The sequence below is a fragment of the Stegostoma tigrinum genome, chromosome 25, assembly GCF_030684315.1.
Source record: "Stegostoma tigrinum isolate sSteTig4 chromosome 25, sSteTig4.hap1, whole genome shotgun sequence".
NCBI classification, from domain to species: Eukaryota; Metazoa; Chordata; class Chondrichthyes; order Orectolobiformes; family Stegostomatidae; genus Stegostoma; species Stegostoma tigrinum.
Genome location: NC_081378.1, coordinates 38,408,569 through 38,632,485, shown reverse-complemented (window position 1 = coordinate 38,632,485; position 223,917 = coordinate 38,408,569). Strand labels below are relative to the sequence as shown.

Sequence of the window (223,917 nt, the reverse complement as noted above, 5' to 3'; positions counted from 1 at the left end):
ACGCATCTTTGGACTATGGGAGGAAACCGGAGCACCTGGAGGAAACCCACACAGACACAGGGAGAATGTGCAAACTCAACACAGACAGTCGCCCAAGGCTGGAATCGAACCCGGCTCCCTGTGCTGTGAGGCTGCGGTGCTAACCACTGAGCCACCGTGCTGCCCGACCTAGTTGACATTAGCGATAATGGGAACTGCAGATGCTGGAGAATCCAAGATAACAAAGTGTGGATCTGGATGAACACAGCAGGCCAAGCAGCATCTCAGGAGCACAAAAGCTGATGTTTCGGGCCTAGACCCTTCATCAGAGGATGCTGAAGGGTCTAGGGTTGAAACGTCAGCTTTTGTGCTCCTGAGATGCTGCTTGGCCTGCTGTGTTCATCCAGCTCCACACTTTGTTATCCTGTAGTTGACATTAGCACTCAGTTGATGGCTGCTAACAGCTAATATCTATGACGTTTTCTTTTTTGTATATATGTAATAGTCACATTTTATGGTTTAAGTCAAGTGGAGAACTATCGGATTGAACTTTTTTTGTTGAGCTGAAAGTAGACACAGTCTGAAAATAGATACTCCACTCGGGAAAATTTTTTTTTGTTGGTGGAACCAACAAAGAAGTTTGTCTATCTAGAAATTAGTCAGTATGCGTTTTATTTTAGTTCCCAGTTTCTGCATTAACGAATGACATTTTATTAAAATGTGATATACGATGAACATGAACAGTTTTTTGATGTATTTACATTAATTTTGAATGTTGTCATGAAGTTGATATATGGTTACACTGTGAAGAATCTTTGAACTGAAAGTATGATGAGAAAGTATATTTCAAGTTTTTGAGAAGTTTTTTTTGAGCCATTTCTGAAAGTGAGCATTGAACAGTTCATGTGAGAAATTATAGCCCCACACAGAGGCACATCAAACCAACAATTGCAAAGATTGCACCATTGTTTTATTTCTTCCGGTTCTTAATTTGAAAACAAACTATCCGTGCTTTACAACTTTGCTCTAAGGCTTAACACAATCAAAGAGCTTGACACAGACTATTGTAATTGTAATGTTAAGCTTACATTTTAAATGATTGTCTTCCTTTCCTTACTTGTATTAATGTGACAAAATGAAATATTAGTTAAAGGAATGATTATTAAATAACAGTGGAATGGTCTCTTCCCTACTTTGGTGGTCTCAGCTGAAGCAGCAACATTTGCAGCCTTGATCTTGCAACGTAGTGGAGTATGCTAGATTAAAAGCTTAGCCTAAAAACAAAAAAAGGTCCAGTAGTCAAACCCTGATTTGTAATGAAAATGTTCAACTAGAAATGATTTATTAATTTGTAAACCACTACAGGAAAGAAATGTTTCAAATTTCACCTGTCAAAGTTTAGGCCCAACTGGATTCATACATTACAACCAAATTTGAATATTCTTCTATTAACAGTCTATTTTCCCCAGATTTTAAGATTCTCATTTGAAAACGAAATGACTCTGCTTTCCAGGTAAAGTTCCAGTGTCTTACTGGACTGTAGGTGGCTTTCCTGGTATGCTATTGTTTAAAAAAAATCTCCAAACAAAAAAAATTCATTGTAGTTGTGAATCGGCAAAAATAGGCACTAGATTCATAACTGAGTAGAGAACAGTACTCCACGTTAAACAATAAGATTTTTGAACAGATTAAACAAAAATGTAGATAGTGTTTGTTTTATGAACTGGATAACTAGTTTTAGTCTTAGCAAAAAGCATGGGAAAAATACTTCGGAAGCAGGGTACAATGTACTAACCACAGGACCTTTTTTGACAACCTAGTACTACCATGGTCTCTTCATAGCTATGCCTCCTAACCATTTCCTTGTATTTCCAATAACCCATGCTCCTTAAAACTCAACCTCTTTCCATAGAGACCCTGAAGTAATCTCACCTGTTCATTCAATACTTGCTATGCTGCTGCTACTGCATTGCTCAACCTGGGCTGTCTCCCATCTTTATGTTCACGTCACCCAGTATTTGATCACCTTCACCTTTTATCTGCTGGACTACATCTGGCTCAACTTCAGCTGAAGCTTCCCGGAGCACCAGGATTTTCCACAAGAGTGAAGATTGCTTTCAATACTTCTATAGCAACCTGTTCTGAAGATGTTATAGCACACCCTGGAGCAGCTGGAACTGATTTCCTGGTTCAAGGCACACACACAATGACTGCACCGTAAGAGGCCTGAAGTAACAAATGTCCTGTCTCTCAAACGTCTTGGAATTGTTTGTCCAGCTAAGTAATTGGGAATTGTAGATATAATATAATCAACCTATACACCAATGTTATTACACACTGCTGAGTAGATAGGATTTGGATATGGGACTCTTAGCTCAAAGGTATCACTATCACAAGAGCTGTTCTTGCACATACAGCCATCTTCAGCTTCATCAATCAACCCCTTAGAAAGGGATTAGGGAGATGCCAACATTTTTGAGTACAAAAGCAAAGTACTCCAGCTGTTGGATATCTGAAATATAAAACAAAATGTTGGAAACAAGCAGGATCTGAAGATAGAAACGGTGTCAACGGTCCAAATCAACCATTCATGAGACCGTTGAAGGGAGCATGGAGATGGAAGAGCTTTTTTTTGCTTTGAGGCGAGGTGTTATAACAATAGATTTAAAGATAATAGTTGAAATTAACTGGAGATAAGTGGAATTAGTTTTTCCTCTACCACAAATGAAGGAGCTTGCTGTTTGATGCATCTCTGTAAAGAAGCTAAGGTCTTTTTCATGAAATACCAACATAATATACAAATCGGTTAAAATCAATGAAATAAATAAAAGGCACCAAAAGTGGATAATAAAATTAAATAAATAAAAGAGTGGCAGTTCAGACAATGTTGCCCAAGGTAAAGCACATCTGCAGTAAAGGTTTGAAGTTTGAGCAGCTTTAGCTCAGTTTGAGAGCTGAAGGCTGAACTGCAATGCAACAAAGTTGCGGTCCTTGAAGAACTTGGACATCTGGGATGTGCGGGAGTGGAATGTCTTATCGTGGAAGCAGATGCGGCGGAGGCGGAGGAATTGGGAATAGGGGATGGAATTTTTGCAGGAGGGTGGGTGGGAGGAGGTGTATTCTAGGTAGCTGTGGGAGTCGGTGGGCTTGAAATGGACATCAGTAACTCGCTGGTTGCCTGAGATGGAGACTGAGAGGTCCAGGAAGGTGGGATATAGATCTATGTACTAAAGCAGAAGAGGCACTGGAAAGGGTTAATGTCATTCTGAGAGGTCCACTCCTGCACATCCCAGATGTCCAAGTTCTTCAAGGACCGCAACTTTCCCCCCACAGTGATCGAGAACGCCCTTGACCACGTCTCCCGTATTTCCCGCAACACATCCCTCACACCCCGCCCCCGCCACGACTGCCCCAAGAGGATCCCCCTCGTTCTCACACACCATCCTCTGATGAAGGGTCTAGGCCCGAAACGTCAGCTTTTGTGCTCCTGAGATGCTGCTTGGCCTGCTGTGTTCATCCAGCCTCACATTTTATTATCCAAGTATATGATAGACCCGACTCACAGGCAGAGGATAGTGAATGTGAGGACAGAGTTTGGAAGAGACCCTCTAATAGCCATACCCTAAAGAAGGACCCCCATAAGAAAAGTCACCGACAATTTCCTAATCACGTGGCCCCTCACCCAAACCCAACACGAGTGGGTCAAAATACAATGCAGGTCTATACCCCTTGGAAGCCACAAGAGATGTGTTTAATTATGTCAAGGGCCCCGATCGAAAGACTAACTCAGAAGATTTTATAGATTACATCCTGGGCACTATTCAGATGTACCAAGCCACCTCCCAAGCCCTCTTTAGCCTGTGCTGCATCTATGCTGCGCTCTCCAGCCCTCAGGGTCAGTCCCAGGAACTTGACCTCCCTCAACCCTATCTGTGCCTTCTTAGAGTTTACCTTCAACCCGATCTTGCACGGGAGTCGTAACAACCCACTAAGTAGGGGGCCATGTTCCTCACTATTGTCTGTGAACCACAGGATGTCGTCCACGTACTGTACAAGCCTGTGTGGCTCACTGAAATCTTTTAGACAGTCTGCCAAACACTGGTGGAAAATGCTGGGGCTATTATGGAAACCCTATGGCAGACAACTCAACGTGTACTGTTGTCCTTTGAAAGTAAATGTGAATTTGTACTGGTCCTGCCGAACCGGGATAGACCAGAAATCATTCGAGATATCCAGCACTGTAAAATTCTACACACACCCTTCCCCTCCCCCGCTCCCTGCTTTAAGGCAGGAGAGCGCCTTTCCATCAATGGCATGCACCAAAGTTTTGAAATTCACCAACACTTATCCAGGTAATTGATACCTCTTGAAACTGCCTGTTGCGGTTTCTCCCACAGCCTTGGCGGGTCACAAACCCCTTATCCAGGTAATTGATACCTCTCGAAACTTGCGATTTCTCCCACAGCTGTGGCTCCGCTGGGTCCTAGGGCCCATCATCCATTCAGTCATTCCCGTTTTGAGGAGCGGTCGCTGGACCTGAAACATTAATTCTCTTTTTTTCCCAAGGATTTCTGATTTTTGTGTGTGGTAAATTTGGTTATTTTTTTTAGCATGTATAATTTGGTCAATTTACACTATAATTATTGACTAGTTGTTGACTGATGGTGATTTACACACACATCTCTAAAACATGGTAATTTTTTAAAATAAACTTGAGTTTTCTTTCCCCTCCTGCCACTCTAAGTTCAGGACACCATTGCAATGTTAGTGCCCATACTGCCTCCCTAGTTCAATTTGGCAAATGGGATATTGTGACACTGTGCAAATGAGACATGACACAGAGCAGAGATTCCTCCTGTGTACTAACCCTGTTGCCCTTCCTCCTAACTGATAGCAATCATCATGTGGAGTGGGTATTGAAGCTGTCCTACCCCATGTGTGGATCTGCCTCACTACCACTAGCGTCATAGCTGCCATGGGTCAGTCTACGTTCCTTGGTGCTCCCCTTAAGTCCACAAGGTGAGGGCGAGAATGCTCGTATTCTGAACCCAATCCCCTGCCCCATCCCAGTGTTCACTGTTTACTGCCTGTACGTGGACAGTCATCCTACTCTCATCTGCTGCTTCTGCATACACCAGGGCTACAATGAAGCCATGTGATTAAAGCCAGCCAATCTTGAACCCCCCCACCACGTGCTGTAGCATTTGTACTGTGTTTATCTGATTTGTCAGCTGTTAATTTGATTACTTTCCTTTGTACCGTACAGCTCTGTTATGGCAGTGATTGTGTTGCAGGCCTTCACTGACACGCCCCTCCCCGCCCTGCTATTCCTCAACAGTGAACATAGGACTTAGAGCAGGAGTAGGCTGTTCAGCCTTGCAAATGTGCTCTGCCATTCACTAAGATCATGGCTGATCTCAATGTGGTTTCAACCCCACATTCCTGCTTCTTCCCCTTGTGTATGTGCTGCCATTCTTCAGATACCAAGGACATAACTGTCGCAGTCTGCTACATCACTTACACACACATATACGTCATACTGAAACTGACAGGTTTACAGTAGGCCCTTTAAACTTGAATTATAATGACCGGTTGCCTATAACGCCACTCGCTTCTCCAGACCCAGTGTGGATTTTTAACGTGCTCAGGTACACCCATCCAGGATTCCCTGTCTGTTAAAAACCTTCTCCAGGCAATCCTCCTCCCTAAACAATTGGCTATTATCAAATGCGCTGCTCATGCCTCTGTTGATTCTATAGTTACTCAGGGCAACTCTCGGGCTGATCTGGCTGCTAACCAGGCTGCTGTAGACCAAATTTTTATTACACCCTCTATGAACAAGCAGGCGGTAAAACGCACGCCTTCAGTCAAGACGGGCATGCCAGATATAGTCACTGTTCGGCACTTACAGGGGGACGCCCCTGCTTCTGAAAAGAATATTTGGAATGCGCATGGATGTTTGTATTCTGCATCCTCAGGCCTTTGGGTTACCCCGATCGGCTGAGTGTGTATACCTGATACTTTGTTACCAATGCTTGTTGACTGTCTGCATTCTGACACCCACCTTGGCAAGGAGGGAATGAGTGGTATTATGCTCCATACCTGGTGGCACCCCAGACTGACTGAGGCAGCCCAGTCTCGTGTAGCATCATGTCTCACATGCCAGCAAAACAATGTGGGTCAGGGGGTGAAATGCTCACCAGGAAAATCACCCTTGCCAGGTGGACTGTTTAAATGCATTCAGCTAGATTTTATTGAATTGCCACGCGTAAACTGTTACAAATATTGTCTTGTCATTGTAGATGTATACAGTAGGGGGATAGAGGCTTTCCCAGTGACAAACAACAAAACCTCAATAGTAGTAAAACTATTATTAACTGAAATAATACCAAGGTTTGGAGTGCCGCGACAAATTAGTTCAGACAACGGCCCTCACTTTGTAGGGAAAATTAATAAGGAACTGTGCGATACGTTACACATCCAACAACAATTCCACTGTGCCTACTACCCCCGGTCAGCAGGGATAGTGGAAAGAGCTAATGGAACACTTAAAACTAAATTGACCAAGTTGACATTGTACACTGGCCTTAATTAGTTAAAGGTTTTGCCACTAGCCGTGTATCACATGCGAATAACACCCCACTCTCCTACTGGGCTCTCAGCAGCGGAAATAGTCAATGGCCCACCCAACAGAACACCATGGGATGCCAATACCAGCCCACCCACCCAAATTGACCTAAATGTGATGGGAGAGGAAATGCAAAGGTACTTCCAGCAACTAACATCATCTTTAAAGTTTCTCCATTCGCAGGTGAAGTGCACCTTCAGACCGCCTCCGCAGACACTGGACCAAGACCTCAGGATTCAGGATCAGTCGTGGTGGCCGCAGATGGAAGATTTTGTACTTGTCCGGGACTGGGATTGCCCCAAGCTTGGACGAAGGTGGAAAGGACCGTATCAAGTGCTTCTTCAGACTCTGACAGCTCTTCATGTTAAAGGACAGAATCACTGGATCCACCTAAGTGACTGTAAATGATGGATTTCCTCAGCAGCTTGCAATTAACCATTGGACTGAGTGTTATTCTGCCCATGCATGGCCAGCAGGACGATCTGTTTTATAGAACACACATCCAGCTGCACGGGAATCAGACAGCATGTTACCCGCTAGCACAGTCTGTAGCAGCGTTATTTGTGGCAACACTTGCCTGGAACCCTAGTGAGCTTTATGAAGTAGAGTATTCTGGTAAGCCTTGCCGAGGGGAGAGTGGAACGTGGACGAGAGGTGTGCAGTGTAAGTGTGTGGAATTGGTAGTAGTTAATGGCCCCTCTGTTTGTGGACACTAGACCTAGGCATGGGAAGAAAGGGGCTAACTGTACAAATCCCAACGGCTATCCGTTTTGCTTTAATGGAACTGGGACGAGTTGTGTGCATGCTCTAGTCACTAATCACCCCCATAATGTTTCCTGGCACCATCGGTGTGCAAAGAGAAATTGCAGCACTTGAGGAGGACTGTTGAACTGCCCCTGCTTAGAATCTAATAACTGTGACCCCGGGCATACAGTGGACTTGTGGGGATTGCAATAGCACCAATGTAAAAAAAAACGGACTACGGGTCATTTCCATTTAACTCCACAAACTTCCATCCATATAAGAGCCAGTCCTCCTGGCATAACTATCAAGAAATACATGACTCTGTTACCTGCTACCAGGCTAAAAAGAGATTTGTTTTCCTCCTCAATGGGACCTTCACAACTGCCAGTCCAAGTCTGCCGGTGCTGTTTGCTGTTGGCACCATTGGGCCCATCACGGTCCCTTGTCCCCAACAAGCACAAACTCAACGATGAATTGTCACATGTTTCCTGAGCTGGGAGTTTTGCTCTGCATGGCAGAACCCGATTGCCTTCGGCTCTTCCTTGAGAATACGGCTTCCTGGGAACTGTCAGCTTGGGAGGCTCCCCAGGGGTGGTGGCTGCAAAAAAATCGAAATTACCTTGTATGTGGACTCACCGCCCTGGGAAACAGCACAATGATGGCACTGGAGGCAGTCAGCCAAGAATTAGCCGAACTTCAGCTCTGTGCTCAGCAAACCCGGTATGCAGTGGAATATCAACTGGCTCAGCAGGGAGGAGTATGCACTGTTATAGGGGACAAGTGCATTACCCATGTCACCAACGAGTTCTATAACATTACCCAGGCTATTCAAGACATACAGGAGCAGTTGGAACAGTACAGAGAGGGAGCCCGACCCTGGGAGGGTTTATTAGGATGGCTTATGGGTGGTTCTTGGGGCTTATACCTGCTATCTGGGTTAGTTATTTTAGTAGTTATCATAGCTGTCTGCTGTACATTTATGGCATGCCTGAACCCTTGCTGCAGATTTGTGTTTGACAGGCTGGCAGCTCCCTTCTCGGCCCCGATAGAGGTTATCATGAAATGATAAAAGGAGGGAATGAGATGTTATTGGGATAACATCCCATTGATTTCTATACTTCTATGAATTAATGTTCTTTATCTGCCTACACATAGGTATGCAGGCACTGCCTTAAAGCAACAAGGAGTGCTGAATTAGTAGCTGATAGTTAGAGAGGAAATGACACTATTTTGTGCAGCAAAGAGTGAGTTCAGATGGCTGTATTGCCTGCCTGGTGCCAGGGTTCAGGATATATGCTCAGAGCTGCAAGGGAAGAGGCAGGTTCCAATGGTAACATGTGACTCAAAGATTGGGGAGGAACTGGATTCAGGTTTGTAGGCCATTTGCGCGAATGCTAAGGAAATTGTCGGAAGTCAGACGATACTGGGTAATGGTCCAACAGGTTTACTTGAAATCTCAAGCTTTGAGTCCTGCACCTTTATCAGGTGAAGACCACGTCACCTGAAAAAGGAGCAGTGCCCCGAAAGCTTGTGGTTTCAAATAAACCTGTTGGACTGTAACCTGTCCTTGTGTGGTTTCCAACTTTGTCTACCTTGGTCCACTACTGTCATGTTCATGTAAAGGAAATTATGGGCTGTATCAATGGGGACTGTACATTTGAACCATGTTACAGCCAGTGTTATTTTGAACCATATAACCAAGTAAGTAGAAAGGTTGTAGTTTTAATAATGGTCCCTAAGCCTCTGCTTGGTTTCCCCAATGTAGGGGCATACCCGGCACCTTCCCCTGAAACCGCAGAAAGTGCTACACTTTCCCCCACACCTTCTCCCTCACCCCCATCCCAGGCCCCAAGATGACCTTCCATATTAAGGTTCACCTGCACATCTGCCAATGTGGTATATTGTATCCATTGTACCCAGTGTGGCTTCCTCTACATTGGGGAAACCAAGCAGAGGCTTGGGGACCACTTTGCAGAACACCTCCGCTCGGTTCGCAACAAACAACTGCACCTCCCAGTCGCAAACCATTTTAACTCCCCCTCCCATTCCTCAGATGACATGTCCATCATGGGTCTCCTGCAGTGCCACAATGATGCCACCCGAAGGTTGCAAGAAAAGCAACTCATATTCTGCTTGGGAACCCTGCAGCCCAATGGTATCAATGTGGACTTCACAAGCTTCAGAATCTCCTTTTCCCCCATGCAACCCAAAACCAGCCCAGTTCTTCCCCTCCCCCCACTGCATCCCAAAACCAGCCCAGCCTGTCTCTGCTTCCCTAACCTGTTCTTCCTCTCACCCATCCCTTCCTCCCACCTCAAGCCGCACCTCCATTTCCTACCAACTACCTCATCCCGCCTCCTTGACCTGTCTGTCTTCCCTGGACTGACCTATCCCCTCCCTACCTCCTCACCTATACTCTCCTCTCCACCTATCTTCTTTTCTCTCCATCTTCGGTCCACCTCCGCCTCTCTCCCTATTTATTCCAGAGCCCTCTCCCCATCCCCCTCTCTGATGAAGGGTCTAGGCCCGAAATGTCAGCTTTTGTGCTCCTGAGATGCTGCTTGGCCTGCTGTGTTCATCCAGCTTCACACTTTGTTATCTTAAACAAAAAAGTGTGCAGCTGGATGAACACAGCAGGCCAGGCAGCATCTTAGGAGCACAAAAGCTGACGTTTCAGGCCTAGACCTTTCATCAGAAAAAAAATTGGTGGTTCACATTGAATTAAGTAATCTGATGGCAATTTTAGGGGCATGCCTGTCGAATGACAAGGATTGGGGTCTTGAACATTGAGAAAATAGGAAGCTTAGTAAAAGGGGAGGTATAGCACTGTTAATCAAATATGGCATTTGTGCAAAAGCTAGGGTGACCTTGGTTCAGATTGGGATGTGGAGGGGTATGCCACGTATGAGTGGCACAAATCTGCTGCAGCTGATGGTCCACAATGCCTCATTGATACCCCGTTTTAAGCTACTAGGTGCTCTAGGTTTACTCAGACCAATGAAATCTCTCCTTTTTTAATTTCCCCATTTATTTTTAAGATATGTTGGATTGTATGTTAATTGCCCATTAAAAACATGCTTTAGAAATAGGACTCATGAGTGTTAGCACCTTTTTTTAAAAAAAAGCTTATTGTTAATGCAGTTACCATTCTTTTCACTAAGGCAGGATGGGAAAGATGTCAAGTGTTGAGTCTAATTTCTGTATGTTTCCTTTTCTGTTTTTTTTCATCTTTCTATCTTTTTTTCCCCCTCTCATTTCCCTTTCAGAAGCTGATTTGATTTGACTCAACCCACCCAAGTTTGACTGTTCATCCTTTCATTCACGATATACCCCTCCTGCCTATCAGTACAGTGGTACCTCAAATTACCTGCAAGTCATGAAAAAGTTTCATGCTGGAAGCTGCAAGTAACTGTTAAAAGGTGCACACTGTGAGGTGTTCATGTTAAGATTTATTACAAATAAATGTTGTATTAAAGCTAAAAATATCTAGTTGTACCTATTTCTGGTTTCTCATTGCAACCAGCTGCACTGTATGAAAGGATTCTCGTCTTCACGGTACTGCTTTGGTATAGCCAAGATACGGAGATACATTTTACAGAATTTGGCTGAATTGTCAACACCTTTTTTTTAGATTCTTTGTCTTAGCACAGTGTTCAGTCTCATCTTGCTATAATGCACGTATTCACGTATTGCAAACAAAAGAAACTAATGTTTCATTTTTTCAAGAGCGTATTTTATGGATCATTGTGCACATTGCGAATGCCACCACTGGGTGGAGCAAAGAGTGCACATGGGCAGGAACACCGCTGCAGATGTCACTGCGCAGCAGAGAGGCACAGATATGACACTATTTAATCACACGCATGGAGCCTTCCTTTTGAACAGTGATTTTCTCTCTGTTTTCCCTCATTTCCTGCCGTGGATTGAATCAGTTCAAGGAGCAAGAAGGGAACATGAGAAGGGACCGCAGCAGCATAAGGGAATCGTCGCAGCTTTTAAAACTTAATTACCACTAAGTAAAAACGGGGTAGCATGCGCATGTGCACCGGCAGTGGCGATATCAGCAATGCAAATACAAACGAACCGTGAAGTCTGTCATATCCGGCTGATGTCAGAGGCCCGTCTGCGCTTGTGCGGGTGGCCATTTTGATGCTAACAACAATTTACTGTATTTAAAGGTGCATACTACACGTATCACTACCATTGCGTATGCAAATAAGAAAGATATACTCATAGACGAAGTAAGTACACACTTCATACAAGAGATAATGGGAACTGCAGATGCTGGAGATTCCAAGATAATGAAATGTGAGGCTGGACGAACACAGCAGGCCAAGCAGCATAATTACAAACAACTGCACCTCCCAGTCGCAAACCATTTCCACTCCCCCTCCCATTCTCTTGATGACATGTCCATCATGGGCCTCCTGCAGTGCCACAATGATGCCACCCGAAGGTTGCAGGAACAGCAACTCATATTCCGCCTGGGAACCCTGCAGCCTAATGGTATCAATGTGGACTTCACCAGTTTCAAAATCTCCCCTTCCCCCACTGCATCCCTAAACCAGCCCAGTTCATCCCCTCCCCCCACTGCATCACACAACCAGCCCAGCTCTTCCCCCCCCACCCACTGCATCCCAAAACCAGTCCAACCTGTCTCTGCCTCCCTAACCGGTTCTTCCTCTCACCCATCCCTTCCTCCCACCCCAAGCCGCACCCCCAGCTACCTACTAACCTCATCCCACCTCCTTGACCTGTCCGTCTTCCCTGGACTGACCTATCCCCTCCCTACCTCCCCACCTACACCCTCTCCACCTATCTTCTTTACTCTCCATCTTCGGTCCGCCTCCCCCTCTCTCCCTATTTATTCCAGTTCCCTCCCCCCATCCCCCTCTCTGATGAAGGGTCTAGGCCCGAAACGTTCAGCTTTTGTGCTCCTGAGATGCTGCTTGGCCTGCTGTGTTCATCCAGCCTCACATTTCACACACTTCATACAAGTTCATTCATGAAACGCAACAATTGAATAGCCAGAGATAGTAGCAATCGCAGTGCGCAATAAACAACTGCACCTCCCAGTTGCAAACTATTTCAACTCCCCCTCCCATTCCTTACACTACATGTCCATCCTGGGCCTCCTGCAGTGCCACAACGATGCCACTTTTGCTTGGGAACCCTGCAGCCCAATGGTATCAATGTGGACTTCACAAGCTTCAAAATCTCCCCTCCCCCAACCGCATCCCAAAACCAGCCCAGCTTGCCCCCAATATAACACGGTGTGATAACAAAGTGTGGAGCGGGATGAACACAGCCGGCCAAGCAGCATCTCAGGAGCACAAAAGCTGACTTTTCGGGCCTAGATGAAGGGTCTAGGCCCGAAACGTCAGCTTTTGTGCCCCTGAGATGCTGCTTGGCCGGCTGTGTTCATCCAGCTCCACACTTTGTTATCATGGATTCTCCAGCATCTGCAGTTCCCATTATCACCAATAACACGGTGTGAAGCTGGATGAACTCAGCAGGCCAAGCAGCATCAGAGGAGCAGGAAAGCTTGATGTTTCGGAGCGGGCTTCACAAGCTTCTCAATCTTTCCTCCCCCAACCGCATCCCAAAACCAGCCCAGCTTGTCCCCGATATAACACGGTGTGAAGCTGGATGAACACAGCAGGCCAAGCAGTATCAGAGGAGCAGGAAAGCTTGACGTTTTGGGGCAGGACCCTTCTTCTGAAGAAGCATCAAGCTTTCCTGCTCCTCTGATGCTGCTTGGCCTGCTGCGTTCATCCAGCTTCACACCATATAATTGCAGTTTCTCCAGCATCAGCAGTTCCAACTATCTCTGTAACAATTTTAACCCCAGCTTGTTCCCACCTCCTTAACCATTCCTCCCACCTGTCCCCTCCTCCCACCTGAAGCCCCATTCCCATCTCCTACCTACTCGCATCATCCGGCCCCTTTGACCTGTCCATCCTCCCTGGACTGACCTATCCCCTCCCTAACTCCTCACCTTTACTGGCTCCAACCCTGTCTCTTTGACCTGTCTGTCACCTCTCCACCTATCTTCTTTATCCATCTTCCATCCGCCTCCCCCTCTCTCCCTATTTATTTCAGAACCCCATTCCCCTCTCCCATTTCTAATTGAATAGCCAAATCACTTCCGACTTAAAATCAACTTCTAGTCCTAGAAGAGGCATGGTGAATTGCAGGTGAGGGGACGTACTTGTGCACAAGTCAAAACTTCAGATTCTTGAAATCCTATAACTTTAAAAATTATTACAATTATAATAGTAAAGAAAATAACAGCACAGGGGTCCCTTATTTATGCATTTCAGAACACAAGCCCATACACACAATCCCCCGTTGTATGGATGCAGGCCATTCAGCCTATTGAGTCTATGCTGCCCCTCTGAAGAGTATCCCATCTAGACCCAGCCAACTACCTGTAACTCTGCATTTCCCAGAGCTAATCCACTGAGCCTGCACTCTATGGGCAATTTATCATGGCCAAACAACCTAACCTGTACATCTTTGAAATGTGAGAGGTAACCCTCACATACACAGGGAGAATGTGCAAATTCCACAAAGACAGTTGCCCAAGGGTGGGATCATATCCGGGTCCCTGGCACTGTGAGGTGGCAGTACTAACCACTGAGCCACCGTGCCACCCAACAGTGTAATGGCATATAATTTTAAAGATCTAACTTACAAATATTTCTTTGTATTTACAAATGGTTCTTTTATATTATCTTGCACTGTGTTCTGACTTGAATACTAATTGACTGGAATCCATTTGCAACCGAGGACTCCTTATACATACTAATCAGCTTTGTCCCCAGTATCAATGTAAGAGCTAACTATTGGAAGCTGAGACCTGATCAAATAACTAACTCCGTTCTCTGTAGTAGAGCAAGAACCAATTTGACTCGGCGTTAATGAATGTAGCATTGTCTTTAATTACCTGTCTGTTCCAAAGTCCTTTTTCTACCTGCTCCTGTAGGTAATGCTGAGTGCCTCTTTAGGGGTTCTCATCTTGCCCGCTTTTAAACCTATGTTAGTGGACCCATTGTGAGGTTACTGTATCCATACTAGTGAAGGGTTTTGGTGAATGTTGAGCAGGTACATTCTCTGAGATTTTCAAGATGAACACCTCAGTTGATGATACTGCGAGGTAAAGGACATGATGTCTTATTCTTCCTTATCATCAGTTTGTGACTTGTAATCGTAGTGGAGAAAAAAAATAGAAGCAGTTGTTAAATACGCAAAGTAAACCAATGTCTCATACTATCTGCACATATGAGAACAGCAGACTGAAGGCTTCCTCGCTGGCTTCATTAGTACGGTCTTGACTCTCCTTTGGCGCATGTATGGCCATGGTCTGACCCAGTAAGCTCTTTGAAAGGGATGAGGATGCAAATAAACAGCATTCTTCCACCAATTGCAGCCCCTCCTTCCTGTGAAAAGTGATCTTGCCCTGCAGTCAAAGAGCAGAATAAACTGATTTCAATGATTGCATGAGTTCTGTCTGATTTTGTGGGTCCACAGTAAGTGACTTGCTTTGTTACTGTCATGCAACTGTCAGAGCATTGAGAGTATGAGGCTGCTCTAAGGCATTCAGCGCTCAGGCTTGCAGACAATAACATCATTCTGCACTGGTGCATTTAGAACGAATAATGTCATGAGTGTCAGTTTGTGGTATTAGTGTCACTTAACCTTGTGGCATACAGGAAATAATTCAATATCTTCCTGGGATAGAACTAGGTTCCCATGAGAGGCTAAAAAGCACTAACATGATGTCTACTCTTAGTTCAGGCCAGTTTAGTCTGATAAGAAGGCTTACTATTGCCTTCACTGAGAGAAAGGATACACCCATATCTCCTCGATGGTCTGGATGAGATCCTGTAGCAAGGTGTCATTGGTGGAGTTGGGAAAATAAAATATCTGCTGAAAATCATCTCTGGGGATTGGAACAACCACCTCAGACTAAATGAAGCTGCATTTTTGCAGTGAATGTGAGATGTTATTGGGAAACATGCCATTGATTTCTATATTCTCTATAATTTAATACTCTTTATCTGCTTACACAGAGGTATGCAGATACTGCCTTAAAACTTCCTGCCCGACAAGAATTAGGTATAAACTTTGTAAATCTTTCTCTTCCTGCGCAGGGGTATGTGGAAACTATCTCAAATAAGATTAGAGATAATGGGAACTGCAGATGCTGGAGATTCCAAGATAATAAAATGTGAGGCTGGATGAACACAGCAGGCCAAGCAGCATCTCAGGAGCACAAAAGCTGACGTTTCGGGCCTAGACCCTTCATCAGAGAGGGGGATGGGGGGAGGGAACTGGAATAAATAGGGAGAGAGGGGGAGGCGGACCGAAGATGGAGAGTAAAGAAGATAGGTGGAGAAGGTGTGGGTGGGGAGGTAGGGAGGGGATAGGTCAGTCCAGGGAAGACGGACAGGTCAAGGAGGTGGGATGAGGTTAGTAGGTAGCTGGGGGTGCGGCTTGGGGTGGGAGGAAGGGATGGGTGAGAGGAAGAACCGGTTAGGTAGGCAGAGACAGGTTGGACTGGTTTTGGGATGCAGTGGGTGGGGGGGAAGAGCTGGGCTGGTTGTGTGGTGCAGTGGGGGGAGGGGATGAACTGGGCTGGTTTAGGGATGCAGTGGGGGAAGGGGAGATTTTGAAACTGGTGAAGTCCACATTGATACCATATGGCTGCAGGGTTCCCAGGCGGAATATGAGTTGCTGTTCCTGCAACCTTCGGGTGGCATCATTGTGGCAGTGCAGGAGGCCCATGATGGACATGTCATCAAGAGAATGGGAGGGGGAGTGGAAATGGTTTGCGACTGGGAGGTGCAGTTGTTTGTTGCGAACTGAGCGGAGCTCAGCTCTTCCCCCCCACCCACTGCATCCCAAAACCAGTCCAACCTGTCTCTGCCTACCTAACCGGTTCTTCCTCTCACCCATCCCTTCCTCCCACCCCAAGCCGCACCCCCAGCTACCTACTAACCTCATCCCACCTCCTTGACCTGTCCGTCTTCCCTGGACTGACCTATCCCCTCCCTACCTCCCCACCCACACCTTCTCCACCTATCTTCTTTACTCTCCATCTTCGGTCCGCCTCCCCCTCTCTCCCTATTTATTCCAGTTCCCTCCCCCCATCCCCCTCTCTGATGAAGGGTCTAGGCCCGAAACGTCAGCTTTTGTGCTCCTGAGATGCTGCTTGGCCTGCTGTGTTCATCCAGCCTCACATTTTATTATCAAATAAGATTAGATGGGAAGTGTTTGTAAAGGTGTGAGACTTCTGAAATCCTGTAAAGTATGTAACTTCTGTTTCTGCTAAAGGGGCCAGGGCACTGACTTTTGTTCAAGCCAGACTCTTGGGCGCTTGAAGTTACATTCTGTCACTTCGGCCACATGAAATCGCCTCCTGTCGTTAGCAGTCACTTCGCGAACGATCAATACTGTATCCTGCTCTCTTTATGTTTTCGATGTAGTAAGTGTTTTTGTAGCATGTAGTGATTGTTTCATGTATCATGTCATTGTGAGATGTAAAATTGCTTTATGTATTATGCACTTGATAAGGTATAAAAAGCGGGGACTGTCTGCTGCTCATGGAGAATCGCTTACGAGACTCTGCATTCTGTGCCGGGTTGAGTACAGTGATCCTCCAAGGCTTGTACTTGCTTTATAATAAAAGATTTGTGTTTTTATAAGCAGGTCAGTGTCTTCTTATTGCATCAAGTCCTTGAGGGTCTCTGAAAACAAACCTCACATTTGGCACAGTGAGCAGGGCTCCAACATGTACAGCAGTCTTATGTGGAGGACTGAATAACAGATCGTTCGAGTTTTGTTGGAGTGAGACAGATGGGCCCGCAAGGTACGATTCACCTTGGTCTCTCTCGCTAAACTGCCTCCCATGCGATCCCTCGTCCTTGTGTGGCTTTGTACTGACAGAACCCTGAAAGACTCATTGTCTTGAACACTGCTAAATCCGAATGCCTGGAGGTTCAAATCCCCAGGTTACTAAAGACAAATCCTGGAGGTTTGAGTTCCCCAGTGGCTGGGGTTAGAGTCCCTAGGTCAGGTAAAATTGACTAAGTAAATCTGAGGGGCTAATATAAGAACGATAAAGGAGAATAAGCGTTCAGACATAAGGTATAGCATAGTTACAGTGTCTGTCTGTCTCAACCGCCCTGCCTTAGACCAGTTGTTCAGAGGGGAGATCCCCCACGGGAAGGTTAGGACCCTGAAGTAAAGGTCTAGGCCCGAAACATCAGCTTTTGTGCTCCTGAGATGCTGCTTGGCCTGCTGTGTTCATCAAGCTTCACACTTTGTTACCCTGAAGTGGGTGTTGAGACTGAGGACACTGGTGAGGTATATAGAAGTAAGTAAAAAGTAAAAGTGCTAAAAATGGGACAAACATTAGATAAGTCAGGTGTCGGAACCCCTTTACATCGGTTATGCCAGGGTGACCCTGAACATGAAGTACAATACAGACGTCTGCCGGCATGCTTAAACAAAAAATTGGGAAATGAGAATTGACCATTGGGGGAACTTGGGATAAAGATCTATGTACTAAAGCAGAAGAGGCACTGGAAAGGATTAATGTCATTCTGGAGAAAGAGAGCTGAGGGGCTGACTGAAAAATCAAAACTGGCCAGTTGGGTGGATAATGCTCAAGGGAGAGGGACTAGTGCATGTGATAGTGAGGGAAAACCTAAACCTTGGGAGGTGTTAAAGCTGCAGTGTGAGGATCATGAGATGAATGAACAGGAAAGGGTTAAACAAGAAAGGCTGGAAAGGGAAAGATGAGACAAAGAACAGGGATTAGAGCGGCAGACCGTGTTGACAGAAAATAAAAAATTGGAGGTACCTCCTGACACATCTGGCAAGCTGATGTTGCTCCAAAATAATGATACAGATGAGCAAGACGAGGAGGACTGGGGAAGGCACCCCTCTGCCCCATCAAGACCACTACCCCCTCCACATCTCTACCCGTCCTTGGCCACCCTACATCTGCAGGCTCCCCAACACTGCCATCAGTCCCAACAAACCGCCGTAGCCCTATCACCGCCACCGTACGCTGACCAAACTAAACCTCCTGCTATAGAATTTCCAAGTCCTTCAGTAATCAGCCCACATGAATCTCCTGACAAACCTATGGCTTGTACAGACTCTATCTCCTGTCGTACTAGGTCTAAAACTAAACAGAAAAACAGGAAACAGAATATGGAACAAAAACTCACAGGGGAAGCCTGAAAAAATGTCCTCAGGTACACCCAACCAGAATTCCCTGTATGTTAAAAGCCTTCTCCAGGCAATCCTCCTCCCTAAACAATTGTTTATTATCAAATGCGCCGCCCATGCCTCCGATGATTCTGTCGTTACTCAGGGCAACGCTCAGGCTGATCAGGCTGCCAGATGGGCTTCTGCAGATCAAATTTTATTGTGCCCTCTATGAACAAGCAGGCTGTAAATCGCATGCCTCTTTCAGACAAGACAGGCATGCCAGATATAGTCAATGCTCAGCACTTATAGGGGATCGCCCCTGCTTCTGAAAAGAATATTTGGAAGGTGCATGGATGTTCACATTCTGCGTCCTCAGGCCTTTGGGTTACCCCAATCAGCCAAGTTTGTGTACCTGATAACGAGGTGTGGAGCTGGATGAACACAGCAGGCCAAGCAACATCTTAGGAGCAGGAAAGCTGACGTTTCGGGCCTAGACCTTTCATCAGAGGGGAAGACGATTCTGAAATAAATAGGGAGAGAGGGGGAGGCAGATCGAAGATGGATAGAGGAGAAGATAGGTGGAGAAAAGACAGACAAGTTAGAGGCGGGCATGGAGCCAGTAAAGGTGAGTGTAGGTGGGGTGGTAGGGAGGATATAGGTCAGTCCAGGGAGGATGGACAGGTTAAGGGGGTGGGATGAGGTTAGTGGGTAGGGAATGGATGTGCGGCTTGAAGTGGGAGGAGGGGATAGGTGAGAGGAAGAACAGGTTTGGGAGGCGGGGACGAGCTGGGCTGATTTTGGGATGCGGTCGGGAGAGGGGAGATTTTGAAGCCTGTGAAATCCATGTTGATACCATTGGGCTGCAGGGTTCCAAGCGAAATATGAGTTGCTGTTCCTGCAACCTTCGGGTGGCGATATTGTGGCACTGCAGGAGGCCCAGGATGGACATGTCGTCTGAGGAATGGGAGGGAGAATTGAAATGGTTCGCGACTGTTTCAGGAGCTGCTCAGTTCGCAATAAACAGCTGCCCCTCCCAGTCGTGAACCATTTCAACTCCCCCTCCCATTCTTCAGACGACATGTCCATCCTGGGCCTCCGGCAGTGCCACAACGATGCCACCCGAAAGTTGCAGGAACAGCAACTCATATTCTGCTTGGAACCCTGCAGCCCAATGTTATCAACGTGGATTTCACAAGCTTCAAAATCTCCCCTTCCCCCACTGCATCCCAAAATCAGCCCAGCTCGTCCCTGCCTCCCTAACCTCTTCTTCCTCTCACCTATCCCCTCCTCCCACTTCAAGCCGCACCTCCATTTCCTACCCACTAACCTCATCCCACCCTTTTGACCTGTCCGTCCTCCCTGAACTGACCTATATCCTCCCTACCTCCCCACCTACACTCACCTTTACTGGCTCCATCCTCGCCTCTAACTTGACTGTCTCCTCTCCACCTATCTTCTCCTCTATCCATCTACGATCTGCTTCCCCCACTCTCCCTATTTATTTCAGAACCCTCTTCCCCTCTGATGAAGAGTCTAGGACCGAAACGTCAGCTTTCCTGCTCCTAAGATGCTGCTTGGCCTGCTGTGTTCATCCAGCTCCACACCTTGTTAACTCGGATTCTGCAGCATCTGCAGTTCCTATTATCTCTGTGTATGCCTGATGCTTTGTTACCAATGCTTGTTGACTGTCTGCATTCTGACACCCACCTTGGCAAGGAGGGAATGAGTGGTATTATGCTCCGTACCTGGTGGCACCCCAGACTGGCTGAGGCAGACCAGTCTCGAATAGCATCATGTCTAACATGCCAGCAAAACAATGTTAGTCAGGGGGGTGAGATGCTACCAGGAACATCACCCTTGCCAGGTGGACCGTTTGAATGCATTCAGCTGGATTTTTTTGAATACTGCGCGTAAACTGTTATAAATTTTGTCTTATCATTGTGGATATATTCAGGAGGTGGACAGAGGTTTTTCCAACGACAAAGAACAAAACCTCAACATAGTAAAATTATTATTAACTGAAATAATAGCAAGGTTTGGAATGCCTCAACAAACTAGTTTTGACAACGGTTCTCACTTTGTTGGAAAGATTGATAAGGAACTGTGTGATGCGTTACGCATCCAACAGCAGTTCCACTGTGCCTATCACCCCCGGGTGGCAGGGATAGTGGAAAGGGCTAATGGAACACTCAAAGCGAAATTGACCAAGTTGACACAGAGACCCGCTTTACCTGGTTAAAGGCTTTGCCCCTTGCTTTGTACCAAACTCTTGGCAGCCGAAATAGTCTATGGCCAACCCAGCAGAAAACACTGGGATGCCAATACCAGCCCACTCAACCAAATTGACCTGAATGTGATAAGAGAACAAATGCAAAGGTACTTCTGGCAACTAACATCATCGCTAAAGTTTCTCCATTCACAGGTGGTGTGCCTTCAGACCACCTCCGCAGACACCAGACCAAAACCTTGAGGACCAGAATAACTCTTCGTGGCCACAGATCGGAGATTTTGTACTTGTCCGGGACTGGGATCATCCCAAGCTTGGACCAAGGTGGAAAGGACCATTTCAAGTGCTTCTTCAAACTCCGAAAACTCTTAAAGTTAAAGGACAGAATTGCTGGATCCACCTAAGTGACTGCAAATGATGGATTCCCTCTTTAGCTTGCAATTTACCATTGGACTGAGTGTTATTCTGACCGTGCATGGTCAACAGGACAGTTTGTTTTATAGAACGCACATCCAGCTGCATGGGAATTGGACAGCATGTTACCTGCTAGCACGGTCTGTAGCAGCGTTATTTCCGTCAACACCAGGCTGGAAGCCTAGCCAGCTCTATGAAATACAGTATTCCAGTAAACCCTGCTGAGGGGAGAGGGGAACTTGGACGAGAGGTGTGCAGGGTAGGTGTGTGGAATTGGTAGTTAATGCCTCCTTGGATTGTATAGGCACTAAACGTAGGCATGGGAAGGAAGAGGCTAACTGTACAAATCCCAATGGCTATTCATTTTGCTTTGATGGAACTGGGACTTGTTGTGTGCATGCTCTAGTCACTAATCACCCCCATAATGTTTCCTGGCACCATCGGTGCGTAAAAAGAACTTGCACAACTAAAGGAGGACTGCTGAACTGCCCCTGCTTAGAATCCATGCCAATAACTGTGACCCCGAGCATACAGTGGACTTGTGGGTATTGTAATAGCACCCATGTAGAAACGGACTACGTTTCCGTTTAACTGAGCAGATTTCCATCCATATAAGGGTCAGTCCTCCTGGAATAGCTACCATGGAATACGTGAGTCTGTCACCTGTTACCGGGCTAAGAAGGGATTTGTGTTCCTCCTTAACGGGACCTTCACAACTGCCACTCCAATTTTGCCGGTGCTGTTTGCTGTTGGTCCTCTCACAGTCCCTTGTCCCCAACGAGCACGGGCTCAACGGCGAATTGCCACACGCTTCCTGAGCCAGGAGTTTTGCGCTCTATGGCAGGACCCAATTGCCTTGGGCTCTTCCTTGAGATACGGCTTCCAGGGAACTGTTAGCTTGGGAGGCTCCCTAAGGGTGGTGGCCGCAAAAACTGAAATAGCCTTATATGTGGACTCACTGCCCTAGGAAACAGCACAACGAAGGCATTGGAAGCAGTCAACCAAGAATTAGCCACACTTCAGCTCTATGCTCAGCAAACCTGGTATGCAGTGGACTATCAACTGGCTCAGCAAGGAGGATTATGTACTATTATAGAGGACAAATGCATTACCCATGTTACCGTCAAGACCTATAACATTACCCAGGCTATGCAAGCCATACAGGGGCAGTTGGAACAGTACAGAGAGGGACCCCAACCAGGAGGTGGGGGGCGGGGGGAGCTTGTTGGGATGGCTTATGGGTGGTTCTTGGGATTGATGCCTGCTACATGGGTTAGTTATTCTCATAGTTATCATAGCTGTCTACTGTATATTTATGGTATGCCTGAACTCTCGCTTCAGACTTGTGTTTGACAGAGTAGCAGCTCCCTTCTCGGCCCGATATAGGTTATCACGAAATGATAAAAGGAAGGAATGAGATGTTATTGGGATAACATCCCACTGATTTCTATATTCTCTATAATTTAAAACTCTTTATCTGCTTACACAGAGGTTACTGATTTCTATATTCTCTATAATTTAAAACTCTTTATCTGCTTACACAGAGGTTTCCAGATACTCCCTTAAAACTTTCTGCCCGACTAGAATTAGGTATAAACTTTGTAAATCTTTTTCTTCCTGCGCAGGGGTATGTGGAAACTGTCTCAAATAAGATTAGGTGGGAAGTGTTTGTAAAGGTGTGAGACTTCTGAAATCCTGTAAAGTATGTAACTTCTGTTTCTGCTAAAGGGGCCAGGGCACTGACTTTTGTTCAAGCCAGGCACTTGGGTGCTTGAAGTTACATTCTGTCACTTCGGCCACATGAAATCGCCTCCTGTCGTTAGCAGTCACTTCGCGAACGATCAATACTGTATCCTGCTCTCTTTATGTTTTTGATGTAGTAAGTGTTTTTGTAGCATGTAGTGATTGTTTCACGTATCATGCCATTGTGAGATGTAAAATTGCTTTATGTATTATGCACTTGATAAGGTATAAAAAGCGGGGACTGTCTGCTGCTCATGGAGAATCGCTTACGAGACTCTGCATTCTGTGCCGGGTTTAATACAGCGATCCTCCACGGCTTGTACTTGCTTTATAATAAAAGATTTGTGTTTTTATAAACAGGTCAGTGTCTTCTTATTGCATCAAGTCCGTGAGGGTCTGCGAAAATGAACCTAAAAAATGCAGGGTTGTCAATGTGCAAAAGCAAGTAGTGAAGATGACAGGGTCTACAGAGGAATATGTTCTGCTTTTCCAATTTGCATACCAGTGTATAACTTCACATTTATCTGTGTTACACTGCATCTGCTGCGTGCTTGCCCACTCATTCAATTTGTGGGTTGCCCTAAAGTGACTACTGTCAGTTCCTAGTTTTGTGTCTTTAGCAAATTTGGGAATATTGTGTTTGATTCCTTCATCCAAGACATTTATATGTATGTATATTTTAAATAACTAGGTCCCAAGTTTTGACTTCTGTGGTTCACCACTTGTTGCCATCGGCCACCTGGAAAAAAACTCATTTTTTTGAAAAAAAAGACTCACTTTCTGATTCCTTGTCAATTACAGTGCTCTTGGCCAGGTCTGACCCATCTCCCAGGGAGCCTCATCCCCTCTCTTCCCCCCCACAACAATATTCGGATTCCTGTATAGGATGGGCTCAAAGGCTAAAATTGTTAATGATATTTGACAGCTGCATGACTTTGAATGAGTCTTGTGGACATGCCTGTACATGCCGAAAGCAGCACAATCAACATGATTTACTGTAATTGTTTTTCTGTGCCTAGCTGTTTTTTACACTGTATAAGAGGGAGAGAGTTTCATTCCAATTCGCTGAACTTCCCCTTGAACCAGGATTGCGAACAGTGCCAGGATCAATCTCAGCCTCCAGACCAGCCATCAGTCCAGGGGTCCCTAATGGGCAGAAGAGCATGAGGCTTATTTTTGTTTCCCTCTATTTTTCATTCTTTTTATTTATTTAATAAATATTCAGCTTTTTAAGTCTTATTATTAAACAATGAATGTTCATATTTAAACAAATTGCTGTTTTCAAGCCTTCTCTTAATTATATTTAATCGGATCCAAAAAGAACCGCTTGGATATACCCTGTGATCCAAGACATTGTTGGTGATGAGGGATGGGATTTGGGAAAATGTGTAAGAGAACGGGAAAGCAATCTGATGCCCTGGAGATCTTCTGTATTCCAAGGTGGAATGCAGCAGATTCTGGATTCAGGTCTCTAGTGACAAGTTAGCACAATTCGGACCCCCGAAAGGATTGGGGGCAGTTGCAAGAGAACTGGTGCAAGTGCATTGAACCTTGTAGAAGTGTTCACTTCTTTGTGTTCTGGTTTGAATGCACCTTTGTTGGTTCTTAAATGTCGTCCTATACAATTTATGTCTTTATGTTCCCTGGAACTTGAGACCTAGGGATGCTTTGAAGTTTTAGTTTGCATTTTGTGAATGTGTGGTGTTTTGATACTGTGTTGTGTGCTTGTATCAGTGGGGGACATGTATGGTTAACGTGATGTTCTTTTAATAAATCATCAATTGTTGAGTAAAACAAAAAATATGCAAATTGTTGATTGAAAAATTTGTTTTGTAAAGCTTGGTAAAAAATTACCTTTTGGAATTGGCTCCGTGTTGTGTATGGACTTGGGTAAATTTTAATTCCAGAAATTACCATGTTTGGAATTTTGTTTTCCAGCCAAAGTGAACTTCCAAACACTGTTTCAACACATGAGTGAATCTTTAATTCTTGATGATAAGATTGACTCATTGTTAATGTCCGAGTGATAGGGACATTGAAATGATGAAAGTGCAACTCCCTGTACGCATGGAGTTTCGAAAAGGCAAATTCAACAAAGGAGTGTACTTTTCTTTCATTCAAAGAGGAGGAAAGGCGGATGATGTAATTACATTCAGGAGTTTACACCCCATCCCCTTTTTGAATCCGTAGTAGTTTAATACTAAGCAATCCATTCTGCTTAACGTAGAATGGATGGAGCTTGTTTGTTTTTTTTAGACATTGGAGACACTGAAGGCTGAAACCATTTGTATAATTTCAACATCGCAATACAGTGATGGATGAGGCATCCTCAACCCAGCAAACCATTCATCAATAACACATTTTAACGTTGGGGATGTACTGTGGAAGTATTAATTGTAGTGAGTGTCAGGAATCACAAAACCACTGAATCTTTGCACATTTAAACACATCATGACAAAAACTATATTAAGACTCACATAACCTGATATTCTAAAACATTTAAATGGAATAGTTACCTGAAAATTTAAAGAGATTCTGGGAAATGATAACGTGCATGTACACAGTCTCAGTGGTTTCAATGCGTGCAAAAATGGTTAGTAACGCTAAGGGAGTAAACAGAATATTGAAGTTATCTATCAAATATCTAGAATGAGTGATCAAGTAACTTCAAAAAACAATGTGTGTTGTGCCTGAATCAAACAGAGATGTTTGACTTCTGTTTTAAAGTATTATAAGATTATGGTCCATGGACTACAACTCTATACAAGATCTCTGGAATTAGGTATCATGGTAATACCTAAGTTGCAAAATTTGGTAAGATTAAGTAATTAAGGGTGGAGACTGGTGGCACAAGACAAAAATGGGTAGAATAATGGGTTGAAGCAGCAATGGAGGTTAAAATGCATTTTAGTGAAAAGGGAGTTTCGATGAGAGTACCAAACTGATAGCTTTCTCTTGGTGATATTTGTGTCCTTGTCTTTCCTTTTAAGAAAGATTGAATGGTGATCTAGCCACTATCTAAAGCATTGAGACTATTCGTGGAGAGATAAATAAAAACTCATGGATCTTTTGATAAGGCCAGATGGGAATTTAGGAATGTGTGACATGTTCTTGGGTTACCAATGTAAGTGTGCAAAAGTGAAAGTAACCTCAGAGGTAACAATCGTGAGACAATAAAAACATGCACTGGAGAACAGGTCTCAGACATGTACACCTACTTGACCAAAGGATTAATGTGGCTTGGAAGAGCACAAAAACATAGTTTAAACGATAAGACACTGAACAAAATCCAGAGAGAAACTGATTTTAAAACAATGAAAGTAGTATTAATGAAAGGGATATAAAAGAATGAAAATAAGTGTGATTGGTTATTATGTCAAAATGTTACAGAAATGAAAGAATATGGACTCTAGGAGGCGTAATGGGGGACTAAGTGAAAGGCCTATTGGATGACAGATAGATACCCCATCTTGAGTGTTTGTATGATGCATGTACTTAAGTGTTTGAACTAGTAGGTGAAATTGCAATTTTGAGTATAGTTTGTGTAGGTGACAGAAAGCTGAGCTAAGACTCCGTTGGTGTGGGAGTCTGTGGAAAGGGAAACCCGGGAAAAATAAACGGCGGGAAGCGTAAGTTGAAGGTAAAGCCAAACGGATGTACAGCTGTATTGTTTGACACGATGTATAATGTAGCTCAAAAAGGCGTACCTGCATTTGGAGGTAGTTACCACTCAAAGATACAATCATTCATAAAATTGGCAAAGGAGGGAAACATATTGAAGAATTCTCTTCAAGGCAGATACAGATGAAGAAAGCTGGAGAAATTTTCAGCCCATGTATGATGTCATTTTACTGCTACTGGATGAGGCGATCTGTGGATAGGGAATTGGAAGATAAAAAGAACAGATACAAATTAAGAACCTGAATCTGGAATATACGGAATTTTAGAGCAAGTTATGTGAATAGATTAACTGAAAAAAGAGTTATGATATTCTGGTTGCTTCAGTCTGGTGGCACAACTCACTGGTTCCATTACAGCCGTGACCTTACATTCGGGTTGGGATATATATTTAAGGGTTGGTCCCTAATGGCCAGTGTGATCTTTAATTTGATGATACACCCCATTGTTATATTATTTCTTTTGACGATAGTTATTTTCATTGCAGTTTTATATTCTCGTGAAGGATACATCCTCTACGTAAATGTTCTTGCGCAGCTATCACTGATTAGCATCTGTATCTGCAATCGTAACATACTGCCAAATATCATCGGGGTGGATTATATAGGATGGACTGAAAGGCTAAAATTGTTGATGATATTCGACAGCTGCATGACCTTGAATGAGCCCTGTGAACATTTCTGTACATGCCAAAGACACCACAATCAATGTTATATTTTGTAATTATTTTTCTCTGCCTGGCTGTTTGTTATACTGTATAAGAGAGAGAGAGAGTTTTGTTCCAAGTTGCTGGATTTCACGTCGATCAGTATCATGAATGGTGCCAGAATCAATCTCAGTCTCCATATCAGCTGTTGATCGAGGGGACCCCAATAGGCAGAAGGGCAGGAGGCTATTGTTTTTCCCTCTCATTTTCATTCCCTTTAGTTACTTGATAAATGTTCCTTTCTTTATTCGTGTTTTATTATTATGCAATAAATGTTCATATTTAAGCTAAATTGCTATTGTCAAGCCTTCTCTTAACAAAATTTAACCAAATCTGAAAAAGAACTACTTGGGTATGCTGTGTGATCCAAGACAGTCCCCCTCGTCCTTATCCAGTATCCCAGCAGCATTCGCATCTAGAGGGTTATTAGCCACCATTTCCACTATCTCCAGCGAGATGCCACCATCAGACACATGCTCCCCTTCCCACTTTTTTTCAGCCTTCTTCAGGGACTATTCCCTCTGGGACATACTGGTCCACTCTTCCTTCATTCCCAACATCCCCCCACAGCCCCATCGCACTTTTCCCTACAACTGCAGAATGTGTAACACTTAACCATTTACTTTCTCCCTCCACAGTATCCAAGAGTTCAAACAAACTTTTCATGCTTAGTAGTGCTTTTCCTGCACTTCAGTCAATCTAGTTTACTGTATTCGCTGCTCATAACATGATCTCCTCTACATTGTGGAAACAAAGTCTAGACTGGGTGACTGCTTCACAGAACACATATGTTCTATCCACAAAAAAGACCCTGAGCTTCCAGCTGCCTGCCACATCAACACACTACCTTGTTTCCTGGCCAACATCTCTGTCTGAGGTTTGCTGCAGTGCATCAGCAAAGCTCAGCACAAGCTGAAAGAACGGCTGATGAAGGGTCTAGGCCTGAAACGTCAGCTTTTGTACTCCTGAGATGCTGCTTGGCCTGCTGTGTTCATCCAGATTCATACTTTATTATCTTGAATTCTCCAGCATCTGCAGTTCCCATTATCTCTGAAAGAACAGCAGCTCATTTTCCAATTGGGAACCCTACAAGCCTTCTACAGTCAAAATTGAGTTCAATAATTTTTGAGCTTGAGCTATTTCATATAACGGTTGTTAGCCACTAACAGTCCCCATTAAAGAGCTATTAACCCTCGTAGCCTGACTATTACCACCACTCCTTTGTCTATTCAACTATTCTTCTCTCTCTTTGGGTTCTATCTCCATCTATTGCTTAATTCTTACACCTCCGCCTACCAATCTTCTGCATGAAAACCAATATTTTCCTAGCTGTCACTGGTTCTGAGGACAGGTCACTGAACCTGAAATGTTAACTCTAATTTCTCTCCACAAGTTGCTGCCAGACCTGCTGAGTTTTTCCAAAATTTCTGTTTTAGTTTCTGATTTCCAGCACATGCAGTCCTTTCAGTTTTTATTAAGGTCCATTCAAATGTTTGATAACAAGGGGGAAGAAGCTGTCCTTGAATCTATTCATATATATTCAGCATTTTTACATTTACAACCCAAAAGAAGAGGTTCTCATCCTGAAGAAGTAGAGGCGTTGCAGTGCTTTCTTGACTACAGTATCAACGTGAGTTGACCAGGATAGACAGTTGGTGATAATCATCCCCAAGAACTTGACACTCTTCACCATCTCCACTTCAGCAACATTAATGCAGACATGCCCTCCACTCTGCTTCCTGAAGTTAATGACCAGCTCCCTTGTTTTGTTGACATTGATGAAAAGATTGTTGTCTTTATACCATGCCACTAAGCACTAGACCCAAAACATCAGCTTTCCAGCTCCTCTGATGCTGCTTGGCCTGCTATGTTCATCCAGCTCTACACCTTGTTACATTAAAACTGTCTGTCCCAAGCTGTGACTAGTCTTTGTACACCATGAGAAATGGCTCTCTTTCAAAAATAAGTGATGTTTCTTTCCAGTTGGGTTTCCTGAGTTATTAGTCTCCATATTCCAGATCCATGGTCCCAAAACAAGAACTGTCCTTACCCTGATGTCATTCACGTTGATTTTTTTTATATGTTTAACATTTGGAGCTGCAAATCGAGGTTCACCTGTTAATATGTTTGCTTTTTTCCAGTCCACACTATATTTGCCTTTAGCTCTAGTAGGTTTGTGTGGGACAGATAACTCACTGAAGTTTGGATGAACTTTTAGTAGAACCCACACATTTCCAAACGACTCATGATCTCCCATGTTATTGAGGGAACATGGAGCTGTGCTACTGCTTCTACCTTTGCGGCACTGGGCAATATTTATCCTTAGCTCACTACGAACTCTCAATAGATCATTTAGGCCTTAGTAAACTCACTCTTTGTAACAGTGACTGCTAGGTCAGCTGACTGTATTTTTCAGAAAATGGTCTCTAGTTCCTTTAAGTGCATTTCCTATATGTCATAGAGTCATAGAGCAATAGAGTAATACAGCACAGAAACAGGCCTTTCAGCCCAAACTGGTCCATGCTGACCATGGTGCCCACTTAGCTAGTTCCAATTGCCCACATTTGGTCCATATCCCTCTAAACTCTTTCCATCCATGTACCATTCCAAATGTTCTTTTTAAATGTTGCTATTTGTACCTGCCTCAATCACATTCTCTGCAAGCCCATTTCAAAAATGCACCACTCTCTGCAAGAAGTTGCCCCTCATGTCCTTCTTAAAACTCTCCTCCTTACCTTAAACCTACGTTTAAAGTTTTCAATTGCCCAGCTGTGGGAAAACAACTATATACATTCATCCTATCTTTAACTCTCACAATTTTATATACCTCAATAAGGTCACTCTTCATTTTCCTACATTCCAAGGAATAAAGCCCTATCCTGGCCAACCTCTCCCTATAACTCAGGCCTAGTAGTCCTGACAACATCCTCATAAATCTTCTTTGCACACTTTTCAGTTTAACTATGTCTTTCCTGTAACAGGGTGACCAAAACTGTACACAATACTCCAAGTGTGGCCTGACCAATGATTTGTACAATTGTAACATGACATCCCAACTCCTGTACCCAAAGCCTCAACCAATGAAGTCCAGCATGCTAAATGCATTCTTCACCACCCTGTCTCCCTAACACCACTTTTAACGAATTATGTACTAGTACTCCTCGGCCCTTCTGTTTCAGGACACTCCTCAGGATCTTACTTTTACTGTATAAATTTTGAGGTTTGACTTTCCAAAATGCAACACCTCACACTTATCTGTAACGAATTGCATTTGCCAATCCTCAGCCCACTTCCCCATATGATCAAGATTCCGCTGTATTGTCACTGGCAGTCTTTTAGGTATCCTGCACAATTAGAAATTTATCAGCATTTGAAAGGTAACTGGGGAGTACTGGCATTCAAATGCTGTGACTCAAAACTGGTATAATCGATCTAGTGTTGCAAAAGCAGAGATCCCCTTTGCACAGATAGATAAGGAAATCTGCCAGTATCTTCTGATTAAATCTATTTTGGTAATCTCAGTGGCTTTGCCCACCATATCAATGCAATCTTCCATCCAGAGTGTCAGGTAGGATTTAAGTCTGGTCAGTGAATTAACATTTTAGTCATCAGTACAAAGCCTTTTGGGTTATTTTTGTCTTGGGCGTAAAGTTTCAGCTTATAACCATTTGCTGTATGGAAAAAGTTCCTCCTCACTTTTGTCATAACCATGGGTTGGAACTCCATGTTATAATGGACATTTTCATTTGTAATTCCAAAAGGTTTTTTTTCTAAAGAGTGTTAATACAACTACAAATGGTTCTTAGTGTAAGTTAAGTGGCTGTCTGGAGAGAGAGACCCACTGAATGCCCACCTGGAGTTGTGAAGGAAACACTAAACAACCTTTCAAAGGGCAGAAGAACTAAATCAAAGTAGACTGGACTGTAATCTCTTGTGATGACAAAGATAGTGAGGGGCTAATGAACCCCTGCTCAATAGCATGTTACCCCAACAGATTATGTTCCAAGTTGCGTTTTTTGTTTTTCTCTTTGAAGAATACACAAGGAGAGGTTTTTAATGTTTATCCTTTTAACTATGTCTTATTTCTAACTTATCCAATGCAAATTTTTTTTTTATTTCTCTTTTTGTACCTAAGATTAGTACCTAGGTATTTTGTACCTAAGATGGCACCATGAAAGGCATCATTGTAAATTTTTATTTAAAAAAATCAACTTTAGATGCCGGAAATCAGAAGCAAAACCAGAAATTGCTGGGAAAACCCAGCAGGTCAGGCAGCATCTGTGGAGGAAAAACAGAGGTAATATTTCGGGTCCAGTGACCTTTCTTCAGTGGCTCTCTAATATCTTTACTGTCTTGTTAAAGCATTCAATGTATTCAACAGCAGATACTATTTACTTTTGTCCATCATTTTGAGTGGCATACAAGTGCTCACTCAGATTCCTGTTCACAGTGATTTACAGGCAATTGCACAAGATTAGAAGGTATTTGCCACTGTTGATGATCTTATAATTTCTTTTTGGTGCTGCTGTTAAAAATTTGAAGTCAAATTCAAAATGAGAAACTGAGGTGGACAGTGGTCTCAGCATTGGGCTAGGCTCCGTTAACTGGATGGCCAGTGTTAATCAGATTGGTGACAACAGTTTGGGGTTCAGTCCCTCATCTGACAGGGGTGGATTAAAAACCTGCCTCCTTGTCTTAACATTTTTTTGAGATTGCAGCCCTCTGAGTTAGACCTGCCTTTGAATAGAGAGCTTAAGAAAATGAAGACCGAGGCAGGGATCTTCACTTTAAAGTGAGAGAGGAGATTGTGGGTCATTAAAGTGAGAAAGCTTGTTGGATCTGTTGGCAATCGGACCATATAACTCAAACTGAATTAAGACGTCAAATGAGGAAGTCCTACTCATATGAAGTTGTTGGACTAATCAGAAGCCATCAGCTGCAAAACTCATCATGCCACCGCGGAAGCTGTGGCTGTTGGGACAATACACAACTTTCCAACTCCACTCCAACCGCGCCCACCCGCTCCCCCCCCCGCCCACCACCACCACCAACACCCCCACACCCCCCCGCTCCCCCAACCAAGGAGTCCCAAGAAGGGAGGATCACTGACAGAAAGGCAAATGCAGTTTGGGGGGCTTTTTGAAGTTGGAGGTCACAGGCTGAGAAGAGAATTGTGGTCAGAAGCTCGTGCATGGAGAGTGACACTCAATGGCCACCTTCCTGCCCTTGGTCCTTTGTCACAATCATGCAAAAATTAGTGCAGATTGAGAGACTATGCACTGATAGCTTGCCTTGTTGGTTAAAGTCAAGTTAGCAACTCTTCACTGAAATAATTGCAGATTAACTTCTTAATTTGCAGATGGCAGTGTTCTGAAGACTCTTCATACTTAATTTTTCTTGGAAACTTAATATTTTAAGGACTGTGACAAAATTGATTTATTTCAAGTTTCTGGTAACACGTAGAGTGGCTTCTTTAGAAGATTATTTGAAAAAAGGCTGTGGAAATGGAAGAGGAAAGTAAATGTGCTGTAGCAAGTTTACAGATGACACAAACATAGGTGGGAAAGCAAATGGTGAAGACAACACAAAGACTCTGCAAAATGATATAGACATGTTAATTGAGTGGCCAAAAAGTTGACAGATGGAATATAATGTGGGAAAGTGTGAGGGCAGGAACAAGAGGAGATGAATATTACTTCAATGGAGAAAGACTGCAGAAAGCGACAGAGGGATTTAGGAGTCCTCATGCATGAATAATAAAAAGCTAGCATCCACATTTAGCAAGTAATAGGGAAGGTAAATGGAATGTTGGCCTTTATTTCCAAGGGAATTGTGTATAAAAATAGGGAGATTTTGCTAAAACTGTGATGGTACTGGTCAGCTGATAGCTGGAATGCTTTGAACAGTTTTGTGCCCCTTTTCTGAGGAAAGATATATTGTCATTGGAGGCAGTGCAGACACTGGGTCTGTCAGAATGTCTTATGATGAGATGTTTAGTAGGTTGGGCCTTGTAAGAAATTAGAAGAATGTGAGGTGATTCTATTGATACACACAAGATTCTTAAAGGACTTGATATGGCATACATGGAGAGATTAGTACTTGTAAGAAAGTCTAGGACCAGAAGGGATAACCCCAGAATAAGGGGTTGCTTATTTAAGACTGACATGGTAAGGAATTTCTTCTCTCAAAAGCTAATGAATCTGTTGAATTCTTTACCACAGAGGGCTGTTGATCTAGGTCATTAAGTGTATTCAAAGCCTTAATGGTCAGATTTTTAACTACCAATGGAATCAAGGGTTATATGGAAAAGCAGAAAAGTGGAATGGAGAATTAGCGGGTCAGCCATAATTTCATTGATGGGTTGCATGGCCTCCTTCTGCTACTAAGTCTTTATTGGATACTTTTAAAATAAATCTGTGAGAAATCGCATGACCAGTAACTGCTTGTGTTGTTGCAGACACCTGCTGGGCCTGGTTGTGGAGTACTTCGATAGCTGGACTTAGTTTACCAAAAAAAAATGTCTGTGAGGAAGTGCTGCCCAGCTAATCTCTCCTATTTCTGCAAGGACCTTCTTGTTGCATTCATACTTAAACCTATTAGATCTTCTGAAAGAGTAATTCAAGGAACTTTGATAATGTACCTCTTGAGCAAGCTGTGTCTGTTAAGACTTCAGAGACAAACATGCCTGATTATTGACTTGACCACATTTGGTCGAACATCAGATCATCAGACTTTGGAACTCCCTGTAATTTATCCTTTTACGCATTCAATAATCACCCTAATGGATTTTTATTTAAAGTGAATCTCTGCAGATACAGATTCATTTTTTTCCCACGTCCGAAGAGAGAAGCTATCTGTATGTATGTTTTCTATTTATTTGAATGGATGGACATATTTAATGCCAAGTTATTGAACGCGTATGTTAATCAGTAATGGCATCATTATTGAATAAGTTTGTTTTTCTGATAAACCAATAATTTTTCACTTACTCAAGAAACCTAATGGATCTTTTCATTTAAAACCTAAAATAGATATGTTTAATTGGCCATCTCAGTAACTGAGAATTTCTTTTATGTTGAGACTGTGTAGTGGGACCAGAATGACAGTGTCCTCCTTCAGCCTTGGTTATAATAGTGCTGGGATGGGAAGGTCAAATTTGGGTTTTCCCACCCAGAACTTAATTTGTGCAAATTCGAAAAGGGTTCCACCAACTTCCATAATTAATTTCACGTGTGGCTTTGGGGCCTGCCACCTCTTGGCCTGGAACTTCAGCTTGAGAAAGATTCACTCATCATGAAATTCCACTCTCACTGAACACCTAGTTTTAGTTTTTAAACTCTTGTTCACAAATACTCTACATGACCACTTTATTAATGCCGTAAATCTTAACTCTGACCAATCTAAAAGCATTTTTTCTTCCACATGTTTGTATGCACTGTTAGTTCTAATCCATTGGTGCTGACCTACATTTCAAATTATCTCTCACCGGTTGATCCCTAAGCACAGGTTTCCTATTTTCAACATCAGCATTGTTTCAAATGCACTCAATGACTTTGACTCTGGGCAAATCCTATTATCTTTCTCCAATTCAGAAATATCTCCCGCAGATATATTCACGCGGGGCAGTCCTTCTTTCCATGAAGTCCCAAATACTGCAGTGCAGACACATAAGTTGCTCTACCATAACTTAGTCTGCACTCCTAACAATGTTTAATTCGTGGTATACATGAACTCACACGAAACATTAAAGGACTGGACAAAATTTGGAGTTACTTAATGTTAAGATATTTAAGCCACAGAAATAGTACAGTCATTGCTTCCTTTCCTGGTTCTCAATTTTAATAACGCCCCCTAGTGACGTTTCATGCTCTTATTGAAGGTTTTTGTTTATACATGATTGGCACTTCAGATTGATCACAAGCATTTCCACTTTAGTATTGATTTATTTGGTTACTATTACACAACATTATACAAGTAAAGGAAGCAATAACACTTGTTCCAGAGGTGAACAATAATACCTCTAACATGTTGGTTAGAAACTATCTACAATTTACAGAAAACTATTACACACCATGTTACCCAGAAATCATGGACATGATTTACAGCTCTCCTTTGTTTATTATTCATTTGTGAATAAACTTGTTAAGTATTATGTCTTGCTTTAAAAAAATAACAATTTTTTTCTATAGAAAGTGAGTTTGGGGAATTGATAATGAAAAATAAAGAGATGGTAGATGAATTGAACAGGTATTTTATAATGAATGTTCACTGTAGAGGATGCAAGTAATATTCTGGAAGATTTATAAGTCAAGAAATGCAAGAGAGGGAGGAATTCAGTAAAATTATGATTACAATTAAGTTTTGGAGCTGCAAGCTGACAAGTTCCTGGATCCTAATAGATTTCATCGTATGGTTCTAAAAAAGTGGTTGGTGAGATAATTGATGCATTGGTTTCAATTCTCTAAAACTCTCTAGATTTAGGGAAGGTCCTATTAGATTAGAAGATAACTCATGTAATTGTTTATTTCATAACGGGAGGGAGTCAGAAAGCAGGAAATTACAGACAAGATGCCTCATTATCACGTGATTCCTTGCCCCAATGTGATATTCCCCTACTGGACAATGATGAGTTGCAGGCCTACAATGGGCATTAGAGACAGGATAGCACTGATTTAGAGAGGTTGTTCAGACAAGATGTATCTTGGGACAGATGAATTATATGGCATGATGGTTAAACAGCACCTAGGTTGAGAGAATGGGGTTGTATGTGTGAGGGTGTATCAGACATGCTGGCTATGTGCCTTGGCCAGCATGACTTTGTGCCTGCTATGCCATTATATACGTGCCAGTGAGGAGTACTTGCCAAATCTTGACTAGCTGCATTGCAGCCTTTCAAAAATAGCATGCTCACAAGGAATGCTGGTTCTTCCGCCATATGGATGACATTCTAATTCACTGATTCACTGCAACTGAATGTGATGGAAGAGTGAAAGCAATATTTAAATACATTTTCATTCATGATGAGTTGGTCCAAGAGAAGTGTGTGGTAGGATGGGGTTGAAATTGGACCTAAGGGATGCCATAGAACACAATAGGTAATTAAAAAGGTGAGTTTGTTCAGACACAATGAGGGTACTTCTTACATTTTGCAGCGAATAACCTTCCAAAATCTTGCACAGCCCTGACACAGCCAAAAACAAAATCAGCCCATGTTATTCAAATAGTGAGAGATTGCAGAGCTCTGATATGCAGAGGGATCTGTGTGTCCTACTGCATGACCTACAGAAGGTTAGTATGCAGGTACAGCAAGTAATTAAGAAATTTAATGGAATGTTATAATTTATTCCATTCACTTACACATGACATTGGTGGAACCATATCTGGAGTCCTGTATATAGAATTGGTTACTTTATTTATGGAACGCGGTAGAATGCGTTGGAAGCAGATCAAAAAAGGTTTACCTAATACTTGGAACAGGCAGACAGGTTGTCTTATGAGTAAAGGTTGGACAAGTTAAGCTTGCATCAACTGGAGCTTAGACCAGTAAGAAGCAACTTAATTGAAACATGTAAGATTCTGGGGGGTCTTGATAGAGTAGATGTGGAGAAGATGCTGCCTTAAACAGGAGAATCTAGGCCAAGGGAGTCACTATTTAAAAATAAAGGCTTGCCCCTTTAAAATAGAGATGAGGTAAAAAAAATTTCTCAACAGGGTTGTGAGTATTTGGACATTTTACCCCAAAAGGCAATGAATTTTTAAGACAGAGGTGGCTTAATTCTTGTAGGAAATGAGGTGAAAGTTTATCAGGCTTTGGCAGTAATATGAATGTGAGGTTATAAACAGATCAGTTATGACATCATTAATAAATTATAGAACAGGCTCAAAAGGGCATGCAGCCTGCTCCTATGCATAAGTTTATCACGCAGTTTGTGAGACACTGTTTTAATCATCTACCCTTAGCACTATATCAATTCCAGAGATTGATCCAGAAAATTATTGACACCATAGAAGTATTAAAAAGGGTTAACTGTCATAGGGATGACATTCTAATTCACCGATCCACTTCATCGGAACATGATGGAAGAGTGACAGTGATATTTAAATACATTTTGATTCATATTCTTCATGCAACAGGCATTAAGTCTGACCCACAGAAGGTTACAGCCATCAATGCTGTCCCACCACTTTGAAATACTGTGGAATTGCAGCAAATCATAGGAATGGTTAACCAGGAAGGGACTTTTCTTTTACCAAATCTGGCAAAAGGAAATGAACTACTATAATAATTGCTTAGACAGAATCAAGCATGGTTAAATATGAAAGCCAGAGGTTGGTGATGGCTTCTTATTGCGTTGTCACTTTCAGTGTTTCTAGCAATCCATCCACTCCCAAATACACATGCTCTTCCATGTTGAAACTTCCACCAGCTTTCAAGATTCTATTTTCACTTCTTCACATTGCTTACAATCAGATGGTGGGTTACTATGCATTGTATTTGAAGTTTTAGCAAAGATTCATGTATACATTATGTGCTAATTCAGGCTGGGCTGGTGGACCTGATGGAGGGATTGAATAGATTGGGACGACTGTTTTGCATTTTTTTCATATTTGAGGATTTTGATATTTCTGTAGGAGGCTTGTAGAATTCCTATACGATTTTAGCATGTGTATCTGACACCTAGCTCTGATTGGTTGAGTTTTATATTCCTTTCTCAATATAGTTATTTTATCAACGAATTTATAACTTTTTTTCTCTTCTTGGAGAATAAATGAATTATTAAAGAAAGTAGGAAATCATATTTGTATAATGCCTTTCATGACCTTAGGTTTTCATAATGTGCTTTCTGGTCAATAAAACACTTTTTACAAAAGTAGTCATGAGGATATATGACATGTATTGGTAATCTATCAGGAGCAATGTTAATAGAAGAATGAACGCTGACCATGCAATAGGGCAGAACGCCCCCTTATTTTGAAATAATTCCCGGGGATCTTTTGGATGTAACTGAGAGGTTCCATATATCAACGTTTCATTATGGCAAGATTACACGTCTGGAATTTTAGCCTCAATCTGGATTATATGCTCAAACCAAGATTTGTACATTTCAGAAGCTTTATCAAAAATGTTTTGTTTGAATAAGTGTAGTGGCAGCGGGAGCCTGACAGAATGACCACTGAGTTTTCAGCATGACGGTTCCTTCCTTTGTCAGGCATTAACAAAAATAACTTTGTATAACTAGTTGAGGGTCGACTCATGATAGCGGGCTGGATGGCAAATTGCCAAATGTGCTTTGGGGCTGCGGCCAAGGGAGTGTCTTCCCTGCAGTTTTTGTCGGTCTGGCCTAGAGGTCGGCTTTGGACTTCTCAAAAACACTAATACCGACTTAATCTTTAGAAACAAGTGAGGCTGAACTTTCGCTGAAAAAGAAGTCATAGAAGGGCACACTCAACGTTACTGACAGCAGCACCCGGGTGATGAAGCAAAGTTACTTTTGGAAACTCCCCGCGGACTGAAACTTCCGTAACTCATTTCTGATTTTTCACTTTGAACGGCCAGTATTGCAGTCATACTGTGACCACTGCTGACGAAGTAACCGACGGGTTAAAGACTGGTCGTTCTCACAAGCCAACCAGATATTTATTTTTCTACGATCAAACATGAAAAGCGGTCAAAATTAGAACAGTCGATTAACCATGGCGGACTCGGAACCACTGGAGGGAAACCTGAAAAAGTTAATCGTTCGTCTCCAAAATGTCGAGCAAGGAAAAGAAATCAGCACTTTGCTTCAGATTTTAGACGACTTGATTCTCCTCACTACTGTTCAAAATGGTAAGTAATCGTCTAAGAAATTATATGTTTCAAAAATCCGTTATCGGAAGACGGGATGGACACATTTTGACATAAAGTGCTGATTGTTTACATCTTAAACAGCTTCGATTTTATTCGGAAATAAAAATGTCCACATGCCGTTATTGGTGGCTCTCGAATCGTTCACCGAAATTGCCAGTATCCAACAGGTAGGCTGTTTATTTACGTCTGGTTCTATGACTGCAACGAGTCGTGCAGATTGATAGTTTTATTTTCGTCCTGACTTGTCACCAGCCAAGTTCAATATAGGAGTGTTAAAGGAATCCATACTATTTGTTTTTGCAGTCCAACTGAAGGAAAAGTTTTATGAAAACGGTTGGCATGTATTGATTTCCAGAACTTAAGCGACCTGAATCAGCTGGTCACTTGTGCATGCCGCTGGGACAAGAGTGACGCACGCCCCTTCCTCACTCCTCAACTTGTTTAAAAAGTTAATTGCCAAATACTTTCTCTGAACATCATGTGCCTCTCATTGGAACTTTCCCCTTACTAAAATATTCTGGACTCAACTACATTTTAAGTACATAAGTCACTGTTACTCCTCTACTGAGACAGGATCTGAGAATACTTAAATAGACTTGTCAGCTATATTGCAAATACCCTATATCGAACAACACTTGAACAGCACAACATTGGCCTTTTGCAGGCCTTTGTGAGAACTCTGCATATGTGACAACACAGATAGCAATGTTAAATTAGTTTAGCCGCTATAAAACTTTTCCCAGTTGGGTTGGTCCGCTGGCTGCTTGATGCGGTTCAGTTGACAGGAACGCAATAAAAATTCAAAAAACTATCACTGTTTATTATTTTTAAGAAAGAAGGTTAGTTGAGAACTCAATAATTTGAGGCTATCTCTAACTTTATCCTCGACTTCTACCCTTGCATGTGAAAGCACTGGTGGAGATTTAGTCAAGGACTTATTGTGGGACTGGAACCACATATGGTCCAAACCGCATATTGTTTCCTTTTCTAAAAGGACTTTGTGACCCAGCTGGGTTTTATATAAGAGATAATGGGAACTGCAGATGCTGGAGAATCCAAGATAACATGGTGTAGAGCTGGATGAACACAGCAGGCCAAGCAGCATCCTAGGAGCAGGAAAGCTGACATTTCAGGCCTAGACCCCCGAAACGTCAGCTTTCCTGCTCCTAAGATGCTGCTTGGCCTGCTGTGTACATCCAGCTCTACACCTTGTTATCTTGGGTTTTTATATAAATCTGCTAAAGTTACAATCATGCCTGTGTGCAAATACCAGAAGATATGAAGTTCAGATTGTTCCTTCCTAGTTTAGGACTTGAATATTGCGGAAAACAAAGTAAAAGCTGCAAAAGATTTTTGAGACACTCCCGAAGACAGCAAGACAAGAACACTCCATTTCAAAATGAATGACAATTTATAATGCACATGAAGAGTTGCTTTTGACTGGTAAATCAACTCTAATTGGTCAAGGTATCCAGAAAATCTTGTTCCCTGACACTTTTGAATTTTTAAAAAAGGAAATGCTTGGACATCTGTTTTCCTGCAAATGAATACGTATCTTTTATCAAGCATACCTGAGCCACATTTTAAGACTGACTCATGATCTTTAAATTGGTTGCTTGCATAATTCTTAGTGCACTCAAGATTGGACAGCATTTACTGAGCAATCACTGGACTACATCCAGCATTAAACATTATCTTCTGATTTCTGCAAGCGCAGGCTAGTTGAATATAGGTGGCGCTCTGTTGCAAACATTCCATGGGAGGTGCTGGAATTTCTGCTGGGAGTTCAACATTGCTGTACACAGTAAAATTGGTCCATTCAGGAATCTTGTATATGGACCCTAAACCATTTGTTCAAGCTTGAGGTCAAAGTAGGATGCATCAAACCAACCTGTGGAATAATAGCTATTCTGTCATTGCTCGCTGTGTAATGCACAAACTTAAGTGTAGGTCTAGTGCTATCACTTTGCGACCTGAAACATGACAGTCTAACTCAAAGTACCTGAAAAGGATAATGATTCTCAAATACTTGAGCACCATTTCACTCTCCTGCTTATGCACTTGAACTATGAATGGTGTTTTGACCACGATGCTGTAATCAAGCCAAAGACTCTGGTGAATCATGTAATATATACACTTTGGCACCCTGATGATGCCTGGTAAGAAAGTTGTACGTCCTGGCAACTACCAGATTTTGCCAAGCAGGATCTGAATGTAATATGCCATCTGAAAGGTAAAAAGGTAAAGGTAAAGTCTCCATTGTCTTTATCAGTCCATATGATTGCTCGTGATGAGAGAGAGATGACTGGTGATGGTTTAACCTGAGGGTCACCACGCCTCAGAAAAGTTGAGAAGGAGAAACCTTTACACACCTGAAAGGTAGCTGCTATTAAGCAAAAAACCTTAAATATCTTTCCACATTTACCATATATTAAATAAGCTTTCTCAACTCTTTTTGAATTTTAGAAATAAAAAGGCTATTAGTCTTTTACTAGAGTGGAGTGTTAGTGAAGGGAAGAAACCCTTTGCTTGTTTACTTCTGTAGCTGCAACAGATCTGTTGTACAAATTGTGCAACAGGAATCATGATGGTGGAGGTGGCAGTGAAAGAAGATTGACAAGAGAATACATTCTGGAATTCCAATCCTCAGTCTTCCTACCAAGTTGCTCACTATGACTAGCCTTGTTCTCTAGACCTGTCAGCTGTCCAAAGTCTATGATTTTAAATAGAAAATCAAAGTTTATGAAAGAACAAAATCTAAAGCAAATTATGACAATTTTTTAATGAAGTGAGTCAAGCTAATATCTGTCATTACCAAGGTTAAAACAGAACAGGCTTTTTTTGTTAAATTTTCTTGCGACTTATATTTAAACCACCTTGATGTATTTCCCAGTGCTTAATTTTGAAAAGTAACTCATACATTCTTATTAGAGGCTGTCCAGATAAAGAATTCAGCTCTGCTTTCAATTGAGTTCTTAAAGTGACATATCTGAGAGAAACAATGCCTTGGCTTATTAACTTTTCCATACTCTCATTTGCATTTTACCAAAACTCTGAGAAGTTTGTTATGAAATTTTCCATTTTCTAAAAATATTGTTAAATTACTGCTTACTTTGTACTATATAATACAAAGTTGAATTTTCTTTGCAAAAGAAGCGTGAACAAATATGTTTATAACCTTTCTAGTAATATGATTCATTGGATATGCTTTTTCCTTTACTTCAATCAGGCAGGTTGGTCTTTATTATGTAAACTGATGGAACTCTGTCCAAACATTGTTAACAAATTGACGACACCTCAGGATATGGGAAAGGACTGGGATGTCCTGGGAGTGCATCAGTAAGTATTTTCTTATTTCACTTGATGGGATGAAATGATATGAATTAATTCTAACATAATTAGATCATTTTTTCTAAAAGTAATGTGGAATTGACAAAAATAGCAGTCTACACTACCATTCAACCAGATCATGGCTGATCAAACTCAACTCCATAGTCTCACATTTTTCCCAACTACCCCTAATTCCATTCATCCTGAAAAATCAGTTGAGCTGTGTCTTGAATTTAACGAATGACTGAGGGTCCATGGCTGTCTGACATAACAAGTCTCAAAGTTCGTAACTGTTTATATAAGAATTTTACTCATCTCAGCCATCATAAATACCATGTTTGAGATTTTACAGCGAAGAAAAGCATTCCCTTAATGTAAAATCCCTCAAATTTGTGTTCACTTAGATGTGTCACATTTTGCTAAACTCAACAGATTCCCCAATATTTTCACACCTGACAATCTTCGCATTCAAGAAACTTACTCGGTAAGCCTTTGTTGTTCTCCCTCCAGGGAAGTATATCCTTGCTTACGCAAGAAAACTAAAATGTCTCACAATACTTCAGATGAGGCATCATCAGTCCCTTTTATAATTGTGGTAAATATCTATGCCTACACTGTATTCAAATTTGGATTTAAATGTTATTTGCTGCCTTAATCGTTCCGTGTTAATTTTCTGTGGTTCACTTGTAAGAACACCCACGTACTTTTGAATGAATCATAGAATCATGCAATGACTATGACACAGAAGGAAGCTATTTTCTCTGAGCTTGTATTGACTTTTTGTAATACCAATTTAGCTGGTCCTACTCCCTTGCTTGGTCCTAATAACTGTGTTTTTATTTTTGGGTGCTTATCCACTTCTCTTCTGAAAGACACAGTTGAATCTGCATTCACCACCCTCTCAGGAGGTGCATTCTAGATCTTAACCATTTGATTCATAAATGTGTTTTCCCATGTTGCCTTTAGTTTGTTGGCAAATGTAATGTTTGTCCTTTGGTTTTTAACTGCTCCATCAATAGCAACAGTTTCTCACTATTGACACCATCCAGGCCCCTCACTATTTTCTCTTTTATTTGACTTCTCAAATTTTAATTTTAATGCTGATCTTGCTGTCTGAGCAACTTACCTCTGCAACCATAACAACATTGTATTCTGTTCTAGTACCTCAATGCACTTTGTATGGTATGATCTGCCTGTACCGCATGCAAAACTTAGGTACACGTAGCAATAATAATAGATCAAATCAAATCAAATCACATCTTTTAGCCTTCTCTAAGGGGAATAATCGTAGCTTTTTCAATTTACCTTTGTTCCTGAACCTCCTAATCATTGGTACTGTTCTCATAAGTCTTTTGGAGATGGCAGACCAGTTGAACAAATACTTTGGGTTTGTCTTCACTAAGGGGTACGTAAATAACCTTCAGAAAATGCCAGGAAATAGAGGATCAAGCATGAAGGAGGAACAGAAGGTAGTTTTTATAGGCAGAAAGTGGTTTTGGGGAAATTGATGGGATTAAAACCTGATAAGTCCCCATGGCCTGATGCTCTGCATCCCAGAGTACTTAAGGAAGTGGTCGTAGAAATAGCAGATGCATTGGTGATCATTTTTCAGCATTCTGTAGAGTCTGGAATGGTTCCAATGGACTGGAGGATAGCTAATGTAACTCCACTCTTGTTTTAAACAAAAAGGGAGAGAGAAAATGGGGAATTGGAGGCTGGTTAGCTTGACATTAGTGATGGGGAAAATGCTGGAGTCAGTTAGTAAGGATGTAATATATATGCATTTGGAAAGTGGTGACAGAATTGGTCCTATTTTTCGAGAAGGTGACCAGTAGAGTGGACAAGGGTGAATTAGTAGATGGACTTTCAAAAGGCTTTTGACAAGGTTCCACACAAGAGATTGGTAAGGAAAATTAAAACTCATGGTATCAGTGGTAATGGATTGGCTGGATTGAGAACTGGTTGGCAGACAGGAAATAGAGAGTTGGAATAAATGGGCCCTTTTCAGAGTGGCAGGCAGTGATGAGTGGGTGCTGCGGGGTTCAGTGCTGGGACCTCAGTTGTTCGCAATGTACATTAACGATTTGGACGAAGGAATTGAATGCAATATCTTCAAATTTTCAGCTGACACTAAACTGGGTGGCAATGTGTACTTGTGAGGAGGATGCTAAGAGGCTGCAAGGTGACTTCGACAAATACTGGCTGAGTGGGCAAATACTTGGCAAATATATAGTGTGGATAAGTGTGAAGTTACACACTTTGGTCTCAAAAACTGGAAGACATTATTATCTGGTGGAAATTTAAGAAAAGATGAGGTGCAGCAACACCTGGGTGTCATGGTGAAATGGTCACTGAAAGTTGGCATGCAGCTGCAGCAGGCAGTGAGGAAAACCAATGATATGCTGGCCTTCATAGTGAGAAGCTTTGAGTATCAGAGTGAGCATGTCTTGCTACAGTTATACAGGGCCTCAGTGAGTCCACATCTTGAGTATTGTCTGCAGTTTTGGTCTCCTAGCCTGAGGAAAGACTTTCTTACTATTGAGCGACTCCAGTGAATGTTTACCAGACTGATTCCTGAGCTGGCAGGACTGGCATATTAGGAAAGACTGGATCGACTGGGCTTGCACTTGCCGGAATTTAGATGAATGAGGGGGCATCTCATAGAAATGTATAAAATCCTGATGGGACTGGACAAGCTAGATGGAGGAATAATGTTCCTGATGTTGAGGAAGTCGAGAACAGGGGTCACAGTCTCAGAATGAGGGCTAAGCTGTTTGGGACTCTTTACTCAGAGTTGTGAACCTGTGGGATTCTTTCCCGCAGAAAGCCGCTGGGCCAGTTCATTAGATATATTCAAGAGGGAACTGAAAATGGCCCCTGTGGCTAAAGGGATCAAGGGGCAATGGAAAGAAAGTTGGAATGGGATACTGAGATTGCACGGTCAGCCATGATCACATTGAATGGTGGTATAGGATTGAAGGACTAAATGGCCTGCTGTTGCACCTATTTTCTATGTTTCTGCACCCTCTATAAAGCCTATCCATCTATTCTAAAGCAAGGTGTCCAGAATTAGACACACTGCACTTGTTGATGGTGATCGGTGGTGTATAAAGGTTTGCTGTAACTTCCTTCTGTTGCTGAATACGTTGATTTACCTTCAAATCTGGCTGCAGTACAACATACTATCAATTGGGACCTCCTACAGTTCTAGCAGCAGTAGTCATTGCTTGTGATGTTACTGGAACTAGAGATTCAATCAAATGACCAGCAGCTCTTGGAGTAAAGACTTTCTGATAAGGGCAGAAATCCTGGTGTGAGTCAAATGTTACTAAGTTGCAAAAGGCCAAATTGAAGGTGGTTGTGTCACCAGTTTTCAGTCAGTAAGTGAGGATTTTATTCCCCATATGCCTTGGTCACATTCCTCTGTTTATTAACACTAGGCTCCATTGTCCATTTTTATTGTCACTTTTTCAATCTGCCCTGTCACCTTAAATGGTTTGTGCACACTTAGGGCCGCAATCTCTTTGTTTCTGCACCATCACTAGAATTGTAGCCTGTGATTTATTTTGGTTCTTCTCATTACTCCCAACAAAATATAATATCACCACGTCTGCCCATTTCAGCAAAATACTTGATGTTTATCATTATCCTTGTCACAGTTTGCAGTGCTTCCAAGTTTAGTGTTATCTGCAAATTTGGAAATTGTGGTCCCGCACACCCAGACCTGTGCCATTAATATATATTCAGAACAGCAGTTTTCCTTGTACTGACCCCTATGGAATAACACTTTATGATTTCCTGCAGTCCAGAAACAACTGCTACCATTACAGCCTATTTCCTGTTGCTAAGCCAACTTTGTATCCCTGCTGCCACTGTCCCTTTTCTTCCATGCTAATGTTTCTCAGTCTATTCTTCATTCAAATTTATACTACATTTTTATGTTTCCTGATAACGTGGGTAACTTCACCACATTATATTTCATCTGCAAAGTTCCTGCCTGCTCACACAAGCTTGACTTTATCATTTGGCAACCCAATTGTATCTGGCAAAATTGTGTTGGAGAAGTAGCAACACTATGGCAGGCTCATTCTTAGGGCTGTATCGAAAGTTTGCTTTCCCACCTCACTTTGTATTCCTGACAAGCATTGAGATATTACAACGTGTTACCTCTTCAAAGTCTTTAGATTGATTGTAAGTAGCTGAAGCCAAAGATCTAATCCTTGTGACACCATGCTTATAGGGCTCTGTCAAACTACAAAAATGCAGTTTATTCTGGCTCTCTGTTCTCTGAATGATAACCAATCCTCAATACTTGAGTATACTGTACTCAGCTCTAATTTTGCAAGGGCACTACTTATTTCAGACTTATTGAATACTTTTCAAAAAATTTTGATGATGTAGCCAGTAACAGTCTTATTAAACATGAGTTCCCTTTTTCTTAAGTGTGTGTTGGCTATGACTAATCATGTTGTGATTTCTAAGTAATCTGTTACCCTGTGTCTATTGATGGATTTGACCTGCTATTCACATTATGCTAATGGGCCTATAATTCCCTATATTCTCTCTCCTCCTTTCGTAGCAGTGTTGTGTTTTTTATGTTGTAATCCTTGGGAACTTAGGTTTTATAAGTGCTTCAATAGGTCAAAACCAGTAATATGTTCCTACCTCTACTATCTCTGTGGCCACCTGTTTTAAAACTGTGTAGGTTGTTGATCATTTAGAATGGTGTATTTGTTACCAGTTGGTCCCATTTTGTCTTCCAAGTTCCTCATTTTTATTGCATCTTCCATGTGAAGATAGATACAGGTATTTGTTTTAACATGTCCGCCGTTTCCTTATTTTCATTGAATTTTACCTGTCTCCATATTAAATGGGTCCACATTGACCTTCCCTGATCTCTTCCTGATTAGTTGCTTTGAGAAACATTTACAACATGTTTTTATGTATCTTGATAGTTTACTATTTTTACTGTCTTGTTGATTTAATTAACTCTTTCCCCTTCTGCATATATACGCAATGAATAGCTTTCTGTTCTTTTGTATGCGTGCATGCAGATACTTATTTCCATTCATTGCTTTCACTAGTTTTTATAAAAAGCACAAGTTTTTAAACTCTTAATGGTTGTTCTTTTTTTTGAACATTATTGCAATTTAAGCCTATTGATTGAGCTGATTACATCTTCTTGTCTGTGTTTGTTTACGTAACTCATGATCACTGTGGCTATTTGCTTATGAGTATTTCATGTTATGTATTATTCTTTCCCAACACATTTCTTTGCTTTCCTGAATATGCGGCCTTTGATGGGATGTGATGCAGAGATCTCTTGTGGGCTTCCAGTATGATGATTGTCCTTATGCTATTCTTTTGAAGGGCAAGTCACAATTTTGTTGCTAAACTTGAATGGAATAAAAACCATACCCACTTCAAAACTGATCAAATTATAATCTAGAAAGTGACATGTCCAGGCACCTAGGTCCACCTTAAGATTGCTCTGGAGATGAGTCATATTAGTCTTGAAACATGAACTCTGTTTCTTTCTCCACAGATGCTGCCAGACCTCTGAACTTCTTTAGCGCTCTTTTGTTTTTATTTACGATCTCTAGCATCTTGCATTATTTTGCTTTTGCTTCTTAAAGTTCGGCCAGAATTTTAGCAGCAACTTCTGGAATTGACAGCCTGACGTTTTTTATCTTCCAGTCATAGTGGATGTTGAACATTTGTAGTGCTACAACTTATTTGACTGAAGTCAGCTACCTCTGTACAGACTTTGGTGGTTTTTATTTTGTCTAAGTATTGTATCGTGACTATGAAGACTATTTTGCTATCAGGGCAGGTGGATCTTTGATGACAGTAGCAATTTAAGAACAAATAAGCAATAGTGTCAGCCATGATTTTATATTTAAGTAAAACTTCTAAAATGATTTTTCTTGCAGTATTTGACAATTTTTCTTCCTCTTCATATTTTAGACAGATCCTGAAATTGTTGTTGTTTTATAATTGTCATCCCACCATATTTCTGCTGGGCCTTAAGGTATTAACGCACCTTATTCAATCAGGTATAGTAAATCTAGTTAATATCTTAAAAGAAAGTCTTAGCAATGTCACTTTTCCTTCACTACATCTTCCTACCTTTGTGGAGATAGAATCCATACATGAAGAATTAATGTAATAGAAGTCTACAATGCATTATCTGATTTTACGCCAGTATATTTGCCGTATAATTGGGACAGCAATTATTGCAGGAAGATATATTGTAAATTCTAGGGAGCTGTCAGGCAAGTAGACTGGTACGATTTGCAGATTCTGATTTGTATCTGGGAGCTAGATTAATGATAAAATATTCTGCAGATTTGTTCTTGAATTGGGTGTTTCTCCCTTAGCTTGAGCAATAAACCTTTCGGTAATTTTAAGAGGCAGGAATCTGTTTTGATCTGACACTATGTAATAGTTAAAGCACAGATCAAACTGTTTTCGATCAAATCTGTATAATTACCAGATGACACATGTTTTAAGGGTTAAAAAACTTCAGATGTGTTCATTTATAATTAGAAAATCTTTCAGCAATACATAAAAACAGGGCAGTCCTTGAAACAATGCTGCCACTTAACTAGATTATTTGATCACAGGCATACTCCCTGAAATAACCAGAATTATTAGGTAAGATTGAAAATTTAAATTGATTTACCGTAAATGTACATTTCAAAATTTTGAGGTTCAGTAAGCAATGTTTGTACATCATGCTAAATAAGAATGTGAGATCAGTATTTTTAACCTAATTGATCAGAAAAATTGAACTAAGTAAAAATCAAAGTAGGTGATGCTTTGACAAGTCGCAAGCCTGACTTGTAAACTTATTGAACTGTGACTGCCTCATGAGCAATTCAGATTCTTTCACTAATCAGGTGATTGTGTACCCATTATTAATCTTTCATTGTCCATCAGGTATATGAGTACACTAGTAGACGTAATTCCTACCAGCTCAGAATTGGATAATTCAAATAAAAAGTGCTGCTTTCCTTGTGTTTGTTTTAAAAATGCATCATTATATATAGAAGAACAATACAATGCATCATTAGTAGAATTCAAAAGATTGTTAAACTAGTTGGTTATTATGTTCTGTATTGTTAAATTGAATGTCTGTTGTCTGTAGTGCATCTTTTTAAGGACTGTGTTATAAACGCATTTGTTTCAATCATGTAGCTTTAGTCTTTAATTATCATTAGTCTTGATAAAAAATGAGGAAATGTTTTCCTTGGATTATTAAATAAGGTTAAAAGTGAGTTTAAAATGTAATGTACATGAATTGGATAACCTAGAGCTACTTTACCTTTCTTTTAATAACAGCTTATAGGCATTTATGAACATTGGAAAAAAGTATGGCTTGTTATTTGCATCAGCAATGTAGTGTTGCACATAAAGTTTTTGTTACACTGTTTGATCAGCAGCTTAGCTTGAACCCTGTTAGATGAAGCCAAATGTGTTTGTGTGGACTTATCATAATTTATTAATACATGTGGAACTTGTGAATGTGTTTTTTAAACAAGACCATACTTTGCTGTATTGGTTTACTTCACAATGAGTCTTTCATGCATCCTTCCTTTTTAGTCAGTGGTTAAAAAGAAAATTGAATATTTGATTTTTGTAACTGTTATTGTATTTCCATTTTGTTACATTGATGCAGTGTTGGCAGTTAAGTTCTGTGTGACATCTTTTAAGAAAATGCTGCTTTTTGAAATTACATTGCAGATGAAATTTCATTATTGCTTCGAGATGATGAAACGGATGTGTTTTCTTTGGTTCTTGATGGGATGAAGAAACTTGCTGACCATTGTGGAATTCAGATGTATGGGTGTCAAGTATTGTGTGCACTTTTAGAAAAAGGTAATTCTGTTGAATATGTGCTCTAGACTTAGTTGGAACGTGAGGATTTTATTGACAAGGGTTGTATTAAAAGACTTGTAACTCATGTACTGTGGGTACTTTTCAAGAGATGTGCATGTTGAACCATTGGAAACAAATTCACCTTTTAACATAATATCTAAAAGCATTTGAAGAAAAACAATATGCTGGCAAAGTAAGTTTTCTTGCATACAGGTAAGAAATTGCAGACCTTTTGCTTTTCTATACATTTTTTTGAACAGCCATGGTCTATACAGGAATATCCCAATAAAGCTATTTTACAGATCCTGCATATGTCTGCAATATACCTGCATATTTGCTGTTCTGTCTCTTTCCCATATTTTAGTCACCTGTAATCCGTACCCTGTAATGTTATTGCTCCTCTTCTGTTCCTTAATTCTGAGCAAGTTGATTCCAGCTTTGAACTTGCAACCCTTTTTGGTGCTGTAGCAGTATTTTTGACTAATACTGCCAGGCCCTCTCTCTTTTAGTTCCTTTGCTGTCTTTTCTGCATTGTATCTAGGAATATTAGGTGCCCATTCTACCCCTTGTTTGAGCCAGGGCTCTGCTATTGCCACACAATCATAGTATCACATGCCTACTTGTTTCTGCAGTCTACCATATCCTCAGTATTCATTCACATGCACTCCAGATCCATCTTTAGTATGCCTTGGTTTTCACCCTGACCAACAAATTCTGAACTATTTATTTTCATATTGTTTATCTCTTCAGCTTCTCAGTGCTTTTTTTTTAATGCTTCATCTTGGTACCTCACATAGCAGCCATAGCATTTAACCTTCTTGTGAAGACATTGATCCCAACTCTGTTGAGGTACAACCATTCATTTTTTACAGCTCCCTGGCTTTTGTTCTTCATTTGTTTTTGATGCTTTATTCATAGTGTTCGGATATAATTTAAGTTCCAGATGAGCAGATAGTCGAATTTGTAGAAGAGAAAGATCACTGGGTAATTTTGGAAGCCATAAAAAAATTCAGTGAACATGAAGATTTGGTACTGCACAGCTTGAGAGCTCTGCTTCCTTTGGCTGGTCCACGTAAGTTGAATTGCTTAGCAAACTCTTCATAACCGTGTACCAAATTGTATGTAAAGTGCTCCTTTACGTTGTAATTATATAAAAGTAAACAATATTTCAGGTTTATGTTTGTAAAGCAAGTTAAGTTGAGCTTTCAAGAGATTGTCATCTTACAATTAATATCTAACAATTGTAAAATGAGAAAACATGGGCAAATCTTTATAAACCTGTATCTGTTACAGGCTATGAAATGTGATATTTGAGACCATTTGACAAGTCAGTGGCCAATTACTTTGAGATGGATGCTGAAACAGTTTGATTGAGGGAAGTGAGAATTGGTTTTCATACATGCAGAATTAATAATAGATTTCTACTTTCAGAAAACAATGTAGAAATTCTGATGTCAGGAAATGAAAAATGTTACAGTCTAGTAACTGATGCAATGAAAAGATTTCCTGACAATGAGGCAATTCATGAAACTGGCTGCTGTTTACTTCAGAGGTTTACATTTGGTAAGCTTAATTCCTTTATTATCATCACATTATGGTTTTGATGAAAGCTACGCTTGATGAAAAACACATTAATGAAGTACAATTGAGGTAAAAATAAATGGAACTTAATTTTTGTTTTCCAGATAATTTTTACAATATTTTATTACTGCATGGAGCGCCTGAGGCTCTCATTAATGCAATTCTGAAATATCCGCAGAATGGCACCTTGCAGGCTGCTGCCCTCAGCAGTCTGGCTCTTTTAAGTAAGCAACATTTCAAATTAAACAAATTAAATTTAAATATATGCTTTGTTTTATATATAATACTTCACCACAACTTCAATCACAGCTATGGAGCAAAAGTTTCCATCATTACAAATGGTCCTCAACAACCTTTGAAGCAATAGTTGCTCACGAGTTCAATAAAAAAAACTGATTTTTGAAACAGCCCCTAGAAATCATGAAGCTGCTGTTATGGAAGTTTCCCTTATTGCTCTCTCCACTTTACCTTCAGACAATTCTTGAAAAAAAACCTTGATTCATTTGCTGACAGCAGGCCATCACTTGATATTTTAGTAAAGTGGCTGCATCTGAGACCTTGGAAAAGAAGAAGTCTGCTATCTTGGAACTCAGAGCACCAAATGTTGAGGGTCTGATCAAATAGTGAGATTTAATTTACAGGAATGAATTAATTGTAAACAAAAATTATGATGCAGAAAAATTGTTTCAGAATAAACATAAATTAAGTAGCCAACTATCGAATCCAATGGCTGTATTAAAACAAAACCAGGAAATGTATTGTAAGTTTGGCAGCATTTGTGATAAGAAAAATAGTATTAACACTTTGGATGCAGAAATCAGAATCTTTGAGGTTTTGTCTTTGTAAAATTTGATTGATCTGTGGATTCCTGATACCTTCCATGGTGTTTATTTTCCTCTCTGCTTTAAACATGTCTGTTATTGGCCAGTTGCTACTCCAAGTGACTGATTTAGCAAAACGTGACATCGTCAGTATAAACTTGACAATATTTTCCTTTTTTACCATGTGCTATGCTGTTCCCTGTTAGAGTGCCACAGTTAACAAATTAAATTTCAATTTCTGAGTGACCAATGACAGTGTTGCGATAATAGTGTTCCTTTAGACTAAAGAAAATTCTAATTCCTTCAATGTATCTTTATGAAGCTGAAACAATATTTGTGAATAAGGATCTTGAAGAAAAAGAAGTTGATCTGTGCTGGACAGAGGCTTGCTGTCGAGCTTTGCAAACATTCAAAGGAAATGCAAAGGTCCAGGTGAGGAATATTACTGTTTACTCACATGAAATGCTTAACTTTCATATCATTTTTAAAAAAATATTCAGTTACTTTAAACTGCTAGGAAGTGAACCAATTTCAATATTTTGGTTTGCTAAATTTGACTGTGGAATAGTCCTGGATTTTTCTAAAAGTTTTAAATTCTGTTGAAGCATTGAAAACCTGCTGAAGAAATTTTTCCTATCCCGGAAGCAGAGTCAATTTTGTAATGTTATCTTAGCTCATTTTTGAAAAATGCGCTGTAAATTCTATAAAGTAATGATCACATCTCATTTTGTCTGTGAGAAACAATAGGAGGAGCTTGTAGATACTCAGCTGAGAGATGCTTTAGAAGTAAGGTATTGAACCTTTTATGGTCACATTAATGTTTAAAGATGAAATTGGAATGTCCAACCATTATCCAGTAAAGCTACAAAGATTTTATGCTTTTCCACAAAAGCAAACTTACTTCCACATTGAAAAGAATTAAACAAAGAAAACACTTCTAACTTAACATAATAATATACAAGTATCTTAATTAGTTTTACTTTTTAATTACCGCACCCCCTACCACCCCCCAAATTCCTTTATAAATTCTAATAAACCTAAAGGTTCATTCACTTCCTTAAGGAACAACCCACAGAATGCCATAGCCCTTCCAAATTCACTTTGATGCTTACTAATGTTTTAGTTATCATTTGAGATATGATATTATAGGGATTCTTTTAATAGTTTGGTTGGCTATGAGACCATTCATTTTTATGAATGGTGCTGTTCCTTGTACAGGCTGTTAGCAGATACCCAACTGACTTCCCACAGCTTTCCAAGCTATGTTTTCTGCCACAATGCTCTGTGAGGGCCACTGTAGATTTCTTCCACCACGTAAAAACTAGAAGCAAATAACCCAGTTAATTTTATCTTTGAAAGTACAAAGTCAGATAGACCCCAACCTATATTCCATATATTGGATGAGAAACTAGTATTTTCTTTCCTTGAAGTGCAGACTTGACATACATATCCTGGTTAACCTGGCTCAGTTATCTGCAGTGTGCACCTAGACCAAAGCAGCAGTATTATTGTCTTCTCTCAAACTGCTTTACTTGCTCTCTTGTCCCTTGCTTGTGATCTGACTGTGTTTAGCCTCACTGATAGAATCCATGGAACTTTGTGCAAGAGCATTGTATTTCAATTAAATGAAATACATTCTCCCAGTAGTAGGTTAGAATTTCTGCTTCCATTTAATTTTTTCTCATTAATCATGTCTTATACACTCTGTAACCATCTTTCCCGAAGTATGAGACCTCACGGGCTAATCTGTGATGCTTTGATCAACCTTCCTTGTCTAGAATAGTCTTATTCTGAAGTTCAGGATGTTCTGCACGCTTCCTTATTTCAGTGAGTGTGTTCCTCTTCCAGGTAGTTGCACAGCTTTCATGTTACACTTGTTCTAAGAAATAGTTTTGCTTTTCTACTGATTTATCATTGAATGGTATCAATGATATGTTTCCTTACTACCGTCCAGTGATCTGTTCAACTTGCAATGTTGGTTGTTGTGTTTTTGCTACGATCATTCTGTATGTTTGTTGATCTTTTATCCGTACTCTGTGGTTTGTGGCTCTGATAACTCTTATGCGCTGTGTCTTTCATTAAAGTTTTCAGGCCTGGTTTTCTTTTTGTGATTTCTCACATGGTTTTATTATGCAGTAGTAATTCTTCAGTGATGTTTATCTCTAATTTCTGAGGCAGACATGGAATTTGAGTTCAATGACCAGTGATACCTCAAAACGTGATAGCCCTTTATGTACTGGTGATAATTTGTGTTGTAAACCATTGTGTTATTTTAAAATGACCCACTTTTCCTCAGTTGAGAGTTACATTTACATCAGGGTTGTTTTATCAGTTTTTCAATCAGGTGTCTACTTAGAATTGTGGAACAAGTAGATGTGATGACATGCACTTAGTTGAATGCCCTGCAGTTAGAAATAGGATCACCCTACAAGACACAGTGTGCATTTCACTATTACTTTGGAAAAAAGGGATTCCAGGATTTTTTGTTTTGCTGTCATTTTTCCTATCTGTGGATTCATCAAAATCATCTTGCGCAAATTGTGGTTAAGCTGAAGCTAGGTTAGCATTTCAGTGGGCTGATGTATTGCCTATTATGCATCATCCAACTGAAGAGTTAATTTCTATTTAACCAGTGATGATTTATTTTTTGTTTAGCTCATTCAAACTAATTTGTAGGATACAAGAAAATTGCAAGATGGAATATTTATTTTGATGTCTACTCATCTTATACTGTTGTGGAATGTATTATTCTATTACAATGCAAATGTGGGCTATTTGACAAGAAAAACTGATTGTTCATTGTGGAATTTCAGGATTCTTAAGAGCATTTTTTTAAACTTTGTGTTTTAAAAAATACACATTTCTTTTTCCCCAAAGCAATTGAAAGAAGAGCTTGTGTACGTCTTGTTATAGATATTCTCTTTCCCCTTCCTCACAAAATGCACCAAAAATTTCTTGGGTACTTGTGGAACCTCTGCAGCCAATGTGTCAAAATTTAAAGTATTCTTAAATCTTTTGCTTTATGAGGCTGACATTTCAATACCAATCAGTTACAATTATGAATCCTCAATCATTTGGTTCTGAAGTCATAATTACACTGCATAACCATGAGTCGTTGTGCTATAATGATGCGTTCTGAGTATTCTTTCATTTGCAAATGTAAGTATTAAGATGTGAATTTCTCAAATAATACTAATGAAGGATATACATGGAAAATTGAATAATTTACAAAGTGCAATGCAATATAAGTAACTTGATGTATGGCAGGTGTGAATGAAAGGTTTGTTAACTCTGTTCCCAAGCCTGTATGTTGTGCAACAGAGATTTAATTTTCTAACTTTACATTTAGCTTTTCATCATAGTGTATAAAATGATACATGTTGTCAAATTAGATTGACAATATTATAAATTTCCAAGAATACATTAATGGAGATGCACCTGACATTGGTTCAGAGAGTCATTACAGTCATAATCATGAGAATCAAAGTTGCTGCCAGTTTTGTTGGAGAGAAAATATATAGTTCTAATGAATTAAAAATGTAAGATGCTAGTCTGCAGAGCATATAGAACAAAGATCAACATGGACGTGATCACTTGATATGCAATGTTCTTCTTTCAGGAAGCAGCTTGTTGGGCACTATACTATCTACTTCTGTATCAGAATGATCTTCATACAAAGTTTGAGGATGAAGAAGCATGGTACAGACATTTAATTTGTTTTAAGCTGTGCTTAGCTGTATCTTCAGTGTACATGTAACTTAAATGTGTTTTGAAATGTTAGTTCTTACTTGTCTAATTCTGATAAGAATGTGTGAAAGAAATATCTTATTGTACTGCAGCTATCCAGTTTACAGACTGGTGATGACAGCGATGTTACTACATTCCAATTCAAAAGAAGTGTTTTTAGCAGCGGCAAACGTTCTGGCAACTTTGGCCGACAAAAGTGGTGAGTTAAAAATGAAAAAGCATCCAAGAAAATAATAAAGCAAGCAGTTTTGTTTTTGACAATGTTTTGTTGAATTTTATTTAACAGTACAAATCAGAAGGCTTCTCTTGGCAAAAGGGATACATATCAACATTCTAGACTTTATGAAAAAGCATTCAGACTCTTATGATGTTCTGGAAAGTGCCTGCAAATTCCTTAATAAACTGTTTCTTGGAAGGTAAATGTTGGTTTTTTTTCCCAAGTAACAAAATATGTTTTAGAACTATTGCGATTTCAGCACAGATTTACTTTGCAGTGTCCAGATATTGGGTTCACAAGCATATGCAGTTAGGTCATACATCAGCTGTGATCTCAATGAATGATGGAACAGGCTCAGAGGTGAATGACCTATTCCCCTTCCTACATTCCTATAAAATTGAAAATGCTAGAGATACTGATTTGGTGAGGCAGCATCTATGAACCAGTGTTAATGTATCAAATCAATTACTTTTAATCAGAACCAGAATTGGTATGTAGGGGACAATATAAAGTACATATGTGAAGTGGACTTTTTAAGTTTTTTTTAAAAGTAAAAAGGAGAAATTTGATCTGTGCCTTTAGAATGAGTCGTTCACAAAAAGAGATTGTGTTTGGCCATTGGCCATTGGTCTATTTTACTTGCAGTCTGTTACAGTCAAATTAAAGCAGGAAATCTTCTTGCATCATCTGTTTCACTATCACCTGGACATTTAGAATACTTTTTAAAAAATGATCAAACTCTACAGCGGTCATAACAGTTTTTTTGAAATGTCATCAACTTATAAAGCGGTTAGGAGCAGAAGTAGCCCCTTTGAACCTGCTCCGCCATACAATATGATCATGGCTGATCATGCAACTCAGTACTCTGTTCTCAGTTATTCCCTATACCCTTTGATTCCTTTAGCGATAAGAACTATATATGTCTCACTCTAGAAAACGTTCAATGTTTTGGCCTCAACAGCATTCTGTGGCAGAGAATTCCACAGGCTGGCAATTCTCTGGATGAAGAAATTTCTCCTTATCTCAGTCCTGAATGGCCTACTGCATGTATTTGTGACGCCTGGCTCTGGACTCCCCAGTCATAGGGAACCTCCCTTCAGCATTTACCCTGTCTGATCCTGTTAGAATTTGATAGGGCTCTAGGAGCTGTCTAAACTGTCTTCTAAACTCCAGTGAACATAGTCTTTGCTGATCCAGACTCTTTTCACATGTCATTCCAGCGATCCCAGGAATCAAGCTGGTAAACCTTCATTGCACTCCCTCCTGAGCCAGGACATCCTTCTCTTGATTAAAGAGACCAAAACTGAGCACGGTACTTCAAGTGTGGTCTCACCGAAGCTCTTTACAAGGACAGAGATAATGGGAACTGCAGATGCTAGAGAATCCCAAAGTACAAAGTGTGGTTCTGGATGAACACAGCAGGCCAAGCAACATCTTGGGAGCACAAAAGCTGATGTTTCGGGCCTATGATGAAGGGCCTAGGTCTGAAACGTCAGCTTTTGTGCTCCTAAGATGCTGCTTGGCCTGCTGTGTTCATCCAGCTCCACACTTTGTTATCTCTTTACAAGGACACCCAGGTCTTGTTGCGTCTCTCCATTTCTCAAACTATTACCATTCAGATAATAATCAACCTTCTTATTTTTGCCACCATAGAGGATAAGGTCACATTTATCCATGTTGTACTTCACCTGCCATGTAGATGCTTAACTTGTCCAAGTCACACTGAAGCATCTCAGCATCCTCCCAGTAGCTCACCCAACTCGAGTTGTCTACAAACTTGCGATATTGCATTTAGTTCCCTTATCTAAATCATTAATATATCCTATGAAAAGCTAGGGTCTGAGCACTGATCTCTGCAGTATACCATATGTCACTGTTTGCCCCACTCAGGGGAAAATACCCATTTATTTCTATTTTGTGGTTCCTGTCTGCCAACAGTCTTTAATTGTTAACTGCTGATCTCATAGTAAATGCTGCCTGACTTGCCAAGTACGTCCAGCATTTCTGTTTCTATTTAAGATTTCCAATATCTGCTTTATTTTCCTTTTATTTGGTATCTTTTTGCTTTCCATTCTCCTCTAGAGGAATAATTTAAACTCCAATTGCAACATTGCCGAAATTCAAAACTTGATATTAGATATTATAAATGCAAGCCTACTTTCTACCATTCCAAGATCCTGGGTAATCGTACTTTATTATTGTAAGTTCAGTTTTTCTACCTCTATTTGTGGCCAGTAGAAAAGATGGGGCAGAAACCTTATGATTTTATTCTTCTTATCCAGTTAAAAACTGTGCAGTACTTAGAATAGTGTTTATTTTCTCAGTTTATTGGTTGCCACATTATGCTGTTTCCCTTTTGGCATTACTAAGATCATGAATGCGTTGGTAATGAAGTTCTCTTTTTGGTGCTCACTCTAAATTGAAGAAATATTGTACACTGATAAGAAATTATTGCACAAATGTGGTTCAATTGCAAAAAACATTGCAAAGCTTGACATTTCAGGAACACTTTGTGATAAACTCTTAGTAGTGGGGAAGAAACAAAATGATATCGGTTTTTGTTACTGCTGTTGCAAGAATACTGCTAGTGTCTTGATGCCTCATAACCGCCTTGTTCCGGTTGGCCATATTCCACACTGGATCTGCATTTTTTTTATGGGATGTGCAGTAGAAAGTACAATCCTGAGAGAGTTGATGTTGACATTTCATTAATCATGTCACTGACTTCAAGCAATGAAGTAGTTAATATTTTTATTTCTCTATTCTGAGAACTTGCCACTCGTATGCACCATCATGCTTTGTTAAAGATGCAGAGTAATCATAGAGTACAGAAGATAGTTGCTTTGTAAGAGCCCTACTGATCATGGATTTATCCATGCTGTTGATGCTGTCCAAGTGGTGAGGCAGGCAGCCTTTTCTAATCAGTCATCCTCTGATTACCTCAGGATCTATTTGCAGACATTATGCATTGTGCCCTTAAATATACACCACTCTTCATGAGAACTGGTATACTATTAGCAGAATAGCTGCTAATAAAATACTTGTTATGCTAATACAAATGGAATTTGGAATGTTTTTATAAAGTGGACTTTTGCAAATGTTTGCATTTGTTAGTGACATCATCTAACTTGAGGTGGATTTGGGGCACTTTTTGTTATTTTGCATGTTGTGCTCAGTGCCAATAATTCTTACTTCAGTTATAATTCATGTTCTTTTCAAAAGTGGTCTTTAAAGGGTAGCCTCCAATGTTACAAGTCTAACTGTTATTGGCAACAGTGTGGGTTTCTTATCTTCGCAAACCTGCTCCACTTGTGATTTCTTTGAATGAAGTTACGGTTTTAGACTGGAAAGAATGAAGATGCTGCTTGGCCTGCTGTGTTCATCCAGCTCTACATCTTGTTGCCCCCTATGCATGGTGTCTTGTACATTGGAAATCAAGATGCAACTGTCCAAAACTATTCACGATGGATTCTCACAGCAGTAAATGAGTGGAAGATTATATACACATATTCTGCTTTGTTTCAAAATTAAAATCAACTTATATCAGGAAAGGTACAGATATTTACAACAGTGACTTTTGATGCATTAAGCTGCAAGGTAACATTATGAATATTGATTGTTTGTTTTTTTTCTTTTGTAGAACTTTGAATGAAATAAAATGAATCTGAAAAATTATATTCTGCTGTATTTTGATTTTATGCAATTATTTATTTTTGTCTTCATTTCCTGTCATTTCAGTACACTGAGTGTGGATATCATGAAATTAACGTCACGTAGAATAGTAGACATGTTGAAGAATAGTTCACATAACTCTTCTGTACAGCTTGAGGCCCTTAAAGTCATGTCACACATTATTTCTCCTGGTAAGTGAGGGAAAAAAAACAGACTTTGTGTATATGTTAGTAAATTAATGCTTTTTAATACAAAAAATCTTTATTTATTCACTAGTATTTTGTGTCCCAACTGATTTTTTAAAAAGTTATGTTAATGGACACCTCTGACTATTTTTTAAGTACTGGGGAATTTTGGTGGAATTTTAGTTCTAGCTGGAGATGTGAATTCTCTGGGCAACCGGAGATTTGCACAATCCGTGTGTCATCAACTTGTAAAAGCCACCAAAGGTTGAACTTTTAAGTCTCATCATTTCTTTGATTTTAAGACACTTGAATTCCTTATTATCTGATTTCAGCTTAATTATTTTAAATATGTATTCATCAGAAGAATTTACAAGCGTATGAATGTGAAAGTGAAAAACATTTTTATACTGTCTGAACAGAATATGCTGCTTAATTGTCCAGTCAACTCTGATTTGGAGAGATGTTGCTATGAAGAGTGCACAAATTAAATGTGGAACAATTTAAATGTGAACCAGGGAATTTGAATTTTGCTCTGAACCAGAAAATGGCTATCACTTCTTTTGTTCAGTTGAAACAAGTTTAATATGTATTCATGCTAATTTTGATTGCAACGTATTGCCCCCTGTGAATTAGTATACATAACTTCAAGTGCAAGCAAGTAAACCACCATAAGAGTCCAAATGACGATCCAAAATTAGTTGTTAGTGTAATTCTTCGCATGCTTGGTATTATTTAGCAAATGTTGTCCGGACGACTCTTATCTAATGTTTGATGCTTCTTTAGAGCATGGGATGCTTGTATACATAAGTACCTTACCTATTGCAAACACCTGAAGGGTCATGTTTGTCAAAGGAATGTAGGTTGTGCATGTCACATTCACACCAGCATTGACATTCATGTACTATATCACTCATTGTGTGATAGGCACACGTCTTTCTGACTTGTGGCAGCATTCTGCTACTGGCAAACACCACTCATTCACTGTCAAACACCTCACTTAATCTTTTGCTGAAGTTTTTTTTAGAAATCTGACCTTTTGAGTATTATCTGAGATAGACTGCATAGTTTTCAGGATCGCCGGTGGAGGCTTTAGATCTGTTTATGGTTTGTATGGCATTCAGTGAGCAATAGTCTGAACTAGGTGGCCATTTTTTGCAGGATGGCATGCAGCTTGTACAGTGAGCAAATGGCCATATTTGAAGTTGTGAATGAGGCCAATCTTTTGTTACGTGGGACTGCACATTTGAGCAATAATTAGTTTTTTCACACTGCTGCTGTGCAACGTGCAAATTCTGTTTGCCACTAACAGGATGCTGCCTTAAAACCAAAACCACACCAGTCTTTCTCTTAAATATGATATATGAACTTCAGTTCAAATGTGATGTTAACTATATATGCTCTATGTCACAAAGATTGGCAGAAGACATAAAATAGCATGTTCCTTCAGTTGTTTGGAACAAGCAAAGCGCTGACTCTGTCTGACCATCCTGTGTTTGCAAAACTCTAAACACAATGTCCAATATTAAATGTGAATTCATGATCGATCAACGTTTGCTAAATAATGCTGAGTTTCCGAAGAATCACACTGACAAACGATTTATGAATGTCAGTAGAGCTTATAGAGTAGTAAACTTGTGATTATTAAAGGTTACATATATTAATGCACTGGACCATACTATTTGAAGATAAAATGAATTGTGCATACACTGTGCTTGTTTTGACTGAATAAAATAGGTGAAGGCCTTTCTCTGGCTCCGATCAGATTCAAATTATGTAATAAGGACTGAAAAAAGGTGTGAGTGCTGTAAATCAGGAGGAAAAACAGAAATTGCTGGAAGCTCAGCAGGTCTGGCATCTGTGGAGAAAAAACATCAGAATTAACGGATCGGGTCCAATGACTGTGTTCCTCGGAACTGATGGTAGGCTGGGAAAATGTTGGTTTGTATGCAGAAAATGGGTAGTGGGGTGGGTAGGGAGTAAATCATAGGATAGAGCCTGAAGAGAGAGAAGAACATTTGGATAGACAGAAGAGTTTATAATGATCTGGCTAGGAGGGTGAATAATAGTTAATGGGAACTGTTAGTGCCTAACACTAGCCTACTATTACATACTATGTGATAGCAAGGTCTGGTGTATAGCGTAGGGGGTGAGGACATGGGAGAGTTCAGACACTAAAATTATTGAACTCGATATTGAGCCTAGAGGGCTGCAGGGTCCCCAAGTAGAAAGTGAGGTGTTGCTATTCCAGCTTGCGCTGACCCTCACTGGAACACAGCAGCAAGCCAGAGATGTTGGTCAGGGAACATGGTGGTGCGTTGACAGGTAACAAGTAGTTCAGGGTCTTTTTTGCGAGCACAACGTGGATGTTCTGCACAGCGGTCTCCCTTTCAAATTTCCTAGTTCAAGTTTAAACCAAGCTTGGCAGTTAATCTTCTGTTATCATCTAACTTTTACATTCTTCGTGGTGATACCTCGACAAATCAGTGTGCTCTACTCATATGATTTGAAACTAATGTTCTCTTTTACATTGGTATTCTTGTGGATTGTCCTAAGTACAAGATGAAAAGCTTTGACAAAAATGTTTCTATTTTAAATTATTGTGCTGTATTGCTTGACTTGTGTGCCATCTTAAAAAAAGGTGATGTGGAAAGAGATTATGATTTGACATTGTTGAAACCAGTGTTGAATCCTGTGTTTGTTCAACTGTCTGATGGGAGGACAATGTTCTGTTTCTGAAACCATACACTCAGCCTACTTGCATGGAACATTGCAGAAGGCGAAGGACAGAAAGGTCAGTGGAAGTGGGTTCGAATTAAATTAACAGATGGTTCATAGCCAGAACTATGGACTGAATGGAGGTGGTCTGTGAATTGGCCTCCTATCTATTTAGTTTTCCGTGCAAATAAGAATACATCATGAGCAGTGAATACAATATAGTAAATTGAAAGAAGAATGAATAAATTACTTTATTAGCTGTCTTGGTGCTTGAAAAATAGGAAGTGTTGAAGTAAAAGGGCAGGTGTTATGTCTTCTGAGCTTGCATAGGAAGGTGCCATGAGAGGGATTGGGTTTGCTGGTGGTGATTTGAGATGTTGCACAGGGAACAAATAACCCCTTTGGAATGTGGGAAGGATAGGGAGTAATGGGCAGCATGCTTCAATGTGGCATCATTCTGTGGATGGCAGACATGTTTTGAATGGAAAAGCTGGTTGGATGGAAAGAAAAGCCAAAAGAAGCCTTTTCATGTTTTTGAGAGGGAGGAAGGGAAAAGGTTGAAAGCAGAAATGCTAAACATGAATCTGACAAATTCAGAGGCAACCATGCTGGTCGCCACGCAGTCCTTGGTTGCAGGGAAAAAAGAAAGACGTGCCAGACACTGGAGTGGAAGATGGGCTGTCACAACAGATGCAACAGAACCAAAGATGACCTAGTGCTTTATGAGAGGAAATTTATTCAAGGTAGCTTTGGGAGCCAGTGGGCTTAAAGTGGATACTGGTAGCTAAAAATGGAGTCATTGAGGTTGGTGAAAGGAAGGCAAGAGTCATCTACAGGCTATGTTAAGCCAAGAAAAGTGTAGAAATTGGAAATAAATTTCTGAAATTTTCCAGTTCAGCGTGTAATCAAGAAATGTTACAGATACAGTCATCAATCACAGAAAAATAGCTGATGGACAGGTCCTTGGTAGGTCTAGTACAAAGTAAGTTCCAAACAGCTCCTAAGAAGTAAGCAAAATTCAGACCTGTAGATATTTTCATAGTTATGTGTTTTTCTTGGAGAAAGGAGTGGAGTTAAAGGAGAAGTTGTTCAATGTGAGAAAATGTTGCTGTGAGTAGGATGATGAAGGATAGGGCATGTTTGGGCTTCTATTCAAGGAACAAGCTAAGAGCACCAAGGCCTTCTGGATTTAAAGTCTGATGAAAAGAAAAGAGTTAGAAAAGGAAACTGGAAGCTGTTGAAGTGATGCAGGATTGGGTGTGAATAATGGAAGACAAATAGAGTAAAACAGGAAGGAAAACATCTGAGATAGCAAGGTGTAGAGCTGGATGAACACAGCAGGCCAAACAGCATCTTCATCCAGCTCTACACCTTGTTATCTTGGAAGCTTTCCTGCTCCTAAGATGCTGTTTTGCCTGCTGTATTCATCCAGCTCTACACCTTGTTATCTCAGAGCTTTCCTGCTCTTAAGATGCTGTTTGGCCTGCAGTGTTCATCCAGCTGTACGCATTGTTATCTCAGATCCTTCAGCATCGGCAGTTCCTATTATCTCTGAAGAAAAACATCTGGTTGTGAGTAACAGGTTGAAATTATGGTTTTACTAGGGCAGCCTTGTTCTAGCTCTGATAGGAGGTGGAAGTGAACTGAGAGTTTGGAGGCTGGGAATGGGGGCTTGTTAGTAAAAATTCCAAAATATTTGATGTCAGTGCCAATCTTGCAATAATGGCTTGATTTTCAAAGGTGAGATAATGGTCCAGGAGAAAGTATGAGAATGTGTTAGACAGTTGGGACAGTATTTTTTCTGTGGATGACTGAACAATGCTGTTAGACTGAAATGAGGTCAGAAGCCCAAATTCTGGGATGAATTTGAAGAGTCCATTGGACCTAATAGTTACAGAACCATTGGAGACCCATACCACTTCTTTGTGGAAAGCCTGCCTTAAGTATTAGGCAATCTAGACAGTGACAGGCCTCCCATAAATTCAGGCCTCTGAAAGGGAGGACCTACCACCCCAAGAACAGCCAACCAGAAGTAGGTTAGAATAAATGGGAGCATTTCAGAAATTTAGGGTGGATCATGACACATTTGCAGTCCTCAGTGGAAAGATCAGAGCGGTTAAGAGACTAGGGGGTCATTAGACTGTGAGATTTCTTTTTTTGGAATTGCCTCTCTACAGTGAACACAAGGCAAAGACCTGGGAACTAAAGACATCATAGTATCTTTTAAGTAGTGCTATTTTTGGTTGCCAAGGGAAAGTAACACATTGAATGGAGTGCTGTATATAGGTGAGGTCCTTTAGTTTATGTCAGCATTTCATTAAGCAATATATCTGTGATAAATTCCCATAAGAGCATTGTTTTTAAAAGTGTGGTGCAGCATTAATGTGCTGAGCATGTTGTGAATTTTCTTGGTCTGGCCTACAGTTTACCTCAAAGGCTTTTAAAGGTTGTACAACAATTTACTTTACTACTTTCCAAGATTTGACCTACATTTTTGAAAGATGCTTTAAATCTAGAATAATAGCCATTTCGAATTGGCATCTCGCAACAAATTAATAAACTTGCAAGATTGATAAAATTGGGGTTTAGATATATTGTAATTGTTAGCAACATTAGGTTACTAACATAATAATACAGCATTTAAAAAAATGTTATCATCTTTGCATGGTTATAAAGATTCAGAAAAATATTGATCTTAATTTTTAATTCAAAGGCGATCAAAGGCATTTGTGATATACTGGGCCCATGAATGGAAACTATTACAGTATCAACACCAATAGAAGACGTAAAAATGCTAATAATAACAATGAGTGGTGCTCTGACAAATGTTTAAGAGTAGAAAAATCAACAGTTTATTTCTATCTACACGTGTACTTGCAGAACCCTCTCATCATTAGTTGAAAGGATGCAATTTTAATGTGGCAGTGCAAAAAATTATAATAGTAAAAATATTTTGACAAATAGAGAACCTGATCTTTTAAAGAGTCTTGCAAAATTCAAAGGATCCGTTTGCATCCAGTTGAGAATGCCAGCAAATTAATAGATCTGGTTTTGAGCTGTGGTCACACGCCGTGTATGAAGTAGATTATCTGTTCAGGCTGTTTTCTCGTCTGGACTTGCATAATTTTGTGCTGATGTTGCCACTTCAATGTAGTAAACAAATTACATTGTATTATTTACTATTATTAATAGAATGTATTAATTTTAACTGTATTTTCTTCGACAAAGTATATGTTTTTTTAACTGGATAAACTCTGGTCATGCTCAAAGAGAATGGCGGAGAGATAAGGAGAATATTGTAAACAAAAAAGGAGATTTCCTTGAATGAAAACAAAGCAGAAGGAAAAGGTAGTTGTGGTAGGTAGTACAGCAGAATGAAGTTGAAACTTAAGATGTCCTAATTATTCTGAAGAATACACCCAAATGGCGAATGTTTTATGGGACTTTCTGGTTTTGTGATATAATCGTTGGGATCAAAGCTGTAACATTAAAATTTTGAATAGTGCAGGAGAGAGATTGGAATGAGAGCCAGGGTCATCATTAGTGATTGTGGAATATTTATGCAACATTTTCAGCGGAACATTAAAGGGTGTGAGATCATTATTGTAAATGATGACATGGCTGTTTGAAGAGTGATCATGATAGGCCAATTGCCTTTATCCTGCTTTTGTTTAAAATTGTTCTCACTCCTCCTGATGTGTATATATAGTTGTTTTATTACTATGTGTCCAATGTCAATCACACAGAGGACATGTTGGATGCAGAGGAAGATACAGATAAGTTTGAAACAACGAAGAAAGCAATTCAAAAACAGTGTTTGTCCAATGGTTTTCATGGATTAGTTCTTGAAGCTTTGAATATGGTAAGAACAAAACAGATTGGTGGTTCACTTTTTCCATTTACTTTTGCTCTTGCTCTTTTTATGGCCAAATTCAGTTCTTATGTCTTATGATCTCTAAGTGAGGAACCTGCAGTTACAATAAAAGCACAGCTTTGAACAAATGAGTAAGCCTTATGAAAAGAAAGGGTGTGGACTTTGCAAAAGCTGTCTTATTTGATAATTAATTTTCGGCAAAGAGAAAAACGTATTGTAAGCCCAAGATGAAAATCAAACTTGAAGGGAACAAATTCAAGTTTATAGTTTAAAAATTTTATGTAAATAACTAATGTGTATCTTTTTGAGTTGCCGAAGGTTTATACTATTATTCACCAAACTATTAATTAATTCTGAGGCTTTTGCCCTAAAATATTATTCTATCCACCAGCTTCAGCTGCTAACCTGCCTTGTATTTATTGTTGTTCCATATTTTTGTAATTTTTGTGTATTTCACTGTCAAAATAAAGTAATTTAACCTGTATTGCACAGTTTAGTGAGGAGATTTCCATCCCTTCTTGAATATTTTGACATATATAGATAGTAGTCAGGAAAATAGCAATGGAACATGGCCATTTGTTCATCATTTACTTGATAAATGAAATGTTTGACTTATTCTTGGAACGTTGACATGCTCACATATTATGATCCATATGCTTGATCTATTATGGAGCTGCTCTGGAAAAATAACCTGGTCAGTGAACAAAATTGCCAAGAACTTTTATTGGATACAGCAATTATAATCTTATAGGTTTTCAGTTGGTAAAACATTTAATTTAAAGTCTGCTTATTGGCAGCACTAATTTGAGCAATCTATCCAGGAATCCTAAGATTCTGGAAAATCCCCAGAGTTCTTGAAAACTGTTAATGTAACACATTTATTAAAAAAGAGAAGGAGACAAGGAAAAAGAATTATAGGCCAGTTAGCTTATTGTCTGTTCTTGGGAAAATGTTAGAATCTGTTATAATGCATGGATAATAGAGTGTTTAGAAATAATTAATATGATCAAGCAGAGCCAGCATGGCTTCACAGCAGGGGAAGTTATACCTGGTAAATTTACTAGAATTCTTAGAGGAGATAACAAGCAAGACAGATACAGAGAAGCACTGAATCTAAAAGGGTTGGATCTTCAGAAGACGTTGAAAGGATATCACACACTAGACTGCTTAGTAAAATAAAGGCCCATTGTTTTGGAGGTATTACATTATTATGGATATAGTACTGTCTAAGATTACAGAATTGGGCTAATGGGTGCATTTTCAGTATGACAGTCTGTAATTAGGGAAGTGCTGCAGCTGTCAGTGCTGAGTCATAAGTATTTACAATGTATATTAATGACATGGATGATGAAAATGAATGGAATATAACAAAGTTTGCAGATAACACAATAATGAGTGGAAAGACCAGTATTGAAGATGGCAGATTCAGCCGAGGAGTGTAGATAAGTCAAGCAGGTGGACAGAATCTTGGCAGATGGAATATAATGTGAGAAAACGAGAGTTAATGCACTTTAGCAGGAAGAATAGATGAGATGAATATTATTTAAATAGAGAAAGACTGCAGAAAACTTATGAATCAGAGGGATTTAGGAATCCTTGTGTCTGAATCATAAAAAGCTAGCATCCCAGTTCAACGGAGGAGAGGAAGGCAAATGTTATGTTGGCCTTTTATTTCAAAGGAAGTAGAGTGTGAGAGTAAAGAGGTACCAGTCAGACCACAGCTGGGGTACAGTGAACAGTTTTCATCCTCTTATCTAAGGGAAAATACACTGGCATTAGATGTAGCCGAGAAGGTTCACTGGACTGATGCCAGGTATGGAGGGACTGTACCCATTGGAATTTATTGAAATGTACAAGATTCTTATGATACTTAACAGGGTATGTGCAGAGAAGTTGCTTCCCCATATTGGAAAGTGTAGGACCAAGGGGGTATAATCTCAGAATAAGGACTTGCTGATGTCTTGCAGAAAAGAGGAGGAATTACTTCCCTGTAGTGACTGTAGTGAATCAGTAGAATTCTTTACGACACAGGACACTTGAAGCTTGGCCAGTCAGTATGTTCAGCCCTTGTTTCTCCACTGGTCACCCAATCTGGTTCTAAGTGTTTTATAATATTGGTGGTCAATAACGAAACATGATTGCTTAATAGTTTGACCGTAATTACCTCTGGAGTTAGGGTCTGGCAGAAGGATTAAAGAAGTGATCAGAGTCAGTGCACACAGTTGGATGCAAGATGTGGAAAAGGTAGTCTGATATCTTTGCGTGTGTTGCTTTAGTGAGAGAGATAGTAAATATCATATATGTGTCCACTTAAATGATAGTTGGTTTTGTTTTGGGCACCAATGGCATTAGAGTAGAAGCAATACAAAACTACTTCGTGGCAGATAAAATCCTTTGCTTGTAAGAGAATATTTTAAGGTTGAATACCAGTCTCATTCATGCAACTTTTTCAGTCTTCAACTTTTTGATGCCAACATTGTGATTGTACTTGTTTCCAGAATATTGGAAATCCAGCTATCCAACAGTGTGGCCTGCGATTACTGTGCGCTATTGCTGATTCTTCAGGTGCATTCGAATTAATGAAGGAAGGAGCTTTAGATACTGTGATCCATACTTTACAAATGTACCCTTACATGCAAGGTAGGAAAAAGAAATGTCAATTCTTTTAGTAATCTTTTTAAAAAATACTGAAAGTTTCTCTTTTCATTAACCTGTAATGTTTATTAAAAGAATTTCTGATCAGAAAAGAAAATCTGCATTGACAAGAAGCATATTGATGCTTTCTTGGTAAATGCCTGTTTACTAGTCTTAAGTGGGGCAGAATAAGGAAGCATGGGAGCTTGGTCCACTGTCTCGTCCTTGCAATTGGCTGCCTTCCTGTAAGAAAGGAGAGAAAGCAACAAACACTGTTGTTCAGTATATGAGGTTGGATGTGCAGTGCAGGGCCAAACCAACACTGTGGGAAAGGTATATTTCCTTGATCGTACAGTTGAGATTCTTTTCTTTATGTGAAATATATCTTGGGAATGAACATTTTTGTTGTTATCCAATGGAGGAAAGCTCCCTATCTGTTTAGGATAACTGAGCATCCCAGAATAAGAATTTTCACATATTTGCATTCTTGCATTCTTTAGCCTTGATGTGCAGAGAAGTACAAGTAGCAGAGGAAGCAATATTATTTTGTTCGACTCATAAAAGGAATGAATACCATGTAACAAACTAGCTGTTAGTTGAGGCATATTTTGATGCACTGTAATTTGGTTGGCTGTTATTGGAAGATTGACTAATCAGACTTCAGATAATCGATGATCTACATAGATTTAATATTACACTTAAAAAGAAGCTATTTCTGTTATTTGTTTGGGATTTGTTCTAACATCACTATGACCTTAAACTCGACCTAAAGCTTTACAACACAGAAATTCTGTAAAGATTGAACTTTACAGAGTACTCTTCATGATCCTTGGGACCTCTGATGGACTTCACTGTTAATGAACGAATTTATTTTATATATAACCACTGTTGAACTATTGCAGTTGTAGCAGCTGTGTACACACAGCCATCTTCTACGTACAGCAAATGAAGTAAAAAGGTGATGGTAATTGTAAGCAAGAATGAAAAGAGAAACTCCCATGTTCTTTTTTCTTATTACGACCAAGTGATCTTGCAACAGTACGACCATGGATCATTTTCTGCAGCGTTCCTGAGGAAACGCCGAATGCACAATGTTCTGTTTAGGCAAAGCCTGAGCTAAAGTAGGAGTTCTGTGCATCAGGTCCAAGGATTGCAATGTTTCACGTGGCTTGTAGTTGTACCATAGTTTATTTGCTTTTGATGTGAGTGACTCTGATAAAGCTATGTTTATTTCTCATTCCTACTTGCCTTGACAAAGTGGTCATGGGACTTTTCCTTGAACTATATCATTACTTATGCCATTGTTGCAAGACAGGAAATATCATAATTTTACTTTGTGAAATGATAATATAGCAAATAACATATGTACTGATCTGGGCATTGTATGACTTGGATTATAAAATTATAATTATAATCTTCCTCCTCTGAAACTGTATGGAGATCGTGAACCTGAAAGCTACTGTACAGATATTTGGAGGAGAATGGTAAGGTAATGGTACAACCATCCAATTATAAGGTGCAATGATAACTGAAGACAGTTGATTTTGGTGTTTTCTGCATATATAGTTGCTCCATTTTGCTAAGAGAACTGAATGTTTGGAATAACTATTGCATTGGTGTTCATTTATGAATATATGATACTTCCCATATGAATGGATTATTTAATGTGTTTGTCCCTGTCTTGTTTCAGAAATTCAGTATCTTTGCCTGAAACTCATGGGGATACTTGTTCCAAGGAATTATTTAAGTCCTGCATTCTTGTCTTTGGTGGCAAAACTTCTGTTAGGGACAGTGCGCAGATATGTAGACAACCTAGAGATGCAGATACAGGTATGTTATTATAAAAGTGTAATTGCGTAGGACCTTAAAGAAAGACTAGTGTTATTGTTTGATTTTTACATATGATGTTTTGGGTGTTTTCTTCAAGGCATGTTCCTAGTTTTTGGTTAAAATTAGGTATGGTGATGAAAGTGAGTTAACGATTGATAGGTTAAATTTTAATGACTCCAACGTCTGAGATCAAACAATATACTTAGCTTCCTTTGGAAGTCCTGATGGAGACATTTTCTGTATTTGGGAAGTTGAAACTTCTGCTTGGCTGATTGAAGCTGCTCGAGACATTGCATGATTTTATTTTTTGCCCTGCTATCAATGCAGAGACTTGGGACAGATTCCAGGTAAGTCCTACGCTGCTTACCCTAAAAATGTTAAATTGGTTAATCTCAGAAATACCGCTATGAATAATCAACATAACTGAGCTGAGCTTGGAACCCAACCTGAATAACTGATGACTTGCCTGCATACTATTCCTAAACCAACTCAACTACATTCACTGATTTGACTTGACTACACCTCATCTGAATCTGGTATAGCTTTTGTGAGTAGCCGTTGTACCCGAACTGATCTGTACCTCACCTCCAAACTGACTACCCTTTCCCAACTTGACCACTACCCTTCTGATCTGAATAATCCCCTTAGACCCAACTACCTCCTTGACCCAAACTGACCTGACTATCTTGTTTTGATCTGACCCAACTGCAGCAAATATGTGAATCCAAGTCGTATGTTCAATTTTTGATCAGTATTTAGCAATGTCTGAAAGAGAAGTTTCAAAGTATATGAATGAAAAGTTGAAAAAATTGAGGAAACATTTGTGATAAGTAAGGATAGTCATTTATATATTCAGGAGATGCATTGTTCCTCCTTCTGGATTATGTTATCATTCACGCTTACTAAGTTGCACTTGGCACTGAAACTGTGTTGGATCCACTTTTAGAAGTGAGCATTACCACAGAAGATGTCTATGGAGACCTATTAGTTGCAATGGTAGTCTATTTGCTTGTAATTCTGAATGTAATTTTGAATTCAGCTCAGACCAGTAGGCTGTGTGTCTTTCTCTCGATTACAAATGAGTTTTACTAAATGAATTTTGGAACAGTTTCAACCCATCTTTGTTTTGAAGTCAGGTATCCAACAGCAATAAAATACAAATGAGTGGAAAAAGACAGTGAGGATGCTAAATCTTTAGGAGATTGGTTGGGCCTCCGCTGGAGTTTCTGTTCAATCGTGGGAGGAAGGATGCTAATCTTGTAGACAGTGCATAAAATTGTACCAGGAATGAGGATCACCTATTATACATGGAGAAACTGAAGTTGTCCTCTTTAGAGCAGAGATGTTAAAGAGGAGATTTCCTAGTGGTGGTCAAAATCATCAACAATTTTGATAGAATAATTAAGGAGAAACTGTTTGCAGTATCAAAAATGGCAGTTGATCGGCAAAGGAATCAGAACTGTACAGCTATGTTGTTGCATTTTCTTGAAAGGGTTGCGGAAATCAATTCAATAATGATATTTTTCAAAGGAAATTGGACAACTATTCAAAAGGAAAACATTTGTAGGGCTTTGGGGAAAGAGCAGTAAAGTAGAATTAGTTGGACTATAGACAGGATATATGCTATAAATATTACTGTAATCATGTTTCAGGTTAATGAATGGCTGAGACTGTAGTGATTGTAATGAGGTCATCAAACTTGACTTCACAGAATATGAGTTCCCTGATTGGATCTGTTAATCTGATTAATCTGCCTGACAGATAAAGGTGAGAGTGTCAAATATGCTGACTTTGAATGAAGCAGTACTAAAATCAAGGGCGGTTAATGCGTGAATAAAAAGTGCCTTAGTGATGGAATACCAGCCTCCGTGGAGTTATTTAAGTGGTGATGAGAGTGGGATATGATACAGAAGAAACTTGCTTGCAACTCTCGTCTTTGAGTTGGGATAAGCATTTCTCACATCACGCCTTCATCAGGGGGAGGAAGAATGCCAACAGGGCCATCCGGGGGTTTACAAAATGAAGTTGGAGAGATGTTGTGTCCGGTGGTCAGGCCGAAATGCAGATGTAACTGTGTTGATGGGGCAGTGCCCAGAATACCAACAAGGACAAAAATTACTGCCGGTAGCTCCCCCACATCCATGAGAATGGCCAGGCAAACCTTGAGCTCGGCTGCATGTCAACTATGCAAGTGCTTTCATGAGAACAATGCTCTTAGTCATTGTAGATATCCACTCAAAGTGATTGGACGTACGCAGGGTCCATTCATCAAACAAGGGAAAGATCTTGAAAAAGATGCACACAGCTTTTTTTAATATGTGGACACCTGGAAGTGTTGGTCACAGATAATGGGCTATCATTTACCATGCCACCCATAATGCAATGGCTGAGCAGATAGAGCAGTCCGAAGTTTGAAGGCTGACTTAAAGCAACAGCCTGCAGCCCCACTAGATACCAAGCTGTCACATTTCCTATTTGATCATAGGACCATCCAACATGCAACTACAGGAATCGACTAGCGGAGTTGCTAATGGGTAGAAGATTGCACAGCAGGTAAAGTCTGGTCTTCTGGATCTTTATGAGGTGATGAAATGGCAATTCCAGAACACCAGCCTCAGACACAAGACTCACATCAAGCAAGATTCGTAGAGTTATACAGTGTGGAAACGGACTCTTCAGTCCAACTCGTCAATGCTGATTAGATACCCTAAACTGATCTATTTGCCAGCATTTGTCCCATATCCCTCTAAACTCTTTCTATCATGTATCCATCCAAATGCCTTTTAGATATTGTAATTGTACTGCCTCCATCACTTTCTCTGGCACTTTGTTCCATCCATGCACCACCCTATGTCAAAAAGTTGCCCCTTAAGTCTCTTAAATCTTTCCCCTCTCACTTTAAACCTGCGCCCTTTAGCTACATCGCCGAGGCCAGACGCCAACTCTCCGACACCACCTCCTACCGCCCCCTCGATCATGAAACCCGCAGACAAGGGTGGCGCAGTGGTAGTATGGCGCACTGACCTCTACATCGCCGAGGCCAGACGCCAACTCTCCTACACCACCTCCTACCGCCCCCTCGATCATGACCCCACACCCGAGCACCAAACCATCATCTCCAACACCATTCACGACCTCATCACCTCAGGGGACCTCCCACCCACAGCCTCCAACCTCATTGTTCCCCAACCCCGCACGGCCCGCTTCTATCTCCTTCCCAAAATCCACAAACCTGCCTGCCCTGGTCGACCCATCGTCTCAGCCTGCTCCTGCCCCACCGAACTCATCTCCACCTATCTGGACTCCATTTTTCCCCCTTTGGTCCAGGAACTCTCCACCTACGTCCGTGACACCACCCACGCCCTCCACCTCCTCCAGGACTTCCAATTCCCTGGCCCCCAACACCTCATATTCACCATGGACGTCCAGTCCCTATACACCTGCATTCCGCATGCAGATGGCCTCAAGGCCCTCCACTTCTTCCTGTCCCACAGGCCCGACCAGTCCCCCTCCACCGACACTCTCATCCGCCTAGCTGAACTCGTCCTCACCCTCAACAACTTCTCTTTTGACTCCTCCCACTTCCTACAGACTAATGGGGTGGCCATGGGCACCCGCATGGGCCCCAGCTGTGCCTGCCTCTTTGTAGGTTACGTGGAACAGTCCCTCTTCCACACCTACACAGGCCCCAAACCCCACCTCTTCCTCCGGTACATTGATGACTGTATCGGCGCCGCCTCTTGCTCCCCAGAGGAACTCGAACAGTTCATCCACTTCACCAACACCTTCCACCCCAACCTTCAGTTCACCTGGGCCATCTCCAGCACATCCCTCACCTTCCTGGACCTCTCAGTCTCCATCTCAGGCAACGAGCTTGTAACTGATGTCCATTTCAAGCCCACCAACTCCCACAGCTACCTAGAATACACCTCCTCCCACCCACCCTCCTGCAAAAATTCCATCCCCTATTCCCAATTCCTCCGCCTCCGCCGCATCTGCTCCCACGATAAGACATTCCACTCCTGCACATCCCAGATGTCCAAGTTCTTTAAGGACCGCAACTTTCCCCCCACAGTGATCGAGAACGCCCTTGACCGCGTCTCCCGTATTTCCCGCAACACATCCCTCACACCCCGCCCCCGCCACAACCGCCCTAAGAGGATCCCCCTCGTTCTCACACACCACCCTACCAACCTCCGGATACAACGCATCATCCTCCGACACTTTCGCCATTTACAATCCGACCCCACCACCCAAGACATTTTTCCATCCCCACCCCTGTCTGCTTTCCGGAGAGACCACTCTCTCCGTGACTCCCTTGTTCGCTCCACACTGCCCTCCAACCCCACCACACCCGGCACCTTCCCCTGCAACCGCAGGAAATGCTACACTTGCCCCCCACACCTCCTCCCTCACCCCTATCCCAGGCCCCAAGATGACATTCCACATTAAGCAGAGGTTCACCTGCACATCTGCCAATGTGGTATACTGCATCCATTGTACCCGGTGCGGCTTCCTCTACATTGGGGAAACCAAGTGGAGGCTTGGGGACCGCTTTGCAGAACACCTCCGCTCGGTTTGCAATAAGCAACTGCACCTCTCAGTCACAAACCATTTCCACTCCCCCTCCCATTCTCTAGATGACATGTCCATCATGGGCCTCCTGCACTGCCACAATGATGCCACCCGAAGGCTGCAGGAACAGCAACTCATATTCCGCCTGGGAACCCTGCAGCCTAATGGTATCAATGTGGACTTCACCAGTTTCAAAATCTCCCCTTCCCCTACAGCATCCCAAAACCAGCCCAGTTCGTCCCCTCCCCCCACTGCACCACACAACCAGCCCAGCTCTTCCCCCCCCACGCACTGCATCCCAAAACCAGTCCAACCTGTTTCTGCCTCCCTAACCGGTTCTTCCTCTCACCCATCCCTTCCTCCCACCCCAAGCCGCACCCTCATCTACCTACTAACCTCATCCCACCTCCTTGACCTGTCCGTCTTCCCTGGACTGACCTATCCCCTCCCTACCCTCCCCACCTATACTCTCTCCACCTATCTTCTTTACTCTCCATCTTCGGTCCGCCTCCCCCTCTCTCCCTATTTATTCCAGTTCCCTCTCCCCATCCCCCTCTCTGATGAAGGATCTAGGCCCGAAACGTCAGCTTTTGTGCTCCTGAGATGCTGCTTGGCCTGCTGTGTTCATCCAGCCTCACATTTTGTTATCTTGGAATTCTCCAGCATCTGCAGATTCCATTATCCCCTCTAGCTTTGGAATGCCCTACCTCGGAAAAAGACGTTGGCTATTCATCCTATCTATGCCTGTCATGATTTTCTTAACCTTTGTAAGTCACCCCACAGTCTTTGAAGCTCCAGGGGAATAAAGCCCCAGCCTGTTGAATCTCTCCCGATAGCTGATACCCTCCAATCCATATAAATCCTTGTCAATCTTTTCTGTACCCTTTCAAGTTGAACAACATATTTCCTATAGCAGGAGGATCATACGTGAGTGCAGTATTCTAAAAGTGGCCTCACTGATGTCCAGTACAGCTAACTCCTATATTCAGTGCACTGACAATGAAGGTAGGCATGCCAAATACTTTCTTCACTGCCCTGTCTACCTGCAACTCTACTTTTGAGGAACTATGCACCCCCACCCCCAGGTCTCCTTGTTCGACAACAGTCTCCAGGGCTCTACCCAGGCCTTTACTGGAGAAGTTCTTCCCTGACCTGCCTTTCTAAAATGTAAAATCTCACATTTATGTTAATTAAACTCCATCTGCCACTCCTCAACCCATTGGCCCATCTGATCAAGGCCCCGTTGTGCTCTGATATAACTTTCTTCACTGTCTTTTACACCACCTATTTTGCTTTCATCTGTAAATTTACTAACCAAACCTCCCTGAGAAAGTTTAATACAGAAGACGAAGTTTGTTGCAAGAATCATGGAAATGGCCCCACTTGCCTTAGAGGCATTCTCAGTGTGTCCTCAGGACCAGTGATGTATAAAGTTTGGGTAGGGCAGTGGTCCTGAACAAGCACATGGTCCATGTTCATGTGTAAATAACTTGGTGACGGGACACTGGCCTCTGTAGAGTTGTTTTAGGGATCATACTTGTTGAGTGACTTAAAAGGTCTTCTTCATTTATATCTTTGTGTTAGCAACACATGGGTTTCCTCCGGGTGCTCCGGTTTTCTCCCACAGTCTGAAGATGTGCAGCGTAGGTGGATTGGCCATGCTAAATTGCCCATAGTCCCTGAGGTGTTTAGGTTAGGTGGGTTAGATAAGGGAAATGCAAGGGTAGGGGAATGAGTCAGGATGGGATGCAGTTCGGAGGGGCAGTGTGAACTTGTTGGGCTGAATGGTCTGTTTCCACACTGTAGGGATTCTATGATATAACACGAAAAAGACAGATGGTTACTTGATTAGCACTGAAGTGTTATAGAGTCATTGTCATATAGCATGGAAACAGACCTGTAGGTCCAACCAGTCCATGCCGACTATAATACCAAACTAAACGAGTTCCATCTGCCTGCACTTGACCCATATCTCTTCAAACATTTCTTATTCATGTACTTAGCTAATGTCTTTTAAATATTGTAACTGTACCCGCATCCACCACTTCTTCTGGAAGTTCATTCCACATTGCCTCTCCTGTCTTTTTCAAATTTCTCTCCTCTCTCCTTAAAATTATGCCACCTAGTCTCGAAATACCCACCCTAGGGAAAAGTCACCTGCCATTCACCTTATCTGTATCTCTCATTAATTTATAAATCTCTAATTTCACCTCTCAACCTTCTACAATCCAATGAGAAAAGTCCAACCTATACAACCTCTCTTTTTGTAACTCAAACCTTCCACTTCTGGTAACATCCTGGTGAATCTCTTCCGAATCCTCTCCAGCTTAATAATAACCTTTCTATAACAGAGTGATCTGAACTGGCCTCTCGAACATCCTGCACTTCCTCAACATAACATCCCAATTCTTGTATGTAATGGTCTCAGCAATAATGGCAAGCATGCTAAATGCCTTCCTGACCACCTCATCTATGCGATGCCAACTTCAAAGAATTATATTCTTGAATCCCTAGGTTTCTATGTTCTGGGACTCTGCCCAAGGCCCTACTTTTAATTGTATAACTCTTTATTTGTTTTTCCAAAATGTAATACCTCGCATTTATCCAAGTTAAACTCAAATTGCCAACCCAGTTGATCAAGATTGCTTTGTAATCTTAGATAACCATTTTCACTGTCCACTATACCATCAATTTTGCTGTTATCCGCAAACTTATTAACCGTGCTTTCTATATTCTAGTCTAATTCATTTACATAAATGACAAACAAAAGTGGACCCAGCACTGATCCCTTTGAAACACCACTGATCTCAGGTCTCCAGTCCAAAAAGTAACTCTCCACCATTACTCTCTGTCTGATGTTGTTAAGCCAATTTTGTATCCAATTGGTAAGCTCACCCTGAATCCCACGTGATCTAACTCTACTAATTAGTCTACCATGTGGAACTTTGTTCAAGGCTTTACCAAGTTCAAGTAAACAACGTCTAATACTCTGTCTTAGTCAGTTTTTTTGGTTACTTCCTCAAAAAGCTGAATCAAGTTTCTGAGACACGAATTTCCTTGCACAAAATCATGTTGACTATCCCTAACCATGCATTGCATCTCCAAATGCAGATAAATACTACCTTTCAGAATCACTTCCACCAACTTGACGACCACTGAAGTCAGACTCTCAGCTTTATTGTTCCCAGGCTTCTCCTTACATCCCTTCTTTAACAAAGGGGCAACATTAGCCTCTGTCCAGTCATCCGGTCCCCCACCCATTGCCACAGATGATACAAAGATTTCTGCAAAGGAGCCCAAAATTTCCTCCCTAACCTGCCACAAAGTCCTGGGATACACTAGATCAGGTGCTGGAGATTTATCCACCTTTATAGTTTCTAAGATCTTCAGCAATTCCTCTTCTGGAATGTGAACTGGTTTCAAAACATCAATATTTATTTCCCTGAATTCTGTAGCCTCTATTTCTTTCTCTTGTGGCAAAACATTGCATATTGCCTCAAAACCTAACTCACTTTTGCTATACATTCAGTCGCTAATGCAACATTAGAACATTTAATTTTTTTAACATTGTTTTATGTTAATTTTTTTTTAAGAAGGTCAGGGAAGCTTGGTTAAACATGCTTACTCAGCTCTGGTTTTCACCTGTGCTATTCACGTGTTTCAAGTGTTTAATTAGAATTGTGATTTTCAACAAGTGCATTACTGCAGTAACCTTGACAAACGGGGCAAATGTAGCTTGAGATTTCAAGGGCCACATAATTAAATCTGGATTTTTAAAATAATTTGACATGCAGTTGAAATGTTTCCAAAATTGTGACTTAACAACCATATTTCTTTTTTAGGGTTTCCGAGCAATTTTAATGTATTTTGAAACCACACCATCTGCTTTTGTAATTTTCTTCAAGGAGGGCATTGACAGATTTATTTTTCATCAGCTGACAGAATGCAGAAACAAGCAGGTTATATTACATTTCTTTTTGCTTTTCAATAGAAAAATTTGAGAAGCTTTATTTTACCGATGGTTTTAGCAATTCTTTTTACATTGTTTCTTTGAAATCATTAGCTACAGAACCTCCTCTGCAAATGCTTGCTCAAGTTGGCCATTGATCGTGGAATAAGAAATCAGATGCTTGAGAACGCTTGCTCAGAAAACAATGTCACAATGGCAGAATATTTAATCATCTTGGCGGCTGATGTCAATCATAAGCCTAAAAATGAGTCACTGATTTACCAGGTGAATATAATTTTGTTCCAAATGTTAAGTCAGCTGTAACTCAATTTCTATGACCATCTTTTGGTAAATTCCAACATAGTCAATAGTGGGATTGTGGCTTAAGTTGCAGAATATAGACATTAATGGTGAATTTGACTTCCACCTCAAAACAGAAAATGTTTGTGCATAATTTTATCTCTTAAAAGTGGGTGAGTTTGAACTGAGTGGGAAGTTAAAACATTAAAAATTTGAAACCTAAATCCAACCTGTCGCAAATTTTGACCGGCATGTTTTAATGGTGATTAATCTCCTTTTGCTCGACAGTTAAATATTTGAAGTCTAATTAAGGAAGTTTGACACCTCTGGTTTAATGCCCCTGTTTCCGTTTCCAACTTCCAAAAGCTAGAATTAACTGGGTTTTGGTGAATCTAACTAGATAACTGATGAGAGGTGCTGAAACCTTAAGTTTAGTACCTTTACAGCTTTGCTATGGGTCATTAGGAACAGAAGTATTGTCTGCAGACCCAACAAACTACTGTGTAAACATACCTTCAATCACTAGCCTCTATGTCCACCCTACTGCCTCATCCTATCATTTTGCTGTTGCTTTCAAAGAACAAAGAAAATTACAGCACAGGAACGGACCCTTCGGCCCTCCAAGCCTGTGCCAATCGAGATCCACTGTCTAAACCTGTCATCTATTTTCTATGGGTCTGTATCCCTTTGTTCCCTGCCCATCCACGTACCTGTCCAGATACATCTTAAAAGACACTATCATGTCTGTGTCTACTAATTCTGCTGGCAACGTGTTCCACCTCATATTACTAAGGCCCAAGCTAAAGGACTCACAGTTACACCCATCCCGATTTGATTCTAGAAATCTCCAAAATGTAAGAGGTAAACTCTCAGCAAAAGTATTGTAAGAAAACTCTTCGCTCTCTAAGGCAATCCTGGGTAACGTAGGTCTTCCAAACATTCCAGTTCTAGCAACATGGGATGACCCTGTTAAGGTCCTAGTTCAGCCACTCTTTAATGTTGTGTCACTGTTTCCTTCATTGTCATCTGGTTGTTTTTCACCCATTAGTCCTTCTGATGGTAATCCATCTCTTCTGCATGGAAAATATGTCTGAAGAACTCCACTTCTTTTGATAGTGTATAGAAGTTCTCCATTGTTGTTCTCTTCACCTCATTCAGTACTACTTCGGCTGTTCTTTGCTCTGTGCAGTTTACTGTTAGAATATTTTTTAATCACCACATTTCTTGATTAGTTTTGTTCCTATTTCCCAGGGCTCCAAGCCTCAGATCAGTAACTTATTTCTGATCAGACATAACAGGCTAAATCTCAGGACTTTTTTAGGCTAATTTCAATTAGTGTTGAGTTTTTTGGATGGTTTGTCGCCATGAAGCCTGGGAAGTTTACTTGCCCTACCTTGCCAAACTTGCCTCATTTGATTACCTACCTCACCCCAAGGCATCTCCCCTTCATTTAATTTTCTCCCATCTTGCCATTCGCCATTCCAAGAACAGCTCACCACTCAGTGGATATCCAAAGAAAGACATCCCTTTTGCCCACACTATCTTTAAAAGCGTCTACCGTTTTGAGGGAGGATTTTTACTTTGACTGCACTATATTGGAGAATGCCCTTGATTAACTGGGCCAAGAACCCTTGAATGAACGTTATCTCTCTATATCCATAGATCAAGGCCTGCTGACAACTATAACAAGCTTTCTGGCTTTGTGACTGTGCTTAAAAAAAAAAGGCAGTACAGCACTAACATGAACCTGATATCTCTGACTTGGGGGCAAAGTGCCAAAAGGCAAGGTACTGCAAGGCCAGGAAGCTGTAACTATCCAAGTAGGCTCAGAGCACGTGAGCTTTATGAGGCCAAACAAAGAGCCTGGAGAAGTAGCCTGGTCCTGTCCATGAGCTGGATTCATGTCACTGAGCTACACCAAGTTGCTGTAGCATTACAATATAGCCCATGTTCCTCAGATCCTGTAAGAGTCTACGCAGAATTTTAATTTATTCAAGACTTGTGTTGTGAATCTTAAGAATAGTGCTTAATATTAGAGTTATTAAAACAAAAAAACTTCTGACTTGCCCAATCCTTTTTTAGATTTCAGTACTGGTTTTGACATCAGACGTCATAGTGTGAACCTTGTGGTTGAATTAATTGACATGTTCTAACTTTCTTTCCTTACCTGTGATGCATATAACATTCTTTTTCTTTGTCATTGTCTAAGTTTACTTTTCCTTGAGGTTGACTAGAAATCCACACCTACCACTTTCTTTTATGACTGTATTGATTAATTTTTGAAAATCATTGTCTTTTGATGTTGTTAATGCTTTTAATGATTTTCTTCCTGGCTTTGTTACTACAGAGAAACAGTCCAATGAGAGAATGTAGCATTGCCTAATCCCTCTTTTGAATATGTTCAACTTTTCTTTTGTATCAGTTGCTTCTTCCACTGACAAAGTAATTCTTTACTAACGCTTAATGCTTCTTAAGTGACAGGGTCTTTCAGTCAAGATCCAGGGCTTTCCATGGAATTTCCAGCTTGATGTTCATCACGATAACCATTGTTACATGATCACTGCCAAAACCTCAAGGATAGGATTTTGACTGTTTACTGGATCTTCTAAAATGTCTCTTTATTGTAATGAAGTTGATTTTAATTTTTCTTTTGGTCAACTGGATTTCATATTCTAACCACATGTTTGTGCTAACTTGATCCTTACAACATATATCACCCCGGTTATAGAATTATGGAAACATGGAAACAGACCTTCCGGTCCAACTCGTGCATGCGAACCAGATATCTTAAATTAATTTAGTCCCACTTGCCAGTATTTGGCCGATATACCCATCGGGATGCCTTTCAAATGTTGTAGTTGTGCCAGCCTCCACAACTTCGTTTGGCAGCTCATTCCATACACCCTCTGTGTGAAAATGTAGCCCCTTAGGGCCCTTTTAAATCTTTCCCCTCTCACCTTAAACCTCCGTTTTCTAGATTTGGACCCTGGGGAAATGACCTTGGTTATTCATCCTATTCCAAGCCCCTCATAGTTTTATAAACCTCTATAAAGTCACCCCTCAGCCTCCGACACCCGGGGGGAAAATACTCCCAGTCTATTCACATTGTCCCTATAACGCAAACCTTCCAACCATTGGATGAAGTGTTAAAAAGAGTGGTGCTGTCTCTTTTACCGCTGTGATAAATGTCTTGATGAGAATAGTTATACTGACCATATTTGATTTGGGAAAATGTAGGCAAGTGATGTTTTACTGTTGCTTTCCTCAATGTATGTTTGTAACACAAACTTTCTTCCCATAGTATCTTGCATCACCAGGTATTGTCCAATGAACTTGTGACTCCTTTCCCTTCATTACCATGGAATCTGTCAGATTTCCTATTGGCTGGCATTTGCAAGCTTAAGAAAAGAAGTATTCCAAGTATTATAAGTGAGACCAGTTGGACCCTGCATCTTGCACACCTGAGAGGAGAGGTTGTCATTCTGATACTCTTGCTATTTCTTCCCTGATGTTAAGTTTCTGAAGAAAAAACAGCAATGAGTTCTGAGAATTTATTGTTATATGTTGAAAGTTTTAATCAGCCCCTTCACTTGCCATTGTTTTCTTGACTTGATTTAAGTAGTAGAGGAAGCCTATGAAACCCATAAGAATTGTTTCTGTTACCAGTTGGTTTGATGTTAATTTGTACACTAACCTTTAGAGACCTCTCGATACTTTCTAATCATCCTGCTCAGATATGTTAACACGTACCTCTGGAACAGATGGGACTTGAGTCCAGGATTCCTGGATAAGAGGTAGGTAGGTACTCACATGTCCCACAAGAGCCCCAAGGAAATACCCATGGACATGATGCAGTTGAATGAGTTGAACCATCATTCAAATCGCACAGTTGGTCTTTGTTAATTGTATATGAATCTGAATTATTTGTAGCAGTCGGTATCTTTGAGTCAATTGGTGGGCTTTTGCCAACTTTAACCTGGTTCCTGCAGGCAATCTGGGCCTAAACCCAATTATTTGAGAAAAAGCCACATTATGATTTTTAAACTCTGAGAAGAATAAAAACAATTCCCTGCAATTTTTCTTGGTTAACTTAATAGTACTTGAATTGTTAACAATTTCTTATTGGTTTTCACAGGCTTGTAAGAAAAGCAGCAACCCATTGTTAGTGGAACTTCTGCTTAACCATGGAATACGCGAGCAAGATATTCGGAAAGCTTTAGAAGTCAGCATTAAGTTGGGTGATGAGAGAATCATAAGCTTGCTTCTAAGAAAGCTTGGATTGGACCAAAACAATAAGGCCATTTGTCTGGGTGGACTTCATATGGGCAGGATTGAAGCAACTTGGTTACATCCGTTGTTTTCCAATGAGACATGTCCCATTTCAGAGCAACCGCTGAGTAAGTATGTGAATAGGTTTAATAGTTAAAGTTGTTAAGGCTTTAGGTGGAATTGTGGAAGTATGGATCTCTTGTGTATTCTGGTATTTAAGATCTGGGGATGTCCAGATGTGCTGGTCACCACGGGAGTTGCCTGGGAATTATGAACTTCCATTGGACAATTCTCTTTCTCCCTAACAGTCAGAGAATTTGGACAGTGCCAATTTATTCACTCAAGTAGTTGCACAGGAAATGTTAGACAAGTAAAATCTAGTGTAACTCCTGGGCAACTAAATCTGGTGTAATTTCTAATCACATGCACTGACTTGGCAAATACTTGCTTCCACCCCTGTTAAACTCCTTATGATTACCTCTCATGAGCAAATCTGTCTACCCCTACCAAGCACCAAACTACACCCTCAGCCCAATTCGATTATCCTCCCTGACTCAACCTATCATCTCTCAATCATTCCCCTTCCTACTTGTTCATGCACTTACACCAATTCATTAATTTTCACACTGGAACTGTAATTTTACCATTCTGTAGCTAGTGCAATAAAAAGATGAGATGGTAAGAACTGCTGATGCTGGAGGCAGAGATAACACTGTGTGGAGTTGGAGGAACACAGCAGACCAGACAACATCATCAGAGGAGTAGGAAAGCTGACATTTCAGGCTGGAACCCTTCTTTAGAAAATAAAGAAGAAGGGTCCCGACCTGAAACAACAGCTTTCCTGCTCTTCTGCTGCCTGGCATGCTGTGTTCCTCCAGCTTCATACTGTGTTAGAATGAAAAGGTGCCCTGTCTTGATCCCTTTTTGAGAGCGCTGCGATCAAACACCTTGAAGGCATGCCTCTTAAATCTGTAGCGTTCATTTTTTCCACCAGTTTACAACAACAATTTTTCCTTCTTCCACACCAACATTCTTTTTAAACTACATGGTCATGCAGCTGCTGGGAAGTGCTGTGTTCACAGACAGGTGTACTGATGCAGAGCTCCTGTATCAGGTGGCCATGCATCAGCCTTCCATGCCCTCCTGCCTTCAGCCACGTGCTCTTTGCTAGCTCACAGCAATTACTTAGAGTAATTTCCTACAGTCTGTTTTACCTCCACCTGTTTAACTTCTGGAGGCAGAACAATGTGTCCCATGCTGCATTGAGGCATTTTTGAAGTGGCATATATATTAGTGATGTCACAACTTGTCACAATAAGTGCAAATTTACTGCCGTTAGATACTAGGAAACCAGTTCCTTCATACGTAAATCTCTGTTGCTGGACAGATTTTGCAGTGTTTTGTTTACAACGGATGAATTAACAACGATTACTTCCTCGCTGAATAGCCACAGGTGCCTCCTTGGGAAAGCTTTTGTTAAAAGATGGGACAGAATTGTCATCGGTACTGCAGAGTTCACATATAAATTCTGCATTGGGCTACTGTGAGGAAGCATCAAGTAAGAGCAAAGATTACACTGTATTGTTGGATGTATCAGCAACTGAAACAGAAGAAGGCAGCATATTTGATGACTTGGAGAATGAAGGTTTGATTCTGATAAATACTCAAACAACTTTATTGACTTCTTTTCATTTTATCGCTAATTTAGTTTAGGTATTGTCCCTTTTTGATGGCAGATGGTTTTATCAAATGCTATGTTAGAGTGATAGTCTTCACTCATTTGTTATGAATGCAGAAAGTTACTTAGCACATGTCTTACGATGTGGTTTGCATAATTCCATTGACAAATTACAACTATTATAATTGTATTTTTTTAAAAGACAAATGTTCTGTGTATGCACTTATTTTTCACTGAAGTCTGGGGCACGGTCCTGTAGTAAAACTTAAATTCAAAATTTAGTAATATATCTGTAGTTTTCTTCTGCATTGCATTAGGGGATGTCCATTAATTGTTGATGACTAAAATTTGAGATGATATGGAGAGAGTGTTTGCAGGCTTGTGCGTTCAAGCCAAACCAATAATCAGACTATGTTTATTTGAGTACTAAAACATTCCAATTTTGTAGTCCATATTAGTTTATATGAAAATAAGCCGTGTGGCTAAGCAGAGAAAAGCAATTATTTTCCAATCCACGATTGGGTTATACATTTATAGAACATAGAACATAGAACAGTACAGCACAGAACAGGCCCTTCAGCCCACAATGTTGTGCCGACCATTGATCCTCATGTATGCACCCTCAAATTTCTGTGACCATATGCATGTCCAGCAGTCTCTTAAATGACCCCAATGACCTTGCTTCCACAACTGCTGCTGGTGACGCATTCCATGCTCTCACAACTCTCTGTGTAAAGAACCCGCCTCTGACATCCCCTCTATACTTTCCACCAACCAGCTTAAAACTATGACACCTCGTGCTAGCCATTTCTGCCCTGGGAAATAGTCTCTGGCTATCAACTCTATCTATGCCTCTCATTATCTTGTATACCTCAATTAGGTCCCCTCTCCTCCTCCTTTTCTCCAATGAAAAGAGACCAAGCTCAGTCAACCTCTCTTCATAAGATAAACCCTCCAGTCCAGGCAGCATCCTGGTAAACCTCCTCTGAACCCTCTCCAAAGCATCCACATCTTTCCTATAATAGGGCGACCAGAACTGGACGCAGTATTCCAAGTGCGGTCTAACCAAAGCTTTATGGAGCTGCAACAAGATCTCCCGACTCTTAAACTCAATCCCCCTGTTAATGAAAGCCAAAACACCATATGCTTTCTTAACAACCCTGTCCACTTGGGTGGCCATTTTAAGGGATCTATGTATCTGCACACCAAGATCCCTCTGTTCCTCCACACTGCCAAGAATCCTATCCTTAATCCTGTACTCAGCTTTCAAATTCGACCTTCCAAAATGCATCACCTCGCATTTATCCAGGTTGAACTCCATCTGCCACCTCTCAGCCCATCTCTGCATCCTGTCAATGTCCCGCTGCAGCCTACAACAGCCCTCTATACTGTCAACGACACCTCCAACCTTTGTGTCGTCTGCAAACTTGCTGACCCATCCTTCAATCCTCTCATCCAAGTCATTAATGAAAATTACAAACAGTAGAGGCCCAAGGACAGAGCCCTGTGGAACCCCACTCACCACTGACTTCCAGGCAGAATATTTTCCTTCTACTACCACTCGCTGTCTTCTGTTGGCCAGCCAATTCTGTATCCAAGCAGCTAAGTTCCCCTGTATCCCATTCCTCCTGATCTTCTGAATGAGCCTACCATGGGGAACCTTATCAAATGCCTTACTGAAGTCCATATTCACCACATCCACAGCTCGACCCTCATCAACTTTTCTAGTCACATCCTCAAAAAACTCGATAAGGTTTGTGAGGCATGACCTACCCCTCACAAAGCCGTGTTGACTGTATTTGATCAAGCCATGCTCCTCCAGATGGTCATAAATCCTATCCCTCAGAATCCTTTCTAACACCTTGCAGATGACAGACATGAGACTTATATATTTAAATTGTAGTTAGATGAGTTGTTTTGATCATGTGCGACAAAGCAATTTCCCTGAACTTCCATTTTCTCATTAACTTTTTTTTTTCTTTAACCTTTAGGGAGTTATGTTGTTATTCAAAATCCAAACAATCACTTGCATGTTGGAGATTACAGCAAACATACAATTAATTTGAGGCGCTGCAGTTCATTGGTATGTTAGTTAAATGATTTAGACATTAATTAAATGCAAAATGCTGTTGAATATTTGAACTGTTATATCTTCTTTTTATTTAAAAAAAATTGTAGTGATTGGATTATTCCTTTTCTCCTTTTCTCCGTTGGATTCAAACTTGCTTTCTAATTGGTCATTGGTAATTGCTGGTTAGTGTGAAACAGTTCAGATTCCACAACAGAAAGCACACGTTCTACACCAAAAATTTAAATTTGAAGTATATTAAAAGAATCTAACTCTTTAACAATTTGAACTAATTTCTAATATTTAAGAAACAGAAATTCAAATGAATTAGAGGAAGAATTGAATCTGGACAAGTTTGATATGCATTATAGGAACATTGTAATAACAATAAGCCATTTTAGCCCATCAAACCCACTCTGCAATTTAATATGATCATGGCTGATCGAACACTTCAGTGCTTTTTATTCACCCCATCCTCATAACCTTGCATGCCACTGGAAATCATAAATCTTTCAATTAGTAACTTTAAATAAACACAAAGACTGAGCCACCAGAGCCCTTTGTGGCAGAGATTCCTGAAAATTCACAATTCTGATTAAACTTTGCCACATCTTGGACTTAAGTGATTTCCCCTTATTTTTAAATTGTGCCTTCTGCTTTTAGACTCACTGAGCAAGAGAAACATATTGTTGCATCTACTCTATCCCTTCATAGGTTTCAAAGTTCACCTCTCATTCTTCAAAACCCTAGAGAATACGAGCATCATTTGCCCAATATCTCTCTTTGGTCATTTCTGCCATCCCAGGAACAGGACTGCTGAACCTTTGGTATGCTCCCTGAATGGCAATGATATCTGACTTAATGAGTTAAGGAGACCAAAACTGCAGACACTACTCCAAGTGTGGTAACCAACCTTTTATACAAGGCTTTGCTACTCCTGTACTCAAATCCTCTTGGAATAAAGATCATCATTCCAGCAGCCGCCTTAACAGCTTGCTGTATCTGCATATTACCCTTCCATGACTTATCAACAAGGGCAGCTAGGGCCCTCTATACATTTATACTTGCCAAACTCTTACCATTTCAGCAATACTCTGCACAGAGCAATTTACAGCTATCGGTTATTTCTTGACTTATTTCCAAAATTAGTTGACAGTAGTATTGTAGGAATCATGTTTTGTTTTTAATGCAATGCATAATTTATAGTGTTGTCATAGATAACTTGAATGGGTAATTTTACATGGTGAATTTGAAGATTCTACTTGTAATAATTAAAATTGTAGCAGTTTCATGCCAGTTAAAGAAGTGCTGCTATAGATCCAATTGTAATTACATGCTGCCAGCTAAGCCAGAGGAAATAGGACTAGGCTGTTCAGCACCTTGAATTCGTTCTGCCATTCAGTGGGATCATGGCTAATCCAACATTCCTCGTGCCTACTTTCTTACCGTTTCCCCAAAATCCTTAATTCCCCTGATCAGCCTTAAATATATACAAGGTTTCTGTCCCCACACCCCTCAGTAACAAGGAATTGGCTGCCAACAGTCTGAGAAGAATTTCCTCTTTGTTACAGTCTTAAAGTGAAGTCCCTTTATTCTGAGACTATGCTGTGTGGCTCTAGACTCTCCTGTAAGGGGAAGCATCCTCTCAGTAGTTACCCTGTAAAGCCCCTTAAAAGCCCGAGGAATATGTTTCAATTAGATCACTTCATTTCCTTATAAATTCTAATGAGGAACATCCCAACCTATTTAACCCTAGTTCATAAGAATTCCTTCATACCAGGTCTCCAGCATCATAGGTGCCTATCTTCAGTCAATTCAATTTATTCCACATGATATCAAATGGCTGGAGGCACTGGTTACTGCAAAAGCCACAAGGCCTGAAAACATTCTGGCAATAGCACTGAATACTTGTGCTCCAGAACTTGCTGCAATCCTAGCCAAGCTGTCCCAATGCAGTTACAAAACTGTAATCTACTTGACAATGTGGAAAATTGCCCATGTATTTCCTGTACACGGAAGCAAGTCAAAGCCAATCCAACCAATTACTGGTGCATCAGCCTACTCTTGATCATCAGTAGAGCTGGAATGTGTCATTTAACAGTGCTATCAACAGTGCCTGCTCAGCAATAACACTCACTGATGCCTCATTCCACAAGGCCACTCAGCTCCTGACCTCATTACAACCGTGGTTCAAACATTGACAAAAGAGCAGAATTCCAGAGATGAGACAAGAGTGACAGCCCTTGATATCTTGGCCACATTCAATCAAATGTGGCATCGAAGAGCCCATCAAAACTAGAATCAATGGGAATTATGGGCCAAACTCTCCACTGGTTGGAGTCATACTTGGCACAAAGGAAGATAGTTGTGGTTTCTGGAGGTTGGTCATCTCAGCTCTAGGACAACTCTGCAGTAGTTCCTTAGGATAGTGTTCCAGATCCAACTGTCTTCCACTGCTTCATCAATGATTTTCCTCCATCATAAGGTCAGAAGTGAGGATGTTTGCCAACGATTGCAAAATATCCAGCACGATTTGCAACTCCTCAGATACTGAAGCAGTCCATGTTCAAATGCAACAAGATCTAAACAATTTCCAGGGTTGGGCTGAGAAGTGGCAAGTAACATTTGCACCACACAAATGCCAGGCAATGATCATCTCTAGTAAGAGACAATCTAACCTGCATGCTTTGACATAGCAGTTATCATTGACCAGTAATTCAACTGAACTCACCATTGACTTTTGAGCAATTAGGGATAGACAATGAATGCTGGCCTACGCAGTGACACCCATATTCTGTGAATGAATGAAAGAAGAATTAAAACAAAAATATATGAATACAGTGGCTACAAGAACCAGTCAGCATCTGGGAATATTACACTGAATAACTCACCTCCTGACTCCCCAAAGTCTGTTCACCATCAATAGGCACAAGAGAGGAGTGTGATGGAATACTGCTTACTTACCTGGATGAGTGCAATTCCAGTAACACTCAAGAAGCATGACACCATCCAGGACAAAACAGCCTGCTTTATAGGCACCACATCCACAAGCATCCATTCCTTCCATCACTGACTCAGTAACAGCAGTGTGTGTTGTCTACAAGATGCACTGTAGAAATTCACTAAAGAACCTTTGAGAACATCTTCCAAAACCACAGCCACTTGCATTTAGAAGGACAAGGGCAACAAATATATGGAAACACCACCGCTTGCAAAGTCCCTCCAAGACATTCTGGAGTATATTCCCAAATATTTTTGGGCTATGTTTAATGAAGGAAAGGGAAGGTTTTGATTTGAATGCAGCAGGAAGGTTATACATACTTCAGTTGCATTATAATTCTTGCACTTACATTTTGACATAATACATAATATATTTTTGGTGGAACCATAGTTCTGTAGAGTATAAAGCACAGAAAAAGACTATTTGGTCCAATTATCTATTTTCTTTCCACCTCTTTTCATTTAAATCTACTGGTGTATCATTTTCTTCCTTTCTTTCATGTACTTATCTGGTTCTGCCCTAAAGGCATCAAAGTGACTGACTTGACTTCCAGTGAAGAAATTTCTCCTGAATTCAATATTGAACTTATTGATCATAATTCTTTATATTTATGGCCTCTAGATTTGATATTTCTCACTGATGAAAACATCTTCTCTGTGTCCACGTGTCCCTTTGGGGTGGGGTGATGGGTGTGTGGAGGCAATGGCCTGGTGGTATTATTGCTGGACTGCTTAATCCAGAGACCCAGATAATGTTTTGGGAACCGAGTTCAAATCCCACCACAGCACAATGTGGAATTTGAATTCAATAAATATCGTGAATTAAAAATCCAATGATGACTGTGAATCCATTGTCAATTGTTGGAAAGCCCCATTTGATTCACTAATGTCCTTTTAGAGAAGGAAACTGCCATTCGTACCTGGTTTGGTCTACATGCGATTCCAGACCCACAACAATGTGGTTGACTCTTGATTGCCCTCTTGCGATTAGGGATGGGCAATAAATGCTGCCTAGTCAGCAATGCCCTCATCCCATGAATGAACTAGAAAAGAACCCTTTCATAATCTTCATAATCTTGGCCTTCTCAGTTTTCTCAACCTTTCCTGAATAGCATATCCCCTCAGCTCTGATACGATTTTAATTATTTTTTTACTTTCTCCAATGTTCCAAATTACAGAATATGTATAATACAGCAACAGTGTCTATAAAATGGACATATTTATAACACATTACCTTCGATGACCAGTGAAAGTTGTTACATAAGAAAATGTAACTTCTGGGCAGTAGAACTCTGAGCTGTAGAAGTTCTGAACAGAACAAAAATGATTGTGTGATGATTATAATATATTCATATTTACAGTTTAACTTATATTCATGCAAATGTTTCTGATCCGTTATGTTAAACCAATTTACTTTACTGACAGAGTTCACTGGATGATGTTGAGCCTGCAGTTAACCCAAGACAAAGATCTATTTCTCATATAATTCATAAACCAGGTAATGAAAATTACAAATCTGATCTTTGATTTACACTGTATGAAGCCATTCCAAATTAGCAGATATCAAATTCATTATTTTGGAAGAACCCATTGTCTTCATTATCAGTATTGCTGTGTAAACTGTTCTATAAGTTATTCCAACAATTTTGCTCCCATTGCCTTTACCAGAGATACAATCCAAATATTTGATTCTTTTTTTGAGAAAGATGTTTCCCTTGATTTGCCCTTTTCTCTATGAGCCCCTGCTATTTCCACCTACTCAAGTAATTATTGTGATGTAATTTATGTATACGTGAGTAATAGCAGCTGCCCTCCCACAAGTTTGGCACCATTTTAAAATTTGACCTTATCCTCTGATTTGGTGCTCTGAGTTGAGAAGGCGACGGCCTAGTGGTATTCTTGCCAGATTATTGATCCAGAGACCCACATAACATTCTGGGCACCTGGGTTCGAATCATGGCAAATAGTGGAATTTGAATTCAATAAAAAATATGAAGAATTCAGAATCTAATGATGATGATGAATCTATTGTCAATTGTCAGAAAAACCCATCTGGTTCACTGATGCCCTTTAGGAATGGAAACTTCCATTCTTATCTGCTCTGACCTTCATGTGATTCCAGACCCACAGGAATGCAGTTGACTCTCAACTTCCCTAGGGATTGGCAATAAATGCTGCTTAGCCAGCAACGCTTTCATCCTGTTAATAAATAAAGAAAAATATTCAGTTGCAAAGCATAGATACATTTTATATAATGCACTTTCCTCATGATTTGAAAACCTTGATCATCTTTTTTAATTTGGAACATTTATTCCTGGGATAATTCTTTCAACTCATCTCTGAATCCCTCCAATCTATCTATGACAACTTATTTTGAAAGTACCTGCAACTGCTCATTCTTTGAAAAGTACAGTGAGTCAAGTGAAATGAGGAATAGTTTATGATTTTATTCTCTTCTCTTGCCCTTGCAGATTATTTGCATTTGGAAGATCAATTAGCTTTTCCTGAACATATTATAGTTTTACTAGTGCAAAAAATAATCTGCTCAGGTTGACATGGATTTGTAAGAGAGAGGAAGTTTAGTGTCTATAGAAGTACGTTAATTTAAAGTGACTGTGTATGTTTCATAAAAATAAGTGGAGTTGCTTGGGGCTTCAGAACTATATGTATTTTTTCTTGTGTTTCAGTCTTATCAGAAAATTCATGAGAAACTCCTAAATTTCTTTATTTTTCTACTTTTATGCTAAGAACTATAGTACTAAATTTTTTAACGTATTTGTTTTATTTCTCTGTCTGTGTAACTAAGATTTTGTATCTAGGTACTTTGTAAAGTAAGATGGGGCCATGTGTGATGACATGATTCACTTTTCACTATACTCTTGTACACTATACTTGAGTACATGTGACAATAAAATCTAAATCCAAATGTAATGAAAGTAAATGGTGCAACATTTGTAAGTTTATGTATGTTTTATACCAGATTGTGCATCAAAAAGATCTTCTTTTGGAAGTGGGAATGACCACTGGTTGCAGCATGCTACTGAGACAGAGTTCATCTGGTCCTTGGATCTTTCTGCAAATGACTTGGAGCACCTAAACTCCATCAATCACACATGTTGTATTGCTCCACACCTTGAACAACTACAAAAGATGGATTTAAGTCAAAATACCTTAACAAGTTTCTCACAACATTTGTGTTCTGTAAGAACTAATTTTTTAATAGTACATTCTGTTGTTTCGGACAATTTTAATCAATGAAGATTATGTTTATTTTGATGACCCATGTAACATGCAAAAAGCCAGAAGAGAAATGAAGGATGGAGATGTGCATTCTATCAATCTCTATTGTAAAACCTGGAATATCTGAGTAGAATTTGATATGAATATTAAATAGTAGTCTTAATAACATTATATGATTAAAGTAAAAGAATGACACCAAGCCTGATTCGTAGCTTCCCTTTTCTCAGGCCCACCACTGCTATTTTGCTCCTAAAATAGCATTTACAGCATGCACACACTTTGTGCTAATGGTATTGGATGCTTTTGATGAAAGCATTGACATCTAAAGAGCATCTGTTGGAAGTATGCAGAGTAGACAGATCATGAGATCAGTTATCCTATAATTTCAATTTCATGCCAGCACTGCCATATCAGCACTCCTTGCTCCAGTTAATGCCCTCTATCAGCCTTGCATCACTAAATATGTCTGAAACAGCAGGAATGACCCTCGTTAACAATATTTAGAAGATCATCAAGCACTTTCAGATTAGTTCATGATCAGTCTCAACTGACTTGCTGTGATAGTAAAATTCCTACCACTATCCCTTGGGTGATGCCTCAGGTATGCCAGTAATAAGTTGGAGAACACATTACTGGATTAGTGTGACATCCTGTATGCATTCACTCCTATAATGGCAGTGGTGAAGGCTTCATCTGCTACATTCAGACTGCAGTCTTAGTGGCAATCAAAACCGATTAAACGCTGCATCATTCTTGGATCCACAAGTGTGTTACACTGTGTCAGCTACTAATCTACTCTGGTAAAAATAGCATCACAGCTCTGTGAGACACTGTGTGCTACATTGGTATCGCACTGTCTCCATGCAAATTCTGTCCTCTTCGGCCCCATGGCTTGACCACGGTCTCATTATAGCAAGCATTTCTCCAGAAGAGTATTGTTTATCTTACCTGTTCCCTCAGCCTGATAGTAAGATGTTACTGCCTGGGTTTGTGCAATGTCTTCTGCGAGAGGAAAGGAAAGGTAACTGGGAAAAATAAGATGTATGGCATATTGAGAAGTGTGTGAGGGTGCTGGTGCAGTTTTGGGTGTGAGGGGTTTTACTTTTACAGTCAGTTATAGAATGCTTTCCAGTGCCTGTTTCAGTGAACTCCCCTTTTAGGAGTACTGTCCTGAAGTATGCAGACTGACTTTTACTTGCCTCACAATTGGGCATGCAGTAACCTATAGTATACTTGACTTTGGCCCCCTGCTATAATAGTTTGAATTAGTTGACTGCATAAACTCTCTACACTATCTGCACCAAAAACAGTGGATATTATGCAATAGAGATAATGGGAACTGCAGATGCTGGAGAATCCGAGATAACAAAGTGTGGAGCTGGATGAACACAGCACGCCAAGCAGCATCTTAGGAGCACAAAAGCTGACATTTCAGGCTTAGACCCTTTCTAGGCCCGAAACATCAGCTTTTGTGCTCCTGAGATGCTGCTTGGCCTGTTGTGTTCATCCAGCTCCACACTTTGTTATCTCGGATGTTGTGCAGTCTTGTTTAGCAAATCCTATGCCAGTGTTGTGTTATATTTTGCTGAACAGCTGGGTTATAGAATTCCTTAAAGAAAGCAACAGATTTGTTTAGGAAGTGGCATAGTATTGACAACATGAAACAGATTTAGCATACTTGTCAAGTCAATATTTAATCAGCACATTTGTTAATGTACAAAATGCTGACACCGATTTAAATGTGCAATCTAATGGCGAAAACAAATTAGGATTTATGATTTGATGAAGGATTTATTATTTCTCTGTTGTGAGGCTGTTATATTTTTACCCTCAGATTCTCAAGTGTCTGACAGATTTGGACATGAGCAATAACAAGTTCACCTCTTTTCCATCATGTGTACTGGAAATGCAGTCCATTATGTCCCTTGATATCTCCAGGAACAACATTGGCCATTCTCTAACCTTAAACTCCACATGCCCAACCCTGAAAAAATTGAATTTGTCACAAAATCAACTCTCAACTTTTCCAGATTCTCTTGATAAAGCCACTGAAAATTTACAAGAACTATTAATTAAAGGGTAAGCTTTTAGACTCTTCTAAATCATACTGTGGTTATTGTCAATTGAATTGTTAGATACTTAAGCATCATAAGTTCTATTTGGCACTAACAATATGATTGCAAGTGAAAGCAAAATGTATACTTGGTATAACTTGAAAGTGGCTGTGGAATCCACTAAAAGAGTGGAAGTGTGTCATAAGCGTGATGTTGTGCTGAAGGTTGCACTCTGTGAAGTTCTGTCAACATTGGTGTTAGACCCCATCATGTTCTTAATAATGTAAATAAAATGCTTAGCAACTATTTTGCTTCCCAGGTGATGACTAGGAAAGTGAGTTAATGGGGATGTGTTGATGACAGTATGGTTGGCAATGGGAAGCAAATGTAGAGTTTAATAAAGAGCCAGGGATTGGTATAAACTCCTCAACAATTTGCTCAAGTAAGTTCTTTCGGATGTACACTGGTTTAAAAAAAAGATAAGTGCCATATGTACGTAATGAATGGAGTTCAATAAGCTATTGACAGTATAGTCTCCATTGACTACATGCTGTCATTGCTAAGATATGGTGCAATGTCCCACTGCAAGCACAGAAACTAATTCACCATGTCATGAATAAGATCAATGGATTTTGCTTTTGACAGACAACGAACTGAGTTGTGGAAAGCCCAAAGCATTATTAACAATCCTAAAACATAAAGTCGTGCAAAATAATTGCCATAAAGCTATGGTTTCAGTCATAGACGTTTATCAGTTGAATGAGGTAGCTTGGTTGTCAGCTTTTTGGAAGCTGTTAACAAGTTCTACAGATTTTTCTAAGCATTTGAGCAAAGTTTGTTTCAGAATGTGAGAAAATGATCATCTCTCACACTTAAATTCTTAAAAAGCAAAATCTTTACATTCACCCATCAGTGTAATTTGTATTAGCTCTGTACTTCCTGAGCTGAGCCTGTATTTTAGATCCATCTGTTACCTGATGCTTAAGTGAAAAGTGTTAGTTTTCATAGTTTTATAGGCTCTTTTAATGATGCAGCAGACGATTGATGAATTGATCACCTCTGGCAAGCAAGTCTTTTATTTGCTTCTCAGGCCTAAATTACCTAATTCAGATGAATGATCCAATCAAGTGTTGTGATCCAAGAATGGTCTTTGAAAAAGAACAAGTTTGGAAGAAATATGCTTCTAATGTTGGCTTGAATAACTATTTCCAATAAATGAACCACATTATAGCCTGACTTGATGCCATAAGCTTTGACATTTCTGTTGTTTCTCTGTTTTATTTTTATTTGTTCGCATTGTTTTTCATTTTGACGTATGTTTTAATTATTTTCTACTAATTTTAAGTTATTTCCTAATTCATTCCATGTTGAAGGTAATTGCAACCTTTATTTAAAATTCCATCTGCCTGAAGAAAACCTGAAAGATGGGTACATTGATAAATCAGTTGCAATCAGGTCTATGTTTTATTGGTTAAAAGATCTAACATTAATCAAGAAATATTTGCATAATTAAGATTATCTTTATTTGTTAATTTCTAATGTCTCTGTTGTATTATTGAGTACAGGTCGTTTATACAGCAAAAATGTAAAAGGAATGAATCAGAGTCAAGAGTTCAGACCCACTACCATAGCTGGAGAATGTAAAATCAATTTATTGAATATGGAATAAAAACCAACAACTGATTTTCGTGCATATCTATTTGGCTGACTAGTACCCTTTTAGGGAAAGAAAACTACAGACTTGACTTAGATAATAAAATGTGAGGCTGGATGAACACAGCAGGCCCAGCAGCATCTCAGGAGCACAAAAGCTGACGTTTCGGGCCTAGACCCTTCATCAGAGCCTCTGATGAAGGGTCTAGGCCCGAAACGTCAGCTTTTGTGCTCCTGAGATGCTGCTGGGCCTGCTGTGTTCATCCAGCCTCACATTTTATTATCTTGGATTCTCCAGCATCTGCAGTTCCCATTATTACAGACTTAGTCTGGCCTATGTGATTTCAGATGTATATCAATGTGAGTGACTGTTAATGGCCATTTAAAACCCAGCAAATTCACACCATTAGGAATTGGTAATAAATGGGGGCCCTGGCAGGATATCTAATTCTAAAAAGGTGAAGTCATCAATCTCCTACAGACTGTAGGGCTGCACTGACGTTAGAGAGACAACTGGTGTGGTTTAACTGAGGGCAACCAGAGATTGAAAAGGAGAGTCCTGTGTTAACCTCAACCATTGGGAATTAAATCCACATCGTTGGCGTGATTCTGCATTGCAAACCACTTGTCCATCATAAATCAGGGCTAACATGCCTCCAAACTAACTTTAATGAATAAATAAAAACCTTCTAAAAGAATAATATAAATTATAAAAAACCTTTTTTTTGTGTATTGTATAACATTTGATATTCTTACTCAGGTCAGAGGTTTTCCTCTACTGTCAATGCAAGCATATTGCAAACTAAGTTGTGAGACAAGAATACTCCGTCAGAGCTGGCACTGAATTCTATGTAGCTGCAGTATCAAAGCATATATTACATTTATTTTAACTAAATTTTGAAGTGAAGATCAAGAAAGTAAATTCAGGAAGAAATAACATTTATATGATTTGTGGACTAATCCACCTCCGCATAGGTGCCTCTTTAAGAATTCCCAGAATTGTTTGAAATTGAATTCAGATTATTGATCTGATATTATTTAACATTGAGTAGGTCTGGAATCACATAAGCCAGACTAAGCAAAGTATTCTTTTCCTAAAGGTTATTCATCGACCAAATGGGTATTCACAACAGTCAATTGCAGGTTTTTATTCCATATTCAATATTTAATATGGAGCTAATTTTTTGTTTTATTTTGTAGATTTGTAAACTTTATTTAAACTTAATTTGAATACAATTTCCTCTCCATTTTAGAAATAAAATAAGGACACTTGTATCATCTCTGTGTTTGGCTGAGCTTAATCTACTAGATCTTAGTCAAAACTGCATCTCTAACATTCCGGATATGTTCTTGACGCAGTGCTCCAAGCTAGATACATTCAGAGTCTCAGAAAATCATCTCAGTAAGTATACTCATAAACAAATTGCAAAGGGGAATTAATTTCCTTCGTGTAAATGTGTACATAGACTAAAGGTAATAGAATTAAAGGCTGGTGAGTTACAGAAGGGTGCCATTTGCATTATTGAATCCTGCCAACTTCCTCACTGAACAGTTTAGCTCGTCCCACTCCCTAGCTCTTTCCTGTAGTGCTGCAGTTTTATTTTCCCATTCAATGTTTATTCCAATTTTATTTTGAAAGCTAGGATTGTATCTATCAACCCCACCAGTCTTTCAGGGAGTGCCTTCGAGATCATAATCTCACACTGCTTAACAAAACAATGTTTTCTATACATCACCTATGATTGTTTTGCTAATTGCTTTAAACCTGTGTCTGTGCCTTTTGGATCTCCACCTTTCCACCAATAAGAAAGTTCCTCTCTATCTGTACAAACTTTGAAAGATCGATTTCTTAGATGAACAATTTGAGTTCAAAGCTGTATGAAAAACTTCAACTGAAGTCCTTGTGAATTTTGCATTGTGGCTTTTCTGGAGACTTTACTATAGTTGTGTTTTGTTTTTATGATATGTGGAACATTCCTTACTTTGAGATTTTCGGAAGATTAGAGAAAGTGCAGTCACATGTACCAGCCTGTAATTGCAGATTTAGTTTGGACATTAAGATTGGATGAGAGATACTGTTTCTATCTTCCCTGTGAACTGACTGTATGAAGTAGGTGATTCTAAAATGTTTCAACTGTTTAAATATTCCAGCTGAATGGTGTCAAATCGAAAGAGTCTAGGGCATATCACTCATTAGAGACAGTTGGAAACTTCTGTAGCAACAAGTTTCATAGAAGGAACTTGCGTCCCACAAACAATAGTATTCAATAGTAAGAGGCACAGACAGGCGGTTCTGTGGACGTGAATGAGATGAACAGATGGTATGTTGCCTCCTGAGTGCCAGCGTCCGTGATGTCTCGGATCGTGACTTCAAGATCCTTAAAGGAGAGGGTGAGCAGCCAGCAGTCATGGTACTCATCAGTACCAATGACATTAGATAGAAAAAGGACTGAGAATGTGTAAAACAAGTACAGGCAGTTAGGTTAGAAGCTGAAGTCCAGGACAAACAGGGTAGTTATCTCTGGATTACTATCAGTGCATGTGATAACGAGGTAAGAAGTATGGAGAGAATGCATCTAAACATGTGGTTACAGGGCTGGTGTAGGAGGGCTTCCATTTTGTGGATAATTAGAGCACATTCTAGGGAAAGTGGGACCTGTACAGTAAGGACGGGTTGCACCTGAACCGGAAGGGCACAAATATCCTGGGAGGGAGGTTTCCTCAAGCTATACAGGATGGTTTGAACTAGATTGGCAGGGGGTGGGAAACTGGATTTTCAATTCAGACGATGAGGTGTTCTGCCTTCCAACAGTCACAACAGGGAGTGAGGTTGGTAATAAGGAAATGCGGCCGATGGAGTGTAGTTGGAGACAGAGATGGTTTGAGGTGCGTATACTTCAGTGCTAGAAGTATCGGAAATAAGGCAGATGAACTTAGAGCGTGGGTCAGTACTTGGAACTATGATGTTGTGGCCAATACAGAAACTTGGGTAACTCAGGGACAGGAATGGTTGTTGGAAGTTCCAGGATTAAGAAATAGGGAGGGTGGAAAAAGAGGCAGGGGAGTGGCATTGCTAGTTAGGGCTAGTATAGCAGCTACTGAAAGGCAGTTCGAAAGTGATATGTCTACAGATTCGGTTTGGGTTGAGGTCTGGAACAAGAAAGGAGCAGTCACTTTGGGGTTTTTTTTACAGACCCCTTAATAGTTGCAGAGAAGTGGAGGAGTGGATTGGGTGGCAGATACTGAAAAGGTGCAGAAGTCACAGGGTTGAAGTCATGGGTGACTTCAACTTTCCAAATATTGATTGAAAATATTTTGGTTGTATTAGTTTAGCTGGAGCAGATTTTTGTCCAGTGCATTCAGGAAGGATTCCTGACACAGTATGTGGATAGACCAACACTAGGAGCAGCCACTATAGATTTGGTGCTAGGCAATGAACTGGGCCAAGTATTAGAGCTGTTAGCAGGAGAGCATTTTGGCGGTAGCAATCATAACTCTGTTACTTTTACAATTGTCATGGAAAAGGATAGATACAAACAGCAGGGTAAGGTTTATAATTGGGGGAAGGGTAATTACAATTCTGTTAGGCAAGAACTGGATAACATAAAATGGGAACAGATGTTGTCAGGGAAGAACACTATTGAAATGTGGAGGTTGTTTAAGGAGTGCATACTGCATATGCTCGATTATGTTTGGCCCTGGCAGGCAGGGAAGATGTGGTCAAGTGAGGGAGCCTTGGTTCTCAAGAAAGGCCAAACTACTGGTTAAGAGGAAGAAAGGTGCTTCTGTAAGGTTTAGAAAGCAAGGAATGGAAAATGCTTCAGAGGGATACAAGTTAACCAGGAAAGAGCTGAAGAAAGAGCTTAGGAGAGCTATAAGGGGGCATGAGAAAACCTTGGCAGATAGAATCAAGGAAAACTCCAAGACTTTTTACATGTACAAGAGGAATAAGAGAATGACCAGAGAAAGGGTAGGGCTGATCAAGGATTGTAAAGGGAATTTGTTTTGATGATGTTACCTAGAATGGTGATGAAACGTCTGAAAACTAACCTTCCAGCTCAGCGAGCAAACTCACATCCAGGGAATTTGTGCGTGGAGCCTGAAGAGATGGGACACGTCCTTAATGAATACTTTTTTTCAGTATTCACAACTGAGAAGGACCTTTTTGTAGAGGAGGACAGAGTGAAACAGGCAGGTGGGCTAGAGGAGGTGAATGTTAGTAAGGAAGATGTACTTGGAATTTTGAGGAACTTGAAGCAAGATAAATGCCCAGGCCTGATGGTATTTATCCAAAGATTCTATGGGAAGTGAGGGAAGAGATCGCAGGGCCTTTGGCAATGATCTTTTCATCCTCACTGTCCACGGGTATAGTGTTGGAAGATAGGAGAAAGACAATGTCATTCCCTTGTTCAAAAATGGGAGTAGGGATAACTCTGGAAACTACAGGCCAGTTAGTCTTAGGTCAGTGTGGGCAAATTATTGGAAAAGGCTCTGAGAGATAGGATCTATGATCACTTGGAAAGGCACAGTTTGATTCATGACAGTCAGCATGGATTTGAGAGGGGTAGATCATGCCTCACAAACCTTAATGAATTCTTTGAAGAGTTAACCAAATACATGGTTGAAGGTAGAGCAGTGGATGTAGTATACATGGATTTAAGTAAGGCATTTGATAAGGTTCCCTGCGGTAGGTTCATGCAGAAGGTAAGGAGGCATGGGATAGGGGGAAATGTGACAGATTGGAGTCAGAATTGGCTGACCCTTAGAAGACAAAGGAGTGGATGGAAAATATTCAGCATGGTGCTCAGTTACAGGTAGTGTACCACAAGGATCTGTTCTGGGTCCTCTTCTATTTGTGATTTTTGTAAATAATTTGGATGGAGGAGTGGAAGGGTGGATTAGTAAGTTCGCGATACAAATACAGTACAAAGGTGGGTAGCGTTGTGGGCAGTGCAGTGGGCTGTTCTAGGTTACAAAGGGACATTGATAGATGCAGAGCTAGGCTGAGAAGTGGCAGATGGAGGTTAACCCTGAAAAGTGTGAGGTGATTCATTTTGGAAGGACAAACTTGAAAGCAGAATACAGAGTGAATGAAAAGATTCTTGGCAGTGTGGAGGAGCAGAGGGATCTTGGGGTTCAAGTCCACAGCTCCCTGAAAGCTGCCACCCAGGCGGATAGAGTTCGTAAGAAGGTGTATGGTGTGTTAGCTGTCATTAATGAGGGATTGAGTTAAAGAGCCGTGAAGTTATGCTCCAGCTATACAAAAGCCTGGTTCAGCCACATCTGAAGTATTGTGTCCAGTTCTGGTTGCCTCATTACAGAAAAGATGTGGAGGCGTTGGAAAAGGTGCAGAGGAGATTTACCAGGATGTTGCCTGGAATGGAGGGAAGGTCTTGTGAGGAAAGATTGAGAGAGCTAGGGCTTTTGTCTTTAGAACGATGAAGGGTGAGATGTGACTTGATAGAGTTGTACACAATGATCAGAGGTAGATAGAGTGGACAACCAAAGACTTTTTCCGAGGGTGCAGGTAGCTATTACAAGGGGGCATAGTTTTAAAGTGAGTGGAGGTAGATATGGGGAGATGTCAGAGGTAGGTTCTTTACTCAGAGAGTGGTTGGGGCATGGAGTGCATTGCCGGAGAGGGTAGTGGAATTGGACTCATTAGGGGCATTTAAGCGGCTATTAGATAGGTATGTGGATGATAGTATAAGGTAGGGATGGAGGTTAGATAGACCTTAGGATTAGTGTAAATGTTCGGCACAATATCTTGGGCTATAGAGTTCTATGTTCTGCATTCTATGTTCTAAACAGTGATGAGATGATAACCAGACAGTTTTGTTTTTATTGACATAGCTTAGAGAATAAATATTGAACAGGGCACAGGAATGAGTATTTTTCCATCCAGTAATGTCATAGATCTTTTAGATCCACCAGAGATAACAGTCAGTTAGAACTTGATTTTAGTATCTCGTCTAAAAGAAAAATAACCTCTGCTGGGAAGCAATAAGTCTGTTCCACATAAAGAATTAGCTTATACGTGCTCACATTTCATGTGCTCAAATTTTCCAAGCTCCTAAAATGACTTTTTCAATGATAACTCAGTTATGAAAATATGGTGAGCACTGAAAATGAAATTCTCAAAATCATGGAAAAAAAATCCCAGTTTTCCAAGCAAGGTTTTCGTGGCTGGATGAAAAGCTCACTAGTGAGCAGTGAGGGCCCAATTTGAGCGCATTAGCATCCCAATATTATCTGATCTTGGTTCATTCAAGTGCAGGCTGCTATTTTCCCAATGGAGAGAGACTAAATGGCACCAAATTCTGAGATGAACATCAGCATGGGTGTCTGGTGGCTACAGCTCACTGGTATCTTTTCTGAGCCTCTATGTTGACCAACATTCCGCAACACCTCAGGTACACTCCATGGACAGTGACTGCTTGCACCCTGCATCCATGGACATTTGATGTCAACAAAACACCTGTCTTACCACCCTTAGCACTTTTGGGACTCACATTTAATGCAGTTCAACACTGCAGTGCTACATTTTGGAGCTCACCGACACTGTATGTTGCAGTGCTGCTGCCTGGATATTTTGTCCACAAGGACAGGCATCCATCTGATGCATTGGAACAAAGCAAAATGCAGGACGGTCAGCTTGCTTTCCTAATATTCACTCAGTTTGCATACACCTGAACAGTGACACCTCTGCCTTGACTTTTAACACAGATAAAGAGCCAAACAGTTTATCATGTCTGGCAGCAGTAAAAATTCAGTGGAGTGCTCTGGTCAGTCTAGAATTTGTTCCTTTATCAATTCGGAAAGGTATCCCGATTTAAGTAGGAAGTGCAGGGGTCGGGACGATTTTAGGGACTGGTGTGGGTGAAAGCCATTGAGATAAAATGCTGTGATTGGTAGTCCATGAGCCTCTGTGTAAGGCAGGTGCAGTGCCAAGGTGAGTGAGTTTGAGGTAGCAGAGATGCCATGGTGGAACTTATCCTCGCGGAGTGCAGGATGTGATTAACATTCTTGCAGTGTTGCTGCGCATTCCTATTGACTGTGGACAGTGCACCAACTGGGGTGGCTATTTCAGTCCGGGGTGGCTATTTCAGTCCAGGCTGGCAGCATTTGACATCGAGCAAAACTGGAGGTTAAATATGGTGCCTGCAACATGAATGCTGGCAGTACTCGCCATCAAGCATTGCACCACTGTTGAGGGTAAGAGTGGTGTATATTTAGTGAGATCAATAGCATTGTACTGCATTGGACAAGTTGCTAGAAGTCCTGGAGGGAGATACTCCATGAAACTTAGCAAAATTGATGCTCAGCTGATTTTCAGGAAAATTGAGCCCCAAGCCTTTGATTTAGAGTCAATAGTTCTACCGCTGAGCTAAACAAAGCCAGTCTGCTGCCTTTATTTCCTACAGTTTCTTTTTGTATTTCAGGCTTCTCTTGGGAATAGAAAATTCAGCTATTGCAAATGGGAAAGTTTTTTGAAGATATTATTTGAAAACACCAATAAAGTCTTGGTCGGGGGCTGGGGTTTTCTGCTGACTTTGGCATATTTTTAGCCTGTCAACAAATCTCTTATTGAGGGATACCTAAACTTTCTGTTGAGCGTTTTGGGCTTTTTCTGTGGATTCCCAAGGCCAAAGTTTGGAAAATCTCAAGTTCAGCACAATTTGAGTTTTCATGATGGTTTGTGCTGGTTTTAAAAAAGACACTAAAACCAGGCCACTTACATAGAACTCTGTAGCACAGTACAGGCCCTTTTTCCCACCATGTTGTACCAAACTTTTATCCTAAACCTAAGGTCTATCTGATCTCCACCCCTACCTTATACTATCATCAAACATTAAACTCTGTTGGCACACATCCTATCCTTTTGTTTGTTTAATTAATTATGCTCACTTACAGGTCTATGAGGAGGCTCTAAAACTTCAGCTGTGTTTTGGGTGTCAGTGACACTAATAAGAATGTTTTAAAAAGGCTTCACATGTAATTTGAATTGGATATCAGAAACTGACAACTTTACCCCAGACTTACTAGGAAATGGACATTTGCAAATTTGTTGTGGAATTATCCTGTTATGAAGTACTTCTGTGAATTATAGTAAAGCAACTTGCAAGAGGCTTGTGGAGGAAATAAACTTCAAATGTTATTGTCTAAAATTTCACATTTTAGAATTTTTTTTCATTAGATAAAGGACAGGATCTGCATTAGAAATATATGTTCCTTCAAGACATTGCTGTTTTCACCTGGACTTTGCAGAAATAGTTGGTCATTTTGGTTTAGTGAAACAGTGTCAAAATAAATTTAGTGGTTATGTTTCATAATCAGCATATACCTATTTCTCCAATGATCTTACAATTTTCATTTGTTCGATTTAAACTATATTATTTCAGTAACAGTTCACAACAATGTTGCATCGTAAGAAAATTAGCTTTTTTTCCTTCATTTGGACTTGGAAATATTTTAAATCTGGCTTTCCTCTCTGTTGAGCTTTATTATTTCTTTTTGACTTGGATTTAGATTCTGCATCACTGACAAACAAAATTCAACCCGGTAACTTTTGTTCTGTGGTTTTCTAATTGACTGTTTCATTTAACAGGTACATTGTCAGGTTTGCCGTCAAAGATCACTACAATTGATTTGGCCAGCAACAAGTTCGACAGAGTTCCTGAAGCAGTCCTCAAGCTTCAACAGTATGTGCCATAGTCTGTCAACTTTGCTTTATATCCTGTTTGAGTGCAGGAATGAATATATGCACTCATCAGAATGGGAGATATTATCCTCGAGAGTTGACTGTTTTATGACATGATGTTTCACATCAAGTGTTTCTAAGTCAAGCAAAATATAACCTGAATTTGCAGCAACATTGCATTACTCTATTTTGAACACTATCTGATCTCTGAAGTAGCAACATTTATTTTTCTCTCAAAATTTCTCCAAATGCCCTATAGTCTTCACTAACTGAGATTCTAAATTATGTTTGCTTGTGCCTTGGAAATAATTCTTGTCAGAATTGTAGCTGAGTCTTAAATTAATTTAATAGAACTGAGAAATTTTCCAAAGAAGATTTTTTTTCATTTTATCTTTGTGGTCTGATTTAGGTTCCCAGCGATATGTTATTTTTCACCAAGACACTTTGCTCATTGTTAATTATTTTCACTAAATGGCAACAGATAGACATGGCCAAATTTAAAATGAAAGACTTATTCAAACACAAGTTTAAAATGTTGGATGAAATCTTGCTGAGCCATCATGGGGCTCTCCTGCTTAATGGAGAGCCAGCAAGAGACCTGTGGCACGTATTTTCAGGAAGTCCTGCTGAAACATACGCTCATCAGGTAAATATGAAGGACACCAATGGGCTTTCTCACACCTCCTCCATTAGGGAAGGATTCCTGGCTAGAGAGCTGTTAGCCACTTGGAAATCTGCAGCTCTTGTATGGAGCAGCACCAACAAAGAAGCTGTAGCCGTTGCTGTAATGCTCTCGATGTCCTTGCCCCAGAGTCTCAGGATCGTGGAGGACAAAAACTGGTGTAAGTGTGGGATTCACACCGCAGCGTCTGTGGAGTGGGGGAAGCAGGAATAAGGGTTGCGATTGTGGTGGCAGCAGCAAGTATATGGATGTTTTCGTTGGGCCTTAGCACTCTCAGTATCAAGTCCCTCAGTCAGTCACTGGCTGTCGTTGATTGAGGTACTTCCTTCATCGTCCTCCCAAAAGTGAAGAATAGCCCACACAGTTTGTTCTAATGTTTACCTTGCATCACAGGAGGTTTACCTGCTTCTGGATTAATGGCTTGCTAAGGGCCCCGTTGGCAGTGGTTTGACAATGAGAGAGAAGGATCATCTGGGGGAATGGGGTAGAGAGAGAGGCTGGATGTTGGGGGTAAAAGAAAGGAACTGAGAGTAGGGGAAGAATGGGCAATAAAGTGAGAGTTTGAAGTGTTGGGGAAGAGAGAGAGAGAAAGAGACTTGAGATGTGTGTGCGTGTGAGAGAGAGACAGACAGAGATGGGGTGTGGGTGAGACAGAGAGAAACAGTGTGTCTTGGGGGTGGGTGAGAGAAAAAAGAGATTCAGGGTGTGTTGGCAAAGTATTAGGTTGAGAGTTTTGGAGTGAGTGGGAGTGGGATTTTGGAGGAGGGTGATGGAGGATGTGGACCTCATGGGTGAGGAGGGTGTTGAAGAAGATGTGTGGTGAGGAAAAAGCGATGGAAGCAGGACTTTGGTCCTTCCCGCCTCAATGTTGGCCCAGGCACTCTAACCTGGTACCCCTTTGCCATCAGGTCACTGTTCTTGCACTCCTCAGGTCCGTTGCAAATAATCAAAGGTCTGCATGATCTGGGTATTGCTGGCTGTGCCAGTGTTGGTTGACTATCATTACTTGCCTTTGAGAAGGTGGTGGTGAAATGCCTTCTTGAACTGCTGCTGTCTGTTAGTGTAAGTATACCCACAGTGCTGTTTGGGAGGCAGTTCCAGACTTTTAATCCAGCTACACTGAAGGAATAATAATAAATTTCCAAATCACCAAGGAGGGGATCTTTCAGGTGGTGGTGTCCCATGTATTTGCTGCCCTTGTTCTTCTCAATGATATCATGGGTTTGGAAGATGCTGTCTCAGAAGTCTTGAATTTCTGCAGTGCATCTTATAGGTGGTACATACGGGTGTTCCTGAGCGTTGGTGGTGGAGGGAGTGAATGTGTGTGGATTTAATGCCAATCAAGCATCTTGGATATGTCAGGCTTCTTCAGTATTAGAGCTGTATTCAACCAGGCAAGTGTAGTATTCTGTAATACTCCTGACTTGTGCCTTGTTTGTAGCGGCCTAGCTTAGAGAATCAAGAGGTGAGTTACTTGCTGCACTCTTGCAGAAATGGTGATTTTTTTTAAAAAGAAAGTGGAATTGCTGCGTTCTTTGTATTGCTGGCTGGTCCTGATAGTCAGATCTGTTACGCATTTGAAAATATTACTGCTGCTACACTCTTCAAATGTGACCATCTATTTGATATTTTCTAATCAATCTGTTCAGAGATGTTATTACACACCTTTGGAGCAGAGGGATTTGAACCTGGGTCTGCCTGTCCAGGGGTCAGGACACTACAACTGTTTCACAAGAGGGCCCCCAAGATGATTTGCTTTCTCTTAGATAACCTCAAAATGTTGCTTGTGTCAAATTCCTTGTTTATCTAGTTATTTCAAGTAGCATTTAGTGAAATTATCCTGCTGATTTGCTCCACTGTGTAAATCATAAACTAGCAATCTATAGAAAATGAACCAACCAGATGATTTCCATATCAAAGCTACTACTCTGTCAACAGAGATGTAAAAAAAACTTCAGTTTTTGAACAAACATGTTTTTACAGTTTATTAACTATATTCGTCTTTTAAAAATGCAATTCATAACAAAATACAAAGCTGCAAAATCTGAATTGTAAAAATTAAGTTGAACCAGGCTCTGCTGAATTTTGAGTCAGTAACTTGCTTTAAATAATCTGCAGTTTCATAGATACCTGCGGCTTGGGTTTTCCCCTTTCTTCAATTTGATCTTCCCACGTCATAATTTATGTGCTGCTGCCGATGAGTCACCACATCTCGCACAGGGAGATTGGAATCCTGGAATGTTTTCAGTGTAACATCATCAGAAATTAATGATGTAACAATATTGGGGAACTTCAAATAGTTAAACAACTCAGTTTGATTCAATTTGTATTGATTGATTTGCCCAGTTCCATCAAATGGCCCCAAATCCTGAGGTTCAGCATTTTGGATTGTGTTCTTGAATCCCATTGCTTGCTCCAAACAATCTTTTCTATTGTCACTGCTTTCCCCCTTCAAACTTATACGGCACTGAGCGCTATAGGTGATGTTGTTCTAATTCCCTTGGTTCTCTCCATGTTTTGCCCAAATCTCTGTGCTACACTCCTGTGTACTGTTGGAAATACTCACCTGACACCTGGATGTGTTTCTTCAAGACTGTATACTTTGTTTCCAATCTGGTCATGCTTTCTCTATCTTCACTGCCCATTCCCTTGCCTGCCTATCGATCTAGATCCTTAACCCGGTGCCACTGTAGTCAGTCCCACATCTGCCATGAAGTGCTTCAATTATTGCCAGAGGAAGTGGTGGAGGCTGGTACAATTAAAACATTTAAAAGGCATCTGGAACGGTATGAGTAGGAAGAGTTTAGAAGGATATGGGCCTCATGCTGGAAAATGGGACTAGATTAATTTAGGATATCTGGTCAGCATAGACGAATTGGACTGAAGGGTCTGTTTCCATGCTGTACAGCTCCATGACTCTAAGCAACATTTTGATTATGGAAACTGATGAACTTCTATTGCTTTTTGCTCATTTGCATAAGTAATGTTTTTGATAATTTTTCTGGTTATATTGTTGGGAAAAACTTTCCTAGCTGTTAACTTGATGACACACATTTTTCACATGACACAGCTGCATTGACACTTTTGAAATAATACGAACTTTAAAAATAGAATAAAAGAATAAAAAACAATGATACATTTGATATAAATAACTGGGACCAACTGAATCTCTTGAAGAGTAGAAAGAGTGTCGGAGCATTCTTAAGAAGGAAATCAGGAGGGCAACAGGGGATAAGAGATAGCCTTGGCAGATGAGGTTGAAAATAATTCAAAAAGATTCTACAAATATATTAAGAGCAAGAGAGCACTGAGAGGGAGAGTAGGACCCCTTAAAAATCAAGAAGGTTGCCTTTGTGTTGAACTGCAGCAGTTGGGAGAGATACTAAATGAATGCTTCACATCAGTTTCTACTGTTGAGAAAGAAATAGAGGCTAGAGAACTTGGGGAAATAAATATTGATGTTTTGAAAATAGTTCACTTTACACATTACAGAAGAGGAAGTTCTCGAGGGTGAGATGACACAGTGTGCAGCTGGAGGAACACAGCAGGCCAGGTAGCATCAGATGAGTAGGAAAGCTGACGTTTCAGGTTGGGACCCTTTTTCAGGGGACGGGAAGGGAGCTCTGAAATAAATAGAGTCGGGGCATGTTGGCTGGGGAAGGTAAGTAGGTGGGATGGTGATAGCAAGTAGGTAGTGGTGGCGATTGGTCAGTGAGGTGGGAGGAGCGGATAGGTGAGAGAGAAGATGGACAGGTCAAGGAGGCGAGGATGAGAGGGAGGGTTGGTCTTGGAATGCGGCTGGGGTTAGGGAGGTTTTGAAGCTAATAAAGTAGATATTGAGACCATTTGGGTTGTAAGCTTCCGAGGCAGAATATGAGGTGCTGCTCTTCCAGTTTCCGGGTGGCATCATTGTGACACTTGAGGAGGCCCAGGATGGACATGCTGTCTAGGGAGTGGGAGGAGGAGTTGAAGTGGTTCGTGACTGGAGGTGTCGTTTGCCACAAACCGAGCGCAGGTGCACAGCAAAGCAGTCTCTGAGCCTCCTCTTGGCCTCGCTGATTTAGAGGAGGCCACATCAGGAACAGCGGATACAATAGACCACTTTAGCAGATGTGCAGATGAATATCTGTCTGATGTGGAAGGTTTTTCTGGGGCCTGGGGTGGTGAGGGGGGAGGTGTAGGGGCAGGTGTAGCACCTCCTGCGGTTACAGGGAAAGGTAAACGGGTGTGATGGGGCTAGTGGAGAGTGTGGAGTGGGTTAATGAGGGTGACCTTAGTGTGATTTATAAAAGCATGCAGGGCATAGATAAGGTGAATGACAAGGGTTGTTTCCCTAAACTGGTGGAGTTAAAAACTAGGGGACATATTTTCAAGGTGTGAGGGGAACGATTTAAGAAGGACATGAGGGGCAAACTTATTCACACAGAGAGTGGTTCGTGTGTGGAATGAAGTGCCAGAGATGTGGATGCAGGTATAGTTACAATATTTAAAAGATATGACTCAAATTTCTCAATTTATGTACGTAATACATTAGTTATGAAGCTTGTATTAAGTCATGCATTGTTCCCTTGGCTTTCTGTATAGCATTGATTAAATAAGGAGAAAAAAGCTTACAACTGCACCCTGAGAAAATAGCACTTTGATTTTAAATGTCACATTGCCACATGTAAAAACACATGGTTGAGCACAAAAATCTTCCATCGCAAAACACATTGCATTAGTTTTGTGTTATTTTATTGAGCCATTAAGTTGAAGAGAAGTTATGTGTTCGAGTTACATAACAGAGTGGTATTAAACATGGCTTTGAAACGACAAGTTTAGTAAATTCTTCTTTCTTTGGTCTTATGAGTGATGCACTATTATGTCACCATTTAATCGTTACCATATACTGTACACTGCTGTGTTTAAATTGTGAATATTTAATGATGCATATGTTGAGTTAAGCTCAATATTTTGAACAGAAACCGAAAACTCATGAATATTTTGGAATTCTGTAATTTAATAATTAGACTTGGTTCAGATCTTTTTGCAATCAATTGCCATAAATTTACTTTATTTTTAGTGAATGTTCTGTTATCTTTACTTTCTTACTAGTTTAAGGAGTGTAAACCTAAGTCACAATAACCTATCCAAGCTTCCTGGGCCTTTACTTTGGGAGTCTTCAAGTCTAAGGGAGCTGATATTCAGCCATAACCAAATCAGTGTTTTGGATTTGAGTGAAGGAGTGAGTAAATGGTCAAGACTGGAAAAGCTAAATCTCAACAATAACATGTTGAAGGAGGTGAAATTTTGAATTTTATATTTATAAACTGTAAAATAAATAACCTGTTACTCAATTACTTGTTGAACCTTCCTAAAATCTTGCCAGCATGATAGAAATGTAAAAGAATTTTTTTAAAAGCCTGTGCCTTGATATGGTTGTCCATATTCATGTTTTTCACACTTTTAGTTTTAAATGATTTTCTATTTAGATATATCAAAGCATCAGTTTCAATCTAATTTCCATTGCTTCCAGCTACCACCTCAAATTGGTCTGCTAGAAAACATGACATCATTACTCCTGAGTAATAACCCTGACTTGAGATCCTTACCGAATGAAATGGGAAAGTTGCATAAGTTGTGGGAGCTTGAACTACAAGGGTTGTTCCTGGATTTGGATTTAAAACATGTGGGCAGCAGAACAAAAGATATCATAAGGTGATTAAACTTTACTTCCTTCAAAATACAGAGTTTTTTGTGCCAGTTTCTCAAAATGAAAAGGAGTTTGTGCAGGTATTGTAAAGACCTTGTCTTTTTTTTAAATCAAGGTCTGAAATGAGAAAAAAAGACTATTTTAAAACCAGGGTTTTAAAGGTTTGTTGTGGACACTTTGGGTTGAAGGGCCTGATTCTGTGCTGTATGACTTTGTGATTGATGTCTGTTTTGAAAAGCAAATAATCTGATGCTCATGGAAAGCTTCATTTCAACTGCTGTTTGGACAAGTAAATGATGATTAAGTTGCAGATGAACTAGGAGCAAGGATTCTGTATACAGATGGAGCTCTGGTTGGCAACAAGAAGTCTATGAACTAGTGACCAGTTATCGATGACAAAGGTCTTTTGCCTGCCAAAAACACTCTGATTAGTTCTCATGTGGCTGAATAGCTTGCAGCTGGGAACAAGATACAAAGAAGTATCAGATCAGATCAAATCTCCTTAAGTTCAGGAGCTGTCTCTCTGTCACATATAGTTAAAATCCCCTTTATATCTGAAGATGACCAGTTTATCTTTCCTTCACCAGTTGACGTTAGTTATGATGTTTAATCGCAATAAATAGCACACCTAAATAAGGGCTAGGAATTGGTGCAGGCTTGGTGGGCTGAAAGGCCTGTTCCTGTGCTGTGTTGTACTGTATTATTGTACTGATAACCTAAGACTTTTTATGTATCAGTCATCTTGTGTCTCTTCAAACCTGTGGAAGAATTGGGAATTGCGAACTTTTTAAAAAAATCTTTTTAGCTTTGTGATGACACCAGAGTAGCAGGGTTTGATTTTCACTGCACTCCCTCAGGTAGGTTTGACAGTATCTCAATGCTGTTTGACAATTACTCGATACGGTTTTGTGTTTACCAAGGCTTGGAAGCATGTGAAATATGAAACTAAAAAACTAATTGTATTATTGTTTCATTCAAATGTAAAATGACGTGTGTGTGTGTGTGTGTGTGTGTGTGTGTGTGTGTGTGTGTGTGTGTGTGTGTGTGTGGCTTCTAAGGTGCTTGCCATCTTGCTGTATAATTCTATACTAAGTCAAAGCTTTGTGGAAGCCAGGAACAAAAACAAAGTTGCTGGAAAAACTCGGCAGGTCTGGCAGCATCTGTGAAGGGAAAAGCAGAGTTAACGTTTTGGGTCCGGTGACCCTTCCTCAGAATATTTGATCACTGTTTTCTGGTCAGAGTGCAATGGAACATGTTGCCAATCTGCAGTTAGAGTAGACTCATGCAGATTTAAGATTAAGAACCCTAGTTCTACATTAATGTGTATTCGCTCAAGTTTTGCTGTGTGTTGAAGAAATGGCTGTGACACCTCATGTATAGTTGTCTAAAAACTTTTCACCGGCTAATCACTGGAGATTCCAGCAAATGCCTGATCCTAAGGGGCTGCAGGTGTTTGTGAATAACACCAGCAGCAAGAGACTCTTCAAACCAATCAGATTTAAAGTATTCCTTACTGAGAGGCGCAGGCTAACAACATGGAATCGGAAAACAAGAAATGTTAATGAAATTAGATTCTTTGTGCAGAAGGCAAAAAATCCATATGGAACAAATAATAAGACAGAACTTTTTTTGATAAGTGTACAAGATGAATTTTCTTCTGAGGTTTTGATGCACAACATTTGTAATTTTTTTTCAGGGACTGATAAATAATTTATCAGTTGTTAGCACTTACTGCATCTGTTTCCTTACTGCACTCGATCCAGCATTTTCGTCAGTCTTTAGCGTGGAACTGGTGATGAATTGGTCTAGGGTCATTCCATTATGGTGATTTCCATAGAATTCCTATAGGCCATTGAGCCTAACCATTCCACACTGACCCTCTGAAGACTATCCCACGCAGAGTCTTCCCCCTACCCTTTCCCTCTAACCCTGTGTAACACACCTAACCTACACACCCCTGAACACTATGGGTAATTTAACATGGGCAATCCACGTAACTTGCACAACTTTGGACTATGGTGGGGGGTGGTGGAAACTGGAGCACCACAGCAGAAACCCATGCAGACACGAGGATGACGCGCAAACTCCACACAATCACCTAAGGGCGGAATCAGACCCGAGTCCCTGGCACTGTGAGGCAGCAGTGCTAAACTCTGAGCCACTGGGCTGCGTCTGTACAGATTTCCTGTCCCCTGTGATTCCATTGTTCCTGCTGTCCATTTAATTCCTAACCTGAGTCAGTTTTTGGGGTCAATACAAGTTGATTGTGCCTTGATTTTTTTTAAAGTAAAATTCTCTTATGTACCTTTCTCATTTTTTAGATTTCTACATCAACGCTTGAAGAAAGCTGTGCCTTACTACAGAATGAAACTTATGATAGTGGGAAATGCTGGTAGTGGCAAAACTACATTGCTTCAGCAGCTGATGAAATGCAAGCAACCAAATTCAGGTCTAGAGAAAGCCACAATTGGAATTGATGTTAAGGAGTGGCCAATTCATGTAAAAGAAAAGAAAGGGAAGAGAAAGGAATATATGTTGAGTGTCTGGGATTTTGCAGGTAAATTACTGTTTGTTTTTTCCTGAGGTGTGTTTCCTAAAACTTTAAACATCCAGCTTTTTATTTTTGTTCCCTTCAATCAAACTTCACCTTGTTAAAATCTGATTTGTGACATGCCTACACCTCTGTTAGAGTTGAAAAGCATCTAAGTTTGATGCTTCTCTTTCATTGCCAGGATTGTAACACAGGGGAAAGCATATCTGTCACTTCAAGAGTTCCTGTGGTGCACTGGTAGTTCCCCTACATCTGAACCAGGAGGACTGTGTTCAAGTCCCACCTGCTTTAGATGTGTAATAACATCTCTGAATAAGTTGATTCTTACTCACTTCTGGCTGCTTTGTGCGGGACACTGTTGAGCTCTTAAAAGCAGCCCGTCTCTCTTCAAGAGAAACTCCACTGAATAATAATGTTGCAGTTTAAAATATGACAAATGAAACAAATACAGGCAGGCTGTGGGTCCTGTGTGATGAATTTGATGCTGAAGGAATTTGTGTTAGTGCAGGATGATACCATCGTTGTCAGCTTTTAAGGGACAGACTCCGAATGAATTGGGAGCAGATGGCTAAGGACGTAAATCTTGGTATCTGGACTTGAGGGCATGACCATTGTGCCATGAGAATGGTTTTTGTCAGTGACTATGTCTTCTTGTGATGTTTCCTGCCACAATACAGACAATATTGTGTCCCATCGCACTACTTTTGTTCACCCAGCAGCACTCCATGGCTCATGCCTAGATATTTCACCTCCTTCATCATTATAAATCATGCATGAAACGTAACCGGGCAATTTTCTTTGTAAATAATCATACAGTTTTGTTCTTATAAGGCCAAGAAGAGTTCTACAGCACACATCCCCACTTTATGTCTTCGCGAGCCCTATACCTTGTTGTCTATGACCTTAGTAAAGGAGTTGGTGAAATTGATGCGATCAAACATTGGCTTTTCAACATAAAGGTATGAGAGGACTGTCAATATTCCTATATTTTGTCATTTTTGCATACTTTGTATATTTTGTCATGTTGCTTGCAGGTGGTATTCTTACTGTGGATTACTTGATGAAATAGTTACTATCATCTATTAGGTTGTATTTTACCCAGAAATCAGCATCCCAGCCTTCTTGATAGAAAAAGTAGGAGCAAATGCACCTGTGTTTGGCTAATTTACCCCACAGCCGTTTAATGGGCTTTGTAGCCTTTTCTTGGCTTGAGGCAGGAGTTTTACCATCATTAGAGAGGAAGACTTGTCTCTGGGAGCTCACCGCCAATCAAATTACTACCAGTTCTTCCAGCAGGTCCACTGACATCTCATAGTGATTGGGCTTGACAGGGTGGGATTGAGGTTAAATACCTTCTGGGCAGACTCCACTGAGTATCCAACTAAGAGGCCCTTGCATACTCCAAGTTGGCCACAGGTTTGCCAGGGACACAGCTTTGGTCACCCCAGCCCCCTTGGCTAATATCCCACTGTGTATGTAACCATTAATTACCCATTTTAGTTAACACACAATCATGTTACCTCCCCCAGTCTTCCTTGAAGATTCCTGTCCTGCACTTAGCCTAAGAATTGTACCAAAACATTATGGTATTTTTCACGCAAACATTTTTTCCACATGCTCGGTAACTTGGCTTGATGGAGGAAAGAGCATTAACCCAAACCCTAACCAAATCAAATCAAATCATTCAAACATGAAACTCCACTGATGATTCTTTGTGTACAAGTAAAAATAAAATTGTCAGTGAGCACAGGATTTTCTACATTGCAATCTGTAAGGAACAGAAGAAACTGGCACATGTCACATGTCGTTTTGCTGAATATAAGAGAAAATAACTGATCTTGAAATCGTAACTTTTTGCAACTGATCTTAACTCTCATTCTTGTGTTAACTCATATTGTATTCTTGCACAATATACACTTTGAATGTTACCTATGCACATACTTTGGTATAGGACAGACACTATTGTTTGCTTTTTAATTAAGATTGTTGTTTTCTAATTATTTAAAGTTTGTTTTTTTTTGCTTTTTGTTTCTGTTAATAGGCCTGTGCCTCATCTTGTCCTGTAATTCTTGTCGGTACGCACGTTGATATGACCAATGAAAAGCACCAAAAAAATTGCATATCCAAAATTAAGATGGAATTCCTTCAGCAGCATGATTTTCCTCCCATCCGTGATTACCATTTTGTGGTGGCCACAGAAGAATCTGACTCTCTCTTAAAACTGCGTAGAGCTATTATTAGTGAAATACAGACTTTCAAGGTGCACAAAAGAAGTATTATAAAGACTGGAATTGTGTGTATGTGTAAGGATACTAACCAGACTCTCAAACTTCAATGCTTTCATTGGGTCACGTTCCATAATTAATTTCACTTAGTTTCATTAGTCTTTGCACAATTGTTCAGCAATAATATTATTTGATTACTATAAAGTTTGTGTTCCAATAACCTTCCTGCAGATACATTCCCTTTGTAGTCCATCTGAAACAAATGTACTAAATGCCAGAAGGTGACTGCAGAGGGCTTTATTTTATCATGGGGCGCAATTTTCCATACTGTTTCATTTTTTTTCTGCATTCACTTACTTACAGTTATGAAAAATCTTCTGATTTGGACTATCCCTTATTTTTACTTGCTAAAATAAAATATTTGCATTTCTGATACTGTGCAATTACTTGTGGAACAATGGATCCCTGCAAATAACTAGACAAAAGCAAATTAACTTGCAAGACATCTTGTAGTAAGTTATGAATTACTAGAATGAAGCTCATGTGATTTATAGCCATCTTTGGGTTCAGGGACATTTATATTTATCATAATGGCCACTGCAGTCTGCATACTCAGATTCTTTGATGCAAAATTACCTTCTATAGGGAATCTGAAGATCGGTGAAGAAATGACTTCATAAATAATTTTACTTAAATTATCATTGTTACTATTATTACAGTCTGAATCATCCTCTAAGGTTAAGGACTAGAACCAGCTCAATTTAAATTGATAGTGAAGTTGCTACCACAAATCTGTGGGATCAGTTATGAGTGAATTGTATGTATCATCTTTATTACAAAAGCAGCATTTTTGCATGATGAGAGCTTTTTAAACACTAATGATTAGGAATAAAACTACAGTGAACTTTTTTTTACAATCGATAGGCCTTCGCTAGCAGATAAATTTAAATTTATAAATTTAGAAGTTTTTGTGGCTTTGATACTATTTGTTCTAAATACGTTATCACCTGCTTTCTTGTTGCATGAATGGTATGTTCTGACAAAATAAGGTTCCTATTTTCAAACAATATTTTTCAGATCAGAGACCAGCTGGTAATGGGTCAGCTAATTCCTCATAGTTATATGGAGTTGGAAAAGAGAATTATACAGGAACGAAAGACTGTTTTATCAGAATTCCCAGTAATTCATCAACAACGGCTGTTGGAAATAGTTCAAGAGAATCATTTGCAATTGGATGAAGATGAGCTGCCCCATGCTGTTCATTTCCTCAATGAGTCTGGTACTTTAAAATTTAAATGTCTTTAATGCCTGTACCAACAATCAAATGATCTGTTGAGAATAATTACTCTGCCTAATTAGTCTTTTATATGTAAGAGGGGAGGTTTTTATTTCCATTCAAAAAGAGACAAGGCTCGTTTATTCCAGTAATAAATGAATATTTATATGCAAATTTCACTGATTTTTTTTAATAAACCATATTTATAGCAGTATGCTCATTTTAGTTTTTGTGTCACTTTCTCTTTTTAGACATTCTTTTTCATTAGTGCAGTTAATCAAGTAGTTTTATCTATCTCTTTCATTAAGTAGTTTTTTTTATTCCTCTCAAGAAGAGTGTGATTGTGAAAACAATGAAGATAGTTTTCAGATTTTGACTGCTGACAGCATGCTGCAGTCCACAGACAATTGTCACTTAGGAATTCTAGAGGTCAGGGGCCTACCTAACTTCTTCTATTTTGCCTTCTCTTTTACTGTGCTCCTGAAAGCCCACCTCTTTGAGCTTTTGCTCAACTCATCTAGTAAGTTTGTCTGTGACGTGGTGTCCATTGCTTTTCTCTGGGTATCCATGATGCACCTTGGAACATTTTTCTTTGTCATCAGTAATCACTGGCAGTTCTAAAATAACACATGATACAACCAGAGAGGGAAAAATAAAATACAGATATCTTCTTAACTGCCGTTGACAATGGTCAGAGAATTCAGTTGAATGTATTACTTTGACTTTTGCCATTAATGCCTATTGGAGAATTATGATGCTGTATGACTAGCCCTTGCAGAAATGATAGACTTACCAGACAGAAAAAGAAGCTTAATATATTACTAAGGGTTCCTTCTAGGTGGAATATACATGTTTATTTAAACGTATTTAAACTAAAAAGGTTACAACTGCTTATGCACCTGTTTGCTGGTTTAAGTACCCTGGTTTAAGTGATGCACATTATTGAGAGGTTTAAAAATAAACAACAAAAGTGCTTTGCAACATATTGCAACATAAAAGTCAAATGATGTATTTACCTTTTCATTATGATTTAGGACTGTAAGCAAGTTTTAATAATTGCACTATTTTGAAGGTGTTTTCTCTCTGCAGGTGTGCTACTGCATTTTCATGATCCAGCTCTTCACCTACGGGATCTTTATTTTGTAGACCCACAGTGGTTGTGTAAGATGATGGCACAGGTACAGTCATCAGATGTGTTTGCCATATTATGCACTACAATCGATGATGTATGAAATCCTGTTCAGACTGTGAAATTCCTTTGTCTGCTACTTTAATGGAAGTACAGTAATGTTTGCAGAATATAATTTCATCACCTTGCATTTTAAGAAAACCTTAGCACAGTTTTATTTGTGAAAGTTGATACGAATAGTAACATCCATTGAATTTATTGTCAAGAGGCTGTGTTAATTTTTGTTGGATTGCATGTAACTATTGTCACATTACCTATCAGTGATGTATGAACATATAAGAAATGTGTTGGAGGTTAATTATATGTTTAACAAAAACGACCGTACCTGATACTTCTCTTAAACAAAATGTTCCCCTTATGCACAACCTAAAATTAGAGGAAAGTTTCAGAATGAGCAGTTTTTCAGTCTTAAGAGACGAAGAGGAATTTCTTCTGTGAGGATCACTAATCTTGGAATTTTGTTTGTTCTTAATTTTTTTTTCTCAAATCAAGTTTCTTTGGTTATTCATGCTTTCTACTAGGGCAATTTAAAAGGAAAAAAAATTCTTTTTAAAATTTCCAGTTCTGTGCTATTTTGTAGTAATAGTGCAATAATATGTAAAAACTCAAATGCTCGTGGCATTTTTAGAATTAGAAATAGATTTTATTTTCATGTGTACTCAAGTACAGCAGTATAGTGGAAGTTTACAATGTCGCCTTTCATGGTGCCATTTTAGGTACAAAGTACCTAGGTACAAATCTGAGATACAAAAAGAGGAATAAAGAAAAGAAATTGCATTACCTCACACTGATTCATAGCATAAGCCAGGAATAAGACATACTTAAAATGATAAACCTTACAGGCAGATAAATACATTATAGATAAACATTACATTTGCAGTAATCAGTGCAGGGGCTTCCACACATGATCTGACCAGCCTCACAAGCCACTGACCACCTGTGCTGGCTCCAGTCTAACAGCCGTCCCTGCATCACGCTGTTCCATACTTTCAGCCCACTCTGCTCTGTCAGCTGCTGTACAGTGCTCCAGGCCTCCAGCCTGCTTTTTTCCAGCTCTTAGCCACTCTAAGGTAAGTTTTCTTTAAAATCATAGGGAAGAAGAAAAATGGGGAAAAAAGGAAAGAGTATTTCTGAGTACTCAAAAAGTCTAGGTGCCTGAATTTCATTTTGTTTTGTTGTGTAATGTTGTATAATTCTCATATAGTTATTGAAATGTGCTATGATTTAGAGTGAGCATGACAGGGACGTATTGGCTCACTTCACTGTGATCCTGTCTAATTAAATCAGTTATTAAATTAAAAATTGGATTGAAAATTAGATTGATTTCATGTAGAATTACTCCAATATATAATAAATATATTTAAATATACAAATATATATAAACATTTTGTTTTTGAAATTTAGATTGTGACCGTAAAAGCAGCAAGTTTTCCAAAGCATCCTTGTGGAATTATTTATCGATCAGATGTTGAGAACTTCCTCTCTCAGAAAAACAGTTTCCCTCAGAATTACATATCCCAATACATAAAGCTTCTGGAAAAGTTCCAACTGGCATTGCCTTTAGGAGAGGAACAATTACTTATTCCAAGCAGGTATCTCTCGATCAAAGCCACATTAATCATCGTGTGCAGAATTCACAAATGAAAGTTTGTGTATCAAAGAATATTAAGTAAACAAAAAATGAGGAATAAAAGATAGTAGAAACTGCAGATGCTGGAGAATCTGAGATAACAAGGTGTCGAGCTGGATGAACACAGCAGGCCGAGCAGGAAAGTTGATGTTTCGGGCCTAGACCTTTCTTCAGAAAAGAAAGGTCAGAAGAGTATAGGCCTGAAACGTCAGTTTTCCTGCTCCTCTGCTGCTTGGCCTGCTGTGTTCATCCAGCTCGACACCTTGTGAGTTATGAGGAATAAGACACAGTTTTTCACAGTGGTTGTTTGGTTCATCATTTTGCAGGAATAGAAGTAAGTATTACTGGAAAGTTAAAAGGAGCTTTATATTATGTGTACACTGATTGCATTTAGTTACAAATAGTGTTGAAATTTTAATGTGCTTTTTGTGGTATGGCACAATGATAATGTCATTAGACAAGTAATCCAAAGGCCCAGATGCTGGCATTAGTGTTTCAACTCCCACCATGAACAGCAAGTGGATTTAAATTCAGTTGGTAAATCTGGGATTTGTAGCTAGCCTCACTAATAGTGACTATGAAACTACCATTCTCATGCTGCAACTGTACAAAACGCTAGTGCGGCCTCATTTGGAATATTGCGTGCAGCTCTGGTCGTCCCATTACAGGAAGGATGTGTAAGCATTGGAAAAGGTGCAGAGGAGATTTACCAGGATGTTGCCTGGTCTGGAGCGCAGGCCCTATGAAGAAAGGCTGAGGGACTTGGGTCTGTTCTCATTGGAGAGTAGGAGGCTAAGAGGGCATCTAATAGAGACATACAGGATGATCAGAGGATTAGATAGGGTGGACAGTGAGAGTCTTTTCCCAAGGATGATGATGTCAGCTTGTACAAGGGGGCATAGCTACAAATTGAGGGGTGATAGATTTAAGACAGATGTCAGAGGCAGGTTCTTTACTCAGAGGGTGATAAGGGCGTGGAACGCCCTCCCTGCCAATGTAGTTAATGCAGCCACGTTAGGGGCATTTAAACAGTCCTTGGATAAGCATATGGATGATGATGGGGTAGTGTAGGGGGAGGGGCTGAGATTAGTTCACCGGTCGGTGCAACATTGAGGGCCGAAGGGCCTGTTCTGCGCTGTATTGTTCTGTGTTCTATGTTCTATTTGTTGTCATTTTTAAAAGATCCAGTTTACTGAGGTCCTTTTGGCAAGGAAATCTGGTATCCTCATTTATTCTGGTCAACATGTGACTCCACACCCAGAGATGTGATTGATTCTTAACTGTCACCTGAAATGGCAAGCAAACTACTCAGTTGAAAGCCAATAAAGGATGGGCAACCAAAAATCTTGTTGATGTTTATAATCAGAGGAATTATGCATCTCTCCATGGTTTTCTACATTTAAAAGATTTAGCCAGATTTATAATCAGATTCTGAATATTAACTATCGTGATTAATCAACTGCATTATCAATTGCTTTATTTTATAATATGACTTTCAGTACATTTATTTTATATGATTATACAGCATATCTCATGCCTTTTGATTCATTTTTATTTTTCTTAGCTTACCTGATCAGAGACCTATAATTGAACTGCCACATTGTGAAAACTCCGAATTGATAGTAAGGCTTTATACAATGCCATATTTTCCAATGGGATTCTGGTCCAGACTCATCAATAGACTACTGGAGGTTTCTTCTTACATGCTTGGTCGACAAGGTAACTGTAAATCTCACCTTTGCTGATTCTGATCATTGAATGATCTGTTATAAAGATAGTAAATATGAAGTATTAATAGTCTATTGAATGACTGGTAGAAATATGGTAGCAGGAACAGGCCCTTCAGTCTTTGAATCTGCTATACTAATGTGCCATTTCAGTGCCACTTTCCAGAACTATCTTCATTCCTCCTCATCTCAGTCCTAAATAGCTTGCCCTTATTCTGCAACTGTGTCTCTGTCTCTGGTTCTAAATCTGTACCAAGGGGAATCCTGCTGATGTGGTCTCCTGTATATTGGGGAGACCAAATGCAGACTCAGGGACCAGTTTGCGGAGCATCTGTGCTCTTCACACACCAACTAACTTGACCTTCTGATTCCAATCCACTTTAACACACCCACCCGCTCCCCTGGTGACATGTCCATCCGTGGCCTCTCCCCTGTCAGAGTGAGGTCAAATGTAAACTGGAGGAACTACACCTCGTATTTTGCCTTGGGAGCTTACAGCCCAATGGCCTGAATATTAACTTCACCAGCTTTAAAATCGCACCTCCTCCAATCTGTCCATCTTTTCTGATGCACCAATCTGCTTCACCGTTCCCACTGACTGACCACAGTAACCCCCTACTTGCAGCTATCCATCTGCATCTCACCTACCTTCCCCCAGTGCCACCCCTGCCTATTTACTCCTGGTCTCTCCACCCCCTCCTCAGTCCTGACAAAGGGTTTTGACCCAAAATGTTGACTTCCCTGCTCCTCTGATACTATCTGACCTGTTGTGCTTTTCCAGCTTCACATTCTTTGACTATCACTTCTAGCATTTGCGGTCCTTATTGACTTCTTCCTGTATCTACCCTGTCTGGCACTTCAAGAGGTTTATATGTTTCAATATAAACACATTTTATTCTTCTGAACGCTAGACAATATGGATCCAGTCTCCTGAATCTCTTCTCATGTGCTAGCCATTATAATCCACTGTCCCCCTGTCAAAGCCAGGATTTTGATGACCATCAATGACCACTCTTTCTGTAGGAATACGTGCCTTGCAATGCAATATAGTCTCCCACCCTTCTATTTTTAGGTGCTCACAACTATGACAACAGTTAACCCCTTTCCATCCTAGTATACTGCCTCCAATCCCCACTACTGACTTCTCCAACTTATCCACTGTAGCAGTGGCCCTGAAACACCCTTGATTTTCAGTGAACTGAGTATGGCCCACTCCCTTGACTACTGTGGATTGACAGCTTGGACTGATTAGTGATGTGAGCTCAGACTGATCTCTGTACAGTTGCAGACTGATCTCTGTACAGTTGCATGACTAATCCTGACTAGCTGCACTGGACTTGCAGGACTAACTGTAGCCCACTTGTAAACTCTAATAACACGAATCTCTGACCCTGATCTCCCCAAGCAGCTGACTGTGTCCAAATCTCTGGATGAAGATTGGGCATTCCCTTTGACTGCAATGGGATCCCCAGGGTTGACTAAAAACTGCTCCCCTTAGACTTTGACTCATAGTCATTAGATTGAATTGCATGCAGTGTGTTTGCCATATAAACTGCTGGTACTTACCTAGGTGTCATGTTTACATAGCATGGTGCTGCACGGCAAATGTCTACCCCTTTACTGATCACTGCTGACAACCACAAAAAGCTGTGTCTATGCTGAAACAAGAGATGGCGGATATACTGTGAGGCTCTAAGTTATGAATGAGATGACAATGAGATGAAAAGGCAAGACAAGTCAGGGATGAATTGGGCATTCAAGTAAACACAAAGTGACCATGTTCTAAGAAAGAAAGCTAAAAGTTCTAAGATGCACCCTGTCTCATTGCTTGAGAAGGGTGTTTGTCCCTGCGGCAAGGTGGCCTGGAGCAGCATTGAACTGCAAGGTATTTGTGCAATCCAAAATGTAATATTGAAATGTTGAACATATTATAAATGAATCAGGGATGTGCTAAAATATTTTGAGGCTGGTACATGTCTGATGGCAACCTGTGAGGATGAAAGTTGCAGGTGGTTGCTGCCCACTGAGTGTGCCCTGAGATGTTGGGGAATATATGGAATTGTTGCCTTCTATTTTCTCTCTGCTACCCATTAAAATAGAAAGCTGTGTATAATTGAGGTGAGAATAGGTAATAATGCGATACAAATGCATGCAAGTTGACCTTTTGCTGCTCAGTAACAAAACTTTTGACTCGCTATTAGGACCTTGCATGAAAAATTGAATATTGAGAATCTAATTTTTTCGATCTCTTCATATTTTACCAACTGACTCACCATTGCTCATGTTGCTTGGGGGTTGGGAAGATTCCCTTTTTTTTGCCTAATTCCTTTGCAGAATTCTAAAATCTCCCAGTCCTCAAGCTTACCGCTTTTTTGGGGCAATTTTATAAGCACCATTCTTTAACATAATGCTGTCACTAACTTCCTTTGTTAGCCTTGGTTGATTTTTTTTTGTTACGGGAGAGGTATAATTCCTAATTTTGGTATTGTCACTGACACTAATAGGGTTTAAATGATCAACTAGCTGAGTAGTCTGGTTGTAATCACTATGGTGATTAATATCATAATTTCAGGAAATTGATGAGCCTTTGAAGGAGCGATGATACAACAAGTTAGGATCTTAAAAGAGTGAGGTGATGATGTCCCCACAGTCATGCCTCTTTTGAGCTTGGCAATGTATCTCGCTAGAAAAAGTGCTCTTGATGTATGTTTGGTGAGTGGCTGCAGTGCATCCTTTAGATGGCACATACTTGCAGCCATTGTATACTGCTGGTAAATAAGATAAGCTTTTATACACAGGATGCCAGTCCTAGGAATTTCTGTGCTCTCTACGATAGAAGTATAAAATGATGGTCACCTCTCATGTTTGGTGCTCTTTATTACAGAAATCCATTGCTTCTTTTAGCATTGCCTGTGCAGCTAGTTTATTGAAACATTTTTGAAGATACTTTCTCCACACTGTAGCATTTCCTTCCTTTACTGACAATGTTTCATTATATGGTTTGATCCATCATGTTGAGAATATTGACTTTTGTTAATATTTCTAACTTGCTAACCACGTTATTTTTAATAATTAAAAACATGAGAATGTGCTTTCCAATACTCTGGAATCATTTAATTTATGTGGATTAAATTATATTGTTAATCCTTGCTAGTAATGAAATAAAGACAGAGCAATAAACTGCTAACTGAACAAATAAAATGTAAAAGTTAGGAAGCTTTGCTACGTAGATGGGAGTGATAAATTCATAAGTAATGAATAATATATAGTGTTTTTTTGCGTAAGCATGTGGCTAACTATGTTGTTTCAGATAGAGAAAAACCTTTACGTCCTAATAGAACATATTGGCGACAAGGAGTCTACCTGATCTGGTCACCAGAAGCCTACTGCCTGGTAGACTCGGCTGTATTGGATAATAAACCAGAGAGTGTTCTCAAAATTACAGTTCCATGCTGCAGGAAAGGTGAGCTGCTGCTTCCCAATAATTCATTCGAATGTTGTGTTTTGTTGAGCGGCATTTAGGGGGCACATTGTCAACAAAACTTTATCCAATTGTAGTTTGGTGTAGAGGTCAGCATTATGTATAAGAAGTATCCAGTTTTTCACTGAGATGTTGTGGCAGCAGTCGCAATTGAAAGTTAAATACAGTGGAGTCCACTTTGGCTCTTTCTGTGACTTTAAATGCTTTGCTGTAGTTTACAAAGATTCTGACGTTATACTCTTGTTACTTGAGCTAGTAAGCTTCAAGTCCAAAGTAACGAACTACAAACAAATATCAGAGACAAAGCACTATGCTTTAAAGCTCCTCAAAAGTTGTGTTTGAACTCAAAAAAAAAAACTGATTTCCTTCTGTGGTTACAAAATTGTCTTTTTTTTCTGTTTCATGAAAATGAGCAGGGTTCATTTTAATGGGCCAGATTGTAGATCACATTGATTCTTTGCTGGAAGAGTGGTTTCCAGGCCTGTTGGAGACAGATATAATTGGAGAAGGAGGCACTCTTCTGAAGAAATATGCCTTATACAGCTTTGAAGATGATCAAGAATGCCAGCAGATTCTACTGGATGACTTACTAGATATAGCTAAAGAAGGTATTTATTTCTATCTGATTTGTAAAATCCCGATAAGTAGCATTAATACTAGGATCTTAATCAAATATGTTTTTTATTTTAAATTTGATTTGTGGCAAACATTTAGTATAAATGTAGATCACTCCATTGTGAACATTTTCCATTTTATAATAGCTGGTGTTCATAATAATGAAAGCAATTTGAAATTATAAATGTTGTTAATTACAGGAGTGTCATTTTGCATAGCAATGAAGTGTATTGGCTAAAATGTATTTAAATAATGGTATTTGCAACATGTTGAATACAGTACTACTATCATTAGTACTATTATCACATCTTAGACTAATATACCATAGCAATATTGAGGCGAAGTGTATAATGTAATTTGTACTGTATAAAATATCATCTAATTGTTTCTTCGATAATTGTTACATTGTAAGATCTCAAGCAATGTAAATTATTTCTTATTAAGATCTGCAGGAATGTTGCTTTCTGCAATGACAGCTTGTGTAACTGTTCATTTGCATCAAGTCAAGAAAAGCACAGACATGGTTTCTGTGTCCTGTAATGTCTTGAAATAGAATTTTTTAAAAAGGCTGACAATCAGAAAGGAATGAAGTTTCAAGAACAAAATTAATGAAGAACTATATTTGATTGCCTTACTGCCAGTTTGCACTTCTCAAGTAATTTCAGTTGATCATCAACTCCAAATTATGAACATGTTAAGAAGAGGTCATACGTTCCTTGGAAAATAAGAATCTAAATGGGTTGGAGAGACATATAGAACTGGGGGCACAAATACACAAATCATTACAAATTACACTGCAAGTCATTAAAGCCATTAATGAATAAAACCAAGCATTAGAGTTTACTTCAACAGGGATAGTGAATCTGTAGTGAAGTTATGCTCAACTTAATTTAGACCTAGCCATTAGTTACATGCTATTTGAAGTACTGAGACAATACTTATCAAGAATGTATAGCAGGCTGGGCCTCATTTTTCAAGGCAAAAGAAAGGGTTTGTAACTGAACAGTAGTATTTAAAATTTTGGAAGGTTTGATAAAGTGAGACACAAAGTGTGTGGTGAAGAGTAGAATTCAGGGCCATCAGTATAATTTTAAAACGGTGTCCAACTGTTCTGAATTGACCTAAAGAGGAAATGTGCTTCCTATGTGTTAAGATCATTCAGGATCTTATACTCTTAAATCAAATCACCCCTGACTTTTCTAAACTCTAGTGGAACTGAGTCTAACCTCATAATTCTCATAAACCAATCTGCTCATTTCAGGTATCAAACCTCCTGTGAACCACCTGCAATTCATTTCTAACTTACCTTAAATAAGTAGACCAACATTGCTCAGAGTTTTGGGATCTGATCTCAGATGTATAACTGAAGCATAACATCCTATCTTTTATGTCAGTTCTTACTGTAATAAAGGGCAGCATCCTGTTTACCTTCTTAATTACCTGCTGTACCAGCATACTAACCTTTTGTGACTCATGCTCCAAAGCACTGTACCATGTGCCAAAATTCTGAGAGAACTTCACCTATTGGATGATTGCAGAGGTTGACATTTGCACCCTTTCCCTCTGGGACCCCTTACTTGCCTGATTCTCAGTCATACCCTCCTGTCCATGATCGCTGATCAAACAAAAAGACCCTATTGTGACTGCCTCCTGGTACAACGAATGCAGGTAAATTTACCCATCCCAAATGCTTTGCAGTGACTGCAGCTTAGCTTCCAGAAAATATGTTGACCCAAGGCTGCTCAAAATTTAAGCATTCACTGCAAAGGTGTTTGTTCTGGATCACAATGTTAACCAGGAGCTCCCATTTGCTGAAGTTGTGACACATCACCTGAACTGCCATCTTTAATTAATTTTAATTGTCTATTGATATTATTCACATACTAATGTTACCTTTTATATAATTAATTTTAACACCATTTTGCATATTAAAATTTAAGAATAGAAAATGTCTCACTAGAGGCTCAACAAACAACTAACTCCTTTCTCTGTAGTAGAGCAAGAAGCAGTTCTAATCTGTTCCAATGAATTCAGCTCTGTTTCTGCTTGTCTCAGGGATCCTCAGCTTGCCTGCTCTTCTCTGCCCCAGTGACGTTTGACATTTTTGCCTCCCTTCTCATTGAGCTGACTTTATCAACATGGAATGATATCTCTTCTAAGAATCCTAGTAGATTTGTCAAACCGATTAACTTCCGGTCTACTGGAGTCATTATTAGGATGGTGAGGGGGAAGGACCTCATTTTAATTGTTTGATTCTTCTTTCATATTTTGTAGTACCCTTTTTTTGCGAAAAATTATTTTCTCCATAACCAATGTCAACCTCATTGATCTGGAATTTCAACAATATTCCTTTCGACAGTCTTCATCATCCTTTTATTACAAATCATGATTCTAATTATTCCCCAAAAATCCACCATAACATAACCTAATTTCATTGATTCATTATGTCCCTGGGCCTTATCCTCTGCTTTAAATCCTTCAGTGATTTCCTTTATTACTACAAACTGTTCATCTTAAAAGCGCCTTGCTCATTTTACTGATAACCAGGATACCAAATCTCCCCTGCTGAGTATTAAAAATATGCCTCAAGAATTAAGACCAATCTTAATGAAGCTATTACACAGGCAAGGTACCTACATGCCAAACAACAAAAGCAATTTCTGGATGTCACTGAATGGTCCACAGTCAACAGATTAAAGCTTGCTTACTTTGTTATATTCAATTATGAAAGGTACTGGATAGCAAACATTTCACAAGAAGAGAAGGTTCCATGAGCATTCTTTTCCTCTGCTGTAGTGGAGTTGCTATAGGTTTTGCTATAGGTGCTTGCCTTTTCTACCTGTGCTCAGCCAGTTTGGCTAACTGCACTATGACATAATAGTATTCCAGTTTTAAACCATTTGGATCTCAAATTGATAACCGACATTCAAGTGCTTTGATAAAATTGCAGAGCTTTGCTTTAAACTGTCTGTTAAATATTAATTATTTATTTTGAAAACAAATAACTGAGATTTGTTTATGTGGATATTTCTGGACTCATCATCAAATATCTGTTCTCAGTTGTATCCTTGCAAGAACCACTGTAGTAACAGCAAGAAATGTCATTATTTAAGGCAACAATAGGTATACATTACTATATTTAGATGTTTTTTATGTTTCTTCTACAGGGGATTTTTTGACTTGTCCTACAGATAGAAGTAACAAGGTTTCTATTTCACGAGTTGCTCCAGACCTTGTGCTCGTTGATCTACCCAGACATATTATGCTGGACGTTAAATACCTTGAGCTCGAACAAACACCTGATGTTTTGCTGGGTAAAATCTGATTCCAGTTATTTTATTGTTCTATCTTTCTGCTGTCAAATTGCTAAATCATGTAAATGGTGAAATGGTTATTAATGCAATGAGTAAATACATTGATTTATATATGTACATATGAACACATGAATGAGGAACAGGAGTAGGCTTCTGGCCTCTTAAGCCTAATGCACCAATTGATAAGATCCTAACTATTGTGATTGTAGCCTCAGCCCTACATTCTTGCTATAAACGGTAAGCTTTGATTCCCTTGTTAGGAATCTATCCAGTTTTGCCTTAAAAATGTTAAAGGACTCTACCTCCATTGCTGTCTGGGAAATTGTGTTCTGAGGACTTGAAATGCTATCAGCAAAACATTCTGCTCATCCCTGCCTTAAGTGAGAGGCCCCTTATTATTAAATTGTGTTCCCTAGTTCTACTCTCTCACGAGATGAAATATCCCTTAGGATTTTGGATGACTCAATACAATCATCTCATATTCTTCTAAACTTCAATTGATGTAGCCTGTCCTACATTTCCTTATAGGAAACGTCAACTGATCATTTTTGATCTAACTTGCACTAATAATAAGATTTATTGAATGTGCTTGCACTGCAGTTAGTCAGAACCTGTTGCAGCGGGGATAATTCAGATCAGATCAGGCTGATCTGACAATTAAGTTTGCTTTGAGAGATAAGTTCTTCTGACAATAGAGATATCTATTCTATTAAGACACTCAGGCTGAATTTGATCATCCTCTGAAACACATATCTAATATGGTTTTTTACGGAATTGATTATTAAAAGTTATCAAAATATTGATGTAAAAAATTTGCATATATAATTTTTTTGCTAAAATGTGAACTTCAGCTTACTTATTTTCTTTTAAAGGTGATGGAGGTTTTGCATCCGTCTATCGGGCAACTTACAAGTGTGAAGAAGTGGCTGTTAAAATTTTTAACAAACATGTGTCACGAATGTATCTACATCGTCTTCTGAGACAAGTATGTAATAAAACTTGCATTTCATAGCGTACTTTTGTGCTTCATAGACATTGTAGGGAGAGTACTTTAATTGTAAAGTTAAAATTTAAATTGCTGACCACGACTTAATTTTTTTTGCTTCTACGAAGCCACTTCACTTCAGCTCTCCTTCACTGCAATCTAATACTGTGAATATTCACACAATACCTAACTGGCACCAATGTTTCTGTAACTTGATGTCTTCTAATTGCCGGTGGACTTCCCAACACAGCTCCTAATGGACCATGACTTTGTGCACATGCGATACCGAGGCTTACATCTAAACACTAATTAAACATTATGAGGATTTCTGCCTCACCCTTACAGACTGAGAGTTCCGGATTGTTACCACCCGCTGAGTGGAAAAAAAAATCCTCTGATCTCCTCTAAACCTCCTGCCCCTTCTTTCTTTGCCCCTCATAATTTTATACATCTCAATCTTCTCCCCTTCCCAATCACTTCTCGTCCAAAGAAAAACCTCAGCCTATCCAATATTCCTTCATAACTGAAACTCTCTAGCCAAGTTCTGCTAAGTCTCCTTTTCATGCTCTCTAGTGCTATCATATCCCTCCTCTCATGTGAATTCCAGAACTGCACACTAACTGTGGCCTAAATAACCTTTTATACCATTTCAGCATAACTTCCCAGCTGTTAAACTCCATACTTTGGCCAAAAAAGGCAAGTATCCCATATGCCTTCTTGGACCAGTGGACATGTATACCAAGGTTCCTCTGAGCCTTGATACTTACAAGAGTCCTGCTCTCCAGGCAAGTATTTCCATACCTTTTTTGCCCTGCCCTCGTGTTAACCTCATACATACCTGAACTGAATTCCATTAGTGACTGATCAGCTCATCTGACCTGCTCATCTATATCCTCTTGTCATCAAAGCCTAGCCTCCTTGCACTTATTACCCTATCAATTTTCGTGACATTTGCTAGCGTACTTATCAACCCTCCTTTCATTCAAATGTGAAATATTTATATATATCACGAGCAGCATGGGCCCCAACATTGATCCCTGCGTAATCCTGTTGGACTCAGGCTTCCTGTCACAAAAGCACCCCTTGTCCATCACACTCTATTTTGTGCTGCTCAGCCAATTCTGAATCCAATTGGCCAAATCTCCTTGGATCACATGGGCTGTTACCTTCACTATTAGTTTTCCATCCAGAACCTTATCGGAAGCCTTTCTGAAGTCCAAGTGGATAATATCGAAACATTACCCTTATCTACGCACCTGGTCACCCTTTTGAAAAATTAAATCAAGTTGGTCAGATCTTCCTTTAAGAAAAGCATGCTGACTGTTCTTGATTAACTTTGTCCCTCAGAATTGCTTCCTATTTTTCATACTTTTTTCTCACCACTGAGGTTAGACTGACTGGTCTGTAGTTTCCTAAGTTATCCCTTGCTCCCCTCTTGAATAACGGCACCACATTGACTGCCCTCCAGACCTTTGGCACTTTTCCTGTGGCTAGAGCAGAATTGAAAATTATTGTCAGCACCCCTGCTATTACCCCCATTGCCTCCCTTAACAGCCTGGAATTTTATCCAGTTCTGGAGATGTATCTAATTTTAAGCCTGGCAGACTACTTAAAACCTCCTTCTCTATCCTGCTTACTTCTTTAAGCAACTCATAGCCCTTTGCCCTGATTTCTAAATCACAACATCCTTCTCACTGGTAAATTAATACAAAGAGAAATTAACAGTCTCATTTGACTCGTCTTTTACTAGTAGTCCCTTCTTTGAAGATTGGAGGCATTAAAGACTGACACTAATCATTGTTTAATCAGGATTGTACATCTATCTCCCATCAATAATGTCACACACTACTTACCAATCGTTTTTGCATAACACGTGATCCAGCGCTGTTATGGCAATAGCAATGCATTAAAGTGCTCACCTTTCAATGTGTAATCATCACATGGGCTTAAACAAAATCCTCAAGTACTGATTATTCATAATTTTATTTCAAATTACATGAATTGTAATTCACAATTCAATTTATAATTTTGTATAGTTTCATTGAAGAAGTCAAAGCCATAGAGACAGTGTGTCACTGCCTTGATTTTAAAAATATGTTCATACTTGGAAGCAATCTTTATGAGTTACTGACATGATTGAACATGTCTGATCCCTGGTCTTCATTGTATCTCCATCACACAGTCTGCTTGTTAGTGTCACATGTTACATTTGTATCCCAAGATCATTTTACAGATGTGCTAAACGGAAGTCTTCTCTGTGCTTGAAGGCCATAGTTCATGGCAGATCTTAAATTTAATGAAGCGAGTTTGAGTGAAAAATTGAGAAAGAATATTTCTTAAAAAGGACAACTTAAATTTTGAGTGAAAATAACACTTAATTGTCAATTATACCCAACATTGAAACTACCCCACTATTCTTGCCTGTAGAAAATTAACAAACTTCAATTCTATTATTTTCAGGAACTTGCAATTCTTAGTTATTTTCATCATCCCAGTTTGGTCTCTCTCTTGGCGGCTGACTTTCGACCGCGGATGTTAGTGATGGAATTGGCACCCAAAGGTTCCCTGGATATCTTGTTTAACAAAGAGAAAGACCACCTTACTCAAACACTTCAACACCGGATTGCTTTACATGTGGCTGATGGCTTAAGGTAACTCTCATTCAATACACTGCAGCTTGTTGAAAGCACCAACAGATTTTGCAGGATAAATCCAAACTTTTAATTGTAATATTGAATCTTATTTTATGTCTGTCAGTAAGCAAACTTAAATTATGAATCTTCGCTATTGCGAACCCATGATTGTTAACTGCAGGCATTTTTCTTAATCTAAACAAGAAGTCTGAAGGAAAGTAAAATTTTTAGCAAGTCTTAACTTACTTTTGAAGAAGTTATTTATTTTTGGCATTGTTTAAAGAAAACAATTCCAGAGTGTTTTACAACAAAAGACTCTGTTATACAACAAATGCTAGCGGAAAAATCTGTATATCTGACAGACTGATGTTTCCTTTCAGAACGATTTGTGATGTTGCTCATGTAGAATGGTCTGCCATTTGCAGAATAAATGTAATTCTTTATAATGAGACAATGGCTCAGGAGTGTAGATCTGCTTTGCTTTCTCTCTGCTTTCAGAAACCCTCTGAAAGTCTTGATTTTTGACTGTAGTTTCTACTAACCACTGCTTTTCCTGCTGCTGCAAATTGATAGATTTTTCTTTAATCTGGAAAGCACTCTTTTAATGTTCTTATGGAGATAAGTAGTGGTATAAAATGCAAATTGTAGAAGATTGAAGCACTAATTAAATGGTATGTCATTGACTGTCATGTCGAGTCATTTCTATTGTTATTACTTAAACTCATTTGATCATTTAATTTTATTTCATTTAGAGTAAAAGTTAACATCTAGAAACTTTTTTTTTATCATTTCTGTCTACACAGTACAATAATAAATGGTATACAGTGACCATATACTAGATATGGAACTAAAACAGCTCAAGATTGTTTCATGGTAAATCTACATTAATTACACCTCAACAATCGATTGTAAGGATAATGTCATCTTTTACAGAAACATTTTACTGTTGCAAGCTTTATATTGTTACAAGTTTTTACAGAATTACATCTCAGCAATAAATCCCTGAAGCTCTATAATATGATAATTAATCACCTGAAGTGACTTCTGCATTTTAGCTTAATCTTAGGCTGAAATTCAGGTAATGAATAGAAATCATAGATTTGCATGCAGTAATTAATCATGAGAAACCTATTGGTAAGATTATTGCTTTATCACTCCCGAGTATGAGCTTTGTAAAATGCTTATATTTTCTCTTGACTGTTAATATGTTTTATCTTTTGACAGATATCTGCATTCTTCAATGATAATTTATAGGGATTTGAAGCCTCACAATGTATTGCTATTCAGTTTGAATCCTAACTCTGCTGTAATTGCCAAAATTGCTGATTATGGTATTGCTCAGTACTGCTGCAGAATGGGAATCAAGAGCTCTGAGGGCACACCAGGTAGAAACTTAAAAGTTTGTACAGAAAGTGATCCACTGGAGCATGTTTTATTAGAAAATTATCAACTGTCTTTAATTTAGTGTTTATGTCTCTATGTTATAAATGTAGCTTGTTTGCCATTGAGCCTAAACTGTATCCATAATTGGGGGTTTGCCTACTACTTATATTTGTCAGCAACAAGCTATAAAATAAACGGGTAGGCAAAAACAATCATGTCAGACGTGTTGTCCCATCTTAGCATTATATGATTTCCAGATGACACACACTGCCATTCTGCCCCTCGTTGCTACTCCCATACAGCGAAACAAACTCCTGAGAAGGATGAAGATAAAAACAACTTTGACCAGTTGACGAAAATTTATGCTAAATTCGTCTCTGACACCTGATCAAGAAAATTTCAGGAAGCAACAATGAGTTGATCAAGCCTCAAAGACCCACTTACTTTCTATATACAGAGATGTTTGCCACTCGTGGCATGCATGCAACTTTCCCTTGAACACATACTGTGAATCAGCATTCACTGCAATTATTGATGACCTATTTGAGAGTTTCATGACTGTGGGGAAAAACATTTTCTCATTCCTAATCTAGTGTTGTGCATTCAAAATTTAAAGTGTAGGCTCAATCATTCTCCTACCTAACCTGTCTAACTCATTTGACTTATTCACTTAAATTAAATCTAATCCTGTGATTATTTTCAATAATATGTCCTCAATGTCTGTGTTTTTCCAAAATGGAAAAAAAAAGATCTGTCCATCTGATCTGGCCACCTGAGCGCTTTTAAACTGAATACAGATCAAGTGGTTCTCTTCTGAAATGTTTCTGGCGCCCTGTATGCCACATCGTGTTATAACTAAGAAAGTTTGACTTGATTTAAAGGACAAGTTTATGGATAGAGTATTTCGCCCAGTCAACGGTTCTTACCTGTACCAATAAATCCAATGTCATGTATAAATTTTGCGAAGATTATATGTTGTTTTATTTTGCCTGTGCCCCTTATATCTTGGATTATGTCATCAAATCAAAATAGGTTAGTGAAAGAAATAAAGATCAACTTGCATTTAAAGCTAAAATTGAGAATATTTCTCTAATTTTATGCATCTTATGGTGATCAAGTACTGCTAGACAATACTTAGATAACAGATTTCCTTTATTTGTTTACCCTGCCATATCTCTATCCACCCTTTTTGTTTAGAAACAAATTGCTCCTGACTCTGCAAAGAGATTATTTGTGCTTCTCATATTAGTCATTTTCCTAACCTACTGTCAATTAACTCTGAATTTGATGCCAAATTTGAATTATGACATTCTGCATGAAACAGATTATAATGGAATTGACAAATACATTTCACATTAGATTATTTGTGTTATAACTTTAAAAAGCCAATGAATATTATGTGAAAAATCACTTGTATTATTTCTGCAATCAATAAAACATCTAAAATGTTAAAAAGGAGCTATAAGCTTTGTGGAAAGTGTATTATGTAGAGAAGTTGAAAATGAGAATGACAGTAAAACACTGGAGTGAATTCAGTAGCCCAAACTAACTTAAGATGCTAAATTTGTGCACCTATGATTTTAGAGGAATGGTAAATAAAACACTGTCATAAAGGTGTATTATATTTATTTTGGAAACTTGAATTTTAAAATAGAGGGCAAATAGATATATGGTTTCAGTTCTGTGAAGGTAAATGTTTTTTCTTTAGGAGGTCAAAGTCGTTTGGAACATTGAATGAGAGACATAATTTCCAAGACAGGTTGATTCAATCCAGTACTCAGGAGGCTACCTGTGATGTTAATTGATGAAATGTTTGCACAGTTGAACTTCTGTGACATACAAGAAAACAGATCAGAGGCCCTGAGTTTTTTGAGTTCATTTTAGAAATCTCAGATTTAAGAACAAATTTATACTAATGGAAGGGTATTTCATTGGAAATGAGTATGTGTTAAGGATATTGCTGGATAACAGGTTGAAACTCGGTTTTTCTGTTTTCAGTAAAGATGCTTCTAAAGTCTCTTTAAAGTTTTTTTTGTTTTTCTTCCTTCTTTTTGTGTTTTTTTGTTAAAGAGTAGTGACAGCATCATGTAAGTTTGTTCAGTGACTAACCACCATGTTAATCAACTGCAAAAGCAAAACCTATGATTATGAGATAGTAGGAATTGCCATTTCTGAAGAAGGGTCCAGACCCGAAATGTCAGCTTTTCTGCTCTTCTCGTGCCAGCCCTGTTCTTCCAGCCCTGCACCTTTGTTATCTCATTAGCTATGATTATGAAGCTAGTTTTTACTATGGGATCTGATTTTGACCGGTATTACAATCAGACAAAATCCTGATATTTTTATTGATTAATTGTTTCTGAATTGATATGATTACTTTTTGTTTGCTAGGATTTCGAGCACCAGAAGTTGCGCAAGGAAATGTCATTTATAACCATCAGGCTGATGTTTATTCTTTTGGATTGCTTTTATATGATCTGATTACTCATGGTGAAAGAATCTCTTATGGAATGAAGTTTCCAAATGACTTTGATGAGATGGCGATTCAGGGGAAATTGCCAGGTAAAATTTTTAAATTGGTGAATGAAAAAATAATTTTTATTTAATTTTTGAGTGAAAAATAATAATTTCCTCTTCATCCCAGCACTTCCCTTAGAAAATGTTGGCCTGATTGCATTAAGCATTCCTGTGGAGACCAGTGCTATTGCCCAACAACATGATGTGATATATGACTTATTCTAGTTTGTCTTCCTCTTGGATGAAGCTGTTGCTCAGAATTGTTTCTGATGATGTTAGGAAAGACTGTATGTCTTAATCAGGTCAGTTACCAAGAACGTATTATAAATTACGAAGAAGATCTGGTCTTTTATTTGCTAAGGCAGAAGCTTCTGGAATTGAGAAAAGCAAGAAATTGAACTAATATATAACACACACATATCAAAATCGTCTTTGTTCTACAAGCTTGACACTGATTGTGAATTATTCTTAGTTCCAATGAAGATCTTCAGACACTCGGAAAGCTACATAGATTTTGAAATAAAGGTCATTGACCTGAAACATTACCTTTCTTTCTCACTGCACAAATACTATCTGACTTAATATTTCCAGCTTTTATTGTTTTTGTTTTTGATTTCCAACATCTTCAGTATTTTGCCTTTACAGGAAGTCCCTATTTAATCTTGACCCAATTGACATGTTTCACTTTAATGCCATTACCTAAATAGTGACAGTATATCCATTTAATGTTGTGAGTTTAACTTTAACATTGTTTGTTACAGAATTTCTGTTCTGTGGTTTGCTTGCTTGCAAGACTTTTCCGCTCATGTTTCCACTCCCACACTTGGTCCTAAAGTCTCTGTCCTTCCTCTACCTCCCATCCTACCTTCCTCCCATTTCTAAAATCCCTGGTGCCTGTTGCCACCACTGGAGATTCTTCCTGCTCCAGTTGATGTCCCATTTTACTGCTGGCATTCCCCTGGTTTTTGCCTCAACTTTGACCCCAGCCCTTTTTTCTCATGCCCAACCAGTTCCAGTTTCTTCATTCTTGTCCTTTGTTCTTTCTTTTAACATCTCCAGTGTGCATTGCCACCAGCAGGTACTTTTCTGCTCTGCTGCTCTTCCAACTCCCGTTCTGAACTTGTTTAGAAGTCCTGAGCTCCATCTTGTGGTGGAATACAGCCAATGCAGATAGCCTGGGCTTCTGCCACTAGATGGAATTTGACAAAGTCCTACTCAGCTGAGTGTAATTTTAAAATTTGCGTGATTACTTCTTTATTCCTTTCTTTCTTTCTTTCTGAAGGATTTTATTTTACAAGTTATTTTATTTAAGAATTCAGGCATTTAAGAAGGTACACCTCTTCAACTTAGTAATGTCTTAAAGCCGTTTTATGATGACAAACACCCTGAAGTACCTCACTTTATGGAGTTTCTCTTATGTTTTGAATTATTTTACAATTTATTTAAGTTAGGAATGCACAGTATGTGTGGTATGATATTTCGACCTGTTTGTTTTTTGTTCTGGACAAGAAATGTCTGAAGGAGCCCAACTCTAGTTTTAGCCTTGATTTCTATAGGAACGTATAAGTCGTTTAATAATTTCACTTACAACCACAATTTTCAGGAACACAACAACTTTAAACAAGGAGTTACTGTTTATATTTTATGCCCTGTGTAAGATGTAGACTTTCGAAAGTTATCACTTGTCTGAATATGACTTGCGACGTTTGTTTCTTTTTAGATCCAGTCAAAGAATTTGACTGTGCTCCGTGGCCTGCTGTCCAGAGTTTAATTGATGATTGTTTGAAGCAAAACCCTGAGGACAGGCCAACAGCTGCTCAGGTAAGAGTTTACAAAAATCACAAGTTAATGTTTAAAACAAAATAATCTATAAATGATAGTGTGCATCCATCTGAAAATGGAGGTTGAATGAAATATTATCCAATACAGATACATCTGTGCAATGTGTCATTTATAAAATTAATGTAATAGTGATTCATCTTGGGGGTATTATCTGAACAGTGTACAGCTGGCAGTGCTTTTGTTGAGGCAGTTTTGTTCTTTAGCATAATCTTTTCATCAGTGCAGAAGCCCCCCTGTTGGTCACATCCATAAATGGTGAGGAAACATATATCATTGCACCTGGATTCTGCACCTTGTAACTTTGACACGCCAAATGGACTTTACCTCACTAAGCCTTTTTTTATATTCTTAAATTCCGGAAATAAGCAGTGATCCAAAAAGAGGCATTAATGACAAACTGTTCTGGCTGGGAAACAGTTCAGTTATTTTGAGAATAAAGACAATGACAAATTGTCAGGCTGTCTAAAGAGAAATTATCACATTTTCACAGTCACTGCTGCCAAAACCACACATTATTCAATTACATCTCCATTTGGAATTACATTTTATTAATTTCAATATTACAGTTTATATTATTTGTATTTAATGAGTTATTTGATAGAACTAAACTTGGGTGAATGAATAGATGGTTACGGCAGACTCCTTAATCAATATACACAAAGGAGTCAATCTTACTCAATGAAGTTTAATGCATTTCCTCCATTGTGAATTTGGTCATATTTAATCAGATGGAATGGTGGCAGCGAGTTTTGAGAAGATTTGTAGCTCAGGTTGAGGTTCTGGATGTGAGTTTGCTCGCTGAGCTGGAAGGTTAGTTTTCAGACGTTTCGTCACCATTCTAGGTAACATCATCAGTGAGCCTCCGACGAAGCGCTGGTGTTATGTCCCGCTTTCTATTTATCTGGTTAGGTTTCCTTGGGTTGGTGATGTCATTTCCTGTTCTTTTTCTCAGGGGATGGTAGATTGGCTCCAAGTCAATGTGTTTGTTGATGGCGTTCCGGTTGGAATGCCATGCTTCTAGGAATTCTCGTGCATGTCTCTGCTTGGCTTGTCCTAGGAATGGTGGCAGTTGGAGACTTCAAAAGAAGGAGAAAAAGGGGCTTTGCCAGCTATCCAGCCAGTTAGAGAGACCCTATCATCCAGGAGTGTTAATCACATATCATTACAATATTTGTTTAAATTTCCTGTCAGCTACCCGTGATGATTCTTGCAAACATGATGTTTTAGGGTGGGCAATGAGAGAACTTACAGAATAATTTCGTTGAGATGTTTCAGTTTTTAAAAAAAATGCTGTCAATTTCTTGGCTCTAATGAGAGAGGCTGAGGTCATCAATCCATTATTGCCAAAGTAGAGGATGATATATAACTAGTCATGGATGAAGACAGTTGGTTAAAATATCCATTATGAAGACCTTGAATAGACTTGATTTTTGGGTAACAGGATATGATAATTAATTTGATGGCATTCAGAGTTACATTTTCACCCTCATTCATTGGGCAACTAACAGACTTTACAACTCTCTCATTTTTGTTTTGATAGTGGTGATTTCAAATTGACTTGATTCCCAAATACACTTCTGTTTCCTCCAATGAATCAGTTGAATTGAGCTTTTAAATGATTTTTTATTGAGTGGGCCTGGTTTACAGTAGAACCAGTTGAAACCTTCATTTATCTGATTGGATGATTGTTTGGTCTAAAAAGAATTCTTGGCAACAAGCAACTTAAATCATTACTTTACTTCCTCATTTAGCCAGGCATTTCTGTTATATCAGCAATGAGATCCTGTTTTCTGTCTGTCCTGCAAACAGTTGATGTTTTCTATAAAATCAGCTTTGCATAATTGAAACATGAAGTTGTAACATCACGAGTTTAGCCACACTTAGGTTGCTAACCACACAATTGAGGCAAATGAAGAAGTGGTAGATGGGCAGCAGTAGACTTCAAAAATCATTTCACTTTGTTTGGAACTGCTTTGAGCCACTTAAGAAATGAAGTAAAACACTATAGATGATTTGCCTGTCTTTTCTTTGTGCTCTATAAAGTTACACATTGGTCTGAATTTTTAGTAATCTCAAAATTTGATTGGTGAACATCTGAATCTGAGAATTCAGGAATGAGTAGAGAGGATTGGGAGACTCCTGTTGGGAATGATTGGAGGCTGATGATGATTTGGTCCCCTGTGAGGTAGAGGGATGGAAAAGCTCAGTAGCCTGAAGTTGGGAATGTTTGAGATTTATTGGCAGTGTCAGAGGCTGGAAGGGGATTGCAGACTTTCAGGGAGGATTGGGAGATAGTTTGGAATGTAGTCAACAACAGAAGCTCCTCATGCCAGCTGGATCCAGGAGATTGGTGCAAAGGCAATTATGCGTTGAATCTGCCAAAACTTTGTTTAGCTAATGCTGATGAAACTTGCCAAACCTAGTTAAAGTTAAAAGGTACAATAAGAATGAGATTTGATATGTATGTGCAGTCAAATCAAATCTGCATTACTTCCTTACCATGCTTTATGTGCAGTTAAACAAAGTCTGCACCTCACCATGTGGTGGATTTCTGTCACAAACCCTTCTAAGTATCACAATTTGCAGAATCTAGCATGATAAAAGAAAATCACTTCCTTGTCTAACTAGAAGGGGCTGTTGTTTGTTTCATGAAACAAGATGTTTCTTTCATGTTGGCAACTAGTTGCAAGTTGTATTGATATGGTTGACGTTATTACAGAGACGATAAACAGGCCTGGGATATTAGGTCTCATTCCTTTGAAATCATTAACTATTCTGCTTGCTAATCTACATGACAATATCATTGTGGTTGGTCTTAAGGTGTCTCTCAGAATTGACTGTTTCAAACCCTTCTACCCTTGCACAACAGTACACAATCTCATTATCAGATATAACCTGCCTTCTTGAAACTGGTAAATTGTCCATTGACCTGATCTTCATTGAAGCTGGAAATGGGCACATTGCAGGTGGCTTTGGTTTAGGAAGCAAATGCCTTAGACTTTAATCCCCTCCAAATGATTTTTTCCAGGGTTAAATTCCTGCCATTGGGTGGAATTAACCTGTGCATCATTATATAATTATGATTGGTCTGTTTTATTGAAACTTTCATTTGATATCACTTGCTTTTGAATCTTTCTATTTTTGGACAGATTTTTCCAATATTTCTTACAAATAAAAGTTCTGTTATTTCAGCAGATTTAGATTTTAACACCAGGGGTGAGACAGTATTCCTGTTTGTTGCAGGGCACCATCTGGCCTCTTCTTAACGCACCTAATTCAAGAGCACAAAGCTTATCAAAATATGCCACAAAATTGAGCCTCTCTGAGAGACAGAAACTTGCTTTGTTGAAAGGATGTTGTACTCCTGTGTTTAGGGTTGAAAGAATTTACAGGATCAGATTGGGCACATCTTTAGTTTCCTTGAGTTATACGATATCTTGTTGGCAGTGCTGTTCAGCTCATTAATTTAGAGACAAAAGAACAGCAGCATGCCAGACACACACATTGTTATAGAATATGGAATTTGGGTAGCATGGTGGCTTAGTGGTTAGCACTGCTGCCTCACATTGCCAAGAACCCGGGTTTGATTCCACCCTCGGGCGACTGTGTCTGTGTGGAGTTTCTCCCCGTGTCTGCATGGGTTTCCTCCGGGTGCTGTGGTTTCCTCCCACCGTCCAAAGGTGTGTAGATTAGGTGAATTGGCTATGCTAAATTGCCCTAGTTTAGGTGGGTTATAGGGGGATGAGTCTGCATGGGATGCCCTGAGGTTCAGTATGGACTTGTTGGGCCGAAGGGCCTGTTTCCACACTGTAGGGAGTCTATTCTAGTCTATGGAAATGCAGGGCTGGTCCCTCCACTACAAAGAGAGTATGAAAGAAGGAGTCTACGCTGGATCACTGCTCCCTGATTACCAAACGAGGTGCAAATCAGAGACCCAGGCGAAGGCACTGGGAACATGGGTTCAAATCCCCCTGGAGCAACTGTTGGAACTTAAGTTTGATTCATATGTTTGGAATATAAAGCTGGACTTAGTAATGGTAACAACAAAGAACAAAGAACAAAGAAAATTACAGCACCGGAACAGGCCCTTCGACCCTCCAAGCCTGCATCGATCAAGATCCTCTGTCTAACCTGTCATCTATTTTCTAACAGACTGTGTCCATTTGCTCCCTGCCCATCTATGTACCTGTCCAAATATATCTTAAAAGACGCTAACATGTCTGCGTCTACCACCTCTGCTGGCAACGCGTTCCAGGCACCCACCACCCTCTGTGTAAAGAACTTTCCACGCATATCTCCCCTAAACTTTCCTCCTCTCACTTTGAACTCATGACCCCTAGTAATAGAGTCCCCCACGCTTGGAAAAAGCTTTTTGCTATCCACCCTGTCTATACCCCTCATGATTTTGTAGACCTCAATCGGGTCCCCCCTCAATCTCCGTCTTTCTAATGAAAATAATCCTAATCTACTCAACCTCTCTTCATAGCTAGCACCCTCCATACCAGGCCAACACCCTGGTGAACCTCCTCTGCACCCTCTCCAAAGCATCCACATCCTTTTGGTAATGTGGCACCAGAACAGTACACAGTACTCCAAATGTGGCCGAACCAAAGTCCTATAGAACCGCAACATGACCTGCCAACTCTTGTACTCAATACCCCGTCCAATGAAGGAAAGCATGCCATATACCTTCCTGACCACCCTATTGACCTGTGTTGTCACCTTCAGGGAACAATGGACCTGAACACTCAGATCTCCCTGTTCATCAATTTTCCCTAGGACTTTTCCATTTACTGTATAGTTTGCCCTTGAATTTGATCGTCCAAAATGCATCACCTCGCATTTGCCTGGATTGAACTCCATCTGTCATTTATCTGCCCAACTCTCCAGTCTATCTATATTCTGCTGTAATCTCTGACAGTCCCCTTCACTATCTGCTACTCCACCAATCTTAGTGTCACCTGCAAACTTGCTGATCAGACCACCTACACCTTCCTCCAGATCATTTACATATATCACAAACAACAGTGGTCCCAGCACAGATCCCTTTGGAAGACCACTGGTCACAGGTCTCCAATTTGAGAAACTCCCTTCTACTAGTACTCTCTGTCTCCTGTTGCGTAGCAAGTTTTTTTATCCATCTAGCTAGCACACCCTGGACCCCATGTGACTTCACTTTCTCCATCAGCCTGCCATGGGGAACCTTATCAAAATGCCTTACTGAAGTCCATGTATATGACATCTACAGCCTTTCTCTCACCAACCAACTTTGTCACATCCTCAAAGAATTCTATTAAGTTGGTAAGACATGACCTTCCCTGCTAACTATTATGAATTATTGTTAAAAACCCATCTGGTTGAGTAGAGTGTCCTTTTAGAAAGGAAATCTACTGCCTGGCTTACATGTGACACCAGATCCACAGCAACATGGTTGAATCTTAACAGCCCTCTGAAATAGTCTGGCGAGTCACTCACTTCAAGAACAATTAGGAATGGACAACAAATTCTAATATTGTCTGCTTTGCCTACATCCCATGAAAGAATAAAAAATAAATTGTGGTTTGGAACAGAAAAACTGTTCTTCACCTTATTTGCTGAAGTATAAAGATTTCAAGAGATAGTTGGAGAGACTCCGTGGAAAAAAAAAATGCTTTGAATACGTTCATTGTAAATGGCGTCAAAAAAATTAAACAATGTTGTCTCTCATTTTATGTACTTATGCGTCCTTTATTCTTTAGGTATATGAGACTCTGAACTCAGTGGAGCTACATTGTTTGAAAAGAAGGATGATAGTCCCTGGTAATCTCACAGCAGACTGCATGGTAGCTACAAGCTCTGTTTGCAAAAAGCCGAGTGTCTGGATTGGCAGTGGACAACAAGACAAGGCGCAACTCTCATGTTTAGAACTGGATACTGATGGACAGGCTGTTGTGGTACGTGAGGAAGTATAATAATTCGTGAGAAATAAGCTTGAACTCCCATAAGGAAAATAAACCTTTGCTTAGTAGAAAAATGTTTGATTCACTGACCTGATGGTAATGGTAGACTGCTGAACCTTGAGTTTGTAGATTGTGCTGGAGGAGTCTTGCTGCTGCTGATGCCCCACAGTGCCTTGTACATGCCCAACCTTGAGTTGCTAGATTGGTTTGCAATCTGTTCCATTTTGCACAGTGAGAGTGTCACATATTGGCTCATTGTAGAACGTTTCAAATGAGTGAGTTGTTGGGAGTGGGATAAATAGTATTAAATCAGCAAGTTGTCAGAGAAGAAGAAACAGCAACAAGAAGGAGAAACAAATATAAAACAGCACATGGACTGCAGCAATTCAAGAAGGCAGTTCACCACCATCTTCTTAAGGGCATTTCGGGACAATAAATGCTGGCGAGCCAATTAAGTCCACAACCCATATGTGAGGGGAAAAAAAAACAAGCATTAAACTGCCAGGTGAAAAAAAATGATGAAATGATGAATGGTTTTGAAAGAACAGAAATTGTTTCTCAGTTTGCCAACTGTATATATGAACTATAAGAAATAAATAAGGAAGGAAGATATAATAAGTTTGTGAAATCAAGAAGCTGCAATATCTGCCAGGTAATGGCCACTGCGTTTCACTTTTGGTATCATACTCATGCTGAGTATTGAATTGTGAAAAAACATATCATTGAACAGAATGATTCATCCCCATGATCAGCAAAAAATAAAAACAGAAATTGCTGGAAAAGCACAGTGGGACTGGCAACATTTGTAGAGAAATCAGAGTTAATGTTGCGGGTCCAGTGACCCTTCCTCAGAACTGATAGTAGCTAGGAAAAAGTTGTTTTTTATGCAGAAGATCGGGTGGGGGCAGGGGGTAAGGAGTAATTGATAGGTGAAAATAGAGCCCAAAGACAAAGCGCAAAGAACAGTTGGATAGATAAAGGATTGGATAATGATCAGCCTAGGTGAATAAATAGCTACTAATGTGCGATTATTATTGGCTAACAACAGGTTTTGTGTAATAGCAGACCTGGGAGAAGGTGTCAAAGCCCTAAAATTGTTCAACTTGATATTGAGTCCAGACGGCAGTAGAGTTTCCAAGTGGAAAATGAGGTGCTGTTCTTTCAGTTTTAGCAAAAAAAAACTTCTCTCAAGCTATTAACTTGTGTTTTAACTATAAGGGGTCAGAAAATTGACACAATAAATATTTTTCAGTAAAGGAGATGCTTGTATGAAATGACAATGAATAAATGTGTCTTATTAACATTGTTTCCCTCAATCAGCATTGATTTAACGTATCTTTTGTTCTAAATATTTTGACCCTTGACCAGAACATTGAGGATAACCGGATTTTATGCCTGGCATTGGTATGTGTGATTGACGAGCAAGTGAACTGGGTTGTTGCAGGCACACAGTCTGGACATTTGTGGATAGTCAACACAGAGAATGTAAAATCTGTTCATCAACTTCGGAAGATGTCTGATTCTATTACTTGTTTGTATTGCACTCATGATTCGAAACAAAGGTAAATATCTACTTGAGCAGTTTTTAAAATGCTAAATGTGAGGGATTTGATTAATTACTGTGCTTTTGTTTTCTAATCAAATTAATTTAACAATCAATCAGAATTTAGAATTCTTCCTAGGTTTTTATAAATATGGCAGGATAGATTGATATCTGGATATTATGTCAAATATGGATTTGGTATGCTGGGTTTCTCACAGGAGAGATGAAAGGCAAAAACTTTGCTGGAAGATTTAAGCAGATTGGAACACTTCTAATGAAATTTGATCAGCAATTATTTTTAGTAGAAAAACTGTACCATGACTCTCTATAATTAAGCAGTGTCAGTGGTACGGTACTTCTGTCTTTGAAACTGAATAATATAATCAAATATGAACAGAAACCTTGAAAATATGGACATCTTTTTTTAAAAAAGCTGATTGAGAATCCCAAACAGCTTTGGCTAAACACAACTCCTTGAAGCACTGAAGGTATCCAAATTGTAATTTATTGATAGCCTAGTATCTTTGCAGCTGAAAACACTGGACACGCATTGAATGTATGATGATAACAGGTTGTTAAAAGAAGTTTTCATATAATGCTGACTATTTTATCCAACCTCCTTGGTGTAAGAAAACTCTTCAACTGATGTGACTGAATGCTTGAACAGCTCAATCAGAAAGGGGATTCTGAGAAATAGTGTTTACAAGCATTTGGAGAGGCAAGGACTGATTAGGGATAGTCAGAATGGCTTTGTATGTGGGAAATTGTGTCTCAAACTTGATTTAAGTTTTTTGAGGACATAATCAAAATTATGGAGGGCAGAGCGGTAGACATTGTTGACTTAGACTATTGTAAAGCATTTAACAAGGTACCACATGGTGGACAAATTGGTGAAGCTAGAACATATGGATTCAGACGCAATGTGCCTATTGGATACAAAGTTGGCTTGACAGTCATAGACAGACAGCGGTTGGTGGAGGCCTATGACCAGCAGTGTTCTGCAGCGATCAGTGCTGGGTCCACCTTTGTTTGTCATTTTTATAAATGATTTGAATGAGAATTTAGATCACCCCCAAATTAGCAGTGTAGTCGACAGATAATCTAAGATTACCAAGGAAGCTTGATGAATTAGACCAAGTGAATTTAATTTGGATGAATTTAGTTTGATCTGTGAGGGTAAATCATGCCTCACATACCTTATTGACTTCTTTGAAGAGGTGACCAAACACCTGGATGAAGGTGGAACAGTGGATGTGATATACATGGATTTAAGTAGGGCATTTGATAGGGTTTCCCATGGTATACTCGTACAGAAGATAAGGAGGCATGGGATAGGGGAAATGTGGCAGATTGGAGTCAGAATTGGCTGACACTTTGAAAACAAAGAGTGGTAGTGGACAGAAAATATTCAACATGGTGCTCAGTTACGAATGGTGTACCACAAGGATCTGTTCTGGGTCCTCTTTTAGTTGTGATCTGTGTAAATGATTTGGATGAAGGAAGTAAATTCTCGGACAAGACGAAGGTGGGTCAAGTTGTGGATAGTGCAGAGGGCTAGTTACAAAGGGACATTGATAGGATGCAGAGCTGGGCTGAAAAGTGGCAGGTGGAGTTTAACCCTGAAAAGTCTGAGGTGATTCATTTTGGAAGAACAAACTTGAAAGCAGAATACAGGGTTAACGGAAAGATTCTTGGCTGTGTGGAGGAGCAGAGGGATCTTGGGGTTCATGTCCATAGTTCCCTGAAAGCTGCCACCCAGGTGGATAGAGTTGGTAAGAAGGCGTATGGTGTGTTAGCTCACATTAATAGTGGGATTGAGTTCAAGAGCCATGAAGTTATGCACCAGCTATACAAAAGCCTGGTTCAGCCACATCTGGAGTATTGTGTCCAGTTCTGGTCGCCTCATTACAGGAAAGATTTGAATGAGAATTGGAAGTGTTGGAAAAGGTGCAGAGGACATTTACCAGGATGTTACCCGGAATGGAAAGAAGGTCTTGTGAGGAAAGGTTAAGAGAGCTAGGGCTTTTGTCTTTAGAACGACGAAGAATGAGATGTGACTTGATAGAGGAGTACAAAATAATCAGAGGTATAGATAGAGTGGACAGCCAGGGACTTTTTCCGAGGGTGGAGGTAGCTATTATGAGGGGGCATAGTTTTAAAGTGAGTGGAGATAGATATAGGGGAGACATCAGAGGTAGGTTCTTTACTTAGAGCGGTTGGGGTGTGGAATGCAATGCCGGAAGCGGTAGTGGAGTTGGCCTCATTAGAGGCATTTAAGTGGGTTTTCGACAGGCATATGGATGATAGTATAAATTAGGGGTGGAGATTAGATAGACCTTAGGTTTAGGCTATAAGTTTGGCACAACATCATGGGCCGAAGGGCCTGCACTGTGCTGTACTGTTCTATATTCTAAATGCAAGATATTGTATTTTGTTAAAACAAACAAGCCAGGACTTATACGGTCAATGGTAGGATCTTGGGCAGTGTTGTCGAACAGAGAATCCTAGGGGTTGAGACGCATAGTACTTTGAAAGTTGCATCACAGGTAGACAGAATGTTTAAGGTGGTGATCAGCACATTTGCCTTCATTTCTCAGATCTTGGGCATAGGAGTTGGGACGTTATGTTGAGATTGTACAGGATGCTGGTAAGGCCTCTTCTCAAGAATTATGTACAGTTCGGGTCACCCTGCTATAGGAAGGATTGTTATTAAATTGCAGAAGGTTCAGAAAAGATTTACCAAGATGTTGCCGGGACTGGAAGGTTTGAGTTAAAATGATAGGCTGGGACCTTTTTGTGGAGTATAGCAGGTTGAGGGGTAACCTTATAGAGATTTAGAGAATCATAAGGGGCATAAATAAGGTGAATAGTGAAGGCTTTTTCACTGGGCTTGGGGAGTTCAAAACTAGGTGGCTTATTTTTAAAGTGAGAGGAGAAAGATTTAAAAAGAATCTGAGGGGCAGCTTTTTTCACACGGTGGATGGTTCGTATATGTAGTTTACTGTTGGAGGAACTAGTAGATGCAAGTATAGTTACAGCATTTAAAATACAATTGAATAGGTAAAAAAGTAGGAAAGGTTTAGAGAGAGACGGGCCAGACACAGGCAAGTGGGACTAATTGAGTTTAGGAAACTGGGTTGGCATGGACAAGTTGGACCTAAGGATCTGTTTCCAAGCTATATGACTCTATAGTTCTAAGTTGTTTGTCTGCAGTAATACTGGGTGAAAAATATCAATTACACTAATGCTAGAAATTACATTGAAAGATCTGTGCTCTCTCAAAATGGCTCTTGGACCTCCAAGTCACAAACTGCAGAGGATTTACCTAGCAAATCATCAGATTAAATTTCCTGCCACAATGCAAACCTTTCAAATGTTACCTGATCATGGCTACATCGAGGCGGAATTGGAAGCTTAAGAATTTTTAGTAGTGATGTTCAGAAGGGGGTCCACAAAATAGGCTTAGCATTCAGCGGGAAAGTCTGAAATTGGGAGTAGAGGAGCTTTCAAATTGGGTTACAGGGAATCCTGCATTTGAAGGGATTCTAAGCTTTGAGGTACACAAAAATCAGAGCTGGAGAGCCACTGAAGTTATGGATTTGGGAACAGAGGCTTGGATAGAATGGGGGCGCAGGGTGGTTTCAGGGAGTACAAGTCAAAGTAAAAAGAATGGGCTAGAAGACTGGAGATTGCACCTCTAACAGGGGTTAGATGCCAGGTTTTAGCAGAGTAATGAGGGAGTAGGACCAATCAGGAAGGGAGGCGAAAGGTTCATTTTTTAAACGTTGGACCGTGGGAATCCTTATCACATGTTTCCAATCTAAAATGCTATTAAGGGCAAAACTGATGAAAATGGGTGCCCATTATGAAGGCAGCTATTTGGGAGTCGAGCACTGGTCTAAGCCCAATTCAAAACAAGCCGGTAATTGGTGAAAGTGGAGAAAACATAAATCTTACAAGTGGATGATTACGTCAAGCCCACCAGCACATCAGACACTGATAAGTTGGTGCTCTCAAACACCATACCCACCTCTCCACACTTCAGACATTTGCCGTTATGACACACAGAGGAATAGTGTCAAGGCTGGAGTCAGTAGGACTTCATTTCTTTCCAGTTTGGCTGTATTCTGCAATGCACTCTGTCCCTACAAGGGCCACTCACCTGATTCAGGTGCTAATGCAGTAGATTCTAGGACGAGAACATCTCTTGTTCAATGAGATGAGACCCTGCAATGTTCTGAGCCAAAAAGTCAAATGAAATGGGAAAATGAACTGAAATCACTTCCCACTGTCAGAGTTCCAGAATTAGATATGATCCCTGTAAGGAATTTTAAAAAAGATTTCTGCAGGAAATCTTCAAGTAATTTATTTACGGGATGTTGATGTGAATGTTCTGGCCAGGCCAGCATTTGTCACCCATCCCTAAATGCCCAGCCAGCAGTTAAGAGTCAACTAGATTGCTGAGAGCCTGGAGTCATATAGAAGATAAGGATGGCAGATGCCTTCCCTAAAGGATATCAGTGAACCAGATGAAGTTTTCAATAATCGACATTGATTTCATGGTTATCAATAGATTCTTTATTCCAGATTTGATACAATCAATCAAATTTAATACAACCAACCCTGGGATATCAGGCCAATCAAGTGCACTGCACATACATTGAATGTTTTGGTAATAAGGACACTGGCAAATCCCTTGGTATCTTAAATGACTTAATTTGAAGGTGTCATGGTTTAAAAAAACACAGAATACAGGGTACATTTAACATGGTCGCATGTATTTTGTATCTACTTCCCAGACTTGTTAGACCTGAAAAATACCACTGAAAGGAATAGAATTCTTAGTTTAGTCTTGGGAGATAGGAGTCACTTGTTTGGCAAGCATTATTGTCAATCCTTTTGTTGTAATACTTGCCCTTGCCTCTGTAATAGGGTGCCACATACATTCTGCACTATTGTCTGATGGAAAGACATGGAAAATGGTGACTATACATACTCATCAAAACATTTTCTGTTGTTTCTAGCAAAGAAGACAATTTCCTGTTGGTGGGGACAGCAGATGGAAAGCTTGCTATTTTTAAGGATACAACAGTAAAGGTAGATTTACCTTTCATCAAAATAACGCAAACCTTGAGTGTAAATACTAAAAAGCAATTTATGAAGTATGATTCAACCCATGTCATCTGATTTTATCACATGAAAGTTTTGATTCAACTTCATTCCCAGCCTTGCCTTTCTCTTTAAAAAAGAAAATTCTCAAATGTACTATTGCATGCCAAATCCATTCCCTCTTTCCTGTGACTCTACATTTGAGCATAGAACATAGAACAATACAGTGCAGAACAGGCCCTTCGGCCCTCGATGTTGTGCTGACCTGTGAGCTAACCTAAGCCCCTCCCCCCTACACTATCCCATCATCATCCATATGCTTATCCAAGGGCTGTTTAAATGCCCCTAATGTGGCTGAGTTAACTACATTGGCAGGCAGGGCGTCCCACGCCCTTACCGCTCTCTGAGTAAAGAACCTGCTTCAAATTGATCACCCCCATCTTCAATCTGCTTTCCACAACATTAAAATTACCCTAATAGAAGTCGCAAATTGTATCCTATGTCACCCCATGACAGTGATAAATGACCTTTTTTTATCCTTGTTAGTTGGTGTGCAGCCTTTGATATGGTTGACCACACCATTCTCCTCGAATGCATTTCCTCCATTATCCAGTTATGTGGGAGTGCCCTCCTCTTGTTTCATTTTTGTGCAAGAATTATTAGCAATTACAGACCAATCCAGAGAGCCATCTGCAAATTTTCTTTTTGTTGCGACTCTCGCCCAGTTAACTACTGTAAAACCTTAAGTCAACTGTCAAAACTCTCTTCTATTTCTCACCTACAAGCCACTGTTCAATGACATTACCTATAAAACATAATGTCAATTTGCAACAGTACACAGACATCACCTCATTGCTACCTCTCTTGGCCACGTGTCCCTGACCCCAACTGCTCTGATTTGCCAGACTGTTCATCCAATATTTAGTTCCAGATGAGCAGCACGTTTTTCCAACTAAATTTTGGGGAGACAAGATGCATTACCTTAGGTATTCTGTTGCTGAAAATCTCACCCATTCTATTGTTAGTTCTGAACTTTGCTCTTCTGGCCAACATGCCATCTTCCATCCTCTGTAATTTTGAATTCATCTAAAACTTCACAGCCTGTATTCAGGAACAGATTTTCCCATTGTTCCTCTTATTGCTGACCTGTTTTGACTCCCAGACCATTAAAGCCTGAATTAAATATCTTCATCCTTTTAAAATCCCTCCTTATTTCTGAATCCCCTTCAGTGCTATGTGCCTGTCAGGTCTCTGAACTCATCCAATTTGATATGTTGTACGCCCCTTATTTTGTGCACTTTGTCACTGTTGATCTGGCTTTCAATAATGTAGACTCCAAACTCTGGAATTCCTTTGCTGGAGTTCTTCTTTCTGACACTTGTCCTAATATTCCTCTCATTTGAAGGCAGACCATACCAGTTTACTCAGAATGCACTACCAGAGTATATATATATAGTTTCAGTAATACTGGCAGAAACACTCCAAACAAACAAATACAAAAGTTTTATTTATGATTATTTGTACAGACCTCATAGTAAAGCTTCACTTAGAACAAATCTTGGCCATTTTGATGGTGTACTTGTATGTTTGTGTTCATGTAGGTTCTTCTTCTGAGTGGTTTACAAAACCAACAAGATTAATTGTAATGTATTGTAAGTGCATTGTCAAAGAGGTCTTGTGGCCTGCAAATACATTAATCCAAGGATACTCAACCAGAATATTTGAAACTGTGTGATCTTAAACTTAAAACTCCACAAACAGTAATTGCTAATTTATTCTGATTTGACAGTACCAAGATGGTGCACCAGTGAAGGTTGTGGACATTGGTGACATCAGTACCCCTTTAGTATGCTTGACCATATCACCCACTTCAGAACAGATCGCTTTTTGGGCAAGCTGTGGAACAAAGATTGTATCACTCAGCAGCAATTTTACGGTTCAGAAGGTGATAGACACAAACACGAGGACTCTGTAAGTTATTAGATTCTTTGCCTAGTTTTGGAGATTTTGACCTTATTGATATAAATTTGATTTTTTTGATTTCCATGCAACTGTATAAACTGATTATTTTCATTGGCTTTTTCATCTCCATTTTTAAATGAATTGATAAATATGGCAACTTTTGTCATGTGTTAGTGGTGGTTGTCATCTTGTCCAATTACTGCAGCTTTCAGAATGAATCTGTTTCTAGTAAGTTTAACGTTTAAAAAAATAGATTCACTTCTTCTTCGAAAGTTTGATCGTAAAATGCGATAGAATCAGGTGAAGGATAATTACTGTTCTGCTCACTTCTTTGGACATGTGCAGTGTTCTAGTCAAATGAAAAGTAAATAGTCATTTTGTATGACCCAGTAACTCCTGGGTTTTGTGAGGAATGGGCTAACATTAATAGTCTTAAATTTATTTTACACACATCTTGAAGAAAAGTATACCAATTAAGAATGTCCTTTTAAGAGAGGTTTCAACTTACCAGGCTTATTAACAATAACAGTCAATTTAGTTGAAAGGTAATGAAAATATTCTGCAGCTCCTGTTCTTTGACAGAGAGATGAAGTTAGTCTTGTCCCTTTGTGATTAATCACATTTGACTATGGATGGAATTATACTTTGAGTTTAGCACACTTTAAAGTTGTTACAGGATTAAATCCTTACTTGTTTTTGCAGTTGAATAACTCTTTGGATTCCAACAGCTTCAAGGAACAAAAGATGGAAAGCAAGATGCTATTTTCAAAAAATACAGAGAGACTGATAACTAAATTTTGACTAGCAAAGCTTGTCAGGAAATTTCTATAATCACTGGATCTGCTTTAAAAGGATAAACCTTGAATTCTGCAACTTTCATGTTGGTTGGTAAAAGGAGAGGGTCATGGGATAGGGTCAGACACGCCAATTCCAGAAGAGCATAGACATTCATCAGGACAGGCAAACGCTGAGGCGGAATGGTTAGAAGTCTACCTAGATTCCTCATAATTTTGTCACTGGTGCTTTTGTAGTTTTAAGGCTGCCATGCCATGGTGCCTAACACTCCCTTACCCACCAATCACCTATTACACCATTTATGCCAACACATGTTCCCAACCTTCCCCATTGCTTCTCAATTTCTCATCCTACCTCTATAGCCAGTCATCCCGTATCTACAATGGGCAAACCTCAGAAGCAATGTGGAGATATAGAATAAACCTTCAGTAATCTAGAATATAGAAGCTGGAGTAGGCCATTCAGCCCCTTGAGCCTGCTCTGCCACTCCATGAGAGCATGGCTAATCTGTGGCTTAACTCTACATGCCTGCCTTGGGCATATCCCTTGATATCCTTACTTAATAAACAAATTGTCTATCTCAGATTTAAATTTAACAACTGAATTAGCATTGACTGCCATTTGAGGAAGAGAGTCCCAAATTTCCACTATAGTTTGCATGTAGAAGTGCTTTCTCACATCACTGCTGAATGGCCTATTCCTAATTCTTAGACTATGCCCCCAGTTCTAGAATCTTCAAACAGTGAAAATAGTTTGTTTCTCTAACTTGTTTTTGCCTATTAATAACCTTAAGATCTCAATTAGATCACCCCTTAACCTCCTAAATTCTAGAGCATAAAGATCTAATTTGTTTAATTTCTCCTCATAACTTAACTCCTGAAATCCAGATATCATCCTTGTAAACATACATTGAACTCCATCCAGGACCAAAACCTCCTTCCCGTGCTGGGATCCGTTCTCAGTACTGTAACTGGGGCCTAACTGAGTTTTGTATAACTGCAACATAATATCTGCATCCCTGTACTCCAACCCTTTAGATATGATGGCCAGCATTCCATTAGCCTTCTTGACTATTATCTGCACCTGTTAGTGGCAGTTTAAAGAGCTATGCACCTGAACTTCCCAACCTCTATGGACATCCACGACATTTAACTTTGTGCATTCTTAAAAAAATCCTGCTCTATCCCTTCTTATCCAAAAAAGATAACCTTGCACTGGCTTGCTAAAATCCATCTAGCCAGCTTTGCTCATTTGCCTAAACTGTCAATATGTTCTTGTAATTTTAATGCTGTCATCAACATTGTCTGTAGTGCAGCCCAATTTGGTGTCATCAGCAGGTTTGGATATTTGACTTCCGTCATCCAAGACGTTGAATTTGTGAGTAATTGGGGCCCCAGTACATATCCCTGCAGGACACCACTGATCGTGCCCTGCCAATTTGAATACTTATCCATTATTCCAGTTTTGTTTCTTGCCATTCAAGCAATTTCCATGGCATGTTAATAATTTACCCTCAATTTACCTTGTCTAACTGTCTTCTGGAAATCCATGTAAGCAACATCCATAGACTTGGCTCTGTCTGTCCTTTGTGACCTGTTCAAAAACCTGAGATTTGTCAGGCATGACCTACCCTGCATGAATCTATGCTGACTCTGCCTGATGAGCTGAAATTTTTCGAGGTCCTAATTTACCCTATCCTTGATTGTAGACTCCGACAGCTTCCCTAGCAGATGTTAGGCTAACTGGTCTGTAATTCCCTGGTTTCCCTCTTTCACCTTTCTTAATGAGCATAGTGATACGAGCAAATTTCCAATCCGGAGGTACAACTCCTGAATCCACGGAGGTCTGAAAGATAATGGTTAGGCCATTGGCAATGTGACTTCCAACCTCCTTTATTCATTATGGATAGAAACCATCAGGCCCTGGGGATTTGCCACTCTTCAGTTCCATTAATTTACCTGTTATTAATAACAGCTCTAACACTTGCACGATACTCAAAAAGGACATTTAGATCTGTTGAACTAGTTAATCCTAAATGAAAAAAGCAAACTGATGTGACTGCAGCAAGGCTGCCTCTGTGTGGAACTACAGGAGATGGAGGAGATGCTAAACGAGTATTTGCATCAGTGTTTACTGTGCAAAGGGATATGGAAGCTAGAGAACTTGGGGAGATAAATAGCTACATCTTGAAAAATGTCCATATTACAGAGGAGTAAGTGCTGGTTATCATATAAAGGTGGATAAATCCCCAGGACCTGATCAGGTGTAACCTAGAAGTTTGTGGAAAGCTAGGGAGGTGATTCCTGGGCCCCTTGCTGAGATATTTCTATTATCAATAGCCACAGGTGAGGTGCCAGAAGACTGGAGGTTGGCTAACGTGATGCCACAATTTAACAAAGGTGGGGAGGAAAAGTCAGGGAGCTATGAACTGATGAGTGTGACATTGGTGGTGGGCAAGTTGTTGGAAATCTGAGGGAAAAGATTTACATATAATTGGAAAGGCAAGGACAGATTAGGGATAGTCACATTGGTTTTCTGTGGGGGAAATCATGTCTCATTAACTTGCCTGAGTTTTTTGAAGAAGTAACAAAGTAGATTGATGAAGGCAGACGATGGACTTGATCTACATGGACTTCAGCAAGATGTTCGGCATGGAAGATTACATGTAATTAGGGGGTAGAACTAGCTATTTGGATATAGAATCGGCTTTAAGGTAGGAGACAGAGGGTGGTGGTGGAGGGTTGCTTTTCAGACTGACCAGCAATGTGTCACAAAGATCGGCGCTGAGCCTACTGTTTTTTGTCATTTATGTAAATGATTTGGGTATGGATATAGGCGGTATAGTTAGGAAATTTTCAGATTATAATATAAGTTAGAATATAAGTTTGTTATTAATTTTATAGCAACTTGAACTAAGCTTTCTACTTTAGTACTGAGTGGGTGTTCAGATAAGTCGGGTATGGATGCTAGGGCAGTTGCTTGCTCCTCCTGCAGAATGTGACAGGTGGGAGACATGGCACATGTCTCCTCTGGCTACATCTGCGGGAAGTGCACCCAACTCCAGCTCCTTGAAAACCATGTTAGGGAAATGGAGCTGGAGCTGGATGAACTACAGATCATTCGGGAGGCAGAGGGGGTAATTGAGAGGAGTTACCGGGAGTTGGTCACTCCTAAGGCTCAGGACAAGGATAGATGGGTTACAGTTAGGGGGAGGAAAGGGGACAGACAGACAGTGCAGAGATCCCCTGTGGGCATTCCCCTCAGCAATAAGTATACCGTTTTGGATACTGCTGGGGGGGATGACCTACCAGAGGAAAGCCATAGTAATCAGTTCTCTGGCACTGAGCCTGACACTGTGGCAAAGAAGGGAAGGGGGCAGAATAGAAAAGCACTCGTGGTAGGGACTCGATAGTTAGGGGAATTGACAGGAGATTTTGTGGTCAGGATCGGGATTCCCGGAAAGTATGTTGCCTCCCTGGTGCCAGGTTCCGGGACATCTCCGATCGGGCGTGTAAGGTTCTAAAAGGGGAGGGCGAACAGCCAGAAATCGTGTTACATATTGGCACTAATGATATAGCCAGAAAAAGGATTGAGGATATAAAAAGTGATTTCAGGGAGTTAGGATGGAAGCTGCAAAGCAGGATGAACAGAGTAGTGTTCTCTAGTTTACTACCGGTGCCACGAGATAGCGAGGTGAGGAACAGGGAGCGGGCGCAGCTTAACTCGTGGCTGCGCAGCTGGTGTAGGAGGAAAGGCTTCAGATATGTAGACAATTGGGATGCCTTCTGGGGAAGGTGGGACCTGTACAAGAAGGACGGGTTGCATCTGAACTGGAAGCGGATCAATGTCCTGGGTGGAAGGTTTGCTCGAGTAGTTCGAGAGGGTTTAAACTAGTATGGCAGGGGGGTGGGAATCTGAGCTGTATACCGGAGGTGAGAGTTGATGCAGGTGAGGCAGTAGCAAGAGGTAGACCAGCTAGTGGGAAGGGTTTTCCTGGGAAGGAACCAAGGGATCAGTTAAAGTGTGTTTGCTTTAACGCAAGGAGTATCAGGAATAAAAGTGATGAACTTAGAGCATGGATCAGTACCTGGTGCTATGATGTTGTGGCCATAACAGAGACATGGGTTTCTCAGGGGCAGGAATGGTTGCTGGATGTTCCAGGATTTAGAGCATTTAAAAAGAATAGGGAGGGGGGGAAAAGAGGAGGGGGTGTAGCACTACTAATCAGAGAGGGTATCACAGCTACAGAAGCTTCCATTGTCGAGGAAGATCTGCCTACTGAGTCAGTATGGGTGGAAATTAGGAACAGCAAGGGAGTAGTCACCTCGTTAGGGGTTTACTACAGGCCCCCCAATAGCAGCAGGGAGATTGAAGAAAGCATAGGTCGGCAGATTTTGGAAAAGTGCGGACGTAGTAGGGTTGTTGTAATGGGTGACTTTAACTTTCCCAATATTGATTGGAACCTCCTTCAAGCAGAAGATTTGAATGGAGCTGTTTTTGTAAGGTGTATTCAGGAGGGTTTCCTAACTCAGTACGTTGACAGGCCAACGAGGGGAGAGGCCATTCTAGACTTGCGCTCAGAAACGAGCCGGGGCAGGTATCAGATCGTGTGGTGGGAGAGCATTTTGGTGATAGTGACCATAACTGCCTCACATTCTACATAACTATGGAGAAGGAGAGGATTAGGCAAAATGGGAGGATATTTAATTGGGGAAGAGGAAACTATGGTGCGATTAGACATGAGTTAGGAAGCATGGACTGGGAGCAATTGTTCCATGGTAAAGGCACTAGACATGTGGAGACTGTTTAAGGAACAGTTGTTGCGAGTGATGAATAAATATGTCCCTCTGAGACAGGCAAGAAGGGGTAAGATAAAGGAACCTTGGATGACGAGAGCGGTGGAGCTTCTTGTCAAAAGGAAGAAGGTAGCTTACATAAGGTGGAGGAAGCTAGGGTCAAGCTCAGCTCTAGAGGATTACAGGCAGGTGAGGAAGGAGCTCAAAAATGGTCTGAGGAGAGCCAGGAGGGGCCATGAGAGAGCCTTGGCAGAACGGATTAGGGAGAACACAAAGGCATTTTACATTTATGTGAGGAATAAGAGAATGGTCAAAGAAAGTGTAGGGCTGATCAGGGATAGCATAGGGAACTTGTGTGTGGAGTCTGAGGAGGTAGGGGAAGCCCTAAATGAGTTTTTTGCTTCTGTCTTTACGAAAGAAACAAACTTTGTAGTGAATGAAACCTTTGAAGAGCAGGTGTGCATGCTGGAATGGATAGAGATAGAGGAAGCTGATGTGCTAAAAATTTTGTCAAACATTAAGATTGACAAGTCGCCAGGCCCGGACTAGATTTGTCCTTGGCTGCTTTGGGAAACGAGAAATGCAATTGCTTCGCCACTTGCGAAGATCTTTGCATCCTCGGTCTCCACTGGAGTCATACCTGAGGACTGGAGAGAGGCAAATGTAATTCCTCTCTTCAAGAAAGGAAATAGGGAAATCCCCGGCAATTACAGACCAGTAAGTCTCACGTCTGTCGTCTGCAAGGTGTTAGAAAGGATTCTGAGGGATAGGATTTATGACCATCTGGAAGAGCATGGCTTGATTAAATGCAGTCAACATGGCTTTGTGAGGGGCAGGTCATGCCTCACAAACCTTATCGAGTTTTTTGAGGATGTGACTAGAAAAGTTGATGAGGGTTGAGCTGTGGATGTGGTGTATATGGACTTCAGCAAGGCATTTGATAAGGTTCCCCATCGTTGGCTCATTCAGAAGATCAGGAGGAATGGGATACAGGGGAACTTAGCTGTCTGGATACAGAATTGGCTGGCCAACAGAAGACAGCGAGTGGTAGTAGAAGGAAAATATTCTGCCTGGAAGTCAGTGGTGGGTGGTATTTCATAGGGCTCTGTCCTTGGGCCTCTACTGTTTGTAATTTTTATTAATGACTTGGATGAGGGGATTGAAGGATGGGTCAGCAAGTTTGCAGACAACACAAAGGTTGGAGGTGTCGTTGACAGTATAGAGGGCTGTTGTAGGCTGCAGCGGGACATTGACAGGATGCAGAGATGGGCTGAGAGGTGGCAGATGGAGTTCAGCCTGGATAAGTGCAAGGTGATGCATTATGGAAGGTTGAATTGGAAAGCTGAGTACAGGATTAAGGATAGGATTCTTGGCAGTGTGGAGGAACAGAGGGATCTTGGTGTGCAGATACATAGATCCCTTAAAATGGCCACCCAAGTGGACAGGGTTGTTAAGAAAGCATATGGTGTTTTGGCTTTCATTAACAGGGGGATTGAGTTTAAGAGTCGTGAGATCTTGTTGCAGCTCTATAAAACTTTGGTTAGACCGCACTTGGAATACTGCGTCCAGTGCTGGTCGCCCTCTTATAGGAAAGATGTGGATGCTTTGGAGAGGGTTCAGAGGAGGTTTACCAGGATGCTGCCTGGACTGGAGGGCTTATCTTAGGAAGAGAGGTTGACTGAGCTCGGACTCTTTTCATTAGAGAAAAGGAGGAGGAGAGAGGACCTAATTGAGGTATACAAGATAATGAGAGGCATAGATAGAGTTGATAGCCAGAGACTATTTCCCAGGGCAGAAAAGGCTAACACAAGGGGTCATAGTTTTAAGCTGGTTGGAGGAAAGTATAGAAGGGATGTCAGAGGCGGCTTCTTTACACAGTGAGTTGTGAGAGCATGGAATGCGTTGCCAGCAGCAGTTGTGGAGGTCATTGGGGACATTTAAGAGACTGCTGGACATGCATATGGTCACAGAAATTTGAGGGTGCGTACATGAGGATCAATGGTCGGCACAACATCGTGGGTTGAAGGGCCTGTTCTGTGCTGTACTGTTCTATTACACCAAAATTGGTGGTGTAGCAGACAGCAAAGAAGGCTATCTCAAGGTACAACAGGACCTTGATCAGCGATGGGCCGAGGAGTGGCAGATGGAGTTTAATTTAGATAAATGTGAGCTGCTGCTGAGTAAAGAGACCTTGGATTGCAGATTCGAAGTTCCTTGAAAGTAGGGTCACAGTTAGACAGGATAGTGAAGAAGGTGCTTGGTATGCTTGCCTTTATCGATCAATGCATTGAATGTAGGAGTTGGGAGGCCATGTTGCGGCTGTACAGGACATTGTTGAGGCGACTTTTAGAATACTGTATTCAATTCAGGTCTCCCTTCTATAGGAAGGATGTTGTGAAACTTGAAAGGGTTCAGAAAAGATATATGATGATGTTGCCCGAGTTGGAGGGTTTGAGCTATTGAGAGAAGCTGAATAGACTAGGACTGTTTTCCATGGAGTATTGGCGACCGAGAGGTGACCTAATAAAAGTTTATAAAATTATGAGGATTGTTGATGGGGTGAATAGCCAAGATCTTTTCCCCCAGGGTAGGGGAATTTAAAACTAGGGAGCATTAGAGAAGCCACTTTTAGAATACTGCATACTGCATACCGGGAAAGATTTGAAAGGGATCTAAGGAGCAACTTTTTCATGCAGAGGGTGATGTATATATGGAATGAGCTGCCAGAGGAAGTGGTGGAGGCTGCTAAAATTACAACATTTAAGAATCATTTGGATGGGTACATGAATAGGAATGGTTTAGAGGGATATGGGCCAAATGCTGACAAATGGGACTAGATTAATTTAGGATATCTGGTCAGCGTGGATGAGTTGGACTGAAAGGTCTGTTTCCACTCAGTGTAACTCTATGATTCCATGACAATGACGATTGACTACTAATCCTTCAGTAATCTCCTTACGTTGTCAATCAAATTGTGAACACCCAACCCATGCTGAATTAGTTGTAGGTCTTGAAACTCAGCCAAGCTTCTATATGACATGATAGTACCAGGGAAAGTTGACACAGATCTCTCTTGAAACTGCACAAGCAGATGCTATTTTTATTTCTAACCCATACCTGGAAATGCTCAATAATAAAAGCCATAGTCTTTTTGTTGTAAAGTTTGAAGTGTAGGACTTCGAAAAAGCTCCAGGTTATTACAGATATTTATATATGCAGTTTTCAAAGAGCCCAGCAGAGTTCATGTTCTCAGCTATTGTGATTCATGGAATATTGTCTTCATCTGATGGCAATAATTTGGCCTTGGAAATCTCTTTGTGAAATATCGGTATCCACAGAACATATCTTATTTTTAAGGATCCGTGGTATCTTCCCAACTCCATGAATAGCCGGTCACAGTTTTGACCACCTCTCAATGGTCAAATCATAAATATTTAACTCTCAGGACATTTTTGGTCTGAGATACATAATTTTCTTAACTATTATACTTGTGATTTACTGTGTACAATTGAAATAAATTAAGGTTATTCATTATGCTTTTCTACTATTTTTGCAGAAGCCAGAAGTATTATAGTGATGGAAATATTATCACCATGGTGATTGATAAATATATTTATCTGGCAAAGAAGGACAGCCATGTTGTTGAACTTTGGGACAAAAAATTATACAAAATGAGTATGTCAATTGATTGTGCTTCTATTCTTAAGTAAGTATTTAATTGATTTCAATTAGTTTTTCCAGTAACATTTTGAACTATGTTCTGGCAATAGTTGAAATGCAAGTGCCCTTCAGTTATGATGTAGAAGTGGGGTTTCAACTCATTCATGTATCATGGGCACTGTTGGTAAGGCCAGCATTCATTACTAATCCCCAGGTATTATTGAGAAGTTAGTGATAAGCTATCTTCTTTAATGAATACAATTGTATGATGAAAATGGCTGTTTATCTCTGGATCTTTTTGTTGCAACCAGTGCTGCAGTTAATGCTCACAAACCTCTTATTAGAATTATATTGTGCAGGTTGAAGGGATGATTTTTAAATTACAGAAACGATTTGTAAAATTTATCTTGCTATTCTGATGTCGCAGCTTTACATCAAATAAGAATAAACTGGTAAGTCATAGAGTCATACAGCACGGAGACAGACCTTTTGGTCTGACTCATCTGCACTGACCAGACGTCCCAATTTGATCTAGTCCTATTTGCCAACATTTGGCCTTTATCACTCTAAACTCTTCCTAATCATGTACTCATTCAGATGGCTTTTAAATGTTGTAATTGTACCTGCTTCCACCCACTTCCTCTGGCAGCTCATCCATACATGGACCACTCTTTGTGTGAGGTTGCTCCACGGATCCTTTTTCAAATCTTTCCCCTTTTACCTTAAATCTGTGTCCTCTAGTTTTGGACTTGCCCACCCTAGAGAAAAGAGCTCTATTGGCATTTGGCTATTCACTGTATCCATGATCCTCAGGATTTTATAAACCTCTATAAGGTCACCTCTCAGTTCTGACGTTCCAGGGATGAGTGATAAAGGCCAAATGTTGGCAAATAGGATTAGATCAAATTGGGACGTCTGGTCAGCCTCTCCCTATAACTCAAAAACTCTGGCCCTGGCAATACCTGGTCCTTTTCTGCGCTCTGTTAAGTTTAACAACATCTTTCCAATAGAAGGGTGACCGAAATTGTATGCAGTATTCTAAAAGTGGCTTCTCTAATGTTGTGTACAGCTGCAACATGGCATCCTAACTCCTGTACTCTGTGCACTGATCAATGAAGGCAAGCATGCCAAACACCACCTTCGCCACCTTGCTTATGCTTCAAGGCAGAGATTGATAAATTCTTGATCTCACAAGGAATCAAGGGCTATGGGGAGACTGCAGGGAAGTGGAGTTGAAATGCCCACCAGCCATGATTAAATGATGGAGTGGACTTGATGAGCCGAATGGCCTTACTTCCACTCCTATGTCTTATGGTCTTACCTGTGACTCCACTTACAAGAAACTATGCATCTGCACTCCTAAGTCTCTTTTTCAGCAATGCTCCCCAGGACCCTACCATTAATTGAATAAGTCCTGCCCTGGTTTACCCTTGCCAAAATACAACACCTCACATTTATTTAAATTAAACTCCATTTGCCACTTGTATTCTGTAAAGATCTACTTCACAGTCCATGACACCATCAATTTTGGTGTCACCTGCAAACTTACTAACCATACCTGTTATAGACACATCCAGATCATTTATATAAATGATGAAAAGCAGTGGACCAAGGACCAATCCTTGTGGTGCACCGCTGGTCACAAGCCTCCGGTCCAAAAAGCAATCCTCTACCACCACCTTCTGTCTCCCACCTTCAAGCCAATTTTGTATCCACTTGGCTGGCTCCCTTAGATTCCAAGTGACCTAATCTTACAAACCAATCTATCATGTGGAACCTTGTCAAACGTTTTGCTGAAGTCCACGAAGACAACATGTACTGCTCTACCTTCATCAGTCTTCTTCTTTACCTCCTCAAAAAATTCAATCAGTTTTGTGAGACATGATTTCCTATGCACAAAACCATGTTGACAATCCCTAATTAGTCCTTGCCTTTCCAAATGTATGTAAATCCTGTCCCTCAGAATCCCCTCCAACAATTTACCCACCACTGATGTCAGGCTCACCAGCCTATAATTCCCTGGCTTTTCCTTTTAGACTGCCTTAAATAATAGCACCACGTTAGCCACCCTCCAGTCATCCCAGAAGGAGGCCAGCAATCTCCACCCTAGCTTCCCATAAATTTCTGGGAAGCACCTGATCTGGTCTTGGATGTTTATCTACGTTTATGCATTTTAAGACCTCCCGGACCTCCTGTAGTATGAGCTCTTTCATACCCATCGTGGGCAATGGGTAGAAAATATAGTACAAATCATTGTTTTCTATAACTTAGTTACACTGTTTAAATTATAGGGTTTAGTGCTGTGCATTTCACATTGCTTATTAGCAGGTTGCTTTTGCCCACTTTCTATATTTTGGTGAAGAGGATATTTTGTAGAAGTATACCAAAATTGAAACACTCAAAGTATGAGCACTGGTAGAAAAGCTAAATGCAAAGGATCAAAATAACGTTGTTTTATTTAGAATATTGTCTTCAGAACCACAATGGTTAGTAGTTCTTTTTTTCTGTTCATTATTTTAACCTACATTAATTTAATCAGATGCCCAAAAAAAGTGAATGCATTATCTTGTTTTGCAATGCATTTACGAAAGAAAATTTGTTTTCCTAGGAAGGAGACATACTCAGCCAGAGTGAAAGCACTTTATCTTCAGAAGACAAGCACCCTTTGGATTGGAACAGGAGGAGGTGATGTCGTATTATTAGATCTTTCCACTCATCAACCCATTCGGGTCATTGAGAAATTTTGTCATTCTATCAGAAGTATGGTGCCAGCACAAATTGGTAAGGTTTTGAGCCTTGATTTCAAAGATTGAATCATGGATTACTTCAAAGTATTTTACAAATAACTGCTTAAATTAAGAAAACTGTAAAGCAACATTTTTTTAAACATTGGAACATTTGCTTTTATTTTCAAAAAGTTATTGTAAAATAATAGTTGTCACAATAGGTGAGAAAACTAGGACTAGTGAAGTGTGCCTCACATTTTCCAGGGTGAACATGACCTGCAACTAATTTTGGTTGAACAAGACTGAATGGTGGACCATATCATTACTTACTGTTGCAGTGCCCTCAATTATTTATATATTGTAATGTTAACAGTTGTATTTTTATATACCCCTGGAATCTATGCTCTACAGTTACTATGTAATAGAATAGATGCTTTTGTGAAAGAATAATCATGGATTTCTACTGGAAGTTCTTCTGATACTGATATTTCAGTTTTCTCTAAGAGTTGCATTGATATTTACTTAGATAGGGTTCATTTATACATTTGGACATAGTAGCTTACAACAGAAAATACCAAGAGAAACTTATGCAGATTTTGAATGAATAAATGTCATTTTTGTATTGAAAATGCATGTATTGTTTTTAATAAAAGATTGAGATTCTTTAATACTTTTATTCCTGCTGAGCACATTTCTTTAATTCTGTGTTTTAGAGAAAGGACACCTTCATACTGTCATGCTGATCCTAGGAAATGTTTGTATAGATTACAATGAAAACAGCAAACAGCAAAGTGGTATGGTTAATTTTCCGAATATTTTGTTGTAATTGATTGAAAAATAAAGTTAAACATTTAATAAATAAATTTTGGCTGTGTATTACAGTTGTGTAATTAAGTGAAGACTTTCATGCATTAGTTTTCACAATTAATTGTTTAAAGAGAAGAAAACAAGCTATTGATTCCACATAACCAAATGCATGCTTTCAATGTTTTGTTTATTGCATTGTATAATGCAACTTCATCTCGTGTAAAGGTTAAATCTTTCTCATGCTTAAACTGTCTCACCTTGCTTCTTGAAATTAATAGTTGAAATTTCATGTTACAGAATTGCAATCGCAGCTATTTGTTTGGGACTTGAATCTTCCACATGAGATCCAGAGCCTGAAGAAGCACACAGATATGAGAAGAGAAATAGCTGAAAAAATGAGATTGGGTTCTTTGGAATGAGTGCACATGGACAAATATATATGTACATATTTTCTTTATTAATTTAAAGTTTTGGATTTATTGAAGATACAAAGTGGTAAACCTAGCATTCATGAAAGAGTTTTTAAATCTGGGATATTGCACATGAAGGAGTCAAAATTCCTCCTGTACATACCCTCCTGAGGAACCCCGCTACATGGAGATTGAAACTAGTCGTATATTTTTGTTACTTGACATGAGATAGTTTAAATCTTTAGATCCCTGATGTTTGCACTTGTAATATTGCAATAATATAAATAAATTTACAGTTTACATGCTAACCTTATTGATTTGCCGGTGTAGTGTGTGACTGGGAGCGTTCTGAAGTTAATGGTTGATAAATACATCATGAACCATATCAGAAGTTAAGTGCTGACAGATGCAAAATCAATTATCTTGTACTAAGACCAAACCCAGTAGGAGGTTGCCAAGGTGGAATTCGTGCCCACCCAATTGGTTCACTGTTGATACCTCAGCAATGTCTAGAGTTTGCAGAATTCCAATGAACTGTGAATGTTCCTAATCAGTTATTGGGGATGATGTGTGGAGCTCAAACTAGGTAATCATGTCCTCAAAAAACTCATCACAAAAATGGCAATCTTTTAAAATAAAAAGTGAGAAACTGTTGACAGGCAAATGTTTGCCTTTAAAATGGCTGCAAACGAAATGTATCAATTTTACCTCCACACAGACACATTTGCAGTGAAAACATAGCTGGTAATGCATGGTGACTAATACAATAAAAGGGAGTTTAAGTGCTGGTAATTGAATTTTTAAACATTAGATATTGTATGTAAAGGAGCCAAAATAACTCCTGTACTTGCCTTTTGTGGCTTTTGAACCCCTGTTTAATGACTGTGTTAAATGAAAGAGCTATTCCAGGAAGTACATGAACTGAGGAATTTGCTACTCAAGGATGTTTTCTGCAATGTTTCTGATGAGAGGTATACACACTAATCACAGAATCTAGGAATAAAGATTGGAAGGGGATACCTTCTAAATGCTGCTATAATTATACTGCAACCATGCCATTTCTCAAGTGTTTGTGCATATGGAACTGGCCCATACAAGCTCTCTCAGAACTTTGTATTCTAATCATGCAAAAGCTTAAGGCACATTGTAAACTAATGCAATAAACATGGCCCATCATTACACACAAAGAATTCTACACATAAAACACAACCTGGCCTTATGATATTTATGGTAAGTCCTCCTTTGAAATGTCTATTACTACTTACATGCTCCTTCAATTTACAGCATACAAAAAATACTCTGGTTGCTTAGAAAAATTATACCTCATACAATGGAACCACCACAAACAGGAGGAAGCTATGGATATTGTACGACCCATAACCCTATTGAGAAGGTTCACCCTCCATAATATTTCTGAGAATTGAATTCCTTAATGTTCAAAGATATGCAAATAGCAACATCAAATCTATTGTAGAGAGATAACAAGGTGTAGAACTGGATGAACACAGCAGGCCAAGCAGCATCAGAGGAGAAAGAAGGCTGACGTTTCGGGCCTAGACCCTTCTAGAAGAGCCATTGTAACATTAATGACAGTTACCATTTTGGACTTGGGGCAACATCCTGCAGTAGTGCAGGTGGGCCTTGACAAGACGCCACTCTCTGTTCCTTTTAAAGTTGTTTGCAAGGATCATCCCAGCAGCACATTGTCTTGAAGTATGCATTTCATGGGGTTGAGGAGCTAGCTGCTGCTAAGTCACAGGTGACGGAGAGCTGATGATGGTGGGAGTGAAAAGATGATATCATTGTGCATGGTGACAAATAAGCTTTGTACTTTGGGAAGTAGCATTGCAGTAAAGAGGAAAAAGTAGACAGCATGATAGCTTGTGGTGCAGATATTGCCAATGCTGGATTGTAAGGATGCAAAGCTGCAAAATTGAATGCACAGCTCATGCAGCCTGAAAAGTAATGCCAGAATCAACCCTATTGTGCTGGTTAGCTGTATCAGTGAGTCTTGCTCACCAATTGGTTTCCCCCTGATGCATTTCCTAACTAGCCAATTCCACAGCCATTGCTGGGTAAACATGTCTGATTCTACAGGTACGGTTAGGGACATCATGGCAGGTATAAACAGTCTGGCTGCTTTCCTTTTTGTTTTGTGAAACTTTGTTGTACACCGCACCCTGAGATAGTATGATTAAGGGGGAGGAAGTGGATTGCCAAATATCTGCCTACGTAAGATATCAAGTAACCGAAGGGTATTTTAACTAATAGGTTTTAAGAAGTTGAATCTTTAAGTGCCATAAATATTGATAATATGGGAGACTGGTTACACCTCATACACCTTTAAAGATCTTTCTGTTCCTTCTGATTGTTGGAAAGAGTTTCTTGTGCAACGCAGTTTCTTAATCATGCTAAATGACCTTTCCTACTGAAATTCCACTGGGTAGTTGAGCAAGTGATATGGTGGATAGGGTTTCAATTTCAACTGAGACCAGACAAGACGGTTAATCTCATTAGTGGTAGAAATAATATTTAGTAAAACACCATCAACCTTTAAATAGTGCATTGCTTTTGTCATTATGATGCCAATACATTGGAATTTAAAGCAGACAGATTTTTAACAATCAACTATCATATGACACCTGGAAAAGCATTTAGTTTATGATTACATTTTAGCAATATTTGTTAATAATATTTTGATGAAGCATTGACAATAGAAATATTGTCATCACATGCACAGGACCCATACTTAATCGACTTGTGATGCAAAACATGGCTAATGCCTCCCATTCTTTAATTATGTAGGGTTTATGTCTAATTGCATCATAGATAACATAACTTATGAAGGGACGTAATTTAAAAGGTCGTTCCTCTCTCTCATCATTAAAATAGGCAATATGGGTGCCCTGTAAAACCCACGTGGTTAGGGCTGATTTTGTGAATGTTTGTATCATTGAGTGGTAACTTCCTCCAAATGCAAGTCCCCCTGCTCTGCTACAAAATAATGTTTCAAAAGTAGGGGCATGGAAGGGGCCTACTAGACCTTCTGCCCTAGATAACAAAGTGTGAAGCTGGATGATCACAGCAGGCCAAGCAGCATCTCAGGAGCCCAAAAGCTGACATTTCGGGCCTAGACCCTTCATCAGAGAGGGGGATGGGGAGAGGGTTCTGAATAATTAGGGAGAGAGGGGGAGGCGGACCGAAGATGGAGAGAAAAGAAGATAGATGGACAGGAGGGTATAGGTGGGGAGGTAGGGAGGGGATAGGTCAGTCCGGGGAGGACGGACAGGTCAAGGAGGCGGGATGAGGTTAGTAGGTAGGAAATGGAGGTGCGGCTTGAGGTGGGAGGAGGGGATAGGTGAGAGGAAGAACAGGTTAGGGAGGCGGGGATGAGCTGGGCTGGTTTTGGGATGCAGTGGGTGGAGGGGATGAGCTGGGCTGGTTTTGGGATGCAGTGGGGGAAGGGGAGATTTTGAAGCTTGTGAAATCCACATTGATACCATTGGGCTGCAGGGTTCCCAAGCGGAATATGAGTTGCTGTTCCTGCAACCTTTGGGTGGCATCATTGTGGCACTGCAGGAGGCCCATGATGGACATGTCATCTAAAGAATGGGAGGGGGAGTGGAAATGGTTTGTGACTGGGAGGTGCAGTTGTTTATTGCGAACCGAGCGGAGGTGTTCTGCAAAGCGGTCCCCACGCCTCCGCTTGGTTTCCCCAATGTAGAGAAAGCTACACCGGGTACAATGGATACAATATACCACATTGGCAGATGTGCAGGTGAACCTCTGCTTAATATGGAAAGTCATCTTGGGGCCTGGGATGGGGTTGAGGGAGGAGGTGTGGGGGCAAGTGTAGCACTTCCTGCAGTTGCCGTTGTTCACAATCCCCTTCCTGGTGGGCCTGGTTATTGATATACAGCCATTTGCCTAAAAATATGTGTGCCCACAGCATGTCCCCAAGCAGATGGGGAATTTGTTGCTGTGTACTATTTAAAATCCAAAAGGCGGTGGTTAGATTGTCTCTTATTGGAGGTTGCCTAGTATTTATGTGGTACGGCTGCTACTTATCACATCAGCCAAGACTGGATATTGCCCAGATCATGTTGCATTTGAACATGGATAACAAAGTGTGGAGCTGGAGGAACACAGCAGGCCACACAGCATCAGAGGAGCAGGAAAGTTGAGGTTTTGGGTCAGGACACTTTTTCAGAAATGGGGGAAGGGTAAGGGAGCTCAGAAATAAATAGAGAGGAGAATTAGAGAGTGGGGCTGGGAAGGTATTTGGGATGTGGATAGGTGAGTGGAGCTAGGAAGTGGTGGTGATTGCTCAGTGTGGTGTGAGATATGGATAGGTGAGAGAAAGATGGACTGCTTCAGTATCTGAGGAGCCGCAAATAGTGCTAATCGTTGGTGAACATCTTCGCGTCAGACCTTATTATGGAGGGAAGGTCATTGATGAAGCAGCGAAAGATGATTGGACCAAGAACATTTTGACATAATAGCCAATCACCCTTCAAATTTCACTTCCCTTTCACTAAAAGCGCTTTCATTATTTTAAGTCAGCTTCTCCATCAATCATGTCTCAGTGCCTAATCATTTAAGCTGTATTTGTGCTCTGACCAGGCGACAATAATCATTTGTCAAGTAGATGTACATGTCTGAGTCCTACTCTTCAGTGCATTTTTCACCATATATTCTCCCATATTTGTTCCTTCAGATGTAGCAACCACTCTTGGAAACTTCTATTTGGTGTCCCAAGATCATCCCATTCATTCTCGACTTTCAGCTGAGCTATCGAAAGATCAAAAGTTGGTGGAGAGTTCCCCTGTATCCTCCTTGTCTCGTCTCAGTGTTCCGGGTGGTGGCCAAATTATCCAATTCAATTTCATTTTTCAAAAACAAGACTGACAGGCAAGCATGCACACATTTACAAGAGAAAACTGTTAATTATCTAATTCTATTTACATTGGATTTCATTGAATATATTCCATTTAACTACGCCCAAGGTGAGTCATTCCCATTTCCATTTGATGCTGTGTCATTTCTTCTTATTCTTTTATTCTAAATCTTCCCCCATTAATTACCATTAGAATTGATTCAGGAACTCAGGAGAAAACTTTACTGACCAGAGTAAACAAAAAACATATTTTCACAATAGCTTTAAAAGACACAAACAAATGTTCTCGCAGTGTGGTTTTAAGCATTACCAAATTTCACTTGTTTGGTCCTTTTCAAAAAAAAGTGTATATAAATTTCTCAAATGTAACTTTGCTAAATTATATTCAACACGACATCTTTCAGAATTATCACAAATTGAAAAATTAACAACAACAGACTCAGAAATTTGTGTACAGCCTCCGCAGTATTGTTGGGCTGACAGGTTTTGTTAGTGCTCAATCAATTTTTTAACGATCACCTTTTATTTTGATACAAATTAAAACAACCTAAACTGTTTCCATCAGCTCTTGTTTTAAAGTAAAATTTAAAGATTTAAATTTATTTGGCCCTTTAAAATTCAGGAGCATCTTCTGTAGCTTGTTTGAACGCGCAAATTCCATTAAGTAATTTTTGATTCTTCCCAGTTACAGAAACAATTATATCCAGGCTTGATAGTTTTAAGTAATGCTCTTACTTTGGAGATTCCGCTAATTGTGGTCAGTACAGGGTTCCCCTGTTTTCAAAGTCTTTGTCTTTGCAGACTTCTAGCCCCTTCACTGTGATCTTGCAACCTGTTCAAACAACATAAAAAAACAAAATCGGCTGTGATTCCGGAAGAAGTCTGGTGGGTTAATAATGTGAAAAAACAACACATCTCACCCCACAGAAAGTGTGTGAGAAGATGTAAAACTGTCAGCAGAAAAAGTTAAGTCTGCTGGTCTCTGAAGGGACAGGGCTCAACTAACAAGGTGACATTATGTTGAAATTTCATGTATTCAGTTTTAAAAATGAGTCAAAAGTCTTCTGGTAATCTCAAAGCAGCATTTTAAAATTTTATTGTCTTAAAAGAAAGAATGGTTAAAGGTTTTATTTAAGTCCACCTTCAAAACAAAAGTTCAAATTGGGTATTTTCCAAAAAGGTTTGTCTCTGTTTTGAGAACAAGCTAAAACAATTTTTCACAGCATTTTACTATTCAATGAAATAAGATTTGAAAGTCTTGAACCTAATATGCTTTGGGGGAGAAGTGGGGGGAAAAATATTTCACAGAATGGTCGGTACCTGGAATGCACTGCCAGTAGAGGTGATGGAGGCAGACATGTTAGCAACATTTAAGGCATATATTGATAGACACATGACGGGAGGTGAACAGAGAGCTAGAAACCATGTATGGGCAATAAGTAGTGGGTCTTGTTGCGCTGAAGGACCTGTTTCTGTGATGTATTGTTCTTTGTTCTCTTTGTACTCATTTTCTGGTTCCGATTTCAGTAAGGAACACTGTCATAGTAATTGTCATAAAAACTCTCCGTATATACAATCCAATTTTCCCAAAGGGCTCTCTAACTTCATTGGGTCAAAAGGATTTGTTGGTCCTTTCCCCTAGTTATATCCAAGGGCCCTAATCCTTTGCTCACACCTTGCTTCTCCTGGGTGACATTACACATTTGTATCAGACATAATGGGAACTGTAGATGCTGGAGAATCCGAGATAACAAAGTGTGGAGCTGGATGAACACAGCAGGCCAAGCAGCATCTTAGGAGCACAAAAGCTGACGTTTCCGGCCTAGACCCTTCATCAGAAAAGCTAGAGTTCTACATAAATCCATGATAAAACAAAAAATTTCTTAAAATAAATTATTACCATTTTCTCAACTGATACAAGGAGCAGGAGGGGTAATTTGATGTTCACACGGCTCAGCATTCCAAGAATGAGCGAACGCAATCGCTGTGGCTTCCACAATATTTTCTGATGATAGAAAAGCATCATCTATCATCAGAAAATATTGAGGAAGCCACAGCGATTGCGTTCGCTCTTTCTTGGAGTGCTGAGCCGTGTGAATATCAAATTACCCCTCCTGCTCCTTGTATCGGTTCAGAAAATGGTAATAATTTAAGAAACTTCTTGTTTTATCATGGATTTATGTAGAACTCTAGAGAACTCTAGCTTTACTGATGAAGGGTCTAGGCCGGAAACATCAGCTTTTGTGCTCCTAAGATGCTGCTGGGCCTGCTGTGTTCATCCAGCTCCACACTGTTATCTCTGACATTACACATTTGCTTTGTCTCACTCCACAGGGATGGTTTGGTCAGAGCTACATTCTCAAGGGTACCTGCCTTGTCTGCTCACAGATTTCTGTCTGGCATGTTTTGATGTTTGTTGTCAGATAATTCTGTTCAAAGAGAATTATCTTTTCAAAATTTGAATCTTCCCCTTCTTTTTAGAGCACCAACAAATATTTAAGATGAGCAAATCTTATGTTTGGAATTGAAGATTCACACACACAATACAATAATGTGTACAATAATGGAAGTTCAATCAGGCCAGAAAATGAAATTCCAAAAGAAAATAATTTACTAATCAAGATTTTTAAAAATTGCCATTTACTTAGATCTCTTTTTTCAAACTAAATACTACTTTCTTAAGGAAAGAGGAACTAAATTATGTGATTTAACCTAATTTCCTTTCTTAAATTGGTTTCATACAATTCCAAGAAGTAAATTTTCACCAAACCCTTAAAAAAAAATTCCACTGGAGGTGTTTCAATCAAAGCAAACACTGATTGTTCTATTAGAGTCACCTTCCAGGTTTTGCCCGCTTGTGGGTAGTGGCCAACTTGAAGACTACACTAGCTTGGCTTACGAATCCACCATCTCTCCTGGGCAACCTTCTGCTGTTCTGCTATGGTGAATGCAGCAGTTGGTGTACTATTCACTTCCCTTCATTATCACATGTCCAGAGACAACGCACAGAGGCTGGTCAGCTGAATCCACTCTTTGGTCAACACTGTTGATTTGCTTGGAGAGCCTCTTTTCCCCCTCCCATACAGGCCCTTGTGGCTTGGAGTGGCCTTTGGGAATTTGCTCCAGATCCAACCCTCCCCAAAACAAAACTACAGCCAACTTGTACACTAGCACACCAGTGTCACAAACCCCAGCCTGGTGGTGAGGGTCCATGGCCCCAGTGTCACAATCTCCAGCCCTGTGGTGAAGCTCCATGGCCCCAGTGTCACAAACCCCAGCCCCGTGGTGCACATTCATGGCCCCATTGTCACAACCCCCAGCCCGGTGGTGAGGATCCAAGGCCCCAGTGTCACAAACCCCAGTCCAGAGATGCATGTTCATTGCCCCAGTGTCATAAACCCTAGCCCAGTGGTGAAGTTCCATGGTCCCAGTGTCAGAAACCCCAGCATGTTGGTGAAGGCTCATTGCCTCAGTCTGATGCAGTCCAGCCTGATGGTGAAGATCCAATGAGTGGGGCAAATTCTCTGTTAGTTCTGAATCTAATGTTATGGGCTGTAGCAGCATTTCATAGCACTTTCAGTACTTTTCCAGGCATTTCATTGCACATAAACAACTCAAGGTGCCTCTACATTTACTGCACAGTATTCTGCTTCCCAGGGTCCAGCCAAAACAGGTTGTTTTTGCACTAGACCCGCTTTTCATGTAATTTTCTACAACAATGCTCATTGTCATTTCTAATTGACACCTAACAAGTAGCCCTTAAAAAACTTGGTTTGGAGATTTTTCTAAGCTAATGCTGCAGTCGGTAATGTTGATAGATTCATCAATTGCGATTAGAAGCTCTGGATGTGAAATTACTTGCTGAGCTGGAAGGTTAGTTTTCAGACGTTTCGTCACTATTCTAGGTAACATCATCAGTGAGCCTCCGACGAAGCGCTGGTGTTATGCTCCTGACTGGCATAACATTTCACAAAAGAGGAGGAAAACAACAACAAACTGCCATTCCTAGATGTCACAGTAGAGCGAACAGTCAATGGGGAACTTCAAACCAGCGTCTACAGGAAAACAACACATACGGACCAAATACTGAACTACAGGAGCAACCATCCCAACACCCACAAACGAAGCTGCATTAGAACATTATTCCAACGAGCCACCACACACTGCAGCACAGAGGAACTACGCAGAACAGAGGAAAATCACCTATACAGCGTATTCAAAAAGAATGGGTACCCAATGAACACAGTCCGCCGATTTCTCAGCAACAAACCCAAACAAACAGACAAAAGAGGCCCAGAAACCATAACCACTCTCCCCTACATCAAAGACATTTCTGAAATGACTGCCAGACTACTCGGACCTCTTGGCATCAGGGTAGCCCACAAACCCACCAACACACTAAAACAGCAGCTAATGAACTTAAAAGACCCTATACAGACAACAAGCAAAATGAATGTTATCTACAAAATACCTTGCAAGAACTGTGACAAACACTACATTGGACAAACTGGCAGAAAGCTAGCCACTAGGATACATGAACATCAACTAGGCACAAAACAACATGACCCACTATCACTTGTATCCTTACACACAGATGAGGAAGGACACCACTTTGATTGGGACAACACATCCATCCTAGGACAAGCCAAACAGAGACACGCACGAGAATTCCTAGAAGCATGGCATTCCAACCGGAACTCCATCAACAAACACATTGATTTGGAGCCAATCTACCATGCTCTAAGAAAAAGAACAGGAAATGACATCACCAACGCAGGAAATGATGTCACCAACCCAAGGAAACCTAACCAGATAAATAGAAAGTGGGACATAACACCAGCGCTTCGTCGGAGGCTCACTGTTGATGTTACCTAGAATGGTGACGAAACGTGTGAAAACTAACCTTCCAGCTCAGTGAACCAGCTTACATCTGGAACAAAATAAAGACCCACTCTTTTGTGCACCGAGAGGAGGAGAGTGCTGTGTTGGAGGTGAAAGGAAGACGTTGGGTTGGCTGTGCGCCCTTGCAACCAGTGGATCTTAATGCTGGCTTCAGCCTAACGCTAGTTCAGGGGAGCAGCCAACCTGCAACGATGGCTGCGGCAAGTGCTCGTGCCCCAGGTCAGGGGGTCCGGAACACCATCCGTGTTTCTGTAAAGAAGGTGGATGAAGGTGCACCTGTGGACCGCATCTTCTTCGTGAAGAGGGTCCTGTTGGACTGTTGTGGGTTTCCTGCTGCGGACATTTACTGCCTGCAGGATTTCCCCGGAGGAGGTTTTTACGATGCGACCTTCAGGAGTGCCAAGCTTTGCGAGCGCTTCCTGGAGGTTTTCAAGGAGAAAGGAGGTGAGGGCCCCCTCTCTGTATTGACCGCTGTCCCGCTGTTTGTGATGCCAGCGCAGAGGAGCCGTATGGTGACTGTACATATGTACAACCCGCATGTGCCAGCAGTTGATGTCCTGACCTTCCTTGGAAGGTACGTGAAGGTGGAAGGGGACCTAACTGACATCATGGACCCCTTTGGCATCTGGACGAGTAGGAGGCAGGTCAAGGTGACGCTGAGGATGGGCACGGATGGGAATGTCGTACACCCGCCGTCCAGCTTCGCAATCGGCGGGAGCAAGGGCTACCTGACCTATGCAGGGCAACCTAAAGTCTGCCATGCCTGTGGTAGGTCAGGTCACGTGGCGGCCGACTGCAAAGCCACCATCTGCAGGAACTGCAGGGAGGAGGGACACCTTGCAAAGGATTGCCCACAAGAGAAAAGCTGCAACCTTTGCAGGGAAGCGGGCCACCTCTATGGGGCATGCCCGCAGTGGGGAACCACCCAGGTCGCCGGCAGGGGCAATGCAGGGCCAGCCCCCCCAGAGGAGAGGAAGGCACTAGGCCCCAGCAAGGACCCCACTAATGTGCAGGAGGGCCAGGTCGTGCAGGAGGGCCCAGCCCCGCAGGATGGGCCCGAGGCCAGCAAAGCGCCCCTCCAGGCTCCGCTCCCCCCCGACAACCCGGAGTCGATGGAGCCGGCGTCAGGCGACGGTCCGGAGAGCGAGGAGGAAGGTACATCGATGGGCCCAGGAACCGCAACCATCAGGCGGGAAGAGGCAGCTACAGGGGGGCTATAAGAGCTCCTCTGCCAAGGGAGATTCGGAGAGGGCATGCCCGAAGCAGAAGTTAAAGATCTCGACGGAGAAGGAAAGCAGCACCACGCTTCCAGGTGATGGGAGGCGTCCTGAGGCTCCCTCCAACACCCAGTCAAGTGCCGCTGGGGCACTGGAGGGCCACCCGGAACTTCCTGGCGGGAAGGAGGAAACAGCGCGTCCCGAGCCTGACCCAGAGCCGGACCCTCCTGTCTCCGCACCCCCGACGGGGGGATGCCACCCGAAAGGCAGCACGGACGGTTTCCTCAGCCCGGAGAGCGTCCAGCAGTTAGCCCGGGCAATGGGCATGAAGGGACAGATGGAGGGGCTGGATCTTGGACTTGGGGAGGGTACTGCGGTCACTGCCCACAATGGGGGTACGAGTTGCGAGCATTAATGTGCGCAGTGTCAAGTCCACTGCAAGATGTGTGTCAATGTTGGCCGACCTGACCACCATCAAGGCGGACCTCCTGTTTCTGCAGGAGTGCGGGATACCGCACCTCGGCAGGTACGGGAAATGGTCCGGCGCCTGGACCTGTGGGCCTTCGATCTGGTCGGGGGGGGTAACGACTGTCGCTCCTCGGGCCTGGCTATTCTGCTGCGGGGGCGCGACTTCACCATCTCTCAAGTTCAGGAGGTGGTGGGCTGACGTCACCTACAGGAACGCTCCCCTGAGGCTGATCAACGTGTACGCCCCAGTGGTACGGAATGAGCGGTTGGCCGTCCTGCAGCGGCTTCCACTCCTGCTGGCTACGTCCAGGCCAGTCATCCTGGGCGGAGACTTCAACTGCATCATCGATGCAGATGGAAGATCCGGCGTGGGGACAGCGGGTGGGGGGAGTCAACTGGACGTCACGTCCAGATTCCTGATGGGCACGGTGAAGGACGCCAAGCTGCTCGACGTCTTCAGCACCCCTGCAGACGTACACCTGGTCGCGGCCAGACGGGTCTATTCGCTCAAGTGTAGACTTCCTGTTTGTATCACGGGTGTTCTCGGTCAGGTCCACTGGTGTCGAGCCGGTGTTCTTCTCTGACCACTGCCTCCTGTTGGCCGACTGTCACTTACAGGACGACCAGCCGGCTGGCAAGGGGACGTGGAATCTCAACACGACTCTGTTGACCCCAGAGAACGTCGAGGAGCTTAAGAGGGAGTACGCCGGTTGGAGAACCGTGAAACCCCTCTTTGAGTCTCCGGGCGACTGGTGGGAGATGGTGAAGGAGAACATCAAGAGGTTCTTTGTCCTCAAGGGTGATCGGAAGGCGAGAGAGAGGCGGGGAAAGCTGACGCGACTCCAGAAAAGGGTGCAGAACCTGCTCCTTCTGCAGTTGATGGGGGTCGATGTCACGGAGGACCTCCGCGAGGTGAGGGGCCAGCAAGCCTTGCTCTTCGCCGCGGAGGACTCCAGGATAATCTTCCGGTCCAGGGTCCGCTCCGTGGAGCAGGACAAGACGTGATCGCGTTTCTTCTTTCAGAAGGTGCACAAAGAGAGCTCTGTGCTTAGCCGGCTCTGTGCTTAGCCGGCTCGGTGACGTTGTCTCGGCCCGACATTTGGAGGATCAGCAGATCCTTCTATGCCAGACTGTATGACACGAAGCCCACGGACAGCACGGCCTCCGAGTTGTTCCTGTCGTCTATCACAGAGGTCTTAGACGATGGCATGAGGGAGTGGCTGGACCGGCCGATATCCCTGGACGAGCTGACCAGACCCCTCAAGTACTTGGAGAGGAATAAGACTCCCCGGAGCGACGGCTTACCGGTCGAGCTGTATTCCGCTCTGTGGGGCCTGGTCGGCCAGGACCTGCTGGAGGTGTACGACAGTGTGCTTCGGGCAGGGGAAATGTGCAAGTCCATGAGGAAGGGCATCATCACCCTTATATACAAGAGGAAGGGGGAGAGGGAAGAATTAAGAATTGGCGTCCCATTTCACTACTGAACGTGGACTACAAAATCCTGGCCAAGGTCATAGCCAACCGGGTCAGGTCTGTCCTGGAGTCGGTGATTCACCCTGACCAAACCTGTGCTGTGCCGGGCAGGAACATCGCTGAGACCCTCGCACTCATCAGGGATACGATCGCCTATGTACAGGACAGGCGGGTGGACACCTGCCTTGTCAGCCTGGACCAGGAGAAGGCCTTCGACAGGGTCTCTCATGCTTACATGAGGGACGTCCTCTCCAAATTGGGGTTCGGGGAGTGCATCCGCAACTGGATCTGGCTGCTCTACACCAACATCGTTAGCGCAGTCTCGATCAACGGGTGGGAATCAGACAGTTTTCCCGTCAGATCTGGAGTCAGGCAGGGCTGCCCGCACTCTCCTGCCTTGTTCGTGTGCTGTGTGGAGCCCTTCGCTGCATCCATCAGGAAGGACGTGAGCCTGAAGGGCAAGACTATCCCAGGCAGCGGAGGCCTTCAGGTCAAGACCTCCCTGTACATTGACGATGTTGCCGTCTTCTGCACCGATCGTCGGTCGGTGAGTAGACTATTGGACATCTGCGGCCAGTTTGATAGGGGTAAGAGCGAGGTCATGTTCTTCAGGAACTGGGACGACCGCTCCTTCATCCCCTTCACCGTCAGGACAGACGACCTGAAGGTGCTGGGTGTTTGGTTTGGTGGAGCTGGGGCGTGCACTAAGACTTGGGAGGAGCGTATCACCAAATTGAAGCAGAAGCTGGGCAGGTGGACACTTTGGTCCCTCGCCATCACGGGTAAGAACCTGGTTGTCAGGTGCAAGGGGCTTTCGGTACTGTTGTATGTGGCGCAGGCCTGGCCTATTCCCTGGACCTGCGCTGCTGCGGTCACCCGGGCCATCTTCCACTTCATTTGGGGGTCGAGGGTGGACCGGGTCCACAGGGACACCATGTACAAAGACCTGGAAAATGGGGGAAAGGGCGTACCGAACGCCACCCTCGCCCTGACGGCTACCTTTGTGTGTGGCTGCATCAAGCTGTGCGTAGATCCTCAGTACGCAAACACCAAGTGTCACTACTTACTGAGGTTCTACCTGTCCCCGGTGTTGCGAAGGATGGGCCTGGCCTCGTTGCCGTGGAACGCTCCAAGTAATTGGACTGTTCCGTACCACCTGTCCTTCGTGGAGAAATTTTTGAAGGGAAACATGTTTGACCACAAGGCCGTCAGGCAGTGGTCAGCACGTAGTATCCTCGAGACCCTTCGGGAAAAGGAGAGGGTGGATCCCGTCATGTGGTTCCCCATGCAGACTGCCAAAGTCATTTGGCAGAATGCCTCATCGCCAGAACTTTCAAACAAGCACAAGGACATTGCTTGGCTGGCGGTGAGAGGGGCTCTGCCAGTGAGATCCTTTATGCATGCCCGGAATCTCTGCGCCACCGCACGCTGCCCTCGAGGTGGCTGCGGTGGGGGACAAGACTGTCGATCACCTCCTTCTGGAGTGTGCCTATGCGCAGGAGGTCTGGAGGGGGATGCAGTGGTATTTGTCGAGGTTCGTCCCGAGCAGCTCCGTGACGTGGGACTCTGTGCTCTACGGGCTGTTTCCCGGGACGCACACCGAGACCAACATCAGCTGCGCCTGGAGGACCATCAATGCGGTGAAAGACGCTCTTTGGTCTGCCCGCAACTTGCTGGTCTGCCAGCTGAAAGAACTGACCCCGACTGAGTGTTGCAGACTGGCGCACTCCAAGGTCCAGGGCTACGTGCTGAGGGACGCGCTAAAGCTTGGGGCAGCCGCCGCCAAGGCGCGGTGGGGCAAGACCACGGTATGAAACCCCTCATCCAGAATAGAAAAAAGGGCCCTATCTGGTAACTGGGCCCAGCTGGCGCCTTCCCCAACTAGTCAGGGAGCCAACGGGGACTGTGCGGGGTGACGACTGCCGGGGTATTTTCTTTGCTTTGTTTTTTTTTCTTCTTTGTTTTTTTTTCCTTTAGTTGGTGTACGTACCCCCTGGGTAACCCGGAGTGGCTTGCATGACTGGGTAGGTGTATAAATATGTTTTATTTTTTATACATCTTATGAATAAAGTATATTTTTCCAAATAAAAAAAAGTGATGAAATGTCTGAAAACTAACCTTCCAGCTCAGTGAGCAATCTCACATCCAGAACCTCAACCTGAGCTACAGATCTTCTTAAAACTCGCTGCAATTAGAAGCCTTCACAGCCCTCCAGGTGCTGTTGTTGCTTATGAAAGACAACTTTGGCTAAAATTTCTCTTGTCTTGCTACTGAGACAACATGAAGTGACATTCCCTAGATTGAAATTATTAGTTTTCCTTTTTTCTTAAAACATAGAACATAGAAAGCACAGCACAGAAACAAGCCCTTCAGCCCTCCAGGGCTGACAATGATGCCATTCTAAACTAATCCCATCTGCCTGCACATGGTCTATATCCTTCTATTCCCTGCCTGTTCACATATCTGTCTAAATGCTTTTTATATTTTGCTATTGTATCTGCTTCTATTACCTCTCATGACGGTCTTCCAGGCACGTACCACCCTGTGTAAAATCTTTTCACATTTCCTTTAAACTTTTCCCCTGTCAATTTAAACAACTACCCCCTAGTATTTGACATTCCTACCCTGGGGAAAAAAAAACTCCGATTATTTATCATATCCATGCTTGTCACAGCTTTATATGTTTTTATCAGGTGGCGCATCAGCCTCCAATGCTCTACTGTAAACAATCCAAGTTTGTCCAACCTTTCCCTATAACTAATACAATCCAATCCAGGCAACATCCTGGTAAAGCTCTTTTGCACCCTCTCCAAAGCTTTCAACTCCTTCGTAGACTGTGGGGATCAGAACCGTACACAATAATCCAAATGCAACTTTGCTTTTACAGCTGTGCCATGACTTTCCAACTCATTGCGGAGTCTTTGAATGTACAATTCATTGCCACAGCATTTTCTTGCTTAATTACTTTGCCATCTGTGAATTATTTCTTTTGTTTAGTCGGAAGATAGCAAACACAAAATGATGTTTCAGTGCTGACCTTAGCTTTTTAAAACTGTTTTAGGAAAAAAAATGACTGTTGAGCATTCAAAGTGTTTTTTCGCTCATCAGCTTTCTTTGTTCAAAAACATGTTGCTTAAGGGAATACTATGTGAATTTATTATGCATTGTTGGATGTTGTCATTCCAATTTAATGTTTTTGCCTATTGATTTTTTTTGTGATTATATAGGGCAAACATTTTTTAATCTTCTTTTGATGTGAACAGAAATTCATTTTTTCTATTCTGTGTGGATTTTGTACATTTTTGGTTTCTTCAGGTAATCCAAATCTTGTAAATAAAAAAAATGGGCTAACTGTTATACTATTACTTTTGCTGTATTTTTTCCCAAACGCACAGGCTCAGAAAACCCAATTGAAACACTCATGATTATTAGAAGATATTGATTCCCATTTTTGGTTTTAGTGAGGACCCTTACAGGGTCTATTCAAAGCCTTCTAAATACACCTTTGAAGCAGGTAACAAAATTAATGGTGCAGGTTTAATTGTTGTTTGGGGTTTCCCACTTCCTGACAATTATGGCATGTTTGGTAAATGTTAAGCTTAGCTTTATGCTTAAATACAGAACATAAAAGTGTTTTACGATTTTAGCCTACATTTTCTTAATCCCTAATTGATCTGCACTGGAATCCCATGAACTGCTTGTAAAATTTCATTGTGAGACTGAGTTAGAATGTTGCACATTCCTCATTGAATGGTTTGAGGTGGCTTGTATTTCCTCTTTAAAAGGAAGCCACAGGCTTAACAGGCCATAGGGCTGCGTTCTCATGAGAGAGAGAAAGAGATGATCAGTGATGGTTTGACCTGAGGGTCATCACACTTCAGGTGATTGGGAGGTTGAGAAGGAGAGACCTTTGCAGTAATCTCAGCTAGTGTGGAAGTTGAATTCATGCTGTTTACATCAAACTCCAAACCAGCATTCTAGCCAACTGAGCTAACCAAGCGAACATGCGCCTCCTGTACAGTTGCTACAGCATTACTACCTAGTTCCTTTTCTGGTCCATTCTTTTCTAAGAATGTCTGAGACATTCTTACTATTATGACTGATCTTCAATTTAACTTTCAGCAATTAACTTTTGTGTGTTCAGTATTAATACAATAGAAAGAGACAGTAGGAACTGCAGATGCTGAGAATCTAAGATAACAAGGTGCCTAGACCCTTCACCAGAATAAAAAAAGGGTCTAGGCCCGAAACATCAGCTTTCCTGCTCCTCTGATGCTGCTTGGCCTGCTGAGTTCATCCAGCTCAACACCTTGTTATCTTAATACAATAGAAATATGTTTTCTTTCTATTCAGCCTAGCCTTTCTCCTGTACTATTTTGGCATCTTTTGTGCGCATCTTAAATCTATGATCTTTTCTATCATCACGTTTTCTATTCCTCCAATACCTGTTGTTTCTGCGCAACCATTTTTCAACATGAGATGGTCATAGGCATCAGATAAAATCACTGCTTCTCGGATAATTGGTGTTCATCTAAATAAATTGTCAAAGTTACCGGAATTCTATTTTGGAATTCTTCCAGAGTTGAGACGTTCCCCAGACTTTCAAAATTTGGTCATTAATTCAGTGAATATAAACACTGATTACCCATCATTAAAGCCCAAACATCTTTGGCCACTTCAACTTCAAATCTAGCTTTTCAAATGAGGTTACATATCTTTCAACTCCACCCTTCTTAAATTTAGACACTAAATGAAGAATCCGACTTAATTCTCTTATTGGCATCTAAACCGGTCTCAGAGCTACTACCTTTTATTTCTTCCTTTAATTGTTTCTTGAGCCAAATCATGTTATCTTGATGACTGTTTCTCTTTGGAATTCAAACTTTTACATCTCATTTCCCTTTTTCTTCTTTCCCCTCTCTTGTGCATTTAAGGTTTCTTAGTTCCAAATTATTTTTTATTTTTCTTTTTCCAACTCTGTTTCATTTCCATTTTCTTACTTTTTTTCTTCTAATTCAAAAGTTTTTAAATGTCTTTTTCTTCATGTTCAAGTTTTCTTGAATTTCTAATCGACCATTAGCAAATTCAGGTTGTGACATCTCAATTTCATGTTTTTGTAGAGTCATAGTCATAGAGTCATCGAGCACAAAACAGGCTCTTTAATCTAACTAGTCCATGCCGATCATGTTCTTAAACCAAACTAGTCCCACTTGCCTGCATTTGGCCCAAATCCCTTCAAACCTTTCCTATTTATATGCTTATCCAAATATCTTCTGAATGTTGCAACCATACTTGCATCCACCACTTCCTCTGATGGTTCATTGCACATACAAACCGTATTCAGTCTAAAAAAGTTGCCCCTTATGTTCTTTTTAAATCTTTCTCCTCTCCCTTTTAAGTATGCTCCTGATTTTGGATTTGCCCACCCTTGAGAACAGCCCCTTGCTATTCACCTTACCTGTGCCCCTCATGATTTTATAAACCTCTGTAATGTCACCTCTCAACCTCCTATGTTCCAATGAAAAAAGTCCCAGCCTATCTTTATAACTGAAACCTTGCATTCCTAGCAACATGCTGGTAAATCTTTTCTGTACCATCTCCAATTTAATAATATCTTTCCTATAACAAGGTGATCAGAACTGCACATAGTACTCCTGAAGAGGTCACATTAATGTCCTGCACAACGTCATCATGCCATCCCACCTCCTATACTCAAAAGTTTCAGCTATGAGGCAAGCATGCTAAACACCTTCTTAACCGCACATGTTCACATGTGACTCAATGTTCAAAGAATTATGTTTCTCTCTATTCTACAAGGCTACCCAGTGTCCTAATTGTATAAATTCTGCCCTAGTTTGTTTTACCAAAATGCAATATCACACATTTATCCAAATTAAACTCTGTCTACCACTCTTCAAAAGGGACCTAGTACAGATTTCTGTGGAACACCACTGATCAGAGGCCTCCAGTCCAATAAACAATCCTGCACCAAAACCCAGAGATAGTAAGAACTGCAGGTGCTGAGTCAGAGACAACACAGAGTGGAGCTGGAGGAGCACAGCAGGCCAGGCAGCATCAGAGGAGCAGGAAAGCTGACATTTCAATCTGAAACATCAACTTTTCTGCTCCTCTGATTGCTGTTTGGCCTGCTGTGTTCCTCTAGATCCACACTGTGTTGTCTCCTACTGTCAAGCCTATTTCATATCCATCTAGCAAGGTCTCCTTGAACCCCGTGTGATCTACTTTATTAATTAGTCTACCTTATGGCACCTTGTCAAAGACTTTACTTAAGTCCAGGTAAACAACTTCTACCCCCCCGCCCCCATTAATCTTTTTGGTTACTTCCCCAAAAAACTCAATCAAGTCTGTGAGACATGATTTCTCTCGCACAAAGACATACTGACTGAAAGTGACAACGATGAAGAGGAATTTTGGCAACACTGTCAAAAAATAATAGTATACGTGAACTAGATTTTTTGGAACAGTGGACACATTATGTATGTTATTAGCCCCCAGTGACAGCCCACCATTTGTCACTTACTGGCCAAAATAAAATAATATAAGAGACAGTTTGTCAATTAAGGACATAGAGATGAAGAGAAGGCAGTGAGACACAAAAGCATCATTACAAATGTGATACAATGATATAACATGAACAATGCTATAGTAAATCCCCTTCTCCGCCTCAACTTTTAAGTACCCTTGAATGAGATGGAGGAATGTATTCAATCCTAGGTTGACAGTGTTTAAATGAGGAGGCAGGTAAAAATGGCTGGAATAAAAATACTGCCCTAATGAATTCTTGCAATTATATCCTGAGGCTACGATGATTGTCCCTCAATAACCAAATGTTATGGGGCAGGCAGAAAAGGGGAATTAAAGCTCCAGGCAAATCAGCTATGATCTTATTGATTGCTAGAGCAATCTGGAAGGGCTGAATGTTGTCCCCCTGTTCCTATTTCTTTTGTTCTTACAAAGCTACAACTTTGTGCTCTTCAAGCCCTCAACTCGTAAAGAACTTTCTCCCTCATTCCGATTTTAGTTTTTGTAGGACTTCTTGATACTACCTTGGTGTAATGCTATATTAATATTAAGGGCAATCACTCACACCCTACCGCTCGAATTCCATTCCTTTGTCCATGTTTGAACTAAAGCTATAAAGTGATCTGGAACCAAATGAATCTGGCAGGACCCAAACTGAACATTTGTGATACTTGATAGCCCTTTTGATGACATCTTTGTGACTTTGCCATAATTTGACTGATGAGGTGATAATTGAGCCAGATTGGTTTTGTCTTGCTTTTTGTGGAAAGCAGACCAGGTGATAAGTATTTTCAAGACTCAGATTGACAGGTTTTTGGACATTTGTTGGGATCAACGGACATTTTCAGTGCAGAAAATGCATGGAATAGAGGTAAGAGATCTATTATATGCTTTCTGAATGAAAAGATGTGGAGTTAGGTGTCCCAATCATGATTCTATTTCTCATCTTCCAAAGTTCTTCACTCATCCTCACTTATCCTCAGTGCCTACTTAACCATATACTAGCTAAAATTAAGTTAGGGGTGAAAATTGAAGATTCATCAATAGTACCAAATGGTTTGTGTGTGATAGTTCCTTGAATATTGTACAGAATAATGAGAGCTTTATGAACAGAAATATCTTAGTATCTCCTCAATTATTTAAATTGTCATTTCTTGGTCAACAACAATGGGTCAAATTTCAGTGCTTCTGTCCTGAATTGATGCATTCGGTTATGCAAGAAAATTGAACTTTTCTTTCAATTGAACAATGCATCTCATTCCAAAGTAAAAAAGAAAGGAAAAGAGCTATTTAAGATACAAAGAAATACAACATTGCCTGCATTTTGTCTTGTTGAGAAGACCACTATTACCAATGTTTGAATCAATCTAGATGAGCAATGTGTGACAACATTTTTTTTATGAATTACTTAGCTTTGTGAATTAAACAGTTAAAATTTGCAAACAGGCAGATCTTGGAGACTGTGAGCGACAGGGAGCTTGTAATAGTGATTATATTATTATTGGCATATAGTTAGATTGCTAAGGAACATTTCAAGTATTTTAAAGTAGCCAGAAGCATTTCTGTTATATACAAAAGAATATTTAACTGAAGTACTTTTGCTAAATGTGTATAATCCGGTTGAAATGTAATTAATTTTCTATGCGAAAGCTAATAATCATTACCAAACAATGTTCACAAGTATTATCATATAATAATTAATTAAATGCTAAAGTGACAAGATGTTACTTGCCTTTATTGCTTATACACTGTTGACATCAGCATCTTTTTATAAAATTTCCATATAACCTTGCAGCCACTTTTGAGAAATATTGCACATTATGATTATTTGTACATGACACAGTACAATTTTAAGATACATCTTAAACATATGTATATATTGTTCCATCAGTGTTGCCACTATGAATGGTCAGAAGCTCAACTATTTTATCAATTAATATAATGGTACTTGAACCTAAAGCCAATCGAGAACCTTCCCAAAACTGAGGGAGAAAAAGCGTTGGTATGCCTGCTTCCCCTTAAACCACTTAGCGTTCTACCTAACCAGTTGGCCATAAATCATTGTTCCCTATCCAAACATCTCCTCTTTCCAACATTGTTGCAGAGATTTTAACCTAGTTAAAATTAAATTACTTAACTAAAACTAAGCTGTATACATCTTTGATGTCAAATTGTTGTGTGAATACTGTTGAAAGTGATTTCCACTGTTGTGTTGCATGGTTGTTTTACTATTTAATTTTAATGTTAAATTTAATTTCAAGAGGGCTGGAATGCAAAGGGTTCAAAGTTATTGTGTGGTTTAAGTGTCGTATTCAGAGCTGTTCCTCACAAAAAATGCTAAGCCAATTTAAAAAATGTTAAAATCCAGATGGATAAATTCTTGACAAATTAAAGGGACATGGAACCAAATTGGGTAAATAACGTTAAAGTTATTGACCACAATCAAATTGAATGGCAGAACATACTTGAGAGGTGGGTGGAAGACAGAAAGGACTGAATTACTGACTTCCATACCTAAGTTCCCTGTACAAAAGGAAGATTTATATTTTAGATAACACAAACCCAACAGAATTTACATACAATTTCATCTTTATTAATTACTGAAAGTGAATATTTGAAAAGTTACAGTTGTAAAATGACTGTGTAGTGAATGCAAAAGGAATTCCAAGGAGCTGTGAATGTCTCGAAAGAAACTGGTGTACAATTGATCATTCGGTACAACAGTGAGGATGGAAACCCACAAACAATACTTGATTTGTGCACCTGAGTTAGGTTAAAGCTCAGAAAACAAATCACACAAATAAAGAATCCTCATTTCTTGTATAGTTTTAATTGAGATTCAATGACTCAGTGTCAGTGAAATATGGGGCTGGGAGATTGGTAAGATATCCGTCTGATCTGTTATTATGTGTTTGCTACTTAATGTGGAGTGTTCACCCATGGTTTGTCCATACCAACGTTTGGCTCATGTTAAGTTTGAGACATTAGAACATAAGTCATATCTAACTTTGCAGTGTCTAAACAGTTGTATTTTGGTCAACAATCTGTGAATGTTTGTTTAAATAAACCTATTTGCCAATAATGTGTAACCGGAACTTCTGATGAAGGGTCTAGGCCCGAAACGTCAGCTTTTGTGCTCCTAAGATGCTGCTTGGCCTGCTGTGTTCATCCAGCCCCACACTTTGTTATCTATTATGCCAAATATGTGTACTTTGTTAGGGCAACGTAAATTATGGGCTGTAGACTTTTGAATGACATCATCTGATTTTAGAACCTTGGATTTAGACAATTTTAAACTTAAAATAACCACATTGATAACCTTACCATTGCAAGTTAGACAAACTTCATGTGCAATAAACACGTTTATTAAATGAAATTAACATTTTATCGAAAGGGACTTAAGGTTATGAACCTAGTGAGGCATGAAAAATCCCTCATCTCCTTCTTCAATTTACATCCGTATGGGAATTTTCATATATTGGAGATTAAAAGCATCGTCTGCAATTATCAAACTTAGAGACAATTAAATCAGACATAGGATTATATGAACTGGCTTGTATATCAAAGAGTAGCTTTAGGAAGAGTAAAGGATATGGATTTTTGACTGTAGAACGGGAACAATCTGAAAAAATTGCTTGCTGTCTGTCAAGACCAAAAGTTCCCAGTGACAGAACTGATTGGAGAGAAACAGCAAGAAACCAAGAATTTAAAATGAATATCTTCACATACAGTATTGCTGATGATTCAAGAAACCAATTGAACAATTGAAGTCTCAGGTTATCTGTCAGGAACACCCGAAGGACTTCAATCCTATGTTTTGTTCACGTTCTTTTTGTCCTGAGCACTATACCTTTTTAATTATGTGTGAAACCGTGATGTCACATTGTTATTATTTTTCTTGAGGTTAGCAACTAATAACTTTGCTCTTCTTTCATTCATATAAACCTTGTAATTGGTTACTTGCTTAACAGTGGAAATTGGCTTACATGAAAAGGGTGCAAACTCAGAGGCGGATTTGGGTTCCCACCGGTGAATGTGTCAATGAGGTGAGACTACTGCCTACTCATGGCTGCTGCAATGGAGGTGCATTTGGGTTCCCTGTTGTGCCTAAATGCAGTACTGAGACATGGAGGTGGTGATGGAGGCCAGTATGGGACCCGATGGCAAATGCAGTGGCTGCATCAACAAGGTGGGCCCGGAGCAGAGTCTTGGCAATGTTGGCAGAGGCGAGTTTGAGCCAGTGCAGGACCTGGCTGTATTGATAGTGACTGCATTGGTGAGGCCCAGTAAGGACTCGTGGTGACGGTGGCACTGATGGAGGTGAGATGGTGCTGGAGAGTGGTGACTGTTGTTCTGTTGGCGCAGCAAGGGGACTTGTGACTGGCTGCTCCATGCCCATGGCTGAGCACTTGACAAGAAGGACAGTGAATTTGACCTTTATTTGTTCATTTTTCTGCCTTTATATTCTACATTTTGGATTATTTTTCTGTCTTTTAAGATGACACCAGAGAGTGGTGACACTATACAACACTTTTCATTGCATTTTGTAATTAAACACGTGTGACAATAAATAAATCATTGTCAAGAAAACTTCAACTTCTGGACTCCTTTTAGACTAATCTGCTTTTAGCAAAGTTTAAGTAATTCTTGATGTTGTGGAAAGGTTTTGCCAACTGGAAGTTAACAAATGAAACCCTACCACTTAAGAAGAGAGGAGGAGAGAGAGTGGAGAGCTGTTAGCTTAATGCTGTGAGTAGGAAATGTCATAATTTATTCTAAAGGATGTGATAACTGAACATGCAGAAAAGAATGGCAAGGTTGGACAGAGTCAATATGGAGTTATGAAAGAAAAGTCATGTTTGACAAACCTGTCAGAGGTTTTTATAAATTTACTTGTGGCATAGACAAAGAAATGGATGTAGTGTACTTCAATTTTCAGAAGGCTTTTGATAAAGTCGCATGCAAGAGAACAGTAAGCTAACCTAGTATGAATGAGACTGGGGACAATATACTAATATGGATCGAAAATTGGTTAATAACAGAAAGTAAAAATAAACAGATAATTCTCAGAGTGGAAGATTGTCATTCAAGTGGTACTTCATGGCTCAGTGTTAGGTACTCAATTGTTCATGATGTATATCAAAAATTCAGATGTGAAGACCAGTTGTAAAATTTCAAATTTGTTGATGATACCAAGTTGGGTGTAAACATAAATTATGAGGCAAGTGCAAACTAATTTGAGCTTCAAGGTGATTTCTGAATAGAAATAAAGACATCCTGCTACAGTTGTACACAGCGTTCATGAGACACATCTACAATATTGTGGACAGTTTTGGTTTCCTTATCGAACTAAAGAGATATGTGCCATACATGGAATACAATAGAGGTTCACCAAATTAATCACTGTGATGGTGAGATGGTCTTATGAAAAGAGAATGAGAAAACAGTGTCTGTATTCTCTTGCGATTTGAAGAATAAGAGTTGAATTCATTGAAATGTATAAAATATTTTACATGTCATGGCAGGATGGATGTAAATAGGATGTTTCCTCTGGTTGTTTACTGTAGAGCCAGAGGACATAATTTCAGGATCAGGGACATCCCATTTAAGATTGAGATGAGGAGACAGTTGTTCACTCAGAGTGGCGAATCTTTGGAATTCTGCACCCAAAAGGACTGTGAACGATTAATCATTCAGCAGATACAAGACAGAAATTGATAGTTTCCTGGAGACATAAGGCCATTAAAAAAAAAAGACCATGAGTAGGCATTTGGCCTCAAGCCTGCCTCGCCATTCAACAAGATTATGGCTGATCTGCCCTAGCCCTCAAATCATCTTCCTTGCCAGCTCAGCATATCCATAAACTCCCCACTGTTTCAAAAATCTATCTACCTCTCTTTAAATGCTTTCCATGACCTAACCTCCACAACTGTCTGGGATAAAGAATTTTAGACATTCACAAGCCCTTTGGAGAAGAAATTCCTTTGCTTCTTTTTGAGTTTTAATAAGAGTCCCCTTATTCTGTAATTATGTCTCCTGGCTTGAGATTCCACCAGTAGTGGGAACATCTTTTAACATTAACCCTGTCAAGCCCACTCAGAATCTTGAATATTTGAATATTTCACGCCCTCATTCTTCTAAACACTAATGAACAAAGGCTTAACTTGTTCAGCTGTTCTTGAAGCAACCTAATGAGCCTCTTTTGACAGCTTCCATTACAAGTTTGTCCTTTTTTAAGTATGTGGTCCAAAACTGTCAAGTAAAGGGTAAAGAGAATATGAAGGCAAGGTAGTGAGTAAAAATTTCCATCAGTATCTGAAAGGGAAAAAAGTTAGCAAGAATAAGCAGGTGACCATTAAAGTTGTGAACAAGGGAACTAGTAATGGATGGTGGGGAATCTAAACATATACTTTGTGTCTGTCTTCAAGGAAGAATATGCAGAAAATCTTTTAGAAATACCAGGTGACCAAGGGACTTCCACTATGAGAATGATCATTTTATTCTTACTCTGTTCTTTCTTTCTATTAGCCACTTTTCAATCCAAATTGGTGTATTCCCCCCAAGGTCATTCACGCTTAGTTGACTTACTATTCTCTTGTATGGAACCATATCAAAATCCTTTTGAAAATCCAAATACACAACATTTGTTTCTTTGTCTATGGCCTAAGTAAATTCCAAAAAAATTCAAATAGTGCTACATCTGTGGCCTCACCAACATCCTGTAAGGGTGACTAATGACATTAATGGGCATGGAAATAATGCATGAAAATGACAGAGAAGGTGACCAGTTGTGCTTTATAATGGCGGGGCAGGCTCAAAAAGCCTATTCCTGTTCCTATCCTTTTTGATTAGTCCACCTACCTCAAAGCCTATCTTTAATATTTTGGATCACATCCTCAAATCTTTTTTACTGCCCCTCTCTACATGCTGTCTGGTTTTTGACCATAAAGCACTTTATGGCATCACACTATTTTCAACACTAAGAAACAGCAAGTATTTTCTTTCTGTCAGAAGGTAATTTAAAAGTTTTAAAATTTTCTTCAAGAATGTGTCAAGGTGTCATGATGGTATTGCTGCGTGTCAGCGCCAGGGACTCAGGTTTGATTCCAAACATAGGCGACTGTCTACGTGGAGTTTGCATGTTCTCCTGGTGCAGATTTGATGGACCAATTGGCCTCTTTCCACACTGGAGGGATTCTACATATTCATGCACACATGGCATAAAAATATACACTGATTTTGCCACGCCTTATTTAACTTTCTCATTCTATGCAAATACCTTGGGAGTGATTCAGCTATAAAAGACTTCAGTGAGGATGCTGTCAATAGAAGACTCAATGTTGCTGCTCTGGCTTTAAGTGTAACAATGGCACACTCCATAATTTGGGTTTTCTGGGCTTTGGCCCTTTTTGAAGGTAAGTTTTTTCACCAAAACAAGGCGAAAAACTATAGCTAAAGTAGCAATACAAAATTAATATTAGTTTAGAGCATATTGACATGGATATGTACTCACCTATTTTACAATTAACTGTTTTTTCCATGTTTATAAAAATAGTTTAATTTTCAAATAATTCCATGAATGTAAGCAATTATATCTTGTCTGCATTTATCTTTCTGGACATAAATGATGTTTGCAAGTTTTGAACCTATAAAATTATTATTGCTTCTTTAACAGAAAAAAAACCTTGATAAATTACAGTTCAAAATACCAGTTTGCATAATTTTACTCTTTAGTGAAAGAGAAATAACATTTTTGTATTCAGTAATTAGATTTCAGCACCAGAAAAATTAGAAATTTAGCTTTAAGTGTCCACAATTATCATCGTCTTCTTATGTAAGATGTATCATCTTGATTTTCTTCTAATAATTTAAAAGCAGTTTTTTGAAATATTAGCATTTTTAATGGCTTTGTAATATGGTTTACGAGCACTTACCAAATAAACCACAATTATTGTTTTCATTCTTAGCTTTCTTTTGTAGCGTGTAGGAAAAAAAAATGATGCCATGGGGAAATAATGCATGTTTTTATTTCTAAATAGTAAAATAACATACATACAATATTATATTTTCCATTCTTCCAATGCTGACCTAGTTTGATTCAACTGTACATTGAGAAACTTTGTTTTTGTTTCTGAACTGTCACAACCGGACCTCAGGTGAAGTTGCTTAATTTTTGACCATTTGGACAGAATACTGTAAACATTTTGGCATGTGGAGGGCTGGACTGGCTTCCTGTCTTTGTTCACTCATTTCTTTGGTTGGTTGCAACAAGGTTAATTTGAGAAGGATACCTTCTCTTTTGGAAACCTTCCTCCCACACCATATGAACCTGTTTTTAAAAGGGAGCCAATTTAACCAGGCTTTCCTGAATTAATGTTGTGTGACTTTGATAATTACGAAATGAGAGAAGAATTATCAATACAAACGTATAAATTGTTTGCAAGGAGTAAATGGTTGAATATATGACTGTTGCAGTGGAGGTTACTGGTAGTATTGACATCAGGAGGTGAACAATCAGCTTCATGATCCTGAGTTCTATAGGTTGGTTGGGATTCTGTAGTTCTGATGCTTTTTGACCATAATGGACTATACTTTTCAGGGAAAGAGAGATTCCCCTATTGTCCTATTTCCTTTTTATCTGGTTTGAAGCACTTGCAAATGGAGACGGTCTTTAACTGTAACACAGCAATAACTAGGGGACAGTTCTTAGACAGTGACCATTACATCATGCTAATGATTCAACCTATATTGGAACACATGGGACTGTTCAGTCCATTACTATGCTTCAGTAGATTAGTGAAACTGGATTTTTAAACCCCATCCTTGTGTAGCCCTGGAGCCAGAACAGACATGTCTGCAAAATTGGCTTTTGCCAAATGGAGAGAGATATTCAGCCTCCTCGTTATAGCTCCTTTTTAAATCTCTCCCTGTTTGAAGTTTCCCTGACAATTTGCATTTGTGACATTCCATAGGCTTCACAGAGGATATTGCCTGAAAATCATTCCATTTAAATCTGCTGTTTTTCTGTTGCAGCCCTCATCACATTTTAGAATTAAAAACACAAAGGTCTATAACTACTTTGGGCTTCTGATCCATTGTCATAACCCTTCCTCTAGAGAATGATGAGATTGGAAATTGGTTCTCAATCTCTCATATCCATTCCTTTAGCATTGTTTACGTAGCTTTTCGGCTCTAACCAGGTGTCTTTAAGTTCTGGGCAGGTTGTCTGTAATCATTTTTGATTTCCCAACAATGTGGGTGGCTAGTAAGTGGTACATTTGAAGAAATTTACTCCAACAAGCTAACTTGCCATTCTGGGTTTCGAACTTCTCCACAGTTGTTGATGGGTGGTGGTTACTATAAACTGTGGCCTCACTATACCCACTTCTGTAACGTATCTCAAAATTTTTGAGAGCATTTAATAAATCGGGTTTCCTTTTCTGTTGTGTAGTACAGCCTCTGATATTTGATTAGTTTTGTTTGAATAAGTACCTGACTAGTCTCTCTACTCTGGATTTGCTGTCCTGAAGGAGAACTGTCCCTACTCTGATGTTACTTGCATCAAAAGTTACTTTCAATGTTTGCTTCAAATTTGGAGATGCAAACGCAGGCTGATTTGTTAAAATCACCTTCAGAGGCTGTTTGGCATCTCTCCTCCCATCATTACTGTTCTTCCAACGTAGATCAGGCTGTAGGGCAGTTACTGTACTCAAATTAGGAATGAACTTTCAGTTGAACCCTCATATTCCCAGTATGGTTTCTATTTTGTTTAAGTGGGCCTTATTGAATTAAAAAAGAGTGAGTTTGTTAATTACTAAACATGAGGTGAATTAAGAGTGCAACACTGTACACACAGATTAGAAATAAGAGGTGAGTCCAAAAAGATTTTTTAAAAATTGACCAGTATCTGAAGAGAAGATGTTGCATCCATTGCAATGCAAACTGGCAGTGTTGACATTATAGGTGAACAGTGGACTTCACAATCATTAGTTTAGTCATTCAACGGAGATTCTGTAGTTCTGATATCTTTCAGCTGTGATTGAATGTCAGCTTGTAGGGTGAGAGAGAAAGGGTCCTTTGTTGTTAAGTTTCCCTTTTTAACAGAGTAGCAGCAGTCAGTGTTGGAGAGGATCTTACCTGTAACACGGACAGTTCCTTGTTCCTGACTGTTAAAGCATGCTTATGCTTCCCGTGGGAATATTTAGCTCCCAGGGGTCTGCCCCCGTAGATTTGAAGCAGGCCTTTTAACGCCTATCCTTGTGCATTCCTGGAGGGGAGAGTTAGTCCGCCTTCTTATATATTTTTTAATTTAACCTGTTTTCCTAATCAACCTGTTCAGAGAAGTTATTACATACCCCTGGAGCAGGTGGGACTTGAACTTGGGCCTCTTGGTCCAAGGACAGGGACACTACAATTTTGCCGCAAGAGGGCTCTCAGCCTCTTTATTATCATTTGTTTTTAAGTCTTTCCCTGTTGAAGTTTTCCTAACAATTCAAGTGTGTAACATGCCAAGGGTTTCACACAGAACTTTGCCAGCCAGTCAGTGCAATTAAACCTACAGTTTTTCTGCAGCAGTCCCCCTTTTAAACACAATGCATTTTGGAGTTAGTTAGACATATCTATGATTACTTTAGGATTCTTATCCATCATCATAACAAAAGTCACAATTGGCAATATAACTTATGAGTAATAATGCTCCCAATACAGTTCAAGCAATTCAACATTATTTAGTCTCCACAACTGTAAATAACTAGCTATTACTCCCATTCTCTTGTCTTCTGTCTTGGAGCCAGTTGGCAATTCATTCTGTCTCCTTGTCCCATAACATGCTCTGATATTATCCATTAGATAATGCTGAAACATGTGCAACTATCTTCACCAACAAGTGCTGAGTCAATGAACTGTCTTGGCATTCTTTGAAAGTCTCTAGCGTCATGGGTGCCAGTTTGCAGCCAATTTGATTCACTCACAAGTTGTCAAGATGTGACTAACGGCACTGGATGCTGAAAGGCAAAGGGCCTTGACAACATTCCAGTAATTGTCTGAAAGACGTGTGCTTCAAAATACTTGTTGCCATTGCCAAATTGTTCAGTATGGGTACAACACTGACATCTCCCTGACAGTGTGGAAAAATGCCCAATATGTCCTGCAGGCAAAAAGCAGAACAAATGCAGTCCAGCAAACCATTGCCCTATTAGCCTAAACTCAGGCATCAATACAATAATGTATGAACCAGCACTTGTGCAGAAAACCCTGCTCACTAATAGTCACTTTGAGTTCCATCAGGTCCACTCAGCTCCTGCTCTCATTAGGGCCATCATTCAAACATGCATAAAATAGCTGAACATCAAATGGGAAGAGAGGGTGACTGCCTTTGACATCAATACAGCATCTGATCAAGTGTGACATCAAGGAATCAAGCAAAACTAGAGTCAAAGGGAATTAGAGGGAAAACTCTCCACTGGTTGGATTCATAACCAGCACAAAGCAAGTTAGTTGTGGTTGTTGGAGGCCAGTCATATCAGCCCCAGGATATCTGTGCAGGAATTCCTCAGAGTACTTTTCAAGCCTACCCATCTTCAGCTGCTTCATCAATGACCTTCCCTCCATCATTAGATCAGAAATGGGGATGTCTGCTGACGATTGCACAATGTTCAGCACCATTTGAGACTTCTCAAATATGGGGGCAGTCCATGTCCAAATGTGCAAGACTTGTACAATATCCATTCTTAGTCCGACAAGTAGCAAGTAACATTCATGCTCACAAGGGCAAGGTAAATACCATCTCCAGTGAGAGAATCTATCCATCATCTTTGCCATTTAGTGGCATTACAATCAATGAAACCCCTGCTATCAACATCTTGGGGATGACCGTTGACTAGAAGCTGAACTAGACTAGCTGTATAAATCTTTTAGCTACAAGAAGGGGTTGAAGGTTGGGAAATCTGCAGTGAGTAACTCACCCCCTGACTTTCCACAGCCGGCCCACCATCAACAAGGCATAAATCAGGAGCGTGATGTAATGCATCCCACTTGCCTGGATGAGTACAGCTTCAATAACACTCAAGAAGCTTGACATCAACCAGGACAAAGTGGCACACATGTTTGCCACAATGTCCATGAGAACTCCCTCTCTCTAGCAATAACACTCAGGAAAAGTTCACCAAGTTGCCCTGTTGCAGCACCTGCTATCTCGAAGGATAGATGCCTGGGAACACTGCCACTTAAAAGCTCTCCTCCAAGCCACTCACCATCCTGACTTGGAAATATATCATTGTTCCTTCAGTGTCTCCAGATCAAAATCCTGGAACTGCCTCCTTAACGACGTGTGTCTACCTTTATGATATGGACTATAGTTCAAGAAGACAGTTCAGTCCCACCTCCTCAAAGGCAGTCACAGTTAGGCAATAAATGCTGGCTCAGTTGTCAAAGCCTACTTCTTGTCAATGGATAAAATAAAATCTATTATGAGCCACCTTAGAGACTCTTGAAAATTCCTATAAATTGCAATATCAACTGAGGAGTGTCAGCTGCCAAACCATGTGCTTGGGCTTGTTCCAAATTCTCCTGCACAGCATGCCTCAGATTTCAAATTCATACATTTCTCTCTCTATTGGCACTTCACAGCTATAATTGTGCAGTCAACTCATCAAAACTCCATACCTTTTTCTCTTGCATCCTTACCTGAAAGTCAGAGTGAGCAAATAAGTGTTGTTGATCACTTTTCTGAACATAAACCATTTCAAAAGTGCCACGTCCTCTACTCCGTTCACAGAAGAGGAGATCAGACATCTTAACAAATGTCAGAGATGCCAGCTTGTGGAAGGCAGGAGGACCCCAGCAATGGGCAAGTTGGCACACCAACAATCAATGCCTCCAGGTTCACAAGCAAAGTGATTGTGGATCAGAAGGATAAAGATATTAGCAGCGACCTGCCCACACTATTGCATGGCCTTACGTTTACTTAACTTTAAAATAACTAAGAATTTGTGGACTTATTTATGGAATTAATAACCCATTTTCAGAACATTTTCATTAACATCAGATATGATTTACAGAAACTCTTGGTCCATTTAACTAAGTGTACATCAATATGGTAACTTATTATTAAGTTAATCAATAATTTCATCCTGGTTCTTGTGTATGTTTGCTTATAATTAATGTGAACATAGTTCATATCAGTTTAGGTTAAGGGGACGATTTACCTGTATTTTGTAGATAGTTGTAAGATAAACCATATTACAGTTGTCACTAGCATGACTGGCAATAACTTATTAATGTCAATTTATATAAATGTTTGAAGATTGTTCTCTTTTTAACATTTTTCAGGTTTATCCGCAAGAAACAGCAAGCAAGTCGGTAAGTCAGCAAGTTAAGGTTCACAACACCAGCTTCTGCTCTAGTCCATTATTCCCCAAAGACTAAAACTATGAAAGTTATTAACCCTTCTTGTAACCCTGAATATCTACTACTTTACCCTTTCCTTCTATTATTTTGTCTCCCTCTTTTTCCATTTGAAACATTTGGGTAGCATGGTGGCTCATTGGTTAGCATTACTGCCTCCCAGTGCCATGGACATGCAATCGATTCCTCCTCTGGGTGACTGTCTGTGTGGAGTTTGCACATTCTGCCTGTGTCTGTGTGGGTCTGCTCTGGTTTCTTCCCACAGTCCAAAGATGTGTAGAGTGGGTGGATTGGCCATGCTAAATTTCCTGTACTGTGCATGGATGTGTAAATTAGGTGGATTAACCACGGGAAATCCATGGTTACAGGGATAGGGTAGGGTGTTAGTCTGGGTGGGGTGCTTTTAGGAGGGGTAGGTTGGACTTGTTGGCCCAATTGGCCAGTTTCCAAACTGCAACGGTTCCAAGATTTTTTGAACTGTGCTATGTTATAGGTTCAAAGCAGCATTTGTGTCCATTTGTGTAGCATCTATTTTCACTTGATTGCAGAGAAGCATCATTTTAGGTACTTAATTTTGTAGATATGCCAGATCAAGTTTAAAGCAGACATTTCTTTGAGTTTTCAGTTTTCAATGTATATTCAATTTCATTTAGGCAGCAAAGTTCAAAAATATCTCACCATAGGACCCTGACAGTGCAGAAGGAGGCCATTCAGCCCATTGTGTCTGTGCTGCCCATCCGAACAGCATCCCACCTAGACGCAGTCTCCTACCATATCCCATAACCCTACATTTATCATAGTTAACCCACCTGGTGTACAAATCCCAGAACACTACAGACAATTTGGTGTACCCAATCCATCCAACCCGGGCATCTTTGACTGTGGGAATAAACCCACGCAAACACAGAGAGAATGTGCTGACTTCACAAAAACAGACCATCAACTGAGGCTGAATCAAATCCAGGTCTCTGGTGCTGTGAGACAACAGCGCTAACTACTGAGCCACCGTGCCACCCACTTGGACTAGAAACATTTGATTCCTCCACTGTGTTTCTTTAGGGCTGATTACACAATTTCCCAATTGAAATGTCAATCAGGATGTTTACAGTGGCTTTTTGAAGCAGATGACTTACATTTTGTTACACTCTTCATTTCTTATCTCTTGTAATTTACAACCATCAAACCCTTAAGAATGATATCCTTTTGCATGATTCAATGTTTAAGTGTGATGGCACAGCCGATATCAGAGACAATTGTAGAATTGAACCTAGAGTCCAGTCACTGCACATTAGCCATCTACGTCAACTAAGATCACTGCATTGAGCTTCCACCTCCAAAGTTCATATTTTTAAGCAGAAACATTTACTGATCAGCATATTGATTTCAATATAAAGGGTATAATGCAGTTAATTATTTTCCTCAACAAAGGCTTCTCTTTATTTATTAATCTCAAACTCACCTATCCACCTCACAATACCCTCTGCTCCTTAAAATAAATCTACTTGCCCCTTAAACCTATTTGTGCTACCTGTCGCTCTCAAACTTCAACTGACTAAACACTTCACAAATATCAAATATATATTTACTGCATTAACGTTAAAAGCGATGCTTATTAAAGTGTTGCATCCAAATATTGTTTGGCAGAAAATAACTATATTAGGTTTTCCTAGATATTTACATTTTGTACGTTGGTTCACTTTTCAGTACATCTGAATGAAGGAAATTTGTAGCCACAGAGCAAAGTAGTGAGTTCAGAGACAACTTCGCACCAGGGCACATTGTGAAATGTCACAATGGAGGTGAAATTTTGCAAGAGAACTTAGTGAGAGAGTTACCAATTATCATCAGGAGAACTTCTTGTGGCACTGATCCTCAGTCCAGGGACTGAGAGAGCTGCCATTGAGTGCCAATGCCAGCTCTTTCCAGGTGGCATAAGCAACATTCTTGGCAGGTTTACTGATTCAGGCTCAAAGGAGTCTGAGCTATTTTGGAGGTTAGAATCTGTGAAGCACTGCATTCTTTTTTTGTGCTCTGATGCCATACATGCTGTGCTTTCCTGTCTGGTTCTTTACTGCACGGTCCTATTGCAAATATGTTTTAAAAATAGATGGAATGTTCAGTGTGGTTAAATAACAAGCAAAAACTCTTGCATTTTTGCTTATTTTGAGCTATCTTTTAAAAGATGCTCACTTCAAGTTTCCTGCACTCCAATCAGTTACACCGATTTTAGACTTAACTCAATAGAACTTTAATTGAACAGACTGATAACCTTGTGCAAAAGCTCAATGGACCATCATTGGGTGCAAATTGCTTAGCATAAACCCAATTTATTGTATTGTTAGTCATCCCCTTTATCTAATTTATGGGATGAAAGGGGCCTTTATAAACTGAGTTTATAGAGCACCAATTCTTTGCATAGTAAATGATTGTATATCATTTTGAAAACATTACCAAATTATTAGATTAAGTATAGAGGTACAGAAAATAGACAGAAAAAGCCTGAATTGGAAACAGTGTTTCAGAAGTTGTGATTTTCAATTTCAAGTTAGTTGGGTTCTCTATGAGTCACACATGCCCTGGAATGTGTGTGATGGCTGTATTGTGCAGAGGCAGGCTTGGCAGAAGGGCTGCCTAGGTGCTTCAGCATTGTCAAAGCTTTAAAGAAACTTAAATAAAACAAACCTCACATGCATTCCCCATTCCTGAACTGTGCCAAACCATGCCCCATGCCGACTCCACGGTACACAAACCCCCCATCCAAAATGTATCCCTTTAACTATGCCACAGAAACATTTACAGCTCCTGTATTAAACTCTTTCCTGCACACCATTACTCTGACATTTTTTATAGCTCCTATGCCTACTTAGTGTCAGGCCATGTCTACCCACACCAATCCACCTAGCGTCCTTTATCCTTAGAGTATCTATCATGGGTATAACTCAGGATATATGTTGAGATGAAATAAAGTAATGCTTGTCCAATTCAACTTTATTTTATTTTGTAAAATTTTCATTAATTTAAAAACAAAATCACAGTATTTTCATTTATTCAACTACCTAACCCATCATAACACCAATCCTTAATTCTTCACAATTTGGAACTTCGGAATTAATAATCCTGGTTCATGAGTCCAGAGGGACTTGGGACTATTGATCAAACTGTGAAATAATAGGGTCCTCACTCTGATAATTATTGAAGATGGAATGAGTCATACAGCGTTAATCCAGTAACGATAGCTCTTAGGCTTCTATCAGCAGAGAAAGTGAAAAAGTAAACAATTTTTAACACTACTGACATGGATTTCTTTCCAAATAATTAAAGAGTGCATCTTTTAAAATGCTTTGACAGCACGATAATTGCTTTTGAGACATTCTTTTGATCATTTTGACATTTTGTTTTGACCGCTGTTATTGATAGCTGCTTTATACAGTTCATTTTGACAGTTGTCTTGGAAGTTCTAATGAGTGCACACAGTTTCTGGGTACATTCATTTTAACTTTTATCAATTCTAAAGGTCAACTGTCTCTCAAAAAGGGTACCTGACCTCCTCAAAAGGTGTCCTTAAAGCTACCTTACATCTCCAAACGAATAACCCACCTTTCCAAAGCACGCTACAAAATGTAAACATGCTCTTAACAGATTTAAACTGTACATGTTCTATTTTCTACTTCTGGCTAATGAAAATCAGACTTGTTTTTATATGGGCATTTACCGCCATGAGCCATAGGTGTGAAATTTGGAACTCAATGCCTCTACCTCTCCTATGTCCCCATCACACCCCTAAAAATGGGGGTGTTATGTTCATGGAAGAAACTTGCAGATTTCACACTCTGAAGCCATTTTCACCATGAGTGAGAAGTTCTTTATTGTTGCAGAAATTCAGATTGGTATCATATTAATCCGGAGACACTAGTGTTAGTGGTGGGTGCAAAATTTATTTTTATAGTGAAAGTTAAAACACAGTAGACAGTAAAAAGACTTTGTTAAACAAACCTCTGAGAGAGTGATTTTGATGCTAAATACAGAAGGAAAGGAAACTAGGTAAATTATTACCTAGATAGAGTAAGCAAAGAGAAAGAGAACTAATCAAAATAACCTAATAATAAAGACTTAATGTGGTGAGAAGGTAAGCTATTCGCATTTTTTAAAATCATCTCTTTGTTATCTTTCGGGGAGGTCACCTTGACGTCAAATCCCCTGGGAGTGGCTCGGAAGGCAAAACCGGAGTCTGTTTGAGTATATAACGGAGTGAACTTACTGGTGCAGAGAACACTTAAAGAGAGAGCACTGCAAAACTAAAAAAAACTAATTAATTTTAAATAATTAACTGAGCAGAGATGGCAGGTCAGGTGATGTGTTGTAGCTGTATGATGTGGGAGCTAGCTGATCCCATTGAGAACGGCAGTGACCACATCTGCAGCAAGTGTTGGCTGCTTGAGGAGCTCTGGCTCAAACTTGATGAGCTGGAATCCGAACTCCAAACACTGTGGCCTATCCCGGAGGGGGAGGGATACCTGGATGCTGTGTTCCAGGAGGCAGTCACACCGAGTAGTTAACTAATGTTAATTTGATCAGCGGCCAGGGACAGCAGTATGTTACTGTGAGTGAGGCAGGTAGAGGGACCCTGCAGACAGGAACACAGGAGCCACAGCCCTTGACATTGTCCCACAGGTATGAGGCACTAGCTCCCTGCGTGGATGAGGAACAGGGCTGCAGGAAGGATGAGTCAACTGATCGTGGCACCATGGCTCAGGAAGCCATTCAAGAGGGGGGAGCAAAAGGACAGACTATAGTTATAGGGGATTCCATCATCAGTGAGATAGACAGTATCCTTTGCGAGCAGATAGAGAGTCCCGCATGGCGTGTTGCCTGCCTGGTGTCAGGGTGCGAGGCATCTCTGACCGGCTTGAGAGGATACTAGAGAGGGAGGGGAGGATCCAGTTGTTGTGGTCCATGTAGGTACCAACAACATAAGTAGGACTAGGAAAAAAGACCTGTTTTGGGATTATGAAAAGCTAGGAACAAAATTTTTTAAAAATCAGATCTTCAAGGGTAATAATCTCTGGATTGCTGCCCGAGCCATGTGCAAATTGGCATAGGGAAGTGAGGATCGGGGAAGTAAACGCGTAGATAAAAGAGTGGTGTGGGAAAGAGGGTTTCCTTTTCATGGGGCACTGGCACCAATTCTGGGACAGGAGGGTTCTATACTGCTGGGATGGACTCCACCTGAACAGGGGTGGGTCCAGTGTTCTGGTGAAAAGGGTAAATTGGGTGAAATAAGGACTTTAAACAAGTAAGTAGGGGGGACGTGAGGAGTGAGCGTACAGGGAGTATAACAATTAATGGAAGACAAAGCAGCAGGCTAGCAGGTGACGAGGAAGCTTCAACTCCATTGAAAGTTAGGAAAATAGTCAAAGGGAAGGAGAACTCAAGAGCTGTTAGTAATGGAGGTGATAGGACTCAAAAAGAAGGTGCAAAAACTGGCATAATGGCACTTTATCTGAAAGCTCGGAGCATTCGAAACAAGGTGGATGAGTTGACGGCGCAAATCATGGCAAATGGATATGATTTAGTGGCCATTACAGAGACATGGTTACAAGATGGTCATGACTGGGAGTTAAATATCCAGGGGTATCAAACTGTTCGGAAGGACGGGCAGGAAGGTACGGGAGGTGGTGTTGCTCTGATTTTTAAGGATGATATCAGGGCAGTGATGACAGATGATATCGGTTCTACTGAACAAAAGGTTGAATCCATTTGGGTGGAAATTAGGAATAGCAGGGAGAAGAAATCAATGATAGGCGTGTTCAATAGGCCCCCAAATAATGACATCGTGGTGGGGTGGGCAATAAACATAGAAATAGCAAATGCATGTAAAAATGGTACAGCAATTATCATGGGGGATTTTAATCTACACATCGATTGGTCAAACTAGAACAGCCATAGCAGCCTTGAGGAGGGGTTCATAGATTGCATCTGTGACATTTTCCTTGAACAAAAGGTAATGGAACCTACAAGGGAGCAAGCTGTCCTAGATCTAGTCTTGTGGAATGGGACAGGAATGATTAATGAGCTCACAGTTAGGGATCCTCTTGGAAGGAACGATCACAGCATGGTCGAATTTAAAATACAGATGGAGTGTGAGAAATTTTAATCCAGTACCAATGTCCTGTGCTTAAACAAAGGAGACTATGAAGGAATGAGGGAGGAGTTAGCTAAGGTAGAATGGGAGCAAGAACTTTATGGTGGGTCAATTGAGCCACAGTGGAGGACTTTCAAAATGATTTTTCACAGTGCTCAGTAGAAGTATATTCCAGTGATAAGAAAGAATTGTAGGAAAAGAGAGAGCCAGCCACAGATGTCTAAGGAAATAAAGGAAAGTATCAGATTAAAATAAAAATCACATACAAAAAAGCAAAGAGTAGTGGGAAACTAGTAGACTGGAAAATCTTTACAAGCCAACAGAAAGTCACAAAAGAAGTTATACTAAAAAAGACAAGTAAGATAGATTATGAGAGTAAACTAGCTCAGAATATAAAAACAGGCAGCAAAAGTTTCTATAAATATGTAAATCGTAAAAGAGTGGCGAAGGTAAACATTGGTCCTTTTGAGGATGAGGAGGCCAATTTAATAACTGGGAATGAGGGAATAGCTGAGGCGTTAAACTATTATTTTGTATTGGTCTTCACAGTGGAAGACACAAATAACATGCCAAAAACTAATGGCAGGAAGGTTATTGCAGGTGAGGTGATCATTAGAAAATATCATTATTACTAAGAAGGTAGTACTGGGCAAGCTAATGGGGCTAAAGGTAAACAAGTCTCCTGGCCCTGATGAAATGTGTCCCAGGGTACTAGAAGAGGTGATGGGGGAAATAGCAAATGCATTAGTAATTATTTATCAAAATTCACTGGCCTCTGGGATGGTTCCCACAAATTGGAAAACAGCCAATGTGACGCCACTGTTTAAAAAAGGAAAAGCAGGTAACTATAGGCCAGTTAGCTTAAAGTCAGTAGTGGGGAAAATGCTTGAATCTATCATTAAGGAAGAAATAGCAAGACATCTGGATATAAATCGTCCCATTAGAACTCCCAACATGGGTTCATGAAGGTTAGGTCATGTTTAACTAATTTGGTGAAATTCTTCGAGGACATGACTTGCATGGTGGACAATGGGAAACCTGTGGATGTGGTGTATTTGGATTTCCAGAAGGCATTTAAGAAGGTGCCACACCAAAGGCTGTTACAGAAGATAAAGTTGAACAGTATTACTGGTAATGTATTGGCATGTATAGAGGATTAGTTGACTCATAGAAAACAAAGAGTAGGGGTAAATGGATGTTTTTCTGGTTTGCAGTAAGTGGCTAGTGGTGTGCCCCAGGGATCAGTTGGGATGGCAATTGTTTACAATTTACATAGATGATTTGGAGTTGGGGACTAAGTGTGGTGTGTCAAAATTTGTAGATGCCACTAAGATGAGTGGAAGAGCAAAGTGTCAGAAGACACTGCAAGTCTTCAGAGGGATATAGATAGTCTAAATGAGTGGGAAAAAGTCTGGCAGATGGAGTACAATGTTGGTAAGTGTGAGGTTGTCCATTTTGGTAAGAATAACAGCTAAATGGACTATGTTTTAAATGGCAAAAAATTGCAGCCCACTGCTGTGCAGAGGGATTTGGGTGTCCTTGTGCATGAATCGCTAAAAGCACGATTGCAGGTGCAGCAGGTAATTAAAAAGGCAAATGGAATATTGTCTGCCATTGCTCGAGGGATGGAGTTTAAAAACAGGGAGGCTATGCTGCAGCTGTATAGGGTCCTGGTGGGGCCCCACCTGGAGTACTGTGTGCAGTTTTCGCTTCCCTACTTTAGAAGAGATATACTAGCACTGGAGTGAGTGCAGAAGAGATTCACTCGGTTGATTCCAGAATTGGGAGGGTTGGATTATGAGGACCGACTGAGTAGACTGGGATTATACTCATCGGAATTCAGAAGAATGAGGGGAGGTCTTATAGAAACACATAAGATTATGAAGGGGATAGATAAGGTGGAGGCATGGAGGTTGTTTCCAGTTGCAGGAGAAACTCGTCTAGAGGGAATCACCTCAAAATAAAGGGAAGCAGATGTAGGACTGAGGTCAGGAGGAACTTCTTCATCCAAAGCGTTGTGAATCTGTGGAATTCTTTGTCCAGTGAAACAGTTGAAGCTACCTCGCTGAATGTTTTTAAGGCAAGGCTAGATAAATTTTTGAACAGTAAAGGAATTAAGGGCTATGGTGAGTGGGCGGGTAAGTAGAGCTGAGTCTCAAAAAGATCAGCTATGATCTTATCAAATGGTGGGGCAGGCTCGAGGGGCCGGATAGCCTACTCCTGTTCCTAGTTCTTATGTTCTTATGTTCTTATGTTTCGAAATGCAGTGCTGACTAGAACCAGCCCTCAACTTGATTAATATAAAGATCTGTAAAAACAAGTATAAATAGTACAAGAGATAATGGGAACTGCAGATGCTGGAGAATTCCAAGATAATAAAATGTGAGGCTGGATGAACACAGCAGGCCAAGCCTTGTTCTCTCCCCACCTATACTCTTTCCACCTATCTTCTTTACTCTCCATCTTCGGTCCGCCTCCCCCTCTCTCCCTATTTATTCCAGTTCCCTCTCCCCATCCCCCTCTCTGATGAAGGATCTAGGCCCGAAACGTCAGCTTTTGTGCTCCTGAGATGCTGCTTGGCCTGCTGTGTTCATCCAGCCTCACATTTTATTATCTATAAATAGTACAATGTGACTGCCGCTTCATATCAGTAGAAATATTTGCTTTAATTCTAAAATAAGTTATGTTTCCACTGGTTTCTAACTCTAATTATACATTTTGAATTAGAATGGATCTCTACACCAAATCTGGACAGCATATTAAGTGTTTCAGTATCAAGTATAAGTTTCGGTGAGTGTATATTTGTCTTCACATTGTGATATTTGAATATCTAAATTCTATGCTGTATTGAATGGCAACATTACACTGAAATAACAGAAATTTACCATAGTATTTATGCATTTATTTCAGGTACCTGTGCAACATGGGGAAAAGGAGCTTTCAGGACATTTGATGATCAGTTCTACCATTTTGAATCAAATTGCTATTTTGCTTTGAGCTACTCTTGCAATGACCCGAGTGATTTGAATGTGCAAGTTCGTCGAGGAACTTCTGGCCACTTCCAACATATATTCATAGAAATCGAAGGTGCCATGATTATTGTACAAGACAAGATAATTAATGTTGACAATAAAAAGTAAGTTCTGCTTTGATTAAAGGGTTTTTTTAATATCTAGTTTTAAGTGTCAAATTATAGCCCAGAATTTCCACGTATTGAGTCATACTTCAATAATGCCGATATAGGTTGCATTGTTCCAGGCATTGTGGAGCTGTTTGCCCAGAGTTTTATGAATTAGTTCAAATGCACATTCTTTGGAGGAGTCATTGATATAAATTCTTAGTAATATGACAAAAATTTGCTGTGCTACTTGGGAAATTTGCTTCAATTTTTAATAGCAAGTTTTCACTGACAATTATTACAGCAAACAGGGAGAACAACAGGGAAAATGCTGAGTACACTGATGTAAACCAACATGACATATGGCGTCCTGTGAGTTTTGTTATGACATTTTGAATGAATGACTGCCACAAGAGCAGGACATAGAGGTAGCTAGTGAAGGCCTGGTGTGAAAATTTACAGGGAGTTGTCACAACATCTTCAATGATATAAAACAGATGAAAGACCCACCGCTGGTATCCATTGACTGAAGCCTCCAAACCAAAGCCTCTTGTGACATCACTTGGAAAAATATGACAACATTTTCAACCACAGAGTGAATGGCCAGTCTTAGTAAAAAATTTCATAGGCACAAGAGGATTTGCAGCAGTTTTCAGTTTAAGGGGTACTCACATTGGCTCCACCTTCACAGACACACAAACCACTGCCCTGAGGGAAGTGGTTCGGTGATGTCTACTCAGAATATGTGTCACCCTGCACACTGGTTTCCAGGTTATTCTGGGATGCAGGATCCAATTCTCAGGCCTTTTAACTTCTGATAATACCCAGTCATCCGGTTCATCAATAGGGACATCAGTTAAAATTTCATTGAGAAGGCTAAAGGATGACTTGCTACAGGCTGCCACCTCAGTGCTGAGCACCGTCCAGCTTGTAGTCTTCCTTCATACGGTGTTGTGCCAGGGGAGGTCTGTCTAGGAAGAGGCTCAGAGCCTGCAGTCATACCTTGCCAGAAGCAAAAGCATGAGTAAAGGACCAACTGCGTTTCATAACCATTTTATAGAACATAACTGACCATTCACACCTTCAGATTGCACAATCAAAAAGCACATTAAATAATAATCTTTTCAGCAGCCCAAATGAAGCCAAGTGTTTGGAACAAGTAGGCTGTATTGTGTTCTCATTTCACTTTGAGACTGAGAAAGTTATTATTTGACAGAAAATAATGGTCTTTATTGGCATTGAATTATTCTTATAGACGAGATCATGTCAGGATAAAAGATTGATTTTTGGCAGTGTCATAATGGCTGCATATATAATGTTGGCAAAGATTACAACTTTCCAGAAAGACTGGCTTCTTACTCCACTGTATTATGGGATTAATGGGGGCGATGGTAGGTGAAGTGCCTTCTGCTATTGGATTTGGTGCTTCATCGTACGATTCATCTGCTGAGTTTCAGTGCTGCAATTGTAGCATGCAGGAAGATGAGCATGTTTTGAAATGGATACCTGGGATTCCTCAGTTGCAGTCAGTATTCTGATGACCATAGAGAGAACTAGATAATATAATGGTGTATATAGATTCAGGCAGAGGGTGATGCTGCTGTTCCAGGGCTCCATTATATGCCAGAAGCTCTGGCTGCTTTGATTCATACTTATTGGCCCTTCCTCCTGTCATGGTAACTTTCCCTAAGCTGCTACTGGAATAAATATCATGGTTCGGTTTCATGGTGTCTCTATGTAAAACATAGAAAAAAACTATGACTAGGGAATCTGATTGGGTTGTGTATAAGAAGAATTCCTTATCTAGATATTTTGAGTCAGACTAACATGACAATTTATATGGTAATTATGTGTAATGAGCCATGACTGTTGTGGGTAGACCTCATCCCCTACTTGCATCCTGCTAAGAATGATCAAAATCTTTTCAACAACCTTTGAGGCAGATGCGGTCTTGGTTCACCATCTTATTTGAAACACTGCACCTGTGACAGGGCATTACTACTTCTGCACTGCACTGGAATTTGAGCCAAGTTTTTGGAGAGGCATTTGACCCCATAAACTTGAGACTCAGAGGCGAGTATGTACCATTTTCTGTAGGCTAGTTAATAGGTTAAAAGTTTTTAAAAAGTTAATTCCTTTTGCATGTCATACAGGAACATTTCAAAACTACTTTTCCAATGTTTGCCTGACACAGCTTATTTCAACATGTCTTTTTTTGATGCTCCTTGTTTATAGTGTAACTTTGCCATATGATAACAAGTTAATCAGTATACAGTTACATGGAAATTACATGCAATTTTTAAACAAGAAAGCCACCATATCTGTCTTCTGGAACTTAAAAGATGCACTGTGGGTAAGATTTTTTTTCAAATTTACTACTTTTGGGTTGAGTCTATTTTATGCACATTTCAAAGCAGGGTGGTGAAAGAGTTGCCTGTGGCCAGAGTCTGCTACTCAGGCTTTTAAACCAGACGTACCTCTGAAAATGAAACACTTGCTTCTGACGTTGCTCCCTCTGAATTCATATCACTTTGGAAATTCAGCTGTCATAAAATCTACAAGCACAAAGGATAAAAGGGCTTTACAAGAGTACTGTGACCAGCCTGCTTCATCACTCAAAAATATTCGACACAAAAGAAAACTGTTGACTCATTCATATCAATGTTTTTCTCACACGTTGGGATTTCTCAACATTTTGTCAATGAGTTGACTTGACATGTTTCACAGACAGGCTAGAAGCATTGAGATAAAAGGGAGAGAGGCCTGCTAATGTTGAAACATGTGTCATAGATCTGTGATAGAGAGAGATAATGGGAACTGCAGATGCTGGAGAATCCGAGATAACAAAGTGTGGAGCTGGATGAACACAGCAGGCCAAGCAGCATCTTAGGAGCACAAATGCTGACGTTTTGGGCCTTCATCAGAAAAGAGGGAGGGGGATAGGGTTCTGAAATAAATAGGGAGAGGGGGGAGGCAGATCGAAGATGGATAGAGGAGAAGATAGGTGGAAAGGAGACAGACAAGTTAAAGGGGTGGGGTTGCAGCCTGTAAAGGTGAGCGTAGGTGGGGAGGTAGGGAGGGGACAGATCAGTCTGGGGAGGATGGACAGGTCAAGGGAGCAGGATGAGGTTATTAGGTAGGAAATGGAGGTGCAGCTTGAGGTGGGAGGAGGGGATAGGCACAATCCCTCTTCCGTACCTACACTGGCCCTAAACCCCACCTCTTCCACCTTTACATTGATGATTGTATTGGCGCTGCCTCGTGCTCCCAAGTGGAGCTCGAACAGTTCATCCACTTCACCAACACCTTCCACCCCAACCTCAAATTCACTTGAATCATCTCCAATACATTCCTCACCTTCCTGGGTCTTTCTGTCTCCATCTCAGGCAATCACCTAGAAACAGATACCCATTTCAAGCCCACCGACTCCCACAGCTACATAGAATATACCTCCTCCCACCCACCTTCCTGCAAAAATTCCATCCCCATTCCCAATTCCTTTGCTTCTGCTGCATCTGCTCCCAGGATGAAGCATTCCACTCCCGTACATACCAGATGTCCTCATTCTTGACCACCATAGTGGTCAAGAATGCCCTCGACCATGTCTCCCGCATTTCCCGCAACTCATCCCTCAGACCCCATCCCCGCAATAACCGCCAAAAGAGAATTCCCTTCGTCCTCCCATGCCACCTCACCAACCTTCGGATCCAACACATCATCCTCCGAAACGTCCGCCATGTACAATCCGACCCCACCACTCAAGATATTTTTCCATCCCCAACCTTGTCTGCCTTCCGGAGAGACCACTCCCTCCGCTCCACACTCCCCTCCAACCCCACCACACCCGGTACTTTCCCCTGTAACAGCAGGAAGAGCTACACCTGCCCTCACACCTCCTCCCCTACCCCCATCCCAGGCCCCAAGAAGACTTTCCACATCAAGCAGATGTTCACCTGCACATCTGCCAATGTGGTATACTGTATCCACTGTTCCCGTTGTGGCCTCCTCTACATCAGGGAAACCAAGTGGAGGCTTGGGAGCCGCTTTGCAGAACACCCACGCTTGGTTTGCAATAAACAACTGCACCTCCCAGTCACGAACAATTTCAACTCCCCCTCCCATTCTTCAGACGACATGTCTATCCTGGGCCTCCTGCAGTGCCACAATGATGCCACCCGAAGGTTGCAGGAACAGCAACTCATATTCCGCTTGGGAACTCTGCAGCCAAATGGTATCAATGTGGATTTCACAAGCTTCAAAATCTCCTCTCCCCCCCCACTGCACCCCAAAACCAGCCCAGCTTGATCCTGCCTCCCTGAACTGCTCTTCCTCTCACCTATCTCTTCCTCCTACCTCAAGCCACTCCTTCATTTCCTATCTACTAACCTCATCCCGCTCCCTTCCCCCGTCTGTCCTCCCTGGCTGATCTATCCCCTCCGTACCTCCCCACCTACACTCACCTCTACAGGCTGCAACGCCACCCCTTTAACTTGTCTGTCTCCTCTCCACCTATCTTCTCCTCTATCCATCTTCAATCTGCCTCCCCCTCTCTCCCTATTTATTTCAGAACCCTCTCCCCTCCCTCTTTTCTGATGAAGTGTCTAGACCCGAAACATCAGCTTTTGTGCTCCTAAGATGCTGCTTGGTGTGCTGTGTTCATCCAGCTCCACACTTTGTTATCTCTGTCATAGATATGCACCTTGATTACAGCCACGCCCCTTTCCTAACTCTGTTCATGCTTTAGTTATTGGTTTTGTAGAGATGGTTTCTGGTCTTCCATACTGCAGATCCAATGCTGTTTGGCTGCTTTCCAAAATGGAGTATTAACAGTCAACCTACCCTTGGCTAAGACATACCTCTGTGCTGCGTAAAAATCAATAAGGCGTTCCACTTGCAATTAGATTCAGCGTTTTGTTTCATGTTGTTATTTTATGCATTAATTATTTTTTGGAATTATGTTTGAATTTTTGGAACTATGTTTGAATTACATTTGCACATTGTCCATTATATAAATCAGGCTTGGCCCATTAAAACAAATTGGCTAAATGGGACATTTGAAGTCTATAGATGTATTATGCATTTTGTCACCTGTATTGTCCCAAAATTACAATAAGAAACTTGATTCTATGTACAGAAATAAAAATGAGAAGTCACACATTTTATATCAAGAAGTCTTTTTCATTATTGAAGTTGTTTGTTAATATCATGATGCATTTTTGTATTCTTTCAGTTAGTTTTACTGGAAATTACTTGATGATATTCATAATTAGTGTGCAACAGAAGAAATAAGAAACAATATTAATGAAGAGAAAAATGAACATAAATGCAAGGAATGGTTTCAATATTATTTCTCAAAAAGATAATTTTACATTCTCTTTTTCTCATCATGTATTTGCGAAAGAGAGATCCATTTGTTCAACACCTTGTAATATCTACCTAATCAGTTATTCGGATCTGTTACCACAAGTGTGACATTCCCAACAGAATTCTTAAGGGAGAGGCACAGCAGCAGTGGCAGTAGTGTAACTCTGGTACTAAATCCTGGAACAAACATATCTTAGAATTCTGTGAATGTTGTGCCGTAGATTGAAACTGACTTTGTAACTAATTGGTTGCTCAAAACTCAGGCTATAGTTTCAGGCTTGATTTGGTTGTATGTAACAGGATTGTCCTCGTCATATGACAGGAATGCTTCAATGTTTCTCCAAGGTTAAGATTGGTCCAAAGGTTCTGAGTAGTTGGAAACTGTAGTGTTATGTGTGCTATTTGAAAAAAAGTATTTTACGTTCTCTTTAAGAAGAGAGGGAGGCAGATGTCAGGAAATTGGTAAGGTTTTAGAATCCATTATTAATAATGAGACTGCAGTGTACATGGAAGTGCATGATAAAATAGGCTGAGTCAGCACAGCTTAGTCCAAGGGAGGTCATGCCTGACAAATCTGTAGAAACCTTTGAGGAGATAACGAGCAAGTTAGGCAAAGGAGAACCAGTAGATGTGATCTATTTGGATTTCGGAAAGACCTTTGACCAGGCGCTGAACTGGAGGCTACTAAATAAGATAAGAGCCCATGGTGTTAGGGCAAGGTATTTGCATGGATAGAGGATTGTCTGACTGCCAGAAGGCAGAGTGCAGGGATAAAGGGGCCTTTCTCAGAATGACAACCAGTGACTAGTGGAATTCTGTAGGGGTCACTGCTGGGACCATGACTATTCACGTTATACTTGAATGATCTGGATGAGGGAGCTGAGGATATTGTTGCTAAGGTTGCAGATGACACAATGATAGGTGGAGGGACAGGCCAAGTTGAGGAAGCAGACATGCTGCAGAAGGACTTGGACAGGCTTGGGTACTGGTCAAAGAAATGGCAGATAGAATACAATGTGGGAATGTGTGAGTTATGCACTTCAGTAGGAAGAATAGAGGTGTTATTTTCTAAATGGGGCAAGGTTTCAGAAATAAGAAGATCAAAAGGATTTAGGAGCCCGAGTCCAGAATTCTTTTCATATTAATACGAAGGTTCAGTTGGCAGTTATGAAGGCAAATGCAATATCAGCATTCATTTTGAAAGGGCTGGGATAGAAAAGCAGAGATGAAATGCTGGAGGTGTGTAAGGCTCTCAACAGACCTCATTTGGAATATTGTGAGGTGTTTTGGGCCCCTAAGGAAAGATGTGCTGGCTTTGGAGGAGGTCCAGAGCAGGTTTACAAAAATGATCCTGGAGATGAAAGGCTTGTCATATGAGGAGAAGTTGAGTACTCTGGGTCAGTTTTCAATGGAATTTAGAAGGATGAGGGGAGATCTGATTGAAACCAATAGAACACTAAGATAACTGGATGGAGTGGACATGGAGAAGATGTTTCCACTGGTAGGAGAGACTAGGAACTATGGGCACAGCCTCAGAGCTAAGCTGCAACTCTTTAGAACTGAGATAATCCAGAGTGGTGAACCTATAGAATTCATTGCTATAGAAGGTTAAGGATGCTAAGTCACTGAATGCATTTGAGACAGAGACAGTTCATGATTTGTAATAGGATCAAATGTCATGCAGAAGGCAGGGGAATGGGGTTGAGAAACATATCAGCGTGATCAAGTGGCCGATCAGTCTCAATGAGCCAAGCAGCCTAATTCTGTTCCCATTTCTCACAGTCCTGTGAGACTCACTACTATGGCAGTTAACACTGAGGCAAAATATTTGTAAACAATTAAGTTTCAATTTTGACCATTTGTTAGATATTTTACAGCGTGAAGTTACGATATATCCATGAACCTTTGCAAATCTGTGAAAATAAATTAATTTATGTTCTACTTCTTAATTTTTTATTGTTTTTGTTGTTAGATAACTCTTGAGGCTCAATACCAAGGGATGTTATGTGGCCTTTGTGGGCAGTTTAAAAAATATACTGAAGTTCCAGAAGAGCCAGTCAGTATTGAACGTAAGTAAAATTCTAATTTGCTATCAAATGAGAGTTAAATCTCTCATGCACTCAAGATTTTTTTTCAATTTACATCTGTTTTAAAACATTTAATACATTGAATTGAATTCATTAGAAAAATTAATTATTTTTTCTTTACACTGTTTGTTTTAGGTATAGTTCATGCATCTCAGCTTAATGATGCAAAGGATTCCTGCCTGACTACAGTTTCAGAGATATCTTCTTGCTCATTTGCCCAGGTGAGTTATTGTCTTGGGACAGTTCTAAGGACAATAGACTATAAGAAAGAATATTTTAAGAATTGCTGGAATATTTAGTTAACTATCAATTCTCTGGGACTAACATTGACCAGAAACTGAACTGGATTAGCCATCTAAATGCTGTGGTTACAAAAGTAAGTCAGTACTGCATGTCAGTAACATACCACCTGATTTTCCAAAGTCTGCTCACCATGTACAAGGCATAGGTCAGGATGAGGACAGAATCTCTTCATTTGCCTTGATGAATACAGCTCCAACAACTAGAGGCTTGATGTTATCCAGGACAAAGAAGTCTGCATGATTGAACTCCCATTCACCGACTTAAAACAATCTAAAACTGGGAGAGACAGTTTAAAAGTAAGGTGTCCCACATTTGAGACAGAGATGAGAATTTTTTTCTCTCAGAGCCTGTGTATGCCTATGGAATTGTCTCCTCTAGACAATGGTGTTAATTGTCCATTGAATATTATTAAGGGAGAGATCAACAGATAGCTGACTAACAATGATGTCAATGTGTATTGGTGGGAGATAGAGTTGAAACCATAATCAGATCAGCCATGATAATATTGAATATCAAAACAGCTCCAGGGTGAAATGGCCAACACTTGCACCTCATTTGTGTAGTGTCATCAATGTATGCCAAAGACAAACTGGACTGCAGCAAGTCGCAAACGTTATTTTGGCAGCATGACCCAGACCAATGATATCTACTAGCTGGAGGAACAAGGGCAGCAGAAGCATGGGAAAGCCACTACCTGCAAGTTCCCTCTACAGGAAATGAAAAACAGACTGTGATAGAAGGGGATAGGGAGCACAAATCTAAAAGCATATTAACTGAAAAGGCTAGAGGTGAAAAATAACAATTTTTTGGAACTAAAGACACTGTATCTGAATGCATAAAGCATTCACACAAAACCATGACTGATGACCCAAATAGAAATAAATAAATACCATCTGACAGACATTACAGGGGACGTAGTTACATGATTACATCATCTGGGACCTGAATATTGAAGAATACATTAAGGAAGGAAAAAAAAGCCGGGTAAAGGTTAAGAGTTGGCTTTATTAATTAATAATTGTATTGGCACAATGTAGAGGGATGGCCAACTAGGCAATAGGGAAGTAGTTTGATTAAAGATGAGAAACAATAAAGGCAAGAATTCAGTTTTGGGAGGGGTGTGTAGGCTTCCTAACAGTAATCACATAGAATGGTGGAATATGAAGTAAGAAATAATGGAAGCGTCTAAGACAGTTACAGCAGAGGCCCTATAGACTGGAAAAATAGAAGAACAAAACTAGCCTAGATGAGAAATTCATACAATGTTTTCAAGGTAGTTTCTTTGAACAGCATTTTTTGGAGCTCTATCTGCACAATGAGATAGGATTACTTGAATATCTTTCAGTGATGGTACTTTTCAACAGCAGAGAGATAACTGTATGACCAAGACTAATATTTTAAACATAAAAAAGGCTATTGTGAGGGTATGAAACAGAGCTAGGTAAAGTATTCAGGTAAATTATATTAACAGGTTAATAGAGATGCAGTGACAAAAATTTAAGTGGATACTTCAGAACGTGTAGAATGAATACATTCGAGCAAGAAAGAAAAGTTCAAAGGAGAGGACCCACCTTTCTGTTCTTAACTAAAAACTCAAAATCAATATAAAACTTCAGGAGAAAACTAACACCTGTGTGAGGATAGTGGCAGATCAAAAGATTGCCAAATGGAAAGAACCTAGAACCGTAGAAGAAAATTGAAAAATCATTAAGAAAGGAAAGTTAGAGCATTAGAGAAAGAATGCTCGAAATATAAAAACAGATTGCAATAATTTTGATATTAAGAAAATGTACCATACTCCTACCAGACAATAGGCTTTTCTGTCATTAGGGAGAGGCAACTGGTGGTCATTTAACCTGAGTGTTAACATACCTAAAATGAAGCGAGATGTTGAGAACAAGAGTTCTTTGTGATTATCTAGTTGGTGTGGGAATTGAACCCACACTGTTGGCATTACTCTGTATTGCAAACCAGTCATTGGTCCTTTGGAGTGTGAATCTTGGAATTAATAGAAAGTAAGGAGATAGAAAATGAATTGAACTGGTATTTTACACCTGTCATTATTATATAGTATTCAAATAACAACCCAGAATAGCTGTAATACAGGAGAAAGAAGAAAGGGAGTGAGGAGCTCAAGGAAATTACTTATATCGAAGGAAGTGGTACTTAGCAAATTGTTTGGGCTGTAGGCTGAGAAGTCCCCAGGTGCTGATAGGCTTCATCCTATGGTTTTAAAAGAAGTGACTAGTGATACAATGGATGTGACAGTTCTAATTTTCCAAACTTTCGTAGGTTTGGGGAAAGTTCTATTACTTGATAGATAGTGAACCCAATTCCTTTATTCAAAAGTAGAGAGAGACAGAACATAAGAAACTACCAGCCAGTTAACTTAATATGCACCATAGTTCCATAGAATTTTTAGATCAGAGTAGAAAAACTCTTTGGTCAATCTCATCCATTATTGATCACCTGACTATTTTAATCCTAATGCACCTGGTGCAGGTAAAACTGACAGTATTGCTCTGAAGTTTCAGGATTTTGATACAGCGACAGTGAGGGAACAATGATCTGGAATCATGCCTCAGTGTATCACTTATGTACAGGCATGCGAGTTTGGATCAGGCCAACCTTTCTCATCCCTTAGGTTTGATCCACCATTCAATGGCATCACAGCTGATCAGATTGTAACTTCATTCCTACATCCTTGCCTACCACCGATAATCTTTCACCCCTTGTTAAACAAGAATCACCGATCTCTGCCTTCAGTAAAATTAATGACTCTACTTCCACTATCTTTTGCAGAAGATAATTCCATCACTCTATCAGCATATTTTTCTCTTTACCGCTGGCTAAATGGGAAAGCCCTTTTTTAGATGGTGACCCCCAAGTTCGAGATTCTCCTAGAAGGGTAAAGATCCTGGCCACATCTACCTTGTAAAGCACTCTCAAGATCTTAGATGTTTCAATCAAATCACCTCTTATTCTTCTAAACTCCAGCAGGTATAAGCCTCAATTTTTCTTCCCAAGGTAGCCTGCTCATTCTATGATAGTAAGAACTGCCAATGCTGGAGTCTGAGATTATATAGTGTGAAGCTACAGGAACACTGCAGGCCTGGCAGCATCAGAGGAGCAGGAAAGCTGACATTTTGGGTCAGGATCTTTCTTCAGAAATGATTTCTGAAGAAGTGTCCTGACCTGAAATGTCAGCTTTCCTGCTCCTCTGATGCTGCCTGGCCAGCTGTGTTCCTCCAGCCCCACAGTAGTCACTCATTCTATGAGTTATTCCAGTAAATCTTCTCCAAACTGCTTCCAATGTATTTGCCTCCTTCCTTAAATAAGGAGAATAATACTGTAATGAGTACTGCAGATATAGTCGCACCAGTATCCTGTACAACTGAAGCATAACCTTACTACTTTTGTTTTCAAGTCTACTCACAATGAACAATAATATTCTACATGGGAACACCATCACCTGCAAGATCCCCTCCATCCCACTCACCATCCTGTTTTGGAAATATATTATCTTTCCTTCACTGATGCCAGGTCTAAATCCTGGAATTCCCTCCATAAGGATATTGGGTCTGCCTATAGCATGTGGACTGTAACAATTTAAGAAGGCAGCTCACCAACACCTTTTCAAGGGTAACTAGGGACGGGGCAATAAATGCTGATGCATCTAGTAAAGCCCACATCCCATGAATAATTAAAAACAACATTCAACATGCTTTCTTAATTTCTTGCTGTGCCTGCATACCAGCCTTTTGTGATTCATTCATTAGGACAGCCAAAGGCCTGTGCATCGCAGAGCTCTATTTTGATAATATTCTTATTTTTCTTTCTTCCTGGAAAATTTCACATTTTTCCATGTTATATAGCATTTGCCAGAAGTAGGTAAATTCTAAAATCTTGAGGCCTCAGCTCAGATAACTGTTGTACTGCACTCATAATATCTTACCAAGGGGTTGGTTAGCTCAATTATCTGGGCAGCTTGTTTGTGATCCGGAGTAATGCCAATGATGTAGGTTCAATCCCTACTCTGATCAAGCCTAACATTGAAGGGCTCTCCTTCTTAACTCTTCCCCTTGCCTGTGTTACACTGCAGAGATTGACCCTCCTCTGAGGAGTAATGCTGAAACACCTAATGAGGAATATATCACACCATAACCTGTAGAAGGAGTGTGAAAAGTGGTGTAATCTGCCTTTCAGCAACTTCTAGTGGTTAAATAAAATAAGTACCTGACAGTCACTTTACAATCAACAAGAAACAATTTATTTATCTCATGCTAACAGTGAACAAATTAACTAAACTATTCACAAACCAAATAAATCCCTTCTACTTACTAACTATTCCCGAATAAAGCAAGTAATCCAGCGGTATGCTGTTCTAATAAATAAATGTCCCACTTTAAAAAAAGACTTTAGTCTCTCAAAATTGCAGCCACATTACATGTCTTCTGGAATGCTCTGTGGCATTGCGTCGATTTTTCTGTCAGGAATATTAACTAATTGTGCCATTGATATTGTTGTTATTTAGGTTCTGCTTTCTCTAGGGCAAAGGAGGCTGTGAAAATCAGCAATTCTCTCTTGAGAGCTGACGGTCATTAGTTTTGGCAGCTAGCAGCTAGGTCTGGGCTTTGTCCAATTTCCCCCTTCTTTTACACCCTTGATGACATATCAATATTTTTTACAACAGGAATGACCTATGTTGTCAAAATAATTATATTTAAGTTTAATTGGTTTTGGTATCTAAATGCCTATATCAAATGGACTAAATTCAAAAGCTTGTTGTTTTGGTAAAAACTCCTGCTTACAGACGCCCATTTTAAATCTCTAAGCACAGAAAAAGCACATGATCTTTTAAAGGGACCACACAATGCTTTCACCCCCTAACATTTTACGAACACCAAATTCTAACTTTCTGCCTCCTAATCCATAAATATTCTACTCAACTTCACAACACCTGAGGCATGGTGGCCCTCAGGTTAAACTACCACCAGTAATCTCTCTCTCTCAAATGACAGCAGCCTCTATGGTCTGGTAAGACAATAGCAACATTACCATTTCCATTTGGCCAAACAAAAAATGACCCAATGATGCCTACTGTCTATTTCCTGTTGGCCAGCTTATGTTCTATCCATGCCAATATGTTATAGCTACACCACTGGAGCATGCAAGAGTATCATTTAATTTGGAAAAATCTACATGGATTTGTTCAGAGAAAGTCATCTGTAATTAAATGGCTGGATTTTTTCTTGAAGCTGTAACAGAAGGGAGTTGTTTACGGCATTGAGGTTGATGTTGTGTACATGGGCTTCCAAAAAGCATTTGATACAGAGTCCTTCT

The 223,917-nt window shown here is 40.3% G+C and overlaps 1 protein-coding gene across 3 annotated transcripts; it reads left to right on the top strand.

Annotated features, from left to right (window-relative positions):
- The first annotated feature begins 38,659 nt into the window (after window positions 1-38,659).
- On the top strand, window positions 38,660-168,964 carry lrrk2 (leucine-rich repeat kinase 2). 3 transcript variants are annotated; one of them, XM_048554222.2, is made up of 51 exons: window positions 38,660-39,175; window positions 39,278-39,363; window positions 42,426-42,535; window positions 48,494-48,582; window positions 50,273-50,407; window positions 51,345-51,479; window positions 51,839-51,970; window positions 52,093-52,212; window positions 53,132-53,241; window positions 56,429-56,508; window positions 56,649-56,755; window positions 56,843-56,972; window positions 60,512-60,636; window positions 67,092-67,207; window positions 69,718-69,859; window positions 71,544-71,683; window positions 80,164-80,217; window positions 80,322-80,492; window positions 84,643-84,904; window positions 86,224-86,421; window positions 88,446-88,537; window positions 92,948-93,020; window positions 94,503-94,723; window positions 96,597-96,841; window positions 99,723-99,871; window positions 107,078-107,171; window positions 112,947-113,133; window positions 113,368-113,549; window positions 115,866-116,101; window positions 116,927-117,054; window positions 118,137-118,355; window positions 119,398-119,599; window positions 120,686-120,774; window positions 122,190-122,377; window positions 123,980-124,134; window positions 127,453-127,605; window positions 128,040-128,231; window positions 131,406-131,552; window positions 132,425-132,537; window positions 134,998-135,188; window positions 136,395-136,555; window positions 138,942-139,112; window positions 140,788-140,888; window positions 146,648-146,842; window positions 148,217-148,410; window positions 153,416-153,488; window positions 155,290-155,471; window positions 164,610-164,759; window positions 167,322-167,494; window positions 168,153-168,233; window positions 168,544-168,964. In XM_048554222.2, exons 1-51 carry the CDS (start codon window positions 39,040-39,042, stop codon window positions 168,663-168,665), a joined length of 7,437 nt encoding a protein of 2,478 aa, XP_048410179.1. In that variant the 5' UTR covers window positions 38,660-39,039; the 3' UTR covers window positions 168,666-168,964. The 3 variants fall into 3 exon arrangements, with proteins under 3 accessions (XP_048410179.1, XP_048410178.1, XP_048410180.1); XM_048554221.2 differs by having other exon boundaries at window positions 80,101-80,217; XM_048554223.2 differs by lacking the exons at window positions 140,788-140,888; window positions 146,648-146,842; window positions 148,217-148,410; ... (4 more) ...; window positions 168,153-168,233; window positions 168,544-168,964 and adding an exon at window positions 139,195-139,689 and having other exon boundaries at window positions 80,101-80,217.
- The last annotated feature ends 54,953 nt before the right edge of the window (window positions 168,965-223,917 follow it).

Bases quoted from the DNA above. Each gene is read 5' to 3' on its own strand.
- lrrk2 (XM_048554221.2), top strand. From the start codon at position 39,040: ATGGCGGACTCGGAACCACTGGAGGGAAACCTGAAAAAGTTAATCGTT. The intron at 52,213-53,131 runs GTAAGCAACATT...ATCTTTATGAAG, and splicing joins CAGCAGTCTGGCTCTTTTAA to CTGAAACAATATTTGTGAAT. The intron at 94,724-96,596 runs GTAAGAACTAAT...TTTTACCCTCAG, and splicing joins TCTCACAACATTTGTGTTCT to ATTCTCAAGTGTCTGACAGA.